The sequence below is a fragment of the Pelobates fuscus genome, chromosome 6 (genome assembly GCF_036172605.1).
Source record: "Pelobates fuscus isolate aPelFus1 chromosome 6, aPelFus1.pri, whole genome shotgun sequence".
NCBI classification, from domain to species: Eukaryota; Metazoa; Chordata; class Amphibia; order Anura; family Pelobatidae; genus Pelobates; species Pelobates fuscus.
The window spans coordinates 3784410-4028202 of record NC_086322.1 but is presented as its reverse complement, the minus strand read 5'-3'; the positions used below and the strand labels follow the sequence as shown (position 1 = coordinate 4028202).

The 243793-nt window shown below is 47.1% G+C and overlaps 1 protein-coding gene across 3 annotated transcripts; it reads right to left on the bottom strand.

Annotated features, from left to right (window-relative positions):
• Window positions 1-24064: 24064 nt before the first annotated feature.
• RTKN (rhotekin) lies at window positions 24065-203531 on the bottom strand. Of its 3 annotated transcripts, none has more exons than XM_063457516.1 (12): window positions 202880-203531; window positions 116096-116295; window positions 111344-111405; window positions 110624-110677; window positions 98716-98833; window positions 97782-97997; window positions 85460-85554; window positions 81096-81202; window positions 75674-75799; window positions 43726-43885; window positions 41347-41451; window positions 24065-24994 (listed from the first exon to the last, which is right to left on the bottom strand). In XM_063457516.1, the coding sequence occupies exons 1-12, from the start codon at window positions 202988-202990 to the stop codon at window positions 24570-24572; spliced, it is 1779 nt and encodes a 592-aa protein (XP_063313586.1). In that variant the 5' UTR covers window positions 202991-203531; the 3' UTR covers window positions 24065-24569. The 3 variants fall into 3 exon arrangements, with proteins under 3 accessions (XP_063313586.1, XP_063313585.1, XP_063313587.1); XM_063457515.1 differs by lacking the exon at window positions 202880-203531 and adding an exon at window positions 158027-158415 and having other exon boundaries at window positions 24066-24994; XM_063457517.1 differs by lacking the exon at window positions 202880-203531 and adding an exon at window positions 141068-141118 and having other exon boundaries at window positions 24066-24994.
• Window positions 203532-243793: the final 40262 nt, after the last annotated feature.

Genomic DNA, 243793 nt, shown 5'->3' with positions numbered 1-243793 from the left:
CTCCCATATTAGTACCTCCACACACATAGCAGTTGGTTACATTAAGACTACCAGCAATGCTCTCGGCTAGATCTATAAATAAGTTTTTCGCATTATGGGGGATCTTATTTTCCACACTCATCTCCTCATAGAAGGAATGAAAGACCTGATGAGTCTGGGTTGCCACAGTATCGGTCTCTATTCCTATAAATAATATTGTCCCAGGATCCAAACCTGTTCCATATATCTGGAACCCAAATAAGTTCCCAAACCTATTTATAAATCGTTCTGGGTCATTGATAAGTATATGGACTGGGTTACACTCCCTAGACTTACAATATGGCTTGGTAGGCAACTTAGTGACGATCATATCCTTATCTACTGTCTGTCCCCAGGTTGCCCACCCCACACAGGACCAATACGGACAATAATTGTATTCTTTATTTGGGCATTTTAGATCTATATATTTGTACTTACTACTGGGGCAAATATACTTATCATTAGACCCATACGTTCTTTCCCATTTAAGATCGCCACATACATTCCACGGTTTTCTAACACCTGATATCGCCTTACATGCATCAAATAGCAAAACACCTGGAGAATGTACGGTTTCTAGTATGGTCTTATTTATCAGGGTCCCCTGTGAGTCTCCATTCCAAATAGTCAACCAAATTGTACGGGGTTGATACTCAGGACTAAAACACTTAGGTTCTCCTGCTCCTAAATGGCATACACTATAATCTATGCCTAAGTATCTACACTTAGATACATGTCCTTTACACTCATACTGTGAATGCCAAATAAGGGTCTGGGAAATGTGATTGCCTGTTATAGTAGTCTTAATGCAAACCTCGCAGCCGGGTGTGTCGATACCTCTACCTTCCTGAATAATTAAAAACACACATATATACATTATTAAACACATTCCTCCTGACATCTTTCCAACTCTTCGACCGTGCGATGGCACCTCAGCTTCCAGGAATGTGAGGGCTGCAGGGAATGGAGTCCTTCTGATCCTCACTTTCCTTCACAGAGATCCCTTCAAGACACTCTGACTATGTAACGTAGGCAGGTGGTCAGGCTTTATTATGGCCGTCAAAACACCTACTTGCTGATCTCTATAATTACTCTAGATGTCCCAATATCTCCTCGTCACTCCGACTGAGTTGCACGCTTACAACCGGATCTTGCAGAGATTCTCAGGATCTGGTGCAGCTTGCCAAGAATCTGCTGCTGCTGGTTTAACCCTGGAGTGATGAATCCACGGAGTCACTTCGACCACCTTTATAGCTGTTGGGGTAGACAAAAGAACAACATAAGGACCCCTCCACTTTGGTCCCAACGGTACACTGTTCCACTCCTTTATCCAAACTTAGTCTCCTGGATGATAAGAATGGACAGGTGGATAAATATTCACAGGTAACCTATCTTGTACCCATTTCTGTACCTCTTCCATAGTTTTACCCAACTCTACAATCTGCTGCCGGGTAATTCCTTCTCCCAACTGACTCAAATCCCCCCTTAAAGGACCACTCTAGTGCCAGGAAAACATACTCGTTTTCCTGGCACAAGAGTGCCCTGAGGGTGCCCCCACCCTCAGGGACCCCCTCCCGCCCGGCTCTGGAAAGGGGAAAAGGGTTAAAACTTACCTTTTTCCAGCGCTGGGCGGGGAGCTCTCCTCCTCCTCTCCGCCCCGACGGCTGAATGCTCACGTGCGGCAAGAGCTGCGCGCGCATTCAGCCGGTCGCATAGGAAAGCATTTACAATGCTTTCCTATGGACGCTTGCGTGCTCTCACTGTGATTTTTCACAGTGAGAATCACGCAAGCGCCTCTAGCGGCTGTCAATGAGGCAGCCACTAGAGGATTAGGGGGAAGGCTTAACCAATTTATAAACATAGCAGTTTCTCTGAAACTGCTATGTTTATAAAAAATTGGGTTAACCCTAGCTGGACTTGGCACCCAGACCACTTCATTAAGCTGAAGTGGTCTGGGTGCCTAGAGTGGTCCTTTAAGTTACTAAGTACGGGAGGTGGACGCCCATACATAATTTCAAAAGGTGAGAGACCCATCCTTCTAGTAGGTGTACTACGAATGCGTAACAGAGCTATTGGCAAAAGAACATTCCACTTGAGTTGGGTTTCTTGACACATTTTTGCCAATTGGCTCTTAATAGTTCTGTTCATCCTTTCCACTTTCCCAGAACTCTGAGGCCTAATACTTAATACCACTTAATACCAAGCATATGAGTCAGTTGTTGTAGGCACTGGTGAACAAAGGCTGGACCATTATCTGATCCTATAGAACATGGTAGTCCATATCGGGGTATTATTTCCCGCAACATAATTCGCACAACTTCTCCTGCTTTCTCTGTACGAGTGGGACTTGCTTCGACCCATCCTGAGTAGGTGCACACAGCTACCAGTAGGTAACGATGTCCGCCGGATTTAGGCATTACAGTGTAGTCTATTTGAAGATCGGACATAGGGAGCCCTCCCATGTACTGGACTCCCGGTGGTTTCACTGGACCTTGCCTCGCATTGTTTTTGGCACATAACACACATCTTTGTACAATGGCTTGAGTCAAGTTGGACAATCTTGGTATGTAGAAATGCTTCCTAAGAGATTCTTCCATACTATCTCTCTCTGAATGTGTCCCATTGTGATAGTTCTGGACAATTTCTACAGCTAGCGATGCTGGAATAACTATCCTTCCATCTTCTAACTGATACCAATTATTCTCCGAGTATTTTCCAGCTTCAGTCTTTAACCACTCTTCTTCTTGAGCTGTATAAACTGGAGTCCACTGAGACAGAGGGGTCGGTATGAGAGCAGCTATACACTCCACATATTCCTGTTGTCCCGATTCAGCGGCACGCTTGGCTGCATTATCTGCCATCCGGTTTCCTTTTACCACATCACCATCACCTTTCAGAAGCGCTCGACAATGTATGATACCAACTTCCTTCGGCTCCCATACGGCTTCCAATAGTTGTAATAGCTCCGCTGCGTACTTGATTTCTTTACCCTCTGAGTTCAGTAGTCCTCTTTCTTTATACAAGGCTCCATGGGCATGAGTGGTTAAAAACGCATACTTGGAGTCCGTGTAGATGTTCACCCTCAAACCTTCAGCCAATTGTAACGCTCGTGTGAGTGCGATTAATTCTGCCTTCTGTGCCAATGTTCCTTTTGACAATGGCCGAGCTTCTATCACTTTGTCTATGGTTGTCACTGCGTATCCTGCATAGCGAATCCCTTCTTTCACGTAACTACTGCCGTCCGTATAGTACTGGACATCGGGGTTCTGGATGGGAAAATCACGAAGGTCCGGTCTGCTTGAGAACACTTCATCCATCACCTCCAGGCAATCATGTTGACTCTCAGTAGGTTGTGGCAAAAGGGTAGCAGGATTCAAGGTATTGACAGTTTCAAGATGCACTCTCTTATTCTGTCTCTTCTCTCTTTATTCCGTCTCTTCTCACTTTATTCCTGTCAGGGTACCTGAAGCCTCTACCTCTGAGAGAGGTAGAGACTTAGAAGTTTATCCGTCCGGACGGCATGTCTCCTCGGCCCCTCGCGGTTCACTCGGTCTTGCTAACGCCGGCCGCGAGGGAGTCACTTCCTTTTATAGCAGGAGGACCGGAGGTCGACGTCATGACGCCAACCCGGAACGTCCTGTCACTCAAATCTCGGGAGACGAATCAGGACTCGCCGGAGGCGTGTCTTCTCTCCCTAACCAGGATACTTAACAGTGGCTCTCTCATTTACTCATTGCCCTGTCGTGGTTCTAGTCTGCCTAGTCACACAGTGCTTTGTTATTCTCTTGCCTTTTGGTTCTGACCCGGCTTTGGTATTTACTCTCCTGTCTTTCTGTTATCCTTGACCCGGCTTGTCTCTCGCTTACCTGTCTTCTTGTTCCCTCGACCTCGGCTTGTCTCTGACCATTCTATCGTAGTTTTACGTTAAGTCCGGCCATTCTAAGGACCGGTATACGTATCTGCTACTCTTTGTACTCTGCGTGTTGGATCCCTGACCCGATCCTGACATTACGACAGGGCCATGGATCCTGCAGGTACAAATTGTCAGCTTGGTTCCCCTGATCCTAGGTTTGACGCCATGGATCATAGGATGGATCAGATGGCTCTAGCACTACAGGCACTGCTATCATGTCCTATTAATCCACCTGAGGAGATGCGTAATACGTCTGCTTCTTCTGTGGGTTCAGGGCTAGAGGTAGCTACTGTAGGTGCTTCTTCCCGAGTTACCCCACCTGTACGTTATGCTGGTTCTCCTGAGAGGTGTCGTGGGTTTTTGAACCAGATCAGTATCCATTTCGAGCTACAGCCCCGTTCCTACCCTACTGATAGGGCAAAAGTGGGATTTATTATTACCTTACTCATTGAGAAAGCTCTGAGATGGGCTAATCCGTTGTGGGAGAATGATAATCCATTAGTCTATAACTATAATGCCTTTGTAGCTGCTTTTAAAAGAACTTTTGATCCCCCTGTCAGGAGGGTCAATGCAGCCAGATTACTGTTGCGCCTTAGACAAGACAACCAAACACTTGTGGATTACGCACTAGAGTTCAGGTCTTTGGCGGCAGAGGTAAAATGGAATGAACAGGCCTATATAGACGTATTTTTAAATGGATTATCCGATGTTATACTTGATGAGGTAGCGACAAGAGAGCTTCCCGAGAACCTGGAAGACTTAATTTCCTTTATCTCTCGTATTGACGAACGTCTAAGGGAGAGGCAGAATACTCGAGATAGAACCGGTAAATCTTCCTTTAGACTAGCACCATCATTTCAAATTTCTGAAACCAAAACTCCACAGGTTTCAGAACCTATGCAGTTAGGCCTTACTCGTCTGTCAGAGGAGGAGAGACAGTACAGGAGAAGGGAGGGACTGTGTATGTATTGTGGAGCCAGAGGTCATGTACGTTTGAGCTGTCCCAGTCGTCCGGGAAACGCTCGCACCTAAGTTTCTCTAGAGGACAGACCTTGGGTGTTTCGATTTTGTCCTCTACTCATAACTACAAAGAACATAGACTCCTATTACCGGTCTCTTTAACTTGGGAAAAGGGAACTTTAGAGACTATGGCATTGATAGACTCCGGCGCTGCTGAGAGTTTTATCGACCAAAAGTTTCTCACCAAACACACTATCCCATCCCAGTTAAGGAAGACACCCTTGGCTGTTGAGGCCATTGATGGTAGACCTTTAGTTGAGCCTGTGATTTTCCGGGAGACCACACCTCTTAACTTAACTACTGGTATTCTACACAAGGAGGAAATATCCCTACTACTCATTTCATCTCCTTCTGTTCCCATAGTCCTGGGATACTCCTGGCTTAAGAGACATAACCCCGTTATAGATTGGAGATCAGGGGAAATAGTTTCGTGGGGTCAGGATTGTCAAGAGAATTGTTTAAAGAAAGTGTCACCTCTTTGTAGTGTCAACGCACTTAATAACGCTACCGACTCTACCAAAGTACAGATACCGTCCTTGTATCAAGATTTAAAGGCAGTATTTGACAAAGGAAAGGCTGATACCTTACCACCACATAGGCCTTTTGATTGCAAAATTAATTTACTTTCTGGTACTATGCCCCCCAGGGGTCATGTATACCCTTTGTCTACGAATGAAAACTTAGTTCTAGAGGAGTATATTCGTGAAAACCTAGACAAGGGGTTCATTAGAAGATCCTCCTCTCCTGCTGGGGCTGGATTTTTTTTTGTTAAAAAGAAGGATGGTTCTTTAAGACCCTGCATTGACTACCGAGGTCTTAACAAGATAACCATTAGAAATGTATATCCGATTCCCTTGATCACCGAGCTTTTTGATCGATTAAAAAGTTCTAAGATTTTCACTAAGTTAGACCTTAGAGGTGCTTATAATTTGGTGAGAATTCACGACGGAGACGAGTGGAAAACTGCATTCAATACTCGATATGGGCACTATGAGTATACTGTAATGCCTTTTGGTCTCTGCAATGCCCCGGCGGTATTTCAGGACCTTATTAATGAGGTTCTTAGGGAGTTTCAAGATGACTGTGTGATTGTATACCTTGATGATATACTTATACATTCCAGGGATATTGAAACTCACCACGGACAGGTCAGAAGGGTTTTACACAAACTTCTTCAGCATGGCTTATACTGCAAATTAGAGAAATGCAGCTTTGACCAATCCCAAACTACCTTTCTTGGTTATGTGATTTCTGGGGAGGGGTTTGAAATGGATCCGGAGAAGCTCCAATCCATATTAGATTGGCCTTTACCTAAGGGTCTCAAGGCTATCCAGAGATTTATTGGTTTCTCCAATTACTACAGACGTTTCATTAAGGGATACTCCTCTATCATTGCTCCCATCACCAATATGACCAAACAAGGGGCTGATACTAAGAATTGGTCTACTGAAGCACTTCTGGCTTTTAAGACACTCAAGGAGCTGTTTGCTTCCGCACCAATTTTAGTTCACCCTGATACTACACTACCTTTCCTACTCGAAGTTGACGCTTCTGAGACAGGTATAGGTGCCGTTCTGTCCCAAAGATTGGGTGTAGATAAACCATTACATCCTTGTGGATACTTTTCCAAAAAATTGTCAGGTACTGAAAGCAGATATGACATTGGTGACAGGGAACTACTAGCGGTTATAATGGCCTTAAAGGAGTGGAGACATTTATTGGAGGGTACTTTGCATCCTGTTACTATTTTGACAGATCATAAAAACTTATCCTATATTGGAGAGGCTAAACGACTATCATCTAGACAGGCTCGTTGGTCCATATTCCTCACTCACTTCAACTACGTACTCACATATAGGCCAGGTTCTAAGAATTCTAAAGCCGATGCCTTGTCTCGCCAATATGAACCTGCTGCCGTATCTGAGCCGGTTTTGTCCTCTATAGTACCCAAGTGTAACATTATCGCTAACACTACTCTCAAAGTCCATTCTCCGCTACTTGATCAGATAAGGAGCTTGCAGCATCTGGCACCTAGACTGACTCCGGCTTCCAGACATTTCGTTCCTCCTGAACTCCAATTGGAGCTCTTACAGTGTCTTCACGAGAGTAAGGTGGCTGGTCATCCGGGTGTTCGCAAGACGTATTCTTTGATCTCCAAGGATTTCTGGTGGCCTTCGTTACGGAAGGATATTAAGGATTTTATCGGAGTTTGTGAGGTCTGTACTAAAACTAAACTACCGCATTCGCTTCCTTGTGGCCTTCTACAACCTCTGGAAATTCCTGACAAACCTTGGTCCTGTGTGGCAATGGACTTTATTGTGGATTTGCCTGTTTCTAAAAGGCACACTGTTATCCTCACCGTAGTCGATAGGTTTACCAAGATGGCACATTTCGTACCTTTGCCTAAACTCCCGACTTCTCCTGAATTGGCGGAGATCTTTGCTAAAGAGATTTTTCGCTTGCATGGGATTCCTTCGGAGATCACTTCTGATAGAGGCTCCCAATTTGTTTCCCGTTTTTGGAGATCATTCTGTTCTCAATTAGGCATCAAATTGAATTTTTCGTCCGCCTATCATCCTCAGTCTAACGGAGCGGCCGAACGAACCAACCAGAAGATTGAGCAATACTTACGTTGTTTTGTTTCCGAACACCAGGACGATTGGGTCGGTTTGATTCCTTGGGCGGAGTTTGCGCACAACAATCTCGTTTGTGACTCTACGCATTCAAGCCCCTTCTTCATGAACTATGGCTTTCATCCATCTATTCTTCCCTCGGTTTCTCCTTCCCAAGGAGTGCCGTCGGTTGATGTCCATGTGGCCAATTTGAGGAAGTTGTGGGATCAGACTCGACAGATTCTTCTACACAATTCTATGCTGGTTAAGAAACATGCTGACAAACGTAGAAGGGCGGCTCCGAATTTTGTTCCAGGCGATAGAGTTTGGTTGAGTACTAGGAATATTCGCCTTAAAGTTCCTTCCATGAAATTCGCTCCTCGTTATATTGGTCCCTACAGGATCTTGACTCGAATTAACCCAGTGGCGTATCGTCTAGCTCTCCCAGCTACTTTACGCATCCCGAACTCCTTTCACGTGTCATTGCTGAAACCTCTAATCTGTAACAGATTCTCCTCCACAATCGCCCCTCCGCGCCCTGTTCAGGTGGAGGGTCAGGAGGAGTATGAGGTTAACTCCATTATTGATTCTCGTGTCTCCCGGGGGAGAGTACAATATTTGGTTGACTGGAAGGGTTATGGTCCTGAGGAGAGGAGTTGGGTACCACAAGAGGATGTTCATGCTCCTCGCCTTCGCAGGGCATTTCACTCCCGCTTTCCATCTCGCCCCGGCTCCTTCCGCCCGGTGGGCGTATCTGAGAGGGGGGGTACTGTCAGGGTACCTGAAGCCTCTACCTCTGAGAGAGGTAGAGACTTAGAAGTTTATCCGTCCGGACGGCATGTCTCCTCGGCCCCTCGCGGTTCACTCGGTCTTGCTAACGCCGGCCGCGAGGGAGTCACTTCCTTTTATAGCAGGAGGACCGGAGGTCGACGTCATGACGCCAACCCGGAACGTCCTGTCACTCAAATCTCGGGAGACGAATCAGGACTCGCCGGAGGCGTGTCTTCTCTCCCTAACCAGGATACTTAACAGTGGCTATCTCATTTACTCATTGCCCTGTCGTGGTTCTAGTCTGCCTAGTCACACAGTGCTTTGTTATTCTCTTGCCTTTTGGTTCTGACCCGGCTTTGGTATTTACTCTCCTGTCTTTCTGTTATCCTTGACCCGGCTTGTCTCTCGCTTACCTGTCTTCTTGTTCCCTCGACCTCGGCTTGTCTCTGACCATTCTATCGTAGTTTTACGTTAAGTCCGGCCATTCTAAGGACCGGTATACGTATCTGCTACTCTTTGTACTCTGCGTGTTGGATCCCTGACCCGATCCTGACAATTCCATTTCGTCTCTCTTTATTCTGTCCCTTCTCTCTTTATTCTGTCTCTTCTCTCTTTGTTATGTCTCTTCTCTCTTTATTCTGTCTCTTTTCTCTTTATTCCGTCTCTTCTCACTTTATTCTGTTTCTTCTCTTTATTCTGTCCCTTCTATCTTTATTCCATCCCTTCTCTCTTTATTCCGTCACTTCTCTCTTTATTCTGTCCCTTCTCTCTTTATTCTGTCCCTTCTCTCTTTATTCTGTCCCTTCTCTCTTTATTCTGTCTCTTCTCTCTTTGTTATGTCTCTTCTCTCTTTATTCTGTCTCTATTTATTCTGTCCCTTCTCTCTTTATTCAGTCCCTTCTCTCTTTATTCTGTCTCTTCTCTCTTTATTCTGTCCCTTCTCTCTTTATTCTGTCCCTTCTCTCTTTATTCTGTCTATTCTCTCTTTATTCTGTCTCTTCTCTCTTTTTTCCGTCCCTTCTCTCTTTATTCCGTCCCTTCTCTCTTTATTCTGTCTATTCTCTCTTTATTCTGTCTCTTCTCTCTTTTTTCCGTCCCTTCTCTCTTTATTCCGTCCCTTCTCTCTTTATTCTGTCCCTTCTCTCTTTATTAAGTGTTCTTGCATAGCAAGACCACTTACTGTTATCTCACATTTATATTATTATAGCCAAATTTGCCACCCTAACTCCTCCCACAGTTTTTACACTACATAGACAAAAATTTACCAAAACGTGCAGATTGTTCCCAATCGGATTGCTATTACTTTGTGGAACGTTTCGCCGAATGGTTCTCGGAATATCGTCGTTCTTGTGGCGAAATTTGTCCCATAAGAATGAATGGCAAAGCTAGAGTGGTAGCTGGCAAAAGCTGAAAAATCAGGACATGATTTCTAAACTGCCACCACTCCCTCATTTTCAGGCCCACCTACACAAATCTTATATCAAAACGTTCAGCTATCCCTGCTGACACTAAAACAGTTACTCCGCCCACTCCAGTTGTAGACTACTGGTGGAGGCAAGAACACTTCACACAATTTCCCCAGAAATTGTAGCTTTTCTAGTTCTGTCTCTTCTCTCTTTATTCCGTCTCTTCTCTCTTTATTCTGTCTCTCTTTATTCTGTCCCACTTCCTTCTGTACCTTTTTATTCTGTCCATTCTCTGCTTTTCTCTCCCAGCAGGGAGAATTAACCAAGCCTCGCGAATTCCATGACATCCAAGAGATCGCGAGAACACAGACTGAGGTCACTGCTTGTCCGCCTTCGGTCTTGCGATCTCTTGGCCGCCAGTGAATCCCCGAGCTCAGGACCGCGGCGTTCCAAGATCCAGAGATCCCAGGGGTCCTGAGCGGCACTCGGGAATTCACTGGGGGCCCCAACAGGTATATTAGCCAAACTATTAAACCGGAATGCAGGCCACAATTGGCCTGCAGGCCAGACTTTGGACATGACTGCTTTAAGTAAAATAGGTGAAGATGCATTTTTTTGCAGAGGGTCGGTAGGGGTTCATTTTTCGCCTGTGTAACTCAAGTCTTCAGAACAGGAGTCTATGCTGAAGAGTTGATGGCAGGTGAGAGAAAGATGTCTTATTAAATGACACTATAGTCACCAGAACCCTTACAGCTTAATGTAGTGATTGTGGTGTCTATAGCCTGTCCCTATAGACGTTGCACTGTAAATGCTGAATTATCAGAGAAAAGGCAGTGTTTACATTGCTGCCTAGTAACACGTCTAGTGGCTGTTACTCAGACGGCCACTAGAGCTGCTTCCTAGTCCAGTGCTCTGCATGGAGGTGCTGAACACTCCCCATAGAGATGCATTGATTCAATGTATCTCAATGCAGAGATGCTGATTAGATAAACAAGATAACGTCATTTTTTTTTACAGCTTTGCAACATTCACCATTTCAGTCCCATTACAAAACATTCCATAACATGTCGAGGTAGATGGACCAGAACATTGATTATATGCAAACGCACATCTGCGGGAAAACAAGTATTTGATCCCCTGCTGATTTTGAACTTTTTTGAGATGCGTTTTTCTGCATTTTTTTTTATTTGTATTCTGTCTCTCACTGTTAAAATACACCTACTATTAACATTACAATTATAGACTGATCATTTCTCTGTCAGTGGCCAAATGTTCAAAATCAGCAGGGGATGTTGAAGCCCTCTGAGTGCTTACTTTCACATTAGAGTAATAATTTTTTGTTTATAACTTTAAATTATCTTTCCCACCTTTATATCTGCGCACTATGTTGGAGCGACACATTATTGAACTGAAATAGAATTTTATTCCAAGGCTGCTTTTCGTTCCCAGTCTGGGGCCCATGTTTGATGGTTGTCTACAAAGATAAGACCTTTGGTTTCCCATGACGGCAGAGTCTTCTCTCCTCCAAATGTTTCCAGATGGACTTAATGCCTCAACAAGGAAACATTTGGGACACATATTTGTGGCCATCAAATAACCATAGCTAGGAAATTTAACAAAACGTCTGCCCTCAATGGAGAGAGATTGAATCAATGATACTGAAAACAGGATGTGGGAAAAATATCTGCAGCTACCACCGTGATCTTCATAGAAAGGCTTCGGTCCAAAGCACAATATCTTTATAGACCCACAAATACAGTACCTTCTCCTTCCCCTTCAACGTTCTGTCTTCCAGCCCCTTCATGCTGCCGACTCAGTGTCCACCAAATGCCTTTAGATAGGAATTTATATAATTAAGTCATTCTTCTTTTGTTGATGCATGGTTTGAATTTTGGATATTACTTTTTACACATTATTTTGTCGTATTTTTGGTGACAATAGAATCAGAATAAATAATAGAGTGAACCATAGAGCGTTGGCATAATCTGGCATAGGAAGACATTGTAAGTCCCACAGACGGCAATCTATGCTCCCCAGAGAAGCAGTTACCGGCTGCATGGTCCTATTTTACAGTAAGCCTTCTTTAAAGGGCTCGTTTGAAACCAATTTTACAACATGACAGGAGGCTTCATATTTTACATAACTTTCTTTACTTATGCCTCCAGCAGCACAAGTCAATCATAAAACCAATCAGAAACAAGTAACACATTCCATATAAAGCCCTGACAGGCATTGCTCCTCCTCTTTCTTTGCTGCTTCAACAAGGCACAGGTCAGTGTATTTTGTTCTGAGCAGATTTTATTCCATTTGTTGTATTTGTAACAGATCCCCCTGTTTTTCGTTGGATCTGTAATATTGTGAACAAGTCATTCGGCTAAAAACCTTCATCTAAATTGACTACAATGGATGCTATCAGCAAAAGCCGTTCGAAAACCGAATCCGTTTGCACGAACACGTGGCGGCGGCCATTTTGTTTAGTTGAACGGTGTTTTGTCGTCGAACGTGTGGAACCATTTTCGGCTACTCTTTTCCACTAACACCTCTGAAACCTCATCTTCCGTGCGTTCGGCTAAACTCATACCAACAGAGCGCTCTTTCGCCAGAATAAACTCCTGAATAAGCCACTTCTAAAGAGACTAAGCACGAACCAATCCGTTCATGAAATTTGTACTTTATCCGAAGGGGAAAATAGACTTAGCTAAGCCCCTGACTGATCTCACGACAAAGAACCTTCCCAGACAGGTACTGTGGTCTCCCGCCTGTGAATCTGCTTTTCAAACCTTGAAAGATGCCCTTGTACATGCTCCTGTGTTGGCTGCCCCAGTCCCTGACAGACGTTTTCTCATCCACACAGACGCTTCCATGCTCGGACTGGGGGCAGTTCTAAGCCAAGTGGGAGAGGACGGAGGAGAACACCTGGTTGCTTACATCAGCCGCAAGCTATTGCCTCGGGAAGTGAGCTATGCGGCAGTTGAAAAGGAATGTTTGGCTTTGGTTTGAGCGCTGAAAAAACTCAACCCCTATTTGTATGGGTGAGAATTCACCTTAGTCACGGACCACAACCCCCTGGTTTGGCTAAACAGAGTGGCCGGAGACAACGAACGATTATTAAGATGGAGCCTAGCCCTACAGCCCTATAATTTTAACATCCAAACGGTAACGCAGATGGGCTGTCCCGCCAGATTGAACTCAGACCATAATCTGTCGTCCAGACAGCCTCCAGTTGACCCGAAAAGGATCAAACCGGGTCTGCTGGAGTGTTCCACAAAGAGGGAGCCATGTAACAGATCCCCTGTTTCTCGTTGGATCTGTAATATTGTGAACAAGTCATTCGGTTAAAAACCTTCATCTGAATTGACTATAATGGATGCTATCAGCAAAAGCCGTTCGAAAACCGAATCCGTTTGCACGAACACGTGGCGGCGGGCATTTTGTTTAGTCGAACGCACTCAGCTGTGTTTTGTCGTCGAACGCGTGGAACCATTTTCGGCTACCTTTTCCACGAACACCGCTGAAAGTTCCATCTTCCGTGCATTCGGCTAAACTCATACGAACGGAGCGCTCTTTCGCCAGAATAAACTCCCGAACAAGTCGCTTCTAAAGAGACTAAGCATGAACCAATCCGTTCGTGCAATTTGAACTTTATCCGAAGGGGAAAATAGACCAAAGAGACTTTTATCTATCTCCCGAACACCTGGACGGATTCTTGTGATTTTTACATATGTTCCCCATGTTATACGGAGTATAAAAATATAAGTTTTATTTGTATATGATGTAAAATCAAGAAGTTATAAAAATGTACAAAAAGTATGATTTTTCAGCTTGGAGATAATTGAGTAGATACAGTAAGTAACTCAATTATCTCCCAAGCAGAGGGGAGGGAATATGTGGGTTGTAACCATTGTTTGATTGGTCAATGTATAATTGTCTGTGGGCATCTCCCTTGCATGGGAGCACCGCATAAAAGGAGAGTATCTGCCATTACACCTCAGTTCTTCTTCACCCTCAATCTAGAGTCTTGTCTCTTATTGGGGTAACCGCTATACAGCTATTCACACTAGCTCTTGTAAGAGCTTCTTCACTTGGATCACGACTGGATGCTGAGAATCCTCCTCACTGATCGGGAAAAGGACACCCTCCAGCGGTGGAAACCCCTCTGCTACCCGGGTTAACCGCTTTAGTATTGTACTTGGATGTAGTTTACTGAATTACTATTTATACCTGTTTACCCTCCTGTTCCCTCTCCTGTCTTACCCCCTTTATTCCTATACCTATGTAATGCTTGTTTATCCTGCTTTCTGCTACCCAGAGCCTTCTCTACCTTACTGAGGGCCTGAGCCTTAGCTATGCTGGCCTTTCACTCACTCCCATTTATTCCTGCATAGCGGCTTTTTGCAGCAATCGCGCCACTTTTCTGCTCTTTCGAGCGGTTCTGGGGCCAGCCTAGGGGGTACTGCTGGCCAGGGGTAGCTTGGGGCGCACCATTATGATCTCTGGTGATCCGCGTCAGCGAAATTGCATGCGGATTCACGTCAGACATCTTAATTTACCCAGATAGTGATTCCCACGATCGGGGTTGTTTACACTGTTCCTGGGACAATTCCTGCAGGTTTTTTTCAATGCCTGTTAGGAGCTGTAATATATATGTTTATAGTGGACTCTGGTACATGTTTAGTGTGTAGTATATGTACTATTATATAGTGTGTATATATGTACAGTATTTGGAATATGCATAATCACATAGTGTGTATCACTAACCTCACTGCGGACTGGTTTTCGTGCCAGAGATTGGCAACAGGACACCTCAGTGTATACCATGATGCAAACAGTCCGGCTTCCAGACTGAAATGCGAACAGGGGATGCATTTCTCCAACCTGGGCCACCGCAAGCGGCATATGCATGCCACTTTTCTTGATGTTTTCAAGAGTCCTTGATCATCTTCACATCACAGAGACCTAGGTGACACTAACCTCACCGCTATGGCAGCTCAAAGGTGGTTCCCGGACCTATTGAATCCATCTCTGGACCATCCACTCCTCCTTCCATTGCCTTCCCTTCGATTGACAAACCCACAAGGTACCATCAGAGATTTTGGCGGCTCACATTCTGCATCAGGGTATGCCGGTTGGTCAGGACCTTTGGTATATTGCGAGGTATCATGCTATCCTGAACCAGTATCGAAATACACTCGGTTATGGGACGTAGACATAGTTCTCTGTTCGCTGAGGGTTTGGACAGTTGATTCAGATTTTCACTTCAACAACTCTTGTGGAAGTTCATACTACTTTCACGTTATGTGGCGGTGTCTACACCTCTTCGACCTTCACAATCAAGCCAGCCTCTCTTTTTGTATACTAAACCTTTCATACCTTTTACGACCACCACATTAGCTGGGTGGGTATGTTGGCTATTGTTCCTAGCCGTTGTGGGGACCGGTTTTAGCGGTCATTCGGGGAGTGGATGAATCTCATGCATTCATGGCGCATGTTTCCCTCGCTGATATCCTTTGGATTGGATGCGAGATGAGACCTTCAGGGTATTTTACTTAATCAGACTCTACACGCATCTTGTGTTCCTTCCACAGCGTTAAAAATGCAAAATATGAAGCCTGCTGTCATGTAGTAAAAATGTAGATTATGCTAACGTAGTGTACCTATAATCTTAAGTTTAATAATGACAGGAGGAGAGTATTTTCCCTCCCTTGGTTTCCCTCCCATTTGACGGCTATTTTACTTTAGTCTGGTTTCGACTGGGTACCTCCGTTGATGGATGCTCCTAGTGCTTCCCGAGCACTCCAGACACAATGGGACAGGAAACAGGGGGGGGGGGGGGGGAGAGGCACATCTTCCCATGGATTCAAAGGGGCAGAAAAAGTGTCCCAAAATCCAATAAGCCCAAACAGACTTTTTAAATGGCAATACTTCCCAGGGGCCATAGTCACAAGGCAAGAGGCTGGCAAGCAGGCCTCTCTAAGAACAAGTGGCGAAGGGCACTTCGTCACAGTGCTCTTCATACCGATAGTGTGATTCTAAATATGCTGACTTGTCTTGTGGTGGTACAGGACGGAGTTGTCCACTACGGACTATTGCCATATAGTACATCTCGTATACAATATACTAATTTGATTTGTTGAATTATAATATCCTAATATTGAATTACATATTGATCGTCTATGCTATGTGGACATCTGTTTATTACCACTACCTTTCACTTGTTTCTGTTATTTTCAGTGTGGCCTTATCTATGGTCTCAAGATTGGATAGACTGGAAGTGTCTGTTCTTCAACTCTACCTAGTGTTATCAAGTTTCCTCAAAGTTATTGTTACATTGCGTGACTGTGTACTACACTGTCAATTCACATCGAAGGAAGTGGAAGAGCTATGGCTGTCAGGGCTTTATATGGAATGTGCTACTGGTTTCCGATTGGTTTAAGTTTTATGATTGACTTGTGCTGCTGGAGACATAAGTAAAGAAGGTTATGCAAAATACTCGCCTCCTGTCACTATTAAAATTAAGATTATAGGTACACTGCGTTAGCATAATCTACAATTACTTTTCATTGGGCTTTATTTGACATACCCAGCCCAGCATAGAACTCAGAGCTCCATCAGCTGTTCCATGGCCATTTGAAACAGGTAGCCTTCTGGAAGACTCACATGTCATTCTATTTCTACATAACCTGTTAATTTTGTTGTATGTGTAATGTTTTATATTTCGTGACTATTATTTAGTTTTATTATTTTCAATGTATACATTTTCATGTCTTTGTAACTATAGCCTGTGCTAATCATGCAAAGTATTTTATCACCTTTGTCTTTGTCCATCATGTTAAGTTAGTTTAACCAGCTCAGGCCCATTTATCTTTCTTGTTCCTTGTTTAATGGTTTTATTTCCCTACTTAAATACCTCTGTCTTATCTCTGTAATTCTCAATCTTAGCTTTTGTTTTTCCTTAAATGACCTTAAATCAAATGTCCATCTATGTACCCCCCCAATCTCTTAGCCCATCTGACCCTAATATACATCTCTCTCCCACAGTCTGATTTTTAAACATACCCAGCCCAGCATAGAACTCAGAGCTCCATCAGCTGTTCCATGGCCATTTGAAACAGGTAGCCTTCTGGAAGACTCGGTTCCCTCCCTCCCCCCCTTCCCTCCCCCCCCCCCTAACATGAATCCAAATATAACCATACTGATATTTTTAATAACCCTTTTTTCAATTCAATTTTGTTCACACCACTACCAGCATAAGCACACACCTCAAACTGGAACACAAATTATCATACACCATGGCCTGCTCTGTTGCTGTAACTTATCTGCTGAGTGCTGCTGGAGAGTTATAAAATATAGCCCTCCTACCCCCACCTCACAAAATTATAAAGTATCCCATTCACTATATGCCCAAACAAAAATGATGTCCAAATTCCTATTCCTTATGTTACTTGCCCTTGCAAATGATGTGAAGTCTAACCCTGGTCCCCCAGCTAATTCTAGTCCTAATCTCCCCACTAAAAAAGGCCTCTCTTTTGTGCACTGCAACATCCGTAGTTTACTCCCTAAACTAAATGCACTGCAAGCCTGGTGTTCCCATTACAAACCAAAAATCATTGTGCTCTCAGAATCTTGGTTAACGACTAAAATACCAGACACCGCTATTGCAATACAGGGGTATTCATGTTTTAGAAACGACAGAGCAAAGAGAGGAGGAGGCATTGTTATTTATGTTTCAATTCCATAAAGTTTACCCCTTTACAAAACTTTAGCCCTTCTGCCACCTTTGATTTCCTCTCTGGCACAATTGAGATCCCGTGCAGTAATTCAATCATTGTTGCAGGAATCTACCGCCCACCTAGCTCCCCAGTGCATTCCCTTTCTGACATAGCCCATCTCCTTCGTGAAACCATTGCTCAAAACCCTAAAAGTGAACTGTTGGTCTTTGGAGATTTTAATATTGATTGGCTGAATCCTAAAAATAATAGTTCTTGCACGCTTTTTAAGACTTTGCAGCTAACGCAATTAATCTCCTCCCCAACTCGCATAAACATTAAAAGCCTTAACCATACCCTGCTCGATTGGATTCTCTCCACTTCTCCTGATAGAATCCAGGAGGCCGGTGTTCTCCCAAACACTTTCAGTGATCACTGTTTAGTGTACTGTGTGCGCAAAATAAAGGCTATTAAATCCTCTCCCAAGGTTAAAATAACTAGGTCCTTCAAAAAATGTAATCTTGAATCCTTTCTAAAGGACATCAAGAACCTCCCATGGCACAGATTAAACATTATCCCGGATCTAGACTGTGCTGTTGAATTCTTTCAGTCTGAACTCCTACAAATTTGGAATCTGCATGCCCTGCTGCGTAAGGTGAGGGTAAAAGGAGCACATATGAACTGGATCACAGCTGACCTCATCCAAATGTACCAGTTTCGGGATTCTTTGTGGTCAAAGTTTAAGCGTACTGGCTCTATGAATGATCACTGTGCGTATAGACAATGGCGAAATATATGAACAAAACAAACAAAATTGGCCAAGGACCAATATTTCTGTGAAAATCTGAAAAATAACCTATCAAACCCTAGAAACTTTTGGAAAGTCATAAATAAACTACAAACTCCCCCAATCCACTCCCAACCCTCCACTGTCAAAGTGGATAACCAAACCCTGCATCTTCCCTTAGATGTAGCAAATGCCTTTAACAATTATTTTGTCGGATGCTCCACTGCCCTGATTGCCAAGCTAATAAATGGCACACATCCTGAAACTACAAATGTGGATCAGGTCTCACTAAATTTGCAAAGTCCCAATATAGACAAGTTCATTTTTAGACCTGTACCTGTTAGTGTCATTGAAAAACATCTTAATAATCTAAAAATGAAAAACCAGTCCGGACCTGACCAAATCCCAGCAATGCTGTTGAAGCTCAGTGCGCCGGCAATTGCTAAACCCGTCGCAACTCTAATTAATGAATCCTTGGTGTCTGGATACTTACCCAAACTTTGGAAGACTGCAAGAGTAGTGCCTATCCATAAAAGTGGTGACACTACTTTGGTTTCTAACTATCGCCCTATATCATTGCTCCCGGTATTGTCAAAAATCTTAGAAAAATGTGTCCATACGCAACTATGTGAGTATTACCAACAATCAAACTATCTGACCCCTGATCAATCGGGCTTTCGCCAGAATCACTCCACTACAACTGCCCTCTTAAAAGTTTGCAATGACATCCAAACTGGCATGGAACAAGGAGACCTAACTGGAGCTATTTTCCTTGATTTTGCAAAGGCCTTTGACACAGTAGACCACGACATTCTACTGCACAAACTCAAAAACTCAGATATTGGTGATCATTCGCTAAACTGGTTTCGATCGTATGTATCGGATCGCTCACAATATGTGTCCATTTCTGACAGCGACTCCCTCCCTCTCCCAGTCACGTGTGGGGTTCCCCAAGGTTCCATTCTCGGCCCCCTACTATTTTCATTATTTATAAATGATCTACCTAATGTCTGCAAATCCTCAAATGTACACATGTACGCAGATGACACGGTAATCTATGCAAGCAATTCCGATCTACCGCAGTTCGAGGCTGTGCTCCAAGACCAGTTTACAGAGGTAGAAAAGTGGATCGCAAAAACAAACTCTTCCTGAACACTGACAAAACTGTCACAATGATCTTTGGAACAGTACCTAAATTACACAAATTACACAATTCCCACCTATCCATCAAAACAATTTCAAATGGCACACTGACCGCAGTCCACTCTTTCAAATACTTGGGTATGATGTTAGACCCCAATCTATCTTTTGGCCTGCACATAGAAAAGCTTGCATCTAAACTTTATCCAAAACTAGGTGTCCTGTACAGAAACAAATCCTGCCTAAGCCCTACAGTAAAGGAAAAGATTGTACTGCAAATGCTGATGCCAATCGTTGATTATGGGGTTGTAGTATATGCATCTTCATCGCAATCCCACATTAATAAACTCAACACATTGTATAACTCGTTCTGCCGATTTGTGCTACAATGTAATTACAGGACCCACCATTGCGACATGCTAAAAGAACTAAACTGGCTGTCGCTGGAATCCAGACGCACCCTTCATCTTTCCAGCCTTGTGTTTAAGAGCTTTTCTGGGAAACGCCCACCCTACCTGAACGCAATGCTTTCCCCAGCTGTTCCCACTTCCTACAACCTCCGATCCAGTACCAACACTTTACTTAGTCTACCTCAATACAAAAAGAAAGCAGCCCGATGCTCCTTCTCCTACAGAGCATCGCAATTGTGGAACGACCTCCCGAACAAATTAAAATCTTCCCTAAGCTTAAAGTCCTTTAAGAGATCTGTAACGGTCCGTTTCACTTACAAGGGGATAAAACCCAGTTTAGGCGATATTCCCCTTTCCAGATGCACAGGCAGCTACTGCAAACACCATTCTCCCGACTGGAGACACACGAACACTGAATCCGAGAAACCTTTTAAATTCTCCCAAGCATATGAATGCTGTAGCCCATCGAATAGGAACCATACGAATAGGCTTGTACTCCTAGCAGTCAACTGGAACAGCATGCAATAAATCCTTCCCCCCAATAATGAGACGACACTTCATTTTGAGGGTAAAACAGGAACTCTGGACTGGCTCATCCAGCCTGGCTTTTATTTCCAACTCACACATACAGGCCACACCCAGGGGGAGGCATAAAAGAACCAATGACATAGATGTTACCTCCCACACATCCCCTCCCCTTAGTGTGACACATAATCCCATTATGCATACAGTGTAAAATATACTTTTACACAACTTTCCTAACTTTAAAACCATACATCGCATTCACATAAAAATACATATCCACAATCAATCCATTCAGGGGAACAACATATTAAAAAATGGCATTAATCCGACCAGGGGTTCAAAAGTTACTAAAAGTATCTTTTGTTCCTTTCTGGCTGGCAGAAAAACATCCCCACAATGCACCCTGGTTTCCTCCCTTCTGCCCTGGAGTTAATTGGAGAAGTAACCCAATTATCCAGGACTAGAGGCAGACTCCATTAACCACATGGTTGCAAAACGACATAAAACACTTTAAAATACATAAAGTCACATTTACACATAACACACAGACATTTCACCTATCCCCAGATAGCTGGGATCTGCACGCACAAAACTACCGAATAGCGCGCAGATCCTACTCACACAGTACAATTGCCATGGAGCTAAAGTCTTTCCCATAGTCTTTCATTATATGAATAGGCTCCATGGTATGGCTATCTGGGGTATTACGTTCCCATAAAGTCTGGTCCATAGTCCAAAGGCAAGAGGCGGGCAATCAGCCCCCTCCAAGGACACGTGGCGAGGTCGGTTTCGCCACAAGATCCCTCTCTACATACCTCAAAACAGAATGTACCTGTCATGGTTGATTATATATTTCCTACCTGTTCTATGTTAAATGTTGTATATATTGTATATTTTGTATTTTATTGTACACTAACTGTAACAATGCAATGATTTGTGGACCCAGGACATACTTGAAAACGAGAGAAATCTCAATGTATCTTTCCTGGTAAAATATTTTATAAATAAATAAATAAATAAATATCTGCTCAGTGCAGAAGATCATTTTTATTTGTAATGTAACAGATGTTCTAAAGCAGAAACCACATGGGCTCAATATACAGCTGTAACGATATACTTTATTGCAATTAATAGACTCTGTTAGTAGATATTTATTGATATTTTTAAAGCTCTTTGGCCCTCAGTGTGTCCGGCACAGTGAAAGGGCCTAAACTGGCAACGGCAGAGGATAACCCACTCTGTTAGCAGCCCAGGTAATCATGGAATTTTTCACGGTAAAGTCAGTTCTATTAAGATCATAGAGTGACAATCATAAATTTATCATACCATCTGTGGCGAAACCAACTTCGCCACTGTGGGCTGGAGAAGCCTGGCTGCTAGCCTCCTGCCCTGCGACTATGGCCCCTGGACATATTGCACTTTAAAGACTATATTTGGGCATGTATAATTTATATTGCTGCTACTGGCCCTTTAAAATCAGCGGTGGACATTTTGGGACTAATGTCCCTTTAAGACTTTGTAACATATCACAGTAATACTGTCTTAAATATTATGTAGGTATTTGTGTTCAGTTAAACTGGGGATATGTAGAAATGTGTGTTTTATGTGTTAAATGTATCAGTATGTAATTTTATGTCTTTTACTGTCTTTTTGCAACCATGTGGTTAATGGAGTCTGACTCTAGTCCTAGATAATTGGATTACTTCTCCAATTATCTCCAGGGCAGAAGGGAGGAAGCCGGGATGCATTGTGGGGGATGTTTTACTTCTGTTTGGGCCAGATTGTGCCATGCTGCAAGCAAGGGCCCAAAAGATACTTTTAGTAACTTTTAAACCCCTGGTCGGATTCATGCCATTTTTTAATATGTTGTTCCCCTGAATGGATTGATTGTGGATATGTATTTTTATGTGAATGTGATGTATGGTTTTAAAGTTATGAAAGTTGTGTAAAAGTATATTTTACTCTGTATGCATAATGGGATTATGTGTCACACTAAGGGGAGGGGATGTGTGGGAGGTAACATCTATGTCATTGGTTCTTTTATGCCTCCCCCTGGGTGTGGCCTGTATGTGTGAGTTGGAAATAAAAGCCAGACTGGGTGTCCCAGTCTAGAGTTCCTGCTTAACCCTCAAAGTGAAGTGTCGTCTCATTATTGGGGGAGGATTTATTGTATGCTGTTCCAGTTTGACTGCTAGGATTGAAAACCTATTCGTATGGTTCCTATTCAACTGTCTACAGCATTCAGAGGCTTGAGAAGATTCATATGCTTCTCCGATACGGTGATTGTGGTGTCTGCCAGAGTGCTTGGAGTCCTCAGGAAGCACTAGGAGCATCCATTAACGGAGGTACCAAGTCGGGGTGCCAGGTGATCCGTTACACCATCATTATCTAGATACTGCTATAACTTACTCCAACAGACTCCGTGTCCCATAGCTCCTTCTGTCTGTGTCACCCTGCAGTGGGAGGGACAGACTCTGTGTCCCATAGCTCCTTCTGTCTGTGTCACCCTGCAGTGGGAGGGACAGACTCCGTGTCCCATAGCTCCTTCTGTCTGTGTCACACTGCAGTGGGAGAGACAGACTCTGTGTCCCATAGCTCCTTCTGTCTGTGTCACCCTGCAGTGGGAGGGACAGACTCCGTGTCCCATAGCTCCCTTCTGTCTGTGTCACCCTGCAGTGGGGGGGACAGACTCTGTGTCCCATAGCTCCTTCTGTCTGTGTCACCCTGCAGTGGGATGGACAAACTCCGTGTCCCATAGCTCCTTCTCTCTGTCACCCTGCAGTGGGAGGGACAGACTCCGTGTCCCATAGCTCCTTCTCTCTGTCACCCTGCAGTGGGAGGGACAGACTCTGTGTCCCATAGCTCCTTCTGTCTGTGTCACCCTGCAGTGGGAGGGACAGACTCAGTGCCCCATAGCTCCTTCTGTCTGTGTCACCCTGCAGTGGGAGGGACAGACTCTGTGTCCCATAGCTCCTTCTGTCTGTGTCACCCTGCAGTGGGAGGGACAGACTCCGTGTCCCATAGCTCCTTCTGTCTGTGTCACCCTGCAGTGGGAGGGACAGACTCCGTGTCCCATAGCTCCCTTCTGTCTGTGTCACCCTGCAGTGGGAGGGACAGACTCCGTGTCCCATAGCTCCCTTCTGTCTGTGTCACCCTGCAGTGGGAGGGACAGACTCTGTGTCCCATAGCTCCCTTCTGTCTGTGTCACCCTGCAGTGGGAGGGACAGACTCCGTGTCCCATAGCTCCTTCTGTCTCTGTCACCCTGCAGTGGGAGGGACAGACTCTGTGTCCCATAGCTCCTTCTGTCTGTGTCACCCTGCAGTGGGAGGGACAGACTCCGTGTCCCATAGCTCCCTTCTGTCTGTGTCACCCTGCAGTGGGAGGGACAGACTCCGTGTCCCATAGCTCCTTCTGTCTGTGTCACCCTGCAGTGGGAGGGACAGACTCCGTGTCCCATAGCTCCTTCTGTCTGTGTCACCCTGCAGTGGGAGGGACAGACTCTGTGTCCCATAGCTCCCTTCTGTCTGTGTCACCCTGCAGTGGGAGGGACAGACTCCGTGTCCCATAGCTCCTTCTGTCTCTGTCACCCTGCAGTGGGAGGGACAGACTGTGTGTCCCATAGCTCCTTCTGTCTGTGTCACCCTGCAGTGGGAGGGACAGACTCCGTGTCCCATAGCTCCTTCTGTCTGTGTCACCCTGCAGTGGGAGGGGCAGACTCAGTGTCCCATAGCTCCTTCTGTCTGTGTCACCCTGCAGTGGGAGGGACAGACTGTGTGTCCCATAGCTCCTTCTGTCTGTGTCACCCTGCAGTGGGAGGGACAGACTCCGTGTCCCATAGCTCCCTTCTGTCTGTGTCACCCTGCAGTGGGAGGGACAGACTCCATGTCCCATAGCTCCTTCTATGTGTGTCACCCTGCAGTGGGAGGGACAGACTCCGTGTCCCATAGCTCCTTCTGTGTGTCAGTAGAGATTAGAGGGGATGTCTTACATAGTACCATTTTGTTATAATATTATAAGGAGCATTAGAAGAAGCCAGTCACATCAATATATTTTACTGAATCCATTCAGGCCTACATGTAGCTTACGTTAAAGCATGGCAATAACCAGTGGATGATAAGAGGTTAATCTCCTCTCCATGTTATCCGGTAGGAAGGTAATTCTGTAACACAAAAGGCAGCACACGGCAAAAGACTGGCCAGTGGGATGGAAAACCACTGACATCACGTCCTGTAAATCTAGCTCCTGAGTGGGGGGGGAGGGTTAAACTTGACTCTGCAGCCAGTTTCGGGGGTCCAATTTGGTTTTCAGGTTTCTTGTGCTCTTTCGATTTTCAGAACTCAGTTCTGAATCAGGGGTGCTACTCCCACTACTACTAGAACACCTGGCTCCCAGGCAGGGACTTTCTCGTCGATGGGCCCCGGACATGCTGTGGGAAGGGGGGGTTGTTCTCAGACCACGTTGCTTCAGTGATGTCAGCTTAGCATCCAAAGAAAGGGTCCGGGGGCGAGCTTGTGGGGGCTTGGCTGGGGGGCTGTCACAGTCAGAGGATGAGGAGCAGGAAGGGAGGGCAGCCATGGGGTTCTGGAAGAGAGAGGTCCAACAAGGCGGATCGAGACCTCTCTGAAGCTCAAACTCTTTCATCCTCTGGGATAGGAGATCCGGAAGGGGCCCCAGGCCCTCAATAGCTGCAATGAAAAGAAACACTCATTGAGTCATCCTCCTTCTACACTCACTGAGTCCTTCCTGTCTGTAACTGAGACAGTGCGTCCTTTATATGTATGTTGTATGTGAGCATGTAATCACACAGGTGTGTTCTATGTCAGTGGTCCTATGAGACATAATGCATGTGTGTGCTTTTACGCAAATCTATGTCTTACATTCCTGGTCAACAGTGCTACGGATTAGTATCTGTGTGTATGTTACATATATGTGCATTTTCACATACAACGCGTCCCATTCTACACGTACACTAGACGTGTATATTTAGTTTCAGACCTACTGCAATTTGGCCGAATGTAGACCTAACACCAGTCCTCTCAAATTCCATGTCCCCAAAGCACTTTATGGACATAAAACCAAGCAAATGGCTAGTCTGATGGACGAGCATATTTGCTGGCTTCAGGATTCCACATGTGGCACCACAAATGCAATGATTATTGGGGGTAGGATATGATTGATGGGGAGATGGGAAGATGATTGATGGGCGGGTGGGAAGATGATTGATGGGCGGGTGGGAAGATGATTGATGGGCGGGTGGGAAGATGATTGATGGGAAGATGATTGATGGGTGGTAGGGAAGATGATTGATGGGCGGGTGGGAAGATGATTGATGGGCGGGTGGGAAGATGATTGATGGGCGGGTGGGAAGATGATTGATGGGAAGATGATTGATGGGCGGTAGGGAAGATGATTGATGGGCGGGTGGGAAGATGATTGATGGGCGGGTGGGAAGATGATTGATGGGCGGTTGGGAAGATGATTGATGCAAAGATGATTGATGGGCGGGTGGGAAGATAGATGATGGCTGGGACACAGAAATTACATGTTTGAAAAACAGAAGAAGCTGTAGAAAAAAAAATACTGTTTCTCTATATTTATTAAATATAGAGATTTTTTCATACTGATCCTTGGATTCTAGGATTTACACACCTTTCACTGTAATAAGAAGAGAGCAGAGATCTTATTTCAGCCGAGACTGCATTATCCTGCAGCAGCAAACCCTCCACAGAAGGGGCAGGAGGTACTGAAAGCTCTGTGCATGGTGTCAGGGCAGGCAGAAATACACAGGACAAACGGGGAGCATGGTGTCAGGGCAGGCAGAAATACACAGGACAAAGGGGGAGCATGGTGTCAGGGCAGGCAGAAATACACAGGACAAAGGGGGAGCATGGTGTCAGGGCAGGCAGAAACACACAGGACAAAGGGGGAGCATGGTGTCAGGGCAGGCAGAAATACACAGGACAAACGGGGAGCATGGTGTCAGGGCAGGCAGAAACACACAGGACAAACGGGGAGCATGGTGTCAGGGCAGGCAGAAATACACAGGACAAAGGGGGAGCATGGTGTCAGGGCAGGCAGAAACACACAGGACAAAGGGGGAGCATGGTGTCAGGGCAGGCAGAAACACACAGGACAAACGGGGAGCATGGTGTCAGGGCAGGCAGAAACACACAGGACAAACGGGGAGCATGGTGTCAGAGCAGGCAGAAATACACAGGACAAAGGGGGAGCATGGTGTCAGGGCAGGCAGAAACACACAGGACAAAGGGGGAGCATGGTGTCAAGGCAGGCAGAAACACACAGGACAAAGGGGGAGCATGGTGTCAGGGCAGGCAGAAATACACAGGACAAAGGGGGAGCATGGTGCCAGGGCAGGCAGAAATACAAGGGACAAAGGGGGAGCATGGTGTCAGGGCAGGCAGAAACACACAGGACAAAGGGGGAGCATGGTGTCAAGGCAGGCAGAAATACACAGGACAAAGGGGGAGCATGGTGTCAAGGCAGGCAGAAACACACAGGACAAAGGGGGAGCATGGTGTCAAGGCAGGCAGAAATACACAGGACAAAGGGGGAGCATGGTGTCAAGGCAGGCAGAAACACACAGGACAAAGGGGGAGCATGGTGTCAGGGCAGGCAGAAATACACAGGACAAAGGGGGAGCATGGTGCCAGGGCAGGCAGAAATACAAGGGACAAAGGGGGAGCATGGTGTCAGGGCAGGCAGAAATACACAGGACAAAGGGGGAGCATGGTGTCAAGGCAGGCAGAAACACACAGGACAAAGGGGGAGCATGGTGTCAAGGCAGGCAGAAATACACAGGACAAAGGGGGAGCATGGTGTCAAGGCAGGCAGAAACACACAGGACAAAGGGGGAGCATGGTGTCAGGGCAGGCAGAAATACACAGGACAAAGGGGGAGCATGGTGTCAGGGCAGGCAGAAATACACAGGACAAACGGGGAGCATGGTGTCAGGGCAGGCAGAAACACACAGGACAAAGGGGGAGCATGGTGTCAAGGCAGGCAGAAACACACAGGACAAAGGGGGAGCATGGTGTCAGGGCAGGCAGAAATACACAGGACAAAGGGGGAGCATGGTGTCAGGGCAGGCAGAAATACACAGGACAAACGGGGAGCATGGTGTCAGGGCAGGCAGAAACACACAGGACAAAGGGGGAGCATGGTGTCAAGGCAGGCAGAAACACACAGGACAAAGGGGGAGCATGGTGTCAGGGCAGGCAGAAATACACAGGACAAAGGGGGAGCATGGTGTCAGGGCAGGCAGAAATACACAGGACAAAGGGGGAGCATGGTGTCAGGGCAGGCAGAAACACACAGGACAAAGGGGGAGCATGGTGTCAAGGCAGGCAGAAACACACAGGACAAAGGGGGAGCATGGTGTCAAGGCAGGCAGAAACACACAGGACAAAGGGGGAGCATGGTGTCAAGGCAGGCAGAAACACACAGGACAAAGGGGGAGCATGGTGTCAAGGCAGGCAGAAACACACAGGACAAAGGGGGAGCATGGTGTCAAGGCAGGCAGAAATACACAGTACAAAGGGGGAGCATGGTGTCAAGGCAGGCAGAAACACACAGGACAAAGGGGGAGCATGGTGTCAGGGCAGGCAGAAATACACAGGACAAAGGGGGAGCATGGTGCCAGGGCAGGCAGAAATACAAGGGACAAAGGGGGAGCATGGTGTCAGGGCAGGCAGAAATACACAGGACAAAGGGGGAGCATGGTGTCAAGGCAGGCAGAAACACACAGGACAAAGGGGGAGCATGGTGTCAAGGCAGGCAGAAATACACAGGACAAAGGGGGAGCATGGTGTCAAGGCAGGCAGAAACACACAGGACAAAGGGTGAGCATGGTGTCAGGGCAGGCAGAAATACACAGGACAAAGGGGGAGCATGGTGCCAGGGCAGGCAGAAATACACAGGACAAAGGGGGAGCATGGTGTCAGGGCAGGCAGAAATACACAGGACAAAGGGAGAGCATGGTGTCAGGCCAGGCAGAAATACACAGGACAAAGGGGGAGCATGGTGTCAGGGCAGGCAAAAATACACAGGACAAAGGGGGAGCATGGTGTCAGGGCAGGCAGAAATACACAGGACAAAGGGGGAGCATGGTGTCAGAACAGGCAGAAATACACAGGACAAAGGGGGAGCATGGTGTCAGGGCAGGCAGAAATACACAGGACAAACGGGGAGCATGGTGTCAGGGCAGGCAGAAATACACAGGACAAAGGGGGAGCATGGTGTCAGGGCAGGCAGAAACACACAGGACAAAGGGGGAGCATGGTGTCAGGGCAGGCAGAAACACACAGGACAAACGGGGAGCATGGTGTCAGGGCAGGCAGAAACACACAGGACAAAGGGGGAGCATGGTGTCAGGGCAGGCAGAAATAAACACGACAAAGGGAGAGCATGGTGTCAGGGCAAGCAGAAACACACAGGACAAAGGGGGAGCATGGTGTCAGGGCAGGCAGAAATACACAGGACAAAGGGGGAGCATGGTGTCAGGGCAGGCAGAAACACACAGGACAAAGGGGGAGCATGGTGTCAAGGCAGGCAGAAACACACAGGACAAAGGGGGAGCATGGTGTCAAGGCAGGCAGAAACACACAGGACAAAGGGGGAGCATGGTGTCAAGGCAGGCAGAAACACACAGGACAAAGGGGGAGCATGGTGTCAAGGCAGGCAGAAACACACAGGACAAAGGGGGAGCATGGTGTCAAGGCAGGCAGAAATACACAGTACAAAGGGGGAGCATGGTGTCAAGGCAGGCAGAAACACACAGGACAAAGGGGGAGCATGGTGTCAGGGCAGGCAGAAATACACAGGACAAAGGGGGAGCATGGTGCCAGGGCAGGCAGAAATACAAGGGACAAAGGGGGAGCATGGTGTCAGGGCAGGCAGAAATACACAGGACAAAGGGGGAGCATGGTGTCAAGGCAGGCAGAAACACACAGGACAAAGGGGGAGCATGGTGTCAAGGCAGGCAGAAATACACAGGACAAAGGGGGAGCATGGTGTCAAGGCAGGCAGAAACACACAGGACAAAGGGTGAGCATGGTGTCAGGGCAGGCAGAAATACACAGGACAAAGGGGGAGCATGGTGCCAGGGCAGGCAGAAATACACAGGACAAAGGGGGAGCATGGTGTCAGGGCAGGCAGAAATACACAGGACAAAGGGAGAGCATGGTGTCAGGCCAGGCAGAAATACACAGGACAAAGGGGGAGCATGGTGTCAGGGCAGGCAGAAATACACAGGACAAAGGGGGAGCATGGTGTCAGGGCAGGCAGAAATACAAAGGACAAAGGGGGAGCATGGTGTCAGAACAGGCAGAAATACACAGGACAAAGGGGGAGCATGGTGTCAGGGCAGGCAGAAATACACAGGACAAACGGGGAGCATGGTGTCAGGGCAGGCAGAAATACACAGGACAAAGGGGGAGCATGGTGTCAGGGCAGGCAGAAACACACAGGACAAAGGGGGAGCATGGTGTCAGGGCAGGCAGAAACACACAGGACAAACGGGGAGCATGGTGTCAGGGCAGGCAGAAACACACAGGACAAAGGGGGAGCATGGTGTCAGGGCAGGCAGAAATAAACACGACAAAGGGAGAGCATGGTGTCAGGGCAAGCAGAAACACACAGGACAAAGGGGGAGCATGGTGTCAGGGCAGGCAGAAATACACAGGACAAACGGGGAGCATGGTGTCAGGGCAGGCAGAAATACACAGGACAAAGGGGGAGCATGGTGTCAGGGCAGGCAGAAACACACAGGACAAAGGGGGAGCATGGTGTCAGGGCAGGCAGAAACACACAGGACAAACGGGGAGCATGGTGTCAGGGCAGGCAGAAACACACAGGACAAAGGGGGAGCATGGTGTCAGGGCAGGCAGAAATAAACACGACAAAGGGAGAGCATGGTGTCAGGGCAAGCAGAAACACACAGGACAAAGGGGGAGCATGGTGCCAGGGCAAGCAGAAACACACAGGACAAAGGGGGAGCATGGTGTCAGGGCAGGCAGAAACACACAGGACAAAGGGGGAGCATGGTGTCAGGGCAGGCAGAAATACACAGGACAAAGGGAGAGCATGGTGTCAGGGCAAGCAGAAACACACAGGACAAAGGGGGAGCATGGTGTCAGGGCAGGCAGAAACACACAGAACAAAGGGGGAGCATGGTGTCAGGGCAGGCAGAAATACACAGGACAAAGGGGGAGCATGGTGTCAGGGCAGGCAGAAATACACAGGACAAAGGGGGAGCATGGTGTCAGGGCAGGCAGAAATACACAGGACAAAGGGGGAGCATGGTGTCAGGGCAGGCAGAAATACACAGGACAAAGGGAGAGCATGGTGTCAGGGCAGGCAGAAATACACAGGACAAAGGGGGAGCATGGTGTCAGGGCAGGCAGAAATACACAGGACAAAGGGGGAACATGGTGTCAGGGCAGGCAGAAATACACAGGACAAAGGGGGAGCATGGTGTCAGGGCAGGCAGAAATACACAGGACAAAGGGGGAGCATGGTGTCAGAACAGGCAGAAATACACAGGACAAAGGGGGAGCATGGTGTCAGGGCAGGCAGTAATACACAGGACAAACGGGGAGCATGGTGTCAGGGCAGGCAGAAATACACAGGACAAAGGGGGAGCATGGTGTCAGGGCAGGCAGAAACACACAGGACAAACGGGGAGCATGGTGTCAGGGCAGGCAGAAACACACAGGACAAAGGGGGAGCATGGTGTCAGGGCAGGCAGAAATACACAGGACAAAGGGAGAGCATGGTGTCAGGGCAAGCAGAAACACACAGGACAAAGGGGGAGCATGGTGTCAGGGCAAGCAGAAACACACAGGACAAAGGGGGAGCATGGTGTCAGGGCAGGCAGAAACACACAGGACAAAGGGGGAGCATGGTGTCAGGGCAGGCAGAAATACACAGGACAAAGGGAGAGCATGGTGTCAGGGCAAGCAGAACCACACAGGACAAAAGGGGAGCATGGTGTCAGGGCAGGCAGAAACACACAGGACAAAGGGGGAGCATGGTGTCAGGGCAGGCAGAAATACACAGGACAAAGAGGGAGCATGGTGTCAGGGCAGGCAGAAATACACAGGACAAAGGGGGAGCATGGTGTCAGGGCAGGCAGAAATACACAGGACAAAGGGGGAGCATGGTGTCAGGGCAGGCAGAAATACACAGGACAAAGGGGGAGCATGGTGTCAGGGCAAGCAGAAATACACAGGACAAAGGGGGGGCATGGTATCAGGGCAGGCATAAACACACAGGACAAAGGGGGAGCATGGTGTCAGGGCAAGCAGAAACACACAGGACAAACGGGGAGCATGGGGTCAGAGCAGGCAGAAATACACAGGACAAAGGGGGAGCATGGTGTCAGGGCAGGCAGAAACACACAGGACAAAGGGGGAGCATGGTGCCAGGGCAGGCAGAAACACACAGGACAAAGGGGGAGCATGGTGTCAGGGCAGGCAGAAATACACAGGACAAAGGGGGAGCATGGTGTCAGAACAGGCAGAAACACACAGGACAAAGGGGGAGCATGGTATCAGGGCAGGCAGAAACACACAGGACAAAGGGGGAGCATGGTGTCAGGGCAGGCAGAAACACACAGGACAAAGGGGGAGCATGGTGTCAGAGCAGGCAGAAATACAAGGGACAAAGGGGGAGCATGGTGTCAGGGCAGGCAGAAATACACAGGACAAAGGGGGAGCATGGTGTCAGAACAGGCAGAAATACACAAGACAAACGGGGAGCATGGTGTCAGGGCAGGCAGAAATACACAGGACAAAGGGGGAACATGGTGTCAGGGCAGGCAGAAATACACAGGACAAAGGGGGAGCATGGTGTCAGGGCAGGCAGAAATACACAGGACAAAGGGGGAGCATGGTGTCAGAACAGGCAGAAATACACAGGACAAAGGGGGAGCATGGTGTCAGGGCAGGCAGTAATACACAGGACAAACGGGGAGCATGGTGTCAGGGCAGGCAGAAATACACAGGACAAAGGGGGAGCATGGTGTCAGGGCAGGCAGAAACACACAGGACAAACGGGGAGCATGGTGTCAGGGCAGGCAGAAACACACAGGACAAAGGGGGAGCATGGTGTCAGGGCAGGCAGAAATACACAGGACAAAGGGAGAGCATGGTGTCAGGGCAAGCAGAAACACACAGGACAAAGGGGGAGCATGGTGTCAGGGCAAGCAGAAACACACAGGACAAAGGGGGAGCATGGTGTCAGGGCAGGCAGAAACACACAGGACAAAGGGGGAGCATGGTGTCAGGGCAGGCAGAAATACACAGGACAAAGGGAGAGCATGGTGTCAGGGCAAGCAGAACCACACAGGACAAAAGGGGAGCATGGTGTCAGGGCAGGCAGAAACACACAGGACAAAGGGGGAGCATGGTGTCAGGGCAGGCAGAAATACACAGGACAAAGAGGGAGCATGGTGTCAGGGCAGGCAGAAATACACAGGACAAAGGGGGAGCATGGTGTCAGGGCAGGCAGAAATACACAGGACAAAGGGGGAGCATGGTGTCAGGGCAGGCAGAAATACACAGGACAAAGGGGGAGCATGGTGTCAGGGCAAGCAGAAATACACAGGACAAAGGGGGAGCATGGTATCAGGGCAGGCATAAACACACAGGACAAAGGGGGAGCATGGTGTCAGGGCAAGCAGAAACACACAGGACAAACGGGGAGCATGGGGTCAGAGCAGGCAGAAATACACAGGACAAAGGGGGAGCATGGTGTCAGGGCAGGCAGAAACACACAGGACAAAGGGGGAGCATGGTGCCAGGGCAGGCAGAAACACACAGGACAAAGGGGGAGCATGGTGTCAGGGCAGGCAGAAATACACAGGACAAAGGGGGAGCATGGTGTCAGAACAGGCAGAAACACACAGGACAAAGGGGGAGCATGGTATCAGGGCAGGCAGAAACACACAGGACAAAGGGGGAGCATGGTGTCAGGGCAGGCAGAAACACACAGGACAAAGGGGGAGCATGGTGTCAGAGCAGGCAGAAATACAAGGGACAAAGGGGGAGCATGGTGTCAGGGCAGGCAGAAATACACAGGACAAAGGGGGAGCATGGTGTCAGAACAGGCAGAAATACACAAGACAAACGGGGAGCATGGTGTCAGGGCAGGCAGAAACACACAGGACAAAGGGGGAGCATGGTGTCAGGGCAGGCAGAAATACACAGGACAAAGGGAGAGCATGGTGTCAGGGCAAGCAGAAATACACAGGACAAAGGGGGAGCATGGTGTCAGGGCAGGCAGAAACACACAGGACAAAGGGGGAGCATGGTATCAGGGCAGGCAGAAATACACAGGACAAAGGGAGAGCATGGTGTCAGGGCAAGCAGAAATACACAGGACAAAGGGGGAGCATGGTGTCAGGGCAGGCCGAATACGGGGGATAAGGGAGCAGTAGGAGGGATAGGCGGGATAAGGGAGCAGTAGGAGGGATACGTGGGATAAGGGAGCGGTAGGAGGGATACGCGGGATAAGGGAGCAGTAGGTGGGATACGCGGGATAAGGGAGCAGTAGGTGGGATACGCGGGATAAGGGAGCAGTAGGAAAGATACGCGGGATAAGGGAGCAGTAGGTGGGATACACGGGATAAGGGAGCAGTAGGTGGGATCCGCGGGATAAGGGAGCAGTAGGAGGGTTACGCGGGATAAGGGAGCAGTAAGTGGGATACACGGGATAAGGGAGCAGTAGGTGGGATCCACGGGATAAGGGAGCAGTAGGTGGGATCCGCGGGATAAGGGAGCAGTAGGTGGGATCCGCGGGATAAGGGAGCAGTAGGAGGGATACGCGGGATAATATGCGGGATAAGGGAGCAGTAGGTGGGATCCGCGGGATAAGGGAGCAGTAGGAGGGATACGTGGGATAAGGGTGCAGTAGGAGGGATACGTGGGATAAGGGAGCATTAGGTGGATACGCGGGATAAGGGAGCATTAGGTGGATACGCGGGATAAGGGAGCAGTAGGAGGGATACGTAAGATAAGGGAGCATTAGGTGGATAAGCGGGATAAGGGAGCAGTAGGAAAGATATGCGGGATAAGGGAGCAGTAGGTGGGATACACGGGATAAGGGAGCAGTAGGAGGGATACGGGGGATAAGGGAGCAGTAGGTGGGATCCGCGGGATAAGGGAGCAGTAGGTGGGATCCGCGGGATAAGGGAGCAGTAGGAGGGATACGCGGGATAATACGCGGGATAAGGGAGCAGTAGGTGGGATACGCGGGATAAGGGAGCAGTAGGAGGGATACGTGGGATAAGGGAGCAGTAGGAGGGATACGTGGGATAAGGGAGCATTAGGTGGATACGCGGGATAAGGGAGCAGTAGGAGGGATACGTAAGATAAGGGAGCATTAGGTGGATAAGCGGGATAAGGGAGCAGTAGGAAAGATACGCGGGATAAGGGAGCAGTAGGTGGTATACACGGGATAAGGGAGCAGTAGGTGGGATACGCGGGATAAGGGAGCAGTAGGTGGGATACACGGGATAAGGGAGCAGTAGGAGGGATACGCGGGATAATACGCGGGATAAGGGAGCATTAGGTAGGATACGCGTGATAAGGGAGCAGTAACAATGGATACATGTAGTGATATTGGGGGTCATGGAAAAGTAGGGGAGGAAAGAGATAAAAATGGAAACAACATGAATGAGAGAAAACAGGTAGGAAGTGAGCGGTTAATAGGAGCAGAGAGAGAGTTAGTAGCCAGACAGAGAACTCTACCAGTCATGCAGATCCATGTAACAATCCTATCTAACGCACTGTACCCTGTATTAATCCTATTCACTGTACTGCACCCCGTATTAGTATTAGTATTATAATTATATTTATTATTATAATTATATTTATTATTATTATTATATTTATTAATCCTATTCATTGTACTGCACCCCGTATTATTAAGTGTTCTTGCATAGCAAGACCACTTACTGTTATCTCACATATATATTATTCTTATTCTTATTATAGCCAAATTTGCCACCCTAACTCCTCCCACAGTTTTTACACAATATAAAGCTCTTCACTGTAGGAATTATAGTTTTTAAAATACGACCGTTTGAAGATGGCAACCGCAAAAATACTCTGACGTGCCAGGCTGCAGCAGCAAGTGATGTCATAGACAGGGCCTTTTACACCTGCTAATGTTTCTATAACTGTATGTTTTAATGTAACTGTGAAGCACTTTGGGCAACAACGTTGCAATTAAATGTGCTATATAAATAAATAATAACAGTTACTCCGCCCACTCCAGTTGTAGACTACTGGTGGAGGCAAGAACACTTCACACAATTTCCCCAGAAATTATAGCTTTTCTAGTTATTATTATTATATTTATTATTATTATTATTATATTATATTTATTAATCCTATTCACTGTACTGCACCCCGTATTATTATTATTATTATATTTATTAATCCTATTCACTGTACTGCACCCCGTATTATTATTATTATATTATATTTATTAATCCTATTCACTGTACTGCACCCCGTATTATTAATATTATTATATTTATTAATCCGATTCACTGTACTGCACCCCGTATTATTATTATTATTATTACATTTATTAATCCTATTCATTGTACTGCACCCCGTATTATTATTATTATTATTATTATTATATTTATTAATCCGATTCACTGTACTGCACCCCGTATTATTAATATTAATATATTTATTAATCCTATTCACTGTACTGCACCCCGTATTATTATTATTATTATTATATTTATTAATCCTATTCATTGTACTGCACCCCGTATTATTAATATTATTATATTTATTAATCCGATTCACTGTACTGCACCCCGTATTATTATTATTATTATATTTATTAATCCGATTCACTGTACTGCACCCCGTATTATTATTATTATTATTATTATATTTATTAATCCTATTCACTGTACTGCACCCCGTATTATTATTATTATTATATTTATTAATCCGATTCATTGTACTGCACCCCGTATTATTATTATTATTATTATATTTATTAATCCGATTCACTGTACTGCACCCCGTATTATTATTATTATATTTATTAATCCGATGCACTGTACTGCACCCCGTATTATTATTATTATTATTATTATTATATTTATTAATCCGATTCACTGTACTGCACCCCGTATTATTATTATTATTATTATTATTATTATATTTATTAATCCGATTCACTGTACTGCACCCCGTATTATTAATATTATTATATTTATTAATCCTATTCACTGTACTGCACCCCGTATTATTATTATTATTATTATTATTATTATATTTATTAATCCGATTCACTGTACTGCACCCCGTATTATTAATATTATTATATTTATTAATTCGATTCACTGTACTGCACCCCGTATTATTATTATTATTATTATTATTATTATATTTATTAATCCGATTCACTGTACTGCACCCCGTATTATTAATATTATTATATTTATTAATCCTATTCACTGTACTGCACCCCGTATTATTATTATTATATTTATTAATCCGATTCACTGTACTGCACCCCGTATTATTATTATTATGTTTATTAATCCGATTCACTGTACTGCACCCCGTATTATTAATATTATTATATTTATTAATTCGATTCACTGTACTGCACCCCGTATTATTATTATTATTATTATTATATTTATTAATCCGATTCACTGTACTGCACCCCGTATTATTAATATTATTATATTTATTAATCCGATTCACTGTACTGCACCCCATATTATTATTATTATTATTATATTTATTAATTCGATTCACTGTACTGCACCCCGTATTATTATTATTATTATTATTATATTTATTAATCCTATTCATTGTACTGCACCCCGTATTATTATTATTATTATTATTATATTTATTAATCCTATTCACTGTACTGCACCCCGTATTATTATTATTATTATATTTATTAATCCGATTCACTGTACTGCACCCCGTATTATTATTATTATATTTATTAATCCGATGCACTGTACTGCACCCCGTATTATTATTATTATTATTATTATTATTATTACATTTATTAATCCTATTCACTGTACTGCACCCCGTATTATTAATATTATTATATTTATTAATCCGATTCACTGTACTGCACCCCGTATTATTATTATTATATTTATTAATCCGATGCACTGTACTGCACCCCGTATTATTATTATTATTATTATTATTATTATATTTATTAATCCTATTCACTGTACTGCACCCCGTATTATTATTATTATTATATTTATTAATCCGATTCACTGTACTGCACCCCGTATTATTATTATTATTATTATTATTATTATTATATTTATTAATCCGATTCACTGTACTGCACCCCGTATTATTATTATTATTATTATTATTATATTTATTAATCCGATTCACTGTACTGCACCCCGTATTATTATTATTATTATTATTATATTTATTAATCCTATTCACTGTACTGCACCCCGTATTATTATTATTATTATTATTATTATATTTATTCATCCGATTCACTGTACTGCACCCCGTGTTATTATTATTATTATTATTATTATTATTATTATTATTATTATATTTATTAATCCGATGCACTGTACTGCACCCCGTATTATTATTATTATTATATTTATAAATCCGATTCACTGTACTGCACCCCGTATTATTATTATTATTATTATATTTATTAATCCGATTCACTGTACTGCACCCCGTATTATTATTATTATTATTATTATTATATTTATTAATCCGATTCACTGTACTGCACCCCGTATTATTATTATTATTATATTTATTAATCCTATTCACTGTACTGCACCCTGCATTAATCCCGGCCCCTGCACAGCACCCTGCATTAATACTGGCCCCAGCACTGCACCCTGCATTAATCCCTGGCCCCTGCACTGCACCCTGCATTAATCCCTGGCCCCTGCACTGCACCCTGCATTAATCCCCGGCCCCAGCACTGCACCCTGCATTAATCCCGGCCCCAGCACTGCACCCTGCATTAATCCTGGCCCCAGCACTGCACCCTGCATTAATCCCGGCCCCAGCACTGCACCCTGCATTAATCCTGGCCCCAGCACTGCACCCTGCATTAATCCCGGCCCCAGCACTGCACCCTGCATTAATCCTGGCCCCTGCACTGCACCCTGCATTAATACTGGCCCCAGCACTGCACCCTGCATTAATCCCTGGCCCCTGCACTGCACCCTGCATTAATCCCCGGCCCCAGCACTGCACCCTGCATTAATCCCGGCCCCAGCACTGCACCCTGCATTAATCCTGGCCCCAGCACTGCACCCTGCATTAATCCCGGCCCCTGCACTGCACCCTGCATTAATCCCTGGCCCCTGCACTGCACCCTGCATTAATCCCGGCCCGTGTACTGCACCCTGCATTAATCCCGGCCCCTGCACTGCACCCTGCATTAATCCCGGCCCGTGTACTGCACCCTGCATTAATCCCCGGCCCCAGCACTGCACCCTGCATTAATCCCGGCCCCTGCACTGCACCCTGCATTAATCCCGGCCCCTGCACTGCACCCTGCATTAATCCCGGCCCGTGTACTGCACCCTGCATTAATCCCTGGCCCCAGCACTGCACCCTGCATTAATCCCGGCCCCTGCACTGCACCCTGCATTAATCCCGGTCCCTGCACTGCACCCTGCATTAATCCTGGCCCCAGCACTGCACCCTGCATTAATCCCGGCCCCTGCACTGCACCCTGCATTAATCCCGGCCCCAGCACTGCACCCTGCATTAATCCCTGGCCCCAGCACTGCACCCTGCATCAATCCTGGCCCCAGCACTGCACCCTGCATTAATCCCGGCCCCAGCATTGCACCCTGCATTAATCCCGGCCCCAGCACTGCACCCTGCATTAATCCCTGGCCCCAGCACTGCACCCTGCATCAATCCTGGCCCCAGCACTGCACCCTGCATTAATCCCGGCCCCAGCACTGCACCCTGCATTAATCCCGGCCCCTGTACTGCACCCTGCATTAATCCCGGCCCCTGCACTGCACCCTACATTAATCCCGGCCCCTGCACTGCACCCTGAATTAATCCCGGCCCCTGCACTGCACCCTGCATTAATCCCGGCCCCTGTACTGCACCCTGCATTTATCCCGGCCCCTGCTCTGCACCCTGCATTAATCCCTGGCCCCAGCACTGCACCCTGCATTAATCCCGGCCCCTGCACTGCACCCTGCATTAATCCCGGCCCCAGCACTGCACCCTGCATTAATCCCGGCCCCTGCACTGCACCCTGTATTAATCCCGGCCCCAGCACTGCACCCTGCATTAATCCCTGGCCCCAGCACTGCACCCTGCATTAATCCTGGCCCCAGCACTGCACCCTGCATTAATCCTGGCCCCAGCACTGCACCCTGCATTAATCCCTGGCCCCTGTACTGCACCCTGCATTAATCCCGGCCCCAGCACTGCACCCTGCATTAATCCCTGGCCCCTGCACTGCACCCTGCATTAATCCCGGCCCCAGCACTGCACCCTGCATTAATCCTGGCCCCAGCACTGCACCCTGCATTAATCCCGGCCCCTGCACTGCACCCTGCATTAATCCCTGGCCCCTGCACTGCACCCTGCATTAATCCCGGCCCCTGCACTGCACCCTGCATTAATCCCTGGCCCCTGCACTGCACCCTGCATTAATCCCGGCCCCAGCACTGCACCCTGCATTAATCCCGGCCCCTGCACTGCACCCTGCATTAATCCCGGCCCCAGCACTGCACCCTGCATTAATCCCTGGCCCCAGCACTGCACCCTGCATTAATCCTGGCCCCAGCACTGCACCCTGCATTAATCCTGGCCCCTGCACTGCACCCTGCATTAATTCCTGGCCCCAGCACTGCACCCTGCATTAATTCCGGCCCCTGCACTGCACCCTGCATTAATCCCGGCCCCAGCACTGCACCCTGCATTAATCCTGGCCCCAGCACTGCACCCTGCATTAATCCCGGCCCCTGCACTGCACCCTGCATTAATCCCTGGCCCCTGCACTGCACCCTGCATTAATCCCGGCCCCAGCACTGCACCCTGCATTAATCCCGGCCCCTGCACTGCACCCTGCATTAATCCCGGCCCCAGCACTGCACCCTGCATTAATCCCTGGCCCCAGCACTGCACCCTGCATTAATCCTGGCCCCTGCACTGCACCCTGCATTAATCCCGGCCCCAGCACTGCACCCTGCATTAATCCCGGCCCCAGCACTGCACCCTGCATTAATCCCGGCCCCAGCACTGCACCCTGCATTAATCCCGGCCCCAGCACTGCACCCTGCATTAATCCCGGCCCCAGCACTGCACCCTGCATTAATCTCGGCCCCAGCACTGCACCCTGCATTAATCCTGGCCCCTGCACTGCACCCTGCATTAATCCCGGCCCCAGCACTGCACCCTGCATCAATCCCTGGCCCCAGCACTGCACCCTGCATTAATCCCGACCCCTGCACTGCACCCTGCATTAATCCCTGGCCCCTGCACTGCACCCTGCATTAATCCCGGCCCCAGCACTGCACCCTGCATTAATCCCTGGCCCCTGCACTGCACCCTGCATTAATCCCTGGCCCCAGCACTGCACCCTGCATTAATCCCGGCCCCTGCACTGCACCCTGCATTAATCCTGGCCCCTGCACTGCACCCTGCATTAATCCTGGCCCCAGCACTGCACCCTGCATTAATCCCGGCCCCTGCACTGCACCCTGCATTAATCCCCGGCCCTGCACTGCACCCTGCATTAATCCCGGCCCCAGCACTGCACCCTGCATTAATCCCAGCCCCAGCACTGCACCCTGCATTAATCCCGGCCCCAGCACTGCACCCTGCATTAATCCATGGCCCCTGCACTGCACCCTGCATTAATCCTGGCCCCAGCACTGCACCCTGCATTAATCCCGGCCCCTGTATCAATAGCATATGCCACACACTCTACATGTTATATTCAGTCAGTGCTAATGCGCACTGTACAGTGTACTCACCCATTTCGTGGTACAGGGACCCCTGCTTTGAGAGTACTGTTGCTGATTTCCTCGGGGGAGGAGTTTCTATTTTCATCAAGTCATCACAGCACTGCTTCCACTGACCTGTGAGGGTAACAGTGTATGAGTAACACTGGGGTACTGAGTGTCCTTGTTTGCTATGCTGTGCCGTGTGGCCCCTGCTTGCTATGCTGTGCCGTGTTGCCCCTGCTTGCTATGCTGTGCCGTGTGGCCCCTGCTTGCTATGCTGTGCCTTGTGGCCCCTGCTTGCTATGCTGTGCCATGTGGCCCCTGCTTGCTATGCTTTGCCATGTGGCCCCTGCTTGCTATGCTTTGCCATGTGGCCCCTGCTTGCTATGCTGTGCCATGTGACCCCTGCTTGCTATGCTGTGCCATGTGGCCCCTGCTTGCTATGCTGTGCCATGTGGCCCCTGCTTGCTATGCTGTGCCATGTGGCCCCTGCTTGCTATGCTATACTGTGTGGCCCCTGCTTGCTATGCTTTGCCTTGTGGCCCCTGCTTGCTATGCTATACTGTGTGGCCCCTGCTTGCTATGCTGTGCCTTGTGGCCCCTGCTTGCTATGCTGTGCCATGTGGCCCCTGCTTGCTATGCTGTGCCATGTGGCCCCTGCTTGCTATGCTATACTGTGTGGCCCCTGCTTGCTATGCTTTGCCTTGTGGCCCCTGCTTGCTATGCTATACTGTGTGGCCCCTGCTTGCTATGCTGTGCCTTGTGGTCCCTGCTTGCTATGCTGTTCCATGTGGCCCCTGCTTGCTATGCTGTGCCATGTGGCCCCTGCTTGCTATGCTGTGCCATGTGGCCCCTGCTTGCTATGCTGTGCCATGTGGCCCCTGCTTGCTATGCTGTGCCATGTGGCCCCTGCTTGCTATGCTGTGCCATGTGGCCCCTGCTTGCTATGCTGTGCCATGTGGCCCCTGCTTGCTCTGCTGTGCCATGTGGCCCCTGCTTGCTATGCTTTGCCTTGTGGCCCCTGCTTGCTATGCTGTGCCATGTGGCCCCTGCTTGCTATGCTGTGCCATGTGGCCCCTGCTTGCTATGCTGTGCCATGTGGCCCCTGCTTGCTATGCTGTGCCATGTGGCCCCTGCTTGCTATGCTTTGCCATGTGGCCCCTGCTTGCTATGCTGTGCCATGTGGCCCCTGCTTGCTATGCTGTGCCATGTGGCCCCTGCTTGCTATGCTGTGCCATGTGGCCCCTGCTTGCTATGCTGTGCCTTGTGGCCCCTGCTTGCTATGCTGTGCCATGTGGCCCCTGCTTGCTATGCTGTGCCATGTGGCCCCTGCTTGCTATGCTGTGCCTTGTGGCCCCTGCTTGCTATGCTGTGCCATGTGGCCCCTGCTTGCTATGCTGTGCCATGTGGCCCCTGCTTGCTATGCTGTGCCATGTGGCCCCTGCTTGCTATGCTGTGCCATGTGGCCCCTGCTTGCTATGCTTTGCCATGTGGCCCCTGCTTGCTATGCTGTGCATGTGGCCCCTGCTTGCTATGCTGTGCCTTGTGGCCCCTGCTTGCTATGCTGTGCCATGTGGCCCCTGCTTGCTATGCTGTGCCATGTGGCCCCTGCTTGCTATGCTGTGCCATGTGGCCCCTGCTTGCTATGCTTTGTCTTGTGGCCCCTGCTTGCTATGCTGTGCCATGTGGCCCCTGCTTGCTATGTTGTGCCATGTGGCCCCTGCTTGCTATGCTTTGCCATGTGGCCCCTGCTTGCTATGCTGTGCCATGTGGCCCCTGCTTGCTATGCTGTGCCATGTGGCCCCTGTTTGCTATGCTGTGCCATGTGGCCCCTGCTTGCTATGCTGTGCCATGTGGCCCCTGCTTGCTATGCTGTGCCATGTGGCCCCTGTTTGCTATGCTGTGCCATGTGGCCCCTGCTTGCTATGCTGTGCCATGTGGCCCCTGCTTGCTATGCTGTGACGTGTGGCCCCTGCTTGCTATGCTGTGCCATGTGGCCCCTGCTTGCTATGCTGTGACGTGTGGCCCCTGCTTGCTATGTTGTGCCATGTGGCCCCTGCTTGCTATGCTTTGCCTTGTGGCCCCTGCTTGCTATGCTTTGCCTTGTGGCCCCTGCTTGCTATGCTGTGCCATGTGGCCCCTGCTTGCTATGCTTTGCCTTGTGGCCCCTGCTTGCTATACTGTGTGGCCCCTGCTTGCTATGCTTTGCCTTGTGGCCCCTGCTTGCTATACTGTGTGGCCCCTGCTTGCTATGCTTTGCCTTGTGGCCCCTGCTTGCTATACTGTGTGGCCCCTGCTTGCTATGCTTTGCCTTGTGGCCCCTGCTTGCTATACTGTGTGGCCCCTGCTTGCTATACTGTGTGGCCCCTGCTTGCTATACTGTGTGGCCCCTGCGAGCTACAAACATACTCATATCATAGAAGTGTTGGCAGAATGCCTGCTTCCAGCGGCGCTGCTCCTCGTGGTTCTCCGCCCTGAGGGTGTGCGTGACCTCCTCACAGCCGTAGCAATTAGTAATAGACAGACTGTGCCATGGGCCCTCTCGTTCCGACGCTCTAATCCGGGTCTCCTGTATTAAAACACAGTCTGTTTATATATGTCACCAGCTGACGGCATTTATTGGGTTACACAATAGCCATCAACATCGATTTATTATTATTACAATTAAATTACAGAGCGCTTTATACAACAAAGAGAAAAATTCTGGCAGTCAGTAAGAAAATTAATATATAGACAACCAGCAAGTTTATCTGCAATTTATTGAAACCTACCAACCGACATCTAACACTGCAAAGTATATTAATACTGCCATCTGCTGGCTATAACTACACCCTGCAGGTAAACATCAATAATGTATCAATTATAATGTATCAATGCTGCCATCTGCTGGCTGTCACTACATCCTGCAGGTAATAATCTATAATGTATCAATTATAATGTATCAATGCTGCCATCTGCTGGCCGTCACTACATCCTGCAGGTAATAATCTATAATGTATCAATTATAATGTATCAATGCTGCCATCTGCTGGCTGTCACTACATCCTGCAGGTAATAATCTATAATGTATCAATTATAATGTATCAATGCTGCCATCTGCTGGTTGTAACTACACACTGCATCACAGACACACACAGCATCACTTACACACACACGCTGCGTTCCTTACGCACACACACATACACTACATACTGCATCCCTTACACACACTGCATCCACTGTGGCAGGACCACTGCCTGTTTGTGAATTGCTGTGTGTCATTGTGACAGACCTCTCTGTCTTTGGATTACAGTGATTTAACCTTGGTTCGTCTGTTTGTTCCGTAACTGCCACTTGTCCGTACGGCCCTACGTTTTATTCCCCTACATACGAAAGAACTACCGAACGGCAGGCCACCGAGCAGGGAAGTGTGCTGCTTTCTGCCCTCATTAACGTTGTGGTTAACTGAAGACACTTTTAACTCCCGAATGGTCGGCTGGGTGGTCGTCGTTCGTATGAACGAACACGTGGCGGTGGCCATCTTGGACAGTCGAACGCACAGCGTTGTTCGCCGACATACCCGTGGAACTAAAATCGGACACTATTTCATATGAACACCGCTGAAGTCGCCGACCCTTCCTTGTTCCGTTCCAGATTCATATGAACGCCGGGCTGTTCGGTACACTGACTTTATACGAACAGAGAGGCTCCAGGTAGCCATCCCATGGAGCCCATTCGTTTCGATGAACGCACTTTGTACAAGACTTTAGCTCCATGGCGATTGAACTGTATGTATGGGATCTGAGCACTATTCAGTTACATTGTGCGCTCAGATCTAAGCTATCTGAATGTGGGGATTCTGTTCGGTAGTTTGGGAATTATATATTTTTATTGTATTTTACTGTTCCTGTAAAATGGAGGTTATGCTCTACCCCTGGAGGTAATTGAGTTACTTCTAGCACTTAACCCAATTATCTCCAGGATAGAGAAATAATGTTCATGTGGGAGTGTTTATCTATGTATCTGTGTTTGATTGGTTAATGTATAAACTTGTCCCAGTCTTCCACAAGGTCCCTATGGGAGTGTCCCTTGGTGGAATACCTGCATATAGCCCCATTAAACAGATCCTGCTTGACCCTCACTACAGAGCCTTGTCTCGTACTTGGGGGGATTATTCGTGGGTTTCCTGTTCGGCGCTTAGGAGTGTTCGGTAGCTGACTTCTCATTCGGGAAAGGGAACATCTTTGGTGGCGTTAACCCCTTCTATACCCGGGGTGCCATTACAGCGATTCCCTGTGTTTTTCCCCTATGTTGTGTTGTGTTTTTTTTTACCTACTCCCCGTTCGTGAGGCCACCTTGATAAACCATTTAGAATGTTTGCTTAGAATGTTTACACCTTGTTAACAAGGTGCATAAACCAAAAACCGCAAGGGAAGCTTCGGTGCGTGCCGATCCTGGGTGGCTGCCCGTTCGCAAAACAAACGCCATCCGGCAGGCGCATTCGCGGATTGCTTTCCACCATAGTTTGGCTCCCGAACGAGGACCTCCCCAATCAATTAGAACGTTGGCAACTTACAACATAAGTGTGAAACTGCAAGGGAAGTAATTAATGAGCACTTCCCTGGGTGTCCACCATTCGTACAGAGGAGGGGAGGACCCTCGGATGGGACACTGAGTGGTGGGAACAAGGGACAAAGGGACTCCGTTATACGACCCTGGGAGGGGACATTGTCTGTATGAGTGATCCACCCCTTTTATGGGGAAAGTATAAAGCCAAGTGTGGCCAATAAAGTGTTAGCTGTACTCCTGGAACTGTGTGTCCAGCTACATTTGAAAATAATGAGATACCTTTTATATGCAATTTTAATGTTCAGGGCAATCAAGTAAAGAGAATAATCTCTAAACATTGGCCCATTTTAAAGTGATGAAACATTGAATATACTTCTAGCAGACAAACCCAGAGTAATATACCAGGGATGTAACCGAGCTTCCGTGTACTCCGACCGAGTACCCTCCGTTGATGGACGCTTCCTAGCTTGCACCGAGGACCACAAGCACCGCACCCAACACCACAGCCACCGCAGACTCCACAACCGCCGAAGCTTAACTGGAGCCTCGCCTTCTTCCTTCCACCCTGGATCGGCTTCTGTCCTCCAGGACCGTGTGGGGAAGACCTCTCCTCCAGGAGAGCGTATCCGGAACAAGCTCTTAAAAGAGCTAAGTGATTAAAGCTCAGGGGAGTATGTAGAACATAGCAATCCCCAGTGTGATATAGCAGCTCCCTCCAATAACGAGACAAGGCTACGTATTGAGGGTCAAGAAGAGGTCTGAGGTGCTGGAACACCCAGCCTGCTTTTTATTACCATTTTGTAAATACAGGACCACCCACAGGGAGGGACAAAACAACCAATCATACACGTACATCATTGAAACCACTCCCAGTAATTACACACAAAATCCTCCCCTCTGTCTGTGATATAATTATGGTTTAACATAATTATTAGACAGTAAAAATACAGTTTTCACACATACACTGTAACTTTAAAACAATACATTCCTCTCCCTCCACCCCCCAATCCCCGGTTACTGAAGGGGTGAAAACCCCTTCAGTGACTTACCTGAGGAAGCGGCGATGTCCCTCGTCGCTGTCTCCGCCTCCGCGACGCTCCTCCTATTCATTGCGTCGGCCGGTGGGCGAGACTGATCTCGCCCACCGGCCGAGGGGACCTAATGCGCATGCGTGGCAATTCTGCGCATACGCATTCCGTCTCCCCATAGGAAAGCATTGAAAAATCATTTCAATGCTTTCCTATGGGGTTTTGAGCGACGCTGGAGGTCCTCACACAGCGTGAGGACGTCCAGCGACGCTCTAGCACAGGTTTCCTGTGCTAGAACCCAGGAAGTTCCCTCTACTGGCTGTCTAATAGACAGCCACTAGAGGTGGAGTTAACCCTGCAATGTAAATATTGCAGTTTATGAAAAACTGCAATAATTACACTTGCAGGGTTAAGGGTAGTGGGAGTTGGCACCCAGACCACTCCAATGGGCAGAAGTGGTCTGGGTGCCTGGAGTGTCCCTTTAAGAATTACCATAATAGTGATCCAAGTAAAATACAATTTCTGGGAATCCACAAAGTGACCCCGAATTGGAGGATATATATCCAATTTAGATACTTTCCATCCTAGTGGTTTGAACAATGATTTCAAACTCTGTCATTTTTTATAATATTATTAATTATTTTTTAGGGATTTTTTTATACTTTTTCAGATGTAGATGGCACGGCCATGTGATCCTTTTGGAAAGCTTGATGATTGTTTGCCCTTTAATACAATGTTTTCATATATGTGACATTTGTATCTATTAGGTGAATGAGGATTTATGTTTTTATTGTTTTTTTGTTCTTTTCTTTTATTGTGTGTGTGTGTATATATATATTACAGTCTAATATGTACTTGTTATTATGATTAATGCTTTTCTGTTTATTATGTGTATAATACAGTTAATACCATTTGCAATATTTGTTATCTCATTACCATAGTTACTATTTTTTCTCTATAAGAGTTTACTAAATTCTTCCTCCATATATTGCACTTCTAATACTATTTTTTGTGTTTATTTTCCAGAATTTTTTTGTTATGGACGTTATAAACCATTGCCTTAAGTTGCACTGCCGGCTAGCGTTATGCCAATACACAATATGGCGATATCGGAATACCGGAAGTGACGTCGGATATTCTCCGATATGTCACTTCCGGATACACGAAACTGACTGCAAACAGCTGATCCGGCCGACACCCCCTTAGACTGGTAAACGATTGGACTAAAGACACACAGGAGGACCAATCATAGACGAACCGCCAGATTTAAAACCTGCACAATGCGCACAGAAGAGGATACCGATTGAGAAAGCCTGTTGGTTCAGGCGAAACGCGTCTCGGACTGCTTTTGGACGGCAACATTCACTTTTGGGACTTAATACATGTGGTATTTTTATTTGTTGTTTTTATATACCAAATATTTTGGCTAAATAAATTTTTTTAAATATGTATCTGTTACGGTTACCCTCGGTCTGGCTGAGAGCTGGACCGCTTAGCTAGTATGGATTCCTATTGCTGAAGAGAGGAGAAGCTGCTTTCCTTAGTATTCCATGCGAGTCCTGAAAATGTAGAATAATCCCACTAGCTATAGCACAGCTAGGATACCCTTCTGCCCACAAAACGAGTCAAGGCTGCGATTTGAAGGTCAAACAAGAACTGAGAACTGGAACACCCAGCCTGCTTTTTATTACAGTTAGACACAGAAAGAACACACCCAGGGGGAGGCATAAAATCACCAATCATATACCTGGTACAACCCCCATGTTCCCTCCCCTCAGATAAACAGTTAACATAATTACCACATACAGTATTTTACCCAAGTTTCAGATGTACCCCAAAAATAGGGGGTAAAGCTTTAAATCCGGTATCCTCAGATAGTCCTAGTTCAGGGGAACCACATATTCAAAATCCAGCCCATTCGGTTAAAGGGTTCGGGAGTTATGGCTCTTTGAAGTTTTGACCGACCGCACAGCTTTTCTGGCCGAAATTAGTTCCACAAGTTTTGGCCTTGCGGTCGGTCTCCGTTCGCACGTTAAAACTCCACGAAACCCTTGCCATCCACAATTATCCCGGGGTTCGCTATAATCCCCATGTGAAATGTAGTCTTTCTACCGAACGGCTGGTCGTTCGGTAGGTCCAGCACGAAGTTACGTTATCCTGGAGGTCTCAGCGGTGTTCGCCTGTTTGTGTCTCCGTTTTTAGTTCCAGACGATTGCTGGCAAACACCGCTGTTTGTGCGTAAGATGGCCACGAACACGTGCAAAGTCCCGAAATGGTGGCCACCTATATTTTACACAAAGGATTCGTGCTGAACCATGCGAATGGCTGGAATCAAGCTGGGAGGTAAAGTATCCATTAATCACACACCAAGGTGGTCCGGTGTTCGGTACTTTGAGTCCATTCGTGGGTTTCTGGACACAAAACCATGCTTGAAACCAGATTTTGGGTTGTGACAAAAAGGGAAAAAATAGAGATAAAAGCAATGGGGGAATTGTCAGTTGCAGGGTCTGTAACAGTGCTCCCTCTTTTGTGGGACACTCTGGCAGACACCGTCTGACCCCTTTTCGGGGCAGACTAAGGCTGTCCAGACCGGTTATTAGGCTGGGCTGATGTCTGTTTGCCGGGACAATCCGTCGGCGTTGACGTTCTGCTTTCCGGGTCGGTAGGTGATAGTGAAGTTAAAAGGTTGTAAGGATAAGCTCCACCGTAAAAGTCTGCCATTATCCCCTGAGACCCGGTTTAGCCACACCAATGGGTTATGGTCTGTGACTAAAGTTAATTCTTGTCCGTACAAGTAGGGAGTTAGTTTCTTTAGCGCCCACACCAGGGACAAGCACTCCTTTTCCACTGCGGCATAGCTGACCTCACGTGGTAGGAGTTTACAGCTGATGTAGGCCACCGGGTGCTCTCCTCCGTCTTCGCCTACTTGGCTGAGGACGTCCCCCAGAACAGGAGCATTAACAAGTGCAGTCTTAAGTGCCTGGAACGCTGTTTCACAGTGGGGAGACCACAGGACCTGTCGGGGAAGGTTTTTCTTCGTCAGGTCGGTCAGTGGTTTAGCAATAGTACTATAGTCTGGTACAAAGCGTCTGTAGTACCCTGCTGTCCCTAGAAAAGCTAGGACCTGGGTTTTAGTGGTGGGGGTGGGCCAATTGGCGACGGCTTCTATTTTAGCTGGTTCTGATCGCTGTTTCCCACATCCCACCCGGTGGCCCAGGTACTGTACCTCGGCCATTCCAAAGTGGCACTTTTCTGGTTTCAGCGTCAGGCCAGCGGCCCGAATCTGATCCAGAACCATCCCCACGTGTCCTAAGTGTTCCTCCCATGACTCACTGTGAATTGCTATGTCGTCTAGGTAGGCGCACACAAAACCCTGGAAGTCATTCAGGAGTCTATCCACCAAGCGCTGGAATGTAGCAGGGGCATTCTTCATCCCGAACGGCATTACCTTGAAGTGGTATAAGCCGAACGGGGTGACGAAGGCTGACTTGGGGATCGCCTCCTGAGCCAGGGGTATTTGCCAATAACCTTTGCAGAGGTCAATGGTGGTCAAATAATTCCCCCTGGCTATGCGATCCAGTAGCTCGTCTACTCTAGGCATCGGGTAAGCGTCTGTCACTGTCTTATCATTGAGCTTCCGATAATCCACACAAAACCGGGTTGTCCCATCCTTCATGGGCACCAGGACTACTGGGGATGCCCAGGGACTATCGGAAGGCTCAGTAACCCCTAGTTGGAGCATCTCATCTATCTCCTTCTTCATCTCAGTCAAAACTGCCTCGGGAATTCTGTAAGGAGCCTGTCTGAGGGGTTGTTGACCTGGGGTGTCCACCTGGTGGGTCGTTAAAGTGGTGTACCCAGATTTGTGGGAGAAAGTGGCCCTCTTTGCTTGGAGCAGCTTATGGAGTTGCTCCCTCTCTGTGGGACTAAGTCGGTCCCCTATCTGGACCTGAGTTACTAGATCAGAGCGGGGGTACTTTTCTAGCAAGTCTGGGATGGGTAGGCTGTCGGGGTCTTCCTGTGGGGGACAGCATACTGCTGTAAGTATTCTTTAAGCATGCTCTAAGTATTCTTTAAGCATGTTAACATGGAAGGTTTTCCTAAGGTTATCGTTGTGACAGCTAGCAATAACGTAAGTGGTGTCTCCCCTCTTTTCTACCACCTGGTACGGGCCCTGCCAGGAGGCTTGCAGTTTATCTGTCTTAACCGGTTTAAGTACCAGTACCTTTTGTCCTACGGTAAAGGTCCTTTTCCATGCCCCCCGATCATACCAGACTTTCTGTCTCCGCTGGGCCAACTGGAGATTAGCTTGAACAGATCTGGCCAATTGCTCCATTCGGTCCCGGAGCTCTAGTACGTATGGTACCACAGGGACTCCGCCATTTTCAGTTTCTCCCTCCCAGTGTTCTCGTATCAGGTTTAGGGGTCCCCGCACCTTGCGTCCGTAGAGCAACTCAAAGGGAGAGAACCCTGTCATTTCCTGCGGCACCTCCCGGTATGCAAACAGGAGGTGTGGCAGGAAGCGTTCCCAGTCCCTGTACTCCTGTGTGAATGTTTTTAGCATTTGCTTGAGGGTCCCGTTGAACCTCTCACAAAGCCTATTCGTCTGTGGGTGGTAGGGGAAGCTCAGAAGGGACTTAATCTTGCAGACTTGCCATAGCTGCTGTGTTAATTCGGCTGTGAATTGGGTGCCCCGGTCTAATAATATTTCTTGGGGAAAACCTACCCGAGAAAACACCTGAACTAGTGCATTGGCTACTGTGTCTGCCTGAATGTTAGATAGGGCCACGGCTTCTGGGTACCTGGTAGCATAGTCCACTATGGTAAGGATGTAGTGCTTACCAGAGGGACTGGGAGTCGCCAGTGGCCCCACTATATCTATGGCAACTCGGCTGAACGGCTCTTCTATAATAGGCATATTGACTAGGTGTGCCTTTGGGTGATCGCCTCTCTTTCCTACCCACTGACACACATCGCAGGTGTTGCAATAAGTCCTAACATCTGCATGTACCCCTGGCCAAAAAAAAGTGTGGGTAATGCGGTGTAGGGTGCAGGTTACTGCTAGGTGGCCTGCTAAGGGAATATCGTGACCTACTCTCAGTATTTCCTGCTGGTATTTGTGGGGCACTACTAGCTGGCGCCTGCGCTGTCCGTGTTTCTCCGTCATGCGGTATAGTTTCCCTTTTTCCCAAAGGAATGTCTCATTATCTAACCCGCTCCCCCCTTTCTCTGCTCTTTCTCTGTATTTCTGTAAAGTCGGGTCGGATTTAGACTCTGTCTCAAAAGTGGCTGGTGTGTCCCAGGGTATAGGACTCAGTCCAGGTCGGGGTAGGTCTTACCTGTGTCTCCCGCACTGGTGAGGATTCTCGTTGCGTCAGGGCTTGTGCTCGGGTAGTCACCGGATTAATCTCGTTGTTCTAGGAGGAAGCATAGGCCGAAGTCATGGGACCCAAATCGTTGCCTAGTAGCACTTCGGCAGGTAAATTGTCCATTATGCCCACATTTACGGCCCCCTTTCCCGCTCCCCAATCCAAATGCACTTTAGCGGTAGGAATTTTATATACATCCCCCCCCGCCACTCTAACAGCCACAGTCTGTCCTGATCGTTTGTGCTCGGGCACCAAATGGCTCTGGACTAGCGTGATCGTAGCGCCTGTGTCTCTTAGTCCCTCTGTGGGGTGACCTTCCAGCCATACCTTCTGCCGGTGATGTTGGCGATTATCAGAAGCGGCGTATACCGGGTCTGCCTCGTGGAGCGGTCCCAAATACTCTTCCATAGGTATCTCCTGATTATTGCAGAGTGCTCTTGCAGGACGAGAGGGACCAGAAGATGAGTTGTATCTCCAGGAGTTCTGATGTGTGTTGAGAGGACAGTTTGCCATGAGGTGCCCAGGTTGTTTGCAGCGGTAACACGTTGGTCTGGGCTGGTCAGATGTGTTGTTGCTGGGTGGCTCTGAGTACCGTATGGGCCCTGCGGGTACTGGGGCTCTGAAGTCAGTGCGAGGGGTTTGTCTGTAGTTATCCTTGTGTTCAACCCTTGCTGTTGGCTGGTAGTTTGTGGGTTCATGAAGCCGTGAGTCATAGTGTTCATCAGCCAATTTTGCCGCTTCTTCCAGGGTAGCAGGTCGTCTGTCTCGCAGCCATTCTTTTCCTTGTTGTTCGATACCATTATAAAAATGCTCTAACAGGAACAATTGTAAGATTTCCTCAGCGGTTACGGCGTTACTTCCGCTTAACCAGTGGTTTGCTGCCCTCCGCATTCGGTGTGCCCATTCCATGTGAGTGTCATTGGGCTTCTTTTTAGTGTTTCGGAATTGCCGGCGATACGTGTCAGGGGTTACAGCGTATCGCCGCAGGAGGGTGTCTTTTACCAGCCAGTACTGCATTACCTCCTCCGAGTTCAAGGTCCGAAAGGCTTCTAGCGCTCGCCCTGATAACTTTCCTGATAATATCATGGGCCATTCTTTGTTGAAGATCTCGTGGAGCGCGCATTGTCGCTCAAAATCCGCCAGGTATACATCAATCCCCGCTTCGCTTTCCAGGAAAGGTCAAAAAGCCGCATAGGGTATCTTTAGCCTCCCGGTGGTCTCTGCAGGATTTACCGTTGTGTCGATGGTGCGGTGTGCAGTGGCTAGGCTGAGCTCGTGGGCTCTAGCTTTTTGTATGTCCTCATCTGCTTCCGCCATCAGCTGCTGTACCAGCTCCATAGAGGGGTTCGGCCCGTAGAGGGAGAGCCTTTCCCGAACAATTCTGTTTTTTTCATCAACCATTGTCATCGGAGTTTCTGCCATTGTGAAGCTTTGATCCAGTTCTGTCAGCTCTGCGATAAGTTCCCTCCTCGGCCTGTTGCTTGCGTTCCCACCTCGACTTTCAAGTAAGTCTTTTAAGGTAGTGCGTTTCAATTTGTCATAAGCACTCTCCATCCGTTCACTATTTCTCCCAGGAATTCCAGAATGATCCCGCCGCTTGCCACCAGTTGTTACGGTTACCCTCGGTCTGGCTGAGAGCTGGACCGCTTAGCTAGTCTGGATTCCTATTGCTGAAGAGAGGAGAAGCTGCTTTCCTTAGTATTCCATGCGAGTCCTGAAAATGTAGAATAATCCCACTAGCTATAGTACAGCTAGGGTACCCTTCTGCCCACAAAACGAGTCAAGGCTGCGATTTGAAGGTCAAACAAGAACTGAGAACTGGAACACCCAGCCTGCTTTTTATTACAGTTAGACACAGAAAGAACACACCCAGGGGGAGGCATAAAATCACCAATCATATACATGGTACAACCCCCATGTTCCCTCCCCTCAGATAAACAGTTAACATAATTACCACATACAGTATTTTACCCAAGTTTCAGATGTACCCCAAAAATAGAAGGTACAGCTTTACAGATAGTCCTAGTTCAGGGGAACCACATATTCAAAATCCAGCCCATTCGGTTAAAGGGTTCGGGAGTTATGGCTCTTTGAAGTTTTGACCGACCGCACAGCTTTTCTGGCCGAAATTAGTTCCACAAGTTTTGGCCTTGCGGTCGGTCTCCGTTCGCACGTTAAAACTCCACGAAACCCTTGCCATCCACAGTTATCCCGGGGTTCGCTATAATCCCCATGTGAAATGTAGTCTTTCTACCGAACAGCTGGTCGTTCGGTAGGTCCAGCACGAAGTTACGTTATCCTGGAGGTCTCAGCAGTGTTCGCCTGTTTGCGTCTCCGTTTTTAGTTCCAGACGATTGCTGGCAAACACCGCTGTTCGTGTGTAAGATGGCCGCGAACACGTGCAAAGTCCCGAAATGGCGGCCACCTATATTTTACACAAAGGATTCGTGCTGAACCATGCGAACGGCTGGAATCAAGCTGGGAGGTAAAGTATCCATTAATCACACACCAAGGTGGTCCGGTGTTCGGTACTTTGAGTCCATTCATGGGTTTTTGGACACAAAACCATGCTTGAAACCAGATTTTGGGTTGTGACAAAAAGGGGAAAAATAGAGATAAAAGCAATGGGGGAATTGTCAGTTGCAGGGTCTGTAACAGTATCTAAGTCCCATATTTTGCCATTATCCTCTGCTGTAAAGAAGAGTTGTGCCCTCTTAAAGGCACAGTGCACGTTATCCTGAGAGCCCAGTATTTTGGCTCTCAATAAGGTGAGCAGTGACTGCTATATTTTATTTACAGTTTTAGTGAAGATAACACACTATATATGTCTTATCTTTCTTTTTATTGCTGAGTATTCCACATCTCTACACTGAAGAAGTTTTGGTATTATCTATTAATACCTCTGCGCATGAGATTTGAGCCTGTCCCCCCTAAGGCTCTGCACCATGTGAGTGTGTTCTATACGGATAATATATCACTCTGTTTGTTTAAGACATACTGCACCATATTTTGTCTATTTCTTTCCCTTAGAAATTATGTTGCATTTTATTCCCTTATTTTAGGGTAAGTGTACATATTTAGCGCTCCACTGGTTTTTGTTTGATGTGGTTGGTGCTTCCCACTCAAATAATATTCCACTATCTGGTCTGCATGTTACTGTGTTAAGTTAGAGGTACTAACACAAGTGTTGAGCTGCTTTTTGAATCTTTTATGTAAATTTAGTTTAAGCACCTTATATTGACACAGCACATTCGGTTTATTTTTCTTGTCTGTCATCCCGTCACTGGGGAAGATGGGTCTCTTAGTTCATTGATAGAGGGTGTAGCCAGTTGGGTTACCCAGGGCTCGCTACGTCCACTGCACACACTGCATCCCTTACACACACAAACACACGTGCTGCGTCCCTTACACACACACACACAGTGACAGATCCATCTGTCTTTAAAATACTTTTATTCCTCCTTGGTTCATCTGTTTATTCGTCTAATTGACTGTCCGTACAGCCCTTTCGTTTATTTACCCTTTTCCCGAATGAACTGCCAAACGGCCGGCCACCCAGCATGGAAGTGTGCTGCTGGTTAACCTCTTGGCCCCATTAGAATGTTGAGGTTAACCGCAGACACCTCTTAATTGGCGAAGGTAGACTGGGTGGTCGCCCTTCGTATGCCGACCACGAGGCAGCGGCCATCTTGGACGTACGAATGCTCAGCAGTGTTCGTTGACGATTTCATGGAACTAAAAACGGACACTATTTCTCACGAACACCGCTGAAGCCGTCTACCTCCCTTCTTCGGATCATCCAGCATACGAACGCCAGCCCGTTCGGTACTTGTCTGCGCGAATGGACTTACCCCAGATAGCTATGCCATGGAGCCCATTTGTATACCGAAAGACTACGTGAAAGACTTTGGCTCCATGGCAATTGAACTGTATGTATGTGATCTGAGCACCATTCAGTAATAATTTGCGCTCAGATCTAAGCTATCTGGGGATATGTTGAATGTACCTGTTTTATGCAATGGCTGCTGTAACGGACCGTTTCGCTCACAAGAGGATAAAAACCGTTTAGGCGATAATCCCCTTTCCCATAGACCAGCAGCTACTGCAATCACCAATCTCCCGAACTCCAAACTGCACGAATCCCCAACTCCCGAACAGGAACCACACGAACACTGGAATAGCTTAACAGGAAAAGCATACAATCCGCTTACACTCCTGGCAGTCAGCATACAATCCTATTCCCCCAAATACGAGACGACACTTCGGTTTGAGGGTCAAGCAGAATCTGTTTTTTGAGGGCTACCTGCCCCTGTATTTATGCAGGTCTCCCACCTGGTGGACACTCCCCTAGGGGACCAGATGGAAGACTGTAACAACGGACAGACAAGTACCAATTACAGACATACAGCAGTAAAACATCCCCACAATGCATCCTGGCTTCCTCTCCTCTGCCCTGGAGATAATTGAGAAGTAATCCAATTATCTTCCAGGACAAAGGCAAATCGCCATTATGCACGTGGGGACACAAAGACAGTGAAACACCATAAAATACATTAAAAGTTCAATTTTACATATAACACACAGGCATTTAACATATCCTCAGATAGCTCAGGTCTGAGTGCACATTATTAGGTGAATGGCACTCAGACCACACGAATACAGTTTAATCGCCATGGAGCCAAAGTCTTTAATTCCACGAACAGGCTCCATGGCAGGCTATCTGGGTACTTCCACATAGATTGGGATATAAATTCAAAGTCCCGAATGCTCCTCCGTTCGGTTCATGAACGGAGTTAAAAACCCGTAGGTTGGTAGGTCAGCGGTACTTGGCTGACACAGTGTCCGGGTTTGGTGCATGAAAGCCGGGCAGAACAGCGCTGGCTGCCCGGGGAGCTCCAGAACACCGCCATCCTGTGGCGGCTAGGTGTAACCGCGACCACCCAGTAACAATCAATTAAGCTGCGGTTAACCGCAGCTTCTGGGTGGTCAATTGCCGGCACACGCTCGTTAAGCCACGGTTAACCGCAGCTTCAGGGAGGTAGATGGAGGGCACACGCCAGCTTCTGGGTGTCCAATTAACGGCGCCGGCCGGCTTCCCACGGCTCTGGGGAGGCGGATAAAAGGCTGTTTGTTCGGTAGATAGAATCTACCGAACGGCTGTGCAGAAAGGGAGAAATAAATATTTCTGCACAGTAAAATTAACCCTTTAACTGCCGGTCCATAATCCAAAGGCAGCAGGCGGGCAACCAGGCTTCTCCAGTTCACAGTGGCGAGGTTGGGTTCGCCACAGCTGCACAGTTATATATTTTTATGTATTTTATTGTCATGCCTAAAATTGAGTTTTTGTCTCTGTCCTTGGAGATAATTTGATTACTTCCCAATTATCTCCAGGATAGAGAGGAGGGATCATAATGCATTGTGGGAATGTTTAACTGATTGGTCACTTTACTATTCCTTTCACAGTCTTCCACAGGTCCCCTAGGGGAGTGTCCACCTGGTGGAAGATCTGCATAAATACCGGTCAGGTAGCCCAGATTAAACAGATTACTGCTTGACCCCCAATACGGAGCTATGTCTTGTCATTGGGGTGATTTATATTTGTATGATTTCCGGTTCGGCTATTTGGATCGTGGAGTATTTCGTATGTTTCCTGTTTGGCTAATTGGAGCTTTCGTTAGCTTCTTCTCTCTTCGGAAGGTGAACGTCCTTAGCTGTATTAACCCCTCTTATCCCTGGGTGTACCGTAACACACACAAACACACGGGCCGAGTCCCTAAACACTACATTCCATAAGCAGCCCTGGTTTTACTGTTGTGAATGATCAGTTTGTAATTTAATGACCTTCCAGGCCTCACCCTACACTTCCAGAAACAACAATACTCAATTTATCCATTGGACATTTCCAGCAACTGTCAGCAAGCTCGAGGCACTAGCTGAATCTTGGAAGATACTTCATCTAATTTATTCTTGCTACCATATTATCATGTGTGACTATAGAATTGTTACCATTTATACCTGTAGTTTGCCACTGTCATTTTCTGTGCATGCAGTTTGTACTATTGTCATTTAATATTTCATGTAGACAGTTATTAATATTTTGGGTGTTAGAATTTGGTTGCTAAACCTTTCAATAGTGTAAAACACATGGCTACTCTACCCCTCCCCATTTTTCCTATGCTCCTCCCGGCTGTAAATACCTTTATAGAACTGTCCTGTTCTTCAGGCCTCACCTCACACTCTCAGAACCAACAATACAGGAGCTCTGCATTTAACATCCTGCACGAACAACCACAACTCCCAGAACCAGCAATACAGGAGCTCTGCATTTAACATCCTGCACCAACTCCCACAACTCCCAGAACCAGCAATACAGGAGCTCTGCATTTAACATCCTGCACCAACTCCCACAACTCCCAGAACCAGCAATACAGGAGCTCTGCATTTAACATCCTGCACGAACTCCCAGAACCAGCAATACAGGAACTCTGCATTTAAAGGGACTCTCCAGGGAGAATATTTTACTCACCTCATTCCAGCGCCGGGAGCCTCGTGAAGCCGCGCCCCCTATTTCGTCAAAATGACGAAATAGGCGGGCGCGAGCAGGGAGCAATCAGACGCTTCCATTTAACATCCTGCACGAACTCCCAGAACTCCCAGAACCAGCAATACAGGAGCTCTGCATTTAACATCCTTCACGAACAACCACAACTCCCACAACCAGCAATACAGGAGCTCTGCATTTAACATCCTGCACCAACTCCCACAACTCCCAGAACCAGCAATAGAGGAGCTCTGCATTTTTCCTCAGCACTAACCGTCTACCGAGGTTCCCCTAAATATATAGCACGCTCCCCCAGCTGTTTGAGATTCTTACATTCCCTTTATATCTTACCAATAGCTGTTTCTCTCTGTTAACTTCTTTTAGCCATCACTTCCAAATTCCCCTGCTCCCTCTTGTCTCAATCTTTATAAATACCAGTAATAAAAACATAACTATATATCATATTAACCCCTTAAGGACCAAACTTCTGGAATAAAAGGGAATCATGACTAGTGATGTACCAAACTGTTCGCTGGCGAATAGTTCCCGGCGAGCATAGCGTGTTCGCGTTCGCCACAGCAGGCGAACACATGCGCGGTTCAATCCGCCCCCTATTCGTCATCATTGAGTAAACTTTGACCCTGTGCCTCACGGTCAGCAGACACATTCCAGCCAATCAGCAGCAGACCCTCCCACCTCCTGTACAGCATCCATTTTAGATTCATTCTGATTCGTTCTTAGTGAGAGGAGGGAAAGTTTAGCTGCTGCTCATTTGATAGGGAAAATGATAGCTAGGCTAGGGTATTCAGTGTCCACTACAATCCTGAAGGACTCATCTGATCTCTGCTGTAAGGACAGCACCCCAAAAAGCCCTTTTAAGGGCTAGAACATCAGTCTGCGTTTTTTTCTGTGTAATGTAATTGCAGTTGCCTGCCTGCCAGCTTCTGTGTCAGGCTCACAGTGGATACTGTGCCCACTTGCCCAGTGCCACCACTCATATCTGGTGTCACAATAGCTTAAGCTTGCATTTAAAAACAACATTTTTTTTTCACTGTAATAGATTGAATAGCAGTTAGTTGTCTGCAAGCGTCTGGGTGTCAGGCCTTCAGCGTGTACTCTGTTTTTCACTGTAAGCTAATAGCAGTCAGTGTCCTTAAAGCGGGTGTCAGGCCTTCAGCGTGTACTCTGTCAACCTCTGCAAGTGCACTTTGCCACTCATATCTGGTGTCACTATAGCGTGCCTTTAAAAAGAAAAACAGTTTTTCACTGTAAGCTAATAGCAGTCAGTGTCCTTAAAGCGGGTGTCAGGCCTTCAGCGTGTACTCTGCCAACCTCTGCAAGTGCACTTTGCCACTCATATCTGGTGTCACAATAGCGTGCCTTTAAAAAGAAAAAAAGTTTTTCACTGTAAGCTAATAGCAGTCAGTGTCCTTCAAGCGGGTGTCAGGCCTTCAGCGTGCCACGTACCCTTCAGAGGCCACGTACCCTGAACTGGAAAAGTTCTGAGGACTTCCGCTCGGAACCTTGACGCACCATCCTCCTCCAGCTTAGCTTCGGGCACCTCTCAAGATACCACTCACCCGCCTGCCGCCACCACGAACACTAGCACCACAGCCGCTTCACTTGGTATGTCAGAGGAGTTATTTACACATCCATTTGAAGAAATGAGTGATGCGCAACCATTATTGCCAGAGGATGTAGATAACAGGGATATGTCTAAGGCAGGCAGCATTACACACATGGACGTACGGTGTGATGATGATGATGTTGTACCCACTGCTGCTTCCTTTGCTGAGTTGTCAGATACAAGTGAAGCGGTTGATGATGACGATGCGTCCATAGATGTCACGTGGGTGCCCGCTCGGCAAGAAGAAGAACAGGGCGAAAGTTCAGATGGGGAGACAGAGAGGAGGAGGAGGAGAGGAGTTGGAAGCAGGGGGAGGTCGTCGCAAGGAGCTAGTGGCACAGTCAGACAGCATGCATCGGCACCCGGGGTAAGCCCGACAGCACGCCAATCAATGCATACTGTGTCCACCACCAGAATGCCGTCATTGCAGAGCTCAGCAGTGTGGCATTTTTTTGTGTGTCTACCTCTGACAACAGCGATGCCATTTGCAACCTGTGCCAAAAGAAACTGAGTCGTGGGAAGTCCAACACCCACCTAGGTACAACTGCTTTGCGTAGGCACATGATCGCACATCACAAACGCCTATGGGATCAACACATGAGTACAAGCAGCACACAAACTCAAAGTTGCCATCCTCCTCCTGGTCCAGCATCTTCAGCCACGTCAACCACTGCTGTCCTCCTTGCCCCCTCTCAACCATCCGCCACTCCGTCTATCGCCTTGAGCAGTTCCCGCTCATCTGCCCACAGTCATGTGTCTGTCAAGGACATGTTTGAGCGTAAGAAGCCAATGTCACCAAGTCACCCCCTTGCCCAGCGTCTGACAGCTGGCTTGTCTGAACTATTAGCCCACCAGCTTTTACCATACAAGCTGGTGGAGTCTGAGGCATTCAAAAAATTTGTGGCTATTGGGATACCGCAGTGGAAGGTACCCAGACAAAATTTCTTTGCACAAAAGGCAATCCCCAACCTGTACTCGATTGTGCAAAAGGAAGTAATGGCATGTCTGGCACACAGTGTTGGGGCAAGGGTCCATCTGACCACTGATACCTGGTCTGCAAAGCATGGTCAGGGCAGGTATATCACCTACACTGCGCATTGGGTAAACCTGCTGACGGCTGCCAAGCATGGAATGCGTGGCTCTGCAGAGGAGTTGGTGACACCGCCACGACTTGCAGGCAGGCCTGCTGCCACCTCCTCTACTCCTCCTACTCCATCCTCTTCCATAACCTCCTCGGCTGAGTCCTCTTGTGCTGCTGCGTCTTGCTCCACATCAAAGTCACCTATCTGGTACCCGTGGTGTTGTACGTGGCTGGGGGGAAGAACATACCTTCATTGAGATCACTGAGGAGAAGGAACGGGAAATGAGTAGCTCGGCATCCAACCTTGTGAAAATGGGGTCTTTCATGCTGTCGTGCCTGGTGAGGGACCCTCGTATAAAAAGGCTGAAGGAGAACGACCTGTACTGGGTGTCCACGCTACTAGACCCCCGGTATAAGCAGAAAGTGGCGGAAATGTTACCAAATTACAAGTCGGAAAGGATGCAGCATTTGCAAAATAAATTAAAAGGTATGCTTTACACAGCGTATAAGGGTGATGTCACAGCACAACGGGAATCCTCCTCCCACGACCACGCCGGCAAGGACAGGACGCTTTAAAGACGTGTTGTTGATGGAGGACATGCAGAGCTTTTTAAGTCCTACGCATTGCCACAGCCCTTCAGGATCCACCCTCAGAGAACGACTCGACCGACAGGTAGCAGACTACATCGCCTTAACTGCAGATATCGACACTCTGAGGAGCGATGAACCCCTTGACTACTGGGTGTGCAGGCTTGACCTGTGGCCTGAGCTATCCCAATTTGCGATAGAACTTCTGGCCTCCCCCGCTTCAAGTGTCCTGTCAGAAAGGACCTTCAGTGCAGCAGGAGGTATTGTCACTGAGAAGAGAAGTTGCCTAGGTCAAAAAAGTCTAGATTACCTCACCTTTATTAAGATGAATGAGGGATGGATCCCGAAGGGACTGACAGTGGGCGATACATTCGACTAAAAAAAGGCCTGATGAGATGAGCTGCCTTGGGCTAAAAATGGTCCACACGCTGCTGTATTTTAGCTCTGAATGCCGGTTGACTTGCGTGACTTATCCGCCACCAAACAGGGTTCAAGCCGCAATGTTTTAGGGCACTTTCTGCCTGGGAAACAAACATCAATTTTTCTGGCCGCTGCTATAGCAGCAGCTGCAACAATACCTAATTTTTCAGGCATGTGTACATGCCTAATTTTTCGGGCCTCTGGTGCTGCACTGTGGCTTCAAAAACCAAACCAAAAAAAGGCACATAACAGGGATTAAACTGATAGGAATAGTACTACTTAACACACCACTCCTATCTGGTGGCACATTAGAGTGCACGCGCAGTGCCCCAAATTTGAAGTAGGAGGACCGACCAAGCATCTTTTTCCATCTCCCGGTTCCTAAATTTGATGCCATATACACGTCCCCTGATAGGGCGCCAGCTCGTTATTCTCTTGGGCGCCAGCTCGTTATTCTCTTTTTCACTTCACTAGGGACACTTTACTGCACTATGGGCACTTAGACCCACTCTTTGTCTTGCACAGTGTTATTCCTAGCCAGCATCTGTGATGGGAAATCAGGCAGTCATCTAAACGTTTAGATTGAGCTTTAGCGGATTCTTCTTAGACCTCTCTGAGTCTTTATAGCCCTTCTACCTATCCAGCATTTCTGGAAACTAGCTAAGAGAAAGGGTGGCTGTGTCTCTGTGATACATTTAACTTTATATCACCTTATTGCCACTTTATCACTCTGGTCTCCATACTCTCTAAAACAGAAAAGAAAAGGGTGCGCCTAACTTACATCAAAGTAATATTAATCATAAATAAAATAATGATAAAATAATAGTCCAAAATCCTACAATAAGTCCGAAGTGGTAAGTTCCACAAAGTATGGAGGATGCTTGAGAATGATGTCAGTCTTTACGCCTATGCACTTGTAGTTCGGGGATGATATGTGAAGATAAAAGCAGGAAAACAAAAATTCCAATGGTACAGTATGTCAGCAAGATGAAAGGGGATAAAATAGTGATAATCCTACACGATGATATTCACAAGTGCTTAGTTTTGTTTTTACCAGAATTTTCTGTTTAAGCTTTACTATAACCACTTACCATAAAAAGCACACATCAAGCTTGTAAACTTGCAGTTGCATCAACATGAAAACATTAGTGATGTACACTAGATTACTAAGCCTCTCAGACTTTAGTCCCATGATGTGATTTTATATACGGCTTACTAACCATAACTAGTTTTACGTATTGCACTGGTATTTCTAGATTTAGCGATAAGTATTAAAGCGAGAGACAACAGTATTGAAGCGAGAGATAACAGTATTAAAGCGAGAGAAAACAGTATTAATGCGAGAGATTACAATATTAAAGCGAGAGATAACAGTATTTAGCCACAGCATGTTACTATATATAAAATGAGGTTGATAATCATAGGAGACTTTGTCAATATGTTATGACGACCCTATCCTGTACAACTCTTGAACGTCTCCCTCTCTTTTTTCTGTACCCCCATAATTACATGCCTCAACAAAAATAAAGAATTAAAAAAAAAAAAATAGTGATAATGAAAATTACTCACAATTTTCAGAGCTAAAATCCAGCTCTGATATTATATGCGTGAAGTGGAATGATCCCCACTCAAGGATATATAGGGTGACGCTGGTCAGCAAGTAGTGCAGGTGAAAAGTCCAGCGATGATCCGGCTCGGCCGATAATAAGAGAAAATAAAATATAGTGCTCTCTGTATGGCAGATAAAAATGCTAGAAGAAAATAAAAATATACTCACAGTATATAGAGCAGGCTGAACTGCTCGGTGTAAGCGTATGGGTGGTATAATCCCCACCTATGGATTCTTTGCGCTATTGCGTGGGTTTATAAATTATAAGTAAGGTCAGGTTAAAAAAGGTAAAAAAAAGGATATTTAAAGGAATATGGCAAACAAGATATTTTGGTGCCAAAAATTCCTTTATTACAAATATAAAATACAAAATATAAAATGTATAATATCTAGACGCGTTTCGCCTAAAGAGGCTTCTTCAAGTAGATAATAGAAAACATAACCTGACATACATGAACTTATATAGGGTACAATAGTATTAGTAAAATTTGAATATCCCGCCAAAATGGCGTCATTACCATAATTAGCATAAAACATCAAATATAATAAAAGTGTTTTTTAAACACAATAGGATAAAATATTATAAGAGGCCAATCTTATGGGACCAGAAAGAACAGGAAAAGAGGCTTTAATCCTGTAAAAAATGATATATTTAGAACGAATTCGGAAATTAGCATATAAAAAAAATGACTTTTACAGGTATAGAAGTGAAGATATAACCCAAACTAACTTAGTGGTAATATTGGTTTGTAAAAACGAAGCTTGTAGCTTGATAAATTGAAGAAAGAAAACGGGTCACGTGACGCGCGACTAGAATACTTCCGCGTCACGTGACTGATGCGTTCCAAGCAAGTGGAACGCATACGTGTCGGCTGAATAGCCGACCAAAAAATATACAAGGTGTTTAGATAAATTAGCATACTCCCTGGAGGGGATAAAAGGGATATAAACAGGGAGGGGGGATAAAACTTTGGCAAAGTGAGGGAAATTATAATTGTCAACAAATTTGATTAAGGTTAACATCATATATGTATATCTTGGGGAAGGTTAACTAAACTGTGAAATACAAAGTTTATAAAAACATAATAGAGATAATAAAATTAATACAAATATATGAAATGTAGTTAGTACATACTCATATAAGTAATATTTGTGTAGATAAACAATGATTGGAATAAGGAGCAGAAAGTAGTAGAAAAGTTATTGTTGCTGTGTAATAAAAAAGTTATTGTTACTGTGTAATAAAAAAGTTATTGTTGCTGTGTAATAAAAAAGTTATTGTTGCTGTGTAATAAAAAATTTATTGCTACCATCATTAATATCATAAAGGATTAGAGGGGCATTTTTTATTTTTATAAAAAGTTAAAAAGGTCAAAGTCTATATTGAGACCTTTTGGAGTAAGGGTTTTTAGGTTATAGACCCACTCCATTTCTTTTTTTCCCAGAATCTTTTTGATGTCACCTCCTCTCCATGGGACATTACATATATCTATACCAATGCATTTTAAAAGTTTTGGATTTTTATCGTGTTTCAGAAAGTGCTTAGATACCGAATGGTTATCATAGCCTTTTGCAATGTTGCGACAATGTTCGGCCAGTCTTGTTTTTAGATCTCTAGTGGTCATACCTACATATTGTAAGCCACATGGGCATTCTAATAGATAAATGAAGTTTTTTGTATTGCAGTGAATAAAGTGTTTTATTTTTTTTGTGTAATTGATGATTTAAAATAAGTAGTTTTGGGGCGGAGTCTGACCGCCGAACTGACTGGAAGCGTGGGGAAAGAGCCCAGAATCGCCCAGAACCCCTCCAGAGTGCGACACCCACGACGGGGGTGCACCGGAGAACCGGGGGATACCCCTCTCGAACGACTCGGGGCTCCCAGACCGCAACGCTACCTGGGGCCTGCGGGAGTTGGAGCCGGGGAGAGGCGGCCGCTCTCCCCGACACCGGACGCCCCAGAAAGCACTACAGACCTCCTACCCCCCCCCCCCCCTGGACCGGGGGGGACATCCCGGTCCCCACTAGACCGGCGGACCAGAACCGAAAGCTAGTGAGACAACCTACCTAGCTGACAGAAAGCAAGCCAGCAGTGGCAAAGATGGCCGCCCGACGTCCGCCGAAAAACAAGACTGAGGAAGAGCTCAGGTGCCCCCTTCCCCTGGCGGCACTGGACAGGCTCTACTCGGCCTTCTGTGAGATGCTGCACCTCAGGGGACTGCCCTATCCTCAAGCGGCTCGAGCGGTAGCCTCGTGGATCCGCCCGGAGACCCGCCGTCGCCACTATGGAGCCCCACTACAGGCCCTCAGAGCGGCGGTCCAGCTCCGATACAAGAAGAAGCGGGAAACTGGCCACGCGGACCCAGATACTGGCACCCGCATCCACAAACGCAGTAAGGACAACAGGCCACCCCACAACCCCAGCTACGTACCCAAGCAAAGCTCATCAGACCGTCAGGTTTCCGTGAGACGACCCAGAGCTGGGACTGAGCAGAGGGCTGCAACAAGGGGGACAGCTAAACATCACAACCAGCCCCAACAACCGGTATCAGAGGCATCGAGACGGCTACCTCCAACTAACAACCCGACGCAAAAGAATAACACATGGGTGCCTCAACGGGCTGGTGAAATTCCACAGGCTGGCGTGGGTTAAACGCGACACTTGCCACTAGCGATGAGTAACTAACCACATTGCTCTTGCTGACTCCACTAGAGACTGTTGGTGACAGAATGTTTTCAATCTGATTCCACAATTTTTCTGTAGTTTTATTTTCCTTGCTCCTGGTGACAATTACCTGTTTCTTGAAATGCTTATACATATGTCAGAATCTGCGAACAACTAATTCACTGCTTCACCTTCGCCCAAAGCAAGGCTACACGTTTGACTGCTGTCGATAACAAATTATTGTTATGCCTACACTCATTAGGCGTGTGTTTAGAATACCTGCTCCCATTTAATCTTACTCGACAGAACAGACGAACACTTGGACACTCTGACTAACATACGCAAGTCTAACACAATTGCCACAGAACGTGTATTGTCTAACCATGTTTGCTATCTCTACTTGAGGCCAAATCTACTTAAGTGTAGCACTTAATAGTTTAACACTTGCTCTGCAGTGCAGCTTACCCGATGTCTTTGAGCTAAAACACACTAGTTTGACCACGCTATAATATATGCATAACTTTACTACCTTGCACTACCCTAGATAAATCCTCTAAGCCTGTTTTACAAGCCTGCTATATGAGCCTGTTTTCTAAACTACTATAAGCCTGTTCTACATGCCTGTTTTAAACGACCTAGTTAAGCTCTTTACTCATATTGTCCACCAGCAAGGGTATCCTAACCTAACATTGCTTTATAGCAACTAATGATAGTAATGCTGTTGTCCTAGCTTGATAAATGAAGGATCACCCGCTAAATATATTACTAAACCCAGAAATACCTCGGATTGTCATATGCATGCCTAATCTGTAGCAAAACTCGCTGTTTTCATGTTTAAAAAAAAAAAATATGTGCTGTATCATAATGCCACTCATTGAAATGCCATGAATATGCCTGCAGTAGCTGTCGTGGCCCTGCACGCTTGTTTGTAACCTATATGCACATGCAAAAATAAAGAATTTAAAAAAAATAAAAAATAAGTAGTTTTAGACTTAATGATGTCACTGGGGAACTCCCCTTTTAAGGTGTGCAGCCGTTCTAAACTATATTTCTCTGTGGCTACGTAGCGCTGACTCTTCACCCCATTCCTTTTTATCTGTATCTGAAACCCCTTTTGAGTTAGCAGCTGCCTTTAAAGACCACTAGTTTTACTCATATGTCCATTTTTGATTTTAGAAACAATTACGTAATTGACATAAATCATGTTTTTAATACAGAAGAAAACCTTCCTACATACACCAGAATTGATAATTACAACCAAAAAGATCTATTTACTAAACTAGAAAAAGCACTCACTATGGAGATTAAACTAAAATGGGAATTAGCCACCCTAAAAAAATATCTAGAAGAAAGAATAACCCCTAGGGGATTGAGACTTTTTAAAGAACCAACCTCAGACAGAGATGATGCCGAATTCATGAGAGATTGGTATAATAAGCTAGAAGTCTGCACATTTGGCCTTATGGAAACACTAATCATCAAAAAAAACAAAAAACTCTCAATCCTTGATGTAGAGATCAATGATCTAAAAGAAAAAATGTCATCATTTACAGAAACACAGGTCTTTAAGCAAAATTCTATCCTCATCCAAAATAAAATAGAGAAGGTGGAAATGGATACGAAACACATCAAGGTAAAAAAGTATATGAGAGACAAACAGGACTATTCCAACAATCAGATCCGTCTTTTCATAAAAAACATACCCCAGACAACATTTCTTATCACCCCTCCAACACTTATCAAAACGACCGCACATTCAAATCCAACTATCCATCTAGAAAAGAATCGCACTACTCACTGACTCACTCTGTTAGAAATCAACCCTCTACTGTATCACACAACTATCACTCTTACCGGCCACAGAATATCCGGAATAACCACAACCACCACGCCCCACTTAGACATTCATACCCATCCCGGCCATACCAAAATGCACCCAAACCAAACACTCCAAATCACAATGTCAATACCACTTACTCCCCTGGAATGTACCAAAATGAAAGAGGGGCAATACCTAAGACCCAAAGGTCTAGATATGCACACAAACACTTTGAAAACACTAAATCCCCTGTAAACTACATTCACAATAATAGATATCAACTATTATCTATAGACTCGGAGACAGACAATGATGACTATTTTTTAGAATTGGGGACACAAACAAATGTACATATGCAGACACCGTATCCTACAAAAACCAGAAAACGAAGTCTCAGTTTAGAGGAAGGCGAAGTGGCCGAAGAGTCCAAAAGGGAAAGACTAGAACGATAATAAATCAGAAAAACGAGACAGAATTAGGCATTTTTAATCTATCACAAAAGGCATTAACATCCACCCAAATCTCAGTACTTCAAAAAGGTCTTAAATATGCCCCTACAAACCCATTTAAAGCATTCCAAGCATTTATTGATGTTAACAAATTTGTCAGGAAAGCCACCCTCAAAAGGTTCTTTGCCAGTAAAAATATAGAAAATTCTACCTCACAACCCCTGGCCACTCCACCCTCAGAACCCCCTAATATCATATCCACTTCATTAAAGAAAAAATCAACCTTTTTCTCCCTCTAGTTTTAAATCTGGCCCCCTAGAAGTCTTTGAGAAGCTAGTTTTAAAGGATTTTGAAAAAATTCAAAAGAAAAAATATGATCAGGACAACCTTACAAAATTAGAACGAGAAGCACTACAACAATTGCAAAAAGATGATAACATTGTTATCAAACCGGCTGACAAGGGGGGTGTAACGGATCGCCTGGCACCCCGACTTGGTACCTCCGTTAATGGATGCTCCTAGTGCTTCCTGAGGACTCCAAGCACTCTGGCAGACACCACAATCACCGAATCCGAGAAACCTTTAAATTCTCCCAAGCGTATGAATGCTGTAGACCATTGAATAGGAACCATACGAATAGGCTTGTACTCCTAGCAGTCAACTGGAACAGCATACAATAAATCCTTCCCCCAATAATGAGACGACACATCACTTTGAGGGTAAAACAGGAACTCTGGACTGGCTCATCCAGCCTGGCTTTTATTTCCAACTCACACATACAGGCCACACCCAGGGGGAGGCATAAAATAACCAATCCGAGATATGGTACAACCCACACATCCCCTCCCCTTAGTGTGACACATAATCCCATTATGCATACAGTGTAAAATATACTTTTACACAACTTTCATAACTTTAAAACCATACATCACATTCACATAAAAATACATATCCACAATCAATCCATTCAGGGGAACAACATATTAAAAAATGGCATGAATCCGACCAGGGGTTCAAAAGTTACTAAAAGTATCTTTTGTTCCTTTCTAGCTGGCAGAAAAACATCCCCACAATGCACCCTGGTTTCCTCCCTTCTGCCCTGGAGTTAATTGGAGAAGTAATCCAATTACCCAGGACTAAAGGCAGACTCCATTAACCACATGGTTGCAAAACAACATAAAACACTTTAAAATACATAAAGTCACATTTACACATAACACACAGACATTTCACCTATCCCCAGATAGCTGGGATCTGCACGCACAAAACTACCGAATAGCGCGCAGATCCTACTCACACAGTACAATTGCCATGGAGCTAAAGTCTTTCCCATAGTCTTTCATTATATGAATAGGCTCCATGGTATGGCTATCTGGGGTATCACATTCCCATAAAGTCTGGTCCATAGTCCAAAGGCAAGAGGCGGGCAATCAGCCCCCTCCAAGGACACATGGCGAGGTCGGTTTCGCCACAGGGGGAGGTATAGTAATATTAACTAAAGACATGTATATAGAAGAGGCTATGAGACAACTTAAAGATACAAATGTTTATGAAAAACTTACACAAGACCCCACCCCAAAAATCCAACAAGTCTTAAACTCCTTTTTAACCAATGGCCGTGACTCTAATATTTTAAGTAAACAAGAATATGAATTTTTAAACGTATCCCATCCCAAAATCCCCGTAATTTATTTCTTACCAAAAATCCAAAATGTGACAAACCCTCCAGGCAGGCCTATCGTGTCAGGGATTAATTCTATTTTATCTAACTTATCTGAATATCTGGACATCCTTTTACAACCTTCAGTTAAACGTATGGAGTCGTACTTAAAAGACTCCATGACTCTCCTTCGCTTTTTAAATAATTTTACTTGGAAAAACACTTACTTTTTAGTTACATGCGATGTCCAATCTTTATACACAATCATCCCTCACGATAAAGGTTGCTATGCAGTTGAGAACATTTTAAGAACTGAAAATAATATTCCAGACCACCAAATTGATTTTATTATACAAGGTATTAATATTATTTTAAAAAACAACTATTTTTGGTTTTTAGATTCTTTTTATTTACAGAAACAGGGTACGGCTATGGGGACCAGGTTTGCCCCTAGTTATGCCAATCTCTTTATGGCAGATTGGGAATCCACTGCCATTCTGGGAGGGCATGACTGGCGGGCAAACTTGGTCACATATTTTAGATATATAGATGATCTGTTTTTTATTTTGGAAGGGACGGAGGATTCCTTGAACCAGTTTTTACAGCATCTAAACAAAAATGACAGAAGTATCATTTTAACTTGGGAATACAGTAACTCTTCCATTCATTTTTTAGATTTAGAAATTTTTATTAAAGATGATGCAATTAACACCAAAACTTTTTTGAAGAAAGTATGCACTAATAATGTTATTGATGTCACTAGCTGCCATCATAAACCCTGGCTCCAAGGCATACCAAAAAGCCAGTTCCTCCGTCTTCGGAGGAACTGCTCCGTTACCCAAGACTTTGAAGCCCAATCTCAGACGCTGTTAGACAAATTTTCTGAGAAAAATTACCCCCCAAAAAATTTAGACCTTACTCTAAAGAATATTAAAGATAAAAACAGATCAGAACTTCTTGAATACAAAAATAAAAAAGACACTAAAGATGCACCATCTTTGCCAATTATTTTCGACTTCAATAACAAAAGCAATGTTATGAAGAAGATTATTAAGAAACATTGGCATATATTAAAACAGGATGAAACTCTAGCCGGCGTTATCCCAGATAATCCACATGTCATATTCAGAGGGGCACCCAGCTTTAAGTCCATCCTCACAACTAACTATACCAAACAAAAATACGATAAACCCCCTCCTAACCCTCTTACTTTTTTACCTAAACCTAGTGGGTTTTTTAAATGCAACAAGTGCATAGTATGTAAACGCACCAGTGACATCATTAAGTCTAAAACTACTTATTTTAAATCATCAATTACACAAAAAAACTATCAGATAAAACACTTTATTCACTGCAATACAAAAAACGTCATTTATCTATTAGAATGCCCATGTGGCTTACAATATGTAGGTATGACCACTAGAGATCTAAAAACAAGACAGGCCGAACATTGTCGCAACATTGCAAAAGGCTATGATAACCATTCGGTATCTAAGCACTTTCTGAAACACGATAAAAATCCAAAACTTTTAAAATGCATTGGTATAGATATATGTAATGTCCCATGGAGAGGAGGTGACATCAAAAAGATTCTGGGAAAAAAAGAAATGGAGTGGGTCTATAACCTAAAAACCTTACTCCAAAAGGTCTCAATATAGACTTTGACCTTTTTAACTTTTTATAAAAATAAAAAATGCCCCTCTAATCCTTTATGATATTAATGATGGTAGCAATAAAAAAAAAAAAATTTTATTACAAAAAAAATTTTTTATTACAAAATTTTTTTTATTACACAGTAACAATAACTTTTTTATTACACAGCAACAATAACTTTTCTACTACTTTCTGCTCCTTATTCCAATCATTGTTTATCTACACAAATATTACTTATATGAGTATGTACTAACTACATTTCATATATTTTTATTAATTTTATTATCTCTATTATGTTTTTATAAACTTTGTATTTCACAGTTTAGTTAACCTTCCCCAAGATATACATATATGATGTTAACCTTAATCAAATTTGTTGACAATTATAATTTCCCTCACTTTGCCAAAGTTTTATCCCCCCTCCCTGTTTATATCCCCATTATCCCCTCCAGGGAGTATGCTAATTTATCTAAACACCTTGTATATTTTTTGGTCGGCTATTCAGCCGACACGTATGCGTTCCACTTGCTTGGAACGCATCAGTCACGTGACGCGGAAATATTCTAGTCGCGCGTCACGTGACCCGTTTTCTTTCTTTAATTTATCAAGCTACAAGCTTCGTTTTTACAAACCAATATTACCACTCAGTTAGTTTGGGTTATAGCTTCACTTTTATACCTGTAAAAGTCATTTTTATTTTTTTATGCTAATTTCCGAATTCGTTCTTAATATATCATTTTTTACAGGATTAAAGCCTCTTTTCCTGTTCTTTCTGGTCCCATAAGATTGGCCTCTTATAATATTTTATCCTATTGTGTTTAAAAAACACTTTTATTATATTTGATGTTTTATGCTAATTATGGTAATGACGCCATTTTGGCGGGATATTCAAATTTTACTAATACTATTGTACCCTATATAAGTTCATGTATGTCAGGTTATGCTTTCTATTATCTACTTGAAGAAGCCTCTTTAGGCGAAACGCGTCTAGATATTATACATTTTATATTTTATATTTGTAATAAAGGAATTTTTGGCACCAAAATATCTTGTTTGTCATATTCCTTTAAATATCCTTTTTTTTTACCTTTTTTAACCTGACCTTACTTATAATTTATAAACCCACGCAATAGCGCAAAGAATCCATAGGTGGGGATTATACCACCCATACGCTTACACCGAGCAGTTCAGCCTGCTCTATATACTGTGAGTATATTTTTATTTTCTTCTAGCATTTTTATCTGCCATACAGAGAGCACTATATTTTATTTTCTCTTATTATCGGCCGAGCCGGATCATCGCTGGACTTTTCACCTGCACTACTTGCTGACCAGCGTCACCCTATATATCCTTGAGTGGGGATCATTCCACTTCACGCATATAATATCAGAGCTGGATTTTAGCTCTGAAAATTGTGAGTAATTTTCATTATCACTATTTTATCCCCTTTCACCTTGCTGACATACTGTACCATTGGGATTTTTGTTTTCCTGCTTTTATCTTCACATATCATCACCGAACTACAAGTGCATAGGCGTAAAGACTGACATCATTCTCAAGCATCCTCCATACTTTGTGGAACTTACCACTTCGGACTTATTGTAGGACTTTGGACTATTATTTTATTATTATTTTATTTATGATTAATATTACTTTGATGTAAGTTAGGCGCACCCTTTTCATTTCTGTTTTTGTGTTTTATGTTACTTATATAAGGTGATTAGGGGAACTCCCCTTTTAAGGTGTGCAGCCGTTTTAAACTATATTTCTCTGTGGCTACGTAGCGCTGACTCTTCACCCCATTCCTCCATACTCTCTGCCTATACCCATCTATTTAGAGGGAATTTCCTTGCCCCTGGCAATATTATATAATAGGTAATAGTATTACCATTATTACACAATTAGCCACTATAGGGGAATGAGTATAGTATCCCTTTGTTATTTATAAATGATACAATAAAGACTTTTGTCCATAACTCAATTTACTTTAACAAAGGGTACTAACCACGGTATTAGGAAGCATTACTCTGCTTTCCCTTTCTCCCTCTATTATACATCTATTCTCACTAGGATTTATAGGTATCACTTTATTATAGTTGTCTAACCTTTTCCTATGCCAGTTTTAGATCTCCTTCTTGGGAGATTTTTTGTTTTTTCAGTTTATTAGCATACTTTCGGGGACCCTTGGTGTTGTACGTGGCTGGGTGGAGGAAGAGACCTTCAATGACATCAGTGAGGACAAGGAACGGACATGGCTAGCTTGGTATCCAACCTTGTGCAAATGGGGAGTTTGCGGTTGTGCAAATGGACTGTTTGCGGTTGTTTGCGGTGCGTTAAACGGGGAGTTTGGTCTGTCACTGTGAAGCGGGCGTAACCCTTACACTTCCTGATCGATACAACATCATACAGTAGGTCCCCCCCTCATTATTTTTATGGCCCCCACCCACCGCTCACGGGTGGGGGTGAGGGGGGTCCCCCCCATTGTGATTAATGGCCCCCACCCACCGCGCAGGGGTGGGGGCCAGGGGGGAGGACAGTAGGTCCCCCCCCCCTTATCCTTATTTACTGAATATTCCCCTGTATAACAATGTTTGGCATTTAGTGAATATTCCCTATTATGCTCTGTGTCAGTGTGTATCAGGGTCTCTGAGGACAGGTGTCAATCCATATCTGCCAAGTGACCCTATGTAGGGGGAACAGTCCCTATTCTGCTCTGTGTCAGTGTGTATCAGGGTCTCTGAGGATAGGTGTCAATCCATATCTGCCAAGTGACCCTATGTATGTACCCTATGTAATTGCATCAACTGTGTAATTTTCCATGGGAGTTTTGTCATGGATCCCCCTCCGGCATGCCACAGTCCAGGTGTTAGTCCCCTTGAAACAACTTTTCCATCACTATTGTGGCCAGAAAGAATCCCTGTGGGTTTTAAAATTCGCCTGCCCATTGAAGTCAATGGCGGTTCGCCCGGTTCGCCCGGTTCGAGAACGTTTGCGGAAGTTCGCGTCCGCCGTTCGCGAACTGAAAATTTTGTGTTCGCGACATCACTAATCATGACATGTCACACATGTCATGTGTCCTTAAGGGGTTAAATGAATTACCTTTTTGTGTTGTATGTAATGTGTGTTGATGTAATAAATTATAAAAATGCAAATTGCATTTGAACACATACAGCGAAAAATGCTTGTGTCTTTAAGTACAAAGCAAGCAAGCTGAAGCGGTGTCACTATAGTGCCATATTAACCTCATATGTTATACTCTGCCCTTGCTTTGTGACTGTAATAACACATAGCACTCCTCACCTTGTTGACAGATATTGAAAGCGTTGGTTCTGTTAACGTGTCTGTCTCCCCAGAGTGTTGGTAACACAGCAAGTGGCAGCCTCGAAGGACACAGAACACAGATTGCAAGCTCTGCTGCTCCCGGCCCTGTAAAATCAATATGTGAATGAAAGACATGAACACAGACAGGAGATGAAGATAAGTAAGACAGGATCAGTTCTTGGGCCGAGAGGACGAATGGGCAGGTTCAGGGGTAAAAGTTAGATTCTCGGCCTGAGCGGGCAAATAGGTAAGTTGTGGGGTACAGATTAGATTGTCAGGCTGAGAGGGCGAATGGGCGGGGTCTGGGGTAAAAGTTAGTTTCTCTGGCTGAGAGGGCGAATGGGCAGGTTCCGGGTTACAGGTTACATTCTCTGGCTGAAAGTGCGAATGGGCAGGTTCTGGGATAAAGGTTACATTCTCTGGCTGAGAGGGTGAATGGGCAAGTTCCGCGGTAAAGGTTACATTCTCTGGCTGAGAGGGCGAATGGGCGGGTTCCGGGGTAAAGGTTACATTCTCAGGCTGAGAGGGTGAATGGGCAGGTTCTGGGGTAAAGGTTACATTCTCAGGCTGAGAGGGCGAATGGGCAGGTTCTGGGGTAAAGGTTACATTCTCAGGCTGAGAGGGCGAATGGGCAGTTTCCGGGGTAAAGGTTACATTCTCTGGCTGAGAGGGCGAATGGGCAGGTTCTGGGGTAAAGGTTACATTCTCTGGCTGAGAGGGCGAATGGGCAGGTTCTGGGTAAAGGTTACATTCTCTGGTTGAGAGGGTGAATGGGCAGGTTCCGGGGTAAAGGTTACATTCTCAGGCAGAGAGGGTGAATGGGCAGGTTCCGGGGTAAAGGTTAGATTCTCTGGCTGAGAGGGCGAAAGGTTACATTTTCTGGCTGAGAGGGCGAATGGGCGGGATCTGTGGTAAAGGTTACATTCTCAGGCTGAGAAGGCGAATGGGCAGGTTCTGGGGTAAAGGTTACATTCTCTGGCTGAAAGTGCGAATAGGCAGGTTCTGGGATAAAGGTTACATTCTCTGGCTGAGAGGGTGAATGGGCAAGTTCCGCGGTAAAGGTTACATTCTCTGGCTGAGAGGGCAAATGGGCGGGTTCTGGGGTAAAGGTTACATTCTCAGGCTGAGAGGGCGAATGGGCAGGTTCTGGGGTAAAGGTTACATTCTCAGGCTGAGAGGGCGAATGGGCAGTTTCCGGGGTAAAGGTTACATTCTCTGGCTGAGAGGGCGAATGGGCAGGTTCCGGGGTAAAGGTTACATTCTCTGGCTGAGATGGCGAATGGGCAGGTTCCGGGCTAATTGCCAGTTGATAAAGCCCTGTGTGGCGAAACGCGTTTTGGCTATTTTTATATATATTTATATTGTATTAATAAAGGAATATTGGCTTTTTTACCATTTATTTGCCATATACCTTTTATTCTATTTTATTACTCCTATTTTTTTAACCTGGTCATACGTCACTTTGAAGCAGACAATCATCCAAAGAATCCTAGGTGGGGACTATACCATCCACGCCATCATATTGAGCAGTACATCCTGCTCATCCAAATGTGAGTACGCCCTCTACTTTTCAGACTTACTTTTAAGAATACAGTGAGCACTATATTTTGTTTCCATTTTTCTTTCATATTGAGGAACTGTCTACACCCATATCCCGACAGTGGGGGGCCAACGCCACTGAATGCTAATCATACTTGAGCAAGTACATGCTCTTGAATAGGTGAGTGAAATACCTCCCTTATATACACTCTATTCCATCTATTTAACACAGTCTGCACTATTGGAGTCTTTCTGTTTTTGTCATCCACATGTTCGTCATTGAGTCAAGAATTCCTAAGCTATAGAAGATTCAGCCTCTCATTGACTATATACTATCAAGTCGTTATTAACCCATTGGAACCCACAAGAATTTTTTCTATATACTGGGACTATTATGCACATCTCTATTTTTACTCTCCGTTTGTCTTATTATCATATGTGAGTAAATTATATATTTTTTTTATTCATTTATTGAAATTTTTCCTGTCTAGCGCGACCTATTATTGTGTTTTTTTTGCTATTTCTTTTCTGAGGACGTTGGAGGGAATCTCATACCCATAGGTTGCAGCTCTCTACTTGTTCATTTTCCTCTAGATCACTCAGCGCTGATCCTATACCCTTTTTTAGGTTCCGGGCTAAAGGTTACATTCTCTGGCTGAGAGGGCGATTGGGCGGGTTCTGGGGTAAAGGTTACATTTTCAGGCTGAGAGGGCGAATGGGCAGGTTCTGGGGTACAGGTTATATTCGCTGGCTGAGAGGGTGAATGGGCAGGTTCTGGGGTAAAGGTTAGACTCTCAGGCTGAGAGGGCGAATAGGCAGGTTCTGGGGTAAAGGTTACATTCTCTGGCTGAGAGGGTGAATGGGCAGGTTCCGGGGTAAAGGTTACATTCTCAGGCAGAGAGGGTGAATGGGCAGGTTCCGGGGTAAAGGTTAGATTCTCTGGCTGAGAGGGCGAAATGTTACATTCTCTGGCTGAGAGGGCGAATGGGTGGGATCTGTGGTAAAGGTTACATTCTCAGGCTGAGAACGCGAATGGGCAGGTTCTGGGGTACAGGTTACATTCTCTGGCTGAGAGGGTGAATGGGCAGGTTCTTGAGTAAAGGTTAGACTCTCAGGCTGAGAGGGCGAATGGGCAGGTTCTGGGGTAAAGGTTACATTCTCTGGCTGAGAGGGTGAATGGGCAGGTTCCAGGGTAAAGGTTACATTCTCAGGCAGAGAGGGCGAAAGGTTAGATTCTCTAGCTGAGAGGGCGAATGGGCGGGTTCTGGGGTAAAGGTTACATTCTCAGGCTGAGAAGGCGAATGGGCAGGTTCCGGGGTAAAGGTTACATTCTCTGGCTGAGAGGGCAGAAGGTTTATTCTCTGGCTGAGAGGGCGAATGGGCGGGTTTCGGGGTAAAGGTTACATTCTCAGGCTGAGAGGGCGAATGGGCAGGTTTTGGGGTAAAGGTTACATTCTCAGGCTGAGAGGGCGAATGGGCAGATTCCGGGGTAAAGGTTACATTCTCTGGCTGAGAGGGCAGAAGGTTTATTCTCTGGCTGAGAGGGCGAATGGGCGGGTTTCGGGGTAAAGGTTACATTCTCAGGCTGAGAGGGCGATTGGGCGGGTTCTGGGGTAAAGGTTACATTTTCAGGCTGAGAGGGCGAATGGGCAGGTTCTGGGGTACAGGTTATATTCGCTGGCTGAGAGGGTGAATGGGCAGGTTCTGGGGTAAAGGTTAGACTCTCAGGCTGAGAGGGCGAATAGGCAGGTTATGGGGTAAAGGTTACATTCTCTGGCTGAGAGGGTGAATGGGCAGGTTCCGGGGTAAAGGTTACATTCTCAGGCAGAGAGGGTGAATGGGCAGGTTAGATTCTCTGGCTGAGAGGGCGAAATGTTACATTCTCTGGCTGAGAGGGCGAATGGGTGGGATCTGTGGTAAAGGTTACATTCTCAGGCTGAGAACGCGAATGGGCAGGTTCTGGGGTACAGGTTACATTCTCTGGCTGAGAGGGTGAATGGGCAGGTTCTTGAGTAAAGGTTAGACTCTCAGGCTGAGAGGGCGAATGGGCAGGTTCTGGGGTAAAGGTTACATTCTCAGGCAGAGAGGGTAAATGGGCAGGTTCCGGGGTAAAGGTTAGATTCTCTGGCTGAGAGGGCGAAAGGTTAGATTCTCTAGCTGAGAGGGCGAATGGGCGGGTTCTGGGGTAAAGGTTACATTCTCAGGCTGAGAAGGCGAATGGGCAGGTTCCGGGGTAAAGGTTACATTCTCTGGCTGAGAGGGCAGAAGGTTTATTCTCTGGCTGAGAGGGCGAATGGGCGGGTTTCGGGGTAAAGGTTACATTCTCAGGCTGAGAGGGCGAATGGGCAGGTTTTGGGGTAAAGGTTACATTCTCAGGCTGAGAGGGCGAATGGGCAGATTCCGGGGTAAAGGTTACATTCTCTGGCTGAGAGGGCAGAAGGTTTATTCTCTGGCTGAGAGGGCGAATGGGCGGGTTTCGGGGTAAAGGTTACATTCTCAGGCTGAGAGGGCAAATGGGCAGATTCCGGGGTAAAGGTTACATTCTCAGGCTGAGAGGGCGAATGGGCAGGTTCTGGGGTAAAGGTTACATTCTCTGGCTGAGAGGGCGAATGGGCAGGTTCCGGGGTAAAGGTTACATTCTCTGGCTGAGAGGGCGAATGGGCAGGTTCCGGGGTAAAGGTTACATTCTCTGGCTGAGAGGGCAGAAGGTTTATTCTCTGGCTGAGAGGGCGAATGGGCAGGTTCGGGGTAAAGGTTCCATTCTCTGGCTGAGAGGGCGAATCGGCAGGTTCCGGGGTAAAGGTTACATTCTCTGGCTGAGAGGGCGAATGGGCAGGTTCTGGGGTAAAGGTTACATTCTCTGGCTGAGAGGGCGAATGGGCAGGTTCCGGGGTAAAGGTTACATTCTCTGGCTGAGAGGGCGAATGGGCAGGTTCTTGGGTAAAGGTTACATTCTCTGGCTCAGAGGGCGAATGGGCGGGTTCTGGGGTAAAGGTTACATTCTCTGGCTGAGAGGGTGATTGGTCAGGTTCCGGGGTAAAGGTTACATTCTCTGGCTGAGAGGGTGAATGGGCGGGTTCCGGGGTAAAGGTTACATTATCTGGCTGAGAGGGTGAATGGGCAGGTTCCGGGGTAAAGGTTACATTCTCTGGCTGAGAGGGCGAATGGGCGGGTTCTGGGGTAAAGGTTACATTCTCTGGCTGAGAGGGCGAATGGGCGGGTTATGGGGTAAAGGTTACATTCTCTGGCTGAGAGGGTGAATGGGCCGGTTATGGGGTAAAGGTTACATTCTCTGGCTGAGAGGGCGAATGGGCGGGTTCTAGGGTAAAGGTTACATTCTCTGGCTGAGAGGGCGAATGGGCGGGTTATGGGGTAAAGATTACATTATCTGGCTGAGAGGGCGAATTCTAGGGTAAAGGTTACATTTTCTGGCTGAGAGGGCGAATGGGCGGGTTATGGGGTAAAGGTTACATTCTCTGGCTGAGAGGGCGAATGGGCGGGTTCTGGGGTAAAGGTTACATTATCTGGCTGAGAGGGCGAAAGGTTACATTCTCAGAGTCTAATTGTGGCTTTTATTCAGTTATGTAGGTTGGAGTAATATAAAGCATAAAGTGAATTGTCTGGAAATTAGAGTAAATTTAAAGTGAATTTCAAAATGTAGACTTAAATAAAATAGAATACAGAGAAATCTTGTTGCCGATTACATTTTTTTTCCAATTTGACTATTTTGGCATAATGGACAATTTTTATTCTGTAATTCACATTTCAGTAAATATAATACTACATTAACTAGACTGTTTTTTACATTTATCACTCCCATTTCAATTGTGGTTTTGGAGACCATAAACAGGAAGTGAAGTACCAGTACACGAAGGACTCCGGACATCATCTCTTTGCTCATACAATCCGGCTGGGCAGTCAGTCGACAGCAAACACTCCCGTAAAGTGGAAGCCAGCAGGAACTCTCATCTGACAAAACAAAAAACAAACAGTGAGAGTCCGTCCATCCCATCGAAAACTAGGTGCCAAGTGCAGGAAATTATAACCAAACTTAATAAGTGAAGAACGGCAGGTCAGATTATAAGAAAACTGGTTTGTTTTTCATTTGTAAGAGATAAAAGAATGCATGTGTATATGAAGGACAGATGGTGTCGAGAAGTTGGAGAATGGATTGGAAATGATGTGCAGAGTCCCCATGTGGTATAGAGTATTTACTGCTACCTGCTGTCCCCATGTGGTATAGAGTATTTACTGTTACCTCCTGTCCCCATGTGGTATAGAGTATTTACTGCTACCTGCTGTCCCCATGTGGTATAGAGTATTTACTGCTACCTCCTGTCCCCATGTGGTATAGAGTATTTACTGCTACCTCCTGTCCCCATGTGATATAGAGTATTTACTGCTACCTCCTGTCCCCATGTGGTATAGAGTATTTACTGCTACCTCCTGTCCCCATGTGATATAGAGTATTTACTGCTACCTCCTGTCCCCATGTGGTATAGAGTATTTACTGCTACCTCCTGTCCCCATGTGATATAGAGTATTTACTGCTACCTCCTGTCCCCATGTGGTATAGAGTATTTACTGTTACCTCCTGTCCCCATGTGATATAGAGTATTTACTGCTACCTCCTGTCCCCATGTGGTATAGAGTATTTACTGTTACCTCCTGTCCCCATGTGATATAGAGTATTTACTGCTACCTCCTGTCCCCATGTGGTATAGAGTATTTACTGCTACCTCCTGTCCCCATGTGATATAGAGTATTTACTGCTACCTCCTGTCCCCATGTGGTATAGAGTATTTACTGCTACCTCCTGTCCCCATGTGATATAGAGTATTTACTGCTACCTCCTGTCCCCATGTGGTATAGAGTATTTACTGTTACCTCCTGTCCCCATGTGGTATAGAGTATTTACTGCTACCTCCTGTCCCCATGTGGTATAGAGTATTTACTGCTACCTGCTGTCCCCATGTGGTATAGAGTATTTACTGTTACCTCCTGTCCCCATGTGATATAGAGTATTTACTGCTACCTCCTGTCCCCATGTGATATAGAGTATTTACTGCTACCTCCTGTCCCCATGTGATATAGAGTATTTACTGCTACCTCCTGTCCCCATGTGATATAGAGTATTTACTGCTACCTCCTGTCCCCATGTGGTATAGAGTATTTACTGTTACCTCCTGTCCCCATGTGATATAGAGTATTTACTGCTACCTCCTGTCCCCATGTGGTATAGAGTATTTACTGCTACCTCCTGTCCCCATGTGATATAGAGTATTTACTGCTACCTCCTGTCCCCATGTGGTATAGAGTATTTACTGCTACCTCCTGTCCCCATGTGATATAGAGTATTTACTGCTACCTCCTGTCCCCATGTGGTATAGAGTATTTACTGTTACCTCCTGTCCCCATGTGGTATAGAGTATTTACTGCTACCTCCTGTCCCCATGTGGTATAGAGTATTTACTGCTACCTGCTGTCCCCATGTGGTATAGAGTATTTACTGTTACCTCCTGTCCCCATGTGATATAGAGTATTTACTGCTACCTCCTGTCCCCATGTGATATAGAGTATTTACTGCTACCTCCTGTCCCCATGTGATATAGAGTATTTACTGCTACCTCCTGTCCCCATGTGATATAGAGTATTTACTGCTACCTCCTGTCCCCATGTGGTATAGAGTATTTACTGCTACCTGCTGTCCCCATGTGGTATAGAGTATTTACTGCTACCTGCTGTCCCCATGTGGTATAGAGTATTTACTGCTACCTCCTGTCCCCATGTGGTATAGAGTATTTACTGCTACCTGTTGTCCCCATGTGGTATAGAGTATTTACTGCTACCTCCTGTCCCCATGTGGTATAGAGTATTTACTGCTACCTGCTGTCCCCATGTGGTATAGAGTATTTACTGCTACCTCCTGTCCCCATGTGGTATAGAGTATTTACTGTTACCTCCTGTCCCCATGTGGTATAGAGTATTTACTGTTACCTCCTGTCCCCATGTGATATAGAGTATTTACTGCTACCTCCTGTCCCCATGTGATATAGAGTATTTACTGCTACCTCCTGTCCCCATGTGGTATAGAGTATTTACTGCTACCTGCTGTCCCCATGTGGTATCGAGTATTTACTGCTACCTCCTGTCCCCATGTGGTATAGAGTATTTACTGCTACCTGCTGTCCCCATGTGGTATAGAGTATTTACTGCTACCTCCTGTCCCCATGTGGTATAGAGTATTTACTGCTACCTGCTGTCCCCATGTGGTATAGAGTATTTACTGCTACCTCCTGTCCCCATGTGGTATAGAGTATTTACTGTTACCTCCTGTCCCCATGTGGTATAGAGTATTTACTGTTACCTCCTGTCCCCATGTGATATAGAGTATTTACTGCTACCTCCTGTCCCCATGTGATATAGAGTATTTACTGCTACCTCCTGTCCCCATGTGGTATAGAGTATTTACTGCTACCTGCTGTCCCCATGTGGTATCGAGTATTTACTGCTACCTCCTGTCCCCATGTGGTATAGAGTATTTACTGCTACCTGCTGTCCCCATGTGGTATAGAGTATTTACTGCTACCTCCTGTCCCCATGTGATATAGAGTATTTACTGCTACCTCCTGTCCCCATGTGGTATAGAGTATTTACTGCTACCTGCTGTCCCCATGTGGTATAGAGTATTTACTGCTACCTCCTGTCCCCATGTGGTATAGAGTATTTACTGCTACCTGTTGTCCCCATGTGATATAGAGTATTTACTGCTACCTCCTGTCCCCATGTGGTATAGAGTATTTACTGCTACCTGCTGTCCCCATGTGGTATAGAGTATTTACTGTTACCTCCTGTCCCCATGTGATATAGAGTATTTACTGCTACCTCCTGTCCCCATGTGGTATAGAGTATTTACTGCTACCTCCTGTCCCCATGTGATATAGAGTATTTACTGCTACCTCCTGTCCCCATGTGGTATAGAGTATTTACTGCTACCTCCTGTCCCCATGTGGTATAGAGTATTTACTGCTACCTCCTGTCCCCATGTGGTATAGAGTATTTACTGTTACCTCCTGTCCCCATGTGATATAGAGTATTTACTGCTACCTCCTGTCCGCATGTGGTATAGAGTATTTACTGCTACCTGCTGTCCCCATGTGGTATAGAGTATTTACTGCTACCTCCTGTCCCCATGTGGTATAGAGTATTTACTGCTACCTCCTGTCCCCATGTGGTATAGAGTATTTACTGCTACCTCCTGTCCCCATGTGGTATAGAGTATTTACTGCTACCTGCTGTCCCCATGTGGTATAGAGTATTTACTGTTACCTCCTGTCCCCATGTGGTATAGAGCAGTTACTGCTACCTCCTGTCCCCATGTGGTATAGAGTATTTACTGCTACCTGCTGTCCCCATGTGGTATAGAGTATTTACTGCTACCTGCTGTCCCCATGTGGTATAGAGTATTTACTGTTACCTCCTGTCCCCATGTGGTATAGAGTATTTACTGCTACCTGCTGTCCCCATGTGGTATAGAGTATTTACTGCTACCTGCTGTCCCCATGTGGTATAGAGTATTTACTGCTACCTGCTGTCCCCATGTGGTATAGAGTATTTACTGTTACCTCCGGTCCCCATGTGATATAGAGTATTTACTGCTACCTCCTGTCCCCATGTGGTATAGAGTATTTACTGCTACCTGTTGTCCCCATGTGATATAGAGTATTTACTGCTACCTCCTGTCCCCATGTGGTATAGAGTATTTACTGTTACCTCCTGTCCCCATGTGGTATAGAGTATTTACTGCTACCTGTTGTCCCCATGTGATATAGAGCAGTTACTGCTACCTCCTGTCCCGATGTGGTATAGAGTATTTACTGTTACCTCCTGTCCCCATGTGGTATAGAGTATTTACTGCTACCTCCTGTCCCCATGTGGTATAGAGTATTTACTGCTACCTCCTGTCCCCATGTGGTATAGAGTATTTACTGTTACCTCCTGTCCCCATGTGGTATAGAGTATTTACTGCTACCTCCTGTCCCCATGTGGTATAGAGTATTTACTGTTACCTCCTGTCCCCATGTGATATAGAGCAGTTACTATTATCTTTTGTTCTCATGTGATATAGAGTATGTACTGCCACCTTTTTTCTCATTAGATGTTACATAGTTTACATTTTCTCCTTCAGACCCCCCACACATTGTTCCCCCAGCTTCCTGCTCTTACCTGTACTATTTATTGTCAGGTCATGTGTTCGGAATCCATCTTGTACGTGTGCCAGAGTCAGTTGTGTGTCCGCCAGGAGCTGGAACTTGGGACCCCTGACACAAAATGAGGAGAAAATCCAGTAAATGATTAGTTGGATGAAGCAGTTTACAAGAGGCGAATGCAGGACAGCAGTAAGTGCAAATCATACCAGCCACAACGAATGTACGAAGCGAGTACCAGCTCTGCCCTGGTTATCATCTGGTATTTGGTTACCGCAGGTGCTCTTTCAAAGTTTGTGGATGTGACAGACCCCTTTTGGGAGTAACAGATACCATCTCGGAGAATTGCCTGTTTGTACCGGGATTATCGTGGACTGCTCTGGATCTGTTCGGTATACGCAGCCACGTGGGGAGAACAATGAGTCGCGGCCATTTTGACCGCACAAACTAATGACCGAACCTCACGAACTTTCCACACGATGAATCTCCACCTTACCGGTAACTTACGCTCATGCTGTTCGACAGATCCAGAGTACCGAACTAGAGACACTATATCCACGAGAAAGTTCTCGTTTATGTTATGTGGTTCCAGAGTAAATTGTGCAAACGTGTATCTAGTGAACGGCCCAACCGATTTAGGGGATTTTCACGTATATTGTTCCCCTAGAGCTCCGTTCTCTGATACACGTAGTACATTGTATTTCCGTTGCATTTTGTGTATGTTATTAAACTTATAAATAACTGTTAAATATTCTGCACGGTACAGTGGGAGGGATTCCCACTGTAAATGTATTATCTCCTCCGGATACGGGGAGGAGTTGTTGTACGGCATAAAAGCCCGAGCTGCAGAATAAAGATTATTCCTACTTTTGACCCTCAACACAGAGTCTCGTCTCGTGCTTGGAGGGTGTGGCAGAAGCAGCCACCAGAGACTCTTATTTACAATGTAGTTGTCCTTAGCTCTATATATCTATGCATATAATGTATGTTGTACCAGCATGTTAATGTAATCGGTCCCCGAGCCAGATATACTTACCCGGTTCGGGAACCGATTAAAAGTACCGAATGCCAGACCACCCTGCTGTGGTCGTGTGTCTCCTGTTCAGAGAGAAACAATGTTGCATATATCGTTAATTGGGTCGTGGGTGGCCGCCGTTCGCCTAATCTCCACGTGGCGGCGGCCATCTTAACTGCCGAACAGCGGTGTTTGGTCGTCGAGCGTCTGGAACTAAAATCGGACGCTCGACTACCCAGACACCGCTCAGACCTCCAGGATCACCAAACCGTATGATCCAAACTACCGAACGGCCCGCCGTTCGGTAGTTTGCATTCCCCAGTCTAGGGGATTCATCCGAACCAAAGATTGGGGTCGGATGGCTGAGCTGTTCGGCACTTTTTATTCAGTGAAGTAGACCGACTACAGGGCCAGAATCTATGGAGCTGTTCTCGGCTACTGTGTCCCTGCAGTCGGTCAAATCTTTAAATATCTGTAACTCCCGAACCCCTGGTCTGATCTGGGTGAAATTTGAATATGTTACTCACCCAGAGCAGACCTACCAGGGGACCCCTCATTTATCATCGTACCCCCCCGTATTTAGGGGACATTCAGAAACTGGGGAAAACTCGGTTCCCACTAATTAATTTACCTGCTAATCTAAGGGGAGGAGAGGGAGGGGAGGGGATTGTGAGGTGATTGGTTGTTTTGAGTTACCTCCCTTGCATGGGAGAAAGCCATAAAAGAAATTGTGTGAATAAAGCTGGCAGTTGACCTCCAAGCTATGTGTCGTCTAGTTCTTGGAGGGAAGGGAATGTAACTACGCTACCCGTTTGATACCTGTCTTGGATTGCTGTTCCTGTCTACCAGCGGAGCTACCTTGGATCATACCTCTACTCCGCTACAATTGGTGGCAAGCGACGGGATCGTACTACACAGCAAGAGGCATTCAGCAGGAATTAAAAAGGACTGAATGGAAACAGATTATACCCTCTTGAAACGGGACACGCTAAAAGAGTTACTGGAAGCGAGAGGGAGGATAGCAAGCAACAAAACAAAGGCTATCCTAATCGCAGAACTCATGGAAGGAGACAGAGTCGCAGCTGCTGCAGCACCTCCAAGGGAGGGGGAAGAAACTGAGTTTACCAGAGAATATAGGGCCAGGATGGCTCTATTCTCACCAGCCATGGCAGCGCAGAAAGCAGACCAGGTGTACAACGATGTACAGGCCCTCTTTATGCAGCGATCAGCGCAGGGAAGCGCAACGTCTGCCCCCACCCCGCCAGCGAAAGCAAAAATACCGTACCAGGTATTCAAAGCATTTAATGATACCGAGGGGGACATTGATGGCTATTTACAGAACTTTGAACTTTTGTGCCAGCTGCATGCCATTAGCACTGAAGAACAAGTACGAGTGCTAGCGGGTAACTTATCCGGCCGCGCAGCAGATGCCTACCGAGCTATGCCGGCAGAGGATATCCGAGACTATCAGAAGGTAAAACAAACCTTGCTCGCACGGTATGCCATTACACCTGAAGCATACCGAACACAGTTCCGGAACTTACCCAAATCAGGAAAAGACTCACATGCAGAATTTGCTCACCGCCTACAACGGGCAGCTAACGGGTGGCTGGAGGCAGCCAAAGCCGTCACGGCCCAAGAGATCAAGCAGTTGATGATGCTGGAACAGTTCTACGAACGTTTGTCTCCACAGCTACAGATCTGGGTAAGAGAACGTAAGCCCCGTACTCTGCACGAGGCCGCTCAACTAGCAGATGAGCATCAGGACGCCCGGCGGGAACAGCATGTATCCAGTAGAGCGCAATCTACGCCAGCTGTTCCCCAGCTTACCCCAGTAAATCCGCCCCGACCAGGGGGAACCTACCAGTCCCAACCCCCCCGGTACAACAACCGGGCATCTATCCGGTGCCATGCATGTAACCAGCTGGGTCACATGCAACGAGACTGTCCCCAAAACCGGGCCCGACCGGCCTGGACCCCTCAACGACCACCAACCACCCCCCGAGCCGCAGTACACTGCTATCAGGGCAGGACCTGGGCTCAACCTTTCACCTCTACCCAAATAGAAGAACCCTTGGGCACCCTCCATGAGGTAAACCCGGTCCAGGCGGCCTCAGACAACCGCCAGGGCCACCGGCAAGTGGTCCATGTGGAGGGCAAGCGGCTGGAGGGGTTAAGAGATTCTGGGGCCACCATCACGCTGGTACGGAACCATTTAGTGGCCCCGAACCATCTCACGGGAGAATGTATTGCAGTTCGAGTGGCAGGGGGAGCTATCTACAAGGTACCCACTGCTAAACTACATTTGGACTGGGGAGCGGGGGCAGGACAAATTGAAGTGGGGATGATGCAGGATCTACCTGCCGATGTGATTTTGGGGAACGATTTGGGGGAGCTAACTTCCGCTTTTGTTACCCGGCCTCCTCCACAGGAAGCTTACCCGGTCGTCACCCGTCAACAGGCTCGCACCACGGCACCACACCTTGACTCTGAGGCTCAGGTAAGCACGAAACCCCCTGATCACACTGTATTACCCTGGGCTGCCCCATTAGAATTTGGTAGCGAGGTCGCCCTGGACCCGTCCCTACAGGTTTACAAGGACAGGATAGATAAAAACCAGACTGGCAGAGAGGGGGAGAGATATGCTTGGGATAAGGGGTTATTATACCGGTATGCAGAAAAGGTAGTAGCCGGGTCAATTCCTGTACCCATTAAACAGTTAATTGTGCCTCGAAAGTATCGACAAGAGTTAATGCGGATCGCCCACGACATTCCCATGTCCGGACACCTAGGGATCAGCCGAACCAAACATCGGCTGCTACAGAACTTCTTCTGGCCAGGGATATCACAGGATATTAAGCAGTACTGTAATACCTGTGATACCTGTCAGAGAGTGGGAAAACGGGGGGACCGATACAAGGCCAAACTACACACCCTGCCCATAATTGAAGAACCCTTTAGCCGGGTAGCGGTAGACATTATCGGACCGCTGAGACAAAAAAGCCCGTCTGGCAAGAAATACATATTGACCGTGGTAGACTATGCCACTAGATACCCCGAAGCAGTAGCCCTGACGAATGTACACGCCGAGACCATAGTAGACGCCCTCATGCGTATATTTACCCGTATGGGGATCCCCCGGGAGATCATTTCGGATCAGGGTACCCAATTCACGGCCGAGGTCACGCAACAGCTTTGGAAAGTATGCGGGGTCCGAGCTATCCTTAATTCCCCATACCACCCCCAGTCCAATGGCCTCTGCGAACGGTTTAATGGGACCTTAAAACAAATGATCCGCACGTTCGTAGCCACCCAGAAGAACTGGGAGCGGTTCTTACCCCATCTCCTGTTCGCCTACCGAGAGGTGCCCCAAGAGTCCACTGGGTTCTCTCCCTTCGAACTGTTGTTCGGAAGGAGGGTAAGGGGACCCCTAGACCTAATAAGGGAACACTGGGAGGGGGGAACGACCATTGACGGCACCCCTATCGTACCCTATGTGTTGGAGTTTCGGAACCGCCTGGAGGAATTGACCCGGGCTGTGCGCAACAACCTCCAGGCGGCCCAGACACGCCAGCGCCAATGGTATGATAAGGGAGCCAGGGACCGCAGATTTCAGGTCGGCCAGAAAGTACTAGTCCTACGCCCCGTCCCTACTGACAAGCTGCAGGCTTCCTGGCGGGGCCCATTCAAGGTGGTAGAGCAGGTCTGCGATACCACCTATATAATCGGCCCCTGCGCCGGGACCGGAGACAGACGCATGTTCCATGTGAACATGCTGAAGCCCTACCACGAGCGCACGGAGGAAGTATCCGCCATCTGCGCCTCGGCTGCAGAGGACACCGATAACCTACCCCTCCCTGACATGCTAGCCCGAGGAACGCTACAAGAGGATCTCGCAGCCGTACAACTAGGAGACCGCTTGAATCCCCAGGAAAAAGCTCAGGCCCAAAGTTTAATTAGGGAAAAAGGAGCCACTTTTTCCAATCTCCCGGGATATACCCCGTTAGCTACCCATCGAGTAGAAACCCTAGATCCGATCCCACTCCTTCAACCGCCCTACCGCATTCCCGAAGCAGTGAGGGGGAACATGTACAAGGAACTGAAGGAAATGTTGCAGTTAGGGGTAATTGAGCATTCCGATAGCCCCTGGGCATCCCCCGTAGTACTCGTGCCGAAGCGGGATGGAACTACCCGCTTCTGTGTAGATTTCCGAAGGCTCAATGATAAAACCATATCCGATGCCTATCCCATGCCCCGGATAGACGAGCTATTAGACAAAATGGCTAGGGGGAAATACTTAACCACAATTGATCTTTGTAAGGGATATTGGCAAATCCCTCTAGCCGAGGACGCTATTCCCAAGTCGGCCTTCGTCACCCCATTTGGCCTGTACCAATTCCGGGTCATGCCATTTGGGATGAAGAACGCCCCGGCCACCTTCCAGAGGATGGTGGACCGACTATTGGACGGGTTTCAGGAGTACGCTTGCGCCTATCTAGACGACATAGCCATCTTTAGTTACTCCTGGGCCGATCATCTAGACCATATCGGAGCAGTACTAGACCGCATCCGGGAAGCCGGACTGACCCTCAAGCCCAGTAAATGCCATATAGGGATGGCCGAGGTCCAATACCTCGGACACCGAGTAGGCAGCGGCCACCAAAAACCCGAACCAGCCAAAATAGAGGCCGTAGCTAAATGGCCAACACCCCGCACTAAAACCCAGGTACTAGCCTTTTTGGGGACGGCAGGATATTACCGAAAGTTTGTACCTAACTACAGCGCCCTAGCCAAGCCCCTTACCGACTTAACCCGCAAGAACCTTCCCAAATTAGTAGTATGGGCCCCAGAGTGTGAACAGGCCTTCCAACTCCTAAAAAATGCCCTTGTTAATGCCCCTGTGTTGGCTGCTCCCGATCCGACTAAACGCTTTCTCGTCCATACAGACGCTTCAATGTTCGGATTGGGAGCAGTACTGAGCCAGATCGGAGCCGATGGCGGTGAACACCCAGTAGCTTACCTCAGCCGAAAACTTTTACCCAGAGAAGTAAGCTACGCCGCCATCGAAAAGGAATGCCTTGCCGTGGTGTGGGCCCTCAAGAAACTCCAGCCCTATTTGTATGGACAAACATTTTCCCTGCTCACAGATCACAACCCGTTGGTCTGGCTGAACCGGGTGTCAGGAGACAATGCCAGACTGCTGCGCTGGAGCTTAGCGCTTCAGCCCTTTGATTTCAATATCCAATATCGCCCGGGGAAGCTCAATGGAAATGCTGACGGGTTATCCCGACAAACGGAACTAGACAAGTGATCTGTGGGTACTCCTCCAGACATCCCCAAGCCGATCCGTTGGGATCAGACTGTGTATGCTGGCTTGGTTCTGGGGGAGCATTGTGGCAGAAGCAGCCACCAGAGACTCTTATTTACAATGTAGTTGTCCTTAGCTCTATATATCTATGCATATAATGTATGTTGTACCAGCATGTTAATGTAATCGGTCCCCGAGCCAGATATACTTACCCGGTTCTGGAACCGATTAAAAGTACCGAATGCCAGACCACCCTGCTGTGGTCGTGTGTCTCCTGTTCAGAGAGAAACAATGTTGCATATATCGTTAATTGGGTCGTGGGTGGCCGCCGTTCGCCTAATCTCCACGTGGCGGCGGCCATCTTAACTGCCGAACAGCGGTGTTTGGTCGTCGAGCGTCTGGAACTAAAATCGGACGCTCGACTACCCAGACACCGCTCAGACCTCCAGGATCACCAAACCGTATGATCCAAACTACCGAACGGCCCGCCGTTCGGTAGTTTGCATTCCCCAGTCTAGGGGATTCATCCGAACCAAAGATTGGGGTCGGATGGCTGAGCTGTTCGGCACTTTTTATTCAGTGAAGTAGACCGACTACAGGGCCAGAATCTATGGAGCTGTTTTCGGCTACTGTGTCCCTGCAGTCGGTCAAATCTTTAAATATCTGTAACTCCCGAACCCCTGGTCTGATCTGGGTGAAATTTGAATATGTTACTCACCCAGAGCAGACCTACCAGGGGACCCCTCATTTATCATCGTACCCCCCCGTATTTAGGGGACATTCAGAAACTGGGGAAAACTCGGTTCCCACTAATTAATTTACCTGCTAATCTAAGGGGAGGAGAGGGAGGGGAGGGGATTGTGAGGTGATTGGTTGTTTTGAGTTACCTCCCTTGCATGGGAGAAAGCCATAAAAGAAATTGTGTGAATAAAGCTGGCAGTTGACCTCCAAGCTATGTGTCGTCTAGTTCTTGGAGGGAAGGGAATGTAACTACGCTACCCGTTTGATACCTGTCTTGGATTGCTGTTCCTGTCTACCAGCGGAGCTACCTTGGATCATACCTCTACTCCGCTACAGAGGGGATATTTATAATGCTGATTCGTATTCTCTCGGAACGTGTTTCGTTATAACTGACTTCATCCTGGGGGAAAGGACACCTTCTCAGCGGCGTAAACCCCTACTACACCGGGGTGCCGCTACAGTGGAACCATCTGGTATTGGGCAACGGCGGTTGTTCTATGTCATAGTTAGTGGAACCATCTGGTATTGGGTACCAGCGGGTGCTCTATGTCATAGTTTGTGGAACCATCTGGTATTGGGCAACAGCGGGTGTTCTATGTCACAGTTAGTGGAACCATCTGGTATTGGGTACCAGCAGGTGCTCTATGTCACAGTTAGTGGAACCATCTGGTATTGGGTACCGTCGAGTGCTCTATGTCACAGTTAGTGGAACCATCTGGTATTGGGTACCGGCGGGTGCTCTATGTCATAGATTGTGGAACCATCTGGTATTGGGCAACGGCGGGTGTTCTATGTCACAGTTAGTGGAACCATCTGGTATTGGGTACCGGCGGGTGTTCTATGTCACAGTTAGTGGAACCATCTGGTATCGGGTACCGGCGGGTGCTCTATGTCACAGTTACACAAAACCATCGGATGGGTTCTGCCTAAACACAGAGAATTACGTTCCAGCTCACATGCTGTGTAAATTGGGAAATGGTGCCATAAAGACTTATGCCATACCCTGTGCCCACATCAGGCCTCCCTGCCATGACCTGTGCACACACCCCATGCCTGGCCTCTATCTCATGCCCTGTGCCCATTCACATTGCAAAACTCCCCTGCCATGCCCTGTGCCCATGCCAGGCATCCATGCCATGCCCTGTGCCTGCACCCAATGCAATTCTCCCTGTCATGCCTTGTGCCCATGCCCCATGCAATGCTCTCTTGCCACACCCTGTGCCCACACCAGACCTCCATGCCATGCCCTGTACCCACACCCAATGCAATGCTTCCCTGCCATGCCTTGTGCCCATGCAATGCCACCATACCAATGCTCCCCTGCCAAGCCCTGTGACCACTCCATGCCATGACCTGTGGCCCCATGCCATGGGCCCATGCCCCATGAAATTCCATGTGCCCTCACGATGCCTCACTGCCAGAATTTGTGCCCACACTCTATATGTGTTTATTTTGTAATGGGAGAAAGACGCTCTATATGTGATTATTGTGTAATGTGAGACAGAGCCTCTATATGTGATTATTGTGGCTCTTTAGCGGATCCAGCGTAACCCGGCTGGTTGCCTCTGTTAATTCCCTTCCCTCAGCCGGTCAGGACCCATTTAGGAAATAAAGAGACACATTGCCCCCAGTAACTGGACACAGTCCTAGAGGTACAATACAATGTTATTGGCCACACACATATTTTAAGCATAACCCCATGCAAGGGGTGTAACACACAGCATACAATGTCCCCTCCCAGGGTCCTCCCCCTCCCCGAAACTAACGCGGGAAAGGGCTTTGTCCCTTTGTCGCCATAAGCCCCCCACTCAACCACAGGGTTTCCAACATCCGGGGACAGAGTGGGTCTTCATCCCATGAGCCTCTGTACCTGGGAGACCAAGTGCAGGAAAAAGTCCCTTTGTCTCCCAGGCACAGAAATACCCACCCGAGGGAAAAGATATAGTCTCTTAGTTCCAGCGGGCACCGCAAAGCCTGCCAACCTCACCAGTGCCCCAGAAGTGTCCACACCATCCTCAGGGACCCTCACACGCCCCCTGTCATGTACTGCCTCCGTTCGCTGGGTCCCTGTGTGGAAACCAGACAGGGGAAGCATCTCCTTTCGAGATACGAATGCTCCCCATGAGTGCCGTTCACCTATATGTAATGGCGGCCACCCAGGGAAGCAATCATTAATTACTTCCCTTGCGGTTTCACACTTATGTTGCGAGTGATAACGTTCTTATTGATTTGCGCAAACATTCTAATGGTGCACTGGGGAGGTCCTCGTTCGGGAGACAAACAAGTCGGAAAACAATCCACGAATGCCCCCCTGGCTGGTGTTCGTCTGTATGAATGGCGGGCACCCAGGGAAGCACTCATTGTTTCCCTTGAGGTTTGACCGTTCTAACCTAACATTCTACATGAGTTATCGGGGTGGCCCCCGTTTGGGAGGTGAATGAATTCCCTTTGTGGAAGCTGTGAAGAATCACCCTCCATTCATTCGGTACTTTCCCTCCCTGCTACTTTATTCATGGATTTATTACTGTGAAGAAGAGCCTTTTGCCACTTGTGCCTGGAGAGGACTGCTTGCCCGCCTCTTGCCCTGTGACTATGGACCCTGGGAGATTTGGCCCGTTCAATTCAGTATGATAGGAGTTATGTATTTTTGTATCCTTTTGTGTTTTACTGGTAACGTGCTCTATCCTAATGTTTCTAATACCCCACCTCCTATAGACTGTAAGCTCATTTGAGCAGGGTCCTCTTCAACCTATTATTCCTGTAAGTTTTCTTGTAATTGTCTTATTTATTGTTACATCCCCCCCCCTCAAAATATTGTAAAGCGCTACGGAATCTGTTGGCGCTATATAAATGGCAATAATAATAATAATAATAATAATAATAATAATGGAGTCTGCCTCTATCCCTGGATATAATTGGATTATTTTCCCCATTGTCTCCAGGATAGAGGGCTCTCTAAAACCGGTTTGGGCCAGATAGCCATGCTGCCAGCCAGGCCCCAAAAGATACTTTACTAACTTCTGAACCCCTGGTCTGATTCATGCCATTTTTTGATATGTTGTTCCTCTGAATGGATTGATTGTGAATATATATTTTTTATGTGAATGTGATGTATATTTGAGAAGTTATGAATATGCTGTAAAAACTGTATTTTTTTCCTGCCTGTGATAATTGCATCTTCTATTGTATAAGATAATTGAATCTCAGGCAGAGGGGAGAATTTTGTGTGGGCTGTAACCTGTTTTATTGGCTACTGTAGATAACATGTGTGTCCCTCCCCTGCATGGGAGCAGGGCATAAAAGAAACTGTAGCTTGAATACCTGTTGTTGTTACTTCCAGTAAAGTCTTGTTCCAGCATTAAGCCTTGGCTCATGTGTGGATTATTCGGCGATACCAGCGATTTATTACTCTGTGGATTACTTGGTGATTTTATTTTATGGGAAGTAGGGAATGCTTGACGGAGTAACGGATGGTACCGTCACAGAAGCACTCCTGAATGGGGAGTGGGCACAATACACGAATGGATGGGGAATCACAAACAATATGACAGAGTGCAATTAACAGACAGGCAGCGGTTCCGCCACACCCTCTGTTACGACACTCACCGCCAGGTAGATAAAGCCTCCGTTTAGTGAATAATCCCCTTCTCCAGAAATGCAGTTTTAATCCAGCCGATCGTCAAACTCCAGAACAGAGCATACGAACGCGGCAACTCCCGATCAGCAATTTAGTCAAACTCCTTCCACAGCTAGAAATAACTAAAGTACTGTCCCAATAATAAATCCCTCCACAAACGAGACCAAGCTCTGTTTTAGAGGTCAAACAGGAATGTGTTTAATGGGGGCTACCTGCCCGGTATTTATGCGGGTCTCCACAAGGTGGACACTCCCCTAGGGGACTTTGTGGAAGACTGTAAAACATATTGGACAGTAGCCAATCGCAGTGGCTTCAATATAAGCCCTTCCCATCTTACCCATAAATCCTTCTTCTCTATCCCGGAGATAATTAGGGAGAAACCTAATTATCTCCCAGGATAGAGACAATCCCCATTTTAAAATACAATAGGAAAAATACAATAAAATACATAACTGAAGAAATACTGAATGCATATGGTTCGTGTAACGTATCCCCAGATAGCCTGGATCTGAGTGCATATTTCTACCGAATAGCGCTCAGATCCGATGTACCTAGTTCAATCGCCATGGAGTCAAAATCTTTCACAAGTCTTTCGGTATACGAATGACTCCATGGGACGGCTATGTGGGTAAAGTCCATACGAATGTTAGAAACTCCCGAACTGACCGGTGTTTGTATGCCTCGACGAAATAGAAGGCGGGCGGCAACTTCCAGCAGTGTTCGGTAGATAAAGTGTCCGTTTTTAGTTCCATAGGATTTGCACCGAACACAGTTGATTCTCCTCGTGTCCCAAAATGGCCGCCGCCTCGTGGTCGGCATACGAACGACGACCACCCGTACGAATGGAATGGAGAGGTGTGTGCGGTTAACCGCAACGTTCTAATTGGGGCCAATAGGTTTACCAGCAGCACACTCCTCTCCTGGGTGGCCGTCGTTCGGTAGTTTCAATCGGTATTTGGAGAAACACACGAACAGGGGCATACGGACAGGAAATCCAGCGAAATTAAGGCAAACAGACGAACCAGCAATATAAGTCTATACAGATGGATCTGTCACACCCTCTATATGTGTATTATTGTGTAATGAGAGACGGACGCTCTACATGTGATTATTGTGTAATGGGAGACGGACGCTCTATATGTGATTATTGTGCAATGGGAGACGGACGCTCTATATGTGAGTATTGTGTAATGAGAGAAGGACGCTCTATATGTGATTATTGTGTAATGAGAGACGGACGCTCTATATGTGATTATTGTGTAATGAGAGACGGACGCTCTATATGTGAGTATTGTGTAATGAGAGACGGACGCTCTATATGTGATTATTGTGCAATGAGAGACGGACGCTCTATATGTGATTATTGTGCAATGAGAGACAGACGCTCTATATGTGATTATTGTGTAATGAGAGACGGACGCTCTATATGTGATTATTGTGTAATGAGAGACGGACGCTCTATATGTGATTATTGTGTAATGAGAGACGGACGCTCTATATGTGATTATTGTGTAATGAGAGACGGATGCTCTATATGTGATTATTGTGCAATGAGAGACGGACGCTCTATATGTGATTATTGTGTCATGGGAATTGGGAGCATGACATATGAAATTCTCTCAGTAGAAGCGATTACTCACGGTATGCTGGGTGCAGGAAGGAGGACGGGGCTCCCACCTCCATTACTGACAGGACTTCCATCCAACACAGCACGAACTCTACGACCTGACGAACGCCCCAAGGAGCTGCTCAGTTTTGTGGACAATTTCCGAGGTGTCCCAGAGAGAGAAAAATCATCATCCACCGCACAGCTGTATAACTGGAGCTGCAGCTTGAACCCAGGGTCCACATCAGAGCTGCAGTGACAAACAACACAGACACAACGAAAGACAAGAAAACACCAATATTACAAACATATAATGCACTCCATAAATATATCACAAACACACATTGTACACCACTACAGAACAATAACACAAACACACATTGTACACCACTACAGAACAATAACACAAACACACATTGTACACCACTACAGAACAGTAACACAAACACACATTGTACACCACTACAGAACAGTAACACAAACACACATTGTACACCACTACAGAACAGTAACACAAACACACATTGTACACCACTACAGAACAGTAACACAAACACACATTGTACACCACTACAGAACAATAACACAAACACACATTGCACACCACTACAGAACAATAACACAAACACACATTGTACACCACTACAGAACAATAACACAAACACACATTGTACACCACTACACATCCATATCTATCCACTAACCCATGAAGAGAGATACACATTATACCAGGGATGGGCGCTGTGAAGGAACGCCCTCCCCATACAGGCACATGGATTCAGGAAGCTATTTGTTACTTGTTCTTAAATCCGATTCTTTATCATTCTTACATGAACCCAAAGTTAATAAGATGTTAGTAGAAAATCACACTCTCCTGACTAGAGCGAGCACTATATAACACACAGCACTAGGAAAATACTGCTAGCTTACAGGGAGAGAATCAGGGCCAACACAAAGGAGATACTTACAATACAATGGCATTCTCAAAGCAGATATCCGTGGATGTCCGATCCACAAAAACCATCTCCGTGTCAAATACCTCTCCACGCAACTGCAGAGCGCAGAACACAGCACAGCGATGGAGCTCTGCAATGTTACGACAAGACTAGTGTCAGAAATGAAGCTCAGACAGACAGAGAATCAGACAAAGACAAAATGACTGACAGACAGTAATACAGAATTATATACAGAAAGGGAGCGAAAAAGAGTTAAACTGACTGACAGACGGACATAGTTAGAGAGAGTGACCAATCAACAGACTGAGAGACTGACAGTGAGACTGGACAGAGAGACAGTGAGACTGGACAGAGAGACAGTGAGACTGGACAGAGAGACAGTGAGACTGACAGAGAGACAGTGAGACTGACAGAGAGACAGTGAGACTGACAGAGAGACAGTGAGACTGGACAGAGAGACAATACAGATTAGGGAACAGCGCACACATATAAATACTGTTTTCAATTTTATAAGGCTACTTGCAATCACCTATCTCAGCAAACTAATATGGGGATTCAGTTCCACTATATGGCCATATTGTGTTAAGCCCACCACTACTTCACAGTACCCCAATATAGGTGGGTTGTAACGAACCCTTGTACTTCGTATAGTACGTTCGTTCGCACACTCCTGAACTGCTAGAGGCTTGAATATAGCCTATTCGCACAGTACACTAGTTCGTACTTTCCCAAAATCCATGCAGGTCGTGAGAACAATCAATTGATTTGTCGTTTGCATACCCAAACATCAGTCAAGACTTGATGAAGGGTACAACAGGAATGTTTTATTCCGGACAACTTTTATACACAGAACCCCAGCATTGGGTCTCCAGAAAAAACATAGTAAAACATGCCCAGGCGTCTCTGTATCTGGGAGATAATGGAGTGTATTGTGCTTAAACTAATTATCTCCCAGGCACTACAGGTAACGAAAATAACAAAACACCCCAAAATACACATAACACACATAGGAACCCCCATAAGTATTATATCCCCAACATATCCAAATATCACTCAGATCCCACGAACACAGCCAAATCGCCACCAGGGTAAAGTTTTAACCAACCACTTATGTGGTGTCTGCCCAAAATAGTTCCAGAGAAAAAGTGGTAGTGGTCGGTCACTTTGAACAGCTCCCCTGGCTGACAGGTAGCGATTGTTCGCCTGGTTTGTGCGAACAATGCCATGAATAGCGCTCTCCTGGCTTGTAAGAACAGAAGCAGTGTGTTCGCAGGGTCAAGTGACCAACTTAGAGTTCCAGACACTGGACGACCAAGTACCGCTGCTTGCTTTCGGGAGACAAGATGGCTGCCATTTTCCAGCGAGAGCACTTTTTGGTTTTCTTTTAAGTTAAATGAGCCTAGAGGGTGGACGCTGTTCGGTAAATCTACTGAATGCAGAGAAAATAACAGGGACAAGGAACTTACAGGGATTTGTCACATGGGTCCTACACTAATCACGTCGCAGTATCCCAATATGGGTGGGTCCTACACCAATTACATCACAGTGCCCCAATATTGGTGGGTCCTACACTAATTACATCACAGTGCCCCAATATTGGTGGGTCCTACACCAATTACATCATAGTGCCCCAATATTGGTGGGTCCTACACCAATTACATCACAGTGCCCCAATATTGGTGGGTCCTACACTAATTACATCACAGTGCCCCAATATTGGTGGGTCCTACACCAATTACATCATAGTGCCCCAATATGGGTGGGTCCTACACCAATTACATCACAGTGCCCCAATATTGGTGGGTCCTACACTAATTACATCACAGTGCCCCAATATTGGTGGATCCTACACTAATTACATCACAGTGCCCCAATATTGGTGGGTCCTACACCAATTACATCACAGTGCCCCAATATTGGTGGGTCGTACACTAATGACATCACAGTGCCCCAATATTGGTGGCACTTGCCAGTTTCTTGCCATGTGATTATGGTCCCTGGGAGGTTTGGCCCTTGAAATAACAGATTTGGGCATAATGGATTTTTGTTGTACTGCTGCTGGCCCTTTAACTCCCAGAAAAAGGATTTGTACTTTTAAATTGGCACTTCAGATGCCGTCGAAGTGCCGAAGTAGTCGAAGTGGCCGCCATTCGAAAACCGAACACGTGGCGGCGGCCATTTTAATTTAGTCAAACGCGGCCAAAATCGGTTACACATTTGCACGAACACCGCTGACAGTTACCTTCTCAGGAACTTCGACGATTCGACTGGAATCGAAGTGCGTTCGACAATTCGACAATTCGAACGCACTGTTAGACTGGGCATTTTTCTGTGTGAAATTGACCAACCGCAAAGCCCAAATCTATGGAACTCTTTTGGGCATGAAAATGTGCTTGCTGTCGGTCAAATAAGACTTTCCCTTAACTTTTTAACCCCTGAACCGATTGCCCTGATTTTTGAGTATGTGTATATTTCAAGCATGCTGATTCTGAAAATGTTTTATGTGAATGGCATGTATATTTTGGAAGTTATTAATATTTTGTAAAAATTGTATTTCTCTGCCTGTGATAATTATATTACCCATTGAGTTCAGTAATCATATCACAGGCAGAGGGGAGAACTTTGTGTGGGAGTGTCTGTGTGTATTGTACGAATTGATTGGTTGTATTTCAAAACCCTGTGGGCAGTACTAGGTTTGTGGATTGGGAATAAAAGAGGCTGTATGTGCCAGTACAGTCAATTCTGCTTGACCTCAGAACGAAGTGTCGTCTCGTTATTGGGGGAATGTAATGACGTCACAGTACCCCAATATCAGTGGGTCCTACACTAATTACATCACAGTACCCCAATATCGGTGGGTCCTACAGTACCCCAATATCGGTGGATCCTACACTAATTACGTAACAGTACCCCAATATCGGTGGGTCCTACAGTACCCCAATATCGGTGGATCCTACACTAATTACGTCACAGTACCCCAATATCGGTGGGTCCTACACTAATTATGTCACAGTACCCTGTAACGGACCGTTTCACTTACAAGAGGATAAAACCCAGTTTAGGCGATATCCCCTTTTTCCATAGACCAGCAGCTACTGCAATCACCAATTCTCCCGAACTCCAAACTGTACGAATCTTTCAACTCCCGAACTGGAAACACACGAACTCTGGAATCAGCTGAACAGGAAAAGCATACCATCCGCTTACACTCCTGGCAGTCAGCATACAATCCAATTCCCCCAAAGAGCGAGACGACACATCGCTTTGAGGGTTAAGCAGGAACTCTGGACTGGCACATCCAGCCTGGCTTTTATTAGAGTACACATACAGGCCACACCCAGGGGGAGGCATAAAATAACCAATAACATAGATGTTACCTCCCACACATCCCCTCCCCTTAGTGTGACACATAATCCCATTATTCATACAGTTTAAAATATACTTTTTACACAATATTTATAACTTCAAACCTATACATCACATTCACACAAAATTACATATCCACAATCAATCCATTCAGGGGAACAACATATTAAAAAATGGCATGGATCAGACCAGGGGTTCAAAAGTTAGTAAAGTATCTTTTGTCCCTTACTAGCCGCATGGCAAACCGGTTTAGACAGGTTTTACATAGGCCTCTATCCTGGAGACAAAGAGGAAAGTAATCCAATTATCCAGGGCTAGAAGCAGACTCCATTAACCACATGGTTACAGAAAGACAAAACACTTTAAAATACAGAAAGTCACCTTTTACACATAACACACAGACATTTCACATATCCCCAGAATAGCTGGGATCTGAGCGCACAAAACTACCGAATAGCGCGCAGATCCTATTCACACAGTTCAATTGCCATGGAGCTAAAGTCTTTCCTATAGTCTTTCATTATATGAATAGGCTCCATGGCATAGCTATCTGGGTTAACACATTCACATAAAGTCTGGTCCATAGTCCAAAGGCAAGAGGCGGGCAAGCAGCCCCCTCCAAGGACACGTGGCGAGGTCGGTTTCGCCACATACCCCAATATCGGTGGGTCCTACAGTACCCCAATATCGGTGGGTCCTACACTAATTGCGTCACAGTACCCCAATATCGGTGGGTCCTACACTAATTACATCACAGTACACTAATATCGGTGGGTCCTACAGTACCCCAATATCAGTGGATCCTACACTAATTACGTCACAGTACCCCAATATCGGTGGGCTCTACAGTACCCCAATATCAGTGGGTCCTACACTGATTATGTCACAGTACCCCAATATCGGTGGGTCCTACAGTACCCCAATATCGGTGGATCCTACACTAATTACGTAGCAGTACCCCCATATCGGTGGGCCCTACACTAATTACGTCACAGTACCCCAATATCAGGGGGTTCTACACGAATTACGACACAGTACCCCAATATCCGTGGATCCTACACTAACTCCAACATGGGAGACAAATGAAATAGGGCTAGAGCTAAATAAGCTAAAGTGTATTTAAACAATCTGTTGGAAGAGCATTGTTAGTATTTAGAAAGCAAAATGAATGTTAAACGCAATTCAAAAAAATGCAGTGTCCAAACGAAACAATTAAAGTGATTTTGGTGGAACTGAATCCCCATATTTGTTTACTGAGATCGGTGATTGCAGTCGGTCTCAGGGCCTCCATGACGTGCACATGTGTGTACATGTATACATAGGCGTGCGCACGGGGTGTGCCGGGTGTGCCTGGGCACACCCTAATCCCCGCGGCACGCTTATGTATTGAGTCCTGCAGGAACAGCGTTCCTGCACTTTTATTTGAGCAGGAACGCTGTTCCTGCGGGCACTCAGTGCCCCCAAATGCCCCCTTCTGGCCCCCATGTTCCCCCTGTCATGGCGGGGGGGGGACGGAGCAAGAGGTGAAGGACACTTTCCCCCCCCAGTCGGATGCCTGTGTCCATCTCAGCCGCGGCGAGGGAGCTGTGTGCTCTCTGCTCCCTCTCGCCGCGCGCTGTTTGCTGATGCTGGGAGCCGGAATATGACGTCATATTCCGGCTCCCAGCTACAGCAGACAGCCCGCACGGTGAGAGGGAGCAGAGAGCACACATCTCCCTCGCCGCGGCTGAGATGGACACAGGCATCTGACCCACTGGACCCCAGGGACAAGTCCACGCCAGCACTCCAGGTAGGGAGGCTGGGTGGACATTTTTTTAATAAAAAAATAATTATTTGTATGTGTGTGTGTGTGTGTGTGAATGTATGTATGTGTGTGTGTCTGTGAATGTATGTGTGTGTCTGTGAATAAATGTGTGTGTGTTTGTGTGTCTGTGAGTGTGTGTCTGTGAGTGTATGTGTGTCTGTAAGTGTGTGTCTGTGAGTGTGTGTGTCTGAGTGTATGGGTGTGTGTGTGTCTGTGAGTGTATGGGTGTGTGTGTGTGTCTGTGAGTGTGTGTCTGTGAGTGTGTCTGTGAGTGTGTGTGTCTGTGAGTGTGTGTGTCTGTGAGTATGTGTGTGTCTGTGAGTATGTGTGTGTCTGAGTGTATGGGTGTGTGTCTGTGAGTGTGTGTATGTGTGTCTGTGAGTGTGTGTCTGTGAGTGTGTGTGTGTGTCTGTGAATGTATGTGTGTGTCTGAGTATGTGTGTGCATGCGTATATATATATCTGTGTGTCAGTATATATATACACACACACACGTGTATATTTTTTTGGGGGGGTGGGGTGGGAAAAGAGATCCCACACTTTATTCCCCAGGACTTCTCTGGAGATCTCCGGATCTCCCTTGACGGCTCACGCAGAGTTGGCGCTATCTGAGTGCCGGCTCTGCTCTTAGCCTCCATGGGCTGGCGGGGAGATCAAAGATCTACCTCACCAACCCACAGCAACATGGAGGGAGGCAGGAGAGGACCCGGGGAGCTCTAGACAGCAGCTCTGCCAGGTCCCTCTCACGAGATCTGAGCATTGCCACGGCAACACTCAGATCTTGCGAGAGTTAACTCTAGCTCCGCAGGCTAGAGTTCACTCTCCACTGGACCACCAGGGATGGCACATGGCAGCAAGGATCCCCCCTCCCTACATAAGGTAGGGAGGGGGGATATTTACTAATCTGCCCCCACCTCCACAATCCCTCCCAACATACAGCCCACACACACACAGCACATAGACACATACAGCACGCTCACACACAGTACACTAACCGCACCCTCACAAACACACACAGCACCTTTACAAACACACAACACCCTCACACACAGCACACTAACAGCACCCTCACAAACACACACACACACAAACAGCACCCTCACAAATACACGACACCCACACACATCACACACACAAACGGCACCATCACACAAACGGCACCCTCACACACAGCACCCACACACAGCACCCACACACAGCACAGTAACAGGACCCTAACAAACACACAAACACCATCACACAGCACACTACCAGCACCCTCACACACAAACAGCACCCACACAAACACCCTCACCCACATAGCACACTACCAGCACCCTCACCCACACATCCCACTAACACCACCCTCACACAGCACACTAGCAGCACACACACAGCAGTGTATGTGTGTGTGTATATATATATATAGTAAAAATAGAAAAATAAAAATAGAATAAATATATACACATGCGGCGTGTTTGTGCTTCATGGTGCACACCCTAATGCAATAGGCTGCGCACGCCTATGCATGTATATAGCTGTAGCGGAGAGCCGATCTTGCACAGCTATTCTCCACTAGAGATTCCAGTGAGGCTCAGGAACAAGGTGATGTTAAGTCCATAGGCAAGGTTTCCAGCAGGTAAAGTAATACAGCAGTATCCCCATCGCAATCCCAATAACTGGACGACACACAGTTTCAGGAGTAGAACTAACTAGCTTTATTTCACAGTTCCTTATAAAGCCCTCTCCCATGCAAGGGAGGAGGTTCTATCACTTAAGACATTATCCAATCTCTAAGTAGTAACCTCCCACAGATCTCCTCCCCTCCTCTAGCATCATAATCCCCTTATTGTGTACACAGTTTTCCCCGAGTTTTGGATGTACCCTAAATACTTGGGGTACATCCACAAATCCAACATCCCCAGATAGCTCTATTCTGGGGGACCAACATACTTAAAAATTAGCCCAGTCGGATGAATGGTTCGTGAGATATGGGGTTCCAAAGATTTGACCGACCGCATGGGTAAAGTATCCGAAAACAGTTCCATGCATTTTGGCCCTGCGGTCGGTCACAAACAAGGGAATGAAAACAGGCGAATTGCCTGTGTTATAGAGCCTGGAGAGGGTTTGAATGAATTCCCTTGTTTATGGGGCTCTTTCTACCGAACGGCGGGTCATTCGGTAGTTTCCATACGAATTTCTGGAAGTATGGAGGTCTCAGCGGTGTTTGCCTAGTCAAGTGTCCGATTTTAGTTCCAGACACTCGACGGCAAAACACCGCTGTTCGGTAGTTTAAGATGGCCGCCGCCACGTGTTTGTTTCCCGAATGGCGGCCACCCAGAGGACAAAGACCACACTGCACTGATTGCCAATTACCTGTTTGCAACATTGTTGCAAACGGTAATTGGAGGCACACTCATTCCTGGGTGGTCTGGTTGTTCGGTAGTTTCATTCCCTTGTTTTATTTGAATGATTCTACCGAACAACTAGAGGAATACAATTCTTTACATACATTTAACTGTCATTATACCCGGATACCATGCTTTCTATACATGTACATACACATTAAACCAGCCATATGACCAAATACACTTATTCTCATACATGTCGTGGGACAGCCCGGTACCAATCCGCTACAATAGCGATTTCTGCGATATATATTGCACTGTCGCCCCACTGCAGAGGGGGGCCGAGCACACTCAGTTCTTACCTTTCCAGATTCTCTATAACTTTCGTGAGCCCTGCAGCCATCAGAGCGTTGCCACGGGTTACCATGGCGACGCTCCACACAGAACGCAAGCCGGTCTCGTGAGAGTTAGACAGAGAGGAGCTGGAAAGTGAACACGAAGTGTGCTGGGGCCCCCTCTGCAGTGTGCAGACAGTGGCTGGTTCCTTCCACCATGCCACCGGACCACCAGGGAATGTGATCTCCCCCCTCACTGGCCAGGTAAGAAGCAGGAAGGGGGGAATACAATAAAAATATACACACTTTGCACTCACTACACACACTATACTCACTACATTCACTATACACACTGTGCACTCACTACACACACTACATTTACTATACACACACTACATTCACTATACACACTGTGCACTCACTACACACTGTGCACTCACTACACACACTACATTCACTATACACACTGTGCACTCACTACACACACTACATTTAATATACACACTGTGCACTCACTAAACACACTACATTCACTATACACATTCTGCACTCACTACACACACTACATACTCCATATTCACTATACACACTGTGCACTCACTACACACACTACATTCACTATTCACACTGTGCACTCACTACACACACTACATTTAATATACACACTGTGCACTCACTAAACACACTACATTCACTATACACATTCTGCACTCACTACACACTCCATATTCACTATACACACTGTGCACTCACTACACACACTACATTTACTATACACACTGTGCACTCACTACACACACTACATTTACTATACACACTGTGCACTCACTACAATCACACTACATTCACTATACACACTGTGCACTCACTACAAGCACACTATATTCACTATACCCACTATGCACTAACTACACACACTACATTCACTATACACATTCTGCACTAACTACACACACACTAGATTCACTATACACACTGTGCACTCACTACATTTACTATACACACTCTGCACTCACTAAACACACTACATTCACTATACACATTCTGCACTAACTACACACACACTATATTCACTATACACACTCTGCACTAACTACACACACTACATTCACTATACACATTCTGCACTCACTAAACACACTCTGCACTCACTAAACACACTATATTCACTATACACACTCTGCACTCACTAAACACACTACATTCACTAAACACACTGTGCACTCACTACAAGCACACTACATTCACTATACACACTCTGCACTCACTAAACACACTAGATTCACTATACACTCTGCACTCACTAAACACACTAGATTCACTATACACTCTGCACTAACTACACATACTACATTCACTATACACAGTCTGCACTCACTACAATCACACTAGACCCACTATACACACTTTGCACTCACTACATTCACTATGCCCACTATACACACTTTGCACTCACTACATTCACTATACACACACACACAACATCCACTACAAAAACTCACACTCTGCAGCCATTATACAAACACACACACTACATCCACTATACAAACACACTCTGCATCTAATGCATACAAACATGTGACGAGACCAATCTCGCCACATTGCATTGGAGGATTCTGGTTGCCAGCCTCTTGCCTTTGGACTATGGACCCGACTTCATGTGAATGTGTTAACCCAGATAGCTATGCCATGGAGCCCATTTGTGTAGTTAAAGACTTCGGCTCCGTGGCAATTGAACTGTGTGAATAGGATCTGAGCGCTATTCGGTAGTTTTGTGCGCTCAGATCCCAGCTATCTGGGGATATGTGAAATGTCTGTGTGTTATGTGTAAAAAGTGACTTTATGTATTTTAAAGTGTTTTACTGTCTTTGTGTCCCCATGTGCTCAATTGAGTCTGTCTCTGTCCTAGGAGGTAATTGGATTACTTCTCCAGGAGAGAGGGCTCTGTAAAACCGGTCTGAGCCGGAAAGCCATGCTGGCAGGGGTTTTAAAAGATACTTTACTAACTTTTGAACCCCTGGTCTGATTCATGCCATTTTTTAATATGTTGTTCCCCTGAATGGATTGATTGTGGATATGTATTTTTATGTATGGTTTCCGAGTTATTAAAGTTGGAATATGTGGGATGTAACTGATGTATGAGTGGTTGTTTTATACCTCCCTGTGGGCGGACCTGTATTTGTAACAACTGCAATAAAAACCAGGCTGGGTGTGCCAGCACCTCAGATTCTGCTTGACCCTCAAACCGATGTGTCGTCTTGTTTTTGGGGGAATTGAATTGTATGCTGACTGCCAGGAGTGTAAGCGGATTGTATGCTTTTCCTGTTTGGCTGATTCCAGGATTCGTGTGTTTCCAGTTCGGGGGTGGGTGAATTCGTACAGTTTGCAGTTCGGTTCGGGTGCTTGCAGTAGCTGCTGGTCTATGGAAAAGGGAGATATCACCTAAACTGGGTTTTATCCTCTTGTAAGTGAAACGGTCCGTTACAAAATATTACATACATTACACAAAACGTACAATCTGCATCCACTATACACACTGCATCCATGACACACATACCGCATCCACTACACACATTCTACATCCAGTATACACACACACGCACACACACACTTTATCTGTGACGAGACCAATCTCGCCACTGTGCATTGGAGGAGCCTGGTTGCCCGCCTGCTGCCTTTAGACTATGGCCCCATGTTGAAACACTTGATTTTCCCCTGCAAAGACATGAAAGCCGGGTCATTCGGTGCTTGCCCTGTTTGAGCGGTGATACCAAAGATAGCTATGCCATGGAGCCCATTCGTATAATGAAAGACTTTGGCTCCATGGCAATTGAACTGTATGTGTGTGGTCTGAGCGCTATTCAGCAATAATGTGTGCTGAGACCTAAGATATCTGGGGATATGTTGCATGTCTGTATTTTATGTAATAAATGTAACCTTGTGTATTTTATTGTATTTTACTGTCTTTTTACTGCCATGTGCTTAATGGAGTTTTGCCTCTGTCCTTGGAGATAATTGGATTACTTCCCAATTATCTCCAGGATAGAAGACCCTGTGGAACTGGTTTTGGGCAGAAAAGACATGCTTCATTTGGTCAAATAGGACTACGATCTGTCTTTTGAACCACTGGACCAATTTGTATGATTTTGACGTATGTTTGTATTTGGAGTATGCTGATACTGAAAATGTAAGTTTATGTGAATGTGATGCATACTTTTAAAGTTATGAATAATGTGGAAAAACTGTATTTCTCTGCTTGTGATAATTACATTACCCATTGTGTAAGGTAATTGTATCACAGGCAGAGGGGAGGATTTTGTGTGGGAGTGTCTGAGTGTATTGTACGTGTTTATTGGTTGTTTTCCAAAACCCTGTGGGTTGTACTAATGTGTATATAAGAACAATAAACCCACAGCTCTGTCTGTTCACTGCTTGACCCTTAACATGGAGCTTTGTCTCGTTCTTGGGGGGGATTTACTGTATGCTGTTAGAGACTGATTGCCAGGAGTGTAAGCCGCTTGGGTGCTTTTCCTGTTCAGCTGCTAGCAGCTATTCGTGAGGTTCCAGTTGGGGAGTTTGGAGCATTCCCTTGTATCCAGTTTGGGAGTTTGGTGTTCTGCAGTAGCTGTGCCTGTGTCTCTGGAAGGGGAAGATTTACTAATCGGCTGTTAACCCCTTTTATGCCTGGGGGTGCCGTTACATTATCCTTCTGGGCGGACTTGGGGCAGGCTCTGTGGGTGTACTCGGGGGCAGGTCTCCAGGGATCCAGACCTAGAGCTGTATCAAGGGCCCCAAAATTTCTGATGGCAGCCCTGGGTAGCCTCATAAAATGTAAAACTGTATTGTTATGTGTGCAGTTCCTTAATCTGAAGTATGTATATATTTTAGTCTCAACGGCACCATCATTCCTGCAAGATGCATGTTCTGGGTGTACCCCCAGTTTGCATTTGATCTTTACTATGAGAGACAGACATAGACACAGTGAGCCTGATCAACAGACTGCCAGAGAGTCAGAGACACACAACCAAACAAAGCATGTCATGATACATAAACAACCAGTAAGTAAGCATGTACAGGTTAAATTTTCACCTCCTTTGTTTTTAAAATATTCACTGTCTTTCCACATTAAAGGAATCCGCAGATCTGTGGAGGACAAGAAAAAAAAAAATCACTTCTGATCAAGAAAACTGCTCTTCCCAACAATGTCATCTCCGTCAAATCTCCCTCGCATCCTCCCCCCCAACTGCAGCTCCTTCAACCCACCAACCCAGACTGCAGGTCCTTCAACCCCACTGACCCAGACTGCAGCTCCTTCAACCCCACCGACCCAGACTGCAGCTCTTTCAACCCCACCGACCCATACTGCAGCTCTTTAAACCCCACCGACCCATACTGCAGCTCTTTAAACCCCCCCCTCCCCGACCCATATTGCAGCTCCTTCAACCGACCGACTCAGACTGCAGCTCTTTCAACCCCACTGATCTATACTGCAGCTCCTTCAACCATCCAACTCAGACTGTAGATCCTTCTTCCCACCCCCCAAACCCAGACTGCAGGTCCTTCAAGCTCCCCCAAACCCAGACAGCAGTTTATTCAACCAATCATCTTATCCTCTCCTGCAGCTCTTATCCCCTATGTGACCAACAGGACTCCTTCCACTATATTAGTGACCCAAACTGGTCTCTACGACCCAGAACCCTGCGCTAACACATTTCTAAAAAGCTGCCTTCTCCACCTTACAGCTGTTAAACATTTAATTATCCCTTCCATACGTTTCTCGCTGAGCGAGGCTATTTTATGGTATCTTACCTGAGATGGAAAGCTTCCCCTTACAAGGCACACGGTCATCTATACCCCCTCCATCATACGGCCTGGAAAAAATGATCATCAACTTTATTAGTAATTGTAGCAGAACCCGAGTCCTAGCAGGGACTCTCCTCCGCAGGTTACACTTAAGTACAGTCAGGAACAAGTAAAATAATCCAAGGGAACAGTCAGGTACAAGTAATATTCTCCAAGAATCTCCCACCTCCTCCGCAGCAACTGGACGACACACAGCTCTGAGGGTGCAACTGAACTTTGTCATTTACACGGCTTTGTTGCCTAGTACCATGCGAGGGGTTTCACATACAAGAATGCAGGGTTTTCAATCCCAAGATCCTTTGTGCCTGCGTGATAATTGCCTGAGAAAAATCATCTAATTTAATTATCTCTCAGGTACAGAAAATACAACAAAAAAGCCTGTATCCCAAAAGTACCTCAACCATACCGCAGAACCCCATGAAAAATACATTCCCTGATAGCACCGATCTGAGTGTCCAACATATCTAAGAATCACTCAGATCGGTTTGGCAGAATGGGAATGGAATTTTGTCAAAGTTTTGACCGGCCAGGCATGAGGCGCTAACCCAAAACAGTTCCAGGGAAACTGGTGCCCTAGCCGGTCTCTGTTCGTGAGGTTCTTGTGCTAATACCATACAAGGGAATCTCTTTATTCCTGGATACAAATGCTACCCCCGTTCGGTAGTTCATATCTCCCGAACGTTGTTCATGTAGGTGGTTGGGAACTGGAACGGGCAGCAGTCTAAGGTTTCGCATTCGCGCGAGTGCCTAGACGAAGTGTTCCAGGCACTCAACGACTAAGTACCGCTGCCCTTGTTCGGGAGACAAGATGGCCGCCATACTTTCTGCCTTGTGTTCGGCTATATGAAATGGCGGCCACCAAGGGGAAGCACTTAATTGTTTCCCTTGCGGTTTCGCACTTGAGTGGTTGGTGTCAGGGGTGGTCCTTGTTCGGGAGACAAAAAGAACGCGTTTGTGTGAAGTCTCTCAAATGGCCAAAGAGGAACCATATGAAATAACAGGGGGAAAACACACAAAAAGGTGGAAATTTTATTAGAGGGGCACAGACAAACGAAAAAGGGGAATGGAAAGAGTCTAGCAAGCATCCATTCCGCTACAGTAATCTATTAGAATTACAGAATGGAGAATATTTCGCGTTTTTAACACAACAAACACAAGCAGACAGTGTTAAAGTCTTATCTTCTAACTGGTCAATAGATGTGATTTTGGAGACACACGCTGGGATCGCTATGAATAAAACTATTAATACAATAATAATATAGGGACTGACCATTAAACATGTCACTGTCATTAGTACACTGTGACCCTGGGAGGGACTGACCATTAAACATGTCACTGTCATTAGTACACTGTGACCCTGGGAGGGACTGACCATTAAACATGTCACTGTCATTAGTACACTGTGACCCTGGGAGGGACTGACCATTAAACATGTCACTGTCATTAGTACACTGTGACCCTGGGAGGGACTGACCATTAAACATGTCACTGTCATTAGTACACTGTGACCCTGGGAGGGACCGACCATTAAACATGTCACTGTCATTAGTACACTGTGACCCTGGGAGGGACTGACCATTAAACATGTCACTGTCATTAGTACACTGTGACCCTGGGAGGGACTGACCATTAAACATGTCACTGTCATTAGTACACTGTGACCCTGGGAGGGACCGACCATTAAACATGTCACTGTCATTAGTACACTGTGACCCTGGGAGGGACCGACCATTAAACATGTCACTGTCATTAGAACACTGTGACCCTGGGAGGGACTGACCATTACACATGTCACTGTCATTAGTACACTGTGACCCTGGGAGGGACTGACCGTTAAACATGTCACTGTCATTAGTACACTGTGACCCTGGGAGGGACTGACCATTAAACATGTCACTGTCATTAGTACACTGTGACCCTGGGAGGGACTGACCATTAAACATGTCACTGTCATTAGTACACTGTGACCCTGGGAGGGACTGACCGTTAAACATGTCACTGTCATTAGTACACTGTGACCCTGGGAGGGACCGACCATTAAACATGTCACTGTCATTATTACACTGTGACCCTGGGAGGGACTGACCATTAAACATGTCAGTGTCATTAGTACACTGTGAGCCTGGGAGGAACTGACCATTAAACATGTCACTGTCATTAGTACACTGTGACCCTGGGAGGGACTGACCATTAAACATGTCACTGTCATTAGTACGCTGTGACCCTGGGAGGGACTGACCATTAAACATGTCACTGTCATTAGTACACTGTGACCCTGGGAGGGACTGACCATTAAACATGTCACTGTCATTAGTACACTGTGACCCTGGGAGGGACCGACCATTAAACATGTCACTGTCATTAGTACACTGTGACCCTGGGAGGGACTGACCATTAAACATGTCACTGTCATTAGTACACTGTGACCCTGGGAGGGACCGACCATTAAACATGTCACTGTCATTAGTACTCTGTGACCCTGGGAGGGACCGACCATTAAACATGTCACTGTCATTAGTATACTGTGACCCTGGGAGGGACCGACCATTAAACATGTCACTGTCATTAGTACGCTGTGACCCTGGGAGGGACTGACCATTAAACCTGTCACTGTCATTAGTACGCTGTGACCCTGGGAGGGACCGACCATTAAACATGTCACTGTCATTAGTACGCTGTGACCCTGTGAGGGACTGACCATTAAACATGTCACTGTCATTAGTACGCTGTGACCTTGGGAGGGACTGACCATTAAACATGTCACTGTCATTAGTATACTGTGACCCTGGGAGGGACCGACCATTAAACATGTCACTGTCATTAGTACACTGTGACCCTGAGTGGGACTGGCCATTAAACATGTCACTGTCATTAGTATACTGTGACCCTGGGAGGGACTGACCATTAACATGTCACTGTCATTAGTACGCTGTGACCCTGGGAGGGACCGACCATTAAACATGTCACTGTCATTAGTATACTGTGACCCTGGGAGGGACCGACCATTAGACATGTCACTGTCATTAGTACACTGTGACCCTGGGAGGGACTGACCATTAAACATGTCACTGTCATTAGTACACTGTGACCCTGGGAGGGACCGACCATTAAACATGTCACTGTCATTAGTACGCTGTGACCCTGGGAGGGACAGACCATTAAACATGTCACTGTCATTAGTACTCTGTGACCCTGGGAGGGACTGACCATTAAACATGTCACTGTCATTAGTACACTGTGACCCTGGGAGGGACCGACCATTAAACATGTCACTGTCATTAGTACACTGTGACCCTGGGAGGGACCGACCATTAAACATGTCACTGTCATTAGTACACTGTGACCCTGGGAGGGACTGACCATTAAACATGTCAATGTCATTAGTACACTGTGACCCTGGGAGGGACTGACCATTAAACATGTCACTGTCATTAGTACACTGTGACCCTGGGAGGGACTGACCATTAAACATGTCACTGTCATTAGTACGCTGTGACCCTGGGAGGGACCGACCATTAAACATGTCACTGTCATTAGTACACTGTGACCCTGGGAGGGACCGACCATTAAACATGTCACTGTCATTAGTACACTGTGACCCTGGGAGGGACCGACTATTAAACATGTCACTGTCATTAGTACACTGTGACCCTGGGAGGGACTGACCATTAAACATGTCACTGTCATTAGTACGCTGTGACCCTGGGAGGGACTGACCATTAAACATGTCACTGTCATTAGTACTCTGTGACCCTGGGAGGGACTGACCATTAAACATGTCACTGTCATTAGTACTCTGTGACCCTGGGAGGGACTGGTCATTAGTACACTGTGGGGGCCACCTGATGGACCCCCCTGGCAAGCGGCTGTCTCCCTGTCACACGCGGCGAGGGAGCTGTGTCCTCTCTGCTCTGCTCTCTCGCGCGCAGTTTGCTGATGCCAGGAGCCAGAATATGATGTCATATTCCGGCTCCCAACATCAGTAGACAGCCTGCGCGGCGAGAGGGAGCAGAGCAGAGAGGACACAGCTCCCTCGCCGCGTGTGACAGGGAGACAGCCGCCTGCCCCACTGCAGCCCCACTGGTCCCCAGGGACCCATCCATGCCAGCTTTCCCAAAAGGTATGGAGGCTGGGTGGGTGGGAAATGTTAATTAATAATTTGTATATATGTCTGTATGTGTGTGTGTGTATGTCTGTTGGTGTGTGTATGTCTGTTAGTGTATGTCTACCAGACAGCCACTAGAAGGACCTTCGGGTGGTTAGGTGACTAGAGGTGCTTCCTGGGGCAGTGCTGCACAGTGTGACTGACATTCAGTGTCTGAACTTTCCTCATAGTGATGCATTGATTTAATGTATCTCTATGAGTAGATACTGATTGTCCAGAGCTGTATGGCTTGTGCTGGCTCTGCCCCTGATCTGCCTTCTTTGACAGTCTCAGCCAATCACTTTTTATGATGTCAGCCAAGTAGGCAGACCAGGGGCAAAGCCAGCAGCTGCAGAGTTGAACAAAAGTAAGATTTTACTATATTTAGGGGAGCAAGGGGATGCCAGAAGGGCTAGATGGTAGTTTTAACACTACAGGGTCAGGAATACATGTGTTCCTGACCCTGTAGTGTTCCTTTAAACATGACATTGTCATTGGTACACTGTTTCTTTGAGAGACTGACCCCCTAATCCATGCATACACTGTATAAATACCTGCGTGTGCTGTGTTGCAGAACCTGTTCCTCTTTGCGATGTTGTAACTCGGACATGTACGTCATAATGCGGTTGTTACAGATGAGAAGGTTTTTTGCAGCTTCCAATGCCTGCTCCTTCTGTGTACACGCTCCCAGCAACTTCACAGCTCCTTCCCGCATCCGCACCTCGTGGTCAATCCGCTTCTGTATGTCTGTATCCTGAGATGGGATAGAAGAATATACCAGTAAAACAAACATGGAAACATCGAATGTGACGGCAGATAAGAACCATTCGGCCCATCTAGTCTGCCCAATTTTCTAAATACTTTCATTAGTTCCTGGCATTATCTTATAAACATTGCAAGAACCTTACAACTCTGTATGAGTGATACCTCGCACGCGGCCTTTCCGCTTAGAGCACCTCGCACCCGGCCGAGAGTACCTCGTACCCATTGTCCCTGCCGAGAGTACCTCGCACCCATTGCCCCTGCTGAGAGTACCTCACACCCATTGTCCCTGCTGAGAGTACCTCATACCCATTGTCCCTGCTGAGAGTACCTCACACCCATTGCCCCTGCTGAGAGTACCTCGCACCCATTGTCCCTGCTGAGAGTACCTCACACCCATTGTCCCTGCTGAGAGTACCTCGCACCCATTGTCCCTGCTGAGAGTACCTCGCACCCATTGCCCCTGCTGAGAGTACCTTGCACCCATTGCCCCTGCTGAGAGTACCTCGCACCCATTGTCCCTGCTGAGAGTACCTCGCACCCATTGTCCCTGCTGAGAGTACCTCATACCCATTGTCCCTGCTGAGAGTACCTCACACCCATTGCCCCTGCTGAGAGTACCTTGCACCCATTGTCCCTGCTGAGAGTACCTCACACCCATTGTCCCTGCTGAGAGTACCTCGCACCCATTGCCCCTGCTGAGAGTACCTCGCACCCATTGCCCCTGCTGAGAGTACCTCGCACCCATTGTCCCTGCTGAGAGTACCTCGCACCCATTGTCCCTGCTGAGAGTACCTCGCACCCATTGTCCCTGCTGAGAGTACCTCGCACCCATTGTCCCTGCTGAGAGTACCTCGCACCCATTGTCCCTGCTGAGAGTACCTCGCACCCATTGTCCCTGCTGAGAGTATCTCGCACCCATTGCCCCTGCTGAGAGTACCTCGCACCCATTGTCCCTGCTGAGAGTACCTTGCACCCATTGTCCCTGCTGAGAGTACCTCATACCCATTGCCCCTGCTGAGAGTACCTCGCACCCATTGTCCCTGCTGAGAGTACCTCGCACCCATTGTCCCTGCTGAGAGTACCTCGCACCCATTGTCCCTGCTGAGAGTACCTCGCACCCATTGTCCCTGCTGAGAGTATCTCGCACCCATTGCCCCTGCTGAGAGTACCTCGCACCCATTGTCCCTGCTGAGAGTATCTCGCACCCATTGCCCCTGCTGAGAGTACCTCATACCCATTGTCCCTGCTGAGAGTACCTCGCACCCATTGTCCCTGCTGAGAGTACCTCATACCCATTGCCCCTGCTGAGAGTACCTTGCACCCATTGTCCCTTCTGAGAGTACCTCATACCCATTGTCCCTGCTGAGAGTACCTCGCACCCATTGTCCCTGCTGAGAGTATCTCGCACCCATTGTCCCTGCTGAGAGTATCTCGCACCCATTGCCCCTGCTGAGAGTACCTCATACCCATTGTCCCTGCTGAGAGCACCTCGCACCCATTGTCCCTGCTGAGAGTATCTCGCACCCATTGCCCCTGCTGAGAGTACCTCATACCCATTGCCCCTGCTGAGAGTATCTCGCACCCATTGCCCCTGCTGAGAGTACCTCATACCCATTGTCCCTGCTGAGAGTACCTTGCACCCATTGCCCCTGCTGAGAGTACCTCATACCCATTGTCCCTGCTGAGAGCACCTCGCACCCATTGTCCCTGCTGAGAGTATCTCGCACCCATTGTCCCTGCTGAGAGTATCTCGCACCCATTGTCCCTGCTGAGAGCACCTCGCACCCATTGCCCCTGCTGAGAGCACCTCGCACCCATTGTCCCTGCTGAGAGTACCTCGCACCCATTGTCCCTGCTGAGAGTACCTCGCACCCATTGTCCCTGCTGAGAGTACCTCGCACCCATTGCCCCTGCTGAGAGTACCTCGCACCCATTGCCCCTGCTGAGAGTACCTCGCACCCATTGTCCCTGCTGAGAGTACCTCGCACCCATTGCCCCTGCTGAGAGTATCTCGCACCCATTGTCCCTGCTGAGAGTACCTCGCACCCATTGCCCCTGCTGAGAGTACCTCGCACCCATTGCCCCTGCTGAGAGTACCTCGCACCCATTGTCCCTGCTTGTAGCGGAGAGCTGGTCTTTCACAGGTTAACTCCACTAAAGGTCCCAGTACGGCTCAGGAACAAGTTATAAAATACCATAGAGTAATAATCACAGCAAGCAAGGTAATCCACGAATATCCCAATACGGATCCCAATGACTGGACGACACACAGCATCGGGAGCAGAACTGAACTTTTAATCACACAACCGTCTTTTAAAGCTTCTCCCATGCAAGGGAGAGATTTACAGTAATTACACAATACACCAATCATACACGAGTTGCCACCTACACATCCCCTCCTATTAGTGTGACACATAATCCCATTATACAAGTTAGACACATATTCCCTGGGTTTCTGGATGTACCCCTAAACATGTTACATCCCCCATTTAAATGTTACATCCCCTGGTAGCCCTGATCTGGGTGAGACACATATCCAAAAATCACCCAGATCGGACCAAGGGTTCGGGAAATTCATGGAAGTACTAAAAAGACCGACGGCGCTGGGGTTAACAGACGAAAAGGGTTCCATGTATTTTGGCCCTGCGGTCGGTCACAGAAAAGGGAATGAAACACACGAATGGCTTAGGTTAGGAGAGCTGGGGAGGATTTGGGTAAATCCCCTTGTTCGTGGGGTTCTTTCTACCGAACAGGAAGCCGTTCGGTAGTTTGTACACGAATTGGCGGCAGTGTGGAGGTCTCAGCGGTGTTTGCCTAACCGAGTGTCCGATTTGGGTTCCAGACACTCGACGGCAAAACACCGCTGTTCAGGAGTTTAAGTGGGCCACCGCACGTGTTCGTCTCCTGAATGGCGGCCACCCAGAGAACAAAAAACACTACACAAACTGCCAATTAACCGTTTGCAACATTGTTGCGAACGGTAATTGGAGGCACACTTACTCCTGGGGTGGTCTGATTGTTCGGTAGTTTCACTTGCATAATAACTGGAGTGATTTTACCGACGAATGCTGCATACACATGTTAAAATTCAACCGAACACATAGGAATAAATGCAATTTTTAGGACAGCCCAATGCCATCCGCTACACTGCTGAGAGTACCTCGCACCCATTGCCCCTGCTGAGAGTACCCTGCACCCATTACACTGCTGAGAGCACCTCACACCCAGTCTCCCTGCCGAGAGAACCTTGGTCCCTTCTGATGAGCCGTGAGGCTTAAGGTTGCTGCATGGCGAAACGCACGTCAGAATACGTAGTAGCTTTAGAAATTGTGTAAACCAACAGGTTTTCAGTGCAGACTACTGCACTTTTAGGAATACAATGCTCTCACAAAATACTGAGTAAGCTACCGTATCGCTTAATAATTAGATACAGACCACAAAGCTGTTTAAGCAAGATATTGTTCCACCTTGCAGATTGTCAAGGATTTAGGGGCAGCATGCTCCTGTAACACACTGTAGCGGACACCCTGGTAAAGAGGGGGGGTTTCACCGCCTGTTGTGAGAGGGATGCTGTAGAGCAGAGCAGGAACAGCTCTTACAAGAGCTAGTGATTATAATACTCCAAAGAGCAATGCCAAGAGCAGGGATTATCGCAGGTATAGCTTTCCCCTACAAGCACGAGACAAGGCTCTGTGTTGAGGGTAAATAGGACCAGAATTTTAATGGAGGCACACTGGCCTTTTATGCAAGTTTCCCAATAAGGGTGACCCCTAGGTGGACCTTGTTGGGCACAGGGATAAACCATTAATAAACCAATAAAAATAGAGTTATACAGTGAGACACTCCCATACAGTATACACATTCCCTCCCCTCTGCTTAGGAGATAATTTAGTTTATTACTGTATCAACTCAATTATCTCCAAACGAAACAAGACAATTTTTATGCATTTGTGGGAATACCTCAAGATCATATGAGAACCCCATAAAACGTACATTTCCGATAGCCCTGATCTGGGGGAACAACATATTCAAAAATCACCCAGATCGGTTCAGGGATTCCTAAGTTATATGGAAGTCCCATTTTTGCCCGGCTGCCGCGAGGCTCCTGCCCAGAATAGTTCTGCTGGTGCGGCCGGTCTCTTTCGGGAGTATGCAAACATATCAAAATAACTGTTAGTGTCTGTGGTTCCCCAGTGTCTCTTGTTCAGATGATTAAATATACCGAACACCGCTGTTTTCGTGCAAGGGAAAGTTGAATCAATGGAAGTCTGGAAGTTCCAGAGGTGTTCGTGCAGTCGTGTGCACGAAAATAGTTCCATACACTTGATGACAAAACACCGCTGGCTGTTCGACAGTTTAAGATGGCCATCACCACGTGTTCGTGCATACGAACAACGACCACCCAGCCGACCACTCAGAATGTTGAGGTGTTTGTGGTTTCCCAAGGTGTTGGAAAGGTTAATGGGGTCAATAGGCAGCACACTCCACTACTGGGTGGTCGGCCGTTGATTCGGTTTTTCGAACGAGATCAGGGTATTCATAGGGAAGGTTAGAATTACCGAACAAACAGACAAACTAAGAAATAAAATATAAAATCCAGGGACAGAGAGGTCCGTCACACACACTTAGGCCGCAATCAGTCTAAAATCATTAAGCTGTTTCTGTTTGTCATATTCTAACTTGAGTTCATAAGAGACCCTCAAGTCTCAAATGCCTAGAGATAACGATATGGGCATGTTCTGCATCCCTAATTAATTAGCAGTGAATAAGGAGAAACGTTTGCTATAATATTAAATCAGAGGTATTTAGGTGAAAGGGATGAATTAATAGACCTAAAAGTAATTAGGTTGCTAAAACACAATTGATCCGCTAATCAGCCTTCCTCATTCCCTCTCTCTTACATTACCATTCCCTTACTGAATAAACATACTCACAGAACTAATCAAAAATCCTACTTTGAAACAGTGTATACTAAAAGGTTACACACTAATAGATCATTTCCTGTAACTGATACATATTCACCATTTCAACAAAACTCTCTCTGATATATTACCAAGTAGAATATTGGCAAAAAATAATCCCCTACTGACAGGGAAACAACACCAACAGTGTGAAGACTGCCTGTATTCATAGTTACTGGGCTTACCCCTTGCACTGTTTAGCAGAGCGTTCCCTTTTTGCTATAACAGACATTACAGTATCTGTAATACCCATGTCTGACCAGTAGAGGACAGCACTTTTCTGTTCCATCTACTTGACATTCCAGTCACAATCTATTGAGTTAGATCAGCTAAGGATAACACCCTCTGGTCTCCACCTGATAAAACGTTAATCGATTGAGCACTTAGCGCTTAGTTTTTATCCTTCTATTTTGCTTTTTGGTTTTCTTGTCATTATTATTTACACGCAGTCACATTTGGTGAAAATTTGGGATTGTGGGTGTTTGAATAAACTTCCTTATTTTATTTTGCATAAATTATTAAACGTTAAGTTTTAACGATATATATATATAATTTGATAGCATGACAGGAGGATTCATATTTGCTTAAAGCAGCACTGTCATGCCGAATCCCGTTTTTTTTTTTAACCCCCCTCCCGCCCCCACTACATCCAATCGACCCCCTAGTCACCCCCAAATATAAATAACTGTTAGTGTCTGTGGTTCCCCAGTGTCTCTTGTTCAGATGATTAACCCCTTAAGGACACATGACATGTCTGACACGTCATGATTCCCTTTTATTGCAGAAGTTTGGTCCTTAAGGGGTTAAATATACCGAACACTGCTGTTTTCGTGCAAGGGAAAGTTGAATCAATGGAAGTCTGGAAGTTCCAGAGGTGTTCGTGCAAATGCCCCTAAGACCCCCACATTACCTATTTTTATTCTTTATCTTCTGCCCCGATCTATATTCAGGGCGCCGCCATCTTTGTGTGGGTAGGTGAAGTCCCTGTGGGACACGTCATCTGCCCACACTACACAGACTGTGAGATTCCCGCACATACCCAGTGAAACAACTGGACATGCGAACAGGAATTTCACCTATTCATTCATTCAACAGACAGACGAATGAATGAATAGAAAAAAATCAGACGAACAAACTAACACTGAGTATCACTGAGTATCACTGTGTATCACTGAGTATCACTGAGTATCACTGTGTATCACTGAGTATCACTGAGTATCACTGAGTATCACTGTGTATCACTGTGTATCACTGAGTATCACTGTGTATCACTGAGTATCACTGAGTATCACTGAGTATCACTGTGTATCACTGAGTATCACTGTGTATCACCGAGTATCACCGAGTATCACCGAGTATCACGGAGTATCACCGAGTATCACGGAGTATCACTGTGTATCACTGAGTATCACGGAGTATCACTGTGTATCACTGAGTATCACGGAGTATCACTGTGTATCACTGAGTATCACGGAGTATCACTGTGTATCACTGAGTATCACGGAGTATCACGGAGTATCACTGAGTATCACTGAGTATCACGGAGTATCACTGAGTATCACTGTGTATCAGTGTTCGTTTGTTCGTTCAGTTTATTACAAGGAGGGAGCTACCGGCGTGCAGCTCCCTCCTTGTAATATGTAAAGACAGAAGCGGCAGGGAGCAGAGCTCCCCACCACTTCATAAGCCCCCCAGGTCCTCCCCTCACTCTATGGGGGTCAATATGACCCCCATAATAGCACAAGGGAGATTAAAATCTCCCCAATGCCCCTACTCGCTATACCGCGAGTAGGGGCATGTCCACTAAACAGTGAGCAGCCTGTGGCTGCTCACTTTAAAAAAAAAATGGTAATAAGGGGGGGGACCTACTGTCCTCCCCCCCGGCCCCCACCCCTTAGCGGTGGGTGGGGGCCCTAAATGAACCCCCCCCCCATCAAGGTGACTAGGGGTCCCAAGCCCCTAGTCACCACCCCCCCCCCCCCACCCAAAACATTATATCCCCTAACTACCCCCCTCACCCTAAAAATAGTGAAGGGGGAATAAAATAACTAACCTGTAAAGAAAAATTCAACTTACCATTTGACGTCTTCTTTTTTCTAAATTCTTCTTTCTTCAGCCCCCAAAAAGGGCAAATAAAAATCCATCATACCCGTCGCACTTAAAAAAAAAGCCAATCAGAGTGCTCTGTGTCATTTTACACAGCGTGCGACGGGTATGATGGACTTTTATTTGCCCTTTTTGGGGGCTGAAGAAAGAAGAATTTAGAAAAAAGAAGACGTCAAATGGTAAGTTTAATTATTTTTTTTACAGGTTAGTTATTTTATTCCCCCCTCACTATTTTTAGGGTGAGGGGGGTAGGTAGGGGATAGAATGTTTTGGGTGGGGGTGACTAGGGGCTTGGGACCCCTAGTCACCTTGATGGGGGGGTTCATTTAGGGCCCCCACCCACTGCTCAGGGGTGGGGGCCGGGGGGGAAGACAGTAGGTTCCCCCCCCTTATTCTTTTATTAGGGCCCCCACCCACCGCTCAGGGGTGGGGGCCGGGGGGGAGGACAGTAGGTCCCCCCCTTATTGTTTTATTAGGGCCCCCACCCACTACGCAGGGGTGGGGGCCAGGGGGGGGAGGACAATAGCCCCCCCCCTTATTGTTTTATTAGGGCCCCCACCCACCGCTCAGGGGTGGGGGCCAGGGGGGGGAGGACAGTAGGTCCCCCCCCTTATTGCTTTATTAGGGCCCCCACCCACCACAGGCTGCTCACTGCTTACTAGACATGCCCCTACTCGCGGTATAGCGAGTAGGGGCATATTATTTACTAATACTAAGTAATCTTTACTTAGTATTAGTAAAGTTGGCTGAAAGACCAATTCAGGTCTTTCAGCCTTTTAGTAGATAGCTCTCTGATACCGTGGGAATTAGGGAGTTATCTACTAAGCGGCTGCAAGATGCAGCCACAGCAATGAATAGGATCGGAGTTTCATTCATTAGAATGAAATTCCGATCTGAACAAAGTACCGAATTGCATCCTAACACCAATGGAGAAACTGTGCTCATTCTGTTAGGATGCAATTCGGCAGTTTTGCCGGCGTTCTGTCTAAGTGACAGGACGTTCGGCAATACTGACAGGAAGCATTGTGGGAACAGGGAGGAAAGCTAGGGATCATGGGAAAATTGCTCTGACCAGCGGAAATGAAGCACACGTTGCTCCTCCGCTGGTCAGAGCTGGTCAAGCGGAGAAATCCTCCATAAGGCAAAGAGTCCCTACTAAGACAGGAAGAAAAGAATAACAGATCCCGAGAGAGGGGGAGAAGAGGAAGAGATTGAGGAAAGGTAAGTTCGGCATGACAGTGCCGCTTTAAGTCTCTCTTTACTAGATCTCCACAGCAGCACATTAGCATAGAGATAAAAACACCAGAGACAAAAACATAAGGCATCTATATAAAGCTCCTCCTCTTTCTTTGCTGCTCCGCAGACAGTACAGGTCAGAGTACCACTGCCTCCTGTTTTATATGGGTGGCTGTGGGTCTTATTGTTTATTTTACTTGTGATTTTCCTCTCTTGGTTTGCATTATTACTGTTTATTATTGCTCATGCTTTGGCATTGCTTTGCTTCTCCGTTTTTCTTTATTTTCCTATTATTTTGTGTGTGTATTTTTTGGTCATTGTTTTTTCATTATTTTTTTCCTGGAGCTCGTGTTTCTGTTTGCACTGCTTCCCGTGCCGACCGTAGGGACCGCGGAGTAAGACTCCGGCGGTCCCAAGTGTTCTTCATGCCGATTCCCGCCCGCCGGCTTCGTCCGCCGAGCAGGAATCCTTTCCTTTGCCTCCCTGCCCTGCCCGCCTCTCCGGACGCTCGTTAGCTGTTTCCCGAGCGGCGTGGGGACGGAGCAGGGTACTGGTCTCTTGCCGCAGGTACCTCCGCTCTTGTGCACCCTCCCCCCCCTCGACCGCGTGGTCGGACACGGGGGTGCATGGCTCTCTTTCTCGAGGCTGCCGCACCGGTCATTTTTTCTTAAGGGCACAGTGCCCAATTTTTGTAGGGTTGCTTGCTCAGCTTGCTACTCAGGTCCCATTGTGTGAGGGATCGTTTCTTCATGTTTGGGGTTCTCCTCTGCTCCCTGCAGTGTTTCTGCCTCAGTGCACGCTTCCTGGCTTTGCATGCTTTTTCTGTGGTGTTTTGTTGCATGTTCCTGGGCTGTGAGTGGCCCTGTGCATTTCACCGCATGCACCCTGCATGGGACCTGCTTGGCATGGTTGCACCCCCTCTGACCAATGAACTGGCCTGGGGACCCGATTACACCTCTACACTGTTCATCCTATATATCAAGATAGACCTGCATGTCTACCATAAGGATATACGTTCCTGCCTCCTATATCACTGGGCCGGTGCTACCTGTGCCCATATACTGGCCTGCTTCGGCTGTGCCCTTATGATTGGCCTGCTTTGTCTGTGCCCCATGATTTGGCCTGCTCTGTCTGTGCCATATTACGCATACTATTAACCTGACGGCTCCATGCCCTGGACTCCGCTTGTTGAGCCTGCATGCGTTTATTACTTGCCTCTGCCAATACTAGGGGTGCTGCCCCTACTGCCTGCTAGTGATACCTGTTCTCTATCTCCTTAGGTATCACGTATCATCAACTCAGACGTTATGGATGCCTCTGCACAGGAGCAGAATTTGCAGGCTTTGATTAATGCGGCTGTGACCGCCTCTGTGGAGAAAGCCCTGGCTAGGGCCCTCCCTCAGTCTCAACCAGACAGGGGTGTGAGAGGAACCCCCCGCTTGGCAGACGACTCGGCTGAGTCAGACTCTCAAGAAAGAGAGCAGGCAAGTGCGCAAATGCACTATTGGAAGAGTGAAGGCCCTGAACCACGCTCCCAGAAAGGCAAGGCTCCGGTGAAGCGGCAAGGTTCGAGGTTATCAACCTCGCCGGCCAGGCGCCGCCATCTATCGGGCACAGGGGAGGAGGCCTCCTTACCCCCCCTACTATGGCCGTGCTGGATGAGCGGCGGGCAGACCAATCTCCTTCAGAGGAGGAAGGTGACTGGGACGAGGACCATGGTGATGGCCCCGGTTGGCGCTGGGTGGATGAAGACGCGCCGGGAACAGTGGCCTCCACAGCGGTGCCAGAGGAAGACACTTTTCTGGATGCTACAGGAGAACCTCTGTTTGACCCTCGGTCTATCCGGCACCCCAGATCCTCAGAATGGTCACTGCCCGACCACTTGGCACAATTCGTGCACTACTGGGTCCGTAGACCTTTGGAAGGGGAGGCCCGCAATAAACTGCGGGCGTAATGCCCCTGACCCGTCCTGCCAGACAAGGTGGCAGCGACCCCGGATTTTGATCCTCTGGTGGCCTCATATTTGAATCGTATCAAACGTTTAAACGTGTTTCGGATGTCCGGGCCTTCAATGTCGATGCTTTCACGTTTTCACCAGAGGGGGTCTCCTTCAAGGTGGTTAGACGTTCCAAGTCGGATTCGACGGTTGTGTTGTATCCTTACTTCAGGGATTCGCCTAAACTTTGTGTAGCGAAGACACTGGCTCGTTATGTAGCGGTTACCGCTCCATTTCGCTCTTCTCATTCTGGCCAGTTATTGCTTTCATATGTCAGGCCCCACAAGCCGGTCTCGTCCCCTACCCTAGCTCGGTGGATAAGATGGCTGTTGACACTGGCGGGGGTGAATGCAGCCTTCGGAGCGCATTCGGTTAGGGGCGCAGCGGCTTCCGGAGCTTTCATGGCAGGCGCTTACCTTCAGGACATTTTGCATTCGGCGGACTGGTCCCGTGAGGATACCTTTTGCCAATTCTACTTTAGACCGTCGTACCATGCTTCTTTTGCTTTGCTGTCGGAGCGTTAAAACAGCAAATATGAAGCCTCCTGTCATGCTATAAAATTGTAGATTATACTAGCTTTAGTGTAACTATAATCTTAATTTTATTAATGACAGGAGGCGAATATTTCCCACCCAGTTTTGTTTCCCCCCCCCCTTGTTTGGATGGAGTACTTTCTATTGTGTTTCTGTTGAATTCTGGTAGCCTGGGCTAGGTTTGGTGGTCTAGGGTTACGTATGGGGAAGTTGGGGTAGGTGTCTGGTATATTGTATTGCCGGTGATTGGTTATGGATTTCATGTCTTTTATACTGTCAGTACTGGATCGTGGGATTTATGTTTTATCAGTACATTTCGTTCACTAATCAGTGTTTTTCGACTCTGTTTATTTTGTTTCAGTTTAATGGTTGGACTACAGTTCAAGGAATCGACGGCTTTGCAGGATGAAGTTCAAGATCACATCCATTCTCCGAAATTTCTTCAGGATGTTATTCATATTTTTTAATTTAATTGGTTTACTGGCATTGTTGTGTACGTTGTGTTGTTGCAGCGTGAAAGAGGAAATGGTGGCTTAGGAGGAGCCTTATATAGATGCCTTTATGTTTTTGTCTTTGGTGTTTATCTCTTTGTTAATGTGCTGCTGTGGAGATCTAGTAAAGAGAGACTTAAGCAAATATTCGCCTCCTGTCATTAATAAAATTAAGATTATAGTTACACTAAAGCTAGTATAATCTACAATTATAAGGACTCCTGCAAACTAATGTTAAATGACCTTACCCTAACAAACTCCAGATTTTGTTCGCTTACGTAGTGACGTCAGATAAGAACCATTCGGCCCATCTAGTCTGCCCAATTTTCCAAATACTTTCATTAGTCCCTGGCCTTATCTTATAAACATTGCAAGAACCTTACAACTCTGTAAGATTGCAGTGATACCTCGCCCCCGGCCTCCCCGCCGAGAGTACCTTGCACACATTGTCCCTGCTGAGAGTACCTCGCACCCATTGCCCCTGCCGAGAGTACCTCGCCCCCAGCCTCCCCGCTAAGAGTACCTCGCACCCATTGTCCCTGCCGAGAGTACCTCGCACCCATTGCCCCTGCCGAGAGTACCTCGCCCCCGGCCTCCCCGCTAAGAGTACCTCGCACCCATTGTCCCTGCCGATAGTACCTCGCACACATTGTCCCTGCTGAGAGTACCTCGCACCCATTGCCCCTCCCGAGAGTACCTCGCCCCCGGCCTCCCGGCTAAGAGTACCTCGCACCCATTGTCCCTGCCGATAGTACCTCGCACCCATTGCCCCTGCCGAGAGTACCTCGCACCCATTGTCCCTGCCGATAGTACCTCGCACCCATTGCCCCTGCCGAGAGTACCTCGCCCCCGGCCTCCCCGCTAAGAGTACCTCGCACCCATTGCCCCTGCCGAGAGTACCTCGCACCCATTGTCCCTGCCGAGAGTACCTCACACCCATTATCCCTGCTGAGAGTACCTCGCACCCATTGCCCCTGCTGAGAGTACCTCGCACCCATTGCCCCTGCTGAGAGTACCTCGCACCCATTGTCCCTGCCGAGAGTACCTCACACCCATTGTCCCTGCTGAGAGTACCTCGCACCCATTGTCCCTGCCGAGAGTACCTCGCACCCATTGTCCCTGCCGAGAGTACCTCGCACCCATTGTCCCTGCTGAGAGTACCTCGTACCCATTGTCCCTGCCGAGAGTACCTCGTACCCATTGTCCCTGCCGAGAGTACCTCGCCCCCAGCCTCCCCGCCGAGAGTACCTCACACCCATTGTCCCTGCCGAGAGTACCTCGCACCCATTGTCCCTGCTGAGAGTACCTCGTACCCATTGTCCCTGCCGAGAGTACCTCGTACCCATTGTCCCTGCCGAGAGTACCTCGCCCCCAGCCTCCCCGCCGAGAGTACCTCACACCCATTGTCCCTGCCGAGAGTACCTCGCACCCATTGTCCCTGCCGAGAGTACCTCGCACCCATTGTCCCTGCTGAGAGTACCTCGTACCCATTGTCCCTGCCGAGAGTACCTCGTACCCATTGTCCCTGCCGAGAGTACCTCGCCCCCAGCCTCCGCGCCGAGAGTACCTCACACCCATTGTCCCTGCCGAGAGTACCTCGCACCCATTGTCCCTGCCGAGAGTACCTCGCACCCATTGTCCCTGCTGAGAGTACCTCGTACCCATTGTCCCTGCCGAGAGTACCTTGTACCCATTGTCCCTGCCGAGAGTACCTCGCCCCCAGCCTCCCCGCCGAGAGTACCTCACACCCATTGTCCCTGCCGAGAGTACCTCGCACCCATTGTCCCTGCCGAGAGTACCTCGCACCCATTGTCCCTGCCGAGAGTACCTCGTACCCATTGCCCCTGCCGAGAGTGCCTCGCACCCATTGTCCCTGCCGAGAGTACCTCACACCCATTGTCCCTGCCGAGAGTACCTCACACCCATTGTCCCTGCTGAGAGTACCTCGCACCCATTGTCCCTGCCGAGAGTACCTCGTACCCATTGCCCCTGCCGAGAGTGCCTCGCACCCATTGTCCCTGCCGAGAGTACCTCACACCCATTGTCCCTGCCGAGAGTACCTCACACCCATTGTCCCTGCTGAGAGTACCTCGCACCCATTGTCCCTGCCGAGAGTACCTCGCACCCATTGTCCCTGCCGAGAGTACCTCGCACCCATTGTCCCTGCTGAGAGTACCTCGTACCCATTGTCCCTGCCGAGAGTACCTCGTACCCATTGTCCCTGCCGAGAGTACCTCGCCCCCAGCCTCCCCGCCGAGAGTACCTCACACCCATTGTCCCTGCCGAGAGTACCTCGCACCCATTGTCCCTGCTGAGAGTACCTCGTACCCATTGTCCCTGCCGAGAGTACCTCGTACCCATTGTCCCTGCCGAGAGTACCTCGCCCCCAGCCTCCCCGCCGAGAGTACCTCACACCCATTGTCCCTGCCGAGAGTACCTCGCACCCATTGTCCCTGCCGAGAGTACCTCGCACCCATTGTCCCTGCTGAGAGTACCTCGTACCCATTGTCCCTGCCGAGAGTACCTCGTACCCATTGTCCCTGCCGAGAGTACCTCGCCCCCAGCCTCCGCGCCGAGAGTACCTCACACCCATTGTCCCTGCCGAGAGTACCTCGCACCCATTGTCCCTGCCGAGAGTACCTCGCACCCATTGTCCCTGCTGAGAGTACCTCGCACCCATTGTCCCTGCCGAGAGTACCTTGTACCCATTGTCCCTGCCGAGAGTACCTCGCCCCCAGCCTCCCCGCCGAGAGTACCTCACACCCATTGTCCCTGCCGAGAGTACCTCGCACCCATTGTCCCTGCCGAGAGTACCTCGCACCCATTGTCCCTGCCGAGAGTACCTCGTACCCATTGCCCCTGCCGAGAGTGCCTCGCACCCATTGTCCCTGCCGAGAGTACCTCACACCCATTGTCCCTGCCGAGAGTACCTCACACCCATTGTCCCTGCTGAGAGTACCTCGCACCCATTGTCCCTGCCGAGAGTACCTCGCCCCCAGCCTCCCCGCCGAGAGTACCTCACACCCATTGTCCCTGCTGAGAGTAGCTTATGACTGCAACAATTAGTAGAACTCACACAGCTAGTACAGGAGCAGATTTTAGTCTGCAATTAGGATGTCCCAATAGCTCCAGAAGTTCGCTCCCCGCACAGGTATAGAGTGCCAACAAGATAGTGTCATCCCCTATTTGTATTTTGTGCCCCCGTAAACTGTTAAGGAGGGACACCCCCTATGTTTCGGCCAAAATTCCTCTGTCCCGCTTTTCTATCCTTACGTCCCTCTTTCTAGGAACTCCATGTTGAGTGTATCACAGAGCTCCACAGTAATAATACTCCCAGTAATGTATCTGAGTGTATAACAGAGCTCCACAGTAATAATACTCCCAGTAATGTATCTGAGTGTATAACAGAGCTCCACAGCAATAATACTCCCAGTAATGTGTCTGAGTGTATAACAGAGCTCCACAGTAATAATACTCCCAGTAATGTGTCTGAGTGTATAACAGAGCCCCACAGCAATAATACTCCCAGTAATGTGTCTGAGTGTATAACAGAGCTCCACAGTAATAATACTCCCAGTAATGTGTCTGAGTGTATAACAGAGCCCCACAGCAATAATACTCCCAGTAATGTGTCTGAGTGTATAACAGAGCTCCACAGCAATAATACTCCCAGTAATGTGTCTGAGTGTATCACAGAGCACCACAGTAATAATACTCCCAGTAATGTGTCTGAGTGTATAACAGAGCTCCACAGCAATAATACTCCCAGTAATGTATCTGAGTGTATAACAGAGCTCCACAGCAATAATACTCCCAGTAATGTGTCTGAGTGTATAACAGAGCTCCACAGCAATAATACTCCCAGTAATGTGTCTGAGTGTATAACAGAGCCCCACAGTAATAATACTCCCAGTAACGTGTCTGAGTGTATAACAGAGCTCCACAGCAATAATACTCCCAGTAATGTGTCTGAGTGTATAACAGAGCTCCACAGTAATAATACTCCCAGTAATGTGTCTGAGTGTATAACAGAGCTCCACAGTAATAATACTCCCAGTAATGTGTCTGAGTGTATAACAGAGCCCCACAGCAATAATACTCCCAGTAATGTGTCTGAGTGTATAACAGAGCTCCACAGCAATAATACTCCCAGTAATGTGTCTGAGTGTATCACAGAGCTCCACAGTAATAATACTCCCAGTAATGTGTCTGAGTGTATAACAGAGCTCTACAGCAATAATACTCCCAGTAATGTGTCTGGGTGTATAACAGAGCCCCACAGCAATAATACTCCCAGTAATGTGTCTGAGTGTATCACAGAGCTCCACAGTAATAATACTCCCAGTAATGTGTCTGAGTGTATAACAGAGCTCTACAGTAATAATACTCCCAGTAATGTATCTGAGTGTATAACAGAGCCCCACAGTAATAATACTCCCAGTAATGTGTCTGAGTGTATAACAGAGCCCCACAGTAATAATACTCCCAGTAATGTGTCTGAGTGTATAACAGAGCTCCACAGCAATAATACTCCCAGTAATGTGTCTGAGTGTATAACAGAGCTCCACAGCAATAATCCTCCCAGTAATGTGTCTGAGTGTATAACAGAGCTCCACAGCAATAATACTCCCAGTAATGTGTCTGAGTGTGTAACAGAGCTCCACAGCAATAATACTCCCAGTAATGTGTCTGACTGTATAACAGAGCTCCACAGCAATAATACTCCCAGTAATGTGTCTGAGTGTATAACAGAGCTCCACAGCAATAATACTCCCAGTAATGTGTCTGATTGTATAACAGAGCTCAACAGCAATAATACTCCCAGTAATGTATCTGAGTGTATAACAGAGCTCCACAGCAATAATACTCCCAGTAATGTGTCTGAGTGTATAACAGAGCTCCACAGCAATAATACTCCCAGTAATGTGTCTGACTGTATAACAGATCTCCACAGCAATAATACTCCCTGTAATGTGTCTGAGTGTATAACAGAGCTCCACAGTAATAATACTCCCAGTAATGTGTCTGTGTGTATAACAGAGCTCCACAGCAATAATACTCCCAGTAATGTGTCTGAGTGTATAACAGAGCTCCACAGCAATAATACTCCCAGTAATGTGTCTGAGTGTATAACAGATCTCCACAGCAATAATACTCCCTGTAATGTGTCTGAGTGTATAACAGAGCTCCACAGCAATAATACTCCCAGTAATGTGTCTGAGTGTATAACAGAGCTCCACAGCAATAATACCCCCAGTAATGTGCCTGAGTGTATAACAGAGCTCCACAGCAATAATACCCCCAGTAATGTGTCTGAGTGTATAACAGAGCTCCACAGCAATAATACCCCCAGTAATGTGTCTGAGTGTATAACAGAGCTCCACAGCAATAATACTCCCAGTAATGTGTCTGAGTGTATAACAGATCTCCACAGCAATAATACTCCCTGTAATGTGTCTGAGTGTATAACAGAGCTCCACGGCAATAATACTCCCAGTAATGTGTCTGAGTGTATAACAGATCTCCACAGCAATAATACTCCCTGTAATGTGTCTGAGTGTATAACAGAGCTCCACAGCAATAATACTCCCAGTAATGTGTCTGAGTGTATAACAGATCTCCACAGCAATAATACTCCCAGTAATGTGTCTGAGTGTATCACAGAGCTCCACAGTAATAATACTCCCAGTAATGTGTCTGAGTGTATAACAGAGCTCCACAGCAATAATACCCCCAGTAATGTGTCTGAGTGTATAACAGAGCTCCACAGTAATAATACTCCCAGTAATGTGTCTGAGTGTATAACAGAGCTCCACAGCAATAATACTCCCAGTAATGTGTCTGAGTGTATAACAGAGCTCCACAGTAATAATACTCCCAGTAATGTGTCTGAGTGTATAACAGAGCTCCACAGCAATAATACTCCCAGTAATGTGTCTGAGTGTATAACAGAGCTCCACAGCAATAATACTCCCTGTAATGTGTCTGAGTGTATAACAGATCTCCACAGCAATAATACTCCCTGTAATGTGTCTGAGTGTATAACAGAGCTCCACAGTAATAATACTCCCAGTAATGTGTCTGAGTGTATAACAGAGCTCCACAGCAATAATACCCCCAGTAATGTGCCTGAGTGTATAACAGAGCTCCACAGCAATAATACCCCCAGTAATGTGTCTGAGTGTATAACAGAGCTCCACAGCAATAATACCCCCAGTAATGTGTCTGAGTGTATAACAGAGCTCCACAGCAATAATACTCCCAGTAATGTGTCTGAGTGTATAACAGATCTCCACAGCAATAATACTCCCTGTAATGTGTCTGAGTGTATAACAGAGCTCCACGGCAATAATACTCCCAGTAATGTGTCTGAGTGTATAACAGATCTCCACAGCAATAATACTCCCTGTAATGTGTCTGAGTGTATAACAGAGCTCCACAGCAATAATACTCCCAGTAATGTGTCTGAGTGTATAACAGATCTCCACAGCAATAATACTCCCAGTAATGTGTCTGAGTGTATCACAGAGCTCCACAGTAATAATACTCCCAGTAATGTGTCTGAGTGTATAACAGAGCTCCACAGCAATAATACCCCCAGTAATGTGTCTGAGTGTATAACAGAGCTCCACAGTAATAATACTCCCAGTAATGTGTCTGAGTGTATAACAGAGCTCCACAGCAATAATACTCCCAGTAATGTGTCTGAGTGTATAACAGAGCTCCACAGTAATAATACTCCCAGTAATGTGTCTGAGTGTATAACAGAGCTCCACAGCAATAATACTCCCAGTAATGTGTCTGAGTGTATAACAGAGCTCCACAGCAATAATACTCCCTGTAATGTGTCTGAGTGTATAACAGATCTCCACAGCAATAATACTCCCTGTAATGTGTCTGAGTGTATAACAGATCTCCACAGCAATAATACTCCCTGTAATGTGTCTGAGTGTATAACAGATCTCCACAGCAATAATACTCCCTGTAATGTGTCTGAGTGTATAACATATCTCCACAGCAATAATACTCCAAGTAATGTGTCTGTGAATAACAGAGCTCCACAGCAATAATACTCCCAGTAATGTGTCTGCGTGTATCACAGAGCTCCACAGCAGTAATACTCCCAGTAATGTGTCTGAGTGTATCACAGAGCTCCACAGTAATAATACTCCCAGTAATGTGTCTGAGTGTATAACAGAGCTCCACAGCAATAATACTCCCAGTAATGTGTCTGAGTGTATAACAGAGCTCCACAGTAATAATACTCCCAGTAATGTGTCTGAGTGTATAACAGAGCTCCACAGCAATAATACTCCCAGTAATGTGTCTGAGTGTATAACAGAGCTCCACAGCAATAATACTCCCTGTAATGTGTCTGAGTGTATAACATATCTCCACAGCAATAATACTCCAAGTAATGTGTCTGTGAATAACAGAGCTCCACAGCAATAATACTCCCAGTAATGTGTATGCGTGTATCACAGAGCTCCACAGCAGTAATACTCCCAGTAATGTGTCTGAGTGTATCACAGAGCTCCACAGCAATAATGCTCACAGTAATGTGTCTGAGTGTATTACAGAGCTCCACAGCAATAAATACAACCATAATGTGGTGAGTGTATAACTGTCAGGATTACAAGTTGATCCAGCACTCAGACCTATGTCACACCTAGGACTAAGGATAACGTATAACCGGACCTTAGAATGGCCGGACTTAACGTATCCAAGCATAGTCAAAATACTTGCCGAGGTTAGGGACAGAGAATGAGACACAATGATGAGGGAAAGCCAAAAGTCAAAGATACCAAGATTCAGGGAAGTCAAAACGAAGCCAAAGTCAAATACCATAAAATCCAGATCAGGAACGCACTCTCGGATTACCATCAGGATGAAACCATGACAGGGCAATGAGCAAAAGGAAAATTTGGTTTAAATACCCGTCCTGTGGATCCGATTGGCCGTAACCAGCCTTAGACCACAAAAGCAATTACCAGGTTTCCATGTGCATGATTGCTGCTCGGCACAACTTTTCCTGTCAGGACGGTTGTAGCGGATTACATTGGGCTGTCCTGAGGTTTTTATTGTTGCAATGTTATTTCAGCTGTAATTCCTGTGTATCTATCTATTGTATGTAGCATTTCTGGTTGTTCGGTAAAACACCAAACAACCAGACCTCCCCAGAGTGAAGTGTGCCCCTCATTTACCTCCCACATCAATGTTCTAACCACATCATTAGCAATGAGACGAATGTATTCTGTGTTCCCTAGGTGGCCCTGTTCGGGATACGAACACATGGCGGCGGCCATCTTACCGCACGAAGGATCAGCTGTGTTTGGTCGTCGAGTTTCTGGAACCTAAATCGGACACTCAACTACGTGAACACCACTGATACCTCCAGACTTCCAGCATTTCGGCTCACTGTTCGGTAGGAATAACCCCACGAACAAGGGGATTTATCCGAATCCAAGCCCAAGCCATATACCCCGGTATTTTCATGCATTTCACCCTCTGAAAGTAGACCGACCGCAAGGCCAAAATCTGTGGATCTAATTTCGGCTACTACCTCCTGTGCGGTCGGTCATACGAACATACCCCGAACCCCTTATCCGATCTGGGAGATTTTTGAGTATGTTGTTCACCCAGATCAGGGGGTGTAATATTTAAAGGTGTATCTCTAGTATTGGGGTACATCCAGAAAACGGGAAGAAATGTGTCCTGCATAATGGGATTATGTGTCATACTGAGGGGAGGAGATGTGTGGGTGGTAACTGATGTATGATTGGTGTACTGTATAATTATTGTGGGTGTCTCCCTTGCATGGGAGAATTGCTTAAAAACTGAGTGTGTGCATAAACCTGCAGTTCTGCTCCTGATGGTGTGTGTCGTCCAGTCATTGGGAAAGGTGATGGGATATTCTTGGATTACGTTATTTGCTGTGGATACTATTCTCTTGGGTTTTACTACTTGTTCTTGAGCCTCAATTGGATTTCTAGCGGAAATAGTCTGTGAGAGACCAGCTCTCCACTACAACGGTAATGTTGCTTGACACAACTTTTCCTGTCAGGAAATGTTCCTCGGCACAACCCGGGTGTTCAGCATGACTTCTTGCAGGACTTCGAACGCCAGTGCCTCCTGCAAGAAGTTGACCCCATCGATTGGATCACCATACTGGCCAGCAAGCAAGCGGGGATAGGTGGCGGAAGCCTACCGGGATGTACCCAAGGACCAGCTCAGAGATTACCCTTTTGTGAAAAGTGTCCTACTGGCCAGGTATGCCGTCCCAGAGCTGGATGAACTCCCAGCATGCAAAATCTCCTGACGAGATTCCTCCAGCTGTTCATAGTGGAGCACTTCTATAATGGACTGCCTACCAAAGTGCAGGAATGGGTGAGAGACCGGCAACCCAGAACCTTAACTGAGGCAGCCCAGCGGGCCGTCGGGTATGCCGATAACTGGCGGTCCTAACTCCTGCCACTTCTCTCAGCCACCGACTACCCCTGCGCCCGTCAGCACCGACCTACCTACCCCCAAGAAACCCACCGGCCCTGGAGCCACACCTGAGGGGGCCACTGCAAGCGTGCTCCGGGGGTCATCACTGCCACCAACTGGGCCACTTCAAGACAGAGTGCCCGGAACTCAGAAACCGACCCCAGTTTATTCGCCCAGTAGCCGCCCAGGCCCCACTGCTATCAGGCTGCCCCCTTGTATCCACCGATCTCCAGTGAAGATGCCTGGCTCGTACTGCATGAGGCCGACACCCTTTAAGATGCCAATGACAACAGGGCCCATCACAGACAACCTGTCCAGCTGAACAGGAGCACAGTCTGTGGCTATGGGACTCCAGGGCCACCCTGACTCTAGTCCAAAGCCAGCTCATCCCAGAGGCTATGAAGAACGGCGGAACCGTCGCTGTCCAAGTAGCAGAGGGAACATATACTATCTGCCCATGTCCACCTCGATGGGGCAACGGAGACAAGAAGTCGCCCCTGCAGTAGGACTCCCTGGGCTAGTCCCCTTGCCCTTGGATACCCCCGCTGAGTCTGGGAGGGAGGTATCCGCTGACCCTACCCTCCAGGCATATAGAGATAGGGCCGCCACTGGCCAGGTGGGGAAGGACGGGAAAGGTTTATCTGGGAGGGGGGCTTACTATACCGCATAGCAGAGAAAGGAAAGTCAGGGACAGCTCCTATTGCCACCAGGCACCCAGGAAATATCGTCATGAGCTGCTGAGGATAGCTCACGAAGTTATGCTGTGGAAGTTATGACGCATTAAACCAATCTTCAGCTCCCCATAACACCCCCAAACTAATGGTCTGTGCGAGCGCTTCAATGGCATGTTGAAGCAAATGCTCCACACCTTTGCAGAGACTCGCAAAGACTAAGAGAGATTTCTGCCGCATCTCCTGTTTGCTTATTGGGAGGTGCCCCAGGAATCCCCAGGATTCTCCCCGTTTGAACTTTGAATGTTTGGGTGGAGAGTTAGAGGGCCCCTAGAACTTTTCAGGAAGACTGGCAGGGCACTGGGGAACAGGAAGGGACCACCATCATTTCAAATATGCTGGAGTTTACAGATCTGCTGGAGGAGCTCACTGACCTGGTGTATGGGAACCTCCAGGCAGCTCAGAGGCACCAGCACACGTAGTATGATCGGGGAGCCAGGAGTCATAGCTTTCAAGTCGGTCAGAAAGTTTTGCTTTTGTAACCCGTCTGACATGATAGGCTACAGGCTGCCTGGCAGGGCCCATACCAAGTAGTGGAACGAAAGTGTGACACAACCTATGTGATCAGTCCTTGCTCGGGTTTTCGGAGTTAGACGTCTGTTGCATGTTAACATGCTGAAGCCCTACAACGAGCGGACAGAGGATATAGCAGCTATATGTGCTCCAGCCTCGGAAGATGTTGATAATCTTCCCCTGCCTGACCTCCTGGAGGATGGAGCTGAGGCCGGGTCCATAGATAAAGTTCACTTTGGGGACTGACTAACTGAGGAGGAATGCCGACAAGCACAGCAGATGCTGTCTGCCAAGCGGGAGACGTTCTCCAACCTGCCCGGGTATACTTCCCTAGCTACCCACTGGGTGGAGACCTCCGACCAACAACCTCTGAGGCAAACCCCATACCGGGTACCAGAGGCGGAGCGGGATAACATGAGTCGAGAGAACCAAGAGATGCTCCGGCTGGGGGTCATCAAGCCCTCTGTGCAGGCTGTGCTGGGTGTTGGTGTGCTCTGTGCTGCGTGTTGGTGTGCTCTGCGCTAGGTGCAGGCTGTGCTGGGTGTTGGTGTGCTCTGCGCTAGGTGCAGGCTTTTCTGGGTGTTGGTGTGCTCTGTGCCGGGCGTTGGTGTGCTCTGTGCTGGGTGTTGGTGTGCTCTGCGCTAGGTGCAGGCTGTGCTGGGTGTTGGTGTGCTCTGCGCTAGGTGCAGGCTGTGCTGGATGTTGGTGTGCTCTGCGCTAGGTGCAGACTGTGCTGGATGTTGGTGTGCTCTGCGCTAGGTGCAGGCTGTGCTCTGTGCTGGGTGCAGGCTGTGCTGGGTGTTGGTGTGTTCTGCGCTAGGTGCAGGTGTGCTATGCATTGGAGGCAGGTTGTGCTGGGTACTGGTTTGCTCTGCGCTTGGTGCAGGCTGTACTGGGTGTTGGTGTGCTCTGCGCTAGGTGTTGGTGTGCTCTGCGCTAGGTGTTGGCGTGCTCTGTGCTAGGTGTTGGCGTGCTCTGTGCTAGGTGTTGGCGTGCTCTGTGCTAGGTGTTGGCGTGCTCTGCGCTGGGTGTTGGTGTGCTCTGCGCTAGGTGTTGGCGTGCTCTGCGCTAGGTGTTGGTGTGCTCTGCGCTAGGTGTTGGTGTGCTCTGCGCTGGGTGTTGGTGTGCTCTGCGCTGGGTGTTGGTGTGCTCTGCGCTGGGTGTTGGTGTGCTCTGCACTGGGTGTTGGTGTGCTCTGCACTGGGTGTTGGTGTGCTCTGCACTGGGTGCAGGTTGTGCTGGGTACTGGTTTGCTTTGCGCTTGGTGCAGGCTGTGCTGGGTGTTGGTGTGCTCTGCGCTGGGTGTTGGTGCGCTCTGCACTGGGTGCAGGTTGTGCTGGGTACTGGTTTGCTCTGCGCTAGGTGCAGGCTGTGCTGGGTGTTGGTGTGCTCTGCGCTGGGTGTTGGTGTGCTCTGCGCTGGGTGTTGGTGTGCTCTGCGCTGGGTGTTGGTGTGCTCTGCACTGGGTGCAGGTTGTGCTGGGTACTGGTTTGCTCTGCGCTAGGTGCAGGCTTTGCTGGGTGTTGGTGTGCTCTGTGCTGGGTACTGGTTTGCTCTGCGCTGGGTGTTGGTGTGCTCTGCGCTGGGTGTTGGTGTGCTCTGCACTGGGTGCAGGTTGTGCTGGGTACTGGTTTGCTTTGCGCTTGGTGCAGGCTGTGCTGGGTGTTGGTGTGCCCCGAGCTAGGTGCAGGCTGTGCTGGGTGTTGGTGTGCTCTGCGCTGGGTGTTGGTGTGCTCTGCGCTGGGTGTTGGTGTGCTCTGCGCTAGGTGTTGGTGTGCTCTGCGCTAGGTGTTGGTGTGCTCTGCGCTAGGTGTTGGTGTGCTCTGCGCTGGGTGCAGGCTGTGCTGGGTGTTGGTGTGCTCTGCGCTAGGCATTGGTGTGCTCTGCACTAGGTGCAGGCTGTGCTGGGTGTTGGTGTGCTCTGCGCTGGGTGTTGGTGTGCTCTGTGCTGGGTGCAGGCTGTGCTGGGTGTTGGTGTGCTCTGCGCTAGGTGTTGGTGTGCTCTGCGCTGGGTGCAGGCTGTGCTGGGTGTTGGTGTGCTCTGCGCTAGGCATTGGTGTGCTCTGCACTAGGTGCAGGCTGTGCTGGGTGTTGGTGTGCTCTGCGCTGGGTGTTGGTGTGCTCTGTGCTGGGTGCAGGCTGTGCTGGGTGTTGGTGTGCTCTGCGCTAGGTGTTGGTGTGCTCTGCGCTAGGTGTTGGTGTGCTCTGCGCTAGGTGTTGGTGTGCTCTGCGCTAGGTGTTGGTGTGCTCTGCGCTGGGTGCAGGCTGTGCTGGGTGTTGGTGTGCTCTGCGCTAGGCATTGGTGTACTCTGCACTAGGTGCAGGCTGTGCTGGGTGTTGGTGTGCTCTGTGCTGGGTGCAGGCTGTGCTGGGTGTTGGTGTGCTCTGCGCTAGGTGTTGGTGTGCTCTGCGCTGGGTGTTGGTGTGCTCTGCGCTGGGTGCAGGCTGTGCTGGGTGTTGGTGTGCTCTGCGCTAGGCATTGGTGTGCTCTGCACTAGGTGCAGGCTGTGCTGGGTGTTGGTGTGCTCTGCGCTGGGTGTTGGTGTGCTCTGTGCTGGGTGCAGGCTGTGCTCTGTGCTGGGTGCAGGCTGTGCTGGGTGTTGGTGTGCTCTGTGCTGGGTGCAGGCTGTGCTCTGTGCTGGGTGCAGGCTGTGCTGGGTGTTGGTGTGCTCTGTGCTGGGTGCAGGCTGCATGCTATTACAGACCTGCATTCTGGCCGAGGGAGAGACAGAGGAGGAAGAGCTGCTTCATTTATGAGAAGAGGAGCAGAAAAAGGCAGCAGCTAAATATACCCAGAGAGGGCTGGGGGAGGGAGGGATGGACAGCTGATCGGACCGTCAGTACAGCTCACTCTATATCCTCACACTGGCTGGACTGCAGAGCTTGCAATCTATACATAATAACAGCTGGTCTTACCGTCAGTACAGCTCACTCTATATCCTCACACTGGCTGGACTGCAGAGCTTGCAATCTATACATAATAACAGCTGGTCTTACCGTCAGTACAGCTCACTCTATATCCTCACACTGGCTGGACTGCAGAGCTTGCAATCTATACATAATAACAGCTGGTCTTACCGTCAGTACAGCTCACTCTATATCCTCACACTGGCTGGACTGCAGAGCTTGCAATCTATACATAATAACAGCCGGTCTGACCGTCAGTACAGCTCACTCTATATCCTCACACTGGCTGGACTGCAGAGCTTGCAATCTATACATAATAACAGCTGGTCTGACCGTCAGTACAGCTCACTCTATATCCTCACACTGGCTGGACTGCAGAGCTTGCAATCTATACATAATAACAGCTGGTCTGACCGTCAGTACAGCTCACTCTATATCCTCACAATGGCTGGACTGCAGAGCTTGCAATCTATACATAATAACAGCCGGTCTGACCGTCAGTACAGCTCACTCTATATCCTCACACTGGCTGGACTGCAGAGCTTGCAATCTATATCCTCACACTGGCTGGACTGCAGAGCTTGCAATCTATACATAATAACAGCTGGTCTTACCGTCAGTACAGCTCACTCTATATCCTCACACTGGCTGGACTGCAGAGCTTGCAATCTATATCCACACACTGGCTGGACTGCAGAGCTTGCAATCTATACATAATAACAGCTGGTCTGACCGTCAGTACAGCTCACTCTGTATCCTCACACTGGCTGGACTGCAGAGCTTGCAATCTATATCCTCACACTGGCTGAACTGCAGAGCTTGCAATCTATACATAATAACAGCTGGTCTGACCGTCAGTACAGCTCACTCTGTATCCTCACACTGGCTGGACTGCAGAGCTTGCAATCTATTTCCTCACACTGGCTGAACTGCAGAGCTTGCAATCTATATCCTCACACTGGCTGAACTGCATACATATTACACTGTGTCATGATTTATACAAAACAAAAATAAAGCCAAAATGGAGAAACTGAGGGGGCGGGGCCGGGCCGCTGAGCCGAGTGGCAGCCATCCATGCTAGCTCTGGCTCTGGGCCGCCTAAATACACAGAAATACTGAACTAAAAGCTAACCCAGAGCCGGGGCAGTCACAAACATCAAGCAAGGAGCGACACAGGAGAAAAATGCAGAGACACCTGCCAAGCTGACACCGAGCAGCTCGCACAACCGGAGTATAATGAGCCCGTGAGGCCTACGCACCCATGGCGACGGCAGGAGCCGCGAGACCAGATAACAGAGGGAGACAGGGGAGTCTGGACCCGGACCCGCCCCCCCCCCTTTGGGCCGGCAGGGGTGATCCCGGCCCACAAGACGATCTCTGGGGACTGGAGGCAGAAGGCCCACAAATGGCGGAGCCCTTTCCCACGTGGAGCTAAGATGGCCGCAGAACACGCAAGTCTCTGGGATCCACGCGGGGTCGCCAGGACCCACTGGGGTGACGGATCCCACAGACGGACCCCTCCGAGCAGCAGAATGGTTGGCGTGGAGCCGGCCCTAGCCCCTGGATTTGGTGTTGGTCCAGGGAGTCCTACCCCCAACTCTGTGAGCCCTATGGCGTCGGGGTAGGCAGGACCCCCGGCGGACCGGTGGCTGGGGGGACAAACACCGGCGACATGCAAGAGGCCGGTGAGGTGAGGCCTACCGGGGCTAGAGCTCCAAGGGGGAACTGCAGGGGTTGGGGAGGTGCAAGGGACGGGGGTCTGAAGACTTTTCGGGGGGGAAGTCTGCCGGACTACTGATGTCCCTGAGTGCCCACAGCACTGTGAACCCTAGGCCGGCCCCCCTGGAGCAGGCCAGGAGGGGAACAGAGGGGATTGGTTGATTGGTCTGGAGAGACTCTGCAATAAACGACCACCCTTGGCATAAACCTGCAAGATCCACCATGTCCATGCAGTCTTGGAAGGCTATGTTCCACAATCTACTCAAGCTTTACCGCTCTGAAACAGACTAAATCTAGCACGCCTAGATAAACGTGATTATACTAATGTTACTTATCCTGGTTAAACGCTAAATTAACGCAACACTCGTTGAGATAGCACCTGCTAGCAATGTTATACCAAGTTTTTTACATACTACAATTGTGAACATGTCACACGAGAGCTCACCAACATATGCTCTCCTTAGTTTAACGTACAACTGTTTTACGCATATATGTCACACTAGTTTAGTTTTGCTATTAGTCTAATCTAGAAAGTCAAGCTATTGCAAAATGTATAAAATTGTGCTCATATTAAGCTACAGTATTAATAATTATAGTTTAGCATGTTACGAGACCTCTTCCTTGACAGCGTTATTGTCAGCCTACTCAATATGTCTAAAATGTGTTAACTGTCATCCCACTATCTGACATAACTTGACTCTGCTTGTTTGATGCCTACTCGTTTGATATTTTCATGTAACAAAAAAAAACCAGTGCCAGCCAATCTGTCACAATCTGTAATGTTCTGGTCAAGCTTATTGATGCTATTGTGACTCTTCACGCTTAATCTCAATCTATGCACAAGAAAAATAAAGAATTAAAAAAAAAAAATGGAGAAACTATGTGTGTAAGTACACCCTTACTGCTAATTAAATGCTCATAATTAACTGACCATCAGCAAGTGAGACCCCTCTATAAAAGCCGAAGTTGTAGCAGTTTGCTGGTCTGGAGCATTGTGTGTTACCGTAGTTCAGACAGTGTATATTCGTTTGGTGAAGACCCTCCTATGCTTCATCCCTCACACAGCGCTGTACTGCAGAGCTTGCACTTGTCACAGTAATTGGGGGCACACGCAATTCTGCTTGGCTGACTGCAGCCTTGTCGTGTTGCCACAATCAACTCACTCTGCAGGACTTTGCCAGAAAGGCCAGGACTTCCAGGTTGGGTTGCCATATATTCAACGCCCCTAGATTCCCATAAAACCTTGCTTTACCCCCAGGATACACTGACTACAATACCAGACCGATACCTCAAGGTCCTGCTCCAGGATTGCTGCTATTTTATGGCCACCCCCTGCCCAACGCACATCAGGTGAGGGGACAGCAAGAATCCATGCTTGTGGGGGCCATGGAAATCAGGCCTCATAGCACCAGCCAAAGGATGGCACCAGAGTCAGGTAAATAACTGCCCCCCAGTCCCTTACGTCAGCCACATCCCCCTAGGATTGGACTGTGAGAATAGACCCTATTTCATAACTTCACTAGAATTGAAAGTATTTTCAACATATCTTTATAGTGTGAAATTGGCCGCTGACTATTAATATAAAGGGGGTGTGACAAACTGCCATTTGCCACTGGGCATTGGAGAGGACTTATTGCTAGCCTCCTGCCCTGCGACTATGGCCCTGGGATGTATTGCCCTTTGAGACTTGTATTTGGGCACAATGGATGTTTGTATGCTGTTCCTGGCCCTTTAAGTACTTGGGAGCAGTGTTCCAACTTTTGAACTGGCACTTCGAATGCAGTCGAAGTGCCGAAGCCGTCGAAGTGCCGAAGTCATCAAAGTGGCCGCCATTACAGTCGAACACGTGGCGGCGGCCATTTTAATCCAGTCGAACGCGGTGAGCTGTACCTTCCCCTACTCTTCGACACTTCGACAAAAGTCGAAAGTGAGTTCGACGATTCGAACGCCGTCTTCGGACGGGACTTTGTAGCTTTTCAGGGCAGAAATAGACCGACCGCACAGCCTGAATCTGTGGAACTGTTTTGGGCAGGGAAATGTGCTTGCGGTCGGTCATAAAGGACTTCCAGCTAACTCTTTAACCCCTGGAGGGAATTCGCTGAATTTTGGATATGTTTGTAAGTAAAATGTGCTGATTATTAATATGTGTTTTTTATTAATATCGCATGCATAGTTTTGGAGTTATAGAAATGTATAAAAATGTATGTTTAAACTGTATGTTATAATTGGGTTACCTCTCAGGCTAAGGGGAGGGAATCTGTGGGAGGTAACCATTGTGTGATTGGGTAATGTATAATTGCATGTGGGCGTCTCCCTTGCAGGGGAGAATTGCATAAAAGCAGAGTGTGTGTAATTAAACTAGAGATCTTCTTGGCCCTCAACACGTAGCCTTGTCTCGTTATTGGAGGGAATTGCTATATCACACTGGGGATTGCTATGCGCTGCATACCCCCTTGAGCTTTAATCACTTAGTTCTTTTAAGAGCTTGTTCCGGATACGCTCTCCTTGGAGGAGAGGTCTTTCCCACACGGTCCTGGATGCTGGAGGTTCATTCAGGGTGGAAGGAAGACGGCGCGGCTCCAGTTAAGCTCCGGCGGTTGTGGAGTCTGCGGTGGTTGTGGTGTCGTCTGCAGTGCTGGGAGTCCTCAGGAAGCGCTAGGAGCATCTGTCAACGGAAGGCATCCGTTACAGGGGGTTTCTATTTTTGTTTTGTCTAGTTTGGAGCCAGGATTGGGGATGCCAAGTTACAATGCGGCAATACCTGAATGACGTTTCTCTTTGTTTTATTTCCATGTAACGCACATCTTGCCACTTGGTTTCAGTATTAAGTGACACTGTGTCCGATTATTAATTATTTGGACATTTGTCCCATCTCTTTTCCTGGCTGATTTATCTCTGATTGATGACCAGTTGGCCACCTCCTTCTATGGCAGGCTAATTCCAATCAATTGCTCACTTTCATGTTAATCAATGACTTCCACATCTTGCCAAAAATCATTTATTTCCCCAAATTTGCCATTATTTGTTTGGAGCTTATTGAATAATGAACCATTTGCTGCTGGCCATCAACTAGGAGAATAGAGACCAGCACAGAGAGCCAGTATTGAGACAGAGAATAAAATGCTTTATATTGCTGAACATGTCGTATTCCCTGTAAATGTCACGGCGCGGGAGGAATGAGACTGAACACTGGGGCATTGTGTCACATGAATGGTGGCCATAGCAGATCACTGAGAATACCACCAAACGCAGGGCTGAACACTTACTGGGGTATTCACCAAGGTCCCTGTTATTACTTTAAAACCAGTGCTCTGAATATTCACAATCCCGTACTTTCTTTGGGGTTCACACATGAATACAACTGGCCGATTGCTGCAAATTTAATTGACCAAACTCCAGCCATATTAGTAAATGTACCATTCTGGTTGGAATTTGCTCATTTTCACAGGATTTTTACCACATACACAAAATCTTCAGGGAATAAACCTTTTTAAAGGGTTACCCCAACCTCCATAACCACTTCTACTTTTAGAAGTGATTATGGTGCAAGAAGTGCATGGTTTCAGTTTGAAGCCTACACAAAGAAATCTGTCATCTTCTGCCGCAGTGTGACTTAGTCCTCATTTTCACAAATAAATTATCTACAGAAGTCACTGTGACGGAGCTCCCTGTACCTCGGCTAGGTACGTCCGCCAAGTCCGCTTCCTAGCCTCTTGCAGGGATCCTGGAACGCTTCAGCCCCAGTCACTGAAGCTTGACTGAGGAGCTCTCCTTCCAGGCAGGGATTGTCCCCTCTGCCTATTCCTCTGGAGCTCTTGCAGTGATTATAGTTATTGCCTTCACATACCTACTACCGTCACATATCTCACCTTTCCAATGGAGACTAACCTGGGAGGAGAATCTGAACGGGTTTGCTCCCAAGTTAGTCATTTGGTTGATTCCAAGTCCAAAGCAATGTTCAGGAGAGAATACAGTTGTAAAAGAGTAACTTACCCAGCCAACCCAGTCATCTCTCGTAGTATGCAACTGCCGCAGGGGAAAAGTGTCAACTATAACTTCTCCATTAACTCCTATTAGCAGACTGGCCAGTGTCTCTAAATCAATGAGTTGGGGATCTAGACCAACTACCAAGCATCCTGGCATTACACTGGTGGAGACTGTAGCCCCCTCTACCAATATGGGAAAAATATCCTTCTTCTTTTGTTGTTGGGAACAGAGGCCAACCACACTCTCTACCGATGCCAGGGCTTCAGCTGGGATTGTGGTGAGCTCTTCGTTCTGCTGCTGGATCGCGACCCCCCTCAGCTCCTCTCCCTGGTACATACTCAGCCGCTGGGGAGTGAGGATATTGACCTCCCCTCCCTGGAACTCTTTCTGCCGCTGGGGAAATGGGCCGCCTGCACCCAGAAACTCACTGTGCTGATGGACCTCCGCTCCCTTGGTTGAGGTCTGCCGCTAAGGAGGGAGGCTGGCAGCCTGTACCTCCACACACTGGGTTCCCATCTGCCACTTGGGAGGGTGGCTAACACCGTCTGATGTAAAGTCAATAAAATCTGTTGGCACATCCTCCCAGATCAGTTGCACCACCACTGTCGAAGGGCCGCTGCAAATCTCTTTTCGCTGGAGACCTCCTCCCCTCATGTTAGCAATCAGGAACTCTTCGCCTGGAAGATCTCCACTGAAACATTAGAGTTATACCAGGCCAGTGGCTGCCGCACCTTGAATAGAAACTCTGAGTAAGAGTCAGAGGATGCCATGCTTGCTTGCTCCAAGTCTGTAGGTACCTCTGCTTATGGATTGCCTCCAAAGAAAGTCAATCCCTCCGACACTGTCCTCTGGATCTCCTTTCCCGACAAGGATGCTGCACGAGTGCTAGCGCTATCCCTCTCCTGAAGATGCAAAGGGGTCCCAGGTCGCTAGGAAGCCATCCCACCACTGCCAACAGATGTGACGGAGCTCCCTGTACCCCAGCTAGGTACCTCCACCAAGTCCCCTTACTGCAGGGATCCTAGAACGCTTCAGCCTCAGTCACCGAAGCTTGACAGGGGAGCTCTTCTTCCAGGCAGGGATCGCCCCCTCTGCCTTTTCCGCTGCAGCTTTCCTTCCAGGCAGATATCGTCCCCTCTGACGATTCTGCTGCAGGTCTGCTTACAATGAATATAGTTATTGCCTTTACAAAGGGAACTGTGGTAAGTAGGTCTAGATCTTTTGATTGATCCCAGTGCTAAAGTTAACCTACACTTAGCAAACAGGTCACTAGGATCCCTACAAATCCACACAGGGCACAAGTTCCAGATGGAACTGACATCCCAAACTTTTTCTTTGGACTAGCCCATATGTTCATTACATACAGATTACTGTGACAACTCAATAAAAATAAAAATAGTCAAACCACATTAGGCAACATACAGGAACTTATAACAACATAATGGCATATTGATAATGCATATTGATTAACAGAAAATATCTCTCCTGCCTGCATAATTAGCAATATGCAAATCTACCCGAATATGCAAATTAGCAAGCATTGCTATTCAGGTAGTGAATATTGCATATAGCTGTTCCTAGATCCTTGCAACCAACATGTGGCGCTGTACAAGAGAGCATAGTAACATTTAAAGGAACACTATAGTCACCTAAATTACTTTAGCTAAATAAAGCAGTTTTAGTGTATAGATCATTCCCCTGCAATTTCACTGCTCAATTCACTGTCATTTAGGAGTTAAATCATTTTGTTTCTGTTTATGCAGCCCTAGCCACACCTCCCCTGGCTATGATTGACAGAGCCTGCATGAAAAAAAAACTGGTTTCACTTTCAAACAGATGTAATGTACCTTAAATAATTGTATCTCAATCTCTAAATTGAACTTTAATCACATACAGGAGGCTCTTGCAGGGTCTAGCAAGCTATTAACATAGCAGGGGATAAGAAAATCTTAATTAAACAGAACTTGCAATAAAGAAAGCCTAAATAGGGCTCTCTTTACAGGAAGTGTTTATGGAAGGCTGTGCAAGTCACATGCAGGGAGGTGTGACTAGGGTTCATAAACAAAGGGATTTAACTCCTAAATGGCAGAGGATTGAGCGGTGAGGCTGCAGGGGCATGTTCTATACACCCAAACTGCTTCATTAAGCTAAAGTTGTTCAGGTGACTATAGTGTCCCTTTAACCCTAAATAACCACATTACACACACACCCTGAGGCCTGAACCCACAATGGACACAGGGTGACTTAAACATAGGAATCATCCAGGTACCTTATTGAACTGTCCATCTTAAGCTCTTGGTGATGGTGACTACCGTCACAGTCACCATTAACCCTTTACACACAGAGGAAATTGTACAACTTCTGACTGAAACCAAACCTGGACTTTCGCTATAAGTCTGTTCAATCATAATGTATTTTTTTCATACTAAGTGCACCCACATGCTTTATATAGCATTTTTTCAGGAGAAACAGGGCTTTCATTTAACATAAAATATTTCTATATGACATCATTTACTATGAATAAAATGTAAATAAGTGGGAGAAATTAAGACATTTTGTTATTTAAGTTCTGCCGCGGCATTCTAACTGTGATGTCATAATACGGTTTGCTTTTACTGCAATAAAATACACATATTTCTATTCAGCGAAGTCTCACGTGTAAAACAGTACCCCCTATGTACAGCTTTTATGGTGTTTTGGAAATGATAGAATTTCAGTTCTTACACATTAAAATTCACCAGATTGGATAATTTGCCTTTGCGACCATATGGCAGCCCAGGAATGAGAATTACCCCAATGATGGCATACCATTTGGACAACCCAGGGTATTCAACATGGGCTATGGGCAATCTTTTTTAGTAGCCACTTCCATTCTTCACAAAAACCTGCCCTTTCACAGATGATATAATCATCATTATATATTGTATTGCTGGAAAACACTCAGATTGGTTTTCAGCAATGTCACACTAGTACCACGGCCGTCTTTAAAACGGGGCAGCTGCCCCGGGCCCACTCACTCCTGGGGGGCCCAAAGCAGCTACCCCGTGGGCCCCGCTGTCCTCCCAAATTTTTTTTTATTTGCCCTATTGGCCTGCCGGTGCTGCGGCTGCACCAGGAGCCCACACACTAAGAGGGCCCGATCAGCGCGACCGGGCCCCCTTGTTTTACTGGAGCAGGCTGGGAGGAAGTGACTGCCGTGAGTCACTTCCTCCCAGATAGAATGAAGCCGCGCGGGATGGAGTCTGTCCCTCCCACTGCAGGGTGACACAGACAGAAGGAGCTATGGGACACGGAGTTTGTCCCTCCCACTGCAGGGTGACACAGACAGAAGGAGCTATGGGACACAGAGTCTGTCCCTCCTACTGCAGGGTGACACAGACAGAAGGAGCTATGGGACTCGGAGTCTGTCCCTCCCACTGCAGGGTGACACAGACAGAAGGAGCTATGGGACACGGAGTTTGTCCCTCCCACTGCAGGGTGACACAGACAGAAGGAGCTATGGGACACAGAGTCTGTCCCTCCTACTGCAGGGTGACACAGACAGAAGGAGCTATGGGACACGGAGTCTGTCCCTCCCACTGCAGGGTGACACAGACAGAAGGAGCTATGGGACACGGAGTCTGTCCCCCCCACTGCAGGGTGACACAGACAGAAGGAGCTATGGGACACGGAGTCTGTCCCCCCCCACTGCAAGGTGACACAGAAAGAAGGAGCTATGGGACACGGAGTCTGTCCCTCCCACTGCAGGGTGACACAGACAGAAGGAGCTATGGGACACGGAGTCTGTCCCTCTCACTGTAGGGTGACACAGACAGAAGGAGCTATGGGACACGGAGTCTGTCCCTCCCACTGCAGGGTGACACAGACAGAAGGAGCTATGGGACACTGAGTCTGTCCCTCCCACTGCAGGGTGACACAGACAGAACGAGCTATGGGACACAGAGTCTGTCCCTTCCACTGCAGGGTGACACAGACAGAAGGAGCTATGGGACACAGAGTCTGTCCCTCCCACTGCAGGGTGACACAGAAAGAAGGAACTATGGGACAAAGTCTGTCCCTCCCACTGCAGGGTGACACAGACAGAAGGAGCTATGGGACAAAGTCTGTCCCTCCCACTGCAGGGTGACACAGACAGAAGGAGCTATGGGACACTGAGTCTGTCCCTCCCACTGCAGGGTGACACAGACAGAAGGAGCTATGGGACAAAGTCTGTCCCTCCCACTGCAGGGTGACACAGACAGAAGGAGCTATGGGACACTGAGTCTGTCCCTCCCACTGCAGGGTGACACAGACAGAACGAGCTATGGGACACAGAGTCTGTCCCTTCCACTGCAGAGTGACACAGACAGAAGGAGCTATGGGACACGGAGTCAGTCCCTCCCACTGCAGGGTGACACAGACAGAAGGGAGCTATGGGACACGGAGTCTGTCCCTCCCACTGCAGGGTGACACAGACAGAAGGAGCTATGGAACACAGAGTCTGTCCCTCCCACTGCAGGGTGACACAGACAGAACGAGCTATGGGACACAGAGTCTGTCACTCCCACTGCAGGGTGACACAGACAGAAGGGAGCTATGGAACACAGAGTCTGTCCCTCCCACTGCAGGGTGACACAGACAGAAGGAGCTATGGGACACGGAGTCTGTCCCTCCCACTGCAGGGTGAAACAGACAGAGGAAGCTATGGGACACTGAGTCTGTCCCTCCCACTGCAGGGTGACACAGACAGAGGGAGGTATGGGATACGGAGTCTGTCCCTCCCACTGCAGGGTGACACAGACAGAAGGAGCTATGGGAGACCGAGTCTGTCCCTCCCACTGCAGGGTGACAGACAGAAGGGAGCTATGGGAGACCGAGTCTGTCACTCCCACTACAGGGTGACACAGACAGAAGGAGCTATGGAACACAGAGTCTGTCCCTCCCACTGCAGGGTGACACAGACAGAAGGAGCTATGGGACACGGAGTCTGTCCCTCCCACTGCAGGGTGACACAGACAGAAGGAGCTATGGGACACTGAGTCTGTCCCTCCCACTGCAGGGTGACACAGACAGAAGCAGCTATGGGACACAGAGTCTGTCCCTCCCACTGCGGGGTGACACAGACAGAAGGGAGATATGGGACACAGAATCTGTCCCTCCCACTGCAGGGTGACACAGACAGAAGGAGCAATGGGACACGGAGTCTGTCCCTCCCACTGCATGGTGACAGACAGAAGGAGCTATGGGACACGGAGTCTGTCCCTCCCACTGCAGGGTGACACAGACAGAGGGAGGTATGGGATACGGAGTCTGTCCCTCCCACTGCAGGGTGACACAGACAGAAGGAGCTATGGGACACAGAGTCTGTCCCTCCCACAGCGGTGTGACACAGACAGAAGGAGCTATGGGACACGGAGTCTGTCCCTCCCACTGCAGGGTGACACAGACAGAAGGAGCTATGGGACACGGAGTCTGTCCCTCCCACTGCAGGGTGACACAGACAGAAGGGAGCTATGGGACACTGAGTCTGTCCCTCCCACTGCAGGGTGACACAGACAGAACGAGCTATGAGACACGGAGTCTGTCCCTCCCACTGCAGGGTGACACAGACAGAAGGAGCTATGGGCCACGGAGTCTGTCCCTCCTACTGCAGGGTGACACAGACAGAAGGAGCTATGGGACACACCGTCTGTCCCTCTCACTGTAGGGTGACACAGACAGAAGGAGCTTTGGGACACGGAGTCTGTCCCTCCCACTGCAGGGTGACACAGACATAAGGGAGCTATGGGACACTGAGTCTGTCCCTCCCACTGCAGGGTGACACAGATAGAAGGGAGCTATGGGACACTGAGTCTGTCCCTCCCACTGCAGGGTGACACAGACAGAACGAGCTATGGGACACGGAGTCTGTCCCTCCCACTGCAGGGTGACACAGACAGGAGGAGCTATGGGACACGGAGTCTGTCCCTCCCACTGCAGGGTGACAGACAGAAGGAGCTATGGGACACGGAGTCTGTCCCTCTCACTGCAAGTTGACACAGACAGAAGGAGCTATGGGACACAGAGTCTGTCCCTTCCACTGCAGGGTGACACAGACAGAAGGAGCTATGGGACACACAGTCTGTCCCTCTCACTGCAGGGTGACACAGACAGAAGGAGCTATGGGACACAGAGTCTGTCCCTTCCACTGCAGGGTGACACAGACAGAAGGAGCTATGGGACACACAGTCTGTCCCTCTGACTGCAGGGTGACACAGACAGAAGGAGCTATGGGACACGGAGTCTGTTCGTCCCACTGCAGGGTGACACAGACAGAAGGAGCTATGGGACACGGAGTCTGTCCCTCCCACTGCAGGGTGACACAGACAGAAGGGAGCTATGGGACACGGAGTCTGTCCCTCCCACTGCAGGGTGACACAGACAGAAGGGAGCTATGGGACACAGAGTCTGTCCCTCCCACTGCAGGGTGGCACAGACAGAAGGAGCTATGGGACACGGAGTCTGTCCCTCCCACTGCAGGGTGACACAGACAGAACGAGCTATGGGACACAGAGTCTGTCACTCCCACTGCAGGGTGACACAGACAGAAGGAGCTATGGGCCACGGAGTCTGTCCCTCCCACTGCAGGGTGACACAGACAGAGTGAGCTATGAGACACGGAGTCTGTCCCTCCCACTGCAGGGTGACACAGACAGAAGGAGCTATGGGACACGGAGTCTGTCCCTCCCACTGCAGGGTGACACAGACAGAAGGAGCTATGGGACACGGAGTCTGTCCCTCCCACTGCAGGGTGACACAGACAGAAGGAGCTATGGGACACGGAGTCTGTCCCTCCCACTGCAGGGTGACACAGACAGAAGGAGCTATGGGACACGGAGTCTGTCCCTCCCACTGCAGGGTGACACAGACAGAAGGGAGCTATGGGACACACAGTCTGTCCCTCCCACTGCTGGGTGACACAGACAGAAGGAGCTATGGGACACGGAGTCTGTCCCTCCCACTGCAGGGTGACACAGACAGAACGAGCTATGGGACACGGAGTCTGTCCCTCCCACTGCAGGGTGACACAGAAAGAAGGAACTATGGGACAAAGTCTGTCCCTCCCACTGCAGGGTGACACAGAAAGAAGGAACTATGGGACAAAGTCTGTCCCTCCCACTGCAGGGTGACACAGACAGAAGGAGCTATGGGACACGGAGTCTGTCCCTCCCACTGCAGGGTGACACAGACAGAAGGAGCTATGGGACATGGAGTCTGTCCCTCCCACTGCAGGGTGACACAGACAGAAGGGAGCTATGGGACACAGAGTCTGTCCCTCCCACTGCAGGGTGACACAGACAGAGTGAGCTATGGGACACGGAGTCTGTCCCTCCCACTGCAGGGTGACACAGACAGAACGAGCTATGGGACACGGAGTCTGTCCCTCCCACTGCAGGGTGACACAGACAGAAGGAGCTATGGGACACGGAGTCTGTCCCTCCCACTGCAGGGTGACACAGACAGAAGGAGCTATGGGACATGGAGTCTGTCCCTCCCACTGCAGGGTGACACAGACAGAAGGGAGCTATGGGACACAGAGTCTGTCCCTCCCACTGCAGGGTGACACAGACAGAGTGAGCTATGAGACCCGGAGTCTGTCCCTCCCACTGCAGGGTGACACAGTGTAACGGACCGTTTCTGCATAGAAGGGGAAAAATCCGTTTAGGCGATAATCCCCTTTTCCATAGACCAGCAGCTACCATAAGCACCAACTTCCCGAACTCCCAAACTGCACGAATTCACCAACTCTCGAATAGCAGACACACGAACCCTGGAAGCAGCCGAACAGGAAAAGCAATACGAACAGCTTACACTCCTGGCAGTCGGCATACAGTCCCCTTTCCCCCCAAGAAAGAGACACACTCCAGCTTCAGGGTTAAACAGCAACAACACTGATTTATTCACACACAGGCTTATATGAGATTCTCCCATGCAAGGGAGGGGTTTACAATAGACCAATCCAGTTTAAGGTACAACCCACACATCTCCTCCCTCCAACATATCTGTTAACACAATTAACAGGGACATATTTTTACCCAAGTTTTGGATGTACCCTAAATACTTGGGGTACATCCACAAATCCAGTATCTCCGGATAGCCCTAGTCTGGAGGGACAACATATGTTAAAACCAGCCCATTCGGATAAACGGTTCGGGAGTTATGGGACTTTAAAGTATTGACCGACCGCATGGGTAAAGTATCCGAAAACAGTTCCATGCATTTTGGCCCTGCGGTCGGTCACAAACAAGTGAATGAAACAGACGAATTGTCTGTGTTATAGAGACTAAGGGGGATTCGTATGAATCCCCTAGTTCGTACGTTTCTTTCTACCGAACGGCGGGCCGTTCGGTAGTTTCCCCACGAAATCCTGGAAGTCTGGAGGTCTCAGCGGTGTTTGCCTAGTCGAGTGTCCGATTTCAGTTCCAGACACTCGACGGCAAAACACCGCTGTTCAGTAGTTAAAGATGGCCGCCGCCACGTGGTTGTTTCCCGAATGGCGGCCACCCAGAGGACACAGAACACATTACATGGATTGCCAATTACCTGTTTGCAACATTGTTGCAAACGGTAATTGGAGGCACACTTATTCCTGGGTGGTCTGGTTGTTCGGTAGTCTCACTCAATATAATGAATGGAGTGATTCTACCGAACAATCAGATGAATGCTGCATATATATCACCCAGGTTAAACTTAACACATAAATACACATATAATATTACAGGCAGTACAGTAGAATATGCTTCCCGGCCTTAAAGGGACAGTAGTCCCAAAAGTCCCAATCTGTTCCTAGATGCTTTTAAAGGGCCGGTAGCAGCAATATACATTATTACATGCCCAAATATAGTTTTTACAGTACAATATGTCCAGGGCCATAGTCGCAGGGCAGGAGGCTAGCAACCAGGCTTCTCCAGTCCACAGTGGCGAAGTTGGTTTCGCCACACACAGACAGAAGGAGCTATGGGACACGGAGTCTGTCCCTCCCACTGCAGGGTGACACAGACAGAAGGGAGGTATGGGACACACAGCCTGTCCCTCCCACTGCAGGGTGACACAGACAGAGTGAGCTATGAGACACGGAGTCTGTCCCTCCCACTGCAGGGTGACACAGACAGAAGGAGTTATGGGACACGGAGTCTGTCCCTCCCACTGCAGGGTGACACAGACAGAAGGGAGCTATGGGACACACAGTCTGTCCCTCCCACTGCAGGGTGACACAGACAGAAGGGAGCTATGGGAGACCGAGTCTGTCCCTCCCACTGCAGGGTGACACAGACAGAAGGAGCTATGGGACACAGAGTCTGTCCCTCCCACTGCAGGGTGACACAGACAGAAGGGAGCTATGGGAGACCGAGTCTGTCCCTCCCACTGCAGGGTGACACAGACAGAAGGAGCTATGGGACACAGTCTGTCCCTCCCACTGCAGGGTGACACAGACAGAAGGAGCTATGGGACACGGAGTCTGTCCCTCCCACTGCAAGGTGACACAGACAGAAGGGAGCTATGGGACACTGCAGGGTGACACAGACAGAAGGAGCTATGGAACACAGAGTCTGTCCCTCCCACTGCAGGGTGACACAGACAGAAGGAGCTATGGCACACGGAGTCTGTCCCTCCCACTGCAGGGTGACACAGACAGAAGGAGCTATGGGACACAGAGTCTGTCCCTCCCACTGCGGGGTGACACAGAGAGAAGGAGCTATGGGACACAGAGTCTGTCCCTCCCACTGCAGGGTGACAGACAGAAGGAGCTATGGGACACGGAGTCTGTCCCTCCCACTGCAGGGTGACACAGACAGAAGGAGCTATGGGACACAGAGTCTGTCCCTCCCACTGCAGGGTGACATAGACATAAGGAGCTATGGGATACGGAGTCTGTCCCTCCCACTGCGGGGTGACACAGACAGAAGGAGCTATGGGACACGGAGTCTGTCCCTCCCACTTCAGGGTGACAGACAGAAGGAGCAATGGGACACGGAGTCTGTCCCTCCCACTGCAGGGTGACACAGAGAGAAGGAGCTATGGGACACGGAGTCTGTCCCTCCCACTGCAGGGTGACAGACAGAAGGAGCTATGGGACACGGAGTCTGTCCCTCCCACTGCAGGGTGACACAGACAGAAGGAGCTATGGGACACAGAGTCTGTCCCTCCCACTGCAGGGTGACATAGACATAAGGAGCTATGGGATACGGAGTCTGTCCCTCCCACTGCGGGGTGACACAGACAGAAGGAGCTATGGGACACGGAGTCTGTCCCTCCCACTTCAGGGTGACAGACAGAAGGAGCAATGGGACACGGAGTCTGTCCCTCCCACTGCAGGGTGACACAGACAGAGGGAGCTATGGGACACGGAGTCTGTTCTCCCACTGCAGGGTGACACAGACAAAAGGGAGCAATGGGACACGGAGTCTGTCCCTCCCACAGCAGGGTAACAGACAGAAGGGAGCTATGGGACACGGAGTCAGTCCCTCCCACTGCAGGGTGACACAGACAGAAGGAGCTATGGGACACGGAGTCTGTCCCTCCCACTGCAGGGTGACACAGACAGAAGGAGCTATGGGACACGGAGTCTGTCCCTCCCACTGCAGGGTGACACAGACAGAAGGGAGCTATGGGACACTTAGTCTGTCCCTCCCACTGCAGGGTGACACAGACAGAAGGAGCTATGGGACACGGAGTCTGTCCCTCCCACTGCAGGGTGACACAGACAGAAGGAGCTATGGGACACGGAGTCTGTCCCTCCCACTGCAGGGTGACACAGACAGAAGGAGCTATGGGACACGGAGTCTGTCCCTCCCACTGCAGGGTGACACAGACAGAAGGGAGGTATGGGACACGGAGTCTGTCCCTCCCACTGCAGGGTGACACAGACAGAAGGAGCTATGGGGCACGGAGTCTGTCCCTCCCACTGCAGGGTGACACAGACAGAAGGGAGGTATGGGACACGGAGTCTGTCCCTCCCACTGCCGGGTGATACAGACAGAAGGGAGCTATGGGATCTGCCCCTCCCACTTCAGGGTGAACAAGAAGATTACCTGCAGACTCTGGGCAATCTGTCTGATGTACAGCATGTTCAAGTCTTCCAGAATCCAGAGTTTGTCTTCCATTTCTGGCCACTTGTCCGGGGGTTCCCTGTGCCTCCCCCTTGCTTGTGCACTCACCATCCCCTGTGTGACTAATCTACAAGATCCAAACTACTACTGCAAGGTGACGACCCAAACTACTACTGCAAGATCCAAACTACTACTGCAAGACAACGACCCAAACTACTACTGCAAGACAACGACCCAAACTACTACTGCAAGATCCAAACTACTACTGCAAGATCCAAACTACTACTGCAAGATCCAAACTACTACTGCAAAATCCTGGGCCCGAACTACTACTGCAAGACCCCAGCTCACACTGAAAGACACCAGATCAAAATACACAAGCTCGACCCACAAACTGTCAGCAAGTCATACGATATGTCATAGCATTTCAAGCACTGTATAGTTCAAATAGGACTGTGCATAGTGCAGTAAGGACTGTCTATAGAGCATAGTGCAGTAAGGACTGTGCATAGTGCAGTAAGGACTGTCTATAGAGCATAGTGCAGTAAGGACTGTGAATAGTGCAGTAATGAATGTGTATGGTGCTGTTAGGAAAAAGCACTGTAGGATTTTAGGAAAAGCTGATTTTTCTCTCCTTCAAACAATATCTACTTCCCCAGGAATCCTTTCCTTCTGTGTCCTTTCCTATTTCAGTATCCTTTCAAATCTTACCCATGTGCAGGTCCCCCTCCCAGTGTAGACCCCTTCATCCTGTTACTCGCAGTGCAGACCCCTACTCTCAGTGCAGATCCCCTATCCTGGTTCTCTCCGAGCAGACCCCTGTCTCTCAGTACAGTCTCCCTATCCTGGTTCACTCCGAGCAGACCGCTGTCTCTCAGTACAGACCCCCTATCCTGGTTCTCTCCGAGCAGACCCCTGTCTCTCAGTACAGTCTCCCTATCCTGGTTCTCTCCGAGCAGACCGCTGTCTCTCAGTACAGACCCCCTATCCTGGTTCTCTCCGAGCAGACCCCTGTCTCTCAGTACAGACCCCCTATACTGGTTCTCTCCGAGCAGACCCCTATCTCTCAGTACAGACCCCCTATCCTGGTTCTCTCCGAGCAGACCCCTGTCTCTCAGTACAGACCCCCTATACTGGTTCTCTCCGAGCAGACCCCTATCTCTCAGTACAGACCCCCTATACTGGTTCTCTCCGAGCAGACCCCTATCTCTCAGTACAGACCCCCTATCCTGGTTCTCTCCGAGCAGACCCCTATCTCTCAGTACAGACCCCCTATACTGGTTCTCTCCGAGCAGACCCCTATCTCTCAGTACAGACCCCCAATCCTGGTTCTCTCCGAGCAGACCCCTATCTCTCAGTACAGACCCCCTATCCTGGTTCTCTCCGAGCAGACCCCTATCTCTCAGTACAGTCTCCCTATCCTGGTTCTCTCCGAGCAGACCCCTATCTCTCAGTACAGACCCCCTATCCTGGTTCACTCCGAGCAGACCCCTATCTCTCAGTGAAGACCCCCTATCCTAGTTCTATAAGTGCAGATCCCTGTCCTGGTTTCTCGTGGAGACCCCCTGTCCCCTGTGTCTTCATCCAAGCTTCTCTCACAGTCTGACAGTCCACGTCCTTCTTTTCCCTTTTCCTTTACCCATGTGTTTCCTTCCGCCCATTGCTAGTCTGCCTCCCTCCCCCTCCTCAATGAGCCTCATTCATTGCCAGACTCACATCCCCCTTCATGAAAAGTAGTGTAGGAAGATAGCCCAAGCACAGGGTCAGGGGACACATTTAACCCTTTTTCAGTTCAGATATCAGAATTTTCCATTATCTATCATGGCAAGGAATGACAACAACCCCTTACATTTCCTCAAGTCAACCAATTATATTATCAAAAGGAGAGACTGAACTCGAACTGCACAAAAAGAGATACCCCCCACTCAAGACATTTCTATAGAGTAATAGAAGGGGTTACAGGGAAAGTTATATGGAGAAATAGGAGGAGTTATAGGGAGGGTTATATGGAGTAATAGGAGGAGTTATAGGGAGGGTTATATGGAGTAATAGGAGGAGTTATAGGGAGGGTTATATGGAGTAATAGGAGGAGTTATAGGGAGGTTATATTGAGTAATAGGAGGGGTTATAGGGAGGGTTATATGGAGTAATAGGAGGAGTTATAGGGAGGGTTATATGGAGTAATAGGAGGAGTTATAGGGAGGGTTATATGGAGTAATAGGAGGAGTTATAGGGAGGTTATATTGAGTAATAGGAGGAGTTATAGGGAGGGTATATGGAGTAATAGGAGGGGTTATAGGGAGGGTTATATGGAGTAATAGGAGGAGTTATAGGGAGGTTATATGGAGTAATAGGAGGAGTTATAGGGAGGTTATATGGAGTAATAGGAGGGGTTATAGGGAGGGTTATATGGAGTAATAGGAGGAGTTATAGGGAGGGTTATATGGAGTAATAGGAGGAGTTATAGGGAGGGTTATATGGAGTAATAGGAGGGGTTATAGGGAGGGTTATATGGAGTAATAGGAGGAGTTATAGGGAGGGTTATATGGAGTAATAGGAGGAGTTATAGGGAGGGTTATATGGAGTAATAGGAGGAGTTATAGGGAGGGTTATATGGAGTAATAGAAGGAGTTATAGGGAGGGTTATATGGAGTAATAGGAGGAGTTATAGGGAGGGTTATATTGAGTAATAGGAGGAGTTATAGGGAGGGTATATGGAGTAATAGGAGGGGTTATAGGGAGGGTTATATGGAGTAATAGGAGGAGTTATAGGGAGGTTATATGGAGTAATAGGAGGAGTTATAGGGAGGTTATATGGAGTAATAGGAGGGGTTATAGGGAGGGTTATATGGAGTAATAGGAGGAGTTATAGGGAGGGTTATATGGAGTAATAGGAGGAGTTATAGGGAGGGTTATATGGAGTAATAGGAGGGGTTATAGGGAGGGTTATATGGAGTAATAGGAGGAGTGTGGCGAAACCAACCTCGCCACTGGGCCCTGGAGAAGCCTGTTTGCTAGCCTCCTACCTACTGACTATGGCCCCTGGGTTATTTTGGGCATATTGTACTGTATATTGCTGCTACTGGCCCTTTTAACAGCATCTATGGACATATTGGGACTTTTGGGACTACTGTCCCTTTAAGATTGTGAAGCATATTCAAGTGTAATGCCTGTAATATTATATATGTATTTATAGATGTGTTAAGTTTATCCTGGGTGATTTGTATGCAGCATTCTGATTGTTCGGTAGAATCACTCCATTCAGTATATTGAGTGAAACTACCGAACAACCAGACCACCCAGGAATGAGTGTGCCTCCAATTACCGTTTGCAACAATGTTGCAAACAGGTAATTGGCAATCAGTGCAGTGTGGTCTTTGTCCTCTGGGTGGCCGCCATTCGGGAAACAAACACGTGGCGGCGGCCATCTTAAACTACCGAACAGCGGTGTTTTGCCGTCGAGTGTCTGGAACTAAAATCGGACACTTGACTAGGCAAACACCGCTGAGACCTCCATACTTCCAGAAATTCGTATGGAAACTACCGAATGACCCGCCGTTCGGTAGAAAGAGCCCCATAAACAAGGGAATTCATTCAAACCCTCTCCAGGCTCTATAACACAGGCAATTCGCCTGTTTTCATTCCCTTGTTTGTGACCGACCGCAGGGCCAAAATGCATGGAACTGTTTTCGGATACTTTACCCATGCGGTCGGTCAAATCTTTGGAACCCCATATCTCACGAACCATTCATCCGAATTACTTGAATTTTGAATATGTTGTCCCCCTGAATAAGGGCTATCCAGCGATGCTGGATTTAAAGGTGTACCCCCGGGTTTTGGGGTACATCCAGAACTTGGCTGAAAAAGTGTACCGGATAATTGGGTTTAATGTTATCTGAGGGGAGGGGATGTGTGGGCTGAACCATGTATGTGATTGGTTATTTTATGCCTCCCCCTGGGTGTGGCCTGTATGTGGATTAGTGTAATAAAAGCCAGGCTGGATGAGCCAGTCCAGAGTTCCTGTTTTACCCTCAAAGTGATGTGTCGTCTCATTATTGGGGGGAAGGATTTATTGTATGCTGTTCCAGTTGACTGCTAGGAGTACAAGCCTATTCGTATGGTTCCTATTCAATGGTCTACAGCATTCATATGCTTGGGAGAATTTAAAGGTTTCTCGGATTCGGTGATTGTGGTGTCTGCCAGAGTGCTTGGAGTCCTCAGGAAGCACTAGGAGCATCCATTAACGGAGGTACCCAGTCGGGGTGCCAGGTGATCCGTTACATTGGTGGCAAGCGGTGGGATGGCGTCCTAGTGCGAGGTAAAGCAGCTCGGAGACACAGTACGTTTGGATTTACAAATTGAGGGCAACGCTAGCAGTCGTGCAGTGCCCCTGGGAGCAGACAAGTATGGAAGGTTCTGGCTCTGGAGATGATTGGCTGGCCGAGGTGAGGCAGCGAGTGGCCGAGTATGGGGATGATATACCCATGGAGACACGCCGGGTGATCTGGAACCAGGTCATGGCCGAGCGAAACACAAGGCTGGACCGAGAATTCCGGTTGGCAAAAGAGAGGAAGTATGCTCAGCAGCAGGAGCGTTACAGCAGCCGGGTAGAGGCTGCATCCGAGGAGGTTAGCCGTCTTTCCCTGAGGCGGCGGGAGGAACCCGAAGTGGGGGTCCTCATAGACTGGTCCTGTGAGGAACCACAACAGGCAGGTAGAGATGGGACCAAGGTCTCTCCACCGGGCCCACCGGGATGCTGGGCAGCCGGCCCAGATCCCCAGCAGCAGCCAGAGTTGCCAGGTGGGGAAGCAGGTGGCCCTTACTCACAAATGTTGAGGGGCCTCACGGATTGGTCCTGGGAAGACCCACAGATGGCAGGTGGAGATGGGACTGCGGTCTCTCTACCGGCCCTACAGGGATGCTGGGCAGTCGGCCCAGATCCCCAGCGGCAATGTGCGTTACAGGGAGCTGACGGTGCCGTTCTTGCTATCCAGCTGCATTCAAGGCTGCAGGGACAGGAGCCTGTTATCCCTTCTCCCCAGCGGCTGAAGGTGTGTAAGGGAGAGGAGTTGGTTATTCCCTCTCCCCAGCGGCAGCACAGCTCACCAAGGGGAGACAGTAAGCCCCTCACCAGCGCAGATGGGACCGTGGTCTCTGCGCCCTGCCTACAGGGAGTACAGAGGGTCAGCCCTGCTCCCCAGCGGCAGAAAGTGTGTAAGGGAGAGGTGTTTGTTACCCCCTCTCCCCAGCGGCAGCTTAGCACACCAAGGGGAGACAGTAAGCCCCACACCAGCGCAGATGGGACCGTGGTCTCTGCGCCCAAGTTACAGGGAGCTGAAGGGGCCGTCCTCCCTCCCCAGCGGCAGTGTGATTTGTTGGGAATTGGGAGCCCAGTCTCCATTCCCCAGCGGCAGTGTGAATTGCAGGGAATTGGGAGCCCAGTCTCCATTCCCCAGCGGCAGGCTGAGTTACAGGGGGCAGAGGTAGTTGGTCCTACCCCCCAGCAGCAGAGTGATATGCCGGGAAGGCAGTGTGAAGTGCAGGGAGAGGAGAGCAGCGTCCTCCCTCCCCAGCGGAAGGCTGAGTTACAGGGGGCAGAGGTAGTTGGTCCTACCCCCCAGCAGCAGCGTGATTTTTTGGGAATAGAGAGCCCAGTCTCTATTCCCCAGCAGCAGGACACTGAATTGGGAGGAGAGACAGTCGGTCTCCCTCCACAAAGACTGAAAGTAGGCATGGGAGAGGAGATTGTTACCTCCTCTCCCCAGCGGCGGATCATCAATGGGCAGAGTGTTCTAATGGGAGAGGAGCTGGTTACCACCTCTCCCCAGCGGCAGCTTAATGTACCAGGGGGAGACTGTAAGCATGAGGGGAGTCAGCGGGACTTGGTCGTCGAGTGTCTGGAACTAAAATCGGACACTCGACCTCACGAACCACCGCTGAAACTACCGAACGCCGGCTTCTCCTACTTACCGAACAGCCAGAAGAGTGGCATTCGGTAGTTATGTTCGTGCAGACAAGGGGAACAATCGCTCCTATGAGCCAGGAGGATCTATTCGGTATTTTGCTAGTTTTTCCGCATTTTTCTTAATTGACCGACCGGACACGCTGAATTTGTGGAACTGTTTTGGGCAGGAGCCTCGTGTGTGGTCGGTAAAACATGACTTCCACGCTTTTTAAGAACCCCTGAACAGATCTGGGTGAAATTTGGATATGTTTGTCCCCCAGATCGGGGCTATTTTGTGGGGATACCTTGTGGGGAACCACTGCAGGCCTTAACAGTTATATTATAGTTTTCATGGTGGGAGTATAACTCTCTATAAATTGTTTTATTATAGTTATCATGCCGGGAGTACAACTCTCTATAAATTGTTATATTATTGTTATCATGGCGGTAGTACAACTCTCTATGAATTGTTATATTATTGTTAAAAATCCGTATTTAATATGTTTTTTCTAAGTGCCGTTGAAATTACCGACTGGTTGCCCAGCAGAGGGAGCTATGTATCAAGAAACCAAAATAACTGGTTGGATTAACGAAGTGAGCTCACTGCCAGAACATAGAAAGGAATCACAAGACATTGAATGACACCATGTCTTCTAAGCTTGTCACATGCCCACCTTTAGAGGGTCAGCTTCAACCGCCACTAAAGGGCTTATCTTCATTTTGTTTTAATGTCCCATTCTTACAGAGTATCTAATATCCCATTCTTACAGAGTATCTAATATCCCATTCTTACAGAGTATCTAATGTCCCATACTTACAGAGTATCTAATGTCCCATTCTTACAGAGTATCTAATATCCCATTCTTACAGAGTATCTAATGTCCCATACTTACAGAGTATCTAATGTCCCATTCTTACACAGTATCTAATGTCCCATTCTTACACAGTATCTAATGTCCCATTCTTACACAGTATCTAATGTCCCATTCTTACAGAGTATCTAATGTCCCATTCGTACAGGTATTTAATGTCCCATTCTTACAGAGTATGTAATGTTCCATTCTTACAGAGTATTTAATGTCCCATTGTTACAAAGTATCTAATGTCACATTCTTACAGAGTATCTAATGTCACATTCTTACAGGGTATTTATTGTCCCATTCTTACAGAGTATTTAATGTCCCATTCTTACAGAGTATTTAATGTCCCATTCGTACAGGTATTTAATGTCCCATTCTTACAGAGCCACTAAAGGGCTTATCTTCATTTTGTTTTAATGTCCCATTCTTACGGGGTATCTAATGTCCCATTCTTACGGGGTATCTAATGTCCCATTCTTACGGGGTATCTAATGTCCCATTCTTACACGGTATCTAATGTCCCATTCTTACAGAGTATGTAATGTTCCATTCTTACAGAGTATTTAATGTCCCATTGTTACAAAGTATCTAATGTCACATTCTTACAGAGTATCTAATGTCACATTCTTACAGGGTATTTATTGTCCCATTCTTACAGAGTATTTAATGTCCCATTCTTACAGAGTATTTAATGTCCCATTCGTACAGGTATTTAATGTCCCATTCTTACAGAGTATATAATGTCCCATTCGTACAGGTATTTAATGTCCCATTCTTACAGAGTATTTAATGTCCCATTCTTACGGGGTATCTAATGTCCCATTCTTAAGGGGTATCTAATGTCCCATTCTTAAGGGGTATCTAATGTCCCATTCTTAAGGGGTATCTAACGTCCCATTCTTAAGGGGTATCTAATGTCCCATTCTTACGGGGTATCTAATGTCCCATTCTTACGGGGTATCTAATGTCCCGTTCTTACGGGGTATCTAATGTCCCATTCTTACGGGGTATCTAATGTCCCATTCTTACACGGTATCTAATGTCCCATTCTTACACGGTATCTAATGTCCCATTCTTACAGGGTATTTAATGTCCCATTCTTACAGAGTATCTAATGTCCCATTCTTACAGGGTATCTAATGTCCCATTCTTACAGGGTATTTATTGTCCCATTCTTACAGAGTATTTAATGTCCCATTGTTACAAAGTATCTAATGTCCCATTCTTACAGAGTATTTAATATCCCATTCGTACAGGTATTTAATGTCCCATTCTTACAGAGTATATAATGTCCCATTCTTACAGAGTATTTCATGTCCCATTCGTACAGGTATTTAATGTCCCATTCGTACAGAGTATTTCATGTCCCATTCGTACAGAGTATTTCATGTCCCATTCGTACAGAGTATTTCATGTCCCATTCGTACAGAGTATTTCATGTCCCATTCGTACAGAGTATTTCATGTCCCATTCGTACAGAGTATTTCATGTCCCATTCGTACAGAGTATTTCATGTCCCATTCGTACAGAGTATTTCATGTCCCATTCTTACAGAGTATCTAATGTCCCATTCTTACACGGTATTTAATGTCCCATTCTTACACGGTATCTAATGTCCCATTCTTACACGATATCTAATGTCCCATTCGTACAGAGTATCTAATGTCCCATTCGTACAGAGTATCTAATGTCCCATTCGTACAGAGTATCTAATGTCCCATTCGTACAGAGTATCTAATGTCCCATTCGTACAGAGTATCTAATGTCCCATTCGTACAGAGTATCTAATGTCCCATCCGTACAGAGTATCTAATGTCCCATTCGTACAGAGTATCTAATGTCCCATTCGTACAGAGTATCTAATGTCCCATTCATACAGAGTATCTAATGTCCCATTCGTACAGAGTATCTAATGTCCCATTCGTACAGAGTATCTAATGTCCCATTCGTACAGAGTATCTAATGTCCCATTCGTACAGAGTATCTAATGTCCCATTCGTACAGAGTATCTAATGTCCCATTCGTACAGAGTATCTAATGTCCCATTCTTACAGAGTATCTAATGTCCCATTCTTACAGAGTATCTAATGTCCCATTCTTACAGAGTATCTAATGTCCCATTCTTACAGAGTATCTAATGTCCCATTCTTACAGGTAATACACCTGTTCAATGGTTGTGGTGTGTTCCGCACAACACACATCAACATCAAAAGGTAAACTAAAGGAAAATCGCAGCTATTGGCCACAATAGCGTCGAGTTCATGGAACTACAATGGACAAGGTGGGCATATTTAGATTAAAAAAACAAGGTGGGCATATTTAGATAATGGACAATGTGGGTATATTTAGACAATGGACAAGGTTAGCATATTTAGACAATGGACAAGGTTGGCATATTTAGACAATGGACAAGGTGGGCATATTTATACAATGGACAATGTGGGCATATTTAGATAATGGACAAGGTGGGCATATTTAGATAATGAACAGGGTGGGTATATTTAGATAATAGGCTAGGTTGGCATATTTAGACAATGGACAAGGTGGGCATATTTAGATAATGGACAAGGTGGGCATATTTAGATAATGGACAAGGTGGGCATATTTAGATAATGGACAAGGTGGGCCTATTTAGATAATGGACAAGGTGGGCATATTTAGATAATAGACTAGGTTGGCATATTTAGACAATGGACAAGGTGGGCATATTTAAACAATGGACAAGGTTTGCATATTTAGACAATGGACAAGGTGGGCATATTTAGACAATGGACAAGGTGGGCATATTTAGATAATGGACAAGGTCGGTATATTTATACAATGGACAACGTGGGCCTATTTAGATAATAGTCAAGGTGGGCATATTTAGATAATGGACAGGGTGGGTATATTTAGATAATAGACTAGGTTGGCATATTTAGACAATGGACAAGGTGGGTATATTTAGATAATAGACTAGGTTGGCATATTTAGATAATGGACAAGGTTGGCATATTTAGATAATGGACAATGTGGGTATATTTAGACAATGGACAAGGTGGGCATATTTAGACAATGGACAAGGTTAGCATATTTAGATAATGGACAAGGTGGGCATATTTAGATAATGGACAAGGTGGGTATATTTAGACAATGGACAAGGTGGGTATATTTAGATAATGGACATGGTGGGCATATTTATACAATGGACAAGGTGGGCCTATTTAGATAATGGACAAGGTGGACATATTTAGATAACGGACAGGGTGGGTATATTTATATAATAGACTAGGTTGTCATATTTAGACAATGGACAAGGTGGGCATATTTAGATAATAGACGAGTTTTGCATAGTTAGATAATGGACAAGGTTGGCATATTTAGATACTAGACTAGGTTGGCATATTTAGATAATGGACATGGTTGGAATATTTAGACAATGGACAAGGTGGGCCTATTTAGATAATGGACAAGGTGGGCCTATTTAGATAATGGACAAGGTGGGCCTATTTAGATAATGGACAAGGTGGGCCTATTTAGATAATGGACAAGGTGGGCCTATTTAGATAATGGACAAGGTGGGCCTATTTAGATAATGGACAGGGTGAGTATATTTAGATAATAGACTAGGTTGGCATATTTAGACAATGGACAAGGTGGGCATATTTAGATAATAGACGAGGTTGGCATATTTAGACAATGGACAAGGTTAGCATATTTAGATAATAGACGAGGTTGGCATATTTAGACAATGGACAAGGTTGGCATATTTAGATAATGGACAAGGTTGGCATATTTAGATAATGGACAAGGTGGGCATTTTTAGATAATGGACAAGGTTAGCATATTTAGATAATAGACGAGGTTGGCATATTTAGACAATGGACAAGGTTAGCATATTTAGATAATAGACGAGGTTGGCATATTTAGACAATGGACAAGGTTGGCATTTTTAGATAATGGACAAGGTGGGCATTTTTAGATAATGGACAAGGTGGGCATTTTTAGATAATGGACAAGGTTAGCATATTTAGATAATAGACGAGGTTTGCATATTTAGACAATGGACAAGGTTGGCATTTTTAGATAATGGACAAGGTTGGCATTTTTAGATAATGGACAAGGTGGGCATTTTTAGACAATGGAAAAGGTGGGCCTATTTAGATAATGGACAAGGTGGGCCTATTTAGATAATGGACAAGGTGGGCCTATTTAGATAATGGACAAGGTGGGCCTATTTAGATAATGGACAAGGTGGGCCTATTTAGATAATGGACAAGGTGAGTATATTTAGATAATGGACAAGGTGAGTATATTTAGATAATAGACGAGGTTTGCATATTTAGACAATGGACAAGGTGGGCATATTTAGATAATGGACAAGGTTGGCATATTTAGATAATGGACAAGGTTAGCATATTTTTTTTTTTTTTTAATTCTTTATTTTTGGTCGTGACATGTAGTGAAATGGTCCTCAGACGTTGCAATGACACGGCTTTCGCAGAAGCCCACAGTAGCAAAGGAAAAGAAAACAGAAAAACAGGCATTTAGGCAGTTTACAGTGTGGCTTACGCAGAAGCCAGAACATTTACATGGTGGGACAGTCTCATACTAGTATATTTATAAGTGCATAGTTGGTTCGCCCCCTGTGTTGAGGAGGAGACAGCTGAGCCGGTCACGGCACCCACAGGCATCTCGGTCGGCCGCCCTGCGGGGGCCTGTGTAGAGGCCTCACTGCCAAATCGCCCTGTTGCTTATGGGTTCCGTCATGACATATGCCAAGAGCCTCATTGCATATAATATTTCTGTGGCTATTTCAGTGGTCACTGCAACATGCTATATGGTCAACGTTGAAATTTTAAAACTTTAAATCTGCGAAACTATGTGGTGAAGTTGAAACACCTAGCAAGATTTGAGAAGGGAGGAGAAAAAGCAGAGGAAGGAGGAAAAAGAAAGAAAGGGGGAAAGGGATAAAAGGTAGGGGGGGGGAGATACCCCCTGTCGGGAAACGGCACAGACTGGCGGGGGTGGGGAGTACGGGCTTATGGGTCAATGTAAACTTCCCATGGTTCCCAGACCTTGATGAAGTGGGAGTACGTGTCTCTCACCTGCGCAGTGAGCTTATCCATGAGAAACGCTTCCTTGATGTTACCTATGACTCTGTCCAAGGGTGGTGTGTCTATTTGGAGCCACGTTTGCGCCAGTGCGCGTCTGGCCGCCAAGTTAATCTTGTTCACTAGCTTCTGTTCCCTGGGTGGGAGACTGTCGATGGGTTTGGCTAGTAAACACGTCCAGGGTTCTGGCCTAATCGGTCGGTTAAGTACGTCAGTCAGGAGTGTAGCTACCTGCTCCCAATAGAGGGCAGCTTTCGGGCACGACCACCACATGTGGAGGTAAGTACCTTTGGCTCCACATCCTCTCCAGCAGACATCTGAGGGCGTTTTCCCCATCCTGTGTAACTTCACTGGGGTGGTATACCACCTCAGGAGTGTTTTATAGCACTGTTCCTGGTGAGTAACACAGACTGAGGATTTGGCCGCTGCCTCCCATATGTCCTGCCAGTCCCCACTGTCCAGAGTTTGTTGGAGTTCCGCCTCCCATTGTAGTATATAGGAGGGTGTGTGGGAGTCGTTTGTGGGTGCGCTTAATTGCTCGTAAAGGCGGGTAATGAGGCCGGCACGTGGTCCATCGGACAGGCATAACGCTTCAAAGAAAGTGGGTTTGGCCCTGGCCGCTACCGCTATTTCAGGTTTCCTGGCAAAGTCCCTAAGCTGAAGGTAGCGAAAGTAGTCTTTGTTAGCTAGTGGGGCCCTCATTTTTAGGTTGTCGAAGGTGTGAAAGGAACCGCCCTGGAACAGATGACAGTAGCGCTGAACACCCGTGTTCTCAAGGCCTCGAAAGTCTCGAGGGGTCATACCTGGCGGGAACGCTTTGTTACGGAGATAGGGTGTCAATGGAGAGACCGGGTGCGCGAGGGCATATTTGTGGGCAGTAGCGTTCCAGACCCGAATCGAATTGAGGATGGCGGGGCAGGAGGTGCCAATCTCTGGACGGTCGGGCTTCGGGACCCACAGCCAATACTGGGGGAGATCAGTACCCATAAAGTGCGTTTCTAGGTCAACCCATCTGTGTGTGTCGGGTGGGGAGTGCCATTCAATTATTTGCGCTAGATGGGCAGCTAGGTAGTACTGGTGAAGGTTTGGGAGTCCCAGTCCCCCCTTGCCTCTCGGGGTGTATAGTGTATGCCTCGCTACTCTGTGCCTCTTCCCCGCCCAGATGAAGTTGTCTATTGCGGTTTGTAGGGGTGTAAGATAATTTTTAGTCACAGCGACAGGCAACGCTTGAAAGATGAAAAGGAGGCGTGGGAGGAGATTCATTTTGATGGCATGTAGCCTACCCAACCATGAGATGGGCTTATCATGCCATTTATCTAGGTCCCGCCGTAGCACCGCAATGATTCTCTGGTGGTTTTCCTTATAGAGGTCCTCGTAAGCCGGCGTTAGCCTGACCCCCAAATATTTAATGGGTTGTGTGCTAACCTTCAAGGCTATCGCCTGCTGCAGCCATTGGATATTTATAAGTGCATAGTTGGTTCGCCCCCTGTGTTGAGGAGGAGACAGCTGAGCCGGTCACGGCACCCACAGGCATCTCGGTCGGCCGCCTATTGGCATGCCGACTGACTTGTCAATATTGATTTTGTATCCAGATACCTGGTGATATCCGTCAAGAATCTCAAGTACCCGAGGAATGGTGGTTTTAGGGTTTGTTATTGTGAGTAAAATGTCGTCGGCATACGCCGATATTTTGAATTCTTCGGTGGCCACCCGCACCCCCCGGATCTCCGGGTCCGTGCGAACGAGATGTAGTAGGGGCTCCAGTGCTAAGATAAAGAGGAGGGGGGAGAGGGGGCAGCCCTGGCGGGTACCGTTCCTTAGTTCGAAAGGGGGCGACTGTGCCCCTGGGATTGATATTTGTGCTCTTGGGGAGGCATAGAGTGCCTTAGTCGCTTTTATGAATGTGGCAGGGAGGTGCATTGCCTCTAGTAGAGCAAACATATAGGGCCATTGTATCCTGTCGAACGCCTTCTCTGCGTCCAGGGAAAGGACCAGAGAAGGCGCTCGCGTTTTGCCCGCCCACCACACTATGTCTACCGCCCGTCTAGTATTGCCATAAAGTTGTCGGTTGGGGACAAAGCCCACTTGGTCCGCATGGACCAGTTTGGGGAGTATGAGGTTAAGTCTAGTGGCCAATATCTTCGCATATACTTTAAGATCAAAATTTATGAGGGAGATGGGGCGATAGTTTGCCACGTTCGTGGCATCTCTGTCAGGCTTGGGAATCAGGGCTACATCTGCTGTGGCTAAGTCGGCGTTGGGCAGGTCATCTTCTGTCCAGGTTTTGTACATCGCGGCTAGGCGAGGGACTAATTGCTCTCTAAAGGCTTTGTAGTAGGAGCCGTCGAACCCATCTGGGCCCGGGGCTTTCCCTCCTTTAAGGGCTGTGATTGCCCCGTCTATTTCGTCAGTTTCTATAGGTGCGCCTAAGGGTGCGGTGCTATGTGTCGGTAGGAGCGGGAGGTTGGCTTTTTGCAGAAACTCTGCTATCTGAGCTGCGTGGGTTGCGTTTTCAAAAGTAAGGGCCGGGGAGTGATTATACAGTTGGGTATAGAATTTGGTGAATTCTTCACTAATGTCCTTAGGGCTGTTGAGAATACGTCCCTGTGCGTCTTTAATGGCTGAGATATTCGATATCGTACGCTTAGGTCTAAGGGCTCGCGCTAATAATGTGTCCATTTTATTAGATTTTTCATAGAAAAAACGCTTAGTGCGGACCATCTCTCTACTAACATCATCTAGCATAAGCTCCCTAAGTTGGCGCCTGATGTCTGTTAATTCTCCAATCGTGAGTGGGGTGGGCCCTTGTTTGTTTCTCATTTCGGCCCTGCGCAGGAGTCTTTGTAGCTCAGCTAGCTTCTCAAGTTTCTTTTTTTTAAAGTGTGTGGCCATCTTAATTAGCAAACCCCGTATTACAGGTTTGTGGGCCGCCCACAGTGTGGTGGGGGAGACGTCAGGGGTATCATTCTCCTGGAAATAACGAGTGATCTCTGTTTGTAGTGTCTCTTTGGTTTGTGGGTGTCTGAGTAACGAGGCATTTAGCCTCCATTTCCATGGGGCGTGCGGGCCCGGTAGTTTGATGTTTATGGCAATGTCAGCATGGTCAGACCATGAGATGAGGTGTATGTTAGAGGTTGTGATCCATGACATGGCTAAGGGGTTGACCAGGAACATGTCTATACGGGAGTATGTTGCATGTACTGCCGAATAGAAGGTATAGTCCCGCACACTCGGGTGTTGGAGCCTCCATGGGTCTAGTAGGCCCGTGTGTTGGAGAAAAGTATGTAAGAGTTTGTCCTGACCTCCCCTATTTTGAGACCTAGGCAAGCGAAGGCCTCCCCCTCTGTCTAGTGCTGGGCACGGCGTGGCATTTAGGTCACCCCCCAGTATTAGCAGACCTTTAGGAAGGCCCATGATCAAGGTTTCTAAGTCAGTCCAGAATTCCCTACTGGCAGTATTGGGGGCATATACATTCACTAGGTGGTAAGTATTGGAGTGAAGCGTGCCCGAAAGGACCACGTACCGGCCCTCACCGTCCTCATAGGTTTGGGTTACATTGAACGGGCAGTTTTTATGGATCAGTATCTCTACCCCATTTCTCTTACACAGTGCCCTCGAGGCGTATGCCTTGTTGTACACATGATTAGTGAGTCGTAACCCTGATGTGCGTGACAAGTGGGTTTCTTGGATATATGCGATGTCAGTTTTTTGCCGTCTGAGTTCGCGGAAGAGGAGTCTACGTTTATTTGGGCTGTTGAGCCCGTTTACATTCAGGGATGTTAGTTTGAGTGTCATTATGTGAAACGGTGGTGCGGAGCAGAGTGTCTGGTATCACCGCAATCTCCCGTTCCCCCGTCTCACTAGTGTGACTTATTTGGCGGTGCCGCCTCCCGCAGTAGGTTTGGTCTGGGTGTAGGGGGGGGGGGGGGCTGGGGTAAGTAGAGGGGTCCGAGTATGAGGAAGTAAAGAGGGGGGGAAAGCAAAAGAAAGGAAAACCAGCCGCGCAGACGCGCCTGGTGAGAATGTTTAGGTAAGGTAGTGGGTTAACGTCAATACCTGCAACTCCAACACCAAAAACAAATCAAAACAAAAACTGTACAATAAACTATACAATAAACAATATCAGTCCTGGTCTTAGGCCGTGCCAGGAGCTCTGTTGGTGGGTCACCTCCGCGTCGAGGGAATCACCTCAAGACGGGGGGGAAACACAGCCGAAGAGCACCCCGGCGAGACCCATTAAGAGCGTAAAAACCCAGGACCCCAAACCCTCGAGCTCGGGTGGCAGCAATATCTAGGGCACCCCGAGGGGACGGGGGGAGCTAAAATGGCTAGAGTACAGATGTGAATTCTCAGAGGCAGTGGCTATATACTCAGTACGTAGTGTGGGTGTCTGCAGACACGTAGTGTTCTATTCTGGAGATATAGAGAGTTACACACACGCAAGTGGATACGTTCAAGGAGCAAGGGCCGCCCCCCCCCCCCCACGCCACCCACCAGCACCACAACAGTCCAAGCATCCGCAGGTACATGCAAATACGCTGCCCCCGTGGGAGGGGGGGGGGGGGGGAGCCAAAATGGCTAAATTACAAATGTGAACTCTCAGAGTCAACGTCTATGTACTCAATACGTAGTGTGGGTGCCTGCAGACACGTAGTGTTCTATTCTTGAGGTATATATAGTTACACACACACACAAGTAGATACGATCAAGGAGCAAGGGCCGCCCCCCCCCCCCACGCCACCCACCAGCACCACAACAGTCCAAGCATCCGCAGGTACATGCATAATACATTGTCCCCATGCCACAATAAACAAGCCCACACACTGCAATTCCCATGACCTCCAGCCTCTCCTTCACTGGTTCACCTGGCCTGTTATAGCCTTCCCTGCGTAGTGTACCCGAACATGTTATGCAATAGCAAAGGGCAAGGTGGCCAAGTAGTGCCGTGATCCCCCCTACACCTCTCTATACTCATGCTGGGACTTCGTGCTGTCTAAGTGTCTGGGACCTCCAGCCCAGCCACCCACCCCCCAACCCCATAGCTATGCATTCTATCGTAGTGCAGTGTTACCGGTAACTGTTTGGGAACAACTTGAGTAAAAGCAGGGCAGTATAAACTAGAAGTGTGCATTTATACTCATGTGGTCATCAAGAGCGTCCATCTGCCGGTACAGGCCTGCTCACAGTCCACAGCTCACAGTCCACAGCCGGGCCTTCACGGTACCAGTTGTAACGGATCACCTGGCACCCCGACTTGGTACCTCCGTTGAAGGATGCTCCTAGCGCTCCTGAGGACTTTAAGCACTGCAGCAGACACCACAATCACCGAATCCGAGAAACCTTTTAAATTCTCCCAAGCATATGAATGCTGTAGACCATTGAATAGGAACCATAGGCTTGTACTCCTAGCAGTCAACTGGAACAGCATGCAATAAATCCTTCCCCCCAATAATGAGACGACACATCACTTTGAGGGTAAAACAGGAACTCTGGACTGGCTCATCCAGCCTGGCTTTTATTTCCAACTCACACATACAGGCCACACCCAGGGGGAGGCATAAAAGAACCAATGACATAGATGTTACCTCCCACACATCCCCTCCCCTTAGTGTGACACATAATCCCATTATTCATACAGTTTAAAATATACTTTATACACAATATTTATAACTTCAAAACCATACATCACATTCACACAAAATTACATATCCACAATCAATCCATTCAGGGGAACAACATATTAAAAAATGGCATGGATCAGACCAGGGGTTCAAAAGTTACTAAAAGTATATTTTAAAACCCCTAGCTTTCCAGGGCCTTCTCTGTGCTTGAGAAGTAATCCAATTATCTCCCAGCCCACAGACAGACTCCATTAAGCACATGGGGACACAAAGACAGTAAAACACTTTAAAATACATAAATTCACCTTTTACACATAACACACAGACATTTCACATATCCCCAGATAGCTGGGATCTGAGCGCACAAAACTACCGAATAGCGCGCAGATCCTACTCACACAGTACAATTGCCATGGAGCTAAAGTCTTTCCCATAGTCTTTCATTATATGAATAGGCTCCATGGTATGGCTATCTGGGGTATCACATTCCCATAAAGTCTGGTCCATAGTCCAAAGGCAAGAGGCAGGCAATCAGCCCCCTCCAAGGACACGTGGCGAGGTCGGTTTCGCCACAATCCCAAAAAGTCCCAATATGTCCATCGATGATTTTAAAAGGGCCAGTTGCAGCAATATAAAGTACAATATGCCCCAAATAACCCAGGGGCCATAGTCAGCAGGTAGGAGGCTAGCAAACAGGCTTCTCCAGGGCCACATTTCTCCCCTTTTCCAAACAGACTAACAGGGTACCTGACCTCTTGCCGGTCAGTGCCCTTGTTAGTCCAGCAGCCCACCCACAAGACAGAAACAGCAGTACAGCCCACCCGCAATAAATGGTTACTACACCTGGGTAAGGGAGAATCTTGTCCATGTCCAGGTGCCTTACCACGGCTGTGTGGGGGACTGGTAGGCTGCCTTGGTGGGTTGCTGAGGGGGCAGAGACCAGCGGTACTCTGTCCTGGTGCCAGCACTACCACGGGAGTAGTCTGGTTGGAGCCTGGTTGCTGGAGACCGACTGTCTCCCCTTTAGCTGCGCAGCTCTGCTGTTGGAGACCGATTGTCTCCCCTTTGGATACATAGTTCCGCTGTTGGAGGGGGAGACCGACTGTCTCCCCTTTGGCTAAGCAGCCTTGTTGCTGGGGGGCAGGACTGACTGTCCTTACACCCTGTGCTGTAGGTGCAGAGACCGTAGTCCCATCTGCACAGTTGTGGGGCTTACAGTCTCCCCCTGGTACATTAAGCTGCTGCTGGGGAGAGGTGGTAACCAGCTCCTCTCCCATTAGAACACCCTGCCGCTGGGGTGAGGAGGTAACAATCTCCTCTCCCATGCATACTTTCATACTCTGGGGAGGGAGACCGACTGTCTCTACTCCCAATACATGGTCCTGCTGCTGGGGAAAGGAGACTGGGCTCTCTCTTCCCTGCGGGACACTCTGCTGCTGGGGAATGGAGACTAGGCTCCCAATTCCCGGCACCTCCCTCGGCCGCTGGGGAATGGAGACTGAGCTCTCTATTCCCTGCACATTACCGATCCGCCGCTGGAGAGAGGTGGTAGCAAGCTCCTCTCCCATACATACTTCCCTACTCTGTGGAGGGAGACCAACTGTCTCTACTCCCAATACAGTGTCCTGCTGCTGGGGGAAGGAGACTGGGCTCTCTCTTCCCTGCTGGACCCTCTGCTGCTGGGGAATGGAGACTGGGCTCCCAATTCCCGGCACATCCCTCGGCCGCTGGGGAATGGAGACTGGGCTTCCAATTCCCAAAAAATCATGCTGCTGCTGGGGGGTAAGGACGACACCTTCTGCTCCCTGGGTTACACACTGCCGCTGGGGAGGAAGGACGGCACCTTCGGCTCCCTGGGACACACACTGCCGCTGGGGAGGGAGGATGCTGCTCTCCTCTCCCTTCACTTCACACTGCTTTCCTGGTACATTACTTTGCTGCTGGGGGGCAGGAACAACAACCTCTGCCCCCTGTAACTCAGCCTGCCGCTGGGGAGGTTGGACGACACCTTCGGCTCCCTGGAACTCACACTGCTGCTGGGGATCTGGGTTGGTTGCCCAGCATCCCTGTAGGGCCGGTAGAGAGACCTCGGTCCCATCTCTACCTGCCATCTGGAGGTCATCGCAGGACCAGTCAGTGAGGTCTGGTTCTGCTTGTCGGGTAGGTTGGGGCTGCACGAAGCTGAGCAGGTGTTGGTAGTCCTGCTCCAGCTCCCACTCCCTTGTTACCAGGTGGGTCATGTCTTTGCTCACCTCGCATTCGTCAGCCCAGACATACATGCCCATCTGGTAGTCGTAGATGTCCCAAAACCTAGACCCCTCCGTGCTGCCAAGATCAATGTCGTCCTCCAAGGCATCCCATAATAAACCCGGGCCATCATAATCATCCCCCTCCGGTAAGTCGTGCTCGGCCGTCCAGGGGGTAAGTCGAATGGTATGCCACCAGAGGGCCTGGTATGCATTGTCTAGCCAGATCTCTCGCCATACCAGGGTCTCTAGTCTTGTCACCCACTCATCCAGGGGCTGCTCTCCCAATAGATACATCCGCATCGCCACACGCTTCTGTAGCCGCTGCTCATCACTGGGGAGACTCTCACCTCGCCGCCACTGGGCGTCTTCCAGGGCATCATACCAGACTTCCTTTCTGTCTGCATCCCTGTAGTCCGCGGCCGCCTCCTCCTCCTCATCATGGAACGCTGTCCAAAAACTAGCTGATTCCATCCTGCTGTAGCCAGGGGCGCTGTACGGATACTAGCGTTGCCCTCAATTTGTAATTCCAAACGTTACCAGTGTCTCTGAGCTGCTTCTCCTCGCACTAGGACGCCATCCCACCGCTTGCCACCAATGTAACGGATCACCTGGCACACCGACTTGGTACCTCCGTTGAAGGATGCTCCTAGCGCTCCTGAGGACTTTAAGCACTGCAGCAGACACCACAATCACCGAATCCGAGAAACCTTTTAAATTCTCCCAAGCATATGAATGCTGTAGACCATTGAATAGGAACCATACGAATAGGCTTGTACTCCTAGCAGTCAACTGGAACAGCATGCAATAAATCCTTCCCCCCAATAATGAGACGACACATCACTTTGAGGGTAAAACAGGAACTCTGGACTGGCTCATCCAGCCTGGCTTTTATTTCCAACTCACACATACAGGCCACACCCAGGGGGAGGCATAAAAGAACCAATGACATAGATGTTACCTCCCACACATCCCCTCCCCTTAGTGTGACACATAATCCCATTATTCATACAGTTTAAAATATACTTTATACACAACTTTCATAACTTGAAAACCATACATCACATTCACATAAAAATACATATCCACAATCAATCCATTCAGGGGAACAACATATTAAAAAATGGCATGGATCAGACCAGGGGTTCAAAAGTTACTAAAAGTATCTTTTAAAACCCCTAGCTTTCCAGGGCCTTCTCTGTGCTTGAGAAGTAATCCAATTATCTCCCAGCCCAGAGACAGACTCCATTAAGCACATGGGGACACAAAGACAGTAAAACACTTTAAAATACATAAATTCACCTTTTACACATAACACACAGACATTTCACATATCCCCAGATAGCTGGGATCTGAGCGCACAAAACTACCGAATAGCGCGCAGATCCTACTCACACAGTACAATTGCCATGGAGCTAAAGTATTTCCCATAGTCTTTCATTATATGAATAGGCTCCATGGTATGGCTATCTGGGGTATCACATTCCCATAAAGTCTGGTCCATAGTCCAAAGGCAAGAGGCAGGCAATCAGCCCCCTCCAAGGACACGTGGCGAGGTCGGTTTCGCCACAATCCCAAAAAGTCCCAATATGTCCATCGATGATTTTAAAAGGGCCAGTTGCAGCAATATAAAGTACAATATGCCCCAAATAACCCAGGGGCCATAGTCAGCAGGTAGGAGGCTAGCAAACAGGCTTCTCCAGGGCCCAGTGGCGAGGTTGGTTTCGCCACACCAGTGTTAGTCCCATTAAGAGTTCTGTGCACCGTGGGTCTCCTCCAGTCTGGCCAAACGGGCCGCGTGGGACTGCGGGGCCTGGAAGTCCGCTGGCAATTCCAATCCCAGGTCGGCAAGAAAGGCGGTGACATCTGTCGTCGGGAGCAGCACCGCTGGCTTAGGGCCCTTGAAGACCTGGATCTTAAAGGGGTATCCCCAGGCGAAGCGCAATCCGTTGCTTCGCAACAGGTCAGTGACCGGCTTCCATTCTTTGCGACGAAGGAGAGTGGCAGGGGCAACATCTTGGAAGATTTGAAAGCTGGTTCCGTGGTATTCATAGGTCACCGTCCTGCTGTGGCGCATTATGGCCTCCTTGGTCGCGTAATAGTGCCACCGCATGATGACATCGCGGGGCGGGCTGTTCTTCGGTCCCCTGGCCCTCAGGGCCCTGTGTACTCTGTCAACCAGCCATTGATGAGCGGGGATGTCAGGGAGGCTCTTCTGGAAACAGGCGAGGAGGACCTCTTCGAGGTCTGCGTCCTCCACCGCCTCGGGTAGGCCACGTATGCGCAGGTTGTTTCTTCTGGAGCGGTTAGAGACGTCCTCCAGCTCCAATTCGAGGTCCGTGACTCTGGTGAGGAGGGAGTTCGTGAAGGTGACTGCCTGGTTGTGTGCCTGCACCACACTGCCCAGTTGCTGCTCAATCTGGGTTGTACGGGCTCCAATGGCGGCAATTTCCGCCTTGACCTCGGTGGCAGATTTTTTAATTTCTTCGGCCAGATAGCCTTTGACGTCCGCAATGGACCGAAGGATGGCGCCGGAGCAGTCCTCCGATGGGTTGTCTTGTGTCCGGGGTGGGTCCCCGCGGTTAGACGAGCTCGGGCTTGTGGTCGCGGCCGGGCCACGTGTGGCAGGCCTCTGGGCCGCAAACATGTCCACCACGGACGGAACGTCGCTGGTGCCTTTCTTTTTGCGGTTAGACATCGGCCGCAACAAAAGGGGAGTTCAGGGCTAAACTTGTAGCTCAAGGGTCTGGGCTGGTGCCGATTACAGTGCTTTACTTGGGCGCCGGGGTGCGGAGCACTCGCTCTAAGCGGCCATCTTCGCTGGCGTCCAGGCCACGCCCCTCAAGGTTAGCATATTTATATAATAGACTAGGTTGGCATTTTTAGATAATGGATGAGGTGGGTATATTTGAAGATTTTATGTAAGAGGGAGCTGTGTTATTAATAGTGTTGGGTAACATGCTCTGTATATTTTTGACTCATTGTACAGCGTTGCATATATGTTGGTGCCATAAAGATAATGACTTGAGGACGATCCTAATGTTTAGATAAACTTTATTATTTTGATCTACTTTTTGCTGAGAGTGCTTGGAGTTTGACTATAATCATTGAACTGCCCTTATGTTGGCCCCATTCATGTGAATGAGAAGAGGCAGCGATAGGTTAATATTTCCCATTTAGTGATTTGAGAAGGGGGTGTTTACACAGGTGAGATGCCAGCAGGGTGTGTGAGGTCGAGTGCAGGCTTGTATTATAATGAGTGGGGGAGGGATGGGGAATCAGTGAAAGGTATGACTTGCTGCCAATATAACACAGGTTATATCAGAACGCTCACAAACACTCTTTACCTGTCCAGACAATTTAGTGATCACCGACATCTCATCCACAATCAAATCTCAAAAAACCTTTACATACCTCTCGGAGAAAGGACTAACTGTAACTGAGATACAATATAACTGTAACCGAGATACAATATAACTGAAACCGAGATACAATATAACTGTAACTGAGAGATACAATATAACTGTAACCGAGATACAATATAACTGTAACCGAGAGACACAATATAACTGTAACCGAGAGATCCAATATAACTGTAACCGAGAGATCCAATATAACTGTAACCGAGAGATACAATATAACTGTAACCGAGAGAGACAATATAACTGTAACTGAGAGACAATATAACTGTAACCGAGAGATACAATATAACTGTAACCGAGAGATACAATATAACTGTAACTGAGAGATACAATATAACTGTAACTGAGAGATACAATATAAATGTAACCGAGATACAATATAACTGTAACCGAGAGACACAATATAACTGTAACCGAGAGATCCAATATAACTGTAACCGAGAGATCCAATATAACTGTGACCGAGAGATCCAATATAACTGTAACCGAGAGATACAATATAACTGTAACCGAGAGAGACAATATAACTGTAACCGAGAGAGACAATATAACTGTAACTGAGAGATACAATATAACTGTAACTGAGAGATACAATATAACTGTAACTGAGAGATACAATATAACTGTAACCGAGATACAATATAACTGTAACTGAGAGATACAATATAACTGTAACCGAGATACAATATAACTGTAACTGAGAGATACAATATAACTGTAACTGAGAGATACAATATAACTGTAACTGAGAGACAATATAACTGTAACTGAGAGATACAATATAACTGTAACTGAGAGATACAATATAACTGTAACTGAGAGACACAATATAACTGTAACTGAGAGATACAATATAACTGTAACTGAGAGACACAATATAACTGTAACTGAGAGACACAATATAACTGTAACTGAGAGATACAATATAACTGTAACTGAGAGACACAATATAACTGTAACTGAGAGATACAATATAACTGTAACTGAGAGACACAATATAACTGTAACTGAGAGACACAATATAACAGTAACCGAGAGACACAATATAACTAACTGAGAGATACAATATAACTGTAACTGAGAGACACAATATAACTGTAACTGAGAGATACAATGTAACTGTAACCGAGAGATACAATATAACTGTAACTGAGAGACACAATATAACAGTAACCGAGAGACACAATATAACTAACTGAGAGATACAATATAACTGTAACTGAGAGACACAATATAACTGTAACTGAGAGATACAATGTAACTGTAACCGAGATAAAATATAACTGTAACCGAGATACACTATAACTGTAACCGAGAGACACAATATAACTGTAACCGAGAGATACAATATAACTGTAACCGAGAGATACAATATAACTGTAACTGAGAGATACAATATAACTGTAACTGAGAGATCCAATATAACTGTAACCGAGAGATCCAATATAACTGTAACCGAGAGATACAATATAACTGTAACCGAGAGAGACAATATAACTGTAACTGAGAGACAATATAACTGTAACTGAGAGATACAATATAACTGTAACTGAGAGACACAATATAACTGTAACCGAGATACAATATAACTGTAACTGAGAGATACAATATAACTGTAACTGAGAGATACAATATAACTGTAACCGAGAGATACAATATAACTGTAACCGAGATACAATATAACTGTAACTGAGAGACACAATATAACTGTAACCGAGAGATACAATATAACTGTAACTGATAGATACAATATAACTGTAACCGAGAGATACAATATAACTGTAACCGAGATACAATATAACTGTAACTGAGAGATACAATATAACTGTAACCGAGAGATACAATATAACTGTAACCGAGAGATACAATATAACTGTAACCGAGATACAATATAACTGTAACCGAGAGATACAATATAACTGTAACCGAGATACAATATAACTGTAACTGATAGATACAATATAACTGTAACTGATAGATACAATATAACTGTAACCGAGAGATACAATATAACTGTAACTCGTGGCAAATTCACAACAAAAGGGGAGTTTGTCACAGCCTCCTCTTACCTATCTTTCTCTCTTTCTCTCAAGTGGGGAATTAGAAATCACCAAATCACAGCCATCATCGAATCGGGAGCCAGAGGCTGTTTCATGGCTGGTACAAACCTGTCACCTGCCCATGCGACTAAAGTCAAACCCTTTATCACTGTACATGGTGGACGGGACTCCAAACAAGACAGGACCTGTACTACATGAAACAGGCCCCATCTGCCTCCTCCATGGTCACCACAAAGAGACTATCAATTTAGATATTGTACCCTCACCGATGTTTCCACTCATCCTCTGTGAGGGTCATTATCTAAATTGATAGTCTCTTTGTGGTGACCACACTCAACTTTTCTTCCACCTTTTGCACCACCACTTGCTTAAATGAGACACCCATGCATCTTCTCACGATGACCCCTGACCCTGCAGACAAATTCAAGGAATTCCAAGACATCTTCAACATGAAGAATGCGGATCAATTACCCCCAATACGTCCATATGACTGTCCAATCGACCTGCTCCCAGGCTCCTATTCCCTATGGACGCATATTCCATCTCTCAGAAGCTGAACTCAAACACCTCAAGGACTGTCTCGGACAGCCTAACCAAAGGTTTTATCAGACCTTCCACATCCCCAGCAGGAGCAGGCATATTCTTTGTTGGTAAGAAAGATGGAGGACTGCGCACATGCGTTGACTACCATACCCTAAATAACATCACTATCAAGAACCGATATCCTCTACATCTGATACCCTAGCTCCTAGACAGATTAAGGAAAGCAAGAATATTCTAGAAATTAGATCTACGAGGTGCATATAATATGGTCTATATCTGTAAAGGAGATGAGAAGGAAGAAAGCAAGCTCCTATCTTCATTCAGCCTGATACCATAGAGGCTCTCTTCCTTGAAGTAGATGCCTCTGATATTGCTATTGGGGGTATCCTGTCCCAAAGATGACCAACTTCACCCCGTGGCATTCTAATCTCGGAAACTTCTGCCCGCTAAAAAGAACTACGATGTGGGCGAAAGGGAAATTCTTGCTGTCAAAGGAACTCTGGAATAATGGCGCCATCTGCTTGAATTAGCACCCTTACCTATAAATGTATTTACAGACCACCATAATCTAGAGTACCTACGTGCTGCCAAAAGACTGCGTCCCCGCCAAACCCGCTGGGCCTTATTCTTTTCCAGATTCAATTTACTGATCACCTACCGCCCTGGGTAAAACAATCAAAAGGCTGATTCTCTGTCACGCATGTACAAAAAGACAGACTCAATAGATCAAACCCATGACACCATTCCACCCCCACACCAATTCCTAGTAATACAGGTCTCACTCCTAGACCGAATAGGTGTCACGTATTCATCCGCTTATAAAAATGTGATTAATGGAATTTACTGTTCAGACAGGAAAAGTTGTGCCGAACAACATTACTATCCTGACAGGAAAAGTTGTGCCAAGCAGCAATCAAATCCACAGCAGGGTTTGTGCTGAGCAGCAATTATGCAAATGGGAACCTGGTAACTGTCTTTGGGGGTCAAAGGCCGATTACACCCTATCAGATCCAGAACCCTTATGGTTGTCCGAGAGCGCGTTATTGATTCTAGTAATTCTGGTTATTTGACTTTGGCATTGTTTTTGACTTCCCTGTTGTCTGGCATCCCTGACCCTGGCTTTTCCTTATCGTTGTGTCTCTTTCTGTGTCCCTTGACCTCGGCTATTCCTGACTATTCTTTGGTACGTTAGTCCGGCCATTCTAAGGTCCGGTGTACGTTACCTATCAGTCCTCTGTGTTACACAATTCTACATGCTGGATCATTCTGTAATCCTGACAATAGGCAACTCAGCGGTCCAACCACCGGTTTCTGTTCCTCCACTGACCCAGAAACAAGGATTATAGTACCACTACGAACAGGTGTATGTACCACCTTCACTCCAATCTTAAGTAATTAGCCAGTTCCATGACAATCTCTCAGTAGTCCAGGAAGAATTATCCACACAATTGAAGGCATTAGCCATTATTATTGGTGGCCCTCCATCAAAACAGACGTCAGGGAGTACGTGCTCTCGTGCAATGTATGTGTCCTATCAAAGACCCCAAAGGTAAAACCAGTAGGTCTTCTACAATCTCCTGTAGTTCCTCAAGGACCATGGACCGACATAGCCATGGACTTTATTGTGGATCTACCCTTATCACACAAACACAACACCATCATGGTGGTATTGGATAGATTCACGAAGATGGCACATTTCATTCCCTCCATCGGACTCTCATCTGCCGCCAAAACGGCTTCCTTGTTCCTGCAAAACATATTTTGCTCTTATAAGAGCTGTTCCTGCTATGCTCTCTGGACTAGGAGAGGTCTACCTACTGGAAGTTGGATCCTGGTCTTGGGTCCAGGGTGGGTGGAGGACGGCGAGACCCCAACCAAGCTGCGGCGGTTCGTGGGGTATATGGTGGTTATGGTGTTCCAGTGCAGTACTTATGGTACTCGCAAGTACTAGGAAGCAGCAATTGACGGAGGTACCCAATTGGGGTGCCAGGTGGTCCGTCACAGATATAAATACAAAAAGTAAATACAAATACAAAAAAAAGTCGTGTGCTCAAACTTCCATCACTCCTGGATGGCAGCCACGACCAAAGTACACATTACCCCCAATACATACAGTAAAAACCAAAGAAAAAAGTTACCTCCGCTCTTCCCAAATCCCTCAGTATATTTAAACAAATGGAGGTCATTTATTTGCTCCAATGGCCACTGGAGAGAATACCCGCCTGCCAACGTCAGGTCAGATCCCCCTAGACGGGTCCTACTCTGACCCTTCACCCCGCTTCCTTGAGCTTCTGGCAAAGATATCCATAATGAGACAGAAAGGGGTATTTTTTATATACACCCCTATATACTAGTTAACCCTTAATAGGGAACACATGGGATGGGTGGCAGCACTGTAACCTAGCTGTGTGATACACAAAGTGAATACAAATACAAAAAGAGAAGTCCTGCGCTCAAACTCCCATCACTCCTGGGCGGCAGCAACGACCACAGTACACATCGATATATACAGTAAAAACCAAAGAAAAAAAGTTAGCTGGGAAGAGCACAGGTAACTTTTTTTCTTTGTTTTTTACTGTATGTATTGGGGCTGATGTGTACTATGGTCGTTGCTGCCCGGGAGTGATGGGAGTTTGAGCGCAGGACTTGTTTTTTATATTTGTTTTCACTTTTGTATCACACAGCCTGGTTACAATGCTGCCTCCTGTCTCTAAATCCTAGGGAAGTGAGTTTCTCCTTTTTTTACTCCAATAAAACCGATTCCAGTGATTACTGGGGTGAACAAACCGACTGAGGTAGGTATTTTCTGTGTTTACGTTTCTAGGTCTAGCGCTACGGAATCTGTTGGCGCTATATAAATGGCGATAATAATAATAATAATATTACACGGTGTGTATGGCACGGCAAGAGTGAACTCATTTACATACCTTACCTCGCTAAAATATGAAGAGAGAAAAGGAGTATTTACTAATGACGAATATGTAACTTGGAATAGGTAATGTTTAGCTAGTCACTGTGTGTAACCGGAGTTCTCTACTCCTGGGATTCAGCAGTAAGACACAGCCACAGGGGGCGAATAATTGGAGTATGAGTCACACAGGGAGCAAGCTGTGTCAAGCACACACACACAGCTCCAATAACCAGATACAGCAGAACGCAAACATCCACAGGAAATGCCACAGACACACACACACATTGTATGTAATGACACACACACTGCACACACACACATTGTATGTAATGACACACACACTGCACACACACATTGTATGTAATGACACACACACTGCACACACACACATTGTATGTAATGACACACACACTGCACACACACACATTGTATGTAATGACACACACACTGCACACACACATTGTATGTAATGACACACACACTGCACACACACATTGTATGTAATGACACACACGCTGCACACACACACATTGTATGTAATGACACACACTGCACACACACATTGTATGTAATGACACACACTGCACACACACATTGTATGTAATGACACACACTGCACACACACATTGTATGTAATGACACACACACTGCACACACACATTGTATGTAATGACACACACACTGCACACACACATTGTATGTAATGACACACACACACTGCACACACACATTGTATGTAATGACACACACACTGCACACACACATTGTATGTAATGACACACACACTGCACACACACATTGTATGTAATGACACACACACACTGCACACACACATTGTATGTGTAACGGCTACCCAGATAGAGAGAGGGTTTCTGCCGTTGAAGACGTCCTTTTTCCCTGCAAGCTGCTGTGGAGAAGTAGGCTGATGTAATCCCATCCACGATATCCAGAGTGAGGAGCAGGTTCAGCTGTAAACAGGAGCAGAATAATATTCCCAAATAATCCCCTTCCAAGAACGAGACGAGGCTACGTTTTGAAGGGTCAAGATGAACTGAGGACTGGAACACCCAGCCTGCTTTTTATTAGAAATAGATACACACAGAACACTCCCAGGGGGAGGATGAAAACAACCAATAATACAGATGGTAACACCCCCACGTCTCCTCCCCTCAGATAACTACATAACCCAATTAAAATGTCCACATTTTTCCACCAGTTCTGGATGTACCCCAAAAACAGGGGGTACAGCTTTAAATCCGGTAGCGCTGGATAGCTCTCCTTCAGGGGGACAATATATCCAAAAATCACCCCATTCGGATGTACAGTTCGGGAGATACAACGTTCCAAAGTTTTGACCGACCGCACAGACCAACTAGCCGAAATTAGTTCCATGAGTTTTGGCCTTGCGGTCGGTCTCCGTTCGCACGGTAAAAAGGTATGATACTCTGGCCATCCATGCGAATCGCGGGGTTCGCTGGAATCCCCATAGATGATTGCATATAACTACCGAACGAGGGGACGTTCGGTAGTTTCCGTACGAACTTATGGAGGTCTGGAGGATTCAGCGGTGTTCGCCTGTTTGCGTATCCGTTTTCAGTTCCATGCGGTTACAGGCAAACACCGCTGTTCGCACACAAGATGGCCGCGAACACGTGGAAAGTCCCGAAATGGCGGCCACCTCTGCATTACACGTGAAATTCGCACGGAACCAGACGAACAGGGGAATGGAACGAATGGATGTGTAAGTTGTAATTCCCTTGTTTCTTTCACATCCACCAGAGGTTGGTAGGGATCTGTTACACTGCTCCCCTTTTGTGGAACACTCCGGCAGACCCGGATTGATCCTTTTCGGGTCAACTTGGGGCTGTCCGGTCCTTTGTTAGGGCAATAGTTCTGTTTGTCTGGACAGACCGTCCGCGTTCCCATTAAACTTGCCAGGGCGGTATTGGATGGAGAAATTGTATGGCTGTAGTGCGAGACTCCATCTCAGTAAGCGTCCATTATCTCCAGCTACTCTGTTCAGCCATACAAGGGGGTTATGATCAGTAATTAAGGTGAATTCTTGACCATACAGATATGGGGTTAATTTCTTTAGGGCCCAGACCAGGGCTAAGCACTCTTTTTCCACTGCCGCGTAACTCACTTCTCTAGGTAACAGTTTTCTGCTGAGATACGCGACAGGGTGTTCGCCCCCGTCTTCGCCGACCTGGCTTAGCACTGCCCCCAGTCCGTACATGGACGCATCTGTGTGGACGACAAATCTTTTGTTAGGGACGGGGGCAGATAAAACAGGTGCATTGATCAAGGCTTGTTTCAAGGTTTGGAATGCTGTTTCACAGGCGGGAGACCACAGGACTACTCTAGGTAAATTCTTCTTTGTTAAATCTGTCAAGGGTTTGGCGATGGCGCTGTAGTCAGGGACAAATCTCCTGTAGTACCCTGCTGTCCCTAAAAATGCTAACACTTGTGTCTTAGTGTGGGGTGTGGGCCAATTGGCTACGGCCTCTACTTTAGCGGGTTCTGGTCGTTGTTTCCCACACCCCACCCTGTGTCCCAAATACTGGACTTCAGCCATGCCAAAGTTACACTTCTCTGGCTTTAGAGTTAGGCCGGCGGCCCTAATCTGATCCAACACAGTCTCTATGTGTTGTAGGTGTTCCCCCCAAGTCTCGCTATAGATCGCAATGTCATCCAGGTATGCGCAAGCGAAGTCCTGGAAGCCATCAAGGAGGCGGTCCACTAAGCGCTGAAAAGTAGCTGGGGCGTTTTTCATCCCGAAAGGCATGACCTTAAACTGGTACAGGCCAAACGGGGTGACAAACGCCGACTTAGGGATAGCGTCCTGGGCCAGGGGAATCTGCCAGTACCCCTTGCACAAGTCAATGGTGGTCAGATAGCGTCCCCTGGCAATGCGATCCAATAGCTCGTCTACTCGGGGCATGGGGTATGCGTCTGTCACAGTTCGGTCGTTGAGGCGTCGGTAATCGACACAGAACCGGGTCGTCCCGTCCTTTTTGGGGACTAGGACGACGGGAGATGCCCAGGGACTGTCGGATGGCTCTATAACCCCTAGTTTTAACATCTCCTGAATCTCCTTCCTCATCTCTTCTTTTACAGCCTCGGGAATTCTATAGGGAGTTTGTCGGAGCGGGGCTTGTCCTGGGGTTTCTACGTAATGGGTCGCTACAGGGGTGTAACCTGGCTCCTGGGAAAAGGTTAATCTCTTTTCAACTAGTAGTTGCTGGAGTTGTTCTCGTTCTGTGGGAGTTAATCGCTCCCCTAGCTGTACTGTATTAAGCAGGGTTTTGGACTCGGGGTTGGCTAATAGATCAGGGATGGGGAGACTGTCAGGGTCCTCAGTGGCGGGGATGCATATGGCGGCTATGTCTTCGGGCCGTTCTTGGTATTCCTTTAATAGGTTTATATGAAAGGACTTCTGTATCTTTTCGTCCTTGCTACTGGCAATGATATAGGTGGTGTCACAGACCTGGGCTACTACTTTGTAGGGGCCTTGCCAGGAGGTCTGCAATTTATTTCCTCGAACGGGTTTAAGTACTAGAACTTTCTGTCCTACCTGGAATGTTCTCAGCCTAGCGTTCCGATCGTACCAATGTTTCTGCCGACCCTGGGCCGCATGGAGATGATCCCGGGCCATCCGGGCTAACTGTTCCATACGGTCCCGCATTTCTAGCACATATGGTACGATGGGGACACCTTCGTGTTCCGTCTCTCCCTCCCAGTGCTCTCGGATGAGGTCGAGAGGGCCTCGCACCCTCCGTCCATAGAGCAGTTCAAAGGGAGAGAACCCAGTGGACTCCTGCGGTACCTCCCGGTAAGCAAACAGGAGGTGTGGCAAAAATCGCTCCCAGTCTCTGTATTCCGCCGTAAAGGTCCGTAGCAATTGCTTTAGGGTACCATTAAAGCGTTCACAGAGACCGTTAGTCTGGGGGTGGTACGGTGAACTAAGTAGGGGCTTAATACCACAGACCTTCCACAACTGCTGGGTTAAGTCTGCGGTAAACTGGGTCCCTCTGTCCGACAAGATTTCCTGGGGAAATCCTACTCTGGTGAATATCCCGACTAGCGCACTGGCGACAGTGTCAGCCTGGATATTCGTCAGAGCGACGGCTTCTGGGTAGCGGGTGGCATAGTCCACCACGGTAAGAATGTATTTCTTACCAGAGGGACTGGGGTTAGGTAGGGGTCCTACTAGATCGACTGCCACCCTGCTAAATGGTTCCTCGATCACAGGCATAGGGGACAGTCGAGCTTTCGGATGATCCCCTCTCTTCCCCACCCTCTGGCATACATCACACGTGCTACAGTAACGGCGCACGTCCTTCGAGATTCCTGGCCAAAAGAAGGTCTGAGTGATTCTGTAGGTTGTGCGGTTACCCCCTAGATGTCCTGCTAACGGAATGTCGTGGCCAATTCGGAGAAGCTCCAATCGGTACTTTCTAGGTACCACTAATTGGCGCTTCTGCGAAGGAGCACAGCCTCTCTTCCTGCCTTCGGTTAATCTGTATAATCGGTCCCCCTCCCATATAAAACGTTCCCGCTCATCCCCTCTATTGTCAGCTAGTTCTCGGTACTTTCGGAGGGTGGGGTCCTGTCTAGTTTCCCTCCCAAACTCCTCTGGGGTGTCCCAAGCTAGCGGTCTATCTGTAGTGTCATTGCTAGGTGTCTGTCGGTGGCTTACCTGGGTCTCCCGACCCGTTGGCGGATCGTCCTCGATACGGGTCTGTGAGCGGGTGGTCACGGGGCAAGCCGCAGCAGTAGTGGGTAAAAAGGCCGAGGCTAGAGGGCCAATATCATTGCCCAACACGACCTCAGCGGGTAGGTTGTCCATAATGCCCACCGTGGTCTTTCCTGACCCGACTCCCCAATCCAAGTGTACCCGGGCGGTGGGTAAGCGAAAAACAGCCCCCCCTGCGACCCGAACAGCAACAGTACGGTTAGACACAAGTTCTGGTTTCACCAGATGCTTTTGTATTAAAGTGATGGTAGCGCCAGTGTCCCTTAGGCCTTGTGCTATCTGTCCATTTACACGCACCTCCTGACGGTGGTGCTGGCGATTATCTGGGGAAGCCGCTTGTATGGGGTTGGCCTCATATAATATTCCCAGGCATTCCTCAGGGCTCCCTTCAATTTCCAGGCAATGAGCAGCAGCGGGGCGTGAAGATGGGCTTTCGGTGTTAGATGTGCGCCTCCAGTTATTATTGGCCGATCCCAACGGGCAAACACGGGCAATATGTCCCAGGTTGCCGCAGCGATGACACGTCACTTTGTAGGATTCCCGGGGCTGGTTGTTAGACCCTTGAGGACGTGGAGGTCCTGGGGGTACCGGGGCCCGGAATTCTGTGCGTGCAGCGTAGGTTGGGGTGCGGGCCTCTGTTCTAGGTGCTGGTCGCGTAGTACCTTGGCTCACTTTTCTTGTTTCCACATATTCGTCCGCTAGTCGTGCTGCCTCATTTAAGTTGGCTGGGCGGCGATCTCTCACCCAATCCTGTGTTTCTGCCGCCAAATCTTGGAAGAAATGTTCCATCAAGAACAATTGTAGCACTTCTTCTCCGGTGTTAGCATTGCACCCTTGCATCCAATGTGATGCCACCCTTTGTAGCTTGTTTGCCCATTCCATGTGGGAGTCCGCTGCCTTCTTTTTGGACTCCCGGAAGCGACGGCGATACGCCTCTGGGGTGACTGCGTATCGGGTGAGTAGTGCGGCTTTCACCCGCTGATATTGTGTGATATCTTCGGCCGTGAGTGCCCGAAAAGCCTCATTTGCTTTTCCTGAAAGTTTTCCAGCCAGAATAGTAACCCATTGGTCTGGGGGTATCTGGTGCAGTGAGCACTGCCGCTCAAAATCTGCCAAATACCCATCAATCTCTTCCTCATTTTCTGCAAACGCTTTAAATGCAGTAAATGGTATTTTCCTCCCTGCAGCAACGGGAGGAGGAGTAGGAACTATATGTGTACTAGCTTGTTGCGCCAATACATGTTCCGTGTCTTGCCTCCTCTTAGTCTCGATCTCCTCTTTTGCGTTCTTGAACAGTCTGTCTAATAGCTCCGTGGTCTTTTCCGGATATAATGCTAATCTTCGCTGTACAATAGCAGTGAGTACATCGTTCTCGCTGACCGGTGCAATAGGTTCAGTTACCTCCATGGATCTATCCATTTCGTCCAGCTCCAGTAGGTCCGCTATCAGCTCTCTCCTTGGTCTGTTACTAGCACTCCTACCACGATTTTCCAATAGATCTTTCAGTGTGGGTCTTTTCAGCTTGGCATACTGAGACTCCATTCAGCACTTGCTCCTTGGGCAAAAAGAACCATCCCACCGCTGCCACCAATGTAACGGCTACCCAGATAGAGAGAGGGTTTCTGCCGTTGAAGACGTCCTTTTTCCCTGCAAGCTGCTGTGGAGAAGTAGGCTGATGTAATCCCATCCACGATATCCAGAGTGAGGAGCAGGTTCAGCTGTAAACAGGAGCAGAATAATATTCCCAAATAATCCCCTTCCAAGAACGAGACGAGGCTACGTTTTGAAGGGTCAAGATGAACTGAGGACTGGAACACCCAGCCTGCTTTTTATTAGAAATAGATACACACAGAACACTCCCAGGGGGAGGATGAAAACAACCAATAATACAGATGGTAACACCCCCACGTCTCCTCCCCTCAGATAACTACATAACCCAATTAAAATGTCCACATTTTTCCACCAGTTCTGGATGTACCCCAAAAACAGGGGGTACAGCTTTAAATCCGGTAGCGCTGGATAGCTCTCCTTCAGGGGGACAATATATCCAAAAATCACCCCATTCGGATGTACAGTTCGGGAGATACAACGTTCCAAAGTTTTGACCGACCGCACAGACCAACTAGCCGAAATTAGTTCCATGAGTTTTGGCCTTGCGGTCGGTCTCCGTTCGCACGGTAAAAAGGTATGATACTCTGGCCATCCATGCGAATCGCGGGGTTCGCTGGAATCCCCATAGATGATTGCATATAACTACCGAACGAGGGGACGTTCGGTAGTTTCCGTACGAACTTATGGAGGTCTGGAGGATTCAGCGGTGTTCGCCTGTTTGCGTATCCGTTTTCAGTTCCATGCGGTTACAGGCAAACACCGCTGTTCGCACACAAGATGGCCGCGAACACGTGGAAAGTCCCGAAATGGCGGCCACCTCTGCATTACACGTGAAATTCGCACGGAACCAGACGAACAGGGGAATGGAACGAATGGATGTGTAAGTTGTAATTCCCTTGTTTCTTTCACATCCACCAGAGGTTGGTAGGGATCTGTTACAGTATGTAATGACACACACACTGCACACACACATTGTATGTAATGACACACACACTGCACACACACATTGTATGTAATGACACACACGCTGCACACACACACATTGTATGTAATGACACACACACTGCACACACACATTGTATGTAATGACACACACTGCACACACACATTGTATGTAATGACACACACTGCACACACACATTGTATGTAATGACACACACACACTGCACACACACATTGTATGTAATGACACACACACTGCACACACACAGCTCCAATAACCAGATACAGCAGAACGCAAACATCCACAGGAAATGCCACAGACACACACACATTGTATGTAATGACACACACTGCACACACACATTGTATGTAATGACACACAAACTGCACACACACATTGTATGTAATGACACACACATTGTATGTAATGACACACACACTGCACACACACATTGTATGTAATGACACACACACTGCACACACACATTGTATGTAATGACACACACTGCACACACACATTGTATGTAATGACACACACACTGCACACACACACTGTACGTAATGACACACACACTGCACACACACATTGTACGTAATGACACACACACTGCACACACACATTGTATGTAATGACACACACACTGCACACACACATTGTATGTAATGACACACACACACACTGTATGTAATGACACACACACTGCACACACACATTGTATGTAATGACACACACACTGCATGTAATGACACACAAACTGCACACACACACTGTATGTAATGACACACACACTGCACACACACATTGTATGTAATGACACACACACTGCACACACATTGTATGTAATGACACACACACTGCACACACACACTGTATGTAATGACACACAAACTGCACACACACACTGTATGTAATGACACACACACTGCACACACACACATTGTATGTAATGACATACACACTGCACACACACACATTGTATGTAATGACACACACACTGCACACACATACATTGTATGTAATGACACACACACTGCACACACACACATTGTATGTAATGACACACACTGCACACACACACATTGTATGTAATGACACACACACTGCACACACACACATTGTATGTAATGACACACACACTGCACACACACACATTGTATGTAATGACATACACACTGCACACACACATTGTATGTAATGACACACACACTGCACACACACATTGTATGTAATGACAAACACACTGCACACACACATTGTATGTAATGACACACACACTGCACACACACATTGTATGTAATGACACACAAACTGCACACACACACTGTATGTAATGACACACACACTGCACACACACATTGTATGTAATGACACACACACTGCACACACACATTGTATGTAATGACACACACACGCTGCACACACACATTGTATGTAATGACACACACGCTGCACACACACACATTGTATGTAATGACACACACACACACATTGTATGTAATGACACACACACTGCACACACACACATTGTATGTAATGACACACACACACACATTGTATGTAATGACACACACACTGCACGCACACATTGTATGTAATGACACACACACTGCACACACACACATTGTATGTAATGACACACACACTGCACACACACATTGTATGTAATGACACACACGCTGCACACACACACATTGTATGTAATGACACACACACACACATTGTATGTAATGACACACACACTGCACACACACACATTGTATGTAATGACACACACACTGCACACACACATTGTATGTAATGACACACACACTGCACACACACATTGTATGTAATGACACACACTGCACACACACATTGTATGTAATGACACACAAACTGCACACACACACTGTATGTAATGACACACACGGCACACACACACATTGTATGTAATGACACACAAACTGCACACACACATTGTATGTAATGACACACACACTGCACACACACATTGTATGTAATGACACACACACTGCACACACACATTGTATGTAATGACACACACATTGCACACACACACATTGTATGTAATGACACACACACTGCACGCACACATTGTATGTAATGACACACACACTGCACACACACATTGTATGTAATGACACACACACTGCACACACACATTGTATGTAATGACACACACACTGCACGCACACATTGTATGTAATGACACACACACTGCACACACACATTGTATGTAATGACACACAAACTGCACACATCAAAATTAAATATGTCAAACACACATGGAACTTACCACAAAACTAAATTAATGTGTGCCGCTGGGCGGCAGCAACGACTATAATACACATCAGCCCCAATACACGTAGTAAAAAACAAAGAAAAAAGATCCTTGTGCTCTTCCCAAATCCTTATTTACATTTAAATGTGAATGGTGCTGAAGTAACCCTTTTCTTTGATTTTATTGTATGTATTGTGGCTGATGTGTATTATGGTCATTTCTGCCGCCCCGGAGTAGTGGGAGTTTGATACAAAACCAAATACAATCATACAAAGTCCTGCACTCACACAGCCATGTCACAGTGCTGCCGACCAGGAGTAGTGGGAGTTTGAGTGCAGGACTTTGTATGATTGTATTTGGTTTTGTATCACAAAGCCATGTCACAGTGCTGCCGACCAGGAGTAGTGGGAGTTTGAGTGCAGGACTCTGTATGATTGTGTTTGGTTTTGTATCACACAGCCATGTCACAGTGCTGCCGACCAGGAGTAGTGGGAGTTTGATCGCAGGACTTCGTATGACTGTATTTGGTTTTGTATCACACAGCCATGTCACAGTGCTGCTGTCCAGGAGTAGTGGGAGTTTGAGTGCAGGACTTTGTATGACTGTATTTGGTTTTGTATCACACAGCCATGTCACAGTGCTGCCGACCAGCAGTAGTGGGAGTTTGAGTGCAGGACTTTGTATGATTGTATTTGGTTTTGTATCACACAGCCATGTCACAGTGCTGCCGACCAGGAGTAGTGGGAGTTTGAGTGCAGGACTTTGTATGATTGTGTTTGGTTTTGTATCACACAGCCATGTCACAATGCTGCCGCCCCGGAGTAGTGGGAGTTTGATCGCAGGACTTTGTATGATTGTATTTGGTTTTGTATCACACAGCCATGTCACAGTGCTGCCGACCAGGAGTAGTGGGAGTTTGAGTGCAGGACTTTGTATGATTGTATTTGGTTTTGTATCACACAGCCATGTCACAGTGCTGCCGACCAGGAGTAGTGGGAGTTTGATCGCAGGACTTCGTATGACTGTATTTGGTTTTGTATCACACAGCCATGTCACAGTGCTGCCGTCCAGGAGTAGTGGGAGTTTGAGTGCAGGACTTTGTATGACTGTATTTGGTTTTGTATCACACAGCCATGTCACAGTGCTGCCGACCAGGAGTAGTGGGAGTTTGAGTGCAGGACTTTGTATGATTGTATTTGGTTTTGTATCACACAGCCATGTCACAGTGCTGCCGACCAGGAGTAGTGGGAGTTTGAGTGCAGGACTTTGTATGACTGTATTTGGTTTTGTATCACACAGCCATGTCACAGTGCTGCCGACCAGGAGTAGTGGGAGTTTGAGTGCAGGACTTTGTATGACTGTATTTGGTTTTGTATCACACAGCCATGTCACAGTGCTGCCGACCAGCAGTAGTGGGAGTTTGAGTGCAGGACTTTGTATGATTGTATTTGGTTTTGTATCACACAGCCATATCACAGTGCTGCCGACCAGGAGTAATGGGAGTTTGATCGCAGGACTTCGTATGACTGTATTTGGTTTTGTATCACACAGCCATGTCACAGTGCTGCCGTCCAGGAGTAGTGGGAGTTTGAGTGCAGGACTTTGTATGACTGTATTTGGTTTTGTATCACACAGCCATGTCACAGTGCTGCCGACCAGGAGTAGTGGGAGTTTGAGTGCAGGACTTTGTATGATTGTATTTGGTTTTGTATCACACAGCCATGTCACAGTGCTGCCGACCAGGAGTAGTGGGAGTTTGAGTGCAGGACTTTGTATGACTGTATTTGGTTTTGTATCACACAGCCATGTCACAGTGCTGCCGACCAGGAGTAGTGGGAGTTTGAGTGCAGGACTTTGTATGACTGTATTTGGTTTTGTATCACACAGCCATGTCACAATGCTGCCGACCAGGAGTAGTGGGAGTTTGAGTGCAGGACTTTGTATGATTGTATTTGGTTTTGTATCACACAGCCATGTCACAGTGCTGCCGACCCGGAGTAGTGGGAGTTTGAGCGCAGGACTTTGTATGATTGTATTTGGTTTTGTATCACACAGCCATGTCACAGTGCTGCTGACCAGGAGTAGTGGGAGTTTGAGTGCAGGACTTTGTATGATTGTATTTGGTTTTGTATCACACAGCCATGTCACAGTGCTGCCGAACAGGAGTAGTGGGAGTTTGAGTGCAGGACTTTGTATGATTGTATTTGGTTTTGTATCACACAGCCATGTCACAGTGCTGCTGACCAGGAGTAGTGGGAGTTTGAGTGCAGGACTCTGTATGATTGTGTTTGGTTTTGTATCACACAGCCATGTCACAGTGCTGCCGACCAGGAGTAGTGGGAGTTTGAGTGCAGGACTTTGTATGATTGTATTTGGTTTTGTATCACACAGCCATGTCACAATGCTGCCGACCAGGAGTAGTGGGAGTTTGAGTGCAGGACTCTGTATGATTGTATTTGGTTTTGTATCACACAGCCATGTCACAGTGCTGCCGACCAGGAGTAGTGGGAGTTTGAGTGCAGGACTTTGTATGATTGTATTTGGTTTTGTATCACACAGCCATGTCACAGTGCTGCCGACCAGGAGTAGTGGGAGTTTGAGTGCAGGACTTTGTATGACTGTATTTGGTTTTGTATCACACAGCCATGTCACAGTTCTGCCGACCAGGAGTAGTGGGAGTTTGATCGCAGGACTTTGTATGACTGTATTTGGTTTTGTATCACACAGCCATGTCACAGTGCTGCTGACCAGGAGTAGTGGGAGTTTGATCGCAGGACTTTGTCTGATTGTATTTGGTTTTGTATCACACAGCCATGTCACAGTGCTGCCGACCAGGAGTAGTGGGAGTTTGAGCGCAGGACTTTGTATGATTGTATTTGGTTTTGTATCACACAGCCATGTCACAGTGCTGCCGACCAGGAGTAGTGGGAGTTTGAGCGCAGGACTTTGTATGATTGTATTTGGTCTTGTATCACACAGCCATGTCACAATGCTGCCGACCAGGAGTAGTGGGAGTTTGAGCGCAGGACTTTGTATGATTGTATTTGGTTTTGTATCACACAGCCATGTCAAAATGCTGCCGACCAGGAGTAGTGGGAGTTTGATACAAAACCAAATACAATCATACAAAGTCCTGCACTCACACAGCCATGTCAAAGTGCTGCCGACTAGGAGTAGTGGGAGTTTGAGTGCAGGACTTTGTATGATTGTATTTGGTTTTGTATCACACAGCCATGTCACAGTGCTGCCGACCAGGAGTAGTGGGAGTTTGAGTGCAGGACTTTGTATGATTGTATTTGGTTTTGTATCACACAGCCATGTCACAATGCTGCCGACCAGGAGTAGTGGGAGTTTGATCTCAGGACTTTGTATGATTGTATTTGGTTTTGTATCACACAGCCATGTCACAATGCTGCCGACCAGGAGTAGTGGGAGTTTGAGTGCAGGACTTTGTATGATTGTATTTGGTTTTGTATCACACAGCCATGTCACAGTGCTGCCGACCAGGAGTAGTGGGAGTTTGATCTCAGGACTTTGTATGATTGCATTTGGTTTTGTATCACACAGCCATGTCACAGTGCTGCCGCCCACCCCATGTGTTCCCTTTTAAGGGTTAATAAGTATATAGGGGTGTATATAAATAATACCCCTCTCTGTCTCATTGGAGATTTTGCCTTTTACCTGAAAGCAGCAAGGAGAATTGTTAGTATAGGGTTTTGCCTTGACGTGGCAGGTGAGCTTACACTTTAATGGCCAATGGAATGATACTAAAAGCCTCCAGTTATTTAATGTATAAAAGGATTTGGGGTAGTGCCAGGTTACTTTTTTCTTTGGGTTTTAATGTGTGAATCTAGTGCTCTGTCCAAACTCAGCTCCTTCCCATGTTATGTCTGAATCTCTCGGCAGCTCCACCCACCGTCATGTCTGAATCTATCTCTCGGCAGCTCCAACCAATGTCATGTCTGAATCTATCTCTTGACCGCTCCAACCAATGTCATGTCCGAATCTATCTCTCGGCAGCTCCAACCAATGTCATGTCTGAATCTATCTCTTGACCGCTCCAACCAATGTCATGTCTGAATCTATCTCTCGGCAGCTCCAACCAATGTCATGTCCGAATCTATCTCTCGACCGCTTCAACCAATGTCATGTCTGAATCTATCTCTCGACCGCTTCAACCAATGTCATGTCTGAATCTATCTCTCGACCGCTTCAACCAATGTCATGTCTGAATCTATCTCTCGACCGCTTCAACCAATGTCATGTCTGAATCTATCTCTCGACCGCTTCAACCAATGTCATGTCTGAATCTCTCGGCAGCTCCAACCAATGTCATGTCTGAATCTCTCGGCAGCTCCAACCAATATCATGTCTGAATCTCTCGGCAGCTCCAACCAATGTCATGTCTGAATCTATCTCTTGACCGCTCCAACCAATGTCATGTCTGAATCTATCTCTCGGCAGCTCCAACCAATGTCATGTCCGAATCTATCTCTCGACCGCTTCAACCAATGTCATGTCTGAATCTATCTCTCGACCGCTTCAACCAATGTCAGGTCTGAATCTATCTCTCGACCGCTTCAACCAATGTCATGTCTGAATCTATCTCTCGACCGCTTCAACCAATGTCATGTCTGAATCTATCTCTCGACCGCTTCAACCAATGTCATGTCTGAATCTCTCGGCAGCTCCAACCAATGTCATGTCTGAATCTCTCGGCAGCTCCAACCAATATCATGTCTGAATCTCTCGGCAGCTCCAACCAATGTCATGTCCGAATCTATCTCTCGACCGCTTCAACCAATGTCATGTCTTAATCTATCTCTCGACCACTTCAACCAATGTCATGTCTGAATCTATCTCTCGACCGCTTCAACCGATGTCATGTCTGAATCTCTCGGCAGCTCCAACCAATGTCATGTCTGAATCTCTCGGCAGCTCCAACCAATATCATGTCTGAATCTCTCGGCAGCTCCAACCAATATCATGTCTGAATCTCTTGGCAGCTCCAACCAATGTCATGTCTGAATCTCTCGGCAGCTCCAACCAATGTCATGTCTGAATCTCTCGGCAACTCCAACCAATGTCATGTCTGAATCTCTCGGCAGCTCCAACCAATGTCATGTCTGAATCTTTCGGCAGCTCCAACCAATGTCAAGTAAGGCATGACAGTTTCCTTTTAAGATTAAACATCACATGAATTATTTATCCAAACACGTCTTACATCAATTAGAATGTTGTGAGACAAGCAGAATATTTGACTTCCTATTAGGAAATTGAAGGAGCGTATTTTAGAACACCAACAAAAATGGCCTTCTTTTATTTTTGGATAAGCTTTTGAAATGATTTAAAGGGTCACCTAACCAACTTTAGCTTCATGAAGCCGTTTAAAATGTCATTTAGGAGTTAAATCACATTTGTTTCTGTTTTGTGACCGACACAGCAGGGTCATGATCTATGCACCATAACTGTTTCATTAAGATAAAGTTGTTTGGGTGACTATATTTAGTGCCTCTTTAATATTTTTTAAAATATTTTAAAATCCTGATATTTTTGATGTATTGATATTTATTTTTTTATAACTTAATATTTTGAAAAAAAGTATTTTTTTTTATTTACATTTATTAAAATATCATTTGAAAAACGTATACAGTCCCTATTACACGTGCACCGTAGTGTTAGGAAAGATGCATTCCGAATGCAATAATAAAGTTTTACTCAATCTCCGTGATGTCAGTCCAGCCTTCTTGGCTGAGAACATCAATGCAGATCTTGCCGATAAGGAAGGCTAGTGATCATGTGCAGCAAGATGCCACTCTGTGCCAATCAAATAGTCTCTACAAGAATGGAGTCTGACTGGAGAGCCTCTAGTGGCTCTCCGGCTCTTCTACAATGAGCTGAAGTGGTGTTGGTGCCTTTACTGGTCCTTAAATCAAGGTCATTATTAGAAAAGGTTTTATCAAGCATTACGGCCACTTACAAGCTCCAGATTCAGGCCTCCCAGCTGATTATTACACTGGAGTGGTGCAGATAAATCAAATGGAAGCATATTGGATAAATAAACGTAAAACTTTTTAACCCAAGAGCCTAAATGTGAATATAGATTGGGCTTGTTCTGTTCACTGATCTATTTTGTATTTTTGACTTATACTTGTTTTTTTAATTTTATTTATTACTATTTTATTATATTTCCCTATATTTTTGCTCTTTTACGCTGAGACTATTTATCTTTTTTTTGTCTTATGCGTGTATCACTATGTGAATCTGGGATCACAAAGCATCTTGCAGGTGTTATAGGTCGCGTTTGTGAGGGCACCCCCACATTTTGTTGTGGGCTCAAGCCCAAAGTATTTTTGTACCTTGCTACGCCGCAGCACGCATAGCGCCATTATATCACCACGTGGATCCCGCGTAGCGTCAGCAAAACCCTAATTTATCATTAGAACAAATCCTATCATTAGGAGTATAACGCCACAGCCCGGGGATCATAGTACCCTTTTTTAGCATTAGTTCACATTGGCGCCATATAATAAGAGGCACTTACCTGGGGGGTGTCGATAAACACACTTCTTCGGAACCGGCCCCGACGGATCTCCATCTCCAGAGCGGAGCAGCGTGCCACCGTGACACGGCTACGGTGATTTCGACAGAACATAATGGAAGCACTATATCCACTGCTGATCCCAGAACTCGTTCCCACCACGATATCCTCTAATCCATCCCAATTCGATCTTTACCCGTCACTGACACCACACCTACCGAGTGGGAATTCCCACACTCTGATACAGAGTTATATGATGCACATACAGCTCAAGACAAGTCACAGGACCTTCAAAGTCAGGAACCTTTCTTCCAATGGAGGTCCGCAGGATATTCAGAATCAGAGTCAGATAATCGGCAGGATATTTAGAATCAGAGTCAGATAACCGGCAGGATATTTAGAATCAGAGTCAGATAATCGGCAGGATATTTAGAATCAGAGTCAGATGATCCACAGGATATTCAGAATCAGTGAGATAATTCACAGGAGTGTCAGATAATCCAGAAGCATATTCAGAATGAGAGTCAGATAATTTACCGGATAGTCAGAATCAGAGTCAGATCATTCACAGGATATTCAGAATGGTAGTCACATGATACACAGGATTCTTAGACTGAGAGTCAGGTAATCCACTCCGAGCCATGTGAGTGCAGTACATGTACAGATTCAGAATGCAGAGTGTGTGCAGTACAATGTGTCATTTACTTTTACAGTGTATCCCTCCTCCACTGCCTGCCCCCTCCCTAGCTGGCCTTCACATGCATAAGACACCTGCTGGAGGAGAGCGGAACTGCAGCCTGCTCCTTATTTTGCTAAATTTTCCTAATCCTGCAATCCACTAACCTGCAGGGCCAGATTACGGGCCCATTGGGCCTGGTGCTAACAGATAAAATGGGCCTAGTCACAGAATGTTATCGACAGAAAACACTAAACCAGTCATACCTGCGGGGGTCCTGTATCTGGTGGAGGTTATGCTGATAGCTAGAATACACACACCGTGCGCTGATCTCTCTCTAACCAATCCATCGGCATCCTGTGACCATCGGTGGGCAGGGTAATAGGAGATGGGCCGGTGCTGTACAATATAAGATATATATACACACCGTGTGCTAATCTCTCTCTAACCAATCCATCGGCATCCTGTGACCATCGGTGGGCAGTGTAATAGGAGATGGGCTGGTGCTGTACAATATAAGATATATATATACACACCGTGTGCTAATCTCTCTCTAACCAATCCATCGGCATCCTGTGACCATCGGTGGGCAGTGTAATAGGAGATGGGCTGGTGCTGTACAATATAAGATATATATATACACACCGTGCGCTGATCTCTCTCTAACCAATCCATCGGCATCCTGTGACCATCGGTGGGCAGGGTAATAGGAGATGGGCCGGTGCTGTACAATATAAGATATATATACACACCGTGTGCTAATCTCTCTCTAACCAATCCATCGGCATCCTGTGACCATCGGTGGGCAGTGTAATAGGAGATGGGCTGGTGCTGTACAATATAAGATATATATATACACACCGTGTGCTAATCTCTCTCTAACCAATCCATCGGCATCCTGTGACCATCGGTGGGCAGGGTAATAGGAGATGGGCCGGTGCTGTACAATATAAGATATATATACACACCGTGTGCTAATCTCTCTCTAACCAATCCATCGGCATCCTGTGACCATCGGTGGGCAGGGTAATAGGAGATGGGCTGGTGCTGTACAATATAAGATATATATATATATATACACACCGTGTGGTAATCTCTCTCTAGCCAATCCATCGGCATCCTGTGACCATCGGTGGGCAGGGTAATAGGAGATGTGCCGGTGCTGTACAATATAAGATATATATACACACCGTGTGCTAATCTCTCTCTAACCAATCCATCGGCATCCTGTGACCATCGGTGGGCAGGGTAATAGGAGATGGGCCGGTGCTGTACAATATAAGATATATATACACACCGTGTGCTAATCTCTCTCTAACCAATCCATCGGCATCCTGTGACCATCGGTGGGCAGGGTAATAGGAGATGGGCTGGTGCTGTACAATATAAGATATATATATATATACACACCGTGTGGTAATCTCTCTCTAACCAATCCATCGGCATCCTGTGACCATCGGTGGGCAGGGTAATAGGAGATGGGCCGGTGCTGTACAATATAAGATATATATACACACCGTGTGCTAATCTCTCTCTAACCAATCCATCGGCATCCTGTGACCATCGGTGGGCAGGGTAATAGGAGATGGGCCGGTGCTGTACAATATAAGATAAATATACACACCGTGTGCTAATCTCTCTCTAACCAATCCATCGGCATCCTGTGACCATCGGTGGGCAGGGTAATAGGAGATGGACCGGTGCTGTACAATATAAGATATATATACACACCGCGCGCTAATCTCTCTCTAACCAATCCATCGGCATTCTGTGACCATCGGTGGGCAGGGTAATAGGAGATGGGCCGGTGCTGTACAATATAAGATATATATACACACCGCGCGCTAATCTCTCTCTAACCAATCCATCGGCATCCTGTGACCATCGGTGGGCAGGGTAATAGTGTCAGGATCGGGACAGGGATCCAACACGCAGAGTACAAACAGGTGGTAGGTACGTATACCGGACCTTAGAATGGCCGGACTTAACGTAAGGAGTAAGTAGAGAATGGTCTAAGAACAAGCCGAGGTCGAGGGAACGAGAGGACAGGTAAGCGAGAGACAAGCCGAGTCAAAGGGTAACAGAGGTAAACAGGGTAGTACAAACAAGCCGGGTCAGAACCAAAGAGACAACTAGAATACAAGAGCACTGAGTGACTAGACAGGCTAGAACCACGACAGGGCAATGAGCAGATGCCGAAAGCCTTACTTTATACCTTGATTCTAGAGGGTAATCACGCCCCCGACGAGTCCTGATTAGTGCTCGGGACTAGACTGACAGGTCGGCCCGGGTTGGTGTCATGACGTCGACTACTGAGCGTCGCGTCATATAAGGAAGTGGATCCCTACCGGTCGGCTTGTAAATGGCCGAGAGGACCGCGAGGAACGGAAGAAACAACCTCTCTGGGAGGACAGACGTCTAAGTCTCTCACCTCCTCTGAGGTAGAGACTACAGGTACCCTGACAGTACCCCCCCTCTCAGAAACGCCCACTGGGCGGAAGGAACCGGGACGAGATGGAAACCGGGAGTGAAAAGCCCTGCGGAGGCGAGGAGCATGTACATCCTCCTGAGGTACCCAAGTCCTCTCCTCAGGACCATATCCCTTCCAGTCAATAAGATATTGTAACTTCCCCCGGGAGATTCGAGAATCGATGATGGAGTTGATTTCATACTCCTCCTGACCCTCAACCTGAACAGAGCGAGGAGAGGATATAGTGGAGGAAAATCTGTTACAGACTAACGGTTTCAGTAAGGAAACATGAAAGGAGTTAGGAATGCGTAAGGCAGCTGGAAGAGCTAGGCGATAAGCAACTGGGTTAATTCGAGTCAGAACCCTGTAAGGGCCAATGTAACGAGGAGCGAATTTCATAGAAGGAACCTTTAAACGAATGTTTCTTGTACTCAACCATACCCTATCACCTGGAACAAAATCCGGAGCCGCCCTTCTGTGCTTATCAGCGTGTTTCTTGAACAACATGGAATTATGTAGGAGAATTTGTCGAGTCTGATCCCACAACTTCCTCAAATTGGCAACATGAACATCAACCGACGGTACCCCTTGGGAAGGAGAAACCGAGGGAAGAATGGAAGGATGAAAGCCATAATTCATGAAGAAGGGGCTGGAACGAGTAGAATCACAAACGAGATTATTGTGTGCAAACTCCGCCCAAGGAATCAAACCGACCCAATCGTCCTGGTGTTCAGAAACAAAACAACGCAAATATTGTTCAATCTTTTGATTGGTACGTTCAGCAGCTCCGTTAGACTGAGGGTGATAGGCAGAAGAAAAATTCAATTTGATGCCTAGTTGAGAACAGAAGGAACTCCAAAAACGTGAAACAAATTGGGGACCTCTATCGGAAACAATTTCGGAAGGTATCCCATGTAAGCGAAAAATCTCTCTCGCGAATATCTCCGCCAATTCAGGAGAAGTCGGGAGTTTAGTTAAGGGCACGAAATGAGCCATCTTAGTAAACCTATCAACCACCGTGAGGATCACAGTCTGTTTTTTAGAAACAGGCAAATCTACAATGAAGTCCATAGCCAAACAGGACCATGGTCTCTCTGGAATGTTCAAGGGATGTAACAACCCACATGGAAGCGTCTGAGGTTGCTTAGTCTTCATACAGACCTCACATGCTCCGATGAAATCTCTAATATCCTTCCGTAAAGAAGGCCACCAGAAATCTTTAGAGATCAAGGAACATGTCTTGCGAATACCCGGATGCCCAGCCGCCTTACTGTTGTGAAAACACTGTAAGAGTTCCAGTTGGAGTTCAGGAGGAACGAAATGCCTTGCCCCAGGAGTCTGTCTAGGCGCCAGATGCTGCAACTTCATGATCTGACCAAGCAACGGAGAGTGAATCTTAAGACTCGTGTTGGCGATAATATTGCACCTGGGTACTATAGAAGACAAAACCGGCTCCGATATCGCAGAAGGTTCATATTGTCGAGACAAAGCATCGGCTTTAGAATTCTTAGAACCAGGTCTATAAGTGAGCACGTAATTGAAATGCGTGAGGAATAAAGACCAACGAGCTTGCCTGGAGGACAAGCGCTTGGCCTCCCCAATATAGGACAGGTTCTTGTGGTCTGTCAAAATAGTAACAGGATGTAAGGTGCCCTCCAATAAATGTCTCCACTCCTTTAAAGCCATGATAACTGCTAGTAGTTCCCTGTCACCAATGTCATATCTGCTCTCAGGACCTGATAGTTTCTTGGAAAAAAAAACACATGGATGTAAGGGCTTATCCACACCTAACCTTTGGGACAGGATAGCACCTATACCTGTCTCTGAGGCGTCTACCTCGAGTAGGAAAGGCAGAGTCGTATCAGGGTGAACTAAAATTGGTGCAGAAGCAAACAGTTCCTTGAGTGTTTTGAAGGCAAGAAGGGCTTCAGTAGACCAGTTCTTAGTGTCAGCCCCCTGTCTGGTCATATTGGTAATAGGAGCTATAATTGAAGAGTAACCCTTAATGAAGCGCCTATAATAGTTGGAGAATCCAATAAACCTCTGAATGGCCTTGAGACCCCTGGGTAAAGGCCAATCCAAAATGGACTGGAGCTTATCCGGGTCCATCTTAAACCCTTCCCCAGAAATCACATAACCAAGAAAGTTTATCTGGGATTGGTCAAAGCTGCATTTCTCCAATTTGCAGTACAGGCCATGTTGAAGAAGCTTGCGCAATACCCTTCTGACTTGTCTGTGGTGAGTCTCAATCTCTCTAGAGTGTATAAGTATATCATCCAGATATACAATAACGCAGTCATGTTGAAATTCTCTAAGAACTTCATTGATCAGGTCCTGAAATACTGCCGGAGCATTACAGAGACCAAAAGGCATTACTGTGTATTCATAGTGCCCATAACGGGTATTGAACGCCGTCATCCACTCGTGTCCCTGCTGAATTCTCACCAAGTTATACGCCCCTCTGAGATCTAACTTGGTGAAAATCTTGGAGCCTTTTAGACGATCAAAGAGCTCGGTAATAAAAGGAATTGGGTAGGCATTTCTAATGGTTATTTTGTTCAAACCTCGATAATCAATGCAAGGTCTTAGTGTACCATCCTTCTTTTTAACAAAAAAAAACCCAGCCCCGGCAGGAGAGGAGGATCTCCTAATGAATCCTTTTTCAAGGTTCTCACGAATATACTCCTCTAAGACTAAGTTCTCTTTAGTGGACAAAGGATATACATTACCCCTGGGGGGCATAGTACCAGGTAGTAGATTAATCTTACAATCAAAAGACCTGTGTGGAGGTAAAGTATCAGCATTCTTTTTGTCAAATACTGCCTTTAAATCCAGGTACAGGGGCGGTATTTGTACCTCTGTAGAGTAGGTAGAATTAATCGGTGTGTTAACTGCGCAAAGCGATGACACTGTCCGTAAGCACCTGTCCTGACAACCCTGACCCCATGAGATTATCTCCCCTAATTCCCAATCAATAATAGGGTTATGTTTTTTTAACCAAGGATACCCCAGGACTATGGGAACAGAAGAAGAAGAAATAAGCAATAAAGATATGTCTTCCTCGTGTAATATACCAACAGTTAATTTAACGGGTATGGTTTCACGGAAAATAACAGGCTCAACTAAAGGTCTACCATCTATGGCCTCAACGGCCAAGGGTGTCTCCCTTAACTGGGATGGGATAGTGTGTTTGGTAACAAAAACTTGGTCGATAAAGCTCTCAGCAGCTCCGGATCAATCAATGCCATAGTTTCTAGTACTCCCTTCTCCCAAGTTAAAGAAACGGGTAGCAAAAGCCTGTGATCTTTATAATTAAGATTAGAGGACAAAATAGAAACACCCAAGGCCTGTCCTCTAGAGAAACTTAGGTGCGAGCGTTTCCCGAGCGATTAGGACAATTTAGGCGTAAATGACCTCTGACTCCACAGTACATACACAACCCCTCCCTTCTCCTGTACTGTCTCTCCTCTTCTGAGAGGCGAGTATTGCCTATCTGCATAGGTTCTGGAAAAAGTGAGGTTGTGGATTCAGAACTTTGAAATGAAGGAGCTAGTTTAAAGGAAGGTCTACGGTTTCGCTCTCGAGTGTTCTGCCTCTCTCTTAAACGTTCGTCAATGCGAGAAATAAAAGAAATTAAATCCTCCAAATTTTCAGGAAGCTCTCTAGTAGCAACCTCGTCAAGGATTATTTCTGATAACCCGTTTAAAAATACATCTATATAAGCCTGTTCATTCCACTTAACCTCTGCCGCCAAAGACCTGAACTCTAGTGCATAATCCACAAGTGTTCGGTTATCTTGTCTAAGGCGCAACAGTAATCTAGCTGCATTGACCTTTCTACCTGGAGGGTCAAAAGTTCTTCTGAAAGCAGCTACAAAGGCATTATAATTATATACTAACGGATTATCATTCTCCCACAATGGATTGGCCCATCTCAAAGCTTTCTCAACAAGTAATGTGATAATAAATCGAACCTTCGCCCTATCTGTAGGATAGGAGCGGGGTTGTAATTCGAAATGGATACCTATTTGGTTTAAGAAACCACGACACTTCTCTGGAGAACCACCATAACGTACAGGTGGAGTGATACGGGAAGAAGCACCTACAGTGGCTACCTCTAGACCGGAACTCACAGGAGATATAGAAGTATTACGCATCTCGTCTGGTTGATTACTAGAACGAGATAGTAACGCCTGTAGTGCTAGAGCCATCTAGTCCATTCTGTGATCCATGGCGTCGAACCTAGAGTCAGAAGGACCAACCTGAGTGTTTGTACCTGCAGGATCCATTGGCCCTGTCGTAATGTCAGGATCGGGACAGGGATCCAACACGCAGAGTACAAACAGGTGGTAGGTACGTATACCGGACCTTAGAATGGCCGGACTTAACGTAAGGAGTAAGTAGAGAATGGTCTAAGAACAAGCCGAGGTCGAGGGAACGAGAGGACAGGTAAGCGAGAGACAAGCCGAGTCAAAGGGTAACAGAGGTAAACAGGGTAGTACAAACAAGCCGGGTCAGAACCAAAGAGACAACTAGAATACAAGAGCACTGAGTGACTAGACAGGCTAGAATCACGACAGGGCAATGAGCAGATGCCGAAAGCCTTACTTTATACCTTGATTCTAGAGGGTAATCACGCCCCCGACGAGTCCTGATTAGTGCTTGGGACTTGACTGACAGGTCGGCCCGGGTTGGCGTCATGACGTCGACTACTGAGCGTCGCGTCATATAAGGAAGTGGATCCCTCGCGGTCGGCTTGTAAATGGCCGAGAGGACCGCGAGGAACGGAAGAAACAACCCCTCTGGGAGGAGAGACGTCTAAGTCTCTCACCTCCTCTGAGGTAGAGACTACAGGTACCCTGACAAATAGGAAATGGGCCGGTGCTGTACAATATAAGATATATATACACACCGTGTGCTAATCTCTCTCTAACCAATCCATCGGCATCCTGTGACCATCGGTGGGCAGGGTAATAGGAGATGGACCGGTGCTGTACAATATAAGATATATATACACACTGTGTGCTAATCTCTCTCTAACCAATCCATCGGCATCCTGTGACCATCGGTGGGCAGGGTAATAGGAGATGTGCTGGTGCTGTACAATATAATATATATATATACACACTGTGTGCTAATCTCTCTCTAACCAATCCATCGGCATCCTGTGACCATCGGTGGGCAGGGTAATAGGAGATGGGCCGGTGCTGTACAATATAATATATATATATACACACCGTGCGCTAATCTCTCTCTAACCAATCCATCGGCATCCTGTGACCATCGGTGGGCAGGGTAATAGGAGATGTGCTGGTGCTGTACAATATAATATATATATATACACACTGTGTGCTAATCTCTCTCTAACCAATCCATCGGCATCCTGTGACCATCGGTGGGCAGGGTAATAGGAGATGTGCTGGTGCTGTACAATATAATATATATATATACACACACCGTGCGCTAATCTCTCTCTAACCAATCCATCGGCATCCTGTGACCATCGGTGGGCAGGGTAATAGGAGATGTGCTGGTGCTGTACAATATAATATATATATACACACCGTGCGCTAATCTCTCTCTAACCAATCCATCGGCATCCTGTGACCATCGGTGGGCAGGGTAATAGGAGATGGGCCGGTGCTGTACAATATAAGATATATATACACACCGTGTGCTAATCTCTCTCTAACCAATCCATCGGCATCCTGTGACCATCGGTGGGCAGGGTAATAGGAGATGGGCCGGTGCTGTACAATATGAGATATATATACACACCGTGTGCTAATCTCTCTCTAACCAATCCATCGGCATCCTGTCACCATCGGTGGGCAGGGTAATAGGAGATGGGCCGGTGCTGTACAATATAAGATATATATACACACCGTGTGCTAATCTCTCTCTAACCAATCCATCGGCATCCTGTGACCATCGGTGGGCAGGGTAATAGGAGATGTGCTGGTGCTGTACAATATAATATATATATATGCACACACCGTGCGCTAATCTCTCTCTAACCAATCCATCGGCATCCTGTGACCATCGGTGGGCAGGGTAATAGGAGATGGGCTGGTGCTGTACAATATAAGATATATATACACACCGTGTGCTAATCTCTCTCTAACCAATCCATCGGCATCCTGTGACCATCGGTGGGCAGGGTAATAGGAGATGTGCTGGTGCTGTACAATATAATATATATATACACACCGTGCGCTAATCTCTCTCTAACCAATCCATCGGCATCCTGTGACCATCGGTGGGCAGGGTAATAGGAGATGGACCGGTGCTGTACAATATAAGATATATATACACTGTGTGCTAATCTCTCTCTAACCAATACATCGGCATCCTGTGACCATCGGTGGGCAGGGTAATAGGAGATGGGCCGGTGCTGTACAATATAAGATAAATATACACACCGTGTGCTAATCTCTCTCTAACCAATCCATCGGCATCCTGTGACCATCGGTGGGCAGGGTAATAGGAGATGGACCGGTGCTGTACAATATAAGATATATATATACACACTGTGTGCTAATCTCTCTCTAACCAATCCATCGGCATCCTGTGACCATCGGTGGGCAGGGTAATAGGAGATGTGCTGGTGCTGTACAATATAATATATATATATACACACCGTGTGCTAATCTCTCTCTAACCAATCCATCGGCATCCTGTGACCATCGGTGGGCAGGGTAATAGGAGATTGGCTGGTGCTGTACAATATAAGATATATATACACACCGTGTGCTAATCTCTCTCTAACCAATCCATCGGCATCGTGTGACCGTCGGTGGGCAGGGTAATAGGAGATGGACCGGTGCTGTACAATATAAGATATATATACACACCGTGTGCTAATCTCTCTCTAACCAATCCATCGGCATCCTGTGACCATAGGTGGGCAGGGTAATAGGAGATGGGCCGGTGCTGTACAATATAAGATATATACACACTGTGTGCTAATCTCTCTATAACCAATCCATCGGCATCCTGTGACCATAGGTGGGCAGGGTAATAGGAGATGGGCCGGTGCTGTACAATATAAGATATATACACACTGTGTGCTAATCTCTCTATAACCAATCCATCGGCATCCTGTCACCATCGGTGGGCAGGGTAATAGGAGATTGGCCGGTGCTGTACAATATAAGATATATATACACACCGTGTGCTAATCTCTCTCTAACCAATCCATCGGCATCCTGTGACCATCGGTGGGCAGGGTAATAGGAGATGGGCCGGTGCTGTACAATATAAGATATATATACACACCGTGTGCTAATCTCTCTCTAACCAATCCATCGGCATCCTGTCACCATCGGTGGGCAGGGTAATAGGAGATGGGCCGGTGCTATACAATATAAGATATATATACACACCGTGTGCTAATCTCTCTCTAACCAATCCATCGGCATCCTGTGACCATCGGTGGGCAGGGTAATAGGAGATGGGCCGGTGCTGTACAATATAAGATATATATATACACACCGTGTGCTGATCTCTCTCTAACCAATCCATCGGCATCCTGTGACCATCGGTGGGCAGGGTAATAGGAGATGGGCCGGTGCTGTACAATATAAGATAAATATACACACCGTGTGCTAATCTCTCTATAACCAATCCATCGGCATCCTGTGACCATCGGTGGGCAGGGTAATAGGAGATGAGCCTGTGCTGTACAATATAAGGTATATATATACACACTGTGTGCTAATCTCTCTCTAACCAATCCATCGGCATCCTGTGACCATCGGTGGGCAGGGTAATAGGAGAAGGGCCGGTGCTGTACAATATAAGATATATACACACTGTGTGCTAATCTCTCTCTAACCAATACATCGGCATCCTGTGTCCATCGGTGAGCAGGGTAATAGGAGATGGGCCGGTGCTGTACAATATAAGATAAATATACACACCGTGTGCTAATCTCTCTCTAACCAATCCATCGGCATCCTGTGACCATCGGTGGGCAGGGTAATAGGAGATGGGCCGGTGCTGTACAATATAAGATAAATATACACACCGTGTGCTAATCTCTCTCTAACCAATCCATCGGCATCCTGTGACCATCGGTGGGCAGGGTAATAGGAGATGAGCCGGTGCTGTACAATATAAGATATATATACACACCGTGTGCTAATCTCTCTCTAACCAATCCATCGGCATCCTGTGACCATCGGTGGGCAGGGTAATAGGAGATGTGCCGGTGCTGTACAATATAAGATATATATATATATATACACACCGTGTGCTAATCTCTCTCTAACCAATCCATCGGCATCCTGTGACCATCGGTGGGCAGGGTAATAGGAGATGGACCGGTGCTGTACAATATAAGATATATATACACACTGTGTGCTAATCTCTCTCTAACCAATCCATCGGCATCCTGTGACCATCGGTGGGCAGGGTAATAGGAGATGGGCCGGTGCTGTACAATATAAGATATATATACACACCGTGTGCTAATCTCTCTCTAACCAATCCATCGGCATCCTGTGACCATCGGTGGGCAGGGTAATAGGAGATGGGCCGGTGCTGTACAATATAATATATATATATACACACCGTGCGCTAATCTCTCTCTAACCAATCCATCGGCATCCTGTGACCATCGGTGGGCAGGGTAATAGGAGATGTGCTGGTGCTGTACAATATAATATATATATATACACACTGTGTGCTAATCTCTCTCTATCCAATCCATCGGCATCCTGTGACCATCGGTGGGCAGGGTAATAGGAGATGGGCCGGTGCTGTACAATATAAGATATATATACACATCGTGTGCTAATCTCTCTATAACCAATCCATCGGCATCCTGTGACCATCGGTGGGCAGGGTAATAGGAGATGGGCCGGTGCTGTACAATATAAGATATATATATACACCGTGTGCTGATCTCTCTCTAACCAATCCATCGGCATCCTGTGACCATCGGTGGGCAGGGTAATAGGAGATGGGCCGGTGCTGTACAATATAAGATATATATACACATCGTGTGCTAATCTCTCTATAACCAATCCATCGGCATCCTGTGACCATCGGTGGGCAGGGTAATAGGAGATGAGCCGGTGCTGTACAATATAAGATATATATATATATACACACTGTGTGCTAATCTCTCTCTAACCAATCCATCGGCATCCTGTGACCATCGGTGGGCAGGGTAATAGGAGAAGGGCCGGTGCTGTACAATATAAGATATATACACACTGTGTGCTAATCTCTCTCTAACCAATACATCAGCATCCTGTGACCATCGGTGGGCAGGGTAATAGGAGATGGGCCGGTGCTGTACAATATAAGATAAATATACACACCGTGTGCTAATCTCTCTCTAACCAATCCATCGGCATCCTGTGACCATCGGTGGGCAGGGTAATAGGAGATGGGCCGGTGCTGTACAATATAAGATAAATATACACACCGTGTGCTAATCTCTCTCTAACCAATCCATCGGCATCCTGTGACCATCGGTGGGCAGGGTAATAGGAGATGGGCCGGTGCTGTACAATATAAGATATATATACACACCGTGTGCTAATCTCTCTCTAACCAATCCATCGGCATCCTGTGACCATCGGTGGGCAGGGTAATAGGAGATGTGCCGGTGCTGTACAATATAAGATATATATATATATATACACACCGTGTGCTAATCTCTCTCTAACCAATCCATCGGCATCCTGTGACCATCGGTGGGCAGGGTAATAGGAGATGGACCGGTGCTGTACAATATAAGATATATATACACACTGTGTGCTAATCTCTCTCTAACCAATCCATCGGCATCCTGTGACCATCGGTGGGCAGGGTAATAGGAGATGTGCTGGTGCTGTACAATATAACATATATATATACACACCGTGTGCTAATCTCTCTCTAACCAATCCATCGGCATCCTGTGACCATCGGTGGGCAGGGTAATAGGAGATGGGCCGGTGCTGTACAATATAATATATATATATACACACCGTGCGCTAATCTCTCTCTAACCAATCCATCGGCATCCTGTGACCATCGGTGGGCAGGGTAATAGGAGATGTGCTGTTGCTGTACAATATAATATATATATATACACACTGTGTGCTAATCTCTCTCTAACCAATCCATCGGCATCCTGTGACCATCGGTGGGCAGGGTAATAGGAGATGTGCTGGTGCTGTACAATATAATATATATATATACACACACCGTGCGCTAATCTCTCTCTAACCAATCCATCGGCATCCTGTGACCATCGGTGGGCAGGGTAATAGGAGATGTGCTGGTGCTGTACAATATAATATATATATACACACCGTGCGCTAATCTCTCTCTAACCAATCCATCGGCATCCTGTGACCATCGGTGGGCAGGGTAATAGGAGATGGGCCGGTGCTGTACAATATAAGATATATACACACCGTGTGCTAATCTCTCTCTAACCAATCCATCGGCATCCTGTGACCATCGGTGGGCAGGGTAATAGGAGATGGACCGGTGCTGTACAATATAAGATATATATACACACCGTGTGCTAATCTCTCTCTAACCAATCCATCGGCATCCTGTGACCATCGGTGGGCAGGGTAATAGGAGATGGACCGGTGCTGTACAATATAAGATATATATACACACCGTGTGCTAATCTCTCTATAACCAATCCATCGGCATCCTGTCACCATCGGTGGGCAGGGTAATAGGAGATTGGCCGGTGCTGTACAATCTAAGATATATATACACACCGTGTGCTAATCTCTCTCTAACCAATCCATCGGCATCCTGTGACCATCGGTGGGCAGGGTAATAGGAGATGGGCCGGTGCTGTACAATATAAGATATATATACACACCGTGTGCTAATCTCTCTCTAACCAATCCATCGGCATTATGTCACCATCGGTGGGCAGGGTAATAGGAGATTGGCCGGTGCTGTACAATCTAAGATATATATACACACCGTGTGCTAATCTCTCTCTAACCAATCCATCGGCATCCTGTGACCATCGGTGGGCAGGGTAATAGGAGATGGACCGGTGCTGTACAATATAAGATATATATACACTGTGTGCTAATCTCTCTCTAACCAATACATCGGCATCCTGTGACCATCGGTGGGCAGGGTAATAGGAGATGGGCCGGTGCTGTACAATATAAGATAAATATACACACCGTGTGCTAATCTCTCTCTAACCAATCCATCGGCATCCTGTGACCATCGGTGGGCAGGGTAATAGGAGATGGACCGGTGCTGTACAATATAAGATATATATACACACTGTGTGCTAATCTCTCTCTAACCAATCCATCGGCATCCTGTGACCATCGGTGGGCAGGGTAATAGGAGATGTGCTGGTGCTGTACAATATAATATATATATATACACACCGTGTGCTAATCTCTCTCTAACCAATCCATCGGCATCCTGTGACCATCGGTGGGCAGGGTAATAGGAGATTGGCTGGTGCTGTACAATATAAGATATATATACACACCGTGTGCTAATCTCTCTCTAACCAATCCATCGGCATCGTGTGACCGTCGGTGGGCAGGGTAATAGGAGATGGACCGGTGCTGTACAATATAAGATATATATACACACTGTGTGCTAATCTCTCTCTAACCAATCCATCGGCATCCTGTGACCATCGGTGGGCAGGGTAATAGGAGATGTGCCGGTGCTGTACAATATAAGATATATATATATATACACACCGTGTGCTAATCTCTCTCTTACCAATCCATCGGCATCCTGTGACCATCGGTGGGCAGGGTAATAGGAGATGGGCCGGTGCTGTACAATATAAGATATATACACACCGTGTGCTAATCTCTCTCTAACCAATCCATCGGCATCCTGTGACCATAGGTGGGCAGGGTAATAGGAGATGGGCCGGTGCTGTACAATATAAGATATATATACACACCGTGTGCTAATCTCTCTATAACCAATCCATCGGCATCCTGTCACCATCGGTGGGCAGGGTAATAGGAGATTGGCCGGTGCTGTACAATATAAGATATATATACACACCGTGTGCTAATCTCTCTCTAACCAATCCATCGGCATCCTGTGACCATCGGTGGGCAGGGTAATAGGAGATGGGCCGGTGCTGTACAATATAAGATATATATACACACCGTGTGCTAATCTCTCTCTAACCAATCCATCGGCATCCTGTCACCATCGGTGGGCAGGGTAATAGGAGATGGGCCGGTGCTGTACAATATAATATATATATATACACACCGTGCGCTAATCTCTCTCTAACCAATCCATCGGCATCCTGTGACCATCGGTGGGCAGGGTAATAGGAGATGGGCCGGTGCTGTACAATATAAGATATATATATACACCGTGTGCTGATCTCTCTCTAACCAATCCATCGGCATCCTGTGACCATCGGTGGGCAGGGTAATAGGAGATGGGCCGGTGCTGTACAATATAAGATATATATACACATCGTGTGCTAATCTCTCTCTAACCAATCCATCGGCATCCTGTGACCATCGGTGGGCAGGGTAGTAGGAGATGGGCCGGTGCTGTACAATATAAGATATATATACACACCGTGTGCTAATCTCTCTCTAACCAATCCATCGGCATCCTGTGACCATCGGTGGGCAGGGTAATAGGAGATGGGCCGGTGCTGTACAATATAAGATATATATATACACCGTGTGCTGATCTCTCTCTAACCAATCCATCGGCATCCTGTGACCATCGGTGGGCAGGGTAATAGGAGATGGGCCGGTGCTGTACAATATAAGATATATATACACATCGTGTGCTAATCTCTCTATAACCAATCCATCGGCATCCTGTGACCATCGGTGGGCAGGGTAATAGGAGATGAGCCGGTGCTGTACAATATAAGATATATATATATACACACTGTGTGCTAATCTCTCTCTAACCAATCCATCGGCATCCTGTGACCATCGGTGGGCAGGGTAATAGGAGAAGGGCCGGTGCTGTACAATATAAGATATATACACACTGTGTGCTAATCTCTCTCTAACCAATACATCGGCATCCTGTGTCCATCGGTGGGCAGGGTAATAGGAGATGGGCCGGTGCTGTACAATATAAGATAAATATACACACCGTGTGCTAATCTCTCTCTAACCAATCCATCGGCATCCTGTGACCATCGGTGGGCAGGGTAATAGGAGATGGGCCGGTGCTGTACAATATAAGATAAATATACACACCGTGTGCTAATCTCTCTCTAACCAATCCATCGGCATCCTGTGACCATCGGTGGGCAGGGTAATAGGAGATGGGCCGGTGCTGTACAATATAAGATATATATACACACCGTGTGCTAATCTCTCTCTAACCAATCCATCGGCATCCTGTGACCATCGGTGGGCAGGGTAATAGGAGATGTGCCGGTGCTGTACAATATAAGATATATATATATATACACACCGTGTGCTAATCTCTCTCTAACCAATCCATCGGCATCCTGTGACCATCGGTGGGCAGGGTAATAGGAGATGGACCGGTGCTGTACAATATAAGATATATATACACACTGTGTGCTAATCTCTCTCTAACCAATCCATCGGCATCCTGTGACCATCGGTGGGCAGGGTAATAGGAGATGTGCTGGTGCTGTACAATATAACATATATATATACACACCGTGTGCTAATCTCTCTCTAACCAATCCATCGGCATCCTGTGACCATCGGTGGGCAGGGTAATAGGAGATGGGCCGGTGCTGTACAATATAATATATATATATACACACCGTGCGCTAATCTCTCTCTAACCAATCCATCGGCATCCTGTGACCATCGGTGGGCAGGGTAATAGGAGATGTGCTGGTGCTGTACAATATAATATATATATATACACACTGTGTGCTAATCTCTCTCTAACCAATCCATCGGCATCCTGTGACCATCGGTGGGCAGGGTAATAGGAGATGGGCCGGTGCTGTACAATATAAGATATATATACACATCGTGTGCTAATCTCTCTATAACCAATCCATCGGCATCCTGTGACCATCGGTGGGCAGGGTAATAGGAGATGGGCCGGTGCTGTACAATATAAGATATATATATACACCGTGTGCTGATCTCTCTCTAACCAATCCATCGGCATCCTGTGACCATCGGTGGGCAGGGTAATAGGAGATGGGCCGGTGCTGTACAATATAAGATATATATACACATCGTGTGCTAATCTCTCTATAACCAATCCATCGGCATCCTGTGACCATCGGTGGGCAGGGTAATAGGAGATGAGCCGGTGCTGTACAATATAAGATATATATATATACACACTGTGTGCTAATCTCTCTCTAACCAATCCATCGGCATCCTGTGACCATCGGTGGGCAGGGTAATAGGAGAAGGGCCGGTGCTGTACAATATAAGATATATACACACTGTGTGCTAATCTCTCTCTAACCAATACATCGGCATCCTGTGTCCATCGGTGGGCAGGGTAATAGGAGATCGGCCGGTGCTGTACAATATAAGATAAATATACACACCGTGTGCTAATCTCTCTCTAACCAATCCATCGGCATCCTGTGACCATCGGTGGGCAGAGGAATAGGAGATGGGCCGGTGCTGTACAATATAAGATAAATATACACACCGTGTGCTAATCTCTCTCTAACCAATCCATCGGCATCCTGTGACCATCGGTGGGCAGGGTAATAGGAGATGGGCCGGTGCTGTACAATATAAGATATATATACACACCGTGTGCTAATCTCTCTCTAACCAATCCATCGGCATCCTGTGACCATCGGTGGGCAGGGTAATAGGAGATGTGCCGGTGCTGTACAATATAAGATATATATATATATACACACCGTGTGCTAATCTCTCTCTAACCAATCCATCGGCATCCTGTGACCATCGGTGGGCAGGGTAATAGGAGATGGACCGGTGCTGTACAATATAAGATATATATACACACTGTGTGCTAATCTCTCTCTAACCAATCCATCGGCATCCTGTGACCATCGGTGGGCAGGGTAATAGGAGATGTGCTGGTGCTGTACAATATAACATATATATATACACACCGTGTGCTAATCTCTCTCTAACCAATCCATCGGCATCCTGTGACCATCGGTGGGCAGGGTAATAGGAGATGGGCCGGTGCTGTACAATATAATATATATATATACACACCGTGCGCTAATCTCTCTCTAACCAATCCATCGGCATCCTGTGACCATCGGTGGGCAGGGTAATAGGAGATGTGCTGGTGCTGTACAATATAATATATATATATACACACTGTGTGCTAATCTCTCTCTAACCAATCCATCGGCATCCTGTGACCATCGGTGGGCAGGGTAATAGGAGATGGGCCGGTGCTGTACAATATAAGATATATATACACATCGTGTGCTAATCTCTCTATAACCAATCCATCGGCATCCTGTGACCATCGGTGGGCAGGGTAATAGGAGATGGGCCGGTGCTGTACAATATAAGATATATATATACACCGTGTGCTGATCTCTCTCTAACCAATCCATCGGCATCCTGTGACCATCGGTGGGCAGGGTAATAGGAGATGGGCCGGTGCTGTACAATATAAGATATATATACACATCGTGTGCTAATCTCTCTATAACCAATCCATCGGCATCCTGTGACCATCGGTGGGCAGGGTAATAGGAGATGAGCCGGTGCTGTACAATATAAGATATATATATATACACACTGTGTGCTAATCTCTCTCTAACCAATCCATCGGCATCCTGTGACCATCGGTGGGCAGGGTAATAGGAGAAGGGCCGGTGCTGTACAATATAAGATATATACACACTGTGTGCTAATCTCTCTCTAACCAATACATCGGCATCCTGTGTCCATCGGTGGGCAGGGTAATAGGAGATGGGCCGGTGCTGTACAATATAAGATAAATATACACACCGTGTGCTAATCTCTCTCTAACCAATCCATCGGCATCCTGTGACCATCGGTGGGCAGGGTAATAGGAGATGGGCCGGTACTGTACAATATAAGATAAATATACACACCGTGTGCTAATCTCTCTCTAACCAATCCATCGGCATCCTGTGACCATCGGTGGGCAGGGTAATAGGAGATGGGCCGGTGCTGTACAATATAAGATATATATACACACCGTGTGCTAATCTCTCTCTAACCAATCCATCGGCATCCTGTGACCATCGGTGGGCAGGGTAATAGGAGATGTGCCGGTGCTGTACAATATAAGATATATATATATATATATACACACCGTGTGCTAATCTCTCTCTAACCAATCCATCGGCATCCTGTGACCATCGGTGGGCAGGGTAATAGGAGATGGACCGGTGCTGTACAATATAAGATATATATACACACTGTGTGCTAATCTCTCTCTAACCAATCCATCGGCATCCTGTGACCATCGGTGGGCAGGGTAATAGGAGATGTGCTGGTGCTGTACAATATAACATATATACATACACACCGTGTGCTAATCTCTCTCTAACCAATCCATCGGCATCCTGTGACCATCGGTGGGCAGGGTAATAGGAGATGGGCCGGTGCTGTACAATATAATATATATATATACACACCGTGCGCTAATCTCTCTCTAACCAATCCATCGGCATCCTGTGACCATCGGTGGGCAGGGTAATAGGAGATGTGCTGGTGCTGTACAATATAATATATATATATACACACTGTGTGCTAATCTCTCTCTAACCAATCCATCGGCATCCTGTGACCATCGGTGGGCAGGGTAATAGGAGATGGGCCGGTGCTGTACAATATAAGATATATATACACATCGTGTGCTAATCTCTCTATAACCAATCCATCGGCATCCTGTGACCATCGGTGGGCAGGGTAATAGGAGATGGGCCGGTGCTGTACAATATAAGATATATATATACACCGTGTGCTGATCTCTCTCTAACCAATCCATCGGCATCCTGTGACCATCGGTGGGCAGGGTAATAGGAGATGGGCCGGTGCTGTACAATATAAGATATATATACACATCGTGTGCTAATCTCTCTATAACCAATCCATCGGCATCCTGTGACCATCGGTGGGCAGGGTAATAGGAGATGAGCCGGTGCTGTACAATATAAGATATATATATATACACACTGTGTGCTAATCTCTCTCTAACCAATCCATCGGCATCCTGTGACCATCGGTGGGCAGGGTAATAGGAGAAGGGCCGGTGCTGTACAATATAAGATATATACACACTGTGTGCTAATCTCTCTCTAACCAATACATCAGCATCCTGTGACCATCGGTGGGCAGGGTAATAGGAGATGGGCCGGTGCTGTACAATATAAGATAAATATACACACCGTGTGCTAATCTCTCTCTAACCAATCCATCGGCATCCTGTGACCATCGGTGGGCAGGGTAATAGGAGATGGGCCGGTGCTGTACAATATAAGATAAATATACACACCGTGTGCTAATCTCTCTCTAACCAATCCATCGGCATCCTGTGACCATCGGTGGGCAGGGTAATAGGAGATGGGCCGGTGCTGTACAATATAAGATATATATACACACCGTGTGCTAATCTCTCTCTAACCAATCCATCGGCATCCTGTGACCATCGGTGGGCAGGGTAATAGGAGATGTGCCGGTGCTGTACAATATAAGATATATATATATATATACACACCGTGTGCTAATCTCTCTCTAACCAATCCATCGGCATCCTGTGACCATCGGTGGGCAGGGTAATAGGAGATGGACCGGTGCTGTACAATATAAGATATATATACACACTGTGTGCTAATCTCTCTCTAACCAATCCATCGGCATCCTGTGACCATCGGTGGGCAGGGTAATAGGAGATGTGCTGGTGCTGTACAATATAACATATATATATACACACCGTGTGCTAATCTCTCTCTAACCAATCCATCGGCATCCTGTGACCATCGGTGGGCAGGGTAATAGGAGATGGGCCGGTGCTGTACAATATAATATATATATATACACACCGTGCGCTAATCTCTCTCTAACCAATCCATCGGCATCCTGTGACCATCGGTGGGCAGGGTAATAGGAGATGTGCTGTTGCTGTACAATATAAGATATATATACACACTGTGTGCTAATCTCTCTCTAACCAATCCATCGGCATCCTGTGACCATCGGTGGGCAGGGTAATAGGAGATGTGCTGGTGCTGTACAATATAATATATATATATACACACACCGTGCGCTAATCTCTCTCTAACCAATCCATCGGCATCCTGTGACCATCGGTGGGCAGGGTAATAGGAGATGTGCTGGTGCTGTACAATATAATATATATATACACACCGTGTGCTAATCTCTCTCTAACCAATCCATCGGCATCCTGTGACCATCGGTGGGCAGGGTAATAGGAGATGTGCTGGTGCTGTACAATATAATATATATATATACACACACCGTGCGCTAATCTCTCTATAACCAATCCATCGGCATCCTGTCACCATCGGTGGGCAGGGTAATAGGAGATTGGCCGGTGCTGTACAATCTAAGATATATATACACACCGTGTGCTAATCTCTCTCTAACCAATCCATCGGCATCCTGTGACCATCGGTGGGCAGGGTAATAGGAGATGGGCCGGTGCTGTACAATATAAGATATATATACACACCGTGTGCTAATCTCTCTCTAACCAATCCATCGGCATCCTGTCACCATCGGTGGGCAGGGTAATAGGAGATTGGAGGGTGCTGTACAATCTAAGATATATATACACACGGTGTGCTAATCTCTCTCTAACCAATCCATCGGCATCCTGTGACCATCGGTGGGCAGGGTAATAGGAGATGGACCGGTGCTGTACAATATAAGATATATATACACTGTGTGCTAATCTCTCTCTAACCAATACATCGGCATCCTGTGACCATCGGTGGGCAGGGTAATAGGAGCTGGGCCGGTGCTGTACAATATAAGATAAATATACACACCGTGTGCTAATCTCTCTCTAACCAATCCATCGGCATCCTGTGACCATCGGTGGGCAGGGTAATAGGAGATGGACCGGTGCTGTACAATATAAGATATATATACACACTGTGTGCTAATCTCTCTCTAACCAATCCATCGGCATCCTGTGACCATCGGTGGGCAGGGTAATAGGAGATGTGCTGGTGCTGTACAATATAATATATATATATACACACCGTGTGCTAATCTCTCTCTAACCAATCCATCGGCATCCTGTGACCATCGGTGGGCAGGGTAATAGGAGATTGGCTGGTGCTGTACAATATAAGATATATATACACACCGTGTGCTAATCTCTCTCTAACCAATCCATCGGCATCGTGTGACCGTCGGTGGGCAGGGTAATAGGAGATGGACCGGTGCTGTACAATATAAGATATATATACACACCGTGTGCTAATCTCTCTCTAACCAATCCATCTGCATCCTGTGACCATCGGTGGGCAGGGTAATAGGAGATGTGCCGGTGCTGTACAATATAAGATATATATATATATACACACCGTGTGCTAATCTCTCTCTTACCAATCCATCGGCATCCTGTGACCATCGGTGGGCAGGGTAATAGGAGATGGGCCGGTGCTGTACAATATAAGATATATACACACCGTGTGCTAATCTCTCTCTAACCAATCCATCGGCATCCTGTGACCATCGGTGGGCAGGGTAATAGGAGATGGACCGGTGCTGTACAATATAAGATATATATACACACTGTGTGCTAATCTCTCTCTAACCAATCCATCGGCATCCTGTGACCATCGGTGGGCAGGGTAATAGGAGATGTGCTGGTGCTGTACAATATAACATATATATATACACACCGTGTGCTAATCTCTCTCTAACCAATCCATCGGCATCCTGTGACCATCGGTGGGCAGGGTAATAGGAGATGGGCCGGTGCTGTACAATATAATATATATATATACACACCGTGCGCTAATCTCTCTCTAACCAATCCATCGGCATCCTGTGACCATCGGTGGGCAGGGTAATAGGAGATGTGCTGGTGCTGTACAATATAATATATATATATACACACTGTGTGCTAATCTCTCTCTAACCAATCCATCGGCATCCTGTGACCATCGGTGGGCAGGGTAATAGGAGATGGGCCGGTGCTGTACAATATAAGATATATATACACATCGTGTGCTAATCTCTCTATAACCAATCCATCGGCATCCTGTGACCATCGGTGGGCAGGGTAATAGGAGATGAGCCGGTGCTGTACAATATAAGATATATATATATACACACTGTGTGCTAATCTCTCTCTAACCAATCCATCGGCATCCTGTGACCATCGGTGGGCAGGGTAATAGGAGAAGGGCCGGTGCTGTACAATATAAGATATATACACACTGTGTGCTAATCTCTCTCTAACCAATACATCGGCATCCTGTGTCCATCGGTGGGCAGGGTAATAGGAGATGGGCCGGTGCTGTACAATATAAGATAAATATACACACCGTGTGCTAATCTCTCTCTAACCAATCCATCGGCATCCTGTGACCATCGGTGGGCAGGGTAATAGGAGATGGGCCGGTACTGTACAATATAAGATAAATATACACACCGTGTGCTAATCTCTCTCTAACCAATCCATCGGCATCCTGTGACCATCGGTGGGCAGGGTAATAGGAGATGGGCCGGTGCTGTACAATATAAGATATATATACACACCGTGTGCTAATCTCTCTCTAACCAATCCATCGGCATCCTGTGACCATCGGTGGGCAGGGTAATAGGAGATGTGCCGGTGCTGTACAATATAAGATATATATATATATATATACACACCGTGTGCTAATCTCTCTCTAACCAATCCATCGGCATCCTGTGACCATCGGTGGGCAGGGTAATAGGAGATGGACCGGTGCTGTACAATATAAGATATATATACACACTGTGTGCTAATCTCTCTCTAACCAATCCATCGGCATCCTGTGACCATCGGTGGGCAGGGTAATAGGAGATGTGCTGGTGCTGTACAATATAACATATATACATACACACCGTGTGCTAATCTCTCTCTAACCAATCCATCGGCATCCTGTGACCATCGGTGGGCAGGGTAATAGGAGATGGGCCGGTGCTGTACAATATAATATATATATATACACACCGTGCGCTAATCTCTCTCTAACCAATCCATCGGCATCCTGTGACCATCGGTGGGCAGGGTAATAGGAGATGTGCTGGTGCTGTACAATATAATATATATATATACACACTGTGTGCTAATCTCTCTCTAACCAATCCATCGGCATCCTGTGACCATCGGTGGGCAGGGTAATAGGAGATGGGCCGGTGCTGTACAATATAAGATATATATACACATCGTGTGCTAATCTCTCTATAACCAATCCATCGGCATCCTGTGACCATCGGTGGGCAGGGTAATAGGAGATGGGCCGGTGCTGTACAATATAAGATATATATATACACCGTGTGCTGATCTCTCTCTAACCAATCCATCGGCATCCTGTGACCATCGGTGGGCAGGGTAATAGGAGATGGGCCGGTGCTGTACAATATAAGATATATATACACATCGTGTGCTAATCTCTCTATAACCAATCCATCGGCATCCTGTGACCATCGGTGGGCAGGGTAATAGGAGATGAGCCGGTGCTGTACAATATAAGATATATATATATACACACTGTGTGCTAATCTCTCTCTAACCAATCCATCGGCATCCTGTGACCATCGGTGGGCAGGGTAATAGGAGAAGGGCCGGTGCTGTACAATATAAGATATATACACACTGTGTGCTAATCTCTCTCTAACCAATACATCAGCATCCTGTGACCATCGGTGGGCAGGGTAATAGGAGATGGGCCGGTGCTGTACAATATAAGATAAATATACACACCGTGTGCTAATCTCTCTCTAACCAATCCATCGGCATCCTGTGACCATCGGTGGGCAGGGTAATAGGAGATGGGCCGGTGCTGTACAATATAAGATAAATATACACACCGTGTGCTAATCTCTCTCTAACCAATCCATCGGCATCCTGTGACCATCGGTGGGCAGGGTAATAGGAGATGGGCCGGTGCTGTACAATATAAGATATATATACACACCGTGTGCTAATCTCTCTCTAACCAATCCATCGGCATCCTGTGACCATCGGTGGGCAGGGTAATAGGAGATGTGCCGGTGCTGTACAATATAAGATATATATATATATATACACACCGTGTGCTAATCTCTCTCTAACCAATCCATCGGCATCCTGTGACCATCGGTGGGCAGGGTAATAGGAGATGGACCGGTGCTGTACAATATAAGATATATATACACACTGTGTGCTAATCTCTCTCTAACCAATCCATCGGCATCCTGTGACCATCGGTGGGCAGGGTAATAGGAGATGTGCTGGTGCTGTACAATATAACATATATATATACACACCGTGTGCTAATCTCTCTCTAACCAATCCATCGGCATCCTGTGACCATCGGTGGGCAGGGTAATAGGAGATGGGCCGGTGCTGTACAATATAATATATATATATACACACCGTGCGCTAATCTCTCTCTAACCAATCCATCGGCATCCTGTGACCATCGGTGGGCAGGGTAATAGGAGATGTGCTGTTGCTGTACAATATAAGATATATATACACACTGTGTGCTAATCTCTCTCTAACCAATCCATCGGCATCCTGTGACCATCGGTGGGCAGGGTAATAGGAGATGTGCTGGTGCTGTACAATATAATATATATATATACACACACCGTGCGCTAATCTCTCTCTAACCAATCCATCGGCATCCTGTGACCATCGGTGGGCAGGGTAATAGGAGATGTGCTGGTGCTGTACAATATAATATATATATACACACCGTGTGCTAATCTCTCTATAACCAATCCATCGGCATCCTGTCACCATCGGTGGGCAGGGTAATAGGAGATTGGCCGGTGCTGTACAATCTAAGATATATATACACACCGTGTGCTAATCTCTCTCTAACCAATCCATCGGCATCCTGTGACCATCGGTGGGCAGGGTAATAGGAGATGGGCCGGTGCTGTACAATATAAGATATATATACACACCGTGTGCTAATCTCTCTCTAACCAATCCATCGGCATCCTGTCACCATCGGTGGGCAGGGTAATAGGAGATTGGAGGGTGCTGTACAATCTAAGATATATATACACACGGTGTGCTAATCTCTCTCTAACCAATCCATCGGCATCCTGTGACCATCGGTGGGCAGGGTAATAGGAGATGGACCGGTGCTGTACAATATAAGATATATATACACTGTGTGCTAATCTCTCTCTAACCAATACATCGGCATCCTGTGACCATCGGTGGGCAGGGTAATAGGAGCTGGGCCGGTGCTGTACAATATAAGATAAATATACACACCGTGTGCTAATCTCTCTCTAACCAATCCATCGGCATCCTGTGACCATCGGTGGGCAGGGTAATAGGAGATGGACCGGTGCTGTACAATATAAGATATATATACACACTGTGTGCTAATCTCTCTCTAACCAATCCATCGGCATCCTGTGACCATCGGTGGGCAGGGTAATAGGAGATGTGCTGGTGCTGTACAATATAATATATATATATACACACCGTGTGCTAATCTCTCTCTAACCAATCCATCGGCATCCTGTGACCATCGGTGGGCAGGGTAATAGGAGATTGGCTGGTGCTGTACAATATAAGATATATATACACACCGTGTGCTAATCTCTCTCTAACCAATCCATCGGCATCGTGTGACCGTCGGTGGGCAGGGTAATAGGAGATGGACCGGTGCTGTACAATATAAGATATATATACACACCGTGTGCTAATCTCTCTCTAACCAATCCATCTGCATCCTGTGACCATCGGTGGGCAGGGTAATAGGAGATGTGCCGGTGCTGTACAATATAAGATATATATATATATACACACCGTGTGCTAATCTCTCTCTTACCAATCCATCGGCATCCTGTGACCATCGGTGGGCAGGGTAATAGGAGATGGGCCGGTGCTGTACAATATAAGATATATACACACCGTGTGCTAATCTCTCTCTAACCAATCCATCGGCATCCTGTGACCATAGGTGGGCAGGGTAATAGGAGATGGGCCGGTGCTGTACAATATAAGATATATATACACACCGTGTGCTAATCTCTCTATAACCAATCCATCGGCATCCTGTCACCATCGGTGGGCAGGGTAATAGGAGATTGGCCGGTGCTGTACAATATAAGATATATATACACACCGTGTGCTAATCTCTCTCTAACCAATCCATCGGCATCCTGTGACCATCGGTGGGCAGGGTAATAGGAGATGGGCCGGTGCTGTACAATATAAGATATATATACACACCGTGTGCTAATCTCTCTCTAACCAATCCATCGGCATCCTGTGACCATCGGTGGGCAGGGTAATAGGAGATGGGCCGGTGCTGTACAATATAAGATATATATACACACCGTGTGCTAATCTCTCTCTAACCAATCCATCGGCATCCTGTGACCATCGGTGGGCAGGGTAATAGGAGATGGGCCGGTGCTGTACAATATAAGATATATATATACACCGTGTGCTGATCTCTCTCTAACCAATCCATCGGCATCCTGTGACCATCGGTGGGCAGGGTAATAGGAGATGGGCCGGTGCTGTACAATATAAGATATATATACACATCGTGTGCTAATCTCTCTATAACCAATCCATCGGCATCCTGTGACCATCGGTGGGCAGGGTAATAGGAGATGAGCCGGTGCTGTACAATATAAGATATATATATATACACACTGTGTGCTAATCTCTCTCTAACCAATCCATCGGCATCCTGTGACCATCGGTGGGCAGGGTAATAGGAGAAGGGCCGGTGCTGTACAATATAAGATATATACACACTGTGTGCTAATCTCTCTCTAACCAATACATCGGCATCCTGTGTCCATCGGTGGGCAGGGTAATAGGAGATGGGCCGTTGCTGTACAATATAAGATAAATATACACACCGTGTGCTAATCTCTCTCTAACCAATCCATCGGCATCCTGTGACCATCGGTGGGCAGGGTAATAGGAGATGGGCCGGTGCTGTACAATATAAGATAAATATACACACCGTGTGCTAATCTCTCTCTAACCAATCCATCGGCATCCTGTGACCATCGGTGGGCAGGGTAATAGGAGATGGGCCGGTGCTGTACAATATAAGATATATATACACACCGTGTGCTAATCTCTCTCTAACCAATCCATCGGCATCCTGTGACCATCGGTGGGCAGGGTAATAGGAGATGTGCCGGTGCTGTACAATATAAGATATATATATATATACACACCGTGTGCTAATCTCTCTCTAACCAATCCATCGGCATCCTGTGACCATCGGTGGGCAGGGTAATAGGAGATGGACCGGTGCTGTACAATATAAGATATATATACACACTGTGTGCTAATCTCTCTCTAACCAATCCATCGGCATCCTGTGACCATCGGTGGGCAGGGTAATAGGAGATGTGCTGGTGCTGTACAATATAACATATATATATACACACCGTGTGCTAATCTCTCTCTAACCAATCCATCGGCATCCTGTGACCATCGGTGGGCAGGGTAATAGGAGATGGGCCGGTGCTGTACAATATAATATATATATATACACACCGTGCGCTAATCTCTCTCTAACCAATCCATCGGCATCCTGTGACCATCGGTGGGCAGGGTAATAGGAGATGTGCTGGTGCTGTACAATATAATATATATATATACACACTGTGTGCTAATCTCTCTCTAACCAATCCATCGGCATCCTGTGACCATCGGTGGGCAGGGTAATAGGAGATGGGCCGGTGCTGTACAATATAAGATATATATACACATCGTGTGCTAATCTCTCTATAACCAATCCATCGGCATCCTGTGACCATCGGTGGGCAGGGTAATAGGAGATGGGCCGGTGCTGTACAATATAAGATATATATATACACCGTGTGCTGATCTCTCTCTAACCAATCCATCGGCATCCTGTGACCATCGGTGGGCAGGGTAATAGGAGATGGGCCGGTGCTGTACAATATAAGATATATATACACATCGTGTGCTAATCTCTCTATAACCAATCCATCGGCATCCTGTGACCATCGGTGGGCAGGGTAATAGGAGATGAGCCGGTGCTGTACAATATAAGATATATATATATACACACTGTGTGCTAATCTCTCTCTAACCAATCCATCGGCATCCTGTGACCATCGGTGGGCAGGGTAATAGGAGAAGGGCCGGTGCTGTACAATATAAGATATATACACACTGTGTGCTAATCTCTCTCTAACCAATACATCGGCATCCTGTGTCCATCGGTGGGCAGGGTAATAGGAGATGGGCCGGTGCTGTACAATATAAGATAAATATACACACCGTGTGCTAATCTCTCTCTAACCAATCCATCGGCATCCTGTGACCATCGGTGGGCAGGGTAATAGGAGATGGGCCGGTGCTGTACAATATAAGATAAATATACACACCGTGTGCTAATCTCTCTCTAACCAATCCATCGGCATCCTGTGACCATCGGTGGGCAGGGTAATAGGAGATGGGCCGGTGCTGTACAATATAAGATATATATACACACCGTGTGCTAATCTCTCTCTAACCAATACATCGGCATCCTGTGACCATCGGTGGGCAGGGTAATAGGAGATGTGCCGGTGCTGTACAATATAAGATATATATATATATACACACCGTGTGCTAATCTCTCTCTAACCAATCCATCGGCATCCTGTGACCATCGGTGGGCAGGGTAATAGGAGATGTGCTGGTGCTGTACAATATAACATATATATATACACACCGTGTGCTAATCTCTCTCTAACCAATCCATCGGCATCCTGTGACCATCGGTGGGCAGGGTAATAGGAGATGGGCCGGTGCTGTACAATATAATATATATATATAAACACCGTGCGCTAATCTCTCTCTAACCAATCCATGGGCATCCTGTGACCATCGGTGGGCAGGGTAATAGGAGATGTGCTGGTGCTGTACAATATAATATATATATATACACACTGTGTGCTAATCTCTCTCTAACCAATCCATCGGCATCCTGTGACCATCGGTGGGCAGGGTAATAGGAGATGGGCCGGTGCTGTACAATATAAGATATATATACACATCGTGTGCTAATCTCTCTATAACCAATCCATCGGCATCCTGTGACCATCGGTGGGCAGGGTAATAGGAGATGGGCCGGTGCTGTACAATATAAGATATATATATACACAGTGTGCTGATCTCTCTCTAACCAATCCATCGGCATCCTGTGACCATCGGTGGGCAGGGTAATAGGAGATGGGCCAGTGCTGTACAATATAAGATATATATACACATCGTGTGCTAATCTCTCTATAACCAATCCATCGGCATCCTGTGACCATCGATGGGCGGGGTAATAGGAGATGAGCCGGTGCTGTACAATATAAGATATATATATATACACACTGTGTGCTAATCTCTCTCTAACCAATCCATCGGCATCCTGTGACCATCGGTGGGCAGGGTAATAGGAGAAGGGCCGGTGCTGTACAATATAAGATATATACACACTGTGTGCTAATCTCTCTCTAACCAATACATCGGCATCCTGTGACCATCGGTGGGCAGGGTAATAGGAGATGGGCCGGTGCTGTACAATATAAGATAAATATACACACCGTGTGCTAATCTCTCTCTAACCAATCCATCGGCATCCTGTGACCATCGGTGGGCAGGGTAATAGGAGATGGGCCGGTGCTGTACAATATAAGATAAATATACACACCGTGTGCTAATCTCTCTCTAACCAATCCATCGGCATCCTGTGACCATCGGTGGGCAGGGTAATAGGAGATGGGCCGGTGCTGTACAATATAAGATATATATACACACCGTGTGCTAATCTCTCTCTAACCAATCCATCGGCATCCTGTGACCATCGGTGGGCAGGGTAATAGGAGATGTGCCGGTGCTGTACAATATAAGATATATATATATATACACACCGTGTGCTAATCTCTCTCTAACCAATCCATCGGCATCCTGTGACCATCGGTGGGCAGGGTAATAGGAGATGGACCGGTGCTGTACAATATAAGATATATATACACACTGTGTGCTAATCTCTCTCTAACCAATCCATCGGCATCCTGTGACCATCGGTGGGCAGGGTAATAGGAGATGTGCTGGTGCTGTACAATATAACATATATATATACACACCGTGTGCTAATCTCTCTCTAACCAATCCATCGGCATCCTGTGACCATCGGTGGGCAGGGTAATAGGAGATGGGCCGGTGCTGTACAATATAATATATATATATACACACCGTGCGCTAATCTCTCTCTAACCAATCCATCGGCATCCTGTGACCATCGGTGGGCAGGGTAATAGGAGATGTGCTGGTGCTGTACAATATAATATATATATATACACACTGTGTGCTAATCTCTCTCTAACCAATCCATCGGCATCCTGTGACCAAAGGTGGGCAGGGTAATAGGAGATGGGCCGGTGCTGTACAATATAAGATATATATACACATCGTGTGCTAATCTCTCTATAACCAATCCATCGGCATCCTGTGACCATCGGTGGGCAGGGTAATAGGAGATGGGCCGGTGCTGTACAATATAAGATATATATATACACCGTGTGCTGATCTCTCTCTAACCAATCCATCGGCATCCTGTGACCATCGGTGGGCAGGGTAATAGGAGATGGGCCGGTGCTGTACAATATAAGATATATATACACATCGTGTGCTAATCTCTCTATAACCAATCCATCGGCATCCTGTGACCATCGGTGGGCAGGGTAATAGGAGATGAGCCGGTGCTGTACAATATAAGATATATATATATACACACTGTGTGCTAATCTCTCTCTAACCAATCCATCGGCATCCTGTGACCATCGGTGGGCATGGTAATAGGAGAAGGGCCGGTGCTGTACAATATAAGATATATACACACTGTGTGCTAATCTCTCTCTAACCAATACATCGGCATCCTGTGTCCATCGGTGGGCAGGGTAATAGGAGATGGGCCGGTGCTGTACAATATAAGATAAATATACACACCGTGTGCTAATCTCTCTCTAACCAATCCATCGGCATCCTGTGACCATCGGTGGGCAGGGTAATAGGAGATGGGCCGGTGCTGTACAATATAAGATAAATATACACACCGTGTGCTAATCTCTCTCTAACCAATCCATCGGCATCCTGTGACCATCGGTGGGCAGGGTAATAGGAGATGGGCCGGTGCTGTACAATATAAGATATATATACACACCGTGTGCTAATCTCTCTCTAACCAATCCATCGGCATCCTGTGACCATCGGTGGGCAGGGTAATAGGAGATGTGCCGGTGCTGTACAATATAAGATATATATATATATACACACCGTGTGCTAATCTCTCTCTAACCAATCCATCGGCATCCTGTGACCATCGGTGGGCAGGGTAATAGGAGATGGACCGGTGCTGTACAATATAAGATATATATACACACTGTGTGCTAATCTCTCTCTAACCAATCCATCGGCATCCTGTGACCATCGGTGGGCAGGGTAATAGGAGATGTGCTGGTGCTGTACAATATAACATATATATATACACACCGTGTGCTAATCTCTCTCTAACCAATCCATCGGCATCCTGTGACCATCGGTGGGCAGGGTAATAGGAGATGGGCCGGTGCTGTACAATATAATATATATATATACACACACCGTGTGCTAATCTCTCTCTAACCAATCCATCGGCATCCTGTGACCATCGGTGGGCAGGGTAATAGGAGATGTGCTGGTGCTGTACAATATAAGATATACACACACCGTGTGCTAATCTCTCTCTAACCAATCCATCGGCATCCTGTGACCATCGGTGGGCAGGGTAATAGGAGATGGGCCGGTGCTGTACAATATAAGATATATATATACACACACCGTGTGCTAATCTCTCTCTAACCAATCCATCGGCATCCTGTGACCATCGGTGGGCAGGGTAATAGGAGATGTGCTGGTGCTGTACAATATAACATATATATATACACACCGTGTGCTAATCTCTCTCTAACCAATCCATCGGCATCCTGTGACCATCGGTGGGCAGGGTAATAGGAGATGGGCCGGTGCTGTACAATATAATATATATATATACACACCGTGCGCTAATCTCTCTCTAACCAATCCATCGGCATCCTGTGACCATCGGTGGGCAGGGTAATAGGAGATGTGCTGGTGCTGTACAATATAATATATATATATACACACTGTGTGCTAATCTCTCTCTAACCAATCCATCGGCATCCTGTGACCATCGGTGGGCAGGGTAATAGGAGATGTGCTGGTGCTGTACAATATAATATATATATATACACACACCGTGCGCTAATCTCTCTCTAACCAATCCATCGGCATCCTGTGACCATCGGTGGGCAGGGTAATAGGAGATGTGCTGGTGCTGTACAATATAATATATATATACACACCGTGCGCTAATCTCTCTCTAACCAATCCATCGGCATCCTGTGACCATCGGTGGGCAGGGTAATAGGAGATGGGCCGGTGCTGTACAATATAAGATAAATATACACACCGTGTGCTAATCTCTCTCAAACCAATCCATCGGCATCCTGTGACCATCGGTGGGCAGGGTAATAGGAGATGGGCCGGTGCTGTACAATATAAGATAAATATACACACCGTGTGCTAATCTCTCTCTAACCAATCCATCGGCATCCTGTGACCATCGGTGGGCAGGGTAATAGGAGATGGGCCGGTGCTGTACAATATAAGATATATATATATATATATACACACTGTGTGCTAATCTCTCTCTAACCAATCCATCGGCATCCTGTGACCATCGGTGGGCAGGGTAATAGGAGATGGGCTGGTGCTGTACAATATAATATATATATACACACTGTGTGCTAATCTCTCTCTAACCAATCCATCGGCATCCTGTAACCATCGGTGGGCAGGGTAATAGGAGATGGGCCTGTGCTGTACAATATCAGATATATTTATACACCGTGTGCTAATCTCTCTCTAACCAATCCATCGGCATCCTGTGACCATCGGTGGGCAGGGTAATAGGAGATGGGCCGGTGCTGTACAATATAAGATATATACACACCGTGTGCTAATCTCTCTCTTACCAATCCATCGGCATCCTGTGACCATCGGTGGGCAGGGTAGTAGGAGATGGGCCGGTGCTGTACAATATAAGATATATACACACCGTGTGCTAATCTCTCTCTAACCAATCCATCGGCATCCTGTGACCATCGGTGGGCAGGGTAATAGTGTGGTGGAATCTCGGTAAAAATAAATTTAGTAGGCCGAGATTACCACGTGGCATGTGTACGTGCATATGCTGACGTATCGATCAGTTGGTTGCACGAGGCAAGATACGATCAGTAGTGTACGGAGCATGTGCAAGAATACAGGATATAGTATTCCCCCTCCTCCATTGTGCTGGACAAGCCATGCGGTCAAACAGGAAGTTAATTCTTATTTGTGTTGATTGGTTAAGAGAATGTGCGGGTGGAGCTTAATATGGGAGGAGTTATGTGCCTATATAAGGAGCCTGCACTATTGTCCGGGGCTCAGAACTTGCTGTATTTTGGTGACGTTAGTCCCTCTGAGTCCCGATCGGTGATCCAATAAAGAATCTCTTCCTTCCTGAAGAAACCTGTGTCCATCTCTCTGTGCTTGGCTTCCGTCAGTTTCTCCGGTATCATTTGGTGCATTGGCCGGGAAGCTCATCGTTCAACGGTAGCTGAGAGGCAGAGGCGTGAGACGGTCTATCTTTGCCCACGTTCTCTACGGCTGCACCCCTGAACTTCTGCGTGGACCTCCCTTCGTCTCGGCGCCACTGGTCTGTTGTCCAGGAGATCATCGGCCTCTACGTGAGAAGTGCTGGGGTGTCCCCGTCGATGAGTGTGAACTCAGGTTCAGGAACGAGGAGGTAAGACAACTGCTGTTTTAGACGGCAGGACCCACTAGGGGTATACCGATTGTGCGGTAGGCCCAAAGGGGTTTTGAATCTGTGTATCTGCCCCCTCTGTCGGAGGGAAGGAGCGAAGGCGCACCGCTCGATCGAACGCTCTTTAGTCAGACCGTTTGATTTTGTTAGTCAGGCGGGGTCCTGGTGTAAATAGCCCTAGCCGGACACCGGTGTCTTGTCTAGACTAGCGTTCTAGGGTGTATATTACGTTCGCTAGGTCGGAGGGACCGGGAGACTAAGCGGCGCCTGTGTAAATTCGGTTCGCTAGCTCTCAACCTATCTGGGCTAAGTGGGAAGGCGTGTAAATTTGGAACCCACTAGACTTTTGATAGTGCGACTAAGAGGCGCCTGTGTAAATTCGGTTCTCTAGCTCGCTATATATGTGGTGATTGGGCAGTGTGGCTAACCAAAACGGGTGTATATAGTTTTAGGTAGTCCATCAAGGTACTGGCCAATAGTTTAGTTGGGAATTGTAAATGTGTTAACGATTGTTTAGTAAAGTGTATATCTTGTTAGATAGCGCGAGCTCAGCCGTCTAGCGAGAGTGTTAATAGTGTGTTGCTGTATTATAGTGCACGGTACCATAACCCTGTATATTTACTGACACTGTATATAAGTACTAATCATTGTCGTCCAGTGCATGTTTAACACCATAACCACTAATAATTGTATTGTGACCTTAACTTGTGCTTTGACCTATGCTAACCGTACTGTAACCGCTATTTGTAAAAGACGATGTTACTGGGGTGTGTTATAGACGGGTAATTCGTATATAGAGAATTATAGCGTGGGTGACTGTATAGTTACGCCAAAGGGCATAATATTGATTATATAGTGACTGGTGTAACAGCTGTGTGTGTACGGGAATTCCCTGAGTGTTTATTGTTATTGTGTACGTTTCACTTGGTAACCGTACCACGTGGTGCTGTTGCCAGAGGAAACGGGTGTGACTGTTGAATAGTACGCGTGTATAGTATTCGTTGTCGACGACGTTCCATTGTTAAGTATGGGTGCGTCGCAGTCAACGATCCCGGATCCCTTAGGTTGTATGGTGAAGAATTTTAAAAAGGGATTTAAAACTTGTGATTTTGGGGTTAAAATGTCTCCTGTACGTTTGGTCACTTTGTGTACTAGGGAGTGGCCTACTTTGGTTGCGGCATGGCCGCCACGTGGCAGTTTGGATCCAACTCTGGTACAGCGCTTACACGTGGCTGTATCAGGTAGGCCTGAACTTTACGGCCAGTTTCCTTATGTTGATTGTTGGAGACAGGCCGTAAATGACTCGCCAAAATGGCTCCGGACATGCCACGAGGAGCAATGTCGCCTCATGGTAGCTAGGACTTGTTCGTCCACTAGGACTGGTGTTAGGCCCATTTTGGACACGCCCCCTGAGTCCGAGATCCCTTTGCCGCCCCCTTACTTTCCGTTAAGAGGAAGTGACGCAAACGCAGGAAGTCCTGCAACCCTCCCCTCATTACCCCCATCCACTTCCGCTTCCTCCTCCAGTACAGGATCCACCCCCCCTCGTACTAAATCTCCCCTTCCGGAATCAGAACCAACCCCCATTAAAAACGAATATCCTGATTTGGCGCCACTTCAGACTTCCGGTCAAGCTTCATCTAGCTCGACTCGAAGTGTTCTATTTACAACCTTTTCCCAAAACCAAGCTCCCACATCCCCATACCCTACTTCTCCCCGACTGGAACCTATGACTGACGCCCCTCCACGTAGCCCCATACAGACCCGACAGTTGACCGGTGCCCAACAATTAAGACACTATCAGATGCCTCTTCGTCTGAATCCTGGGCCAGCCTATATCGATGCCGCAGGCCAAATGGCACATGCTGACCCAGTCTTTGTATATGTCCCATTCACGACAACCGATCTTTTAAACTGGAAGACCCACAATTCCTCGTATACTGAGAAACCACAAGCTATGACTGATCTGTTCACCTCAATAGTACAGACACATAACCCGACATGGGCTGATTGCCAGCAGTTATTAATGACTTTATTTAACAATGAGGAAAGGACAAGAATAAATCAAGCAGCCATTAAAGCACTAGAGGATAAAGCCCGTACTTTAAACCAAGCCAATCCATCAGCATGGGCCGCAACACATTATCCCAACACCGATCCCGATTGGAACGTAAATGGTGCTGATATGGCTCAACTCAGAGCCTATAGAGACGCTATAATTGCTGGCATGAAAGCCGGAGGAAAGAAAGCCATTAACATGTCGAAGACAGTTGAGGTGATTCAGAAAAGCGATGAAGCGCCCAGTGTCTTTTATGACCGATTATTGGAGGCATACCGCTTGTATACCCCCTTTAATCCGGAAGACGCAGATAATTCCCGAATGGTGAACTCCGCCTTTGTCAGCCAAGCTTACGGAGATATTAAGCGCAAGCTACAAAAGTTAGAAGGGTTTGCAGGTATGTCAATCACCCAACTAATGGAGGTAGCGAATAAGGTTTATATGAATAGGGAAACAGAAAGCAAGAAGGAGGAAGAGCGCAGGATGCGTAAAAAGGCTGATATGCTAGCGGTAGCGATCGCAGGCCTAGATAGACGGGGCCCAGATAGAGGCGATAGTAGATGGAGTAGGGAGCCTTTGAGTAGGAATCAGTGCGCGTATTGCAAGGAAGAAGGGCATTGGAGGAACGAATGTCCGCAAAGAGAGCAGTACGAGAGAGACCTACCCAGGGCAGGCTACGGAAACTTTAGAGGCAGAGCGAGAGGTAGAGGAGGCCCCGGAGGGAGTAATGGTTATAGAGGGAGTAATGGGAACAGAGGAAGTGTTAGGGAAGACAGGTATATTCCAGCAGCGCAAAGGTCCCGCGATAGAGAAGGTAGGGACTTCGTAGGATTGGCTGACACGGTCATGGAGGACTATTGATACCGACCGGGCTCCATCCCCCTTGGTCGAGCGGAGCCTATGGTCGATGTATCAATAGGGGGGAAAAGGAGTGCGTTCATGATCGACACTGGTGCTGAACATTCAGTGGTGACTAATCTAGTTGCTCCTCCATCTGGAAGGACTATTACTGTGATAGGAGCAACTGGAAGAAGTGCTGAAAAACCGGTTCTTAAAAGTCGACTCTGTACATTGGGAGGCCACGTAATAAAACATCAATTCCTTTATATGCCTGAATGTCCAGTCCAATTGCTGGGACGTGATATGCTATCAAAATTACAAGCGCAGATTACGTTCCTACCAAATGGAACAACATCTTTAAAGTTTAATGGACCTTCAGGTATCATGACATTATCTGTACCAAAGGAAGAAGAGTGGCGACTTTATACAGCGTTGACTAGCCAAAACCCTAGGAGTGATGAGACATTATTTAACATACCAGGAGTTTGGGCAGAGAACAACCCACCAGGACTGGCCCGCAATATTCCACCTATAAAAATTGAACTGAAATTTGGGGTTTATCCAGTGAGCCTAAGACAATACCACATCCCGCAGAAGGCTAAGAAGAACATTCAATCCTATCTGGATAAGTTCATACGGTATGGTATCCTAAAATTCTGTACTTCCCCCTGGAACACCCCATTGCTGCCTGTTCAAAAGCCCGGTACAGATGAGTATCGACCTGTGCAGGACTTGAGAGCAGTCAATGATGCGGTTGTTAGTATACATCCAGTTGTACCCAATCCATATAACCTGCTTGCTTTAATTCCGGGCGGGGCTACTTACTTCACAGTCTTAGATCTCAAAGATGCCTTCTTTTGCCTCCGAATTGCCGCAGAAAGTCAATGTATTTTCGCTTTCCAATGGGAGAACGCTGTAACGGGCTCAAAACGCCAAATGACTTGGACAAGACTACCCCAAGGGTTTAAAAATTCACCTACCCTATTTGGTTCAGCCCTAAGTCAAGATCTACTAGATTTCGAGTCCATCCCAGGAGAGTGTGTATTGTTACAATATGTAGATGACTTGTTGATAGCAGCAGTTACAAAAGAAATCTGTCAGCAAGCAACGCACGATCTACTGCACATTCTCTGGAAGGCAGGATACAAGGTGTCTAGAAAGAAGGCTCAGTTGTGTTTGCCAACTGTCAAGTATCTGGGATTCCATATCTCTGAAGGTCAAAGAATTATGGGGCCAGAGAGAAAAGAAGCTGTTTGCCAAATACCAATACCCAAGAATAGAAGACAAGTGCGAGAATTCTTGGGGGCAGCAGGCTTCTGTAGGATATGGATTCCCAGCTATGCGATACTAGCAAAACCTCTGTACGCAGCTATCAAAGGTACAGAGCACGACCCCTTCTTATGGACCCAAGAACAGCAAACGGCATTTGAAGATGTGAAGAAGGCTTTGATGAGTGCCCCAGCATTAGGTCTACCTGATCACACACGACCATTCTACTTATATGTACACGAGCAAAGAAGAATGGCTGTGGGAGTATTGACACAGTACTTGGGATCATGGCAAAGACCTGTTGCCTACATGTCTAAGCAATTGGATGCAGTGGCCAGCGGACTTCCACCTTGTCTAAGAGCAGTAGCTGCAGCCGCCCTGCTAGTAGCTGAAGCCGATAAACTCACTCTGGGTCAAGAACTTTATGTACGAGTCCCACATGCAGTACAGACGTTGTTGGATTACAAAGGAAATCATTGGTTTAGTAACAGCCGTATGACCAAGTATCAAGCAATGTTGTGTGAAAACCCAAGAGTGCATTTAGAGACTGTAAACACCTTAAATCCAGCTACCCTTTTGCCACAACCTACTGAAAGTCAACATGATTGTTTGGAAGTAATGGATGAAGTATTCTCAAGTAGACCAGATCTTCGTGATTTTCCCATCCAGAACCCCGATGTTCAATATTATACCGACGGCAGTAGTTATGTGAAAGAAGGGATCCGCTATGCAGGATATGCAGTAACAACAATAGACAAGGTGATAGAAGCTCGGCCACTGGCGAAAGGAACATCAGCACAAAAGGCAGAATTAATAGCACTAACACGAGCGTTACAATTGGCTGAAGGTTTAAGAGTGAATATCTATACGGACTCTAAGTATGCGTTTTTAACCACTCATGCCCACGGAGCTTTGTATAAAGAAAGAGGACTACTGAATTCAGAAGGCAAAGAAATCAAGTACGCAGCTGAAATCCTACAACTATTGGAAGCAGTGTGGGAGCCGAAAGAAGTCGGTATCATACATTGTCGAGCGCATCTGAGAGGAGATGGTGATGTAACCAAGGGAAATCGGATGGCAGATAGTGCAGCTAAGCGTGCTGCTGAATCAGGAAGACAGGAGTATGTGGGGCATATAGCTGCTCTTATACCAACTCCACTGTCCCAATGGACTCCAGTTTATACAGCTCAAGAAGAGGAGTGGTTAAAGACTGAACCAGGAAAGTATTTGGAGAACAAGTGGTATCAGCTAGAAGATGGAAGAATAGTCATACCAGCATCACTAGCGGTAGAAATTGTCCAAAATTATCATAACGGGACACATTCTGGGAGAGACAGTACTGAAGAATCTCTCAGAAAACATTTCTACATACCAAGATTGTCCAACTTGACTCAGGCCATTGTACGAAGATGTGTAACGTGTGCTAAAAATAATGCAAGACAAGGACCAGTAAAGCCACCAGGAGTCCAGTTTATGGGGGGACTCCCCATGTCCGATCTACAAATAGACTTTACAGTGATGCCTAAATCGGGTGGACATCGTTACCTGCTGGTAATTGTGTGCACCTATTCAGGCTGGGTAGAAGCATGTCCT

What these genes read in the sequence shown, in the direction of transcription:
- RTKN (XM_063457515.1), bottom strand. Translation starts at nt 158,155, where the DNA reads ATGGTGAGTGCACAAGCAAGGGGGAGGCACAGGGAACCCCCGGACAAG. An exon ending in ATATTTTAAAAACAAAGGAG is followed by an intron (nt 98,834 to 110,623) that starts GTGAAAATTTAA and finishes GTAACATTGCAG; the next exon opens with AGCTCCATCGCTGTGCTGTG. An exon ending in CCTGACAATAAATAGTACAG is followed by an intron (nt 81,203 to 85,459) that starts GTAAGAGCAGGA and finishes TTGTTTTGTCAG; the next exon opens with ATGAGAGTTCCTGCTGGCTT.